This window comes from Epinephelus fuscoguttatus, linkage group LG4 (genome assembly GCF_011397635.1).
Source record: "Epinephelus fuscoguttatus linkage group LG4, E.fuscoguttatus.final_Chr_v1".
Taxonomy (NCBI): domain Eukaryota; kingdom Metazoa; phylum Chordata; class Actinopteri; order Perciformes; family Serranidae; genus Epinephelus; species Epinephelus fuscoguttatus.
The window spans coordinates 11220545-11483581 of NC_064755.1; the positions used below are offsets into that span (position 1 = coordinate 11220545).

The 263037-nt window shown below is 40.5% G+C and overlaps 5 protein-coding genes and 1 long non-coding RNA gene across 10 annotated transcripts; 2 read left to right on the forward strand and 4 right to left on the reverse strand.

Moving 5' to 3' along the window:
• Window positions 1-2980: 2980 nt before the first annotated feature.
• Window positions 2981-133433, reverse strand: kiaa1549la (KIAA1549-like a). 2 transcript variants are annotated; one of them, XM_049573634.1, is made up of 24 exons: window positions 132918-133433; window positions 86563-87255; window positions 81807-82628; window positions 80961-81076; window positions 75024-75246; window positions 70619-70752; window positions 69567-69735; window positions 59052-59111; window positions 57955-58115; window positions 55256-55427; window positions 51215-51375; window positions 48060-48095; window positions 40687-40880; window positions 31755-31900; window positions 22716-22840; window positions 21586-21806; window positions 19266-19398; window positions 15834-16075; window positions 15420-15585; window positions 13017-13114; window positions 9258-9403; window positions 9017-9171; window positions 8843-8915; window positions 2981-7367 (listed from the first exon to the last, which is right to left on the reverse strand). In XM_049573634.1, exons 1-23 carry the CDS (start codon window positions 133162-133164, stop codon window positions 8886-8888), a joined length of 4650 nt encoding a protein of 1549 aa, XP_049429591.1. In that variant the 5' UTR covers window positions 133165-133433; the 3' UTR covers window positions 2981-7367; window positions 8843-8885. The 2 variants fall into 2 exon arrangements, with proteins under 2 accessions (XP_049429591.1, XP_049429590.1); XM_049573633.1 differs by having other exon boundaries at window positions 15420-15588.
• Window positions 133434-142486: 9053 nt separating this feature from the next.
• On the reverse strand, window positions 142487-175078 carry LOC125887131 (homeodomain-interacting protein kinase 3-like). 3 transcript variants are annotated; one of them, XM_049573692.1, is made up of 18 exons: window positions 174705-175078; window positions 170393-171429; window positions 169909-170100; window positions 169600-169781; window positions 159481-159604; window positions 156603-156722; window positions 155946-156032; window positions 155448-155632; window positions 154307-154472; window positions 153815-153938; window positions 153526-153620; window positions 153208-153359; window positions 152734-152895; window positions 152286-152654; window positions 151910-152071; window positions 151524-151798; window positions 148939-149093; window positions 142487-147219 (listed from the first exon to the last, which is right to left on the reverse strand). In XM_049573692.1, exons 2-18 carry the CDS (start codon window positions 171425-171427, stop codon window positions 146656-146658), a joined length of 4149 nt encoding a protein of 1382 aa, XP_049429649.1. In that variant the 5' UTR covers window positions 171428-171429; window positions 174705-175078; the 3' UTR covers window positions 142487-146655. The 3 variants fall into 3 exon arrangements, with proteins under 3 accessions (XP_049429649.1, XP_049429650.1, XP_049429648.1); XM_049573693.1 differs by having other exon boundaries at window positions 152734-152877; window positions 153208-153362; XM_049573691.1 differs by having other exon boundaries at window positions 153208-153362.
• A 4687-nt stretch (window positions 175079-179765) lies between these two features.
• On the reverse strand, window positions 179766-189914 carry tcp11l1 (t-complex 11, testis-specific-like 1). The gene is made up of 9 exons (XM_049573797.1): window positions 189773-189914; window positions 186993-187125; window positions 186769-186889; window positions 186323-186543; window positions 185932-186068; window positions 182636-182814; window positions 182315-182496; window positions 181074-181246; window positions 179766-180942 (listed from the first exon to the last, which is right to left on the reverse strand). The coding sequence occupies exons 1-9, from the start codon at window positions 189912-189914 to the stop codon at window positions 180719-180721; spliced, it is 1512 nt and encodes a 503-aa protein (XP_049429754.1). The 3' UTR covers window positions 179766-180718.
• LOC125887173 (uncharacterized) lies at window positions 186412-195510 on the forward strand. The gene is made up of 6 exons (XR_007449127.1): window positions 186412-186547; window positions 189737-189920; window positions 190164-190259; window positions 193803-193846; window positions 195125-195195; window positions 195373-195510. It is a non-coding gene; the product is annotated as an uncharacterized LOC125887173 (long non-coding RNA).
• LOC125887171 (DEP domain-containing protein 7-like) lies at window positions 193201-210201 on the reverse strand. Of its 2 annotated transcripts, XM_049573795.1 has the most exons (13): window positions 203065-203251; window positions 202214-202325; window positions 201670-201849; window positions 201340-201481; window positions 201161-201256; window positions 199665-199849; window positions 197476-197677; window positions 197094-197239; window positions 195990-196151; window positions 195666-195808; window positions 195348-195473; window positions 193963-194038; window positions 193201-193540 (listed from the first exon to the last, which is right to left on the reverse strand). In XM_049573795.1, the coding sequence occupies exons 2-13, from the start codon at window positions 202278-202280 to the stop codon at window positions 193329-193331; spliced, it is 1737 nt and encodes a 578-aa protein (XP_049429752.1). In that variant the 5' UTR covers window positions 202281-202325; window positions 203065-203251; the 3' UTR covers window positions 193201-193328. The 2 variants fall into 2 exon arrangements, with proteins under 2 accessions (XP_049429752.1, XP_049429753.1); XM_049573796.1 differs by lacking the exons at window positions 202214-202325; window positions 203065-203251 and adding an exon at window positions 209965-210201.
• LOC125887170 (nucleoprotein TPR-like) lies at window positions 202525-230127 on the forward strand. The gene is made up of 22 exons (XM_049573794.1): window positions 202525-202565; window positions 202824-202935; window positions 205351-205440; window positions 205749-205889; window positions 210314-210385; window positions 210554-210625; window positions 210711-210746; window positions 210933-211007; window positions 213066-213104; window positions 214781-214916; window positions 218194-218273; window positions 218516-218638; window positions 218742-218801; window positions 219004-219108; window positions 221023-221133; window positions 221279-221419; window positions 223058-223277; window positions 223497-225046; window positions 226048-226135; window positions 226315-226454; window positions 227881-227966; window positions 229596-230127. The coding sequence occupies exons 3-22, from the start codon at window positions 205396-205398 to the stop codon at window positions 229771-229773; spliced, it is 3498 nt and encodes a 1165-aa protein (XP_049429751.1). The 5' UTR covers window positions 202525-202565; window positions 202824-202935; window positions 205351-205395; the 3' UTR covers window positions 229774-230127.
• Window positions 230128-263037: the final 32910 nt, after the last annotated feature.

Below are 263037 nucleotides of genomic sequence, written 5' to 3' on the forward strand. Positions count from 1 at the left end.
CCTGCAAAAGGTCTCTAGCTTTGTGAGATTCTTGTGCCGTCTTGCGTGCACTGCTCCTTTGAGGTCTATCCACAGATTTTTAATGATGTTTAGGTCGGGGGACTGTGAGGGCCATGGCAAAACCTTTATCTTATGTCTTTTGATGTAATCCATTGTTGATTACGAGGTATGTTTAGAATCATTGTCCAGTTGTAGACACCAGAGTCCTGCACGGGTCCAGTTTTTAAGATCCGCCCCGACCCGACCCGGCGACGTACAAACCCGCACCCGAACCACAAACCCGCGCATCAGGCCAATTAGTACCGCAACCAGGTCCGACCCGTTGAAACCAGACCCGCAGCCCGACCCGTAACCCAGATTTAAAGTAATCATTTTGGGTCATATTGGCTGAATATTGAACAGCATATCGCCACAGTTAAGGTGCCAGTGAGTAAACAGCGACCTGAATGAAGCAGCTCTCACAATAAAAACCTGACTTCAGCTCCATCATCAACCCTCTGTGTTCTTCTCCCATACGAGTGTAAAGGCACTCGTTTGTTACGTTTAATGCTTTTAAACTTTTAATCTATGTAAAGGAACTTTACATGTGTAATAATAGACTTACTTTCTGTCCAGAGTGATGTTCAGCAGTTACGAGCCATCACGTGTTTTTAGAATCCACCGAGGAGAGAAGTAATCCATCAGGGAAACACTTCAGAAACATTATAAAGTGATAGTTGTACGTTTTATCCACTTATTTCTCAAATACCTAAATAATTATTTACTGTTTTGGAAGCGGCGCTTGTTAGACGGTGGCAGCCATGTTGATTCTCTCGTCCAATCACAAATTGTGTTATTAGATGGTGAAACGCGTGTAAACAGCTGAACCAATGACCGTTGCGAAATAGCGGAGGTGATCCTCAGAGAGTAAATAATGACCAAGATAGTTATCTGTAGTTTACCGAACTAATGAGTGATGTGTTTATCTAAAACCCGCGATCCGACCTGCATGTTATTTTTTCCACCCAGATCTGAACCCGGGAAAAAATGCTTTTTTAAAAACCACGCGCAAATCAGCTGTTTTTGCGGGTACCCGACCCAGTGCAGGACTCTGGTAGACACCATCCTCTACCCTTGAAATGTTCCCCATATCACTGGCTGCACCACAAGCCCAAAGCATGATCACACCACCTTTGTGTTTAACACTTGGACAGGTGTTCTTTTTATTAAATTCTGCACCCTTTTTTCATTAAACATACCTTTGTTCACTGCGTCCAAAAAGTTCTATTTTAACTTCATCAGTCCACAGGACTTTTTTCCAAAAAGCAAGGCTTGTTTAGATGTTCCTTTGCAAAAGCCTGAGCCTGAATTTTGTGGTGAGGACACAGGAAAGCTTTTCTTCTGATGACTCTTCCATGAAAGTCATATTTGTACAGGTGTCACTGCACAGTAGAACAGTGCACCACCACTCCAGAGTCTGCTAAATTTTCCTGCAGGTCTTTTGCAGTCAAACAGGGGTTTTGATTTGCTTCTCTAGCAATGCTACAGGCAGCTCTCTTGGAAAGTTTTCTTGGTCTTCAAGACCTCAATTTGACCTCCACAGTTTCTGTTTACTGCCATTTCTTAATTACATTACTAACTGAGGAAGCAGCGACCTGAAAAGACTTTGCTATCTTCCTATAGTCTTCTCCTGCTTTGTGGGTATCAGTTATTTTGGTTTTCAGAGTGCTAGGCAGATGTTTAGAGGAGCCCATGGCTGCTGATTGTTGGGACAAAGTTTTAGAAGTCAGAATATTTTTAAAACTTTAATGTTTGCATCACCTGACCTTTCCTAACGATGACTGTGAACAAGCCATAGCTCTAACAAGCTAGTTAAGGTCTGAGACCCTGTAAAAGTTGTCTGAGAGCTCAAATGCTTTTGGGGTGCCCAAACTTTTGCATGGTGCTCCTTTCATTTTTTTTTTTAAAATTTAAATTTTACAAAATAATATCGTAATCTTGTTTAAAATGTTGTATGTTTCATCTTTAACTTCATGCCTTTTGGAGATCAGTTCATCTTCTACTTACTTAACTATTCACAGCGAACAAAACTGTGACTAGGGTTGCCCAAACTTTTGCATGCCACTGTACCTCACTTGGCCCTTTAAAGTGAAGCCAGTGATGGTAAAGGAGTGTCCTATTTACATAGATGATTGCTTTCGCTTGGACGGCTCTACAGGTGTTTCCAAGTAACCAATTTGCATATTGCTAAGACGTTATTTTAGTTTGAATGAACAAACATTTATCTGCTCATGAGTTATTCTCTTTATTAAATTCCAAAAATCTCTTAAGAAAAACCAAAGTCATTCTCAAAGGTTACATATCACCATTCCTCCAGGGCTACAATCTGAGGGCCCACAAAGCAGGGGTGGCCGTACTGTGATTCATGACCGTGTACGTTGTAATATACAAGAATGAGTCTCCACTGCGGCCACCTTTTCTTCCTGTTGACTAACAGTGTGCTCGTGTTTGAAGAGTCAAGGTCACTGACAGAAGGCTGTTAGAGCAGCTCAGCTTTCATCTCTGAGACAGAGATGATTCTCCAGTCATGTTTTATTCATTATGCAACTGCCTCACCTTAAAACAAAATGTATTTTCTTGCTTTTGCATGAGGCTGCCAGCACAAACAACACAAATATGAACAGACAAATACTTTTGATCACTTAAGTATAAAAAACTGCAGGAGTTGGAGAACGCTGACTGAAGCAGCGTGTCTGAAGGTGAAGCCTGTACTGTAAGTGTCTGCCTCCCTCTAGTGGTCATAAGACAGGGGTCTCTATACTATACTTCATACACAGTAGTCCCTCAGTGAACAATATTGACCTTATAGCACCAAGACAATATCTGTTGAAGCACAAATGTTTATTAAAAGGACAAAATGACACACAAACAGAAAAAAGCACAAGAGCCAAGAATTGTAATTTGTCTTTATTGTTTAAATTCACCAAAAAGTTTTCTGCATAACTACATCCAACAGCATTCATTGTTGTCGTCACTGTGACCTCGTCAACACCCCAGTGACAATAGTGTGACATCATCAGCGCCGTCATGATGTCACAGCATCATGACGTGGCTCAAACGGCAGAAAAAAACTACTGACAGTCAGCCCATCCCCGAGTCCGTCGTCAATAAAAGCATCTCGCCGCTACCCGTGTAAAGCACAAACATTGCACATCAACTTATAGCATAGCATCAAGTCTCCTTCTTTAAATTACTGCGTAAAAACCAAAAACCCACCCATCCCTCTCTTCAACATGGAGTCAAAAAAAAAAAGATAAACATGAGTGGAAATCTTTTCTTTTCAATCATACATGGCTTTTTACACTGAGTTTGATACTGTAGCTGCTGCAGATCTCCAGTGATGATGATGATGATGATGATGATGATGATGAAAACACCAATAGCACCGTGTGCACTCATAATGCTTCACTACTGTCATCTCATACCGTTGCTTTCTTTTCCCTAAATATCCACATCTAATATTTATCATGTGAAGGCCTGGATTTAGGAAGGGGGTTAACAATGTCTGAACTGGAAAAGACAACTTTTAATCCATGCTACTGCCTGGATACAGGCTTTGAATTCAATGTATGTAGCTAGATTCTATATGTTGATATTCTCTTTGGAATTTAAACTTGAAGTCATACATCTAGAGGCAGGGCTGTGGCCAGGATTGTAGAAATACTGAGGTGAAGAATACAAAGTCCCCAGTGTAACCCCACCCCCCCAAAGAAATTTCTGACCAGTAATCAAAGCAGTTTGAAAATTTTCTTTTTTCATAATTCCTATATCAATTTAGTTGTTTAAATAGATTTTCTGTAAACTTTATCTCCTTATGTAACTGTCTTAAAATGCTGTTTTAAAGTTGTTGTTTTTTTCACCTCAGCAGTCACTTTTAAGAATTTTTGAAAAATATCAAATTCACAGGTCATTAAAACCCTCCAGTTTAGCTACGGCCCTGTCGACGGATCCAAAAAGTGTATCACTATTCAGCTGCAAAAGGATATGCAACATTTTCTTGACTTTGATTATGCATTTACAATTTCAGGCTTGGTTGAAAGTAATTCCAAAATGATTTGTAGGTTTAAAGAATCTGAATAAATCATGCTAAATGACAGCATTTTTGCATTGATTCTGCTCTTTTCTGCCAAGGTTTGGCCTCTTTATAAAAGTGCGTTCATGTTTATGTTAAAGGGGTAGTTCAGATTTTTTGAAGTGGGCGTGTATGGGGTACTTATCAATGGTCAGTGTATTACATACAGTAGATGTCGGACGGCGTGCCCCCAGTTTGGAGAAGCAGGCAGGAATACTGACATGGAAGATAAGCAATGTACTGCTGTGGAGGGGGCAGCAACAACTCTTATTTTAGCCACCTAAATAATGGCCCATCTAAAAACATCGACATCAGTTTAAGTGTACGCTATATTGAGAGCATTTTCACTGCTTTACCCTGCTGTCAGCAATTTCCGATGTGAAAATGTAGCCGTACTGTCGCTCTCTTTTTAAAGCCCGACTCCATTGAGGAAAACAGTGATTTAACATCGCTGAACACAGGAGCTGCTGGTCTACTGCTGCTTTGATCAGTTAGTTTGTTTGTGTTATTGTGTGACTTTGGCATTTAAAGGGGTAAGTCTGGATTCACTAAAGTCACACAATAACACAAACGAAATAACTGATCGAAGCTACGGCAGACCAGCAGCTCTTGTGTTTACCAAACTAAAATGACTGTCTTTGTCAGTGGAATCTGGTGGATGTGATGAGACCACAGATGGGGAACTGAAGCTGTTAGGGGCTTCCGCATTTGGACAGGCTGTCTGACGCCAAGGTAAAGCGGTGAAAATATTCTCAATATAGGGTACACTTCAGCTGATACTGATTTTTCTGAAGTGGGACATTTTCTCAAGTGGCTAAAATACATTTCATTGCTTATCCCTATCCACAGTAGTGCATTATTTAGCTTCTGTGTCAGTATTCCTGCTGCTTCTCTAAACTGGCAGCGTGCTGACAGACATTTACTGTGTGTAATACACTGACTGTAGACACCATACAATGCCACCTAAGAAAAATCTAAACTATCCCTTTAATCTATAAGTACTAACCTATCTTTATAAATCTATCTATGCTGCCTCTCTATTACCTGCCTCATCATTGTCTAGCTAATAAACTCTCATTTGGTATCATTTGCCACTTTTAACATAACACTGTATATGTTAGCTGTTGTATGTCCACTTGGTGAAGTTAACATATGGCTATAATCTCCTTTAGTACCATCTAAATGATGAGGAGCCCTACATACAGTGTGCTTACAGAATTCCAGTTCTCCTCAGAAAAAATGAGGGTAAATATAATTTAGACTGTGACATTCTTTGTACTAAAAATTGCATTATTTCAACTATTATGGCTATATCTGCTTTGTTCAAACATAAATAATACTGTCAACGCAGGGTAAGATCTGCCTTTTTACTCTAAACGTTCTATCTGTCCCCTTAGTCATGTGTTATCTGTAATATTTTCTCTTTGTAATAGTATGAAACATGATGATCCAACTGATACTTAAATGTGTGTATCTTTCAGAAAGTCAAGGAGTTTCAAAAACAGTCCTCCGTTAACACTATGGAAATAAAAGGAAAATGGCATCAGAAAAATGTCAAGCGAAGTATCCCTCCCACATTACTTGCATAAATCTCTTCGTTAAATCATCTGCTATATACAGTAATACATATAATCGTTACATATATGGCTCACCTGAGCCCTCAAGTCTCTTGAACAGTACTACACCATAGTCCAATGTCCAGATATTCAACCCTCTTCATCAAGACCAAATGAACCAGAAGTCAAATTTCCGTATACAGTAGAATACAGTAGACACCTTTCAAGTAAAAGAACTGTTTTTCTAAGAATACTGGTGTGGTCACATATTTGGAACAGACCTGAGTCAAACCAGAGTTGAAATCAGCTCAAATTTAAGTCATCATAAAGAATATGTTTTTTTTATCTTCTGCCTTTAGTGAGGGGTCAAAGAAACCCTGCAGCGGCTGCAAAGCTACAAAACACAAATCTGCATGTGAGTGGGATTTCAATATGAGTAGTTGACTCAGGTCTGTCTAATGATTATCAGACGAAAACTTCATAATCAGATGGTCGACAGAACATAGTGACTAATTCCTGTTTTCATTGCTGAATCTGATGAAGGAAAAAAGTAAACGAAGTAAATTCTTTTTAAAAGTACAGAAATGCCATCATAACCACAGACAACTAAGCCGCCGATTTCTCTGTTTTGAAGAATGTAATTTTTTTTTGCATTGAAATAAGGTGAGTGAAAGAGAAACACTCACTACGTCTTTTTTGTACAGTAATCCATTGATAATAATCAATGCACAAAAGTAAAAGACAAAAGCACACAAATATCCAAAAACTGAAATTGAGACAGCTCAAGACGAGAGATTTTTTTTTTTCTCTTTTCCTTAGATTTTTTTTTCTCACTTAAGTTTAAAATACACATATTAACCAGCTGTAGAAGGTTTACATACAGTAGGAATTTGGATTCATCAAAAAAAGCACAGTTTTAAGTCAGTCCAGCTTTCCTGGCTTCATGGTGGAAATCAGAGACAAGTCCAGGATGGTCCAGTCCAGTCCAGTCCAGTCCAGTCCAGTCCAGTTCAGAGGAGGAGCAGACTACTGGCCATGGCTGAGGCACTACCGTACTGATAACGCAGCGCTGTGTGCCATCTTGTGCTGGGGCAGATGGCAGTTACTGTACGATGATTGCTGGGGCAGAGAACTAGTTGTCACACTGGACTGTACTCACCCTGTTCATCCACACTGCACATGTGTGTTGTATCGCAGGGAAGCACAGTGCAGCTTCACGCAGCTCAGCTCAGCTCAGTTCAGTTCAGCAGTGTGAGGGGCCTCTTGCTGTACAACGGTGGTCACCACAGAGGAGGCAGTCTACATAGAGATACTGACAAGGGGCCCAGAGGGGCCAGTAGGGGCCGGTGAGGCCAGGGGCTCAGGGAGCAGAAAGAATAGAGAAAGAGAGAGAGTTATGGCTGAACATTTGTGTTGGATTAGATTGAAGCAGAGCTTTGACCAGGTGAAGGGGCTTATGGGGCAGAGGAGTTGTGGAGGATGAAAACGCTTTGAGCTGCAGATGAAGCGGGCAGAGAGAGGACAGACGAAGGCCAGCCCAGTGGAGAGAGGGTGAGCTGGGGATAAGGAGGGGGCGGAGCGGGGGTCCACTGGTGATGAATAAATCAGACAGGAGGAAGGCCGGGCTGAAGTGAAGGAGGGGTGATAAAGCTCCAGAGTTTTCAGTGAGGGGGACGTCCTCTGCCCATCCAAAGAGACACCTGCAGAAAAACACATTGAGCACATATGACTGACCCGCCCTACCATTACAGATTTACTGTAGCACAATTTTCACTCCGCAGCAACTATTTGTGTGTCCTTTCCACAAATACTTAAAACAACAACAAACAAAATTGTCACAGGCTGATTTTAAGTAATATGTTAAAGGATTTACATGGTTCTGGATTATTAAAGGTGCCCTGTGGAGATTCCAAAAGGCATTACATGCAACTTTGAGACCTAACAAACATCCTGAGTGTGTTTCTTTCCTCATTAGTCATTTGCAGTGCAGATTGTTTTTTCTAATTATTACATGAAAGGTTACATCTCTGCTTGCTTGCTTACAGTCTTCGTCTCCCTGCCTGTGTTGGCGTACTGTCGTGTTTTTTTGGTGTGTTACCACCATCTGTAGATCAGTGCGTGTACGTCCTTGTGCGTGACCCACTCGTAAAAATGTTAATCCATACTGCTACCAGTGGTCAAAACTCATTTCAGTAATTACATGGATTTAGCTTTTAGCTTCTTGAAAAAACATTTACGTAAAGATGAAACAACATTTGGAGAGTATCTAGCTTCAGTACGGTGACGTATGTCCGAGTGAATGAGGGCAGGCAAGCAGGATATAACGCTGGGAGGAATTTAATTTGATCACTGAAGAGTGGGTATGTCATGATAGTAAGGCCATGAGCGTGTAACGCAAGTGTATCCAGGGGTAGGATAGTATGACAATGACAGAGAGACGAAGCCCATCATATGCTCCATATAGTTGCTGAAGCAGGCCACTGTGAAATGCTTTGCATATAATCTGAAGCTGTCACCAATACCTCCTTTCTCAAAGTGGATAAACTCTAGCCAGAGGGCCTGTAACCAAGGTACTTTAGGGAAACAGACAGCTTGACGTAGCATGCTGTTGCTACCTAGCCAGCTTAATGTTAGCTCTTTGTGGCTAAAAGTTGCAGAGTGATTGATGGATGGACGTCCTGATATAAGTGGTTGAAAACAGTTGGCACTAGCTAACATGAGCACACATCATGTTTTGTTTTGCAGAAAAAACTTGATTGGATTTTGATATAAAACATTATGTATTAGGTGCAAAATATGGACAGGGATGTGATCTTAAAGGGTTAACACTATCCTATCCTACTGTGACAGAGGACAGTTGGGTCAAATTTTATTTGCAAGTAATCATTTTAAGTTTCTATTTGTCACTTTCTGCATATGTAGAAGATTTCCCAGCCTGAATCCAAAATAATATTCAGGCTAATCATGTAACTTGCTTCAGTTATTGTTGCATTCTGATATACAGTAGGTCGATAAGTCTGGTATTTTTTTTATTAACATCTTTGAAATAATAATTAAATACTTGAATATCTGCAGATTTTCAACTTAAAGTACTCTGCTGTTTTGAAGTATAATGATATTTTCCTTCCACTCACGACACAAGCATCACAAGCAGCGCAGAGATGGTATGACCCACCGAGCTATCGGCTGTTTCCACTCAGTGTCACAGCCAGGCGACTTCAGCAGATGGTTTCAAGATGACGTGAGTTCTGCGGGGAGAAGAGAAGAACTGCTTCACACACTGGCACACAAAGTGTTTGCAGCTTGTCAAGTATTAAACTGCATTACACAGGAGCTGCGTGTGTCTCACCGGTGTGTCGTTCCACTGCCGCGGCAGGTCTTCTGGCTCGGGTGGGTAGGACATCCAGGACGGGCTACGGTACGAGGACGGCGGTGACATGACAAAGTAGTCTGAGTAACCTGGGCGGTTGGCAGATATCGCGTAGACTGCTGTTATTGGGTTTCCTGTGAGATGTGAAGATGAATTTAGCCAATGATTGAACTTCACTTAGCTACAGTCTGCACATCAGCACCTCACTGCTCTGTCATACCTGAGTAGGTGGTGATGGACTGGTCGACAGTGACAGCAGGGAAGGGGGTCCTGGACAGCGGCAGGTACGGGGCGCCGTTGTGCTGCTGAGCCTGCAGGTCTGAGGCCTCTGACACACGGGGCTTCAGACTAACATCAGGGGTGGAACTGTCAGCAGAGAGAAGAGACAGATGTTAACCTGATATTTAGTGCTCAAACAACTACTGAACAAGCTCCAAGAGATGAGGTCAGCTAGGATGTGGACAGTTACTAGGTCTAATAATGAGGACTAAATATGAGGAGGAACAAACAGGTGCAAATGTATTAAGACATGTAACAATTTGCATGTATAGGAGCTACAGTTTAGGTTTAGCACTGAAAACAGTGGAGGGTCAATGGAGCATGAAGCCCTGAAAGGTCACTGACAGCTGTGTTAGAGGCTCCTAGGCTCTGATTGGTTGTTTTCCTTGAGCTGCAGTAGATTCTAGCAAATGCCATTAGAGGCAATAGAAGGAGGAGGAGGGACATGACTTTTTTATAGACTGGCTATTTTATGTAATTCCTGGTAGATGTAGCGACAGTTTCAGCAAATATGACATGAAGTTATTCTCATACAAGTTATCAACAGTAGCTTTAAAGAGTAAGAAATAAAAGCAGATGAAATGTCAGCTAAAGTGTAAATGATGAAAGCAATTGATATTTCAATAAAACTTAAGGAGTCAGAGTGTGTAAGAAGTCAATAGCTGCAGTTTTGCCAAAAAGGTCAAAGGGTGCCGATGACCCTGGCCTGAGGCCCAAAGAGAGGTTAATGCAAAGGTCTATGCACCACTGGTGGTGCTGCAGGGGGTGTAAATGAGGGGCCCAGTTTGGAAAAGTTTGTCCCCCTGCCCATAATGCCTAAGGGTTGGTGTGACCACTACTATGACTGACTTAAGCTACAGACAGTTCATGCAGGAGGCAGGTTTACTCCTAATCAGAAAATTCTTCATTGTTGAATGCTGTCAGTTCCGTACAACTCTCACACACCTCAAGGGCCAGCCTCTCATAAGGTGCTGTGTAGCCTCTACTGGCGCTGTGTATGTAGCCACTAGCACTTGCGCACAGCTGATTGTCGTTCACTTTAGTTGCAAATGGGAAGCTTGAAATATTCTTCTCCTTATTCAGCCTTCCCCTCTAATACAGAAGCCCCTATTTGAAGGCACAATTGCAGCATACTATCTTGCCAGTAGTAAGATAGTATTTCAAGTATTTCCGTGTTAAATGTAGTATTTTGATCACATATATGTTATTTTACTTGAACTTTTATTGATTTTTTCAACAAACTGTTGAGAACTGATATACCAACAGAGCTACATATGCAGGGTGAGAAAAAAGGACAATGAAACTGCAAAAATTAAAATAAAGTAAAATGAAATAAAAATATAACTAAAATCCACTTGAGTATTGAATACAGGAAACATGAACCAATCATGTTGTTTCTGGAGTATGTCTCAAGAATCTAGGGAAGGTGAGTATTTTACAAACTGTGTCCAGTATGACCTTCTACAATTGTTGTTCCTCATTATTAACTTCAGAATGATTAGACGCAGCTTCCTCCATGATGGAGCCATAGTCCCCTTTTCAGCTGATGTGCGTCCATCCAGTTCATTGTTATCAGTCTCTTTGCTGTCATGCATCCAGTTGTTGATAACATACATGTTTAAATTAATCTGTTTTCTTTTTTAAAATATTTCGGAGGTTCTTCCATGTACAACTAGAGGGAGCTACGCACCACCAGTTAGACACGTACCATATTTATGAACCAGTGCTATAGACACACTATGTGTGAGCTAATTACATTCAATACAGTATGTTAACCAAGGTCTGTAACAGACGGCACTGCATTGCATACTCATGCCTATGAAGGAATATCAGTATTATATAACAGGTTTTTTCACAGGAAGAAAAAGAGACAAAAATGTGGATTTATTTTTTGTGATATGACTGTAAATAGTTTGTGTGAAATGTTTTATCTTTTTTTTTTTAAAGATATTTTTTGGGGGGCATTTTCAGCCTTTAATGGACAGGACAGACAAGTGTGAAGGGGGGAGAGAGAGAGGGCGTGACATGCAGCAAAGGGCCACAGGCTGGGGTCAAGCCCGGGCTGCTGCGGCAACAGCCTTGTACATGGGACGCCTGCTCTACCACTACGTCACGGACGCCCCATATCATTTTAAGGGTAAAAACAATATAATCAAGCGCTGCACTTGAGGCAAACATCTGGTCAAAGCAAAACTCACATATTGTCTTAATGAAAACATATATATTTTAATCTGCTGCCATGAAAAACACAACCAAAAAATAAAATTATTTAAGGATTTAGCAACATTGGTTTACATTCTACAACTAGTAGAAAAATCCCAGTAGGCATTTCATATGCTGATTCTAGTATATTTGCACTTGATATATTTATTCTTATTATTTTATTTTGCTTTTAGTCCGACAAAAGTAAATAAACGATCCAGTGTTTCCACACTAGGATTGTTTTCCTGATAATAAGAAGATGGCATTGCATTTCAAAAGTAAAAATTGCATAAAAAATAACTAATAATACATATTTTTTAGACTTTCTTTTTGTGTGTGGTTGAATTCTCAGGGCATTTTGGGCACTTCTGACCTCACCATGTGAAAAATCTTAGTGATGTCCACCTTTCAGAGCTGCTCTGCGTAGACCACACTTTTCCATTTTCAGCATAACAGGTTTTGTCATTATCCTTTTTTAACTCTTCTACACTGAAGCATCTTTTTCTGCATTGTAGAAATGCTAATGGCCGAACATGTTACACTACAGTAGAAGACTGGAGGACAGATGATGTCACTGCCACGGCTCAGGACCATAAAGTATTATGCACACAGACACCTCACAGTGCATACTAAAGAGGAATTAAAATGCTCCACTCGTCCTCCCTGAGGGTACAGGGGTACTGAAATATGACGAGCTGACTTATTAACTGCTAACACAATTCTGTTGCTGGTTTTAAAGCAAGAATAACGTTCACACACACATAAATCTGATTTAAAATTAAAGCAGCACTAATCAGAGGATTGTAAAACCAACAGAGCTGTCTCTGACATACAAAATACAAACATTCAAACTCCTGAATCACTTCTAAATGATGTCCTAAATATCTAAATGTTTGCATTTTCCTGCAGTGTGAGTTTGTTCCTGTCAGTCTGCAGCACATCGCAGCTGGAACATGTTTAATTATTTTCTTGGTTTGTCCACTAGATGGCAAACATGCCCCTCCATGCAATCCACACCAGCCCCAACAGTCAATCACTCTCTGCAGTGCTAAAGTGCCCAGCAACACGGTGCACACAGCAACAGCATTTAAATGAAGAAGCTGCTCAGTTCAAATGATGCAGACGAACATATGGGCCTGAGAGAGGGAAGAGAGAGGAGCAGATAGAGAGTGGATGTGGAGAGCAATCGGTTCAAATGATGATGAATAACATTCTGTAGCTTTTTTATTTTATTTTTTTATTTTTTTACCTCTGTATCTCCTGTACACTCGCTACCGATAAATTATATATTAATCTGATACAGTGATTAGCCCCAGTGCTGCGTTTTGATTGGCTGCCAGATCATTCAGGAATGCTTTCAAATGCCATATGTGAACATTTCCTGTGAATCTCAACAGCACAGTGGACGCTTCGCTTCCTGGTTGGACTTCTTTATATTTTTTAATTTATTTTCAAGTGTCTGTAGTTGTCTATATTTGTGTGAGTGTGTGTGAGGTACCGTCGTAATGAGGTCCCAGGTGGTGGTCCTGGTCTCGAGGGGATCAGTGGCGGGGGAGACCCAATGCCCATATCAGGAAGCTGGGTGAACCGGAAACCCTGCAGACGCCACAAATATAACTTAGACACATAGTGAACTAGCATCTGGACTCTACAGAGTGCAAAATAAAAAAAAAATAAAAAACAACAACAACAACAGTGGAAAGAACAACAAACAAATCTCGACAAACAAAGAGGCCTGGGAAAATCAGTGTCTGATCAGAGTGAAACAGAAGATAAATACAGATTCGAGCTGCATGAGGCTTGTTGTTATTTGTTGGTGGGTGTTCAGTCCTCAGTCTCTTTAATCTGTGTAAAGCTTCTCCCTTGCCGATCAGCTGTTGGCAATGTGCACACCGAGAGCACTTACGGCAGCTTTTCTGTCCAACCTCTCTGCACAAGTCTGTGTGCAAACATTTAAAAGGGTCTAATGAGTGCTTCAACAATTTAAGGATGTTAGTTAAATAAAATTTGTGCTGTGTTGTGTGGCCCTATCTACAGATGAAAATTCAACGTGTGCAAACATGTATAAAAGACCTGAATATGCATAACGTGAAATGTTTCACATTATAACGTGATAACTTTTGTTGTGATGTGAAACTGATGTTTAAATGAGGAAATCTGGCTACATGACTGTGCTTGGGTTGAGACATGGCAAGACTTTGCTGTTATTGAGTGCAGTGGATAATACTGTAATAGCATGCGCACTGTGGGCCTACACTAAGAAGGATTTTAACAATTCTTTGTCAAAATCAGCAGGGAGAGGCATGCAGAAACAGCTGTTCCTAAGCACCCCACCATGTCGATTGTGTGGCGAGAACTGTTCAGAAGTTCAGTTCTAAAGGCGCTCTCCAAGTTAAATGTTTTTCTGTAAGTGCTCTGATTAATAAACGTATCTCATCAGTAGTTAATTAGAGGAGGAGATGAGCAAATGCATCCAGAAATATCCACAATTTTCCTAAAATATCAGTAGTCTAACTGTGCTGTGTATTGACTAATTATTAAAGGTCATAGTGTGAAACATTTTATGTTTTAACAATAATCATGTTATGATGTGGAATTGTCATAACAAGACAAATACTATATTTGGTATAAAAAGAAACTGATACTGATCAGTTCTTTTTCCTCTGGTGTGGCAGCAACCTGGTTGCTATAGTTACTTTGCATACAATGATTTTACATGATTTTACAACCCTTGATATGCTCATAAAATATGAGAAACTGCAACAAACCAAGAAGTAAATCAGCCTCACATGACCCTACTGATTAAGTAATTAAAAATGTAACATTCTAACCTCATTAAGAGTATTTATTTATATTAGTTTTATTTTGATATCTCTATGCTTCTATTTTACAACTTATTTATCTAACACTGGATTAAATGCCTGTGTAATACAAAAGGTGTCAATTGGAGGTGAACACATAGAGAATCATTTTTCAACTCTGCAGTTCTCCTCAGATCTTTGCAGTGTTTTGGTGCCTTTTAGCTAATTGTTTTGTTATTTCAGCTACAAACTTTAATGTTTTGGTTTACTCGAACAGCTCTCAGCTCTTGTTTCCAGCAGCAGCAGGCAGCAGAGTTGGTGGAGACCAAAGCAGAGTTAAAAGGAGAGTGAATATTGGACTTACATTAATTGTTGGACACAAACATGGCTCCAAATGATTGCTTATGTTATTCTGTTTCAACAGGATTTGTTAGCAGGCACTTTGGTGACATTGACTAGATACAATCAACGATTTTTCAAAACAACTTTACAAGGTTATACATCTTTACAGCTTGATGGCTGCCCCAAAGTGCCCAAAAAAATCAGTTATTGCAGATTTAAGTACATTTCACAGCTAATATTTTATTTCATTATTTCATTTTATTTGTATTTTAGAATTTATTTTATTTCATTTTTAAGGCAAAAAGACAAAAATAACAAAAGTCAGTTTTCACTTCTGTTCGTGTCTGGTCTATCAGGTTTAATGCGTACTCGTCAAAGGTGTACATTGTGCCTCTTTTCTGCTTTTATCATATATTTATTACCCATTCTATAATGTTATATGTTGACATATCCTTGCCTATTCTCTCCATTGACATCTCACTGAATGTTTTTTATGCAACTACTTTCAACTAAAAATATTGTTAAAATGGTAAAAAAAAAAAAAAAAAAAAAAAAAAAAAGAAATAAGTCTACCGGCTATTGTTGGATATTTTGTGAGTACCAAATGAAATTCCATTCGCCTCTGTTGTACTGGGTTGGAGGCATTAATGTGAAAAACAGATATCTCAACACCTTGACTCATAAAACCTAAACTATCTGAGAAAATATGTTCTTTGTAATTTGGATGAATCCACCCTCCAACTTCATCTAGTGCTTACCGGTTTAGGCAGGCTGCACTGGTGCATGTCCTCGTAGCCTGCACTCCTCTGTCTGCCTCCACAGGGATGGTTCATGGTCCCTGGGGCGCTCGTCACCCCGTCATTGTAATGGCTGGTGTGGGACGGGTTGTAGGCCCTGTGGGCATGGTGGTGGTGATGGTGGTGGCTGCTGACGAGAGAGAGAGAGGAATGTTAACTAAAAAAGAAAAAGTTGAGTCAACAGAAACACACCTACTCACTTTAGTTTTCCTGTTTTTCTCTAGTGTGCTAGTGCAGACATGTTCAGAAAAGTCTACTTTATGAAAAAGCGCTCGGGGTGAGTCAGGGCACCTCTCTCTATTCATTCCTACACACGACTGTAAAACATGCAGATGTGCTAAAAAATAAATAATCTGTGAAAAAATATAAATTTACATGGTTGGCGGAGAAGGAGGGTCGTGGTCCGGAGGTGCCAGGCTGAAGGCGTTGCCTAGCAACATATGCATCTGCGTGCGGACCTCATCAATGGATGGCTGAGAGCTGAGTGTGGAGGAGTCGGAGCCACGGTGAGCTTTCACCCCCAAGCTGCCGTTCCCAGTGCCAGTAGATCCACCTCCGTAACCCAGAGAGCTCATCAGGCGGTCCACATTGGTCTCCTCAAACGGTTCCGGTTCGCCCTGCAGAGCACACACGCTTAGTCAGCAGGACAGAGGTGCATTCATCAAATTTTTAAATTAAGCGATGAGGACATGAACACTGAAATCACAGGTTTTCCAAACAAATCAATTTACCATCTCTGACCACCCACTGTATGAACTTCTGTTTGCTAAGAAAGAAATGCTCTGAGGAATATACCAAAGATTTTTGTAGTCTTTTCAGTTCAAGAAAAAGCTGAGAAGCATTTACAAAACTTCAAATAAGAAAGTTAGTTAGTATTAAAGGGACAGTTCAACCCAAAATCAAAAATCCATATTTTTCCTCTTAACTGGAGTGCTCTTTATCAATCTAGATTGTTTTGGTGTGAGTTGCTAAGTGCTGGAGATATCAGCTGTATCACAGCGTAGTGTAACGTTACAGCTCAGCTAAGGAAGACACCATTATTGTTCACATCTCACACTGTCATGAGCAGGAGCCTCTTGTCTGTGAGTAGATGTACTCTTCCTTCTGCATCTAGATTGACAGATAGCACTAGAAGTGGGAGGAAAAATATGGATTTGTTATTCTGTGGTGAACTGTCCCTTCAAGGGTGTTGAATCCCCTAGTCTCCGGGGTCTTTTTGATTTTAAGAGGTGTAAGAAAACTTTTGAAAAAATACAGTCGGCCTAAATCTCAGCATTCATTCATTTCTGTGAAGAAAACTAAATGAAATTATTTTAAAAGTTAAGATTGTTATGTAAGAAATAAACCACAGGATAAAGGCACAGTGAAGACTTGAATACAAGCTTTCACAGCGCCTTCACTCTTTACGGACTGTGAATCCTAAAAAGGAGTTATTAAAAATATCAGAAAAACTCATTTCTGATGCAATATTCACAGGAAGTAGTCCACTTTAAATTGATTCAAATCATTCTTTTTCACAAACTTCCTGCACTTATTGTGTTCACTATTTGGATGAATTTTACAGTTTATCAGTTGTTCTGTGCTGTTATTGTTATGCATTTAATATAATATAAAATATTCCTAAAATATGTCACTCAGGGGTCGTCACTTTACTCAATAATAGCAAAGAGGTCCCTCAAGGAAATGGGTTGGGAACCAGTGCTCTGATCCAGTTTTTTCTCTCTGATCATCAGGTGTAATCATCAGATCTATACGCTTAATGGAGCAGCTTCTCCTGCAGCAGGACGACATCACCACATCAGTTACAATCACATGTAATAAACATTCAGTTGCCAGTTCAGGTTTTGGCTCAACTGTGTATCATTTTGGTGGATGGAGTTTGTGGTGCTGTTGAACTGCACTGCGTTATACTGGCAGATGTTCCTGTTATGAAGCCTTGCTTCAGTGATATAAACGGGGAAACCAAAATAATACGAACATCTGTGAGTACAAGGCGATACAGTTCAGTAGCACCACAAACTACATCCTCCGAAATAACCATACAGTTGAATCAGCACCTCCTCCGCTCTCTGCCACACACCCCCTGGGGTTTAAGTACCAAAATCCCTGCTCTATAAGACACGTGTAAGATGTAACACACACACACACAAGTTGCAACCGTTTAGAAGTTTTATACAAAATCCCATAAATTAATTAAATGAATGGATTCACTATTTGCACCTGTCCCTACAATTATGAATCCCACTACATGCTGTGATTGCCTAGTATTCATTGTGTTGATGCGTCAATGTCAAACATGGTTAAGATTTGGGCAAAAAGGTCACGGTTAGGGCTAGTACTAGACAATCTTGGATATTCCATGAGATTAAAGTGGTGAGTTTTCAAATGAAGTGGCAGAAAGTCAGGTGACGTAGTATAAAGGGTGTCACAGTCCACGGAGGGAGTAGGATGTGGTGGATGAATGAGTGAGGAAGAGGACTTTTCACACAGGAGACTGGGGTTTGAGTCTTGTGTGGGTCTATGCTGGCCTTTTATTTTAAGAGTAAATTGAGTTATTATTTTCAATTTTAGGTTGTGTAAAGCTGCTGATCGTACACTGAGTGCATAAAGTTATTGCAGAGTAGCTGAAAAGACCCTTTTAGCGTTGTTATTATCACAGGATTGCACTGAAAATTGACCTATAATTATATTAAATCATTACACAGCTCGAACGCAATGCATAACCTCACATACCTGTGTACAATCCAAAACAGTACAAACAAGAGGCAGGGAACAGCTGTAGCTCCAAACCAGCATAAATACATTGTATACAGTTGTGTGCTGTTCATACTGTAGCAAAAATTCTAAAGCATGAAAGCAAACAGAGAGGTTATACACCGACTGTACCAATGCACACAATCATACATGCTCCTGCTCAAACACACTCTGTTCTCCTCGTGCCGTTTCAAACAGTTTGGTGCATCCAAGGCTATTAACAGCTATCGAGCCTCCCATCTGAATCCATGAATAGGCTATAATCATATTCAGAGTCATTGACATTCAGCTAGGTAGCACGGTCACTGCTGTTACTGTGGTGCAGCAGAGAAGCAGCATAAAGAGATTTCACTCACACTCTCTATCTGTCCCCATTTTATCTCCTCCTTTCTTCCTCTCTCTATTCTCTGCCGTCGCTAAAATGAAGGGATCACTTTTTCTCTAATCTTTTTGTCATTTCCTCCTCTTCTGTCTTACTCTCTCAATCTTCATCTTTGTGTTTGGCGCAGGTTTATAAAGTTCATCGAAAGGTGATTTGATAATCCTCTGGGTGTGAGCTCGCAGCGTCGGAGTCGGAGTAAAGGAGGGAGAGAAAGGATTAAAGTTATAAATGCTCTCAGGAGATTATTTCATTCGTTTGACAAAGTGGCAGAGCTTTACTTCGCCACAACCATCATGTGAGAGGGAACCGTCCACGGTTTCGTCATCGCTCTGTATGACTCACCTGGTCAGCAGTTGGACCTCAGCGGCTATTACAGTTTGTTACAGGATCCAACTTTCTTCAAAGCTTTGCGTGGTCTTGCCGCTGGGTACTTTTCTAAATATCTCCCACATTAAATCCCTCACATCCTCTATTCACTTGGTCCCGGTTAAAATTTTAGGTTACAGAGGTCTTTGCTTCAGATCACTAAAATGTTTTTATTCACTGTCTTTTCCTGCATCTGACATGTTCTTCTGTGAACTGCTGACTTAATTTCTGGCTTAGTGTTCTAAAGCACAAAAGAACATTGCAGGGCTTTCATAAGAAGGGCCATGACTTGTACAGTTACTCACATCGTAGCCGTTGTTTCGGATGCCTCTCCTGGATCTTTCTCTCAGCACCAGCAGGTCCATCTCTGTCTCTACCGGGCTCGGGCTGCTCAGAGACTGTCGGCTCCAATAGGTGGGCTCCCGCGGGTGGGAGAACCTGATGGAGAGGTGGAAGAAAAAACACTCTAAACACTGTAACTACAGCTCAGGGCAATACTGGAGCAAACTGTCCTCTAAACTTTAGGGAAGAATATGGGGTCCAGAAACATCAACATTTGAATTTTAGGTAACCTAGTTCCAAGTTCAATTTATTTTGGTCATTTTCCAACGTAGAAAACTCAACTACACTGGTAGATGGACAATGAATAAACATTAAGTTCATGCTTTTTTAGCAATAAAAAAGGATAAATAAATAAAAAAAAAAGATAGGCTGAAGCCTTAGCTTATTGCACCTACCCTTTTCGCATTATTTCTTTTTTTGTCAGCTCCCTTTCCCTCACTGAATATATATAAGATAGTATATATACATTATATAGGCCTATAGTCCACCCAAAAATCCCAAACAATCTGGTGCTCATACTTCAGTTTTACATTTGTGAATTATCTTGTGTTTAAATAATCTTTTAAACCTAATGTGTGTATTACACACTTTCATTTCCTTTCAAAACCATCCCGCAAATTTACTCCAAATACTAAAACACATCTTTGTTTTACACGTTCTGGTCTTTGTTTTTGTGAACATAAAATTCCCTCTCAGTTCATACTGACATTCTCTCATTTGGTAACATGTTATTGTATGCTTTGTACATCAGTGCTGTTTTAAATATCTACAAATTCTACAACTAAATTTGAGTGCCTGTGAAATTATGCATAATTTATTTATTGGATTTAGATTCTGATCGCTTTCTTTTGAAGCAAGAAAACTGTGATTGGTTTATATGTTTTCCTCAAACCTCCACACAGTAAGTAAAGTGTATGAGAGAAGATGGTGCCCATAAACAGAACAACTGTTGAGTAAACTGTTATAATTTATTGCAAATCATATTTACTCTCAATTCATTTTACTGTGGAAACAAGTTGTGTTTAGAATCACTTAATAAATTCAGAATTCTTACACTTAGTTTAACCTTATTGACCTTTTTTATTTTATTTTGAAATTATTTCAAACAAATTCCTTAATAAATGAAAATGTCTTGTCTGAAAATTTCTGTGTATGTCCTATTTTACCTTAAGATCATGCGGCGATTTCCGACAGGAAACTGAAACTGTTATATCACTACCTTGAAAGCCAGACTCTTAGTTTCTTCGTCTTCTTCTAGTTTCTTTGTTTGTTTGTGTTATTGTGTGACTTTGGCCTTTAAAAGGGTTCGTTCGGATTCAACAAGCTAACTGAATGAGACACCGGTGGTTTTGAGGAACTAAAGGCATTAACAGCTTTCCTGTCAGAAATCGCTGTCTGACGGCAAGGTAAAGCCATGAAAATATTCTACAGATAGCATACGCTTAAAATGTTACTGATTTTTTTTTTTTTTTTAGGTGGGACTTCTTTTAAGGTTACTAACATCCACTTTGTTGCTGCCCCCTGTCCAAAGCAGTACATTGCTTAGCTTCCATGTCAGTACTCTTGCCACTTCTCCAATCAGGGGGTGCGCAAACCACCACCTACTGTAGGCAGTACACTGATTATGGTTACGTACCTCATAAAACCCCACTTCAAAAGATCCAAATTATGCCTTTCAGTTCAAGTTTCAGAGGGAAAATAGGAGCTTTTCTTTGCCTGAACAGCAAATATAAAATGATTCATGAACTGTGTAAAGGTTGAATGTTGTTAAATCCGTTTGAGACAAAGAGAAACAAAACAGACACTTATCTGTATGAACTGTAAATATTAATGTGCTGACCAAAAATCACCCTACTCACTCGCTCCTTATGTGTTGCTTAGCAACTGTGCTCTACAGCTACACTTCTACAGTACAGAATCTAGAGTTCTTGATGAAAAAGTTGTAAAGCACTTTAAGCAGTTACACTGCTCAAATAATGATGAAATGAAATGGAACAAACCCAAAATATTTCATGCGCTTCAATAATAAAATAGGACTCTGCTTTGATACTGAAGTCTAATCCTTTAATTTTGGGACTGTCAAACATTTTTGGATAACTGTCATAACATTTGGTGAGCTTTTGGTTGATACGTTTGATTTGTTTAACTATCTGCAGTGCACTTAGGGCCTGTGAGTAGAGAAATATTGGTATGATTCCAATGATAATGTGCATCTAATTATACTTAGACTAAATAACTGCTCTTTTTTATGTCTCTGGAACCCCCACAAAGTTTACTCCATACCTCTTATGACATCCTGCGAAGGAGGCCCTCTTCTCCTCAGCGGTCATTGGCTCCTTGACCCCGTTATCGTGCCGACTGTGCCTGGTGTCACGGTGACTGTAACCATGGCTGCCACTCTCGGACAGAGAGAATTCTCCGTAGCCCTTCCTCCGGGCCTTCTGGCGCAGTTTGTTCCTATAGTGCTCGATGTCCGACTTCTGCTTCAGCCCACCATGGTTTGCCTACAATCAATTTATTCCAAGTATTACATTTAGGTAATCATATTTTCCTGGCTCCATGGCTATTTTTTATGATAACTTTTTATTGTATGATATTTGCCTAAGACAGATCAATGTGTTTTAGCAAACATTCCCCACAGCTTGATAATCGTAGAACATGTCATGCCCTAAACATGATCTTTTCTGCTAATGTACACCCAATCAATTGCAGATGAACTGGAACACCAGAAAACCCTGAGGTGATTTTCCCGTTTCATGTTAATAGTCTGAAGGATAAATTATTATCAGCCTGTGTATCACAGTGAAATAAGGAGGAAAACAGTGAGAGGTAACAGGCTGGGCAGCCAGGAAAGTGACAAGACAGAGAGATTAGAGGAGGAGAGAAAGCAAACTGTTTATAACAACGGCTAAATTCAGCATTAGTGCAATGTGTCCCAGAGGATATGTTATGATAATACTACAGTACAGTGAGGGCACCAAAACAGATGCCTGAAACTGAAGAATGTAACATAAAGCTGTTAGCAACCTTTTTTCGCCTGATGCACCCCGACGGCCCTGTCAGACGAACTGAGGTACCCCTTTACCCACATCACCCACCGTATTGCAAATGTGCTCAGCCATGCAACTGCAACTTTGCGCTGCATGTATTTAGGACACAAATACCTCTCTTGGGAATCACAGACATAAAGTAACAGTTTCAAACATAAACAATACGACTGAAGAAGACCTGCCTTATTAATGTACATGGCTACCAAATTAAGCTGTACTGTATGTATCTGTGTGACTCATCATGACGATGTTCTAGTTTTGCTCTGCTCTTCACTGTCAGCGCTGCAGATTCACCTCACAGCTGAGTGCGGTAAAGCCTTGAGGGTGTGTGTACATTATGTATACGTGTGTGTGCAGACTCACCTCCCCGTTGAGGACCACAGAGTCTTGGCTGTGGGATGAGGAGGAGGGGTAGGAGTAGGTTGGCTGAGCAGTCATGGGTTTAATGGTGATCAGACGCAGAGAGCCTGAATGGTCTTCGTACGGGTCTGGGAAGAAGAGGAGGACAAATTGGTTAACAAGAGTCAGACAGAGACAGTACCTGCAGGTGGCTGTGATGTCGCATAGACATTATCACAAATTTGGCAGATTACCACATTAGGGTCAGCACATGCTGTGTCTTCTACCACCAAGTTGAGCGCAGGGTGCTACTCTTGTGCTTACTCTGTGACAACTTTCAAAGGCAATTAAGCAGATTGCACCTGATGTTGCCAAGCGACCATAACCAGCACCATATCAAGGCCTACAGTACTTACCAGAAATCCAGAGCTCAAGGCTGATCTTCTTCTAGGCGTTGTTATTTAAGTGTGTAATTGGCTTTAAATGTCTGTGGGCCAGATGTAAAGCTCTGGGTAGCCCTGCACAAAAACGATCATCTTTCCCTCCATATTTGCCAAAGACTGATAATAATACAAGAAAGGTCACGTGACACTGTGTGCATTGCTGCACTCTAAAAGCTGAATTTTATTTATCTTGAGGCACAGCCATGACACCCTGAAAATTAGGCACTTGGGAATGCTTGCACGCCACCACAGCATCACTCTCGATTTTGAGCACGCCTTTTAGTTGTTTACATTGACAACAACGGATTTGATGGTGCAAAACACATGGCATGTGTACGGACCCTTATCGGTGCCTCAGCTGAAATAAAAAATGATCAGTGAGCGCCCCAGGGAGTAACATGTGGCCAATCAGCACCACCAAAAGGACTGATGTCATTGTCAGCTGTAGTCAAGTAATGAGGAGTAATAACAACATGGCTATCACTGTAGACAAGATAAATACTGCTATCCAGATTGCAAATACTATGTTTTAACTTCACACAGCTCCACTCTTTAAGTAAAACCCCAGCTAAACCAGTATGTTTGCATGGCTGAACCAGTGTGGACTGGCGGACTTCAGATTCTTGGATTCTTGTGCTTGGTTAGGGAAAATTTAATCCCCCCTTTCCTGACTGAAATCAGTTAAACTGGATGTCAGACTGAAGATGGAAACGGAGCGTAACAAGTAAACAATTCTGTCTGATATCAGGCAACAGATTATTAGCTTAGCATAGCAAAGACGATACATTATGAAAGTGGTATTGATCTCACATGTATTATTTCCCAAAATGTCAACTATCCCTTTAATGAGTCACGGTGAGGAGCAGTGTGTGAATGTTTGTACAAGAGCAGTTAAGTCCTACATTGTTAAAACATAGCATAAGTAACTGACATACAAATGATAATTTTGTGGGTGAAGTTTTCCTTTAAGGAAGGTACTGCATAAAGCATTGTAAGACAGATATTGCTTTGGGACTAGTAGCAAAAACTATGTAAGAACCAAAAATGTTTGCATGTTTTTTCAGCGCATGTGTGTGTGTGTGTGTGTGTGTAACAGAATAGTATCTGCACGAGCGTGTTAATGCAGAATTCTGAGAGTAGGCTTTTTGACTTTCTACTGCTTTTCAACAACTTTTGTTGTGTCCATGCTCACGCTGGCCTTGCTATGCACTCCAAAAATAATGACATTTGTCTAACTCTGTCTCTAATGTAAGATTTATTCATTGTCATGGCAACTCTCCAAATTATGTTATATATAGCAATATACTACTAACTCAGGGCTCAGGAATTAAAAAAAACAACAAAAAAACTGCAGTGTTATGTTGTTTGGCTCGGGGGAGAAAACATCAGCTGTATGGCGTGAGCTCTGCTTCTTCCAATATATGAGCCTCTATGTATTCCTGTGTGTATGTTATTGCAGGGAGCAGCAGATGGACAGTGTTGAGTTGTACTGGGTCCACTGTGACTCACTGCCTGACTGACATCATATGGCAGACTGCTTCGTTGTAGGGCTACAACAGTCTGCCATTAACTCAGCTCCAAACCCACACTGTCACCATTCATCCTGGCTGCAGCTCAGCCTGCTTTATTTGTTGCTGTTCCTGCACCGCCTATTACAGTGTGACAGCTAAGGTCAACACAGGTGGCGTCACGAGCAGCCTGTGAACCAGACTGGAAACTACGACAGTGCATGTAAATAACATGTACTCTGAACACTGGTGGCTGCCGTCAGACCATTTCTATTGTCACAACAGATGTAGAACACAGAGTACAATGTTGATTCCACTTTAACATTAAATCTAATTATGTAGCTTTATTTGTTCCTACAAAGTTTGTATTACTGGAATAAAATCACTTCATTTTGCAGCAACTGTTACAAAGGGCAATTTTTTGAGTGTTTTCTGTACACAAGGAGATAAACAATGTGACTCAGCTGACAGCTTGTTGACAAGTGCTTTGCTTTTTGACTGTTTATTGCTTTATGCCTGCAGTGATCTATTTATTGCTTACAAGTACAGAGATGAGGTTTTAGCCACACTAACAGCGTGGCTATAGAAATGGCAAAGTCCGTCTGTTTTTTCTGACAAAAAGGTGTTATGTAACTATGTGCTGGTCATGAACATACTTTGCATTTAAACCTTTCAGAGAGAGACCAGCGTCTTTAACATTTAGATTCACAAACACTGAGGATTGATCTGGGGATGAAGATCAATTTGAGGGTCAATCAAATCTATACTGCAGCCTTTGTTGCATGTTATCTCCCTTTTCTCTCACCTTTAGCATTAAATTCTACACCATCAGCTATTTAAGATGAATTGCCCTAAAAGTCATCTACTGCTTTAATGAAAAATAAATCCCATAACACATTTTGATTGCACTGTAACCCCCTGTTTACACTGAATCGACCTGTTTTCAGGCTTGTGTACTTCAGCTGAGTAATAGTGGCTAATCCATCCAGTGAAGAGACTCACATTACACTGCAGCAGTGATGTTCTTAGTAATTACGCCCTGACAGCAACAACATCCATACTGTTTTTATTTGCTGATGTACCTGCAGCATCTGTGACTGACTAATGAGATGCAACTGTTGAATGTTATCATCATCTGTCATTATCAATATGCAAACAACACTGATATGAATGATCTTATGATAGGGAAACGGGAAATAAAAGGTGTCTTCAATCAACTGAGCGTATACTATACTGGATTTTCCTTAAAAAACAAAGTAGGTACAAAAGTAATCCCTCTCAATCATCACTAATGACTCACTAGAAGTGTGTTGCGGTGTATTTATCTGCAGAGACCCTGCCCTCTGCCTGTATTTTCTTATTTTCTTCTTATTTTGCTGTGTTCAGGACCTTCCTGGGGACAGCTCAGGGGTGAGGTTGGGAATTTACAAAAAGGAAGTGATCAGGTGCCAGACTGTAAGCAGCACACATCTGAAAACACCTGGCAGACAAAGCTTGTTTCAAAATTAGAATAAATCTGGGGTTGGCTTTTTTCTTTGGCTGCCAATAGTTTGTTTTCTCCTAATTAATAACAGCCGTCTTTATCAGCAGCAAAGCGCTGTTGGTATAAAAAAATGCAACTGGAACATCATTATGTTGATGTGGTAGCACAGTGCAGGTACAGCTATGATTAAAGACATTCACAATGTATCAAATATGCTAGATGAAGCAGATAATATCCTTTACTGGCTCACCCACACTCACCCACACACACACTACACAGCTGATTTAATTTGAACCTATTCCTATACAGGTGTTAAATAACAGATGCTGGTGTAATTTAAAATCAGAATAAATACAATAGAATAATAATAATAATTGAATAATAAGAATAATAATTGTTGCCATTATGTTGTTTACATCATTTGTATTTTTTTTTTTTTTACTTTTTCTGAGACCTGGATAATTGAAAATTAATTTGTTGCATTTGTTATTTATTATTCTATTTAGTACAAGTAATTGACCTACAGCTAAGCCCCGCCCTCAAACGCGATGAGCCAATCACAGTGCATATAGCCATTCCGCTTGGACATTCTCTGCCTGGACGTTCATTGAAATGCATTACAGAAAGTCAGTTTCATTCAGTTTTATGAGCTTTTTCTGAGATTTGAAGTTTAAAAATGGTCAAACGGTGTGCATGGAGTACATGCAACTCCAACACAAGGTATCCTGAGAGGCTCGGCGACGGGGTATATTTTTTACCCTTTCCTAAACCACATCTCAACCGAGAAAAGTGTCTCCTTTGGATAAAGTTGTGTGGTAACGTTAGACCACAACATCAACTCAACGTGAATAAGATTAACAATGATGTCTACATCTGTTTTAAGGTAAGACAACATCGTGTTTGAGGCAACATATTGTCACTTTGCTGGAAAGAAATAGAAAGTTATCTTTAACATCTCTAGCTAACGTTAGCTAAAGTTAGCCTGACATTAGCTCCTAGCTGCGTTGTTCATCATGTCACCTTGTTTGCTGGGAGTTCATTAGCCTATTTTATAGCTGTTTTGTACTTTGGTGATCGTACATCATTGTTAGCTGTTGTCCAAAGGGCTCTAGTTAAGCTAACGTTAACTTCTGGAGCTTAGCTTCATTAACTTATCTGCAATCGCAGAGATAACAAAGGTTGGCAAACGTTATGCTGAATGATTCAGTGTAAATACTGTAGCACCAAACTAACGGAGAGACACTCTTGGTAAAGATGGTAAAAAGGCCGTTATCCTTTTCTCATATTCTGAGCCAAAAACCTTAACTTCAGTGGCACTTTAACTTGTTGTCTTTGATGGCGACGGCAACTGTGACCTGTAAATTTTGGCTTGTAATTTAAGCTTTTCATCGACCTTCTCAACAATAAAATGATGAATATATCCCTCCAATGCGTAGTTTAGGCCCTTTTGGTTACTTTTCAATGACATCTGATCTTTATGTCCCCAAAAATCATCAATTGCCTCCTGCGAAATGCCGTGTACTGTGACACCTGCCATAGCGCCGGTCAGTGAATGTTGATATTTTGTCCTCGTGAGTGGAGGGGGCGTGGCTTAGGTCAAATGTGTGTTGTGTGATTAAGAGTCACAACTCTGCTAAGTGAGCAGCAGGCACGGACAATTTAATGTTCCATTTTGACAACAGACCTCGATTGATGTCAGCGGTTAAACAGAAACCTCTGAAGACAACTCACTATTTGCAGCATGGAGCCATGTGAGGAATTTTGCCTTATTTGTCTGTATTTTACTCTGGTAAAATGTTATTCTATATGCTGTGCATGCTGCTGTTTATACTAAGCTAACATAGTCTCAGTATTTCCTTGTTTATACTGTGTGTTTAGTTTTCAGTGGATTTGGAGAGAAGCATTAAATAAACCAGTAGCAAAGCCACTTCTGTCTGCCTGTGCTTTGAGAGGAATTACAGTACAGCCGCCAAGTAAAAAAATTCCATCATGTAATTTCACATAAAACCACAACTTGTAATTAATATATTTCTGTTTGTGAACAGATTAAAAGAAAGAAGAAAAGAAACAAGATACAGTGTGCTACTTACCAAGCTTTAGAGGGTAGAAACCGGGATACATTCAGAATTGTCAAAAATGTTACAACCTTTCCAGGTCTCCCCTATGTTCCCCTGTGGAATAACTACACCAACCACATTTAGATTTACTTCACTTGACCTTTCTGCATTCTTTTACCCCTCTTGTCATTTCTGTTTTTGCCATATTTTTATCAGTACTGTAGTTTATTATCCTCCACATGGTTTTGAATCCTCTTTCTCTCTGGATTTATGCTTCTAGTTTACTGGATTTACACCTTTATTAATCTGTCATTTTCATGAACAGCGCTTCAGCTGGCTTTTCTTTCATCTCTCTATGTTTTTTTTTTTCTAAAAAACAGTTCTGTCCATCTCTGGTTTCTCTGTGAACAGTAGTGAGAAAATTAAACAATTATTCATCCCCTCTTCCTCTCCTCTGGGTATTCATTCATTTGCTTGCATAAACACTATAAATCACACAAATTACTGTGAACACTGGCTTGCTGATGCAAAAGAGATTGAAAATCACAGCGTCCTGGAATGTCACTGAACAGAAGCAACGTCGCAGCGTTATCAGCAATCGGAGCAATGTTTATGCAACCAACTGTGAGTTGGCAAAGCTGGAAAAAGATCTGCTTGCTAATCTGTTAAATAAATAATCTGGAAGATGCAGTATATTTACTGCCACTGATAACAGGTGCTGCAGATCAAAGCATATGTATCTTATTATACTGTATCTGAACGGGAATATTTACCCAAATATGAATAGTATTATATTCTGGACACTGGAGAGCAAGCTGTGTAGATGGATAACACTCCAAACAAATTTTGACCTATCAAACCTCTCTGACCTTTCAAGGACATAGCTTTACAGCTGTGCACTCTGCAAACACACAGAATTTCATATTAAGTCACAAGTCCAAAAATACCAGTTTGAATGATGTTATCTACCCATATGCAAAATGTGGAGTTTTTTCTAATGGTGCTGTCATAAAAAAAAATTAAAAAAAAAGGAACTTGAGGCTTTGCACTGAACATATAGAATATTAATCTGATACAGAGGTAGGAGATCCCTGGAAATATGGGCATTTAAGAAGCCTGCACAGTGCATTAATGTTGTGCTTTATTGTCTGAATGAAATGTTGCCTCTGACCATAAGCCAGGCAGCAATTATGTCACCACAGCAAGGTAATTAAGAAAGCAGTTTAGTAACATACAAATATAATTTCTAAGAGAGAGGTTTGGGTTGTACTCTGACCACACACAACCACACCCATCAGTGATGCTCAGTGAAGTCAGATATGTGACAGACTTCAATCTTTACACTAGTGAAATGCTGCTTTTTGGTCTCGTAAAATTTTTTTGTCGATGTTTTTCTGCAGGAGCCCCTGAAAATACTGAAAATATTCAGTGAATGGGCCTTCCTCAAATCTGCTTTACTCATATTAATGCATGCACACGCTGTTTCTCTCCTAGTTTAGTTCAGTACATTTTTAAGGTCATTTGCTGCCCATATTTTTATTTTTTTGTTTGTTTGTTTTCCATTATTGTGTACAAAAAAGTGACTCCTACCATTTTCCAGAGGGGGGGGTTTCATTATGTAACAGTTTACATTTTACAAAAGCAACAATGAATACAAAGTTTAATTGTCTTGTAAGTAATGATCATCATTTGGGTTCAAAATGAAATTTGGTTATGTTTGGATAAATATGATTATTGCCTTCATTGGCCCCCTCTAGCGGCTAGGCCCCAAAGAGCTTCTCCCACCTCATGGGCGGCCCTGCTTTTCTGTTAAATTTTGTTTTCCTCATAGCTAACAATTACAATATAATCAGCACTGAATGGTAACTACTTAAGGGAATAGTTGGGGGGACTGTGTCCAGGGTTCCCATCCAGACTCCTGTTTCAGGTTTTGGCAACAAATGCACTTTGGTTAATTTTAGGGAAAGATCACGGTTGGTGGTCACTACGAGTGGATAGTGCATTGCAAGATTGCCTAGTTTAGTGGAAAACGAAATACGTTGTCAGTGAACGCTGTCATTCTCTTACACTGCTCCTACATGGAACAATCTGCAAAAGACCTTAAACTTGGACACTGCCACCTTTATGACTGTTTAAATGCCTCATTTCTGATCTTGTCTTAATTGAGTGTAAATGCTTTTAACTATACATCTACACCTGAGCATGTTTATCAGCCTGTATTTCTACTTTTAGCGACCATTTAATGCTGTTGTTGTTTTGTATGATTTGATTTCTGTTTTAATTGATATGAATGATGGTTCTTTGTTTGCTTATTGGTTGTTTTTAATGTCTTTGTTCATGCGCGGCATCACTGAAAATGAGGGTCCCCTCAATTAATTTCCCAAGTCTTAATTTAAAGGTTTGAATTTTCCTCCTATGTTCAGTATCAACATTTTTGCAATTTTTAATTAGCAACATTTCCTTATTATGCAAAGTATCCTCATAGAATGGTTCTTATGATATCCTACAAATTAGCCCAACAAATGCTGCTCAGCATTATTTCCCTCAAAATGTATTTGCTGTTTCAAATTAGTTGTATACAAACATGATTTTGTGGAGACAGAGATGTGTAACCACACCCTATGGTGTGATTAAGTTATACTGTCAGTCATACCTGCTGGATTTTATTTGTGTTTAAGTGTGTACGTATGACTAGATGGAGATAATTGCTAATATACCTGCAACCTTAATTAAAAAAATGGTTGGAAATTAAAGCGCTAATTTGTTTTTAATAGCTACACAGTGTATCAATGTCTCTTCCCCCAGGATGATGATCCCTCCGAGTGTCACAGGTTTAACGCTGAGTCATTTTTCTAATGCACAAACCGCATGCTGTGGGTTGTATAGATTTAAATAACACCTAATCTGACAGTATGCTGTCACAACTCTCTGACAACTCTCCCACTTTCCTGTCCTTCCTCTGTGATTCTACTCTAAAGTAACTTGATGCAGTGCTTATGGCACCCACTCTGCCAACCACTGGCTTTTATCCCCAAAGAGCACTGAAGCAAGCCAAATGAAAACACTTAAATACTGAAATACAAACACCTTAGATGTCTCTTTTGATCCAGTTAAGAGCGATATCGACAGTTTGTGTGTGTGTGTGTCTGTGTGTTGAGTATCTGTGTCGTCACTGACACTTTCGTGATGAAGCAGCAGGCTGAGTCACTGTGTTCATTCTGTACTCTTGTGCACTTCATTAGCTCATATTAATTATCCTTTGGGTGAAGTATTACAGTATAAGAAGGTGTGAGAGTGTGTGTGTGTGTGTGTGTGTGTGTGTGTGTGGGGGGAGGGGCTGATCAACACTTGTTTATTACCAATGACAGACTTTGTGGTTGGTGCTAATATTAAGAACTGAATGAATATCTCTCTTTTTATCTCTCCATCAGTGTGTTTGTCTGTCCATCTCAGTATTTATTTGTCACCTTTCTCTCTTTCCTCCCTCACTCACTCCTTCTTTGTATTTCTTTCTCTCTCTTTAACCACCCCCCTTCTCCATATTTCCTCTCTGACCCCCTCTTCCTCCTCACCGTTGGTGCTCCTCTTGTGAAGCTCCTCCTTGCCATTCTTGGTGCTGCTGCCCGTCGCCGTCCTTCGGGCCGAGGAGCTCTTGCTGGTGTTCAGCTTCCCGGAGCCGTTACTTGACACTGAGCCGTCCTCCTCGCTTGGCAACCGCCTGTTGTATCCATGGCAACAGAGAAAGGCAAGGGAGGAAGGAGAGGGGAGGGCTTGTGAGTTTCAGCGTGTACACAAACAGTACATCATCATCTCACAGTTAATCCTGGCAACCCACTATCAACTTTAAATATAAGTTAAAAATAACATTGATGGAGCATTAAACCAGCTGAATAAATGAGATTCAAAATAAAATGATTTGCATCTTCAGTGTGACTGTATTGCCTGTGATCCTATTTTTGGTTTGGGATTCTTAGTTTGTCTTTGTGCTTACAATTTTTTCTTTACTTTTCACTGATTTCCTCAAGCAACAACTTCCAGGGCTGAAAAATGAAGCAAATATGGAAGTGACAAAAACTGCAGTTCTTTGAACGGCCATTTGAGACTGGCCCCGAGAGCAAGTCAGTTCCCACTGACCCCCACTCAACTGTTTACATTTTTATTAAAGCTTAAAGTTACACATAATTAAGGGTGAGCTGCTTTAAGTGACAGGATGTCTGTCAGCTTCTCAGTCAGATTCACTCCACAGTTCCAACCTTTTGCCCAAACATTGGTCACTTCTGGCGCCAAAAAGCAAGATGGCCATAGCCAAACTGCCCAACTCAAGGTTTCAAAAATGGCAGTCCACAAACCATAGGGTGACGTCATTCAGCTTAATTGCAGTAATTGGAGAAAAGTTCTAGGCCAGGAAAGTCAATGTGGTGTGGCTCACTGCTCTTTGACTAGTCCAACAAAGATCCATATCCTGCAAGTAACTCCAGGCAGTGACCACAGAACTCTGATGCTACCAATGCTATGAGCATTTGAGCAGTGGCACACCCTAAAATGAATTTCATCGTCAGTTGTCATTACTTATTTATAAAACCTTACTGCCAACAATGAATAACCTTTTAGCAAGCCAGTTAAGATGTCTACAGTACTTAAAGTTATTGACATTTATTGTAAATGGATATTGGCAAGCTTGTTAGCTCATAATCCACACCCTCGCCATCTTAATGCGCTATTGTGGCAATCACCAAAACACCAAATTAATGGAAAATCCATAGACTATAAAAATAATCTACATAGTTACCATGACATCACCCATAAAACATGCTGTATGAAAGCATAGAAAATGTAGGCACATACAGAAGAAATATAAAGAACAAGTACAGCAGAGACAATCCTGATTTTGTTGGGCAGGTTGCTCAACAGCCGAGAGCATTGATGGTCACATACACACAAGCAAAAACACACACTCATACACAATCCCTACACACACACTTGACTCAAGAAGAATCAATACGCTCATGCAGAAACATGGATGAAGACATATATACTTTGTTCTTGCCTCAGACACACCAGACCCGTAACCCATGTAAAGGACAAACACACACACATACACACACACACACACACACACACACACACACACAGTCCTTGAGGCATGTAAGCCGCAGCAGCTACACAACGTGACAGGCCTGTCTACAGGTGGTGTGAGATGCACAAATCAGCGAGACCGGACATTACAGAGCCACAGGCGAGGCTAACACCCTGTCTGTGTGAACACACACACACACACACGCAGCAGCCTGACTGGTCAATGGCTGGCCGAGTCACAGTAAAAGTCATGTGGTATTAAACAAAAAGCCAGAGGGATGGAGGGAGAAATACAGTGTATGTTCCATGTAAATCTGCGTGGGAAGGCCAGAGAGAGGAGCAACAGAATCAATAACCACACCGCTGGAAAGTAATGTTCATTCTATTTCTCTTTTTTTTTTTTTTTTGTGCCTCGCACACTGTAGCTCTCCGGAGGATGCAGTGAGCAGAATGAATGCTCCCATCCCTCTACTTCCCCACGTGGTTAGCATTCAGCCTGCACCTTTCTCTTACCTCAGACAAGTGAACAATCTGCAGCCAAAATAATTGCTGCTGTTCCTAACAGGGTTTCACTTGTTTTAGGTCGTCAACAAGCATCTTGAAGCAGAGAGTGCAGATCACATCGCTCCCATTGTGTCGAGACAATAGCACACTTGATTTGACAGTTATCTCACTGTTCTGGGAGAAACTTAACTTGTTTTAAGAAAATATAGCACTAAATTCATTTTTATTTTGGTCATCACAATATCTTTTTGGGGGTAACAGAGTCATGGACAATATGTTTTTGGAAACTACATATTATTAGTTAAATTGGATTATAAGGGATGTCAAATCTTGTACATCGGACTTATTTTACTATATTTGAGTTACCATGTGATGGTGTGGGAGACATATACTCACCAACATATTTAGTTAAATATTTTTTTATGCACATAAAGCAGAAATGTATCTCAGTATGTGAAGTCAAACCGTGAACCTCTTTGGCAAATAATTAAATATGTGTTCAAGTAGTGTCATTTATTTAAAGTGTGGAAAGCAATTCATTGGACGATGAACAACAGAGTAATACATATGTTTAGTGGAGTGCTATTGGCTGTGTTCATGCGTGTATTCATAGTTTGCAGCAAAACATTGCCTTTTTACAGAGGATATTTGTCATGTCATAGTATGAAAAGCACACGTGTAAATGATCAAATGATGGCTGAAGTCTATTTTGCTGCTTCACTTTCAGGGACCTGGTGTTCATGCTGAGTCATTTGAAGGCTGTCATGACTCATTGGGATGCTTGAATAGTGCGAAGCCATCATTAATGTTATGAGTAACACCTGTGCTTTTCCTACTATGACAGTTAAAATGTCTGCTGTGAAAATGGTCTGTTGGCAGAACATGTTTGTGTTTAGAATCAATGCCTCATTCACTTATTTACTACTCCCTATAATGATGTTCAATAGTTTACTGTATAGGGAGTGGTAAATTAGGGTTTCAGACACTTACTAGTCATCATCATTAAGCATCATCATGTAAATGCACAACAGTAATTTCTGCATCTGTAAAATGCTCTGCATTGCATTGTGGGATTGTGTGCAGAAAGCAGTGTAGATGCCATGAACACCCCTTTTTTTCATTCCCTTGAATTGTTGAGAGTACTATATAGTGGACATACTGTATTTACACTCTCAGAATTTGGATACTTAAATAAAACGGCATAAAGACTTAATGCAATGCAGAATATGATGGAGATGATTTCTGACAGCTATGGTCTTGCAATCTATCTATTTAGACAACTAGGCAGGGAGTATATGATGTTTTACACCTGAAAAAATGAAGACATTACATCAACCTCAACTGTACTTTGTGTCTAACGCAAATCTTTAAACGTTAGCATGATAACTAAGGCCATCCAAGTGTCTGAAATCTCATTTTACCACAGGCAGCAACCTTTAGGGCTTAAAAATAAAGCCAACACAAAGTGCAAAAAATTGAAATTCCTCTAATGGCCACTAGAGGCTGGCTTCAGAGTTGAGTCACTCCTCATAGACACCCATGTTAAAATGTCCAACTTTACAGCAGAAGTTAACATGTTTACAGCCTGGTGCAAAAACAGTTTTGGTCTCTTTTATATTTTTCACCTGTTTACATTTGTCTAAGGCTTAAAGTTACGCAAAATTAAGGGCGAAAAGCTTTAAGTGACAGAATGTCTGCGGATAGTGTCCTCAGCAGCCTCTCACCCAAATATAGTCACTTCTGGCTCCAAACAAACAAAAAAAAAAGTCGACAGCCAAAATGCTGAACTTTTAAACAGGAGTCCACAAACCAATGGGTGACATCATGGTAGCTACTTCCATTATCTTTACAGTCTGTGGTTTACCAGAGTATCCAATATAAATAGGGGGTAGTTAAAGAGTGAATGAGGGAGTAATTTCAGACACAGCCTTAGTTTTCTTTTCTTGTCCAACTCATCTATCTTGACTGTCATGAGCACTTTTCTTATCTAAATTTTTCCTTCTGATTTAGAGCACTGAGCCTGTTCAGCCTGTGCATGTGAAGAAAGAAAACACTTGAGACGTTTTGTCCTCTTTTCAGTTCCCACTATAAAGTCCAAGAATGATCCTTTGTTATTTTGGTGTGAAATTTCCCCTCTCATCAAATTGCACTCCATTCTGCAGTGGTTAGAGGATGAGACACTGCCTCATTTCCTCATTAGTGTACAGCAAGGTAGTAGAATAACCTATGATACCTTCTTTGAAAAAATGTCTCCCCATAAGATAGATGTGTGCATATATACAGGTTAGCAAAGCTGATTATCGCACTATGCAGACTCTTCCAGCATTTTACACTGTCATCATTGTTACACTGAATGGCTCACTCTGGCACGGCTATAGCCAGGGTTATAAATATACATGTGTTTATCATCCTCAAGAAGCAAAGCACAACTAATCCCACCTCTATTCATTTTTCGTTTAGCGGTGTATAAATATGAAGCACTGTCTTGTGTGCATCTTACTGAATTTGCATTTTGGTGAGAGGAGGCATGATGCATCTCATTTATGACTCCAAACTTCCCGAAGGAAAGATGTCACCATTGAACGTGGGTGGGCGCATGGGTGTATCTTCTAGTAAAAAAAACGTCTGGGAATGGAAGTTTAAAAAAAAAAAAAACAGTTTTCTATTTTACGCGTAGAACAGATTAAATAGGCAGATTAGAACTCATAATCCTTGTGAAGTCTATTGGGAATAAGATTGTTTTCCACATTTTGGTAAATACATTTAAAAGTGTGTGATTACAACAGACCAACAAATCATATTCGTCGCTCATGCATAAAAAAGGAGACAGAGAAAGAAGATTAGTGCAGAAAACATTGAATAGTAGAAAAAGACGGATAAAATATATGGGAAAGACTCAGCGCTAAATTAAATGCCACTCTGAGAAAAATTACATAAAATATGGAGATTAGCAGCAGTCAGATGCAACCTAAATTTTATAATATCCATCATCCAGATTTGTTATCTTGAAATACAATATCCAGTAAAGTATCCAGTAAACCTGTCCTTTCCACTTCAGCCTCTCAGTGCCTGTGAGGACATGTCTGTTTAGTTGAAAGTTCAGGTCATTATCTGATTGGCTTTTTTTTTTTTTTTTGTAAAATCAGAGGTTTCAAAACAACTCTAATAACTATAACTTAAATGTAAAATGAAGTTTCAAATCTTCTCTGTACTCTAGTTCTTACAGTAAAAGTAAAGTGCCAACACTAAAACCACATTTGCTTCTCAACCGACTCATTACTGTTTGGGTCAGAGGGACATCAGCCTTGTTTCATCTGAAGACAAATTATTCTCTTGTAGATAATTATCTGCACACTATCTAATGGATTTGTCAGTCTTTTTCCCCCCTGAGAGTCAGTCGAGGGTGCAGAATTTGGCAGCAAGAAACCATCTAATTCCACATCATCCACATATTTAAAAATGTGTGGGCGAGGAGGAGGGGGTCTGAGATCTAAGGTTCTCCTTGCCAACAACTGCTTCTTTGTAATTGTGAATATGACAAAACTTCAGACTTGAAAACTGCACAGATATTACTTTGATGCTGAGATGATTAATGTGGGATAAGATCTGAGGTTATGAGGAGCATCTTTTTAATATGATTTCTTAACCGATGTATGGATGTTTATGTTTAACGGATACCGTTGTAGAGAGTAGGGATGGGCATAAGTACTCAAGTACTCGACTTGGACATCATTCATTCAACATACAGAGTAATCAACCGACTCACATGAACTGTGGTAAACTTCCCTCCATTTTAGGAGATCTCCCTGCTCACGTGTCTTTGTACTTCCACATTTTGGTATGCCCACTACCGCGAACACAATGAGTTAAGAAGCAAATCAAGATATTTGAGAACAATTCAGATTTGGCCTCCTTGAGATCAGGAGATCAAGAAGCTGACAGTGCTATGCAAATATGATCCAGCACTTTTCACTGCACTGTTTGGCTATATAAGAATTTGTGAACAGAAAGTGGGCACCATAGTGTTTCCTGTATTTGTCCGGTGCAGCACAGTGGATTCTGGTAGTTGAACGTTTTCTAACTCTTGAGCAAAAGCGGATGCCACAGCCCCCTTTCCTCTACTTTCTTTGGTCCTAGAGCACCAATTTCAAAAGCATTTGCATCTCTCTACTGCATGGATGGCACAGTTTGATGAAAAGAACATCTTTCCAGCAGTGAAATGCTTCTTTAACTGCTATTTATGGATGTCTGCACAGATCAATATAGCAAACATCACAGATCTGCATAGGACGTTCAACGCTTTCAGTCAGGCATAATTCATTCTAACATTACAGGCCAAATGGCAACCAGGCATAAGAGGGATGTTTTGAAGGACTGTGGCAAAATTAATGAAATGAATGTGCAGTGCTAGCTATGCAGCATTAAATGTGTGTGTCACAGTCTACACAGTCCGTGCAGCACAGTGGGTCATACATAGCCCCAACCTGCATTTTCGCTTGGGTGTTCATTTCTGACCCTATTCTTACATTAAAATTTTTGCGAGTACTCTGTAATATTTTAAAGCGAGTACTCAAATATGGACATTACTTAAGATGCACATCCCTAGTAGAATGTTATATCTGCTGATTATGGTGTCTTTAATTTTTTACGACTCCAGGAAGAAGTGGAATGACACCTGTGACAAATTTTCTCAGCTGGGCAACAGAAGAAAAAAAGACAATCGCAGCAAATATTATGATGCTGTTTACATCTGTTCAGATATCTATATCTAAATAATGTTTTCATATTCAATTACATTTCTTAATTGTCTCGCTTTTAGCTATTGACCATTACAAATAGTCCATCCTCCTACCCCACTGAGACAGACTTTGACGTGTCTCTCCAAACATCTCACTAAAACTGATCATTCACTTTCTCTGAACAGTCATATTGGACATGATGTAGCAGCTTTTCCACAGCAGCTACAGTGGCTAAGGCTGTTTAAACGCATGCTAACAGTTGGTAGACAGCGCAATATTTATGATATATAATGGAAATGACACTGCAGTGGTCATTCTGTGTTCACATGAGATTACACAGCTAGCTCCATTGAGTCCAGCAGATCTATCATGAGGCTTGCGTCAATTAAACCGGTAGTTTGAATCAATGCCAGTGATAACCCTCTCACTCATAGCAAGTTCTTACAGACAAAACTTGTTGATCATTTCTGTCTCTTTCTAGCTTAAATCTCTGGTGTCAAATCTGCAGTAAAATCTGTTCCCCATGCTGATTGCATCCTGTTCATCAGTGAAGAACAGGCAGACACAGTTATTTACATATATAATCATAACCTGTTATATTTCACGGCCTCTTTCTGCTTGAAGGAAATCCTTCCAGCCCACCCGGAGATGTGTGTCAGACACGGCTCAAATAGGTGTTATGCTGTTAACAGCTCAAAATTACTGTTGCAATTATCTATTCATGCTGAATTGCTCTAAGAGACACCTTAACTTCTCCTTTGGTCTGTGTACCAGTCTCAGCACTGTTCAAATCAACAGCTCTTGAAACCTAGTCAGTTGTTCCGACAGGATTTGCATGTAAATACATGCTTTTTGTATTCTTACTGTTTCCAAACAGCTTCTTGTTAACACTGGACTTATCTTCAGATCAAGTCAATCTGTCAGAGGCTGCACTGCTTACTGTTGGCTTCTCTCTAGCTCAACACTGTGATGCACAAACAAACATTGATGTCTGGTCCTGCTGAAAAGCTCAGGGTTGTGTCGCCGGCTTGTTCACTGACTGGAACAGCTGTTCCAGAACTTTGTGGTTCCCCTTCACAAACCCTCCAGCTGGGAACAGTATGTCTGATCAGCTCATTATTTCAGCCCTCTACCTGCGCTGAATCACGGGCCAAATGGATGACTTCAATGAGCAGGCTTTGCCCAAACATCCACATTTAGAGTGCATAATATATCATGATGTCAGCAGTGTGATGGAACAGTTTAGGGCTGCCTTTGAATTTGCAAAATGGTGTTCTGTTTCAATACGAAATCATGGCAAACAATATTTGGATTTGAAATCTGACACCAATCACAATGTTTTTGGTTAGTATTACTTTAAAAAAGCTTTAACATTGTGTAAATTAATATATTCATATGAATAATGGTGACTATGTCTGACATGAAAGGTGTCAGTAGTGACAAACACACAGAATTACCACCGACTGTAGAGTTTCCCTCAGCTCTACGGAACGCTATCATATTTTATAGTGAATAGTTTTTGTTTTACTGCCACAATGGCAGTGTTTTGGTTCAGTTCAGCAGCAAGCAGCTAATCCCAATGAAAAAGCTCTGAAATCTACAGTAGTACACTACCTGCCAAGCTAAAAACAGAAACGTCTCACAGGTGGAGACCAAAACAGAGGTAAAAGGAGCATGAATACTGAATGTAACATTCAGCCAGAAACACAACTGACAAAACAAACAAATGCTTATTTAGACCCATGTGTACCAGATGTACCAGAAGAAAACACTTTGCCAACACTTTTATGGTTAATAACAGATGGTATAAAGTCTATGTCTAGTAATAACAACCTGTGTAGCCTAATATGTGTGATTAAAAGATTAATATTACTTTAAACTTGACTCTTTTAATGACAAAATTGTCCCCCCAAAATAAAGGGTTCGAATTCCAATGGCTTCCGCCTCTATTACCACAACTATAGCTACTACTGGTAGAACTAACGTTATGTTATGTCCACAACCGAATTAATTCAGGTCAAGGGTTTCTTAGAAAACTGATCTACAAATAATACCTAAAAAAACAAACATCATCATATCTGACATATCAGTTCAATTTGTGATCTACTGTACTACTATAAACTACTAAACTGATCCAAAACAAACAAATAATAGCGTATACAAGCAAAGCCAGTGACTGCCTTACCCTCCTTTGTGTATGTCAGCAGATGGAGGTCTCTTGCTGGCGGTCCCATCCTGATGGACCTTCTTATCCAATGACAGTGACAGCGGAGCATCTCGTACAGGCAGCCCCAGCACCAACGTCTCCTTGGTAACGGAGATGGCCTCATCACCTGTTCGACCCATGTGCTTCTTGGCATAGTCAAAGCCCTGGACAGGCTGGCAGGAAAAAGGAAAACACAAACAAGGAGTCAGAAAACCCTTGACTGAAGATCAAAGCTACTGCAGCTTCTAGATCAATCCAATCAGGAACTGAATTCTGGAGATAACAAACTAATAGGCTAAAAAGATGTTACAGCTTTTATCTATTTCAGAATAACTCAGAAATTGTATGTTTTTGTGTTAAGATCTTTTGTTCTTAGTTTGCCTGTCGGATTGATAAAAAGCAACTGCTTGCATTAAAACAACAATTTTTTGGGGACATACAGCACATGCAAAGACAGCAAAAGGCAACACAAGATACAGTTGAATTCCACAGCACAGTACAGTTTTGCATCTTTACGTCATAGCACAGGCTGGTAAGTGCTATACTGTAAATCAATGTAATTTATATGCCACAATAAAGAGCAATGAGTGATAAAGCAGCCACAAAATACATTCAGCACCATGATGTATGTTTCCAAAGAGCAAAGCAAAGTACAGTGAACTGTAGCTAATGTTGGTAAGAAAGTTTTAAAATGGTATGGAGCCGCAAGATAAATTCAACAATCAAAGCACACAATAGCGGACAGATGCACATAGTGTGAATGTTATTTCCCAAGATATTTTGAGAAAATGCTGAATAACAATTTTTCAACAAAAAATGTCAAAAAGCGGCGAAAATGTCAAAAACATTTTTTTTTTTTTAAAAACAGGAGGGTTGAGGATTTGGAGCCGTCTGTTATTGCTTTAACAAAACAGCGAATCGTTTGTAACCGACTTGAGCAGCTGACTTTGCTACAATCTGATTGGCTGCTGAGATAGGTGGTATACCTCACATTCTAAAACCAGCCACTGGCAATGTGACAAGCTGAATCAATGACCTTTCTGCTTTGTGAAAATACAGTTCAACATTCATGCTGCAGTTGTGCACAGGCTCCACCTCTTATCACCGCCTGGTCTTTGCAGATTCATCAGCCTTATCAGCCTCATCAGCCTCATCAGTCTCAGTAGAGTCATCATCCACTACCACCAAAAGTATCTGGACTCCATGAGGAGATTTATCTTGCTGCTGCTCAGGGCAGACACCTTGTAATTAAAAATCCCTGTAGAGTCTTTCAGTCAAATTTTAATATCACATATCATCTGTTAATCTGTACACCTGTAATCTGCAATAAACAATTATATTTACTACATTCACTTATTTCTAATGACTGAAATGCAGTTGTGGTTACAGCATGATGGAATGCCATCTTTAAACATACCTACATATATGTATTCAAGTGAACTGTTATGCATCTACCTGTGGATATACTAAAATATCAGCCAAAAACAAATCAAATACACTTTATATAATAGTAGAACACTGACAGTTCTTCCTGATGAATGATTTGACAATTTATTTTTACATTGATGTGTTTTTACTTTACTTTTTTTTTTTTTTTTATCACTGGCAGTAAGTGAGCACTGTGTTCAAAGAAAGCTGGGGTCACCATTTTTGGAGTCAGTATTTTTTTTCTATTTGATGAATTTTTGGTAAAAATGTATCACAGCCTAGTTGGGCTTATGAATATTAACCTGCTGTGTGGAGTTAGCTGGCTTCACACCACAGGTTTCCTGTTTCTCACAGATTTTGGCCGGACCGTAGAAAAGCGGGGAAGGCCTGTCCCCAAGAGAGTGAATATCTACAGGTTCGGGACTGTGTTCATTTGAATGGGTAAAAAAAAAAAAAAAAAAAAACACATTCCAAACCACCTTTTAGTACAGCAACAAAAAAGCAACAAATGGATTAAGTCTGTTGTGCCTCAGATCTGATCAGCAGCAGGTCCTTCAAAGTGTAGCATTTAGATTTTCAGCCCAGCTGAAGTGTTGGACAGCTGAACGGATGACAGAGTTGCTTACAGCTAACATGACATGGTCTCCTGAATATTAAAGAAAAACCTCCAGATAAGCGTTGCTTCCATTTCAGATAAAGGTAATTGGATGAACCTCCCTCCCGGAACCAGTTTTTATCAGTCAGTGAACACCACGGCTAACATAATGAAAAAGTCAGAAAAGAAATAAATAATAAAGCTTAACAGCACCTTTGAAGTCAGGGGTTTTGGCATAAAGAGACAAAGAGACAAAGGCAGCAGAAGATGCGTTTTGCTAAAGCCTCCCAGGCTTGGACACATTCTTTGTATTGCTAAATGCCTTTCAATTTACGGAATAGAGAACGAGGGGGGGAAAAGGAGAGAAAACCCTTTTTAGGTTACACAACAAAGCAGACGAAACCCTGATTTTTTTTGCCTCCCCTTTTCTATTTTGAGCGGCTCTAAAATGGGACGCCTAATGCATTTGATGATGCATGCTAAATTCTGAGTGCATGTGAGGTTAGGCAGCGTGGGCATCCGGCTGACGGCGTGGTTAATAATTCATCAGTTATACACACCGCTGTGCCATTAACTAGCTCCAGTGCACGTGGCTGCAGCTGTGGATGAGTTTCGGGAAATTGATACATATAGAACACACACGAGCATTAGAGAGAGAGAGAGAGAGAGTGGGGACTGGCCCTCTTACCGTGGCATGAATATATGGATTGAGCGTGAATGTGCATGCACCTTTTACCCGCTGAAGTGATGTATGTTGACAGTTGTGACTCTATCGTGTGAAAGATGTATGTAGAGTGCAAACACTCATTTGCCTATGGCCTCGTGCTGTTCCCAGGTTGAGGAGGAATTTAGCTGTGTGTGCGTGTGTGTGTGTGTGTGTGTGTGTGTGTGTGTGTGGGTGTGTGTGCGTGTGCGTGTGTGTGTGTGTGTATTTATGATGAGCAAACAAAGGGCAGCAGGCGAGGGAGGAGGGAGGAGGGAGGTGGTGAATAAAATGCTCCAAATATATCCCTCCACCAATATGCATTATGTGTATGGATTATTGAGGAGCAAACATCAGACATAGTGTCAGGGGTGTTGAACTGACAGTGATGACCTGACGGTTACTGCACATTGACTATAAAAGATGCGTCATTTAGTAGCTGGTGGGTAATGGCCGTCATGCATGGAGACAGTATGGATTCTCAGAAATGACAGGGCCCAGGGGTGTAACCTTGAAAAGTGTGCCTGACATTTCACGACTTGCATTTTACTGCGCTGGCTCAAGGTCTCTCTCTTTCTCTGTCTGTTCTGTTCACACTCACATATCCTTCCTTCCTATTTATCCCTGCCTCTTCTTCCTTTTCCCCATCTCCACCACCACCTCTCCCTCTCCTTCACTGTCTACTGACAGCATGTTGACTTAACAAATCGCCATCTTTCATCTTTTGTGAGCAGCTCAGTTTAATGAAGACTTTGGCTGCGGACACGGCTCGTGGAACGGCGTGAACCTCTGATCAGCCTGTCAGAGATGGATGGCGGTTTTCTCCACGTCCATTTAGAACAGTGACGGAGTAAAAGAGCAGGAGAGAAGAGAGAAAGATGGCAACACGAAGCCGAGCCATTTCTTTCACTGAAAGATGTCATGTGAAGTGACTGCGAGCACGACCCTGCTGCACCACCAAATTATCTGCACTTGTTTTCCTTGCCTGCACTATCACACAGAAGCTTCTCCTCTTGTCTAATTTTAACTCAGAGCAACAGCCAACAGCAGCTTGATGAGGTACAGCAGATGGACGAGATATGCTCTATTCCCCCTGTGGCCATATTGATTTAAATTCAGCTCTAGCAGGGCGAATAGTGGAAGCGTACCACAGAGCTGCATGCAAAAAAACGGCCTGAAGAGTGGGCACATTTTAGAAGTAAAATAAGACACACAGCAGGGTAGACTGGGGTGCACATCAGCATGACTCTGCAGCGGCTAGATAAACTCCTCCTGGGGCAGGTATGGGGCATGATGCAGCAAAATGCTAAATACCTCGAGTCCTTTAAATGGCAGCCACTGCATTGTACTTTCATTGAACACCTTACAAATGAAAAATGGATTGCCTTGACTTTTGCTGATTCCACCTCTATTGTACTCCACACAGAAGCCGGCTATCTGAGGCTTTCATGCCTATACAAGAAGGCACAGACGGAGGAAAAGCCATTTTGAAGAATGTTCCAGCTGCACAGCAGACTTGCAGAGTGATGAAGTCAGTCAGACTCTGCAGAATCTCTCTTTAATGCTTAAACACACATGCAGACCTAATATAAACCAGTTTATTGATCAGGTGCTTTATCTGCAAGGTGACTGATTGCCGAATGGGATGGGAGCAGTTCACACAAATGCACACAGTAGATCAACTTGATGCAGTCTATTATTTTGCTTAGGTCTGGTTAGTATTCACATGATGTGATGCGCTGTTTGTTCACAAGTCCGCCAGCCCCTAATTTCCATATTGAGATCAGTTTCCAGGGGTAAATGTTGGATTGGTATGTTTCTGCAAACCACAGATAAGTTACATTTGCATGTCTCATATGTTTCATATCAACATTTCTAAAGTGACCGAGTGTATGAGCTGACTTTGTCACCTGCAGGAGGAGATAGTGGATGGCGTGTCACCTGGGCGAGATGTCTGCCAAGCTGCAGACCACTGTTTGAGACTGGCAAACAATTGTCAATTATCAATGGTTGTCATTTAGCAAGTCATTGCTGTGTTTCCAGCAGCTTTATAGGCACCAAGCCTTAGTGTTTTTGATGACCTATCACTGTTTTTCCTGCCAAGATAGTGACACAAAATGCAGACACGCACCAAAGTGACTATTTTAAGACAAAACATGATCTGTGAAACATGCTTATTAATAATAAGAGGTGTAAATGCTTAGGCGTATTGAATGGATATCATTATCCAGATAACACACCCAGACACAGGTGACATGTTACCCGGTGCTGATGGGGCCATAGAGCTTAAAGGATAAGTTCACATTTTTTCAAATTTAATTTAAAGGATAATTCAACACCAGGCTCAAAAGCAATGTTTAACTGCACTCTTTCGTCAAATAGGGAAAGTCTATTTCATATATAGACTGTATAAAGTATAAAGATTTTGCAAAAAAGTGAAGCCAAAACATCTCAATCAGCCCCTGGTGGCGAGCTGCAGCATAGGTCCTAAACCCCGCTCCCTTCATGTTAGTGGATGGGACATGGACCAAACTAAAAAAAAAAATCCCAAAGATGGTCTCTGTCATTTTAGATAATTCTTCTCACGTTGATATATTTTTTTTAAGTTTGGATTTAACTGGTTATTCAATGCTGTAAATAGGGGGTGTGTTGTCATATCTGACAGCTGTGTGCACCAATCGGTGTGCTCACAATCAATGTCACTATTGGCGGCAACTAGACACTGCAGCTCCCCTTCCCAATCGCTACTGCGCAGAGTGTGGCTCCAAATGACAAAGGTGGCAGCTGCCATATCAGGATATTTTGGATTCATTTTTGTTCAGTGGGAGAAAGTGGAGACGTGTTGTCAATCCTTACATACAATCAATCAACTACATCAATGAGTGATGCTGGGTGTGGTCCAAAGGGTGCTTTTTTCTGCACCTGCAACCAAATTAATCATTTCCCAGGGATATGGGGTGTAAGAATTACGGTCGAAATCCACAGTGCTCATTATGTGCAAAAATGCATTCTGATACGGCCAAATCAAAATTAAAGTGCTAAAGCCAAAGGAAGCATCTTACAGCTTTACAGTCTTTACAGTTGCCTTGTTTTACTACGCCTCCCCTGCAGCTCAGCTCAACACTGATGAGCAACACAAAGAGAGGGAACTGTGTACTAAAAAGACAGAAACTTTGGAAAATGAAGAGGACAGTAGGACCAATTACAGCGACCACTAACTCTTTCCAGGCACGTGTAGGCACGTGAGACTTGTATTAAGATAGACTTGAAAGCATTTTAACCTTTGCTTTAATCAGCTAGAAGTACTTAACTCCAGTTTTCCACAATGCCACAAGCTCTTCCCTAACTTAATCCCAGTGTGAAATATTTATCTCATTTGCTCATGCCTGCCACTGTTTGGGATTGGAAGAGGGTAAACACCGCTGTGGATAAGAACAGTGATTGTAGCCTCACGGCACCACTTGTGAAATCACATATTTCGGGACTCTTTAATATTTGATGCGCTCTCTCATAAAACACTACATAAGTGATGTTAAATGTTTACAAATGATTGTAAAGCAAATAAAACCTTAGAGCTCGGAAACTTAATGTTAATATAATACCACAGTATGAGCCGATACAGTCGAGCAGGGACAACACAGACACATCATGTACATATACTGGGTGTTTACACCCTGCTGTGCTGTAACATTAGCTCCATTTTCTCCATTACAAAAATGTCCTGCCAATTCCTTCATCCTTTGCTCACCTCACTTTGCCTCTTGGGAGATGAGGATGGGAAAGGCTGGCCCAAAATAACCTGCAAATCAGCTGACATGCTCCACCACAGCAACAGTAACCACAGGGACGGCCTCTGCATGGTTCTTTGTAATTCAAAGCGTTTTAGCATTTTTTTTAATCTGTTGTCTGTGGCCAGTGCTCTGCTTTGGGTCTAGAGATGATAAAGTACATAATTCAGTGGAGAACCTCGGATGAAAAAAGAGATGGGTTGGGGGTCCGTGCAGGGCTCCTGCTGAGCCACTGTGGGATGAGAGTGGCTTCATCTGAGAGGATAAAACGACTGGCTTGAAAGGGAAAGGAACTGGCAGAGAGGCAGTCTCGGCTGATGACACAAGCTTGAGTCACTTTTTATGGATGCTACAAAATAAAAATAGATTGGTTTGGTTCGCAGGTTTTGAGCTTCCCTTCCACTATTCATGTTTATGAGCCCGCTAAAAATGGCTTCTCCCGGCCAGCAGAACTCAGCTCATTTGCTTGTTTTTACGAGCCAGCCTGTCCTTGTTAATTCAGCCGATCGACTCCAACCCAAACAATTTAAATCTTAAGGAATGTGCTTGTGATTTTTACACCCCTTTTATAGTTTTTTTTTTTTTTTTTTTACCTTTCCTCACTGCCCCCTCCTCTCTCCCTCTATTGATCTCCCGTAGCCAATGAGGATGGTGGAATAAGTCATGTCCACAGCACAGAAGCCACATGCACAGATTTACCCAGCAACAGCGACAGGCAGCACATACAAAGTTGCTCAACACAATCAGTCATTCAAAACCAGCAAACACTGCAGTAACTCATTCATTCATTACTGCATTAATCAGTCAGTAATCCACCCAACCAGAGTCTAGTGAATACCTGGTGGTGGTAACTGCCCTCCCTTCGATATGAGGTCTAAACAGGAAGAGAGTTAGAGGGACAAGGTCAGGGAGGGGCTGATAAAATAACAGAACAGAACAGAGGAGATTGCAAAATGATAGGATAGGATAGGATAGGATAGGATAGGATAGGATAGGATAGGATAGGATAGGATAGGATAGGATGCCTCCAATTTTCATAGTTTGCCCATCACTCTTCTCTGTGTTACTAACACCATACTCACCAAATTAATTGCTGGGTTCTGCATAGATTGTGAAATAGCTAAAACAACGTATGGCTGGGCAAGAAACACGAGCAGTCAGATAATTAGACAGGTAAACAAGACAAGGTAAATGTGATGTTTTCTTTCTTTTTTTATTATTATCAACAAATCCTATGAATAAACCAAAACTAACAAGTTAGTTTGTTTCTCCAAAATTTTTCAACCTCCTACATTGTTTTGCCAGTCAGGCCCAAACCACGGATTCTTACTGAAGACGTAAGAAGACGTAAGAAAAGAAAGTAAATTGTGCATTTGCTGGAGACTGTTTTCATCTGTGGATTAAAACACTTTTCTTTATACCCAAACTGTGGGTGTAACCCTGCCATTGGCTATCTATTTCAACCAGCATTCTCCACTCTCTCCACTATCTGCAAGCTACCATTTTGCAAGGATACCATCCCTGCATCCTGGGCTTAGAGCAGCCCAAGACAATTTAGATTGGTTTAGAAAATGCAAACAACCCAGAGCATTTTTTTTCCCCTAAAGACCAGACCTTTCTGTGGCGCTGACACAGCACTCCGGAGATAGGTCTGGCTACGTGAGATTAATAAACATTTGGTGCTCTAGTTGTAGTTATGGCAGCATGATGGTGTTTGTGGGGATTGCCTCAAAATAAACTAAACTAAGTAACTAAATGCACATGTTCATGGTACTGTAATAAGGGAACATATCACCCATTGCAATAGTGTGGCTCACTAATGTGTTTTCCCCTCAAATTATTCAATGTGTAAATCTGTTGGACAGCTAAAGACTCAGACCAGCTCTGTTAGAATGCGTGAATGTACAAAGAAAACAACCCTGTGAAGTTTATCCACTGATGCATTTTTTAATTAAAACTACATGAGGAACATTGTCAGGCTCACAGCCAGTGTGGTCTAGAGATAACGTCATAGCTTGCACAGTCAGTAGTGGTCAGCTGGCAGCAAACACACAAACAGATTAACCCTAACCCCCGCGGTCACATGACCATTGTCTTGCAGGTTATGGACGTTCATTGAGAGTCTCCCTACAGTTTACAGACCGACTTCCTAGTTCAACTTAACATATAATACTAGCTGTAATTGTGCCTACACAAAAGCCCCTTTTACACTGCCAGATTTTCGGTGAATGTTGGGCCATTTTGCAGGCAAGCTGCGAGCATTTAGACACACAGAGCCGGACTGGCGAGTTGATCCGAGGTGCCCAATTTTCCGCCTCGTGGGGTAGTCATATTGGCGAAACCTTTTTGGTTTAAAAAGATCTTCTCGGAAAGCTACGATTCCGCTGTTTCACGTGATATGCGTGGCTTCTCACTATGACACACGGTTGCGGAGAAAATCCATAGAGAAGAACAGGTTTGAATTTGGATGCACTATGTGTTGCTTGGGCCTGTAGGGTTAAGGTCTGGATTATGTTTAACAACCGGGTAATGATTCCTGGAAAGAGACATTGCTGTTGAGTTTTTCAAGTGTATTTTTTAGACTTTGAGCACCACAAGCTCAGTGCTGCCTAGTGTCATTATATTTGAGAAAGGGCAGACATCTCTACGGCTGATATTTCAAACACTCTGCAACTCACACCAAAACAATATAGACTGATAAATATATCACCCACGGTAAGAAGAAAAATATGTATATTTGATTTTGGGGTAAATTGTCCCTTTAACATATTCAAATTTGATCAAATTCAGTAAATCAGAAAGCTGGTGAGAACTCCCAGTTTACAGCTACACATACAACACCAGTTACTATGGCATTAACTCATCTTACTACTGCACTTTTGGTTTTCTTTCACAGAACAGCACTGCATTATGAGTATATATTGATTTCAGGCTAAATAGCTATAATTATTTGCTCCATCATGAGCTTCAGAAACATTGTGCAGATATTTGTAGAGAGAGTTCTTCTCTACTGCTCAGTCAAGGAGGGAATATTTCACTGATGGTCAAAGCTTTTAAGTTGTCTTTGATCTGGAGTGAGAAATATTCTGTGTTTTGGTTTATTCATAACATTAGGGAGATTCCTTTGCTGGGTATCAAAAGTCTGTGTGAACAGCTTGACCTGAATAAGACCTCAGCCAGAGTGAATGTGCAGCCAATGACAGGAATTCTCACTGGAGTGGAAGTCTAATCAGGGTATCAGATGTGAAACACACTTCAAGATTATGGAATTCTGAACAAAGCCGAGCCACATCAAGAGCCTCTTCAGAACAAATGAGGCTGGCCGGCTTATTGCTTGTTTACCACTTCACTGGCTGCAGTGACACAAGCAGCTGTTGTTCTGGCGTCGTACACTGCACCGTGTCCAGAAGAACAATCCAACCTGATCAAACCAGCTGGTGGCAATCTATTCCACACATGCTCACTGGAAATGATTGATTTTTATTTAACCTCAAATGAGTTGATGTTGAGCGGGCACTATTATTGTGAAAGGGCCAACATTACCCTAAGGTTCACTTCCAGTACACTGAGCCCTGCCCATTTCTTCTCGGCCGATTAGTCTTCAAAGCATGCATGATTAGCAATGACCATGGGCTATTGGGCAGCGGGGAAAGAAATGAGTGAGGCCCTCACAGATGGGATTACATTTTTCTGACCTGGAGACACAACTTAACACAATCAGTTTGCTGTGTGATGCGTCACTCATTTCAGGGTCAGGTTACGTAATCTTTGTTTCGCAGAATTGGCTTGTGGACACATTGAGGTGAAGCAGTGACGTTCGAACAATTTGGGGTGAGACTTTACTCCACAAGAGTGAGGCAACAGCTGATTATTTTGAATAGAAGAAGAAATAAAGAAGAACAGGAAGAACAAAGAGTAGAAAGTAAAAAAGAAGATGGAAAGGAACAGAAGGAGAAAGGGATAAAGTTGGACAATTTATTTTAACCGTCTTACCTTGGAGCGGGTTTTGAAGGTCCTGAAGGCGCCAGTTTTGAAGATGACCCTGTTCCTCTTACACAGAATGAAAGACACCATGCCAATCACCACCATCAACAGGAAGAGAGGCGTCAGAATGGCCATGATCCACAGGTTGCTCTGCGGCGTCTTTACCACAGCTGCAAACATACAAATATTATTCCTCAGTATCAGTAATTTAGACGTTAAATGACCTTCCAGTTGATTACAAACACACCACCACAGATCACGCTGTTCAGCAACTGTACACAGTTCAAAGAACAGTTCGACATTTGGATGAAACATGTTGATTCGCTTTCTTGCTGAGAGTTAGATGTGAAAACTGACACCACTCTCATGTTTGCACGCTGTGTATGGAGTTACAGTCAGCAGGTAATCTTAGCTTAGCCTTGGTTAGAAGAAAATTCAGCCCTCTTACACGTCCAAAGCTAAAACTAAAACACTTTGTATGTGTTTGTTTTAGCTGTACAAATGAGGGCGTGATTTCCTCTGGGGATGGCCGCTCTCACTTTTATAGTTTCAGTTAGATTTACAGTACTCATTTCTAAGCTGATTAAAATGTTACAACACTTTTCTGAGTCGCCTTTAATCTTTACTGTGGCCCACAGCAATAGCAATAAGCTTAAAGGAATGCTTCACCCCCTAATGATCATTTGTATATCAATTATTTATCCCGTGTTGAGTTGATTTTTTGGAGTTTGTTTTTGTTTATAGTTTTTTTTTGCATGCCTCTGGTGAACAAAGAATCCAAAAATGGAGAAAATTCTTGATGAAATAAAGTAAAAGGGGACGTTAAAACTATATTAAAACATCTATTTACAAACTTTCACTCATGCAGTATAATTCATGTCTAATTTATCCAGTCGTCTGCACAGTGCTTCCCAAACAGAAAGCCCTTTCCAACCAGTAACTGAATGGAACTCTGTTCTCTCTTCAAAGCCAGACTCCATTCACAAAAACAGTAATTTTACCTCACTGAATAAGTAAGGTTTGAATTATACTCCATGGATTGTGTGAGAGTTTGTAAACAGATGTTTTGATATAGTTTTGATGTTGTTCAACGTGGACCCCTGAGACTTCAATTCATCAAGAATCTGTCTCCATTTTTGGATTCTCCGTTCACCGTGGAGGCATGCATACAGTTTATTGGTTACTGACCCTCTGATAGGTGAAGTAAGACTGCAGAAACTATTCAGGGCTGAAAAAATACTGCAAACTCATTAGCACGTTTTTAGGGGGGTTTTGTAGGGGGAAAAAACATATTTAATCAATATGTTTTTAAATCAACATTCACCTATAAATATGTAAGAAATTAATCAAATATTAAATATCAGATATGGCAGTAAGAGACAGTGCTCTTTTTAGTGAAGATGCACATACGATATCAGTCTATCATGAGGCATGAGGTCTAAAGAAAATTTAAGAAAGGCAATTTACCAGCATTTACATTACTATTCATCATAAATGTGGAGCCTGATATGACATATCATATAATACAGTGTTATTTCTGTGATTGATATAAATATATAAAATGGTGGAAATAGCGTTCATCATCCACATACTTTTCTGTGTGCTGGAGGGGCAGACTTTGTTACCCTTGGACAGAGCCAGGCCAACTGCTTCCCACTGTTTCCTTATGCTAAGCTAGGCTAACCATCTTCTGGCTGTAGCCTCATATTTAGTGCACAGACATGAGAGTCGGTAATCTTCTGATCGAACTTTCAGCAAGGAAGCAAATAACCTTATTTCCCAAAATCTCATCTATTCAATTCAACTGTATAAACACTGCATACTGAAGACAGAAATGATATAAAAGACTTGAAATCTACATCTTGTTTATGCTTATAAGTTCAAAATAAAAAACTTATTTGAACCTAAAGTTTTCCACTTGAACATCTTCCATAAAAATCACCTCTTCAGGGCTCCTCTATTACAATGCAGAGTGCCAAAGGGATGTGCTCTCACTTGAAGGACTAATACAGTTTATTTCACTGGAGCCTCTTAAGGCAAACTAACTGAATTTTACAAGAACACTGTGTTCAGTTATCAGCCTGAGTGTTAGGAGGAGCTGTGAAGGCCGCTGACGGTTGTTGGTGTCGCTCCAGTTTGTTAATTATAGAATCTGGGGAAACGTGAGGGAGAAGAGGTAAGAGGGAACACTTTGTCCTCATCAGCATTCAGCAGCAACAATATAAACATCTAATACAATAATATACCCAACTGAAACCTTCTGAAACATCAGGTAAGTGTGGAAAAACAATCCTTAATTTTAAGTCTGTGGCTTTGAATTTGTATTGATATTCTGAAGCTTATTGGATGCATACTGCAGGGCATTATGGAAATGTATGGAAATCCTTAAAGCTACACAATGTCACGGTAAGCCAGGACTGTTGCACTTGATAAATCTAAAAGTGTAGTTAAAATAGGAATATTTTTTTCCTGCAGTGCAGTGTCTCTATAGTGATTGCTAAATGAGGAATGCACTCTTTGAGGTGGCTCTGCATTTATGATAAATATGTTTGTACACATATGTGCACAACCATTTGCATAATAGCTAAATGCAAAAAAAGGGGGGAAAAAATCTGTATTAATATGTGTGTAATTATGTAAAAGGCAAACAGAAAGAGTCCTATTTCATGCAAATTATTTCTATAGCTGGTGTAAATCACCATGGGAGAAGTGCAGAATGTATATTTTATTTTTCATTTTAATAAACTATGCATTGATTTAGAAACATTAGAATCATTAATATATATTTATTTTATTTTACAAAGAGATGTTTCTCAGCATCACGCATCTGTCGAAAAAATCTATTTAGCTAATGGTAATGTTCTCCCTTTTCTTAGATGTGATGTTATGTCACTGTAGGCCTCGGTTCCTAGTAAGCTAGAATAATATGATCGCATTACACGGCGGTGACACGTGATGTGTTAAATAACATGGTGACGGCCACCCATTGCGAGATGCTGTTGAAGCAATTTGTGTCCACCACAACAATGGATTCATATTGACATTATTGACAGCATTGTTTCCGTGGTGCCAGCATGTACTTTTAACACATCACCTGCCAGCAGCATATGTGTTTAGAGGTCTGGTCATTTCACATATTTCTGTGAGATCCGGTTGGACTAGAAGGAGCTGCATCACTTTGCCCTGATAATTTTGTTTATAACCACATTAACCCTTTGAAACCTGAGTAAATGATTTCTTTTAAAATCATGGGAAGAAGAAAATGAGCATGAACGAAGAAATGACTTAAAAAATTAGCAAAAAGAGAAAATTAAAAATAGAAAAAGATGTTTTTAAAAAAGAAAGAAAGTTAAAAACAAACAAACAAGAAAATAACCTGGAAAGTGTGCTTAAAAATTATAATAATTCTGTAACGTAATTTTAAGATGTAATAATAATAGTAAAGTTTTTTATAAATCATTTTCTAACTCTTTTATTATCATTATTGTTATTATTAGTATTGGGGGTTTTTTTTTCAATTTGTGGGACATTTCTTACTTTTTCCCATTTCTTTTCCCATGTTTTGAAAGAAAACGTGCCAATTTGCTCAGGGTTCAAAGGTTTAAATAGCAGCACAAGAAAAGTGATGTTGCTCTAGGTTTCAAAGGGTTAAAGTGTCTCTCATGGAATCTGACATCTGGGCAATAACACCCTTATTGTAAACAACAAATCCATGTTGAACTTGGCAGGAGGTGAGCTAGTTAGTGTCCCAAACTAACTGCCACAGTTGGATTGAGTCACATTGTGATGCATTCTAGCTCTCTTTGGTAAAAAGAAAAAAAAAAAAGTATTTTGGGCAAGATAAATTATAACGTTCTCATGACGAGTTCAAATATAATCTTGTAAATATAACCACAAAACCAACAACAAAAAACACACTGGATATTGGTATCGGCACATAATTTCACAGATGGTGCATCCCTTGTCTCTTGTGCCTGACTTCCTTGATCCTTTACACATATGATACATAATAATGTAACATAACTAAGTATAGTAAGATAACAAGCTTACGTTCAGCCTGTACTTGTACGAAGTATCCCAGTGTCAGAGCCATGGTCTGGGAGTCCAGACTGCTCAGGGTCTTGGCAGCATTGGATCCAGTGATGGGTGCTCCGTTCAACTGGGCGTAGTAGGTCATCTCTGCTGGGTTCTTGGGACCAGGCAGTCGACGCATGCTCACCATCTGGAAGAGGACAAATGCAAGTGTCCAATAACTCAATCTGATAAAAGCTCTTCTAGAAAAAAACAACTTTTTTCTATCACCACACACAAATACCACTATATATTCACTGTAGAGTAATTTGTTCAAAAGAATCATAGTTTATTTTTAAGATTGAGAATATCAGCACAACATAACATCTATAGCCAGACTGAATACACAATCCTTTATCTGTCCACACCAACAGATTAAAAATCCCTGCTACATCTACAGTGGCCCAATCAAAATTCCGAATCAGCTTGGCTGCTTTGATCATAACGAACCATTTGCTGCAAGATAACTGCACTTGGGGAAGACACTCGAGGATAACTGAGTCACTTGAAATCTCAATTTCCTTTCATCATACATCAAACACTTTTTTTTTTTAATTTGACGAACACATCACACAGTTTAATCAAGTCTGGTAATTTGATTTTGTCATAAAATGAAGGGATGTATGGTATTAAATGGCTGCATGATTTTTCCCCTCTCTGCAACCCGTCCCCCCGAACCCCCCCTCGCCGTAAGCCTGTTCCAGTCTCCTCCATTTCTGCAGCCATAAAGCTAGTCATCTGTGGCTTCCCATAAAACCTTGAGGTTGTATAAGGCGTGAAGCCCAGCAAAAGTCAATCGCTGTCTTAATTTGCACAATATGGAACACTGGGCATGGAGTTGACACATACAGAACATGACAGACACACAAACCTTTGACGTTTGTGCTTGTGAGAACCTGCAATTCAAGTACTTTCGATCCCAAATCTTTATTCCCCACTTCTAACTCAATCTGCTGCTAACATAGCCTAATTTTAAATGACCATACTCCCCTAGAACAGGACAAACAAATCAAATACAAATCAAATTTCTAATTATTATTAATGAATTTGCCTATTTATTTATTTATTATGTTTGAGGTTTGAGATTGTGTGGCAAAGTAGGGTTGGCTCTGAGAACCCTCTGACGTGACGAGACTCGGAGTGTGCTCCCACACAGCAACCTTTTTAACACAAGAAACTACTACAACCAGCTTATTGTAATAGCGATTGCTCTCTGAATATTTTCTCAATGGTCTGATTAATTGTTTGGTCTTTAAAATGTTGGAAAACAATGAAAAATATACATGGCAATTCTCTCGTTCAAGTCCAACATGATGCCATTAAATTGCTGGTTTTGTTCTACAACAATCCAAAACCCACAGATATTCAGTTTATTCTCACATATGACAAAGTAAAGTAGTAAATCCTTGAAATTAAGATGCTGGAATAAGTGCTTGTTTGGCAGTTTTGCTTGAAAAGTAATTGATTAAAAAAGGCATCAGTCAACTAATCACTTCAGCAATAATTCCCACAATCAATTTTACGGGTGTTTTTTCAATTTATGTTTCTGACAATCTAATTTATGAGCACTCGTCTGCAGGCAATGAAGCTTTACTCAACACACCAAGAAGGAGAGTTTACCCTAACCCTAACTGTCTTTGCTCACAAAATGGTGCTGTCCAGGGTGCTGAATGTGGAGCTGTCCTGGATGTTCACTAATGGCCCAGAGTTTGTTAGTTCAAGCTAATCATTAGCCTCACCTGATCCCAGAATTTGTCTTGGTGATGTGGTGCATAACAATACTGCAAATGTCAAGAGACAACATAAGATTTATATTTAAAAAAAAAAAAAAAAAAAAAATCCTCCATCCTTCCAGCATTAAGGTCCTTGTGATGGCACTGGGTGTGGGTCAGAATGCCCACCATTTTGTTCAAGACTAACAATCTTGATACATATGAGATGGATTGCCATACAATTCTATACACACATTTATGAGCTTATTTTAAGTCTCTACATATGGTGGCGCAAAATATGGTCATTCATGGTTCACTGAGGACAGATTTCTCTCCTGGCTTTTTACCTCGCACCATCATGAGGTCAGAAATTCATTCTGTCCTGAATGTGCTTATAACCAACTGTCTGCAAAGCTAATGACACTCCCATGAGTATCAGCTGTATTTTCATGCGTGTAAGCAAGCCAACACGCTAAACTAGGTTGATGCACATGGTAAACATTACACCTGCTACATCAGCATGTTAACATGTGAGCATGCTGACATGCTGGCATTAGCATTTAGCACAAATCCCTGCCGTGCATAGTGAATGTACAACCACACAGAGCTGCAAGCATGGCTGTAGACTCTGTTGCTTCTGCAAAGTCAACTTGTGGTTTGTTCTCTATGAAGCCCCAGAAAAATTTCACTAGATCCCATTCAGCTACATTGCACAAGATTAGTTTAACGGACACATGCAGGTGATAAATTGTTCACTTGATTGATAAATAGAAACCAGCGGCTTTCTGGATAGACAACATATGGTCAAATTAACCCAAACCTGAGTCCATATCATAAACTTACACCTTGCACAGGTGAAACTCTTGCATCATCTCGTGCAAACTGATTCTTTTATGAGCATAAACAATCCTGCCATCACCACTTGTTATACACTAAATGACACACAAACATCCTTTTCCCACCCACCTGCACGGTGTAGCTCCCCACAGTGGTGGCCCGCCGAGATCGCGCAATCCGAGAGCCCTGCCTGCCAGCCACCAGGAAGAGCTCAGCCAGCCGCTGCTCCATCAGGCTGGCAAAGCTCTGGTAGTTAGCCTCCAGGGAGGAGCTGTCCACATCCTGGATCACTGTGAGGACAGACAAGAGAGGACAGAGGAGGGATTAAGGGGGTATAGAGGTGTTAAGGCAGGCAAAAAGGGGCAAAAGAGGAGATGGGTGAAGGGATGGAGGATGGCAGGGGGAAGACAACGTGAGAAGGAGAGGAGACAAGGGAGGGAAGGAGAGATTGGGTGAGAGGAGGGGATATGTGAGAGGAAGAAGAGTAAGGAGATGGAAGAGGAGAGAAAATGTCAGAAGGGAATCATTTTAGGATAATGCGGAGAAGAAGGGAGGAGAGAGGGAAAGATAAACAAGAGACGGGAGATGAGTGGGACATAAGAGAGGGTGAGATGATCTCTTCCATTTAAAAGCTGTGCACCCAGACACTTCTATTACAGCTGCAGCGACACACTGTGTGTCTCCACCTCAAACACACACATATAAAAACACATATACACACAGGTGCTTGCATCAGTCTTGCTCCTGAGTGTGTCTCTTACTACAGGCTATGTGGACCGACTTCACACACACACACACACACACACACACACACACACACACACACACACACACACACTTCAGCACATTCACACACCGGCCATGATGTGATGTGAAGTGATCTCTCCCTCTGCCCCAGTCAGGAAGCTGTGAATTATACATCAATAGATTTTCCCAGGAACAGAGCAGCTAAAGACACTCTGAACACAGAGAGTGTAAGCGGGCTGGCCAGGGAGCAAGCAGGCGAGAGGAGGGGGTGTTAAGACGGGGAGGGAGGGAGGGAAAATGAGAGAGCCAATACTATTCTGCTGAATTGCACAACAACGAGCGCCAGGGCATTTAACTAACTGCTGTTTTGTCCAATCGATGCGGCTCTTGATTACCGCTGATCACCCAGTAGCACTTTACTTGTGTGTGTGTACGTGTGTGTATGCGTGTGTGTGTGGGTGAGTGCAAAAGCAATTTACCTGTTATCACCCAATAGTTCTTGGTTGCCATCGATGTGTTGAGATTATGGTATTCCAGGGCTGAAAAGAGAAAGCCAGAGAGAGAAAGTTTCAGGTATTTGCTCTTTTAAGAGAACTCAATTTAGGACTTTTGTAACACCTCCTGAATTTTGGGAACCAGACCAGTTTATAGCGCATTTCCTAAATTGCACACATACTGTAGGGAGAGTCACCACAACTGTAACATATTTCACTTTTCACTCTTATTCAGAGACTGTTTTACCTACATATGTAATAACTTCAGGCAAATGAATTTAACCCTTTTTGCCTTCAGGGCTGACTTAATTCTTGGTGGCAACAAGGTGCTGGAAACATTCCTCAGAGATTTTGGTCCATATTGACATGATAGCATCACGCAGTTGCTGCAGATTTGTCGGCTGCACATCCATGATGCAAATATCCACCACATCCCAAAGGTGCTCTATTGGATTGAGATCTGGTGACTGTGGAGGCCATTGGAGTTCAGTGAACTCATTGTCATGTTCAAGAAACCAGTTCGAGATGATTTGAGCTTTGTGACATTGTGTGTTATCCTGCTGGAAGTAGCCATCAGAAGATGGGTACACTGTGGTCATAAAGGGATGGACACGGTCAGCAACAATACTCAGGTAGGCTGTGGTGTTTAAACGATGCCCGGTTGGTACTAAGGGGCCCAAAGTGTGCTAAGAAAATATCCCCCACACCATTACACCACCACCACCAGCCTGAACCATTGATACAAAGCAGGATGGATCCATGCTTTCATGTTGTTTACGGCGAATTCTGACCCTACCATCTGAATGACAGAAATTAAGACTCATCACATCAGGCAACGTTTTTCCAGTTCCAGTTTTGGTGAGCCTGTGTGAACTGTAGCCTCAGTTTCCTGTTGTTAGCAGACAGGAGTGGCACCCGGTGTGATCTTCTGCTGCTGTAGCCCATCTGCTTCAAGGTTCGACGTGTTGTTCATTCAGAGACGGTCTTGTGCAGACCTTGGTTGTAACTCCTGGTTCTTTGAGTTACTGTTGCCTTTCTATCATCTTGAACCAGTCTGGCCATTCTGCTCTGACCTCTGGCATCAACAAGGCATTTTCACCCAGAGAACTGCTGCTCACTGGATATTTTCTCTTTTTCAGACTATCCTCTGTAAACCCTAGAGATGGATGTGTGTGAAAATCCCAGTAGATCTGCTAATTCAGGAAATACTCAGACCAGCCTGTCTGGCACCAACAACCATGCCATGCTCAAAGTCAATTAAATTACATTTCTTCCTCATTCTGATGCTCGGTTTGAACTTCAGCAGGTTGTCATGACCATGTCTACATGCCTAAATGCACTGAGTTGCTGCCACGTGATTGGCTGTTTAGCTATTTGCATTGACAAGCAGTTAAACAGGTGTACCTAATAAAGTGGTTGGTGAGTGTACATATGTAATGTGGCGGATCCATTTCCTTCTTTGCTCGCAAATACATTGATTACACCTACATAGTTAGCAAATTTGATTGATGGAAGTTGCAGAAATACTGTACAACTCTAACCTAAATCAGACAAGAATTGAATAACATCTGACTGACCACAGAGCACATGGTTTTTGGGGAGGCCTGTGTGTAACTGCACACTGACCCCTGGAGGGTCAACCAAGCAACACCCCAAATCTCTAAGCCTTACGGTCTATGCCACAGCCACATAGTCCATTTATATTTGCAAGTTTTATTGACAACCTGCCGGAATATATAGTTTTACATACATATTATTATAAATATACACGTTACGTAATTAAGATGTGTTCACAAATCTGGGCAAAATGTAACACCTGTTATGAATGAGCTGCTGGATGCAGAGTAGATGGATCCTGTTGATATTTCACAGGGATGTTTAGCGCTGGCCACATACTTACATGATGATCTCATGCTGACATAATGTAGCAAGAGAAAAACGTATGTGTTACAATTGTGCCACTACAGTTAAGGCAACTACCTCCTACTTCCTTTTCACCTTTTAAAACAATTTTCTAAAAAAAAAAAAAAATAGATGGATCATTTTATCTTGTTTTTAACAAGATGTGACAAACCAAAGAAACCAAGCGGCAACCTCCTGGGCTGGTATGTTAAGACAATGAGAAGCCAAAGTGCCACAAATTGCAGTTCCTCGAATGGTCACTTGAGGCTGGCTCCAAAACAGAGTCAATTCCCACAGACCCTCATGTTAAAATGTCCAACTTTACAGCAGAAGTTAACATGTTACCAGCCTGGTACAAAAAACTGTTTTGATCTTTATAGCTAATTTTATCATTCATGACAACTGTACGGGGTGAATTTTATATAACTCTTTACATTTTATTAAGGCTTAAAGTTATACATAATGAAGGACTGGCCCCTTTGTGACAGATGGGTTCTGCCTGTTGACAAGTTGCTACCACGGCGACAATGTTGAAGCCAAAGTTTAAGGCTTTAGCAGTCTGAATGAGACAAACAGAAATGTTTCTGTTTATTTATTTATTTATTTATTTATTTATTTATTTATTAGCATATTGGAAATTTCCATGGCGTAACCATGCCGCAATCCTAGGGCATGGCCATATCTGTTGCTGTTTCAGTGTGTTTGCTGTTCATGAAAGTTAACTGTAACATTTTGTTTGCCTAAAAAAGTTTGGTTGTACTAAAAGAGAACGTTCAGTTTTTTAAGCACTGTACGTTTAAATTTAATATTTTTAAGGCAGTTTTTGGCTCATGAAAATAAGCAATAGTATTAGTATTATCACAGTTAACCATGGCTATAAATGAATAGCTAAGTTAGCACTTAACACTCAGTGTTCTCCCTCTCTTGTCCAAATATAGTCACTTCTGGCTCCAAAAAACAAGATGGCGATGGTCAAAATGCCAAACTTAAGGCTTCATAATAGAGTCCACAAACCAATCAGTGACGTCAAAGTGGCTACATCTATTATTTTAAACAGTCTATGGTATAAACATGCCTTAAAATGTCGGACTGTTGGGTAATATCACCTAATACTCTCCTCAGGTATTCTCTGTTTTGTTGAGGCACATAATGTGACAGCTCCAAGTTAGACAAGAAATTCCCGATATGCTAAAAAAAAAAAAAAAAATAGGAACATTTCTGTTTGTCTCATTCAGACTGCTAAAGCCTCACATGGGCTTCAGCTGAACTTGGAGATGCCTATTTGCACAAAAAATAAGATTTTATTTGATAGCATCAACATGAAAATCAGAAAGTAAACCTAAATAATGTGTTAAATGTCTTTAATTGGGGTGTTAATACTCCTGAGTCAAGTTTAGGAAATCTTTTTTATTCATGTATTTATTTCATATATACTTATTATTTATTATGAGTTGTTTAAAAGTTTTTTAAGAGATCCATGGAAGCCATTTAAATATGACAGCAGGATTTTTGTGTGCCGTAGCAGCAGATCTGCAGAGGAGGAGATAAAATACGATTAAACACTTCTTGTCAGGTTTCATTATAACCTTTCTTACCACTCACTCTCTGCTTCCTCTCTCCATCTACACCAGCTATCACCCTGTCTTTCTGCCTGCGTGCTTTGTTCTCTACCTGTTTACCTGTCAGCCTATTCATTTCCTAAAACGCCTGTTCCTTTCCATCCAGCCGACTGTCTCCTTCCGTTTTTATCTACCCATCATCACCCCCTCAGTCCGTCAGCCTCTTTCTGTGTCCTACTCATCCTTCAACCTCTCCCTCCTTATTTCCCATCTGCCTGGTTCACCATCTGTCTCCACCTAACTCCTCCGAGCTGGCTGTCTGCCGAGAGTTGTGTTTAGCTCAAGTCAATGGCGCTGCAGCAGCGCTACTTGTTAATACCAGCGAGTGTTTCTGTTGAGCACGCTCACTGTCTGCCTGTCTGCTGCCACCTTCCTGATGCTTCTGTGAGCACATTTACATCCACTCTGAGCTCTTCCTCAACAACACGCTCACATAAACACTTAAGACAAACAGCACTGAAGTGTTACGGTTCAGACACATTCAGTGCTCTTTAGAGAATCAGCTCAGCGGGCCGACAAATCCAGCACATTCATGTCATTAACGCTGCAGTGTTAGGGGAAAAAACAGAAAAAGCTCCTGCTCCAATCTATTGATAAGCAAATGTAAAATAAGAGGTTTAAAGGAAGAGGCTGGAGTTACTCTATATTTGTCTTACTGTCAACAAATCCCTTGAGAAGACCAACAATTAATTGTGGCTCTCCAAATATGACTTCCAGTCTGTCTGTGACACTCAGCCCAAAGCTCAGTCATTCTTAGGGAAGATGTCATTCTTAAAAAATGTGTTACACAAAAACATACTCCAAAGCCTCAAAAACTGCTATGTTTTAGCAAATGTTCAAGGACTATTTCTGACTGCAAAGTAATACACAATTGGTGCTCTGGTGAGTATTTACAGTGCAAGACGGTGTATGTGGGGAAGTAAACTACAGTGTGTGGCTCACAATGTGGCTCATTGATGTGTTTTTGGCTGCGGCTGCTTTGGCACACAGGCAGTGACTGAATCAAATAAATGTTGTTTTAATCATTTTATTTTAATCATTTTGTCTCTTTCATTCATCAACGTGAGGAAAAATATAGAATATTGCCAGCTCTATTCTTCAAAGTAAAACAAACAGCAGTTTTATGAAAATACATGGTCTTTTATTCTCTCCATCACTGACTCAAGCTACTGTATATCCAACATGTAAGAACCACACATTTGCATTCCCTAACAACCAGCTGAGTAGTTCTGCCCATAAAAAATCCATGTTTTGATCATCTCAGCAGCAGCTTTTTGGAATTAACAGAAGACAAGCTGGGTCTTCAGTATGACCACAGCACAGACAGAGACTCAAATGACATCATATGCTTAATTTGTGACTCATACCATATTAATACAATAACAACTTAACATCAAAGAATCTTGCAAACTGCTGAGTATAATCAAACATCCGTCATATGTGCACTGCAAACAAATGACCAAAAAAAGAAAAATGTAATGTAATGTAATGTGTAGGAATTGGCAGCATGGTAGTGCAACAGTTAGCATTGTCGCCTCACAACAAGAGGGTTCCTGGTTCAAACCTAGGGTGGTCTCCTCGTGTCAGTGTGGGTTTTCTCAGGGTACTCCAGCTTCCTCCCACAGTCCAAAGTCATGCAGGTTAATTAGTGACTCCAAATTGGTGGTAGGTGCGAATGTGAGTGTTGTCTGTCTCTATATATCAGCCCTGCGATAGTTGGGTGACCTGTCCAGGATGTACCCCACCTCTCGCCCAGTGTCAGTTAGGAAATGCTCCAGCCCCCCTGCGACCCTCAACAGGCAATTAATCTTATCCAAGATAAAGGTTCTTCATAAGCAAAGCTCATGATGTAATGTTATGTTAAAGGTATACTATGCAGGATGGTCAGTTAGCCTTTGTTAACACACTCGCAGGCGAAAGTAAAAGCCAACCCCACTCTCATTCTAAAAAAAAGGACATCATGACTGTCTTTAATCTGCCTTCACTGCAGTGTATAAATTTGCTCTACTGTTGGAAGGGGAGCGCGAAAGAGGGCACATTTCTGATATTGACCAAAGAAGAAATTGTGAGTGAGTCTCCAGTTAAATTGTTACATGCTGTAGACACGGAGGCAGATGCCACATAGACTCCCTTACATGTAAGCAGATAGTGCAGGTCGATATCCAGGCGGCTTTGATCACATGAGAATTGATCATACATTGATGCTCTCAGTATAAACCACAGCCAGTGCGTCTGCACCAATACATGTCTAGACTATTCACTATTGTGACTCATGTATCTGTGAATATTTACAGCCATTTTTCAACCCACAATTAATCTAATCAATCTGTAAACATTCTGTAATAATTTGTCTGCTTCAGGATGAGTAAAAGATGCTTCTTATTTAAGGGAACAGACAGGGTTTTCGTGGTGATGCCAAGTGGGCTTGGATGTGCCCATGTGAAGTGTGATGTTTTAGCCCTTTGGGTGTTGAGAGTTTGCACAAATAGATACTAATCTAATCTCACCAGGCTAAAATTAGCTCATTCAGGGGACATGGACAACAGATTGCCGATGGCATGATTCAGATGATAGGAGCTGTACAGCTGTTTGCCCTTTTTAAAATCTCACAGATGGCATTAGAGGCTGGAGCGGAATACAAACTGAGCTCAAGAGGCTCATCTACGGGGTCCATGGCCGTTCATAATGTCTTTTAATAGTTGCAGTTAAATAAAACAAATGTCTGTGTGTACTGCTGCAGTGATTAACATTTACTGTAATTAATGTCTATTATCATGTGCCTTTTTAAGATGACTAATGTTTGAGAGACAAATTGAATGATTGCACATTGGAACAAAACACAAAATGACTCTTACTGGACCTGATCTGGCCTATGCCTGCAGTAGTTATACTCAACCAGCCAACATTTTGCCAATAAAAAGTATCCAGGAATACCTTGCTTCCTTCTAAAAACTGAATCATAAATATACACCTGAAGTGCATTACCAAATATTTTTGTCTAATGCTGCCCTCATTACAACATTTTTTATTATAATATATGGGAAATTGTTGTTAATGAATGTATATGCAAAGTAATTACTGTCAACCTTTTGTAGAAGTTTCTTGATCACCATAGCATAAAGTTTTATGGTTATAAGTCAACTCAAAGCACACGAGTTAGGTTAAAGAAAGATTGAAACCGTTATATTTCCCTGACCTTAAATCAGAACTTATCAGTTACTTTTGTAAACTTGGAGGCAGCAATTGACAACAAACTGCACATCAATTACATCAACATATTATCGCCTATTATGTGGATATGGTGACTCTCTTATGGTGACTCTCTTACTGCAAACATGTTTCATATGAGTTCATGACGATGCATGACCCTCACACATGATAGTCATTTGGGCCACTGTTGCAGCACTTCAGTAGCCTAAACCTACTACCGCTACAGTTGAAAACACTTTTTCATGAACTGGACAATTTTAAGATTTTGGGCTATTTTGCTTCCACAACATGTCTTCTTTCAAACCAGTGGAAGGTAAATGTCCAAAATACAGATTCAGTTGCTTATTTTAGTTCAGATTTCTGTTCTGGAAATGTTTGCAAAAAAGCGCATATTAAATTAGCAATACCTCATTTGCATATTTCAACATGAAATTTCAGAAAACTTCTGACACAAAAAATAATTAACTTACTGGAATCAAAGTTTGACGGTAATTCTTGTTAAATGTTTATCCTGTTCACCTGTCTGGTTCTGTCTTATTTTTTGTCTAGAAATGGATGGAAGTTTACAATGTACATCTTTAAAGGCGAAGGATATATGTCAAATAGTCCAGGCCACAACTATTTCTCATTCTTAATGTATGTGGAAAAACAAATTAGTAATCATTAATGACAGGGTTCAAATCTGAGGTCTCTTCTATGCCAGAGGCCATAATATCATCTGACATCCTACTTTACTTATACAATATAGAGTATTCCTGAATTCCCCTCAGGTCAAACATACGCTAAATCATGAATCATTCAATGCCCTGCAGTGGACTCTATGGTTCTCAGCAGTCTGTTTTGCTGAAAGCATCTTACATATGACTATGGTAGTCTGTCTCAGCCCAGCAGCACACTGCTACAGAGAGCAGGCAGGACAACAACTGTTAGGCAATGACTATAAAATTAGCATAAAGAAGCCTGACTCTTCCTAATGTAAGGCTCTGTGGTAAGAACACAAACAGCAGGAGTGGCCTTCTCATCACCGGGACAACTCCAGCTGAGACACACTAGGCCGGGTTAGGTCATTTTCTGTCCCCTCTTCAGCTCAAAATATCTTTGTTCCTTTGTGTCAACATTGTAATCCTTTACTGCTGACAGTCCTCCATCCTACCTCCAACCTCTGTCTGGTGAGCCTTTCAAGACCGAAATAAAGCTCTGTATGTAAAAAAAAAAAAAAACAATGTTTCTCGGGATTCAGGCTCAGCTCTGTACACTTGTTCCCTTGCTGCTGCTGAAAAGCTCATACAAAGGCACGCAGCAGGGATGTGGGCACAGTTTCTATCCTTGTTGTGTTTTCAAGTCAACCTTCACAGCCCGAGGGTAACGCCAAAGCTAGTTAGGAAAAAAATATGCCTCTAACACTTCCTTGCCACATTAGACTTTTTTTTTGCTGTTAAAAAAGACACAAATCAGCACGGCCAAGCCTGTTAGTGTGCTCTTTACTTTGGAGATTATAATGCAAAAGAGGAAGATTTTTTTGGTATAACAGTTAGAGAGATGATACAAATTCTAACAAAGATTTCCACGTCTAAAAGTCACCTTTAAAACTAGAAACAAACACTGGCTTTAATGGGGAGAGCATCATGCAGTGTGTCAGAGTGAGCTAAAATAACACCCATTAGGACAACATAATGTCAAGTCAGTAGAATGTCAACACCAATCCTGTTTTGTGATGTACCTCAGCGCTCTTTAATGTCACTTTGAATGAAACTCCTAAAATGGCAGACATAATGCTGTTTTCGATAGGGTCATGAAAATAAGCTCTAGCATGGTGCACTGACTCAAAAGGATGAGTTGATGTTACTGCAGCATTTAGCATAACATTACAAACTGGATATTTGTGTTTGCAACTGTCAGAGCCACGTGCCCCATCCACAGATAAATTACTCATTTTCATTTTCCACTAACAGCACTCTGTGAATAATTACAAATGCATCATAATTGCCCAGCAGTGCCTCTGAGAAGATGGCTTGGAGGTACATCAAGTGAATGAGTATCAAGCACTCTGACTGAACTTTAATTTGTTGGCCACGCACCATTAATTGTGGGTTAGACAATGCTAGCCATGTTTTAATGTGTCGCCATAGGAGTAAAACAACTCTGTGTTGATGTGATTGCTTAGAAATGAGCAATGAACGAGGGATGTTATGTTCACGAGCAGCGATGCCAACTTATGTAGCTGCTGGCTGCCCAAAGGATCCACACAAAGTGCCAGATGACCTCACTTGCAGATTTCCATAAATATATGTGAGCTTTAATTGTATAGAGAGCACTGTGATCATCAGAGCTGTTTGGATTAAACACAGAATTAAATACAACAAAAGTATGTTCACTGGCATGATTCATACTAATTTGCTATTGTATGAATTAGTACTTTCAAGGGTCAATTCAACAAAGTTTCAAAACAGAATTATTGCCTCATGTTTTTATGCCTCCACCAACCAGTCAAGTTACAGTTTACGTCAATGTCTGTCTAGACTCTTTAAATATTTGTAGTGAAGAGTTTGAAGGAACTTGATAAAAGGTATTAGGCATATTTTTTGGTGAAACATGGATGCTTCACCCACATCTTCAACCCAGCATCGAGGAGCTATAGTAATACTTGCAGTTATAGTTATAGTAAGATCTATATCACAGTTTCAAGATGGGCACTCGAGATTAGTGTCACCAATTCAGTATCTGACCAAATGTCTCCTTCTGTTCCTCAGTTATGATGTTGAATAATGGCCAGAAAAGTGTTTTTGCAAAACCTTTTGGATATAAAATGTCATCAGCTTTATCATTTTATCCTATTAGACATTTGTGTGAAATGTTCTCATAATTAGCGCACGACTTCTTTAGTTATGAGTTATGGCCAAAAACATGCTCTGTAAGGTCACAGTGATCTCTGACCACCAAAAGACTGTTAGTTATTAAGCGTAGAGATAAAAAATTAAAGGATTCATCGTATTTTAAAATAGGTGTCGGTTTGTGGATTCCCGTTTTGCAGTCTAAAGTTTGGCATTTTGGCTGTCAAGATCTTGGTATTGAATTAACCATTCTTGAACAAGAGGGTAGAGCTGTGGAGGAGTGAGGGGTGGATCTGACTCATTAGCCGTAGCATCGGCTTGCAGACAGCCTGTCAATCAAAGCAGCCACACCCTTACTTATGCGTAAGTTTAAGCCTTAATGAAATGTAAACGGGTGAGTTATATAAAAATTCAGCCCCGCTACAGTTGTCATGAACTGCAAAAATCAGGTTTGGAGATCATTGTGTCTCAACGGGACCGACCTGGTTAAATAAAGGCAATAAATAAAATAAATAAATAAAGGCAACAAACATTAAATGTCTTGTAAACACTGATGAATGCACAAGTCCAAAAGTTGAATATTTGTCTCGCTTTTGGAGCCAGCCTCAAGTGGCCATTCGAAGAACTGCAGTTTATGCACTTCCACTTTGGCTTCATTTTACATCCCTAGAGGTTGCCACTGCATCTCATGCATCTTGGTTAAAAAAACAGAATGTAAACATTTATTTTGTTTGTTTATAAGAAAATTTCACAGGCTACCTTTAATAAGAGTTCATCTGTAGACCAGCTAAAGAATGACTGCACAACAGTGATGAAGGCAGCAGATTAATCAGACAGTTGACATGACACTCAAATATACTGATTATTAGTTAGACCTAGTATGTGTCATCACCATGGCTGTCTCTGAGGACCTTCAGGCGTGCTGTGGTGTTACTTACGCTCAGCGATGACCATGGGTGGGTAGAACAGAAAGTATCCCACCAGCTCTGCGGTCAGCTGGTTGAGGAGGCCGCTGGAGATCGTCCCGTTAAGAATTGCATCCTGATTCTTCACCACATACACCAGAGAGACTGACGGAGAGCCTGGATCCTGGGACACGCTCTGGATCTGAGAAACACACCATTTTTGCAATATTGGAATAATTATGCAATTCTTTATTTATAGCTAACACATAAACCGGCAGCACATGTATAATTCAAACATCCATACAGAAATATTTAATGGTATCATACCAAATGTCTCAGATGCCCATAAAGAATGCATAACAGAGCTCCAGACACAGTATGACACTTTGAATGAACACTGTTTTTTGTCTTTCTATAATAAGACCTGTGTGGCGCTCTGAAAACAATGTGACTGAGTCACCATAGCAAAGCAGATGATGATACGAGATACGAGGAATTCCCATCACATTCCTCCATGAGTGTTAATATTTCAGAGGATGAATTATGAATGGACCCTATATCTGCCTCTGCTTGCTGAGACCCAGTTTATGATCATGATGGCGTGTGCTTGTATATCCTGCAGTCATGAGAGTACCTTAATAGTCACAGAGATGAGAAAGAGAGAAAGAAAGAGGAGAGAAGAAGAATAATTGAAAGGGTTTAATCATAAAGCAGCACTACAGAGGAATGATCTTTGATTTTGTTTGTGGAAATAAACCATTATATGCTGCTACAATCACTCCCTCCTTAAAATGTAAATTGCTCCCAAACCTTTTGACTATTGTGACCTTTTATTGAATAATTACAGAGCTATATTCTGTGTTTTGTGTGTTAATTTGCAGGAAAGCACACACACACACTGTGGAAGAGCAACAATGCAGTCACAATCTAGCGGGCATGTTGCAAGTTGCATTGTTGCAAATGTCCAGAATTTTACCTCCAGCTTCATTACTCACATTAGCCTGATTAGCATGCTGCATGCAAATATGACATATTTGGCTGTCTGCACTTTGTACTAAAAATAGCCCCATGAGCCAATGTGGTACCTCCACAGTGAGCCTGTTGTAGGTCTCCAGCACTTTGTCCTGAGCCTCGTCGAAGGCGTTTTCCAGCCTCTGCTCCAACATCTGGACAAAACTGCAGGAGTAGATGTTATCTGTAGGGCCGACGAACCTCAACACTGCAGGGGAAGATAGAAAATTATATTTAACTGATACTGAAATGGCAATTATTTCAATTTGTAAATAATTAACAGTAATATTAAATAAACAGTACAAAACAAAAAGGGGATAATTAAAACCAAACAAGCTGACAGAAACAAATGGCAACTACTCCCTACAAATCAGTACATGATTTATGCTGTTTTAAAGACTACCAAGTCTCAAAATATTAAGGTCCTTAATTTGATAAGATATAGTTTTGATGGTTCTTGATATGTCGGACAGCTTACAATTTTTAAATGTGTCTTTTTAAGAATATAAACTGTATTTGTTTAATACTTCCCATACTTCAAAAAAGTAAGTTATGTATGAAAGTACAAGTGAACAATGTAAAGTGTGTATAGAAACTTGATTTAAAGGGTGACTTTGGTATTTTTTAACATGGACCATATTTCCTACGTTTTGCATTAAGTAACTACTGGAGATGGGAATTTTTTGAAAATTAGGCCAGTACTGACAGAGGGCGCTGCTGCCAGAAGCGGTGGAACAGACCATAATGTGAATACATAGGGCATTTGGCACCGTCAGTTTACGTCAATTTACTCTGTTGGTATTTGGTAAGAGCCGGTTTGGTTATTAGCAAAAAATAGTTATTAATTGAAGTGTTATAAATTATCCATCAGTATTGCTAAAGTTAAACTCTGTTGTGCTTTAAAGAGCAGTTATCTATGATCATTTTGTATGTGTTGCTGGCTGTGAAGGTCAGTTTTTGGACCCAAGTCTTCAGTGTTCAACTTACTTATGTAAAATAGCTGTTAGATATTAACATTTTTAAATGAACACCCCTTTTTGACACTAGATGCACAGGTTGGTGATTGGCCTCTGATTCTGGGGTAGTGCCCTATCATTTTTATATTAATTAATAACTTAAATGATATAAATATTTTAATAACATAATGAATGTTGTTGATTTTTGCAAATAACCAAACCCTCTCCTACTAAATTCTAACATCGCGGCACAACACATTCTTCCAGGCATTCCTCTCTCCGACTCTCACTGATGTGTCCCTCGCTGTGTTCCTGCAACAAGCCACCTCTTGTGAGATTTCAGAGAGAGACTTCTCCTTGAGTGAGACTTGGTTACACACAATAACAAAGACTGGATCAAGTGAAAGGTACAACAAAACAAGCACTTTTAGGGGACGTAAACTGACGGTCCTTAATGCCCCGTGTGTTTATATTGCAGCCTGTTTCACCACAGCTGCAGCCCTCTCTGTCGGTAGTGGACCAGTTTAAAAAATTGTTGTCCCCATCAATCTCTCAAACACAACACACAGGAAAATAGGATACAGATTGAAAAATACTAAAGTTTTCCTTTAAGAAGGTATGGCTACAGACAATGACATTTTGCTTTGACAATTCATATGTGGTTTGAAGCCTGTGCTCACATAGTATATCACGATTAGTATTGTTTAAAGTTTAAACAGTTCATATAAATGCGTCTGTAAAACCAACAACGATCATCTGATATCAGAGCTACTATCTGAAGAACAAGAGAAATTATTTAGGAACGCTACAACAATCTATTTTATCAAGCTGTATCTGGAATCTGTATCTGGGTCTGTGTTTTAGGTATTAATGAAAGTATTGCTCTAGATAGATGCTTCCTGTGTGAGCGATAAACCTAGGCAGTGAGACAGAGAAAGAGGATTATCTCCACTATCTAAAATGAGAACAACTAAAAGTGTAGTTGTCTGTCAGTGTCACGCAGCTCCTCACCGGGGAGAACAGGGTAAACAATATTGAGTCCATCAGCAGATTACGGAGGATGTTATTAATGTTGTCTCAGTCCTTTTACTGCAGTCGCCCTCCATTCTCTCCCTGTACTCTGTCTTTCTCCGCTCTTTTTAAATAAACTCTAAATGGACTGGGAGAGGAGAGGTGGAACAATATTCTGACCTAAATTTATACGTCGTGGTGCTTACGAGCGCCGGCTACATCTCAAAGGCTCTACATCCTTCTCTGGTCTCTTAGTCTGCAACACATTGCAGGCACAAACAGTGTTGACCCAGTTGGTAATCTTATGCAAATTGTGCTGTGGATGGTGAATTGGCATTATACTGTGTATTTATGGTTTATGAGCTGAACAAGCCAAAAATGGATTTTTGTTCTTGCCTAAAGTGCCTATTTCATACACAGCTGCTTACTAATACAGGACAGTAATACACACTGCAAGCAATCAAATATGTAATTTGGCCATGTACCATAGTTCAGTTGGTATTACTGCAAATGTTGAGGACACAAGCACAGATATTTGTTGTTTCCCGTCAGTGATTAAAGCCACCAGGTTTAGGATATGAAAATGTCCTTGTTGGTTATTTCATAATATTAAATAATAATAATAATAATAATAATAATAAATAATATTATTACATAATATGATTTATATTATATTTTAGCGCCCACATGGATCTAAAATAATATATAATATAATGAAAAACTGCCTTATAGAAACTGAAATGGACTGTACCAATTGATCATCTTCTTCAATAAAAAAATTTTTGTTATGAGAATAATTCAAAGCAATATAGACCCTTATACAGTTAATGATAACGTAGGTGACGAAGGGTGCACATGCAATACGGCAACAGAAGTATGGCGGAGTGCAATAGCCTGTTAAGCTATGCAAGGGCATTAACCATTAATGACTGTCAATGATTCTTAAACAAATTGACTTTGACAGATAGTGACTGACTCCCAGAATTAATAGTAAATGTGTGGTCAAATCATAGACTGTAAAAATAATGGGTGTTGCCACTGTGACATCACCAATTGGGCTGTGGACACCCGTTTTGAAGGCTCCGGTTCGGCATTTCCCCCATCGCATTTTTATTTTTTTTCTTAAGCCAGAAGTGACCATATTTGAGATTTGACTGAGACCACAAGTCACACTGTCTGCAGACAATGGCCCACCCTTGATTATAATAAAATGTTAACAGGTGAGTTATATAAAAATCCCCCCTCCCCCGCACAGTTGTTATGAACAGAGAAATTAGTCATAGAAACCAAAAGCGTTTTTTGTACCATTTCTGCTGTAAAGTTGTGTATTTTAACATGGAGGTCTCTGGGGATTGACTGGCTTTTAGCAAGCCTCAAGTGGCCATTTAAGGAACTACAGTTTTTAGCACTTCCATGTTGGCTTTACTTTTTCAGCCTTGGAGGTTGCTGCTTGGGTCCAACATTCATTGGCCAGACATACAAACATGTTTGGTGGAGAAACAGAGTGTTTACACAAGTGTAAAATTATGAGCATACAAGTCAAAGATGCTTATAACAACATTATCTGTGGTCGCTGGCGTAGAAAATAAACACAGGTGTGTATGTACTTAAAATTCGTCAAAGTAAAATTAAAGGTTTTTTCAGGACATCCACATGTTCTGTTTATGTTTTCAACAGCTGCTATCTATACAAGCACAAAAGGGTGCTTTCCTAGGACATAGCTAGTCTCATGTCACAATATCAACATAATATCAATATATAACCCAGCCCGAGGAGTAATTATGTACAAGAAAAAAGAAATTTAAAAAAAAAAATAAAGATAGAAAGAAATCTGTAATCATTAACACTACCGCAATATCTCCAACATTCCATCTGCTGAGCTGAAGTGAACTCGAACACTGGACAAACATGAATTAAAAAAAAAACAAAAAAATATGATTCTCAGTTTAGAAAAGTAAAGGGTTTCCAATCTGCACATGTATCTTTTAAATAGCAATTTGTTAACTGCACTGATTTTCCTACCCTTGTTCCCACAAGACTCCATTTAGATGAGTGTGTGTGTGTGTGTGTGTGTGTGTGTGTGTGTGTGTGTGTGTGTGTGTGTGTGTGTGTGTGTGTGCCCGTGCTAAAATGTGTTTTTTTAAGAGGCTTAAGAGGCTGACTAAGTGAATGGACCAATTTGCCTTTGCTCTGCAATCATGGGAGTTTGTATGGGATTTAGGGTATCAGAGAAGAGTAAAGGAGAGCAGACATGTAATCAGAATTTTCTAATTTTGTCTCTGCTCTACTCTTCCCCTGTGTCTCCCTCCTGTACTCTCGTTGCATTCTCTATCGCTCTGCTCTCCTTCTGCTCTCATTCCCTCCCTCCTCCTCTCTGCATTTCTCTAACCTCTGTTATTCTTTATCCTTTTACTCCCCACCTCCAGAATTAACATCACCAGACCGTGTTTGTAAGATCTTTGTTATGTAAAGGTTGATCTATCATATCCTATCCTCCATCAGGTTTCATCACCTGTTTTCAGCTGCAGGTGAATGCTTGGAGCGGGCAGCCAGGTTGCCACGGGAACCAGGACTGCCTTAACCAGTGGAGTGTGCTGCCTGATGTCCGACAGCAGCTTGTCAAAACCGTAAACGTGCAGCGCCTCAACCACCAAGGAGGAAATGTAGACGGTTTTGCCGCTGGTCACGTAGTAACCCAGCGTCACGTTGTGGGGGCTGCAGTCATCATGTTCCACCTGTGAAAGAGAGGAAGAGGGACAAAAAAGAAAACTCAAGTTGTATGTGTTTTTTAAACTGCACTTACATCTGTTTATCAAGAGAGGCTGTGTACATGTATCTTAAAAACATGGTGATGCTAGTATGTCTAGAGGATTTTTGTTCTTACTTCAAAGCACCTTTACTGCAAAGAAGAACCAGACACTCGGTATCAGAGGAGAAATCAGTGCTACCAGGTGAAACAAGACTATACGGGAGACGAGGTGTAAAGCACCATTTTCTAATACATGTTGTACTAGCTACGGGTTTAGAATACAAATGCATCAGACTAGGGATATTTATAATCCCTGGGTATTTTTTTATATATATATATATATATATATATATATATATATATATATATTTTTTTTTTTTTTTTTTTTTTTTTTATTAAAAGCCAAATCTGCCTCGAGGGCATATTTTAGCCTGAGCCTTCAACAGTCATAAATCTGACTAACTGTGTCCTGGAAAAACACATACAGACAACAATTGGTGGTGAGTCAAGATTCGTATTTCTGGAACTATACACCGCCCACCTTCCTCTACCCTCCACCTTCATCCACACTGAGCAGCTGTGGCTGTTGTTACTATGGCTCTTTCCTTTTCCTTCATCCTTCTTTCCCTCTCCTCTCCTGTTCTCTATGAGCATTAGCACATCCCCCAGTATGTGAGCATAATATACTTATATCATTTTAAACACATGTATAAATCTACCTGGGAGGGATTTGTACATGTGTTTAATGTGTTAATATACGTATAATAAGCCTGTATATATGAATATTGTATAACTGGTTACTCATGAATCTATTAGAAAAATTACTTTACTTTAGGTTTTAAGTATTAACTGTACTAACTTGACAAACTGACTTGCATGAGGTAATGTTTTCATTATAATGCAGTAAGGTCTATAGAAGAAGCACATCCATCATTAGCACTGAAAAAAAATGTGCTGTAAAAGTAAAATATCCAGTCACACAATCCTGACAAGTTACCTATAGTTTACTTTTTATAAGCATGTATCAGTACTAAATAGCATAATTAGCGAGGGTGAAAATCAAAAGTTTCATCACAATACAATATCATATTGATTTGAGCTTAAGTTTGTCCCTTCAGAGACACTGTTATGCCCTCCAGTGCTGTGTGTGGGAACTAGTGTGCTGTCCTGGTCTGATGTTTAAACTGAATGCATGCCTGCCGGCAAGTTCTACCTGGTCTCCTGTGTCCTCATTAATAGTAGTAACCCTAAATAAGCTGTGTTTACAACAGATTTGACTCTATTCAGCCCTGAGGTCTTGGCTGCTTACCATTATCTGCCCAGCACTAGGCCGCTAGCAGTGTTTAGGAAGAAGGTTTGATTGGAATATAAACAGTGACACAAAGGCCACAGGAATTTCAAAATAAAGGCATATCTTACTACGTGATATGTATTGATGTTTTCACTTTGCACCGATGATGTTAACCAATAAAGCAATATTTCGATTCAGATCAATGTATCGTTACTTATCGACTTTGTTACTACTATACAACAGTACAAGTAGCTAGAGATCTGATTGGGCCTAAAAAATCTGGCCCAACCCTACATCAACCTGCACAGTTTCTGTCTGAGCCGACCTGAGCCCGACCCACAGCAGCAGTTTTGGGCCCAAGCCCAGTTAAAAACCCAAATTTCTACAGTACAAAAGGTATTTTATATAACATATCTTTTTAAATATTGACATGTTTCCACTTCTCTTTCTTCTCTTCCTTATTTCAACAGGCTGTCGTCTCATGCATGACAGGTTTGGCAGAGAGAGACATGTATAGCTGCATAGATGACATGCCCCTACATACCTTGCCCACCTCTAGGACAAAACAAACCCACCAACGCGACAATTTGATGAACTCTGCTGTAATGCGACTTGTAGTGACTAAATGAGTCCAAACACAGCAATAATCCAAGCACATTTACTTCACTCATTTTTGATGAAGATGTGATATACCTTTTAAGTTACAAGATGAAGGCCCCTACCCTAATCCTAGCCTTAACCACCTCTCTTTTAAATGAACAATTCACAGCTACCTTAAGGCTAACTTAGCTCAGCTTGAGTTTTCTTCAGGGTTTTCGCTTGCAGACCAAGGAGCAAAGAGGGCTGATCGTGGACTGAAAGTGGGCAAGTCATGTGGCTGGTGGGCGGTCACATAGCTGCTCCAGCCACAGAGTGAGCCACACCGCTTGGTGCATCCTGTGAGCAGAGGCAGTGCATGGCCATACATTGCAGGTGATGATCACCGCTCTTTGCAGCATGGTAAGCACGTCTCTCCCATGGCTGGGAAGGCAGAATCAAAAATTGCAACCAAGTTGCCTCGCAGCCCTTCTCTCTTTCTCTCGTTTTCCGTCCCTGACTGTCTCTCATCCTCGGTTCTAGTTCCCTCTCTCAGTCATAGTCCCCACGTCTCTATCTCTCTTTCCCTCTTAATTGAGTCCATTAAAATCCCTGACATTTGTGCATGAAAACTGCTGGTTTCATTAAAAAAAAACAACACAAATTGACAAGAACGTCACCAGATTCATGCCCAGGGGAATAATGACAAATTACATTCCAGCCCAGCACAAACCCGGCGGATCAGGTCAAGCCCAATCAGGCTCCTGCAGAAAATCAGAGCTCTACTCGTAGCGCATGAATCTGGTTTAGTGAGTTATCTGGATGACTGCTGAGTCATCCCAAGAACAGGCCTTTGTACATGATCCATGTTTGCAGAGGTTTTAGACTTCAATCTGCAAAGTTATTAGGATAAGGATATAATTTAGTAGTTCAAAACACTTTATTCGCCCACAGATAGTTTATAGAGTATCTGTAAAATTTCAACAGCTTATTAGTTGAGATTTAACAATTCAGCTGCTCGTATATGTGGTTTTATGTGACAATTAATAAACACATCTGTATTACACATTTGCCAAGTGACTGAACATGTGTACAAGTTCTATGTAGGTTTGGGTTTGGATTTAAAATAGTCTGTAATAAACTGATGTGGGTTTGATGAGTTCTTTTAAGTATAAATATGTCAATAAGAATTTTTAAGAGTGTTATGAACCATGTATTGTTTATATACCACTTATAATTGCTACACATGGGGTCAAAATGAAATGTGACCCATTCTGAATTCACCCTGCACTCTGAAGAAGCTACACGCTTTATATTTGACCTTGTTTGTTTTGCATACTTGAGCAGCAGTGTTGTATCTAATAAAGCTAACCAGACCTGCCCCTGCCCTCTGCTGTCACTTCTTTCTCCCCAGTAACAATTTAAAGCTGTAAAACCGGCCAATTTTGCAAGCAATTATGGTTGATCACATTGTTCAATGATGCAACACGTTAAATACTGCTGCATGCTAATTTCATGCTGTCTGACAGCCCCTGTCCCCGCTGAAGCCAATATTTGCTCATCAACAATGCCTCAAAACACTGCCTACATATGACGGCTTTGGCCAATTTTACACATGCTGCTGTCTCTCAATAGACTGATCCAGATTTCCAAATAATAGTCTGCGTTATCTGATGGAGAGGATGAGAGCTGAGGTTTGTGTGTGTGTGTGTGTGTGTGTGTGTGTGTGTGTGTGTGTGTGTGTGTGTTAGAGGGGTAGATGAAAGTGGACTGGAGCTTAGAGACACTGAGTCACTCCCAGTGCGGGCTGACAAACAACTGGATAAAAATAGAAAAAAGCAAGCAGATGAAGACAGACAGACAGACAGCGAGATGAAGAGAGGCAGGTGGACAGACAGTGAGGCAGGCAGGCGAGACAGGCAGACCAACAGACAGGCGAGACAGACATGTTGGCAGAAAATCAATCGACTTAAACCGAGGGAGCAATCAGATAGAGGAGATGGAGGAGGGGAGCAATACGAGAAAGGTAAATATTGAGAAATGCACAGGAAGAGGGCGAGAGAGTGATCGCTTGAGAAGAGATGGAAAAGATGAAGAAGAAATAGAAATAGACTGGGTTGAAATGGAGTGAAAGAGAGGTTGGACAAATCAAAAGAGAGACAAAAAACGATCCACTGATAGCAACAGAATAGACAGATCAGTTGACTGCACTGCTGTGATGCAGGAAAAAAGAAAAATAATCATTTGTTCTGGATTCATTTTCCATCACCATGTTTGTGTGAGAGAGAGGATGTGTGTGTGTGTGTGTGTGTGTGTGTGTGTGTGTCTAACCTCTCTGAGCGAACACTGCCTGACTATTCAACAGGTCTTTCTATTCAAACGCTGTCTGCATTAGTCACCTCTCTCTGTTCCTTTCTAGCACCATTCAGATGAGTCCTTGTGATGTGAATGAGCAGAAGGAGAAAATGATGAATACTGTAGAATATTATAAAGTGATGACTCACTCAAGAATAGGATATCTGCACACATCAAGAGCCAACAATGTGGCAAAAATTAAGATTTAAAGATTAGATTATTTCATTAGATAGAAAAGCACTTTTCCTCAGTATGATGAAGCAGACACTCTGTGGTCATCTAATTTACATCAAGAGCGTGCAGACCTGTTGGGAGCCGGTGAGTACATATTGACTGCAAAGGGAAAATTGGTATATTATAAGCAAAGAAAAGCTAAAGCTCTGAAAACCATTTAACCTCTGCAAATGTTCTGTACTGCGGCATTTTACTCTGAGATAACTTTACTCACTTACATACATTCGACATTATGCTTCCATGACAACGCCGTGGATACGTTATCAGCAGCACCCTCCATATGAGTGCAGCGCAGATTAGAGTCCTGCACTGCACAGGTGCCTGATCCTAAAAAAGATGATGATTCCTAGGTGGTATTTTGTCATTTTATTTCTGGGTTCTGATCTGGGTAAAACATGCGGGTGTTGGATAATGAAAATACTAAAACAAAATGATAATAATAATAATTTACGTTCATGTTATACCAATTTAATCTTCCGAATACTGACGGCTCTATCTGTGGCACTAACTGGAACATGAGAGTCACTTCAATCAGGTGTATTCCTCTCAGGCACTTTAACTGTGGAGATGTGCTGCTCAGTATTATGAGAATAAGCACAAAATATTCATTTAAATCCTATTTCCTGAATTATGTTCATTGTAAAATAGGACATCTTAGTTTCACATGAATGAAATGGCCCAAAATGATCACTTTAACTTTAACACTTCAACTGATTATTTGAAAGTATATGGTTATAATAGGATTTGCAGTTTGGGGTCGGGCTGCAGATTTTGTGTCGATGGGTCAGGTCGGTTGTGGAACTTATTGGTCATATGTGTAGGTGGTGGGGCAGGTGCACTATTGCACGTTGCGGTACCAGGACAGGTGGAGGATCCAGCCTATCCAGGACTCTGGCGCAAAGCAGTGGTGATTTGCTGGCCAGTAGGAAACACACGCAGGGACTCACATGTACCAATATACATGCCGGCTACCACAACAAAGAACAGAGAAGCTCGGATTACAACACACACACACACACCAAGGAAGGGTGACTTCATTTTCTACTAAGGACACCACTACTTTACTATATCTTTACACAGCAAAAGTGGTGTGCTGCTATGTTAATCTCTGAGCATCACATACAGCTCCGTAAACTCCAAACCTGTTCACTGTGGTTACTGGTTACTGACCTGTGGTTGCAAGGCGGTGAGTTACTACCCACTACCCTGTGGTTATTATAGCTGAAGTTTTAAGAGACACTGACCTGTGCGTTAGCTGTGGAGTCATTCAGGGCTCTCTGCAGGGCATGGCTCAGTCCTTTGGAGAGGTTCTGCTTCAGGATCAGGTCCAGGCGGTTCCTACGCAGCTCAATGGACAGAACTGTGAAGGAAACAAAAATCAGGACTCAGTGACTGTGCACAATGTGTTTTTATTTGGCTAGCTAATATTCTGTGACAAATCAGACTCTGGCCACACTTGTTTCCTCAAATAATAATATAATGCTAATACTATAATGCCCTCCCACCACCACCACTGAGACATTGGCCTCTAGTTAATTGTCTCCTTGGTCACTCTGCAAAGCTGCTGCCGAGCCTGCACACTGTAGCATCACACCATTACCAGTAAATGTAATCAAAGGCTACAGTCTCCAGTTTGTTATTAATGTAAGTGTTTATGCTTGAGGAAAATCTGCCCTTGCTTTTGTGCGAGTTTTAATTAATTTACGTGCATGTAATTACATCTTGGACACATAATGGGTGCTTTGTGCCTGAGCCCCTAAAAAGGCATTTCACCTGCATTCATCATTACTTTGCAATCATTTTTCCAGAAGAACAGCAAAAGCCTGCCTACATGATGTTGAGAACAGTGCATTGTAGGTAATTTGACAGGGGACATGCAGTGCCTGAAGTAACAGTAGATGGGTTTCTTTTTTTTTGGTTAATACCCAGATTTTTTTAGCCATTCATCCTTGCTCATCTTACTCTTTAATCTTTAAATCCCACACGTCTAAAATTATTCCAATCTGAATACTTTTTTTTAGAAATACAAACTTGTTTTAAATCATTTTTAACTCCAAGTAAGTCGCACTGATGGAGTTTTAGTCTCTTACCTGTTCTGACCCAGTACTTCTCAGTCACGTTGCATGGTAGAGAACTTTCCTCTGCACTGGTGCTGGACGGCGGTTCAGTGGTTGTGGTTGGAGGTGGCGTGGTTTGGATCGGGATGAAGACAATGGTGGCAGGTATCTTTGTTGATGTGGTAATAGTGGTAGTGGTGGTTGTGGCAGCAGTAGTAGTAGTAGTAGTAGTAGTAGTTGCAGGTGTAGTAGTTGTAGTAGTGGGTGGAGGAGTGGTGGTGGTGGTGGTTGGGGGTACTGTAGTAGTAGTGGTGGTAGTAGTGGCGGGTGTGGTTGTCGTGGTGGTTGTAGGCTGAGTTGCAGCTGCTGTGGTCAGTATGAGGCTCGTGGTTTGCTGCGTGGTTGAAGCAGCAGTGTTATTTGGTGATGCTGTTACAGCGCTCCCAGTGGTCATCGCCTGTGTCATCATCTCAGCGGCAGTCACAGTAAGATTGGTCGTTGAGGTCGTCGTCGTGGTTACCGTCGTCAGCTGAAGGCTGTCGTTGGTCACAGTGTCCTGGCTTGTGGTTTGAGAAACTGCAGTGGGTCCCGATGGTGCCTGTGCTCTTGCTGTGGTGGATGGCGGTAAAGTTGAAGTGGTGCTGGGTGACAGAGACGTGCTTATGGTGGTGGTTAATGTGGTCGTCTGCCGTGAGGTGTTTCTGGTGCGCACGGGCGTTGTGGTGTTCCACTGATGGGTGGAGAAAGGGCTGGTGATGTTGGCAGGAAGCGTGACATCGTGGTCGCCCACTGTGGACAGGAGAGACTCGGGGACAGTGGGGAGATCCCAGGCTGGCAGGCTGCTCACTGACTCGTCTGCAGAGAGGAAAACATTTGAAAATCAATTAAATGATGCCTGGTGGTATTCTAAGGTTTATTTATTTGTCAACTAAACCCTTTAAAAGACCAATACCATCAATGACTTAATCCTACTAGCGACTTTTTTGTTCCTGTGTCACAAAGCTGCACTGTTGTCCAGAATTATCAGAAACACACCAATGGGAAACATCATTACACTAGGTGACATGTTCCGTCATTGCTATGAATAGGAACGCACCAAGCGTCCGTACTGGTCGATACAACCTTGTTGACTGCCATCGGTCTTTCTGCAAACAAGATGACATTCACTGATGGCAGCAGCCGATGTTGTCCCATTGTGTTAAGGCTAAAAATTCTTCAGACTAACTGCTTCCTGTCATCCCTGGGGTAGTAGAAAACATGTTTAGAATGAACAGAGATCTTCCCCAGAATGCATTAAACGCACTATCAATGCAGCAGAGGACACACCCTATAGTTTCCCTGATAATGCTACATTGCGAATAACTAATCCATGTTAACATCTGCAGGAGAAGAACTGGTTATCGTCAGCTGTTAGCAGCTGGTGGCCAGAACTAACATGATGCGTTCAAGCTCCATTCAGTAAAAATCAACATTGGACGAAAGTAAATTGTAACGTCAACATGATATGTTCAAATGTTATCTTGTAAAATGTAGTTTTTGGTGAAAAACTTGATTAAATGCAGCTGTTTGAAGGAGAAATTCACTGATGTTTCCACAGCAGTGTAACACTAACACTATATTGTATATGATTAAAAAAGGCTTTTGAAACAGTGTTTTATTGTTGAAAGATCTGTTTTTCATGTGAAGAAAGGTTAAATCTAAGTTTTTTTCATAAATTCTTGTAGTTGAATTTGTGTTCATTCAAAGATAGTGTAGCACAGGGCTGCATGACTTTAAAACAGTTCAATTATTTTCTATGATGGGTGTATCATTCAATAAGCCAATCAGAGTGTCACCTCTCATTCCCTTTAAGAGAGGCGCGATTGGAGTGCATGGCAGAGAGCTAGTTAGATGGCGGACCTACCAACTGGAAAGAGTGAGTGTTTTACAGCTGAGGAGACGATAAATGTATCTCTATATCGACTGTCCCGTCACATCTGGTGACAGATCAAAGGGATTGTCACCTTTTGGCACGCATAATGGACACCCAACCTGATTTGATTAACACAGCTGCAATCTAATAAATTCACATCCCTCTCAGCCAACCACAAACAGCCACAGCATCAGATAGGGAGTATATATTCAGCATCTGTCATCTTAGAGAAGCCAAAAGAAAAGAAACAGAGTGAGACTGCGAGAGAGAAAGAGAGAGCGCGCGCGCACGGGAGAAACGCTGTCAACAAATTGTAAGTTATTCAATTTTATTTTAACCCGGGAGGTTAGGGAGCCCAGCTCCCTCTCCAGCATCCTGAAAGTTTATGAAACGTTTTCACATCTTTGATTTTGTGATTTACATGCCAAAATGATCACAATTCATTTGGGAAAGACAAGTTCATTTTACAGGCTATGCATCATCAGCCCGTGGAGGTCTGCTTGCAGTTCCGTATATTTGGACCATTTATACAGTCTATGATTCGGACACTGTGAACTTGGACCTCCCGGATTATCATGATCATTATTACTGCGATTAGATCATTCTGATTAATGACTGACCATTAAGACGTGTTTCTGATAAATATTTTAATCAATAATAACCTTTCACATTGTAATCATATTTTTATTTGTTATTTTTTGCATATGTGTGGCTGCTCTGTGTGTGTCTGAGCAGAGTGCACGCGCGTTGTGCACCTGCCTAGAGACGCATATTACTAACTTGTTTAACAACGAAATATTGCGCCGTTGACTTTAGACCAGGTTTTTGTTGGTCACTGGCGCATTTGCTTTTCCCGTCATCTAACTAGCAACGCGCCATGACTGCGCCTGACCACTCCTCATTTTTAGACGAACACGCCCAGAGAAGCGCAAGTTCATTTGCTAGTTAGACGACGAGGGCGCAGGGTGTGAAAATGACAACTGCGCCTGCATCTAAATAGCAATGACACTTGCGACATGGATTATGCGCCCTCCGCCGTCTGCTTTAGACCATCTAAATAGAGCCCTTTGTCTTTTTCTGGCACGAAAGAGGAAATAAATAACAAAACAAACAAAAACAAAACATCAACATCTGTATCGGCTGACATATTTTCACATCAGTGCATCCCTAACCATAAACACTTTGACATGGATCCTAAAAATATGTATTATTCACATAGTACATCTCCACCTTGAAGCAACGCATCTTAAATTCACTTGAAGCAACAAAGGGATCCAAACATAAAGAAAGCCATGCAAATCAAACAGCTGGCAGGTCAATAACAAACTTGTCAAAACTGAATTGGCTGTTTTCCCACGACTGAGGAACAAAGAAGATGAAGAGCTTATTGTCAATTTTAAATGCACAAGATAAAGTGCACATCAATTTAAATTTTGAATAGGAAATAGAAATCCAATTTTGATGTGTAAACCAGAGGAGCATTCTGATGTCAGGGTTCATGTAATCCATCTAAATCATCTCTTGTTTACACAGTGAAATCAGATGAATGTCGATGAGAGGTGTAAAGGAGGCAGGAGTGAACAAGAGGGAGGCAATCAATCTTTTCAGACTGAGAAGGATCCACATTCCCTCTTCTCCTCCCCTCACATAAACACATGAGGACTTGTTGTCCTGTTGTGATGGTGATATGAATTCATGAGAGAGAAAATGCTGGACAATGCAATATTGGATTTTCTTTATTCTTGTGTTAAAATGGTATGTGGAAGAATTACCTTGATGATGATTTAACAGGAAGAGGGGAGACATGGAGGTAGTGGAGTGGGACAGTACATGGAGGGTGAGGATAATGAAGAGGACAGAGATGATGATGATGATGATGATGATGATGATTGATGGAATGATGAAGATGATGGTTGTTTAGATGGCTATGATGATCAATGCTGAAAGGTGAAACGGTGGGTGACACTAACTTCCAGGATGGCCTACAAAAAAATATCATCTCAGAGTGAGGAAGAAACAAACATAGGACTTTCACCCAGGAGACTGCGGTTTGTGCACTGTGAAACCAAAAGTCAAGTTATTTTAACTTTGCCTACATATGTACATAATGTAACTACATAAAGTTTCATGATGTAGTTACCTCAAGTTTCAACGTGCTTACATTTCGTACATACTTATTTTAACCAAAACAACAATCTTTTCCTAAACCTCACCAAACTGTGACTATTTCACCACGTTTGAAACTGCATCCATTCATGATTGCCTTTCCACTGGTGTTATTTCTGTGGTTAATTTAAAACATTACGTGCTACCACCACCATGTGGTTTAAAGAAGTTGTGGTGATTTAATGTATTTCTGTGAGACCAGGTTGTAAAAGGGTCTTCAATATGCACTTGATGGCTACAATCATTATATGATGCTGAAAGACTGAGGCTTAAGCTACATGTCCCAGGTAAAAAGTTAATCCTCACCAATTGATGATTCATGTAGAGGACACGGAATTGACCAACTTTATTGTTCTTGTATTTTTCTTGGCTTTAGAAATAGCACTGGGTTACTACTAATAGCAAGCTAAGTAGCTGGGAATTCTAAGATGCTGTTTAATTCCTTCCTTACGCTTTTACACTTGTCGTTTTAAAGAAGGCTAAGGAAAAGACAGGACCCTCCAGACTCTTTAAATGCAGAGTCTAGCTCTAACTACAGCTCCATGCATATCGTTTCAGCATGTGGAGAAATTAGAGCTTGACAGACCTGCTGTGCATAGTTATGGTTCCTAAGCTATGATTGCTGTTCTTGGAGGGGGTTTAGTGAACAATTAATTAAAATAAAGCCAAAGTTAAATTATGTGTAAATGACAGCACAGCCATGCACCATACCCAAACTGGAGCTGCTATTGCTGTTGGAGGAGTTGCTGTTGACAACAACCAGTGAGACGTTGTCTGGTCTTGCTGTCTGACTGTCTCTTTTACTGGCTGGAGAGGAGGAGGAAGGCAAAGAGGACGCTTTTGTTGTAGATGAGGAGGAGGAAGAGGAGGAGGCCTTGGATGACGATGAAGAGGTGCTTTTGGTCCAAGCAGCTTTAGACAGCAGTCCTAAAGGTTTTCCCAGCACTGGTGCCTGCAGCTCGGCTGTCTCTGCCAGTATGGTGGGGTCTGAGGAGAAGGCTGCCTGCTCTCTTTGGCCCTGTCCACGAATCTGCAGCCTCTGCTGCCCCAGCCAGGCAGCCGGGTCCCTGGGCATGCTTGGCAGATCAACCCCGTCCGCATCTACCGGACTCCATTCAGCCCCAACTTCAGCCCAGGCGCCGGTTCCCGTCATTATCCCAGTCTCTGCAAAGACTTTGCCACCTGCACCAGCACGCACTCCTGCTTCTGTTTCAGTCCAAACCGCTGCTCTGGCCTCAGCAAACACTTTACCCTTGGGCCAAGCTCTGGGACCTGCGTCAGCCCCATCCATTGCATCTTTGTCTTTAGCCCCATCTCTGTCTCCAGTCCGGGGGATAGCTGAGGGCACTGCAGGGTCCAGAGGCAAAACAGCCAGCCTCATTGACTCATAGCGACCTCCTTCAGCTGTAGGAAAAATGATGGGATGGGGAGATGGAGGAAGGAGTGGATGAAGGAAAAGCAGAAATAGTGTTTAATTGAGAGGTCTGGGCAGCAGAAACATGGTAATCAGTCTTTGACTCATCTGTCCCACAGGCCAGACAATGACTTCAGTTTCAGGTCTTTAGTAGCTCATCTATCACATGCCCCTACATACACATAAACACACATACATGCACACACGCACACACACACAGCTGGAGTCCTCAAATCATTAGTCCTCGTAATGCCACCGCAATTGTCCAACTGCCAGGAGATTTAAAACTGCTCTGCTCTCACTCACACACACTTATCATGAGAGTATACACACTTCTCTGCTCTCTGGCATATGCACACATGCATTGCACACATGCATATTCTTCCTCCTTCTCACACACACTTATCCAAAGGGATTAAAAAAAAAAAAAAAACAACTCTAAAACTGCGATTGTGGAAAAATAGTAATAATGTTTAAAGTAGGTCACTTATGTTTTAGAGGATAAAGCATAGGGAATTAATTTAGATGTTCCAGAGTGCATAAATTAGGACACACACACACACACACACACACACACACACACACACACACCCTAATCAGCTGCGATTTCACAGATACTAATCTGATCTGTTAGGTTAGCCATGCTAGCCCATGGATTTATTATTCCTAGAACATACACAACCACTCAGACTCAGGCTGAGCTCATAGCTCAGACCAATACTGATGAGACTGAAATACATTTTATGATATGAAGTTTGGTGTGTGAGTTATGCAAGTAATGACAGTTTTATGGAGTCATTTTTCCATTTTTCAATTTGACATCAAATGAGTCAGATACATGGAAATGGAGCAGCAAAGATAGCATCCAGTCAAAGCATTTAGCTCCAGCCTTTATCTCCATTCTGTGAACCGTCTTCATCTCCTGTGTAGCCTCGACAAAGCCTGAAGGTTTGGCAGTCTGAGGCGATTATCCTGCCTAATACATTCAGTCTCAAAGGCACCTTGCCTTAGTGGAATTGAAAGATGAGAAAAAACAAGGCTGACCGTCTGACTGGCTGCCTCACCGGGTGACACGGTTTATTGCATCTGCCCATTTGTTCTGAAGTAGAAAGGTTTGGATTGGGCGTCACTCGAGGCTGATGTTGAGGGTTTTTTTAATCTGTTTTCAATATAAAATATCGTAGAGGTTTTTTTTTTTGTTGTTGTTTTGTTTCTTTAAGCGCACATTCATTTAATAAGTGTGTACCCCAATCGGTAGAATACATTTTGGCATTGTACGTTTCCGCACACTTAATAGATATGTTACATTTATATGTTTAATATGTAGCAAATATGTTGAAGCAGTGTGTTTCTTTATTTTTTCAATTTTATGTTGTGAAGACACTGTGGTCAAGGTGTGGTTAGGTTTAAGGATAAAAATCACTTGGTTATGGTATGGAAAAAAATCACGTTTTGGTTTTTAAATACCTTTCAGCACTTTTCGCCACTGGAAAAGTGCTGACATTGCCTTAAAAAATACCTGGTAGTTGTTGCCACAGACTCAGCTGGAAATGTCACAACCTGTCATTAAAAACCCAGCTGGTCTCAAACAGTAGTCTGCTGCTTGACAGCAGCCTCACTGAGGTGTCACACTATCCACCATCCCCTCCACCTTCTGGTGAGAAACTCAGCTCACATGCATGAAATCTTAACTATGTCACTGCTGTATCTATGGTTTGCAGAAACCTACAATGCCAACATTTTCTTCTGGTGATGGGACTGAAATGTGCATGTGTGTAGCACACTTCCCATGCTCCCTGTATCCCTGTGGAGGATTGGTTAATTAAAAGACAGTGATTCTGAGCTAGAGAGGCTTTACAGAACCAGCTCTGGGCTTAGCTGCTGTATATCCTCAGGGCACCTGCTATAAAGCGTTTCACCACCCCGCTATTAACTACCACCACTGAGCAATCTGTTCCTTGTCATAGGGTGTCTTATCATAAATACCATTAAAAGAGGAAATGAATCCATTGACAATTTATATTTCCACTTCTTCGGGGGCCTATGTTGTGTGTGAGTGCAGCCATCCAGAGCTCCATTAGTCAGTTTCAAAGAGGAGAAAACGACAAGGCTAGAAATGGCAGGGGCGATTATTCGGGCACCGCAGGGAGAACGCAGTAACATGCTTGTTAAACTTAACAGAAATGTCATATTTCTTTTTGCAGCAATTCATCTCATCCAGAACCACCACAGCTTTTCCTCATGTGGTGTTTCTTTGTTGGCCCTAAACCGACGATGATGTGAAAGGGAATAACTGCTGATAGCACTTCTGCTAACTCATTTTGAAAGAAACATAGCTTTTAAGAGAGACTCTTTGACATGCTTCAGCAGTCCTTCAGCAATGGACATCATGTGGACCTCCCTGCATTGGAATTACTGTACATAGCAATTATATGACAACACCAAGATGTTATTTAAATTAACAGAATACTACAGTCGAACTAATTAATATTTGTACATAAACAATGAATCAAAGGGGACGTTGGTGGCTTAGTGGTAGAGCAGGCACCCCATATACAAGGCTGTTGCTGCGGCGGCCCGGGTTCAACTCCAGCCTGTGGCCCTTTGCTGCATGTCACTCCCTCTCTCTCTCTCCCCCTTTCACGCTTAACTGTCCTATCGATTAAAGGCAAAATGCCCCCCCCCAAAAAAAACAATGAATCAAAGCATTATGTATAATGTGAAAGGAGTCACACGTAGTGACGAGCCTACAGAGGATTTTTTCACCCAATACTGCAGTTGGCCTCAGCTCTCCAGGGCATTATAGCATCTTTTAGCGCATTGTTTTTGTTTTTGGGCCCACAGATTTTTCTTCTTTTCAAGAAAGCTTTGATAAACAAATTGTTCACTACTATTTTCCTCAGGAGTTGGTGGAGACCAAAAGAGAGCTAAAAGGGGGTGAATATTAGACTAGCATTTGTCAGACAGACAGAAATGAGACCCCAAAGGAATGTTAATGATGTTCAGTACATGACAAATGTGTAAATAGTCAATTATTTGCTAATTCTCACCATAACAACTGAACGGTGACAGTATGCCAATAGTTAGGTTTCAATCCAAATGTAAGGCAAATTTCAACTAAATTTTCAGAAAAGCCCCTAAAAAAAGATTTTAGATCCGCTACTGTTATGTGAATATTGGGAGATGGTTCATTGAGATAAGCAGTGGGTTGCGTTAATTCTACAGTCAGGTGCCACTGCAGAACAGGGTGCAATGACATGACATAATCAAAAGAGCACCAGTCACAAAGCAAAACAATGGATGTATAATGACAGAAAGCACACCAGACAATGGAGTTAGAGTTTTGAGCAAATAATATTACAGCTATGCGCTGTTGGAAGAGTTCTGGTAACAGCCCTGTGTGCATATGAGAGGGTTAAAAGCCACCCAGCAACAACAAAGAGAGCTTGCAGTGGCCTGTGTAGTGAAGGTAGTGCCCCTTAGGTCATCATTTATTTCCAGTGCACTCAGTCGCATTTTCCTTTTATCAATACACAAACTTTTCCACCTTCCCCAAGCATAAATTACAATATATATTTTTTTTTTCGAACTTAAGTGAGAAGGTAATTCTTCTTTTCATTCAGAGTGTTGGTACCAAAGAGCCAAAGCTTATCTGATCTCTTTGCATTTTATTGATGGTCTTGTCTGCTCTGTTTTGACTTTTTTAATCCTTCTGTCTTTGATTTTTATATTAATGTCAATGTTTATGTTTCTTTTGGTATATTTTTTCTTTCTTAGGTTTTCTTTTTGCTACTTTTTATATGCACTTATATTTGTACTTACTTACAACGTACCAGTGTTTCTTAAATGTATATGTTTCTTCCTGGAGTTGTTTCATACCCTTGTTTAACCCATACCTTATTACTGAGGACCAATATATGCCATTAGTAACAATACGAGCGGGTTGATAATGGGGGTCCTTGATCAATAGTCAATAGTTCTCTAAAAGGCACATATGTATGTGGATAACTACTTGGAATCAATTTCTTTGAATGGATTAATGTAAAGATGAATGGATAAATGGAGGGATGAATGAATGAATGGGTCGATGGATGGTGGGATGGAAGGAAGGACTGTGCCATATACATGACTGTTAGCAGTGTTTTGAGTGTCTTCTCCTCCAGCAGCTAGCCACCTGCTCTGGCTGAGAGCAACATATGTGACTCTATCATCAGACCTCTGACAAAACGCTAGGATAGAAGAACCTCCACTGAGAACAAATATGGAGTGGATGGATGGATGGTTGGTAGAACAGAAAGCGTGGATTAAGGATGGATAAATGTGGATCAGAGCAGAACTGACCTGCTTTATCTATTGGGACAAAACACACAGGACATTTTTTTGCCTATTTCTGTGTGAGAACATTCAGCTTATAGTAGATTATGAGAATCAGCACATGGAAATGGTGCACAAAGAGCTACTGGGTATTTAGGAGGCTTTAGACTAGTGTCATGTTATGTATTGACCGTAGTGCTTTGCCAGCTGGCATTGTGCCCACTGATGCCCTGCTGAATCGCTGTAAATGCCAACAAAACCCTGTAAAGCCTTGCCAGGTCACTACAAGCTTTCTGGCCATTCAGATTAGCCATTCCCCGGTGCCTGTAATAATATAATGGTCAGTGTCTATGGTCTATGGCCGTGGCTTTGCCCTCCTCAGTCCTATGGAGCTGTGTGCCAAGCAGAGTTGATCCATGCTGACACCCCAACTGTGAGCAGGACAGGTGGTTAGGAAGTGTGAGAATGGTGCTGAGCCAACTGGTCCTCAGCTCCGTGAAACTCAGATGGAAAAATGAGGAGGGGGAGTGTGGTTAACTGAATCTGCCAACTAGCCAACTGGTGGCAAGTTTTCATCACAGTAATTATCAGACAGGCCAGATGAGAAATAATACACGTCTTAATCTCCATCTTAGAGCAGTACTGGGCAAGGCTTCTCTATGAAACTACACCAGACTTTCTAGTCTAATTTATAAGATGCAGTACAGAGTGTCACACGATCCATAATAATGAAGACACGGTAGTTTCACCTCATTAGTCCAAGCAAAATAGCAGCATTAGTTATGGTCACTGGCAGAAATTCTTCCAGCCTCAGAAAGTGATGAAACAAAAGAACTCAATGTGCCGAAAGCTGGGCGCACTAACAATGCCGAACCCTTCTGCGAAGATTTTCACACCATCTCCGCTCATACAGTTAATGAGTTAACGTAACTATAAAAACTAATGTAAAGATTGGTGCCATGGCAGCATATTATTTAGGAGTATTCAAAGTGTCATACCTTCAGCAAATCAGTTAACAGTTAGAGCCAACTAGCGCTTTGGGCTGCAAAAGTTGCTGAGCGCAGCTTCGTGTCTTATCTCAAAGCAACACAAGGCAGCTTTGTGAGCTGGCAGCCTCAGATGACAGCAAAGAGAAACTGATTGATTTGAAATTCCCATTTCAATATCAACGTATCATGTGAGTAATAAAAAATAACTGCACACAGCACATTCGGTGCTGCATACTGCTGTGAAGGATACTTTCAAGTCTCTCACAGTTTAATTTGCCACTTTCTCTAAGTATGCATGTCACCACACCTAACACCAGTAATTATGTTATTTGCCAGATGTTTAGCCACAGTAGCAGCACAGCTCTATGGATGTCGGTGTTTGTCACTTGGTCTAGACCAGGGATATGCAACCTGTGGCTTAAACAGTATTTTCTAATTTTCATTTTTCACTGTTGTAGGCCTAAAGTGAAAAAATATATTTACATTTTGTCAACGAAAACATGTACCATACCTCTATGGCACCTTTTCATCTAAATTTTGCTGAACCTTAACATCAGCAGCTAGTCTTGAATCTCACTAGCTAGGCTAGTTATAGATTCCGAAACCACAAAAGGAAAGGTCTCGGAGGAAAATAGAGAATTATATAGTGTGTGCACAGATTCATTTGCTTTCACCACCAACGCTGCAAAGTTACAGTACCAAATAATCAGCAGACGCTTATTTAGTTACCTTCACGACAAGGCTCAAATATATTTTTTGGCTCCAGGCAGATTTTTTTGTTTTTTTTTTCTTTGGCCAAAAACGGCTCTTTTGGTAGTAAAGGTCACTGACCCCTGGTCAAGACTGAACTATTTTTAAAAATATCTGACTGTGATTAATGACTAAATTACTGCAAAACCAATGATATTCCCATCAGCCTTTTTTTGGGAGCTGAACTCTAATGTCCATTTTTTCTTTAACTTTGACTTGGTAGGGACGTCACTCTCTCTGTCTCCCCATTTCACACTGTCCTGTACATTAAAGGCAAAAAAGAATCTTTAAAAAAAAACCTTTGACTTGGTAAACCAATTCCTTAGAAAAATATTTGCTTATTTTAGCCCACTAGCTCTACCTTCTTTACCTCCCACAGTACTTGCTGCACAGTTAGGGTACAGTTGTCTTAACATGTTTATGGGAGCAGCTCAGACTGAACCAGTAAATATGTAAAACCAAAACAATGAAGTAAAATAGGCTAAAGGGAACTTTGTAGAACTGCAGAGACTGATGTTATTCCTAAGTGAGCTATAGCTCCACAAATTTTCAGTTTGCAGTCATTTGTACAGATATCATGACAGGCAAGGTGATTTTTTTTTTTTTTTTTTTTTGCAGGCAATATTAGTCTAAACTTAATATCTCATAAAGCAGGAGTGCAGCTCCACCTGTAGTTATCACAGTTATGCTGACAATAACGTGGGCTATGTAATTCTATAATAAACTATCATTCTATTATTATTCTATTACTATTATTCTATATTCTATAAATAAACTATTGCTTGTTCAAGCAAATAGGCACACATGTTCCTTCATAAGATTCTTCCCTATGCAATCAAATTTAATTATTGGTGGTGAGCGTTGAGTTGAGGTCATTTCTTATAGGCTCTACAAATAAAGGTCATACTAAATGACATGTGTAACGTGTCTGAGGAGAAGAGCGAGTCACTGGATGAGGAATTAGGATTCTTTTTTTAGCGCAAATGTGTTTGTATGACGGACTGTTCCCTGAAAAATTGAAGCCTTTGCGGTTAGAGTGGGAGTGCTGGTAACAATTCAAAGCGCTGTTATACTCGACACGGTACGAGACTCAGTGGGAGTAAGGATGGTCCTAAGCCAGTAGGTTTTGTCCAACAGAGTGAGGCCGTCCAACAGGATGGACATGTAACCATTTCCTGGAACTATTCAGGGCATCCATCTGTCTGTGTGGAGGCAAGACCAGGAAACAATTTGGATGCATTGTCAGATGGATGGATGGTCAGGTAAACAGATCAATGGATGATAATGCAAGGAGAATCACTCATCAAAGTCATGTCTTTACTGAAAAAAGGCTTCGGTCAGGCTTTTGTGATTTTCCATATGTCAGCACATTAGTGTGACCTGGGCTGTTGCTTTGACAGCACTGAGGTGATCCACAGTGTCTGTTTGTGTGAGACAGAGCACAAAGTATCAGTCAGGATGGATGAAAGGTGCAATAATATAGTGCAAGGTGTGACCAAGTGTGACATCGTCCTATTAATAGGATAACTGGGTATCTTAAGTATTGTTTCTTTCATTGTATGTGGACAACACAAGCAGTGTAACAGCATGTTACTCTCTGAAGGGACGATAGTGTGTGGAGTTAAGGGAAAGTGTGCCATCTTTTTTCAGCAATACTGCCAAAGTGTGAGGAAAACTGCCTAACAACAGCGTCTACCCAATGTGTGAACTGACTGCAAAATACCAACTCAACAGTGCATATAAAAGGAAAGTAGGCTACATTGCTTGAGGTTTTACAGTTATGTTAAATTGGATACAAAGGTACAGACACACACCACCAAGCCCAGGTGTGGTAACTACCTTGTTCCAGCCAATTTATGCAATTTACACACAGAGTGTATGGATGGATGGAATCACTAATGGCCAGTGGTGAAGCACCTCAGTTTCTGTAACTTGCATCACCAGCTCATTTAATAGGAACACACTCACCAACACACACACTGTACACTGTCATCCAACATGTTAAGGCAGAAACAACAAACACTGTCATTCAGCAGGTACTGTATATACAAACAACATGTCAAGTTTGATTAGTTCAATCTACACGGCAGATTCTGGAGACCTCAACTTAGTATTCAGTAGAGTTGCAACAGTACGAGATTTTCACAGTTCGATAACCATCTCAGAAATGATCACACTATCACAGTATACAGTATTATATAATTATCATTATTGTTATCAGTGTTTTTATTGCTGTTGAACAAACGCTCCTCCTTCTGTTTTTTCAAAACCACAGATAAGCAAAAGTACACAGTATAACTGTCACTACAACTCTACTATTCAGGCATTTGGTGGATCTAAAATAATGGAGGCACTACTTTGAAGGCTTTTATAATTTCAGCCACACTAATGTTTTTATATTCCATTAGAAAAAGAAGTCACATCAACAATAAAGCCTCAAACTTAAACATTCCTACATTAAGTTCTTATGTGAAGTCAAAGCACTGCAGATGCTGACACAGTACTTTACTTCATTAGGATTCTTCCTCTTTACCTTAATTGGCTTCAAACAAAACCAAGTAAAAGTCATCCACCCTTCACTCATCATCCTCTAATTGACTTGATGTGATTTCTCTTGGGACGTTGCATGGAAGCTGCTTTGAACTTGACATGGCAGTCGGCCTGATGTTGCCTGACTTGGTATCAGAACACCTGATGTAAGACTACGGCATCAAACTGAGCTCAGTGGAATGTAAATGTAAATTAAATACTCTGTATGTCATTAAAATGATAACAATGTATGTGCGCTAACCTCTCTGTGAAGAACTGTCACAATATTCAGCTAATGAGAATTAACTCAGCTGGATGCTTGTCTGTCTAAAGAAATATATTGACGATAACATACAGGAGATGAGGACCATATACACGGTATGATGTTCGGAAGAAACTGAATAATAAATAAATATACTTTTACTTATCATTGGCGTTGTTTAAGGAGAAACACTATGGCAGTGCTGCATGTTCATTTATGGAATTATTGTTCCTACATACAGTTTTAGGTTTACATGCATGGGTTCTATGTTAAAGGGGAGCTACGCCCTTTTTTCAAAATTCATATATGTTGTTCTTTTGGTCTACAACAGTCCAAAAATATTTATAAAAACTCCAAATCTGAAACCTGGAGTGCTAAAATTCAAATGTGTGATGTCTTAGGGTATAAAGTCTGGAGCTGCTCCATAGACAATGAATTGGAAAAGATGTTATAGATGACACTAAAAGCTGAGTGCATTTTCTGTTTCAGAAATGACAACACTACAATAGAATAAAACTAATTTCGGTATAAAAAGAAAACAAATATTGTGTGGGTCCACAAAATCAGGCTCCCATTAATTGTCTATGGAGCAGCTGCAGACGATATACCCTCTGACATCACAAATTTGAGACTTCTTTTTCTGGCTTCTGGCTTTGAGAGAGAGTAGCTCACGCGCCCAAATATTGATTTAACTGTCCAAGGTCATGGAAATAATATAGCGGAATTCCTAATTTAGGTGGTGTTCCTCTTTAAAAATTACAGAACTTTTTTTTTTTATCATTATTATTATTATTATTTTTAATTAACATTCAATTCTGTGGAACTTGATGCACTAAAATGTTGAAATATCCTAGTCCAGAATATATTTATTTGCATAAATATTACTGACATGAAAGAAATGTTTCTAATTAAATCTACCTAATACTGAGAAAGTAACAACCTGTATTTTAAAAGCGCATTCACTTTAAATCATTTAATCCTGCAGCTCCACAGCCTTACTGAATATCTGACTTTCATTCAACAAATAGGTCATAAAGATACTGTATGTGAGACTGAGTAGGTATTTGCTTTGTGTGTGTGTGTGTGTGTGTGTGTGTGTGTGTGTGTGTGTGTGTGTGTGTGTGTGGTCTTTGGACTGGTATTGGGTGAACACAAAAAGTCACAAAATGTCAAGTTGAAATGCCATTTTTCACAGCTGTTTGAGTCGAACATTCTGGATGTTTGTTCCAATTCAGTCACAAACGTGGACAAAAAAAACTGCTGTGTCAAGCTCTGTGTCAGGCAGTTTGTGCTGATACCTCACTGGAGTTCATGAAAAGAACAGAAAAAGTAAGGAATATTTGCTTCTTTGTGCCTCTTTGGCTTCAGACATGTTTTATAGTTAACAAAATAAGAATCTGAGAGCTTTTTGAACCACCGTGTTCAGTTTCTACCTCCAGACACTTCTGTGTAACAAGGCTTTGATAGCTTAACGTTCTCCAAATCAAAGAGGAAGAGAAAAGAAAAGAGAGAAAGAAGTGGCAAAATTCCCATCTTATACCTACATGCATTTAGAAATATTAGGAAAGATGCCTTCAATATAAGATGTCAACCTTATAAATCAAAATAATGAACTAATATCGCCTAAATGCCAGGCCGATCATTATATGAAAAGAAACAATGTGGAGACTGAACCTATTTGAGGTAACAGTAAATCAGCCGCCCATTCAGCCTGACAGCAGGGCTGCTTTTGCTGCTAGGTCTCCACAGCAACCACAGGGATGCTGTCACCAGGGCAACCATTACCACAGATAAAGAAGGAAACAGAGTGTTCTGTGCTTATGTGACGTCTGTCCTGTGTGTCGTGCATCGCCCCCGAAATACAGCTGTAAAGGCGAGGAGCAGTAATAAGGTGCTGCGCTGTTATCAAAACAAACACAAGATCAATTTCACGCAACAACTTTCCACTTTGCAGGGAGCAGAGCACAAAATTAATTCATGTCTTTTGATAAATACGGAGAAAGATTACAATGACGAGGGTTTTTTGGATCAAAAATATCTTCTGATAAAATGACAGGAACAGTACACAAAGATTTTTTTATCTCAGTCACCCGGAAATCAGATAAAACCAACCTATAGTCACATCAGTGCCCTGCATTTACACAGCTTATCATAAGAGGCAGCATTAGACACTCTTTTTAATGGCAGGATGAAAACGCACATGAGGGCTTAACGCACTGTGGCAAAGGCTCAAAGATAAATGATAAATGGACTCATAAATTGTTTATTAATCTGTCATAATAAAATTATGATCACTGGGGAATTATGAGGATTAGTTGGCTAAGGGACACAACAGAAACAAAAGAGACAAATAACAAAATCTCTGCTTTCATTTGCATTTAATTGTATTAAAATGTCATATTATAGAGGTCATATGTTATTAGGAGGGGTCATGATGAAAACAAAACTGATAAGTGCTGGTGTTAGCTGTAGATTATATTTAGACCTCAGGCTGTATGGCCTTCTGTTTGATGTGAGAGGCCAGTGGGCTCAGTAGGTTCACCCCCGACTGAGCGACCTACATCAAAATACCAACCCCTCCATGTGCTATATAGCAAGCCATCATCACACACTTGATACCATATGAAATTACACTTTTCCACACTTTTCGCCGCCCCTGAGATTCAGCCATGTCAGTGTGAAAAATGTATTAACAGTTACAGTAAGATTTCAATATTTTTCTGCCCTGAGATACAGACTTTCAGATTCTTGCCTGGACTAAATGCTGTGCTGTTGGTGAAGAGGATCAGCAATATAACAAAACACAACAGATGGACTGAATAACCACATCAACTCATGGCAAATTGGATTAAAGTACTGTAGAGATACAGTTCAAATGTAATACAAATGTAACTGTACTGAAAACACACCAAACTGTGGTATGTATTGACTGACTGACCCTGGAAAATCCATTTGACCCTGTGCGAGCAGTGACAAACCTAAAACGCCATACAGGACCTAACATTAAAAAAGAATTTAACAAATGCAAGTGAATGTTTTTGTGTGGGTAAATGATACAAAATACACTCTACACAAACATCTGACCTGTGAACTTCTATGGTCACTGTCATCATCTACACCACAGGGTAGAATTACTCAGGTAAGTTTGATTTGCCTGGACTGAATCTAAACTAATGCCGTAAACTAGTTACACATAAAAACCTCTGAGTTGTTTCAAGTGCATCCTACCGGCTCTGTGTATTGTGGGACATGAATAAGCTCAGCTCACTTTGAATGTCTTCTCTCATACTGCACGGCATATTGTTACACCAAAGACATCAAGGAACTAGCTTGGGAACCAGACAAATCTGCAAGCTCATGTTTTATTTGTTCTGGCAGATGTGCCTCCTGTTCAGGCAGATTTACAGCCGACCTCAGACGGGTTCAGCCAATCACAACTATTAATCTAATACGGGGCACGTTGAAGACGATTTTACTCTTACTTGCTAAACACCAATTCAAGTGCTTTAAACCATCCTTTCCTGTATTCAAGAACTCTAAAGCTGTGAGGACTGTGCTAGATGCAACCTTTGACCTCACAGGATTGATGTAGGAGCATCTTTGACTGAAGTTCGTGAAATGATTTGGTCTTTTGAACCTTGGTTACTTTCCTCCTTCTTTGCCTGTACCCTGGACCTTGTTGCCATTGATGTATTTTGTGTGTCTTTTTTGTGCTCTTTGTGTATGGTATATGGCATTGTCTTTAATAAAGTTTATTCTTTTAAAAAAGTCACAATGTCAAGCATTAACCTACCTAAGTAAAGAGGAGTGCTACTGAGGTACCTTCAAAATGACCACGGCTGCAGCTGATTGCTATTTTCAAATTCTGATGGCCAAAATGGCAAAACTTGTTCACAGACAAGTAGATGCTGCACCACCATATCTCATCTCTGCACACTTAGTCTGTTTACATTTGCTGTCACTAAACGCTACGGTGATCAGATGTCCAAAATGAACTTATTTGATGATTTAGTCAGTGTCCATGATTCCAGATATCAATCTCTCCTCCTATATTACAAGAAGTCATAAAGATTAGGAGAGCAGAAACAGAGGGAAAGTTGACATGCTATTAACACAGAAATGTATCTCAAGAGGAGCTCCACAAAATACAACCTGCAGTTCAAGTGATTTCAGTCTATTTAAATGTCTAGTGTGTGGGATTTAGTGGCATCTAGTGGTGAGGTTCAAGACTGCAACTAACTGAAACTTCTCTCACGTGCCAAGCGTGGGGGAAAACTACGGTGGCCAACGCTAAAACCCAAAAACGCAAATGGCCCTATCAAGAGCCAGCATTTGGTTTGTTCTTTCTCAGCTACTGTAGATGGTGGACTCCATGGAAGAGGACCTGCTTTGTATGTAGATATAAACCACTCATTCTAAGATAACAAAAACACAATTAATTTTTTCAGGTGATTATAAACTAAAGAAAACATAGTTATGGATATCATATTCCATTTCTGCCAATATATCCCCCTAAATCCTGCACACGGGATCTTTAAGGTGCAGCAGCACTGTTGGCGGTCAAAACGAATATAGCTGTCAAACAGCTAGCAGCAGATTATCATTACATTCCAGATATGTCTGGAAGTTGGCAGAAAAGTATAACATCATCTTGTAGGCTGCCTGAGTAGGCCGCCAGGTGCCTAACAGGAAACAGCCTAACAGAGGGCAGTCTGTTGGGATATCTATTATTGCCTGTTATGTAGCTGCCTGGCAGACAACCCCTGTGCTGCTTCACTTCTTATGAGGCATTTGGCATTGTCTGGCATAATTTAAGCTGCCTGGCTGCTACCTACTCCTGCCTGGCTCCCAGGGAGGCTTCAACATGTCATTCTGCTGCATATTCAACTGATTATATTGTTCAGCATCCTGTGGTTACTGCGTTAGTTAGTTGCCTAGCTGAAGGGACCAACCGTCATGGTGCAGCGTGTTCAGGAGCACCGGTTGGCTCACTGTAGGGAGGGATATGCCAATGATCAGCGACTGTGTAGGAGGCTGCTGTCTGACAGGCAACACACAGGGAACAACAACCTATTAGGTTACACTTGTTGCTGTTCCTGTTTCTACTGAAAGCTGATAGAGGTCATAAAGTAATAATAGTATTCAGAGGGCTGATGTCACATTTAATTTCTTGTTCAACAAGCATATACACAATGACAACCATAAATTGCAGTCATTTTGTCCTACCATCTTTTTTCCAAGATACTTGCATCCGAAAATTATTCAAGTTGCGTTTCATGACAATGTATATCAATGATGAAGTTAATTAAAGGAAGTCTAGCTGCAGCCGCCACTTTGGCTGCAAGTGGCAATTACAGGATAATTGCACCTTGAATCTTTCTCCATTCAAGATAACTGTCTTGAGTCAGTAGCTTTAAAAACATTATTATTTGGTGCACTGACTGAGGGCCAGTGGAAGTGTATCCCAAGCAGGAAACAACAAATACAGGGATGTGCCATGGAGGTGGGGGTACAGTGTGTTTACTGCTTGTTCTACTTTAGAGTTAAAACCATGGAAGTGTCTAGTGTGACATGCTTAAAGGGCCAGTCCATCCCAAAATCAAAAAAACACATATTTTCCCTCCTACCCACTGCTATTTGTCAATTTGTGTAGATTGTTTTAGTGGGAGTTGCCAGGTGTTAGAAAAAACAGTCACATAGATGACTGCCTCCTCTCCAGTATAATGGAACTAAATGGCACTCAGCTTGTGGTGCTCAAAGTGGCAAAAAATACATTTGAAAAACTCAACACCTGTAACCCACTTATTCAAGATGATCCACAGACCTTATTGTGAGTAGTTTCATGTCAGAACTATTTTCTTTCTACAAAACTGCACCTGCCAACCATATCACTACAGCGAGCGCCTGTTGCCTTAGTTTTTGCGTTGTGTCTCACACCGTTAGCACGGCTTTTCAACTGCCAACAAGGTGTCAGTAAAGAAATCACTCTGATTGGTTGTTCAGCTCAGAGCACAAGAACAAAAATGTGAGTGAGAAAAGTGAACAACTGAAGTCAAGAAGGCATGAGATCAAAGCAAGCTTCTTATTTTAGGTACGGTTATTTTTTTGCCATTGAGCTTTTAGCAAAAATGGTTCGTAATTGTTTGTGCTATTGTTCATTAGCGCACGGTAAATATCCTTTGTTCTTTCAACATCGGGTTGCATTGTTAATGTGCTAACTGGCTAACTAACATCTTGAATCTACTCTGTCCATCCCCCGGCTTCCCTTTTTGACGGACGAATACAGACTACTGCCACTTGCTGGTACGGAAAGTTATTTCATCCAAGGAAGGCACACGAGGTACATGCTAGCTGGCTGTTGGCTAAAGTCTTTGCAGTGTGCTTATTCGCAACTTCTGGGCTGAGACACAGGCAACTTAAGGTGACCAATAGTTGGCCTTCGTCGCCACTAGTTCTTTGATGTCGGTTTGATGTGTCTAGGCCTTAAAGTCAGTGAAGTCAGTCAGCAATGTCAGTTGTAGAGCAATATTTATGTAAAGTCATGCCAGACCAAGAAAACGTATCAGCACACACACTGCAATTTTATACTCTGCAAAATTTACCAGCAGCCTCCCATTCATTTAATATTATTTGTGGCTAATTGAGTGTTTTAAGGTAGTATACAAAGTAAGAGAAAATTATTATCTAATCATCAGAGAAACAATTCTTCGCAGACTGAGTGTCGCGATATTAGATTGGTCTTAATACTGCTACAACCCTCCAAACAACAGAATATGTCATCTTCTGGCCAGTAAAATCAAATTATATGTACCCTTCAATTGTTGTTTTAGACTTTGTATTAAAATGCTTACAACCCAGTGGATGATGAGAAACGTTGCGCATCAGCACACAGTAATGTAACCAGTGTAGCTGTGAGCAACTTGAATGTCCAGGAGGAGTTAAGCCCACCTTTAGGATTCAGTTTGATGATTGCATAAGCACACACACTCGACACGTACTTTTACCTACAAAGCCTGACCTGAGCTGCTGTAAGTGGAGCACCACACAGACACACACTAGTAGGTAGTAGTAGTAAGGCAATAAGTACGCAGTCATGCAATAATTAAGACAAACACACACATGCAGGCAGAAGGCAGCATGGCGCCTCATCTGTGCTGCTCTGTCGCAGGGTCCCGTGTGACTGGCTGACACAGTCATGTGACAGCTCTGGGGCACTCGGTAGGTCAGGCAGTCTAGCATAAACAGAAGCGGGGAGACATCCTGGGCAGCAGCGATGTGCATGTACACAGACCTTAATTGACACGTGCACTCCCAACACACACACACACACACACACACACACACGAGCCAGCAGACATTTATTGTGAGTCGGGTACTCACAAACACTCAGACAGACAGGCAAAAATAGACTTATACTGCTACACACACTCTATCTCCACTTTGTCCCCTCAGATATAAACAGACACATACACAAAACACCACTCTTTCTCCACTTACTCCTCTGTCTTTCCATCTGTCACACACACACACACACACACACACACAATCTACGTACAACACAGTAGTCTGCAATGGTTGTATTAAGAGTCACAAATAAGAGCTGCCCTCAAAGTGTGGCTTAAAGTATGTTTCAAACTGTGTAATAACTCTAAAATACTTCTCAAAAAATTGTTTGGATTATGTTAAAACCTTTCAGAAGACTACAGAGATGAAATCCAGAGAGGGTAGGGCATGTGGAAAAGATCACCAGGCAAATAGGTAGATCAAAAAGCCCATTGATGGAGAGGCAGCAGCAACAACAACTCTTGGAAGCTACAACAAAACAGACATGAAAGTCGGGAGTTGAATACATTTGATAGCAACATCTCCAGTAGGGTTGGAGATTAGTTGTAGCTGTGTACAGACGAGCTCAGACTAAGCTGAGGCTGTGAAGCAGAGAGGCGACAGATTCCGCATCCATTCCTAAAAAGTTTTCGACACCCTCCCAGCTGGCTCAAACTAATGCTATAGCTGTGTTCAGCATTGTCCCATCTGGCCAGTGTTGTACTGTGCCACTGTGGGAGGGAGGTTCTGTCTGATGACCGCCTGAAACACTGTTCAGTGTTCAAGCGACAGCGTCTCACAGACAGTCAGGAGGATAATTCACCATCATAGCTCATTATTTGCATTAAAAGCACCATGACTGGATCAATAGGCCAAAGACACAACACAGTAAGCTGTATTACAGTAGGTATATCCAAATATGTGATCATGAAGACGATAAAAGTGACCTTTTCTGTTACATATAAAATGAAGATTTTCTTGAGCAAAAACAGTATGCAATAACCCACTTTTCTTCCTACAACCACAAAGTTAAATGAATAAGCAATTAAAACATCTTTGCCTAATTCAGCACACTCAGTGGTTTTGCTGCTACAACTTTACTTGGTCTAGTATGACCAGTAGTTTATTGTGGCTAATTAGTTGTTAGCTAATGTTAGCCATTTTTACATAGATATTGCAGTTTTTGATTAGTCATAATTGGAACGCCAACACATTCTAATTAAGTCATCAAATGCAGACACTTGGTCAGTCACCCTAAACATCAAAATATGACTCCCTAGACATCCCCTCCAGTGTCAGTTTTGGAGGCTCAGGGATGGGGTGTCAAGTCATGCTCATTACATGCATATTTATTTTTCTGAATAGACTTCCCTTTTACAGTTTCTGCGTGTTATTGAATACCATATCTTTTCAAAAAAAATTCAAACTGGTAAAAGAAAAAGAAAAAGAAAAGAAAAAACGGAAAAATGGTTTCCTTAGCGTAGTATGCTACACAAACTAGCACACTATGTTGTTATTAAAATAACTCGATTGGCTTTTGGTTTCACATGGGAAACAAACCACGGTCTCCTGGGTGAGAGTCCAGAGTTTGTTTGGCCCCACCACCTCCACTCTTGCCTGCCCTAGGTAGACTTTCTTGCTCGCTCTTTTTACTAGGGTAGTTGCCCCCGTCTGGTGCGTCTCATACCACAACTAAAAAGTGCCTGGTGGTTTTTATAAAACTCACCCATTTACATTTCATTAAGGCACAAAGTTACACATAGTCAAGGGCAGGCCACTTTTAGTGATAAGCAGTCTGCACAGTCTATGACTCAGATCCACAACTCACTCCTCCACAGCTACAGCCTCTCACCCAAATATGGTCACTTCTAGCTCCAAATATCCAAGATGGCAGCAGCCAAAATGTCAAACTTGAGACTTCAAAACAGGATGATGTCACTGGTGGCCATGACCCTTATTTTTGTACAGTCAAACTCGTAAGATTAGCATCAAGGCAAGTTTCACTACAGGATGTATTTCTATAACTTTAACCTTAGTAAGTTCAAATCAATATGTGAACACAGGCATGGAGCATGAAGCTGCCTACATTCTGAGGGGAGATCGAGATAAAAAGGTTGCAGGAATTCTGGATTAATGTTTTGTACACTCTGAGACTGAGCGGTCTCTGGTATTTCTGTAGAATTTTTAATTTAATATTTTATGATATGGTTGTACTTTTTTCCATCCTCATATCTTTAAAGGCTCCAAAAAATCTGCAAACCCAAAATATCAAACAACATAGAGAAGCAGCTGTAATTCAGGCGTCCTTGCTTGTTGCTATTCATTGCTTTTTGGAGACTTGCAGAATGTTCCTGAGGTTGTCACTACCATTTCTCAAACACACACACGTACACACAGAGCTGTGGAGGCTCACAAACTGCCTGCCAGTGTGATCGTCTATAACAGTGGACACCTTGGGGGCCTTCACACCCCCTGCCTTGAGCTTATTCCCCCAGCGGGAGAGGCTGGATGGTGTTCAAAGCATTTGAAGGAAGAAAATACAACGTGACAAACTTATTATATTACAAAATTATATATTTATTAAAATGGTGGTGTGGCCCATTGAACAGGCAGATTATGGCACTGTCATCCTGGACTCAAGCAAGCAGTCACATTGCAGGAGGTCAAAGGAGACATTTAAAAGAGATATAAGTTCATCCACAACAGGTTCTTCAAGTGTCATTATGGTGTGTGATCAGCTATAACAATTGCTCGCAACCCCTATGAAAAATTTTCTTAGAACACCGCTGTGTGTGATGTTAGCACTACTGATCCAGGATCATGGGAGACTACGTCATCCGTTCTCCACCACTGGGACTATACCCGATGTTTTCCGTATCTTTCAGAGTTTGGGTCTTGTGCAAAAACACTTCATATATGTTTTTATCCTAAACCTCATTCCCTAAACGTCTTTCCATGAGACTTGCTAATCCAAGTGTTCCAAGTTGGTTTCACCAAATTCTTTTAACTGCATGAACTTGTTATATATCTCTTGTTTGGATTTGATGAATGCCACCTGTTTATGAGTAGGTGTGTGTTTGTGAGAAATCTGCTCTGCTCTATTTGTAGGTCATTTTAAAATCACAAATTCTGGCCAAAAATGTAAAAAATTTTGGATATCAGTCGGTGGTAGTATTAGAGGACCAAGACAACTGCAGGATATCAATACAGCTGGCAAAGACGTCATCAGAGCAGTGGTGACCGCGTAAACTTGCAAACTGCGACGAGGGTGTTACAATATTCTTTTCAAATAGAGTTTATTTTTATTTGAGTTGATTTTAGCATATATAAACTCAAACTTAATTCAGATTAAAGCATCATTATTCTTAAATCAAACAAGTGTTTTGTCTGATGTAGAGAGGGGGACCATCTGTTCATGACCACTTGTGAGTTATCTGTCTACATAAGAGAAAATTGGTCAATGCCACAAGTTCTCTGAAATCACACACTCATACGTAAAAACAAATCTGTTTGAGTAGATTTCGCAAGAAGCCCATTGTATTCACTGCAGGATTTTGATATTTCAGATATAACCAAAAGATCAAAAACAGGGTCTGTCAATGAAGACAAATAATTCTTCTTGTTTTCCACACAGATTGACTCATGCTTGTGTCATCCCACAGAGACACAAAGAGCAGGAGGTTGGCTCCGCTCCGTCACTGCTTTCACTTTTATCATTCCATTATTATTCTACTATGTGACATGCATCCATTTTAAATTTCATTCTCTCAAACCACTGCTAAAAAGCCCTCGTCATTCCCAATACCGCACAGTGGCATCATCCGTTCTTCGTCATGGAAATGTTAGTCACATCGCTGTAGAAAATGGGAGCAGCAAAGGTCAATTGATTCTCTCTGTTATCTAATGAGTTTACAGAGCGGATTAGAACACGACATGTGGGACGCTGCTCTGGGGGTCATATGCATCAGAGTTTGGTACGGAAAACAGAAAGCCTAATGAACTGGAAAGAAATTTAAGAATGTATTTTGCTGCATTTTCATAAACAGATCGACCCAACATATTTTTTGTCCTCTCCGCTCACGTTGTGGACGATGACCAAGCACTATAGCTCCGTGACTGCAGAGCAGCAGGCCAGTAAAATACTGAGAAGCTGATGTTTTTAGGATGAAGGATTTCAGCTATTTGCTCCAAAGCAAAAAGTGATCAGTCTCAATAGTGTTAATTTATTTATCATTTATTGGCTTTAATGTGAATTAAAACACACACCACTTGGCCCCAGAAACAGTGTTAAACACAATCAGATACATCGTTAATGTTGGCCACAGCTTTCCCTTTGAGATTACACACACACACACACACACACACACTTTCTAAGAATAAACCAAAAAAAACCCTCAGCTACATCATTTTACATTTTAAATCTGCACTTTAAACAATTGGGGATTATGGTTTTGCTAAGCAGAGTAACTTCCTGTCTTTTTTTAACAAGATCCATCTAGTGAAATTGTCCGCCACACACACACACACACACACACACACACACATACACACACACACACACACATATGCACGCACACACACACACACAGTACATCAGTGAACTCCGAAGCCTTTAGCTCATGTGGAGTAACACACAAGGGGACAAAAACTATTACATCATCTGCCTAAATCCATTTACTCTGGCACACACACACAGAGCTTCACATACAGTGACAGGGACAATAACACATCCAGGCACACACACACACACAGACAAAGATGAAACACAGACAAACACGCACACAAACAAATAAACCCAGACGTCCAAGCGTGCAAACAAACAAACATATCTGAGACAGAGTGACACACACAGACACACAGACACAGAAAATCGAGGACCACTCACACAGCAGCAAAGTCAGACGTACAGGAGAAATGTCACAGAATAGGAAACGCATCCAAATCTTAGAGACACACACACACACACACACACACACACACACACACACACACACAAACACACACACACACACAGATCATCTCTCGCTTCATTTCCCACAGCCAACCTGCTGCTGCTGAGGCCTCGCTTGCGTGACAGCAACTCTATGATGACAGATGATGACGGATCGCTGTGGAAGTGTTTGTAGGAGTTTGTGTGTACAGATGTGTGCGTACTATAAGGTGAATGGATGGATGTCGCAGAGACCTTGTTTGTTTCTCTAATGGTTTCAAAGAGTTTGTCCTTTTCAGCCTTGCAGCATTACAACTGAAACGCTAAAATGTTCTCGGAGACTCCAAACAGATCATGGCTCTGTCTGTCAGCTATAAATAACTCAACTCAAACCTCTGTTTGCTCCATGATAGCTACATCATGATACGTGTCCACATGGGGCAGGTCGGACCTGTGACCATCGCTGACTATACTGCTATTATAACCTGATCATAAAGTAGCTAGCACACTACTGGTAACTTACCAGTCACTTAAGTGATAAAGATCCAGATTTGGAGAGCGATTAGTGCCACCTCCTGACAACGATAATAAACATTATCAAAAGAGGTGGCTAATGTTGTCACAGTTCTGCATTACTGGTCACCTGCTCAATTCTGCCTGCCCAGTCACCCAGCTCCCATTCAGTAATTTTCCATTCACCCTGGTTTTCCTGTGGCACACAATCAGTCCGGCCCAGCTCATCAAGGCAACTCAATTCACCTCTTCCTGATTATTCATGACTAGTGTATATACGCCAGCCTCACAGACATTCATTGGCAGATTGTTCTTTCTTTCAGATTGCGCTTTCTTCTTTCGTCTAATTCCCAGTAAACGCTCCAGCCTTCTGTCCCCGACCTTGAGATCTGCTTCTGCATCCTTGGTTCCAGTTTGCCTGTGGCTGTGTGCCGTTACCATCCAACAACAACTCTACAGTGTGACTGCTCCTGTCTGTGGGTTCCTGCGATCCCGAGACTTTCACCGTGCCACCACATTTGCCATGTGTGCATCCTGTGAGTACTCACCTGCTGGCTTTTCAATCTTCTGCCTGGCCTAAACCTACCATCTGCCCATCCACTACTGGTTCATCTACTTTGACCTGATCTTTGGCCTCCAAAACTACGTCTCCTGCCTGCTCTTACACGGTACTGTTGCTTGTTATTGAACCGAACAATGTTTGTTACCTGATTTGCCCTGTACTTGCTGAGCTGTGACATTAAACGTCATTACCAACTGTTCCTGTGTGCTGTGATTGGGTCCTAATACAACACGTTACAGTTACAGCTACAGCCTTTGAGTGTTTTTTAATATCATATAAGCATCAACACAAATCAACAGTTTTACTATTGGTTAGTTATTTATAATCAAATACATGTAACATTTCAAGGAGAGAAAAAGAAAAAGCAACGCCACTGCAGCCAACTCACCGGTTGCTTTTCATTTATCCTTTCAGGTAGGTAAATACTCCCATAAGCATTCTTACATGTTATCAGTGGTGTAGTTGGTCTATCTATATATTTTTGTGTTTAGATGCTGCTTCGTAAGATTACTGGAGTAAATGACAGCGCTACTGCAAAGTTAGACCGTCATTTATGCTAATGTAGCTCCCCAGAGATTTAAGTTTTTATTTTTCTAACTGTGACAATATAACTTGGAACAGCACAATGGCTAAAGTCCTAAGACTGCAGGTAGTTATAAGTAGTTTTCTTCAAAACTGCAGAATTGTAATTTTATGGCTTATCATTATCAGAAAATTTAATTTAAAATGCACAAGCTATCTGAGGCAATATACATCAACAGATATATCAAATGTTAGCTAGTTTGCAGTTTATCAAATGACTCTGCCTGTTAAATTTACACGTCAGCAACAAGGAAAGGGTGATCCCATTCATCTGTTTGAAGACCAATAACAAGGAAAACAAATGCTCACATTTAGAAAAAAAAAATGAAAAAAAAAATCAGTCAACATCATGTAATGTGTGTTTTTCAATTTTGTGGGTGGATTTTTTCAGTCAAAGGTGAAACAACAGAGATATGATGGGTTGTAGTGTGATTTGCTGTGCCCACTCCATTGACTCCAATAGAAAGGACACGAAAGGACAAGAAGTTTGGCTCTAATACAAAATTCGAATGCTGTCACTGATGTCATGACCTTTCCTTCTTTTATAGTTTCCTTAACCGAACCACCAGTCAACATGAGAGAGCACAGAACAGAGTAGGACAGAGAGGAGAAAAGCATACTTGAGTGTCGATGAATGTAGGACCTTTACAGAAATCTATTTTCAAACAAACAGGAAGCTCATATAAAAATACCTGGAGAAATAGGAGACACACATTTGGATCTCGCCAACTCTCTCACAGCAGAACTGTGGACCATGTGAAGCCAATTTACTGCTGTGTACCAATAAATCTGTCAGGCAGCCTGGCATTGCAGACAAAATTCATCACAACCCCAGCAGGCTAGGATTTGAAAAAAAAAAAAAAGGAAATGTAACTTAACAACCAAAGTGTAAACAGGGTATAATTAAAGCAGAAAGCAGGAGCCGTGTGAGAAAGGCAGAGCGATGTAAGTCGCTGTAGAGCAGAGGGGAGAGCTTTAATGAACAGGCTGTGAGGAGAGCAAAGCAGTTTTGACATAAAAGAGAAGAGTATGGAGAAAATGGAGCAGTTTTTGAAGCGGAACGGAGAACTCTGTACTGCTAACTAAGGAGGTAAAAGGAGCCCAGTGCATGATGGGTCAGGGCGGCTCACTCCTGTGCATCGTCTGAAACTGTATTTTCCAGCACCAGAAAGAGTCCCTGAGGCTCAACAAAGCAACTGTACAACTGTCAAGCTGAACAAGCATGTGGTTAAAAAGAGAAGCAGAGGAGTAGAATAAAAACTGAAATCTATCTCAAAGTTTCAGCAAACCCTCGGGGGATTTATAACTTGTGTGTCGACAGTGTAAACATGCACAAAATATCCAAAAAAGTTTAATTTAAACAATAAGCAAGAGTGTTTACAAAGTTTCACCAGTGACCTTAGACCTTTCTGCTGCTCTAGTAACTGGAATGTCTCCAACGAATGTGAAGCCATGAATATATCCAGGCTGCATTATTGATTGTCAGAGGATTGTTTGCTGCTGCATGCTTGCATTATATATGTAGTGATGTCCTGGGGAAGAGGAGTTTGTAGATATACCGTACTGTTTTTTAGTTCACAAAGGAAAAGAGGGCAAGTTTTGAGGGATGTGGTTAAAAGTTTTCCTTTTTGTACATCTTTTGTTTCAAGATGTTGTAACATGTTGCAGGAGGTTTGAAGCCATTAAAAGGGCTTGGTATTTTTCAACCTGGCAAACAAGCACAGTGCAGCAGGCAGCAAGAAACAAGTTGTAATGTAACCTCTCGTAGCATTTTGCATCATCAATTTACATCCAGAAATTTCTCTGAGGGGTAGCCAATGGGGCCACTGAAAATCTTGGGACTGGCACACCAGCACAAGTGACGGTTGTGACGGAAGTTGTGACTTTCTGTCAGAACGTCATGAGGTGTCCCAGATGTGGCGTCAGTTGTCATTAACTATGACACACTACAGGAGACGAAACGATGGACTATCGCGTACGACACTCATTGTCTTTCACGATCCGAGCCGACACCATACAACGTTGTGTCGGGCTATAATTAACAACACACAAAAAGGGAGCGTGACTTCATTCTCTGCTCAGGACGCATTACTCCACTATGGGTGATACGGTGGTTAGCATTGTTGCGTCACACCAAGAGGGTTCCTGGTTCAAACCCCAGGGTGGGGGTGCCATTCTGTGTGGAGTTTGCGTGTTCTCCCAGTGTCAGTGTGGGTTTTCTCTGGGTTCTTTGGCTTCCTTCCAAAGACATGCAGGTTAGGTTAATTGGTGACTCTCAATTGGTGTGAATGTGAGCGTGAATGGCTGTCTGTCTCTATGTGTTGACCCTAGAATAGTCTGGTGATCTGTCCGGGTTGCACCCTGCTTCTCACCCAACCCTCTCACCGCCTCTTTCAGCTGGGATAGGCTCCAGCCCGGCCCCCAAAAGGATAAGTGTTTTTTTGCGTCTATATTAATGTTCGGACTGTCAAAATCACGAACCTATAAAAATTCCGTAACTTTTTATTCACACAGTGCCTTTGCAAAAGCTTCACGTAAAATCCAATTCATTTTCAATGAGTTTTAGAATTCAGTGTATGTCTGAAATAACCCCCGAGTCAAGCAATAGTCATTTTTACAGGCAAAACTTTTTTTATGCAAGCTTGAGTCTCTGTTTGTTTTTATGAGCCAGGATTAAAGAACCTTCCACTGGTGAGGTGAAGCCGGGGCTCTCAAACTATTTTATTACTGTGTGTCTCTGATATTGCTGTCCGGATTCAATAAAGCTAGATTGAATTTCCCCCCAGTGACAGATCCCTGCTCCGAAAGCAGACACTACTTAATCTAACAGACTCCGGCTCTCCATTTTACCTTTACCAGAGTTGAAAATTGAAATCTAAAAATAAAACAAACTGCACTGTGTGATGTTGTGAGGACACAGAGAACCACTAAAAGCCACTAAGAGGTATTTAGGCGTGTCCATTGACCCGTGCTAGGTATTCTGAATCATCGTCTGCTGTTTTTCAGAGCTGAATAAGACAGAACTGCCAGTCCCAGCTTGGAGATGTGCACTTTGTAAATCCTGACTTACACTTTTCAAGAATTTGACTTGAAAGCCTCTTAAACAAGCAAAAACAATCTCTGCTTCAAGTGCAGTAACTTTTGGGCAAGTGTAAACTCCAATACCCAGATATCCTGTTAGGTGATGTCAGTCAGTTGTTGCATCCAGAATGTTCATGTTCTGCAACATAGCTGGTCTATGATGCTACATTGATATCATAAGGACATTACTTTATTTATCATTTTCTGATTCATAAAACTGTATCTGTGCTGCCGTAAAGCTAAAACAATGTATATCAAAGGGGACCATACAGGTTTATCTGGATTAGTTCTCCCTGCTGTTCAGTGGACAGATTGGACTTGTCACTTTGTGTGGGTGGAGAAGATTTCCCACCAGTGACCATACCCAGCACACAGAGCAACACTGTGGGCTGTCAGAGAGGCAGGGTTGGTTCCCAACTTGGAAAATTTTCCTGATAATGGCTTGTTAAACCTCTTCTTTTTGTTTTTTCTCTCACTCAGGGGCAGCGAAAACATATTTCAACCAAGTTAAACTTGTCATGTGTCTGTCAACCTGGTGAATGGAATTCTTGTATTCACTCTTATTTTAGTAGCTTTGTGTTGGTGTCTGGCAAATTCTGAGGGAACTATCTGAGTTCTTAGCCACTAAATGCTCTACATTTTCATCAGCTAGGCGCTAACTGTGTGTCTGCTGTTTGGTGCAGAGCAGGCAGTGTAGCTGGTAAGAATGAATAAAAACATAAAGTTGAAGGTCGTAAAACCAAAACAATGAGCTGAAAGACGCCTAAATGGGCTGTAGATTTGAGAGGAGCTGCAGAGTCTTGATAATAATCAATGAATTCGTCATTACAAGTGAACCAATTGACATATACAGACATTTTCACTTCAGTCATTCTTGATATAGAAATAAGGTTATAGCAGCTTTAAAGGGTAACAACTATTCCAGTATTAAGCAAGACTGCTGCAGCTGTCAGCAGTAGGCTGCAATGTAACATTAATAGGCAATTGTGCAGCGTCAATTTAAGTCCACTTAAAGTGGTGTTTCTGCCACTGACAGGCTCAGATGATTATTCAAAGTGTCTGACAACATTATGGAAGGAACCCTGCTGTAGCTACTGTGATGTCACCCCTTGGTTTGTGGACTCCCATTTTGAAGGTTTGAGTTTAGCATTTTGGCCGTCGCCTTTTTTGTTTTTAGCCAAAAGTGAACATATTTGGGTGAGAGGCTGGTGCTGTGAAGGAGCAAGGAGTGGATCTGAGTGAGAAACCAAGGACACTATCTGCCAACAGCCTGTCACTCAAAGCAGCTTACCCTTAATTAGCGTAAATTTAGGCTTTAATAAAATGTAAACTGGTGAGCTGGATAAAAACACACCCCTGTACAGTTGTCGCTAAGATGTAAATTAGCTTTAAAAACCAAAACCATTTTTGTATCAGGCTGTAAACATTAACTTTAGCTTTAAAGTTGGGCATTTTAACATGGGGGTCTAAAGGGACTGACTGGCTTCTGGAGCCAGCCTCAAGTGAAAGAGCTGCAGTCTTTGGCTCGTCCATGTTGGCTTCATTCTTCAGCTCAGGAGGTTGCGACTAGGTACAAATGATATTTTAGTATCAGCATTGCTATGTTTTTTGGCCACTTAGGGACAGCACAACAGGCTGTAAACCCAGGTTTGCCAACTCTGGGTACCTAGCTAGAGTGAGATTTCAACTGCATCCGTTCAATCACATGCATGCACACTGCATCACATGCATATATTTGAAATCAATTCAACATCAGGGTCTAAAACAGCAGCCCTTTAGCTTAAACAAGGCAGGAGCAGGGGATTTTTCTTAATAAACAAGCTATTTTTTGTGCTTTTTTTATGCATTCTGGCATTTTATGTACATTCAAAGTGAAAGTCTTAGTAATTGAAAACTTGAAATGTATACCTCAAAAATTGTTGTTAGTTTCCAGATTAATTGTGAATGGTGATGTTAGAAAAAAGGCCTAGAGTAGCTGTTTTATTGTAGTTAGTACTTCAACTCCTCTACATTTCAGAGGTAAATATTGTACTTTTTACTTCACTAGTCTACATTTATTTGACAACTTTAGTTACTTGTTTCTGTGAAGATTCAGATTACCAAACTACACCAACAGCCAACTGACTTGCTGCGCAGGAGGAAGCATACATCTACTCATGGACGAGAGGCTCCTGACAGCGCAAGATGTAAACATTAATGACGTCTTCCTTAGCTGAACGGTAACATTTGCTCGCTCAGTGGTGCTAGGTGAGCTAGCAATAGATGCACATGTCCGTCTTCACAATGATACAGTTAGCAGGTGTAGTTTGGTAGAAAGAAAATAGTTCCTACATGAAACTGCTCAGAAACAAGGTCTGTGGATCATCTTGAGTAACTTAGTCATGATCTCTGGAAAGAGACATTGCTGTTGAGTTCAATGTATTTTTATGAGCTTTGAGCACCACAAGCCGAGTGCCATCTAGTTCCATTATATTGGAGAGAAGACAGACATCTCTACGGTCGATATCTCCAACACTCAACAACTCACATCAAAACAATCAAGAGAAGAAAGAGAAAAAAAACATGTATTTTTTATTTTGGGGTGTACTGTCCCTTTAACTCAAGTACACCCTCAAAACAGAACACATCACACACTTGTGTCGTCACTGAAGTGAACCCTCAGACACTCACTCACTCACTCACTCACTCAGACACACACACGCTTATGCAAAAGCCTCATCATAGTGGATTGTTCTGGCACTTTGACTGATGACTGTTTGAACATTGCGTGTGCCTCTGTGTGTGTGTGCGTGTGTGTGTGTGTGTGTGAGTCTGTATACAGAATTTGTGGTTGTGTGTGAAGCAGTATTGATTTTCCAGTAAAAGCACATGCCAAAACTGCTGCAGGATGCACCACGTGACTGTGCACAAACCAATACGTGAGCCGAGTGAATGTGATTGGCCCTGAGCTTCGGATGTGTGTTTGCCCTTACTTTGTCCCCTGTAGTGGCACACTTCTGTGTGTGTGTGTATGTGTATTAGTGTGTGTGTTTTATTAAGACACATATGGTGTGAGTACAGAGTGCCATTTCATTACTGACCGTAGAGATCACAGAAATTAATCTGATTAAGCGTAGTCATCATTATCCTCAACCTGACTCATACCGAATCAGTCACTGCCTTCACCCAGTGCTGATGATGATGAGAATGGCGATGTTGATGAAAATGAAGCCTCTGCGGCATTTTAAACAACAGTAAAGAGAATAAAGTCTACACTAATTAGTCTCTGCGCGTTATGTAACCGTCTGAAGCACCAAATCACGCACACACAGAGAGGAGTACATCTTCACTGACAGTTTGTGCCAGATAAGACAGCATCACAGACTTATAAAGTCTCTTTAAAAAAAGCGATTCTACTGCAAAACTTAGCAACAGCACTTCAATCCTAAAGTATAAAAAACACAAACCACAGATACTGTTCTCCACTGTTCTCACCTTTCATCTTAAGGCTCTCAGTGCTTAAACTCGGGCTGTGGTTTCATAATGCCTCTGCAGTTTCCAAGTGAATTTTACACAGTCCTCTGAAGATACAGATACACTGGGTTTTTCAACATTCTCAACAACCCAGAATCTAATCTGGGTTGTTGAGTGCAGGGGTAGTTTACAGCCTCCTAACACCTAAACTGGGTCTTGAACAGCATGTCTGATTATTCACAGTTATGAATATTTTATGTAGATTTTTTCTTTCTTGGGGCTTGTAAATAGACAGTGAGTGTGTGGTGAGGTCAGAACCGTGCCGGCTGACTTTGATTTACCCAGGGGGAATAATTACCTTCCTCATGGAATGCAATTGTTCAGTTTACACAGCAATGAAACTTCGGTCCACCAGACAGACGTAATGAGGAAAACAAGCTGCCATTTGGAAATGGATTCACTTAATTGCAGCTGATTGTCGTGACTTTGAGTTTAACCACAAATGAAATGGCTTGAAATGTATTATGCTTTTTTAAATAATTCAACTGTCATTTAAAATATAATTTATGAATATTACTGTTTATCTGCCGTCCAAATATTCTCTATTTGTAAAGCAGTTGGATTTAGCTGCTATTTACATGCACAGAGTGTGCAGGATAATAGCCAAAATCCTGGCCGAGGTCAAATACAGGATTAGCTGTTTATATGCATCTTCATGTTCCCATTACAGAGGGGCAAAGAGAATATTTCAAACATCACCATGGAAACAGAAGAGACATATTACATTAAACATGAGTTTATCTAGTGAAAAAAAAGTCATTTTAGTCTTGTATCACCGTACTGCAGCTGTTATATCATCATACTCGGATGGGTCTCCTGAGCTTCTGTTTCATATTTGGTGGTAAATTCTGGCGTTGTCATTTAGCAAGTTGAAACAGTGAAGCACCACTGCAGAGAGGAGTGTGCCCTTTATGTAGTGAAGCAGAAACTGAGGGTGTGGAGGTCAGGGTGTGTGGGCGAGTAGCACATTCAACTTTCATGCAGACCACAGTTCACAACCCATCCAAATCCAACTTACTTTTTAAAACCATAATTGCCACAAATCTCTCCCAAAGACCCACCATATCTTTGAGTTGGCTGTAACCTTTAAAGGGATAATGCACCCAAAAATGAAAATTCAGCCATTATCTACTTACCCATATGCCGAGGGAGGCTTAGGTGAAGTTTTAGAGTCCTCACATCCCTTGCAGAGATCCAAGGGGAGAGGGGGTAGCAACACAACTCCACCTAATGGAGGCTTAAGGCGCCCCAGATTCAAACGTCCAAAAACACATAATTGAAACCACAAAATATCTCCATACTGCTTGTCTGTAGTGATCCAAGTGTCTTGAAGCCCCGACATAAAAAGTTGTTCGGAAAAATGTCATTTGAACTCTGTTTTAAGCCTCATTGTAGAATGTAGCTCTAACGCGGTGCCCATGCGCAGTGTTTTTGGACGTTTGAATCTGGGGCGCCTTAAGCCTCCATTAGGTGGAGTTGTGTTGCTACCCCCTCTCCCCTTGGATCTCCGCAAGTGTTGTGAGGAAAACTTCACCTGGGCCTCCCTCGGCATATGGGTGAGTAGATAATGGTTGAATTTTCATTTTTGGGTGCACTATCCCTTTAAAGGGATAGTTCAGATCTTTTGAAGTGGGGTTGAATAGGTACTTTTCCATTGTAGATATTAGTTGGCACTCCCCCAGTTTGGAGAAGCAGTCAGGGGTACTGCAGCGGAGGCTAAGCAGGAAGGTATTTTGGCCACCTAAAAAGGCCAATGTAAAAAAAAACAATATTATTTTAGGTGTACGCATATTTAGAAAATTTTTACTGCTTTACTGCTGCCATGAGACAGCCCATTCTGATGGGGAAGCAATTAACAACTTCTGTTCCCCACCTATGTTCTTTAAAGCCACCAGACTCCATTGAGAAAAGAGTGGTTTTAGCTTGCTGAATACAGGGGCTACTGATCTACTGCTGCCTCAATCAGTTAGCTTGTTTGTGGTAATGTGACTTTTATTAACACTTTTCAATACAAAAGTCACGTAATAACACAAACTAACTAACTGATTGAGGCAGCAATAGACCAGCAGCTCCTGTGTTCAGCAATGTTAGCCATGGACAGGTACCCCATACAACCCCACATCAAAAGATCCAAACTATGCCTTTAACTGCACCAAGGTTCAGCATTAATGTTTTTTTCACTTGCCCAGTTAGGCGAGGTGGTCAGAAATCTACTTGCCCAAAGTCAATTTTTATTGGCCTCTGTGCAGATTGTTTCATCTATTAATGGTTATCAAATAACAACTTTGAAAAGCTGCCCGGTTTTAGCCAGCTTGCTCTCAAACTGCACAATAGTTGCAGTTTCACCCACAACCTCTAACGCCACCCATATAAACTCCTGTTCCCAGGGTAATTGAAATGCTGGCCGACACTTTGTCTTTACCTGCTGCTATTTTCTCACACATGCCCAAACAGACCTGCGACTCCCAACAGAGATAAGAGGAAAGCAAGATGGCTCACTCCTTAGCTACTTCCATCATCAGCTCTTTAAAAAAATTACGTGTTTAATTCTTTTTTACCACTTGCCAGATTGGGTAAGTGAGTTGCTGGATTTACTAGTCCTGTGTGGCATTTTACTAGTCCTGGGATAATCAGGCAGCTAGCACCTCATTCCTAGCACAAAGGAGCTCTTAAGCAAGACCCTTAACTCACAAGACCCAAGTCATGTTTCTGTAAAGCCACGTTTCCTCTGTTTCTGAGGCAACTGACTAGATTGCTTAGAAAAAAAAGAGAAAATGCAGCTGTTATACACACAACTGTGACTTCAAGGACACATGACACATCTGACACACGAAGGGAAAGATACTTGGACTGACGGGTGCACACACACACGCACAGAGCAGTAAGTGAGTGATGGAGTGAAGGAGGGAGGTGAGCAGCTGCAGTGATACATGGTGAGTCGGAGGAGAGGAGGCCAAGCAGCTATAAATCCTTCTCTCTCCCAGTCAACCCTTAAGAAGCAAAGGCTGATTAAATTTTCATTCTGTCTCTCGCTTTCTTTCTCTCTCCCCCTTCTTCCTTTTTCTGACGCTACAGACGAAATAAATCCCTGCCGCCTGCCTGTTGGCCTGTTTGGAGGCTGAAACGACCTGCTGTGGATGCAAGGGACTCTTTAACATTTAGCGAAAAAAAAAGCCTCCATCCTACAAGTTTCATCTGAACAAATTGATTTCTCTCTCAGTCATCACAAGCTGGATTGCATTTTCTGTGTGCTGGATTTTCTAAAGCAGCTGATTTTGAATTGAATAGCAGAACAACTTGAGAGTAGGCCCGGGTGAATGATGCAAACACACCTTAGAAAGGACGGCGGAGTGAATCCTGATGCAAAAACACGGAGGCTTTTTGAAGGCGCGTGCCACAGTCTGTCTGATTGTTTTAAAAGCCTGACAGGAACAGCAGGGCGTTCAGACAAAGGCAATGCACCCTGTTTTAATTTCATTGTATTTTAGTGACAGAAGAGACAAAATGAGAGGAAAAATCTTCTCTTTTGAGGCAGGAGTACTGAAAAATCAGTCAAGGAGCCTTTTACAGAAAATCAGATTTTTTTTTTAGGCGATATGGCCTAAAAATAATATCGCAATATTTTTAGGCTGTATCGCGATACACGATACACATATCAGTATTTTAAAATCTCCTCTAATACTAAAATACAAAACTATTAATAAACTACGGTTACAATAAAGTTAAAGTAATTACTGTTATATGTCAAGTTAAATAAAGTACTGTTATAATAAGGTAAAATAAAGTACAGTTATTATCATCTCCTCTTGCGCCATGAAGACTTGCAGTTTTTGCTGTGAACCTGACACTTCCGGTCAACAGTCAGCTGTTTGTGGAACATTAAACAGTTACAGCAGCCCTGTTAAACATGAGGATTTACACAGTGTGAGCAGTAAATGAACAAACAGCTCTCCAGCTCATATATAAATAGTATTTGTTAGTCACACAGGTGGTCCCTGGTTGCAAAATTCAACTAAACAGTTGAAATCAAGAGCCCTGCAGATACCAAAACACACGCCTCGCCTGCTCACACTGTCGTTAAACTTGTTAAAAGTACTGTTACCACAACGCCATTACACATGAGGATTTATTCACTGTGAGCTGTAAAGTAACAGCTGTCCAGGTCATATATTAATAATATTTGCAAGACGCCCAAGACTAAATGGATGCAGTATGTGTAACGTATCATGTTTGTGAGAGGGAGAGAGCCATAGGAGAGAGCAATAGCACCAAATGCCAAAGCAAGTTCAATGCCGGTGACTCAAAAACTATAATTTGACAATTTATACTCGATGTTCGATGTTTAGTCATTTCATACACCCTACGTGGAACAAGCTATGGTACATTCAATTTAATCGATATAACTTGGGCCACACTGTATGAAAAACAAAACCCAGACACTTTCCTCACTTTCCCTCTGTTGTATATGACTATACCTTTGTTGTTACAGAGCTGATAATGAAGATAAGGGTACTGATGGCAACAATGACGGCACTATCATCAAGTGAGTGCGCTGCCTTTTGTTAAATTCTCTTCACAAGCCCAATTGAGTCAGGATGTCAGCTTCTTTCACTCCCTTGTTCTGTTTTTTTTTTTTTTCTCACGCTGTCAGTCTGTTCCACATGTGACATTTCCTGTCTCGTCACTTCATATTTAGCCGATCAGGAAATGAAACTTGTTCGTGCTTGTCTGACTCCTGCTGTCTCTCAGCACCGTCATTCCAGCTCCGCGCGTCAACCTCGACTCCTCCAGAGGGAAATTTCCAATTCCAGGGTTGACACTTCATCACCAGGGAGAGTGTGTACCCTCCATCAGGGGGGAGCTCTATCATTTGTTGTCTGCACAGGGGGCCTCACCACCTCCTTGTGAAAATCATTTCATGATGGGGTCAGGCCAAAACCTTTTTTTGTCAATTCAATCACGTAACTAGACAGAACTCCTAAAAGCACAAACGTCCATTGGCTCCGAACGATTCCCTTAACGTGCTGTTATGAAATTGATTTTCTGACCTTGAAGAGTTACCAATAGTGTCCAATTTCCATCAGTTCCATTTCAGCTAGACATAACTGACATTTCCCATTTGGATCATCAGCTAAATTTACTCAATTCTTCCTTCTGTCCATCAAGTTTGTACATGTTTTCAAGGTGCTGCTGACAGACTGGATCAAACAAACAAGGTTGAGAAAGTAAAAGCGTGAAGAAATAAGACATAAAAGTTTGTGACTGCACACTCAGCCCATCAAAGTGTATTTTAACAGATCTTTTATTAACTGGTTGTCGCAGCTGGTAAAAATAAAAGATACAAATATATGGTTCTTTAAAAGCAACATAGCTGCAATATTGGTGATTTTTAACAGAATCAAATTGTTGTTTCTTTTCTTAGACCATAAAAAACCTATTACATCATTTCAAAAGATGTACTGTCTTAAAGGCTTGATTTATTATTTACACCTGTGCAATCTGTGGCATGAAAAAACGTCTTCATTGACAAAGGCCTACGAGAATGATAAATGAGCATTTTATTCCACCCAAGAAACAAAGAAGAAGAATGACAGAGATGTCAGCCTGTACACACTTCAGAGTTCTATAACAGTGCGCTTTATTTACTCTGCACCACCTTATTTGAGCCTTATTTAAGAGTGAAATTTACACGCTATGGAAAATTCCTACGACGGAATGAAGCACATACACTATGTTCTGCTAACAAACCTACAAAGCCACACAGTGCGTTTTATAGATGCAAAAATTGGGACACTACATCTGTTAGTGATGACACAAAAGACAGTGATCTGAATTTACTGCTCACTGTGGCATTATTATTATTATTATCTCTGTGAACCTTCTCTTTAGCACATGAGCTACCTAAAAGGATTGGGTATGTCAAAGCTCTGCAAATTAACCCTTGACTACCAGAGCTACTAGATAAGTAAGTGAGGAATTATATTTCTCGTGTGTAATTGGGGTGAATCGACCCGTTGAGGAATATCTATTTTCTTCTTTTCCCTTATTACACGCAATGCAGAGGCTCACTGGTCATCACACAGAGTGATTAAAATGCAGCACCTTTCTTGCATTACACACCATCTGGAGGGAGGCATGAAGCATGCACACACAGATGTCACCAGTTTACTACAGGAAGCTAATACCTGCACACTTCATGTACTGCATGTACAGCTCCATGCTGTGAATTTCCTATGGATACATTACAACGTATGCACTTTACAAACCGCATTGCATTACACTACACAGACTCCATATTGTGTGCTGTGTGCACACATGAATGAGTTCTGAATATGAGAAGTGTTCTCACGTAAAAACACTTTTGTACATCAAAGTGCTTCTCACATGAGACAGTCGGGAAAAATTTAACCTTTCTAAAACACACCGGCGAGGAAACATGCAACCTCTCACAGCCCCCACAGATTAGAAAAATACAAAGCGTGGCTAATTGGGATTATAAAAATCAATTTATCCAAGAGAGCTTCTGCCTACCCATATGATTTGTAAAAGGGCCCTGCCATGCATAATGTATTTAATGTACAAGCTGGGGAAATTTACAATCTGCATATGAAACCACTCTCCCCCTCCCTGACTTCGAGTCTCTCTCGATATTCCTCACTCAAATGTACACACACACACACACACACTCATACATACTCCAGAAATAGATTGTTAACTCCAGAGTGCAGCAGAAAGGAGCTGCTTGCGTTTCATGCCATTATGTGTGTGATAGACGGTAAAAGACTGAGGTGCATAACAGCTCAGATAATGTCAGAGATGTTTAGCCCGGTTAGCTCTGTCGCGGTCGCAGGAGTAACGTGAGCCAGAGCAGTAACTGAAACCAAGTCAATCATATCACTGGAGTTCATTTTCCTTGTACAATAAAGCTGCTTCTCTGTGTTTCTGCCTGGCAACAGTGAAAGGAATGACAGCACTGCCAGTGGAGACGTTCAACTTGAAAGCAGGCACCATTGCACAGTCTACCTGCAGCGAACAAGAGTCTCTGAGGTGCAGATGCGTCATAAACAGCAAATATTGCAAAGAGGATGGACAACACTGAGAGGAAATGGAGTCATTTGGCAAAAATGATGAGCATGTTAGTATGAAACGTCTCCTTCTTGCAGCACATCACGCAATCATTAACGGGGAATATTCAATTAGGTTTCAACTGCCTTCCAATGTCACAATATTCTCATGGTCGTGGTGTAAATCTGTGTAGTAGCCAAACTTCCATCCAGTTTTTGTTTTTTTCCCTTGTCAGTGTGAAAAGCTCCGGCGGTGCATAATCAGAGAGGCACAAAGAAGTACAGAGCAGAGCGCAGGCGAGCAGAGCGATGCAAAACGAGCCACTGCTGCTTTAATGCCGAGAACATGTGCGGGGATGATGCAGCGCTCACCCCCCATCCTGCCTCTGGGACCACATGCAGGATCTTTGGCCTTGGATCAATTCCTGCCTCTTAGATGTACTGCTACACCTCTGATCATCTGAGCTCTTCAGATAAAGGAAAAATATGGGGCAGTACGGTGACGCAAAGAAAGACAGCTGAGGTCTGAGCATGAGCAGCTGGCATAAATTAAAGCTGCAACATGAAACTTTTATCCTTGAGGCAGCAACAGTATTGATGGTGCTGTTCTCCTCCCTCTCTAGTCAGGTTTCTGCTCCAACTCCTGTCACTCATCTTGATGAAATGTCTGCCAACATCCAGCGTGAAGCTGAAGCAACCACCAACTGTGAAGCCTCCGTGGGTGCTGCAGCCAAGAAAAGTCAAACCCATGCCAATATGGAAATTTACATTAGGTGATAATGGAATGACTTATAATGCATACTATACCAGCCCTAGGAAATAAATCAACTGTAAGGTGTCTATTATCCCTGGTTCAGACTGCAAATTAGTTTGGTCTGTTTCAATGGTCACTGTGTCAGATTAGACGATTATAGAGTCAAAAATTCTTGCCATGACTCGGCCAACAGACATGACACACTACACGGTGGCCCCCGAACAATCATGGCTTGCTGTGTTTCATATGATGTCATCGGGAAGGAGGGACTAGGGACTGACTTCTGGCAAACAAACAATGGCAGTATATGATACTGGCTGTCTGGTCTTTGCTATAGCCTAAAAAATGGAATAATGACTCTTGACCCATTCTTGGGTCGGACGAAGAGGACAATAAGGGCTGTCAATACCTCAAAGAGGTTTTTTTTAACCAGTACAAAAACCTAAATGTAGCTAGCTAGCCACATTCATAAAGCAGACTGTGAAAGCCAGTATGCTAACGTTAGCTATATCATTCTGTGCTCCTGTTGGTCAACATCATGGATGTTATGAAATACACTGTAGAAGGCAGAAAAAAATTGGACATGCTTTTGTTTTTGTCCGGATGCAGTTTGGCATCCACTATGACACACTATACAGGGTAAAATGATCAACTGTTGCGCCCGAAGTCCACAGGGCCTTTTACACTGTCCATCTCGACAACACAAATGGTCAAAGGCAGTGGAGCCTTACTTACAGTTCTCTCTCTCTCTACCACTGAGCAAAACAAACACAGCTACCACTCCTACAGAGGAATTGAGCTAAATCATGTTGCAATCAAGTTGCTGTAGTGTCCCGTATTGTTCGAAACAACGAATTAATGCATCCTTCCACAACTTTCCATCAGTTGAGAGATTGCGAGCTCGCTGGGTTACAATCCAATCGAGGGGGCCATGTTTAAAATTCTTCCTGGGAGCACCTGTTTGCAGTCTTTATTTAAAAAAGCAGTATATCCATTCAACCCTGAAAGGCTTAAAGCATCTTAAAAGAGGCTGTCTGGAAGGACTGTGGAAGAGTGACTTGCTAACTTGGTGTTAGTGTCGGGGCTGGGTGTCAGGAGGATGTTACCTTGGCAGGTGCAGCTACCACCCCTTGACCAGACCTTGACTATTCTTTACCACCTCCATCCTGTAAGTTTATGTGTCTTCCAGTGAGACACTTTGAACCTACTGTGGTCAGTAATTTAATCACTATTCTAAATCACTGTTCATGGTAGCCTAGGTAGTTAGAGTGGAGTGTAAGTATGAGGATGCTTTACACTAAGTGGTCAGACTACCTAAACTGTTACACTGAGGTTCAACCAGTCACTTTGCCAGCCTAGCTTAAAAGGGTAAGGCTTGCAATAGTCTACAATTTAACACTGTCCACAATTTTTATAGAGCATTTTGGGGGACAATTCTACACAACAGAGTAATACACTTTTGGTGTTCTTGTGAGTATTTGTGGCAGCAGGCCAGTGTATGTTGGATTGACTCTAGATAAACTACAATGTGTGTGTTGCTAATGAAGGATCATGTCATCCAGTGCAACAGTGTGGCTCACTGAAGAGATTTTAATAGTTTTTTGGACAACAATGGAGCTGTATGGCACAGAAGAAGAAGATCTATGAGACTTTGATATTCACACAGTACTACAGTTGGGAGTAAGATCAGTCCACTGTTGGTTTTGGTCTTTTCATGGAATCTGTTAATAGTAATAAAAATACAGACTATGACCAGCCTTATTCTTAACATCAGAATGCCCTGAATTTAATAAAAGATGATGACCTTTAGAGTTTTTTTTGTTGTTTGTTGTCTTTAGTAGTTATGTGACTATCTTGTTGCACATTATTGCATACATTATTGATGATGAATGTTACCTGTATCAGGAACTGAAAAACACCACCTGGCTTTTACCAAACTTGGCGCAGCACTGCACTCTATTTTCCAATGTTTGGTGACATAACCTTCTTAATACGTCTAAAGAGAGGCGCTTTGACACAAAATAAATTCAGCAGAAGTGAACCGTGGCTTCAGGAACCTTTTGGATTGAATATGGGAAATGTTATTTACTGCAGCGCTGAAGAGGACACAGCAGGGCGTGCTGCCATTCATTCAATTTGTCAGGCTTTCTAAACCGATGAACAGAGCGATCGTGTGTGAGTGAGAATCCTTATGAAGCCAAGTATCTGACATCAAATAAAGCAGGTTGTAGCACAGCAAACATTCTCATCTGTCAACCATCATCAAAGTTTCCATCACGTCTGACAGCCTCCATGCATTAAACACGAGCTCGACGCTTAAGTGCACCATGAACCTCCTGGAATTCACCACAATTATGAGTCAAATACTAAAAATTGACATATGCAGGAGAATACACGGTAAAGGCATTCTCCTTTCACATTCAATAAAGCTCTGCAGAGAGATAAATATTTATAGATTTTATCCTTTCCATAATCCAATGCAACCCCCAGATTTGGTATGAGTCATTGTGACACAATTTTGTGTCCAAATCAGCTTTAACAGCGTAAAAGCTCTGCATATCCGGGTCTCATCAAGTGCACTGTGTGTGACTGTATGGATATGGAGCGCAGCATGCATAAAACACCATCTCAATGCCAGTCTTTACTTTGAGCTGAAATTGTATCGACCCAGCAATCACGTTAAATTCAACCTCAGTAAGCATCTGAAACTGACTGATTTTTCGCTAACTCATGCTTTCTTTCTTTCTGGTGTGGGCAGGTAACACAACAGTTGTAACACTGCTTTTCTTCTGAGTAGATGCAAGAAACTTTTCCTGGGTAGACTCTAAACTTTTAATCAGATTGTGAGAGCCCAGAACTGTGATCCTTAGCCACCTCCTCCACTCTCACAAACCACAGGAGACAGAGAGGAGCCAGGCCATACTGCACCTAATCAGCACAGCAATCGCTTTAACTGATGGCAGCAGATAAATGATAATCAGCAAAGGATTTATCGGTGACTCTTAGGAAATGCAAACTCCAAGTTCAGTATTTTCAAGTATTTTATACCTTTGGTTTACTCGTTTATGTAGTCTTTGATCAGATAATTCCTGACTTAAATCAGAATTAAGCAAATTTTAGACTGATTTTGTGGACCTAGATTTTCTTGCACATCACATCAATCATTTGAGAACATTTGCTTTTTGCTAAATGAAAAGGGGTTAGACGGAAAACATGTTGATATTCCTCAAAACTAGGTATTAGAGAAATCAATCCAATCACTAGAAAAACTTATAGTATTGTACGTTTCTGCAAAACACAGATTTGTTATATTTGCATGCTATGCTTTAGAAACATTGAAACTTTATATTTACTCATTGCTATGGTTTACGTGGGGTTAGATTTAGGCACAAAAACCACTTGGTTAGGATAGGATCATGTTTTGGCTCAAAATACCCGGTTTTGGGGGCGCAGTCCCAGCAGGAAACACAGCAATGTTTCTGTGGAAAGACAAGCGCTTTTCATGGCACTATCCCTGCTCATAGGTCACTAAAAACACCCACATTTGGAGCCTGAAAAGACGCTGGAAAAACACTGACAGGCCACTACAAAATACCAGCATTTGGAGCCTAAAAAAAGATGGTAAAACAAAGACAGGTCACTACAAAACACCATTTGGAGCCTAAAAAGCTGATGGAAAGACGCAGACAGGTAGCTACAAAACATCCATATTTGGAGCCTAAAACCACAGAAAAAACACCACTAGGTCACTACAAAACAATCATATTTGGTGCCTAAAAAGCCACTAGAAACACACTGATGGGTTGCTACAAAACACCTAAGTTTGGAGCCTAAAAACCCACCAGAAACACACTGAGAGGTTGCTACAAAACACCCACGTTTGGAGCCTAAGATGCCATTAGAAACACATTGACGGGTCACTACAAACACCCACGTTTGGAGTCTAAAATGCCACTAGAAATACACTGATGGTTTGCTACAAAACACCCATGTTTGGAGCCTGGAAATAAAGATATGAAAGGAAAAGACAAGCTACCATCTTGCCATTCACTCTTGTTAATTTTGAACAAATTTGTTACTGGCTGCAGCCCAATCTTTTAATCTTCCTGCATTCCCCAGAGCCCACTGGACGCCTCTGGTACATCTAAATTACAGCGAGAAATGCTGTCATGCTGCCAGTTTAACTTGAACTGTTTGTAAAAGATGTCAAGTATGGAAAGAGGTTAAAAAAGGGTCAAATACACACATGATGTTTAGTTCTAAGAAAACAACAGCAGTGTGGTGAGTGACTCAGAGATGACCAGAAAGTCTGATGTTTAGCAGTTGGCAGGGTTTGAGTCCCCCAGAAATCTAGCAGTGCTTCAGAGAGTGTTTTATCTCCACTGGTGTGTCATCTGACGCTGATCATTAGGCAACAGACTCTAACCCGAGACTTAGATGTTATTTCAGTCCCTGACTGACAAACAGACACACAGTGAGAAAAATGCTAGCTGCATATCTGTTCCCATGGTAACATGGAACATTAGATCTCAGCACTGTTTCCCAGTGTGAACATTGTTCAGCTCGCCTAAAGCTGTGGTTGGTAACTTTTATAAAAAAGAAGTTTTTGTCATATTTGATCAAACTGTCATTATATCCTGACAGTAGTACATGAGACAGATAGTCTGTGAAAAAAAATATGTTCCTCTGCCTCCTCATAGTGATCCTAATAGCATGTGCAAGAATCCACCACGCCTGAAGGAAAACAACCAATCAGAGCTGACGAGTCTGTAACGCAGCTGTCAATCACGTCAATCACAGCTCGTAAACTGCAGGCAACTCCGGAGAGATACTTTAGTGTACTGTTTAGCTGTAAAATGAGAGCGTTTGCCACTGGGTGGTTCTTGGTTTAGACTCAACTGTTTTCAACATGGCAGCCAGGTTACAACTTTCTCATTTCATCCTCAGCATAAATGCTCAATAAGGCCTAGACGTCACCATCAGCCCATCTGCTTTATGCTTTCTTGTGTAACTCCATATTGATGTTTCGAAGTACAACAAACAAACAAAAAAGGTTGATGGCATAATGTGAGTCTTTGCTGCGAATGATCGAATAATCAGAAATGTTCAGCACGCCAACCCCCATCCACAAAGTTCCTGTACTTTCGGAATGTGAGTACTACTCTCCGATCATCTCGTACCTAAACGTTCCTGTGGTCAAAAAGGGCCTATTGACTGAGGATGAAGATCTCTGTAGATCTAGTAAACACCTCCACACACATACTGTATGTGCTGGCAGACAGTAATGCTTACACACACGTACATAACTCACACACACCGGCTCTGCATCAGCCTCCAAAACATCCTTTTTTGTTATAAATGGAGATGGGGAATACAAAAATACAGTAGAAATGTTTTCTCTCTAAAAGACCTGAAACAGCTGAATGCTTGAGTAACCAGGTAAGAGAGAGAAAGTCAAATCTCCCCGAGCCATGCCATGGAAAAGCTCGCTGTTAAGTGGCACAGCAGCATGATATAAAAGAGGATATGTTGTGTGTGAGTGGGCGATATGCTCAGATTTAACTGGAGAGGCTGGGAAGAAAAACTGTCTTTTTCCAAATACTTTGGCAATCTCCTCCATATTCTGTGTCTCTGCTTTCATTCTCAAATCTGGGCCTAACAAAGAGGTATGCATTTAATGTATTATTGCTTATCATAGGGGCGCAGTCTTTCTTTATCACCTTCAAATTAAACCCTGAGTAGTGGTGGCATAAGAGGAGCCGGTATTTCATTATTTTCCAATTTGAGAGTTAATAGGAAAGGTTGGTGAGGTGGTATACTGAGGGAGTCTTCTTCTGATGTTCTGACTCTCGGTGTACAAGTTAGCTAGTCAACCACTTAAATAATTATCCACATATAAAGTAGCAGCAAGCCAACAGAGCAGCCGGTGATACCTAACTTGCTTTGCCCAGGGACCACTTTTGCAAAATGACAGGAGGTGTACGCAGGGGCGTTTCTAGGATTTGTGGACATTTGGGGCTAAACCTGGATCTCTGCTGAGGGGTCCATGGGATCCTCATCTCGCACCGTTGTTCTTAATTGGTTTGTTAATGCACTCTGGCAACTTATTTACATTCTAAGTAATATCAATTTATCAATTTATTTTCTTTGTGAATTACAAAATGGTTGATGGGCCACCCGACACCCTAAACTACAGCCTGTGGAACAGATTACCTTAGATTAGGTAAACCGAGAATCACTGCAGTGTTGATTCAACAATTTAATCTGACCTGTGATATTAATGTAAAACAGAAAAGGACCATTTGTTCTGCCTTTGTCTCTCAATTATGAATTAGTTATTAAATATCAGGGAAATGAGAGGAATGATTTTGAAGGCTTGTTATTTTATAAAGTACTGAGTATTCTGTGTGTTTGCACATGGTGTGTTTAGGCAGGATATATTGTTTGTGGCATCAAGTTATTTTTGTTTTAGAAGGTATTTTTTGTCCGTTATAAAAGGCATATTATTTCAGTGGATGGAAGAGTAATCTTCATCAGTTCTTTGATGCTTCTATGAGATCTCAAATATCTCCCAATGTACAGATTTGAAGCTACATTTAATAGTAAAGACACAGATCTTAGAACAACTTATCACTTTCTTGCTGCCATATTAAAAACACCCAAGGTCAGATAAAACAGAATCACTGACATGACATGAGGCATATTTACACTGTATTACAATGTGATGTTGACCTAATGTATGTTAGGGTACTTAATAAGAAAAAAGAAAGCTTTTTTAGATATTTTTGGGGGCTTTATTGTCTTTATTTGATGGGATAGCCGTGGTGTGGGGTGGAGTGATGTGTTTATTGTGGTTTTTGGTTCACAGCCAAGGTAAATACAGAGTTTTTAAAGCCTGTTTTGTGTTGTTTTGGTTTTACTGGATCACCATAATTTAGAAAAGCTAAAAGATATTTTATAAAAACGCAGCACTTTGTCTCATACTAAAAACCTCCCACAGTTGCCTGTAAAATATCCTGAGTAAAACTAAGCCATTATTCCTGGAAAGAGACAAGACATTTGACATTTAAGTTTTTCAAATGTCATCTTCAGTTCTGCCAGCACAAACACTGAAATTCCACTCACTGCCAGTGTGAGTTGGCATCGCAAGTCTGTGTGGCCAATATCTCCAAAAAAAATGCGAATAAAACTCTAAAATCTACACTTTGAACCACATGGCTAGTTAGTAATAGTGTTAAGTGAAAATGCAGTGTTGGGGAATTGACCTTTTAACAGCCGGTGCCATCTCTGAGCAGCACCTCTGGCCCTGACTGAGCAAGTGGAGTTCAAATAAGTCTCAGGTGCATTTACATCTCAATTTTGTAGACATCTGCTTTATGGAGAGAAAGTTTTTTTCATTTATATGTATGTTAGCTGTATGTATATAAAAGTAAATATGTTTTTAAAAACTTGGCAAAAATATAATCCCATGCAAACTTGACTTTCATGGCCTCCTCCAAAGTTTAAATCAAAATGAAATGCAAATGACAAACAGTGACGCCTCCAGGTTGGCAGTGGTTGAGGTTTATGCAGCAAGAAAGCTCGGTAAAGCACCTTAAAAAAGCATTAATGAAATGCATTCCTTTAATAAAACCTCTCAGTGAATTAATACTTTAAATCCTACAAAATAAAGCTAAAATAATGTCAAAAGGGGAATCAGAAAGATACACAGCTTTCTGTTGTCAATATTATGTTAAAATGATTAAAAACCTGTCTCTTTGCTGATTTACAAGAATGTCTTGTCCTCCGTCAGAGCTGTCGTCAAAGAAATATGACTGAAATATGTAAAAGTCTTTGCTCCTATTTTTGTTTCCCTCGGATGGCTGTGAAGACACGGAGATCATGCATTATTTATTTGTACCGACTATGAAACGTCCCCTATGGATCATGTTCGAGGTTGAAGACCTCGGGGCTCAACGCTCCATGAATGAATAAAAAGTTTCCTCCTTGACGCAAGGAAACAGCCGCGGTGAGCGCGCTGTGGCGGCGCGGCGCAGCGCTGCGGTCCACCGTGCGCTCCGGCTGCGTGTTTTGGGGACGTGACAATGGTTATAGGGCCTGAATGCCATTACATCGATTATTCAAAAACAGCACAGTGACATATAGAAAGTGCCGCCAGAACAACAAACCCCCCAGAGGTAACCAAAATAACGCCAGACGCATTAACATGACGGCCATGTCTTACGCAACACAGCTGCTGTTTTTAGTGATGATCGCTTACAAACAGTCTGATGAAATCTTCCACACACTGATGTTCTCCTAAACTGGCTCACACAATACTGCGTTATTAATGTGATGAATAAAGCCAAATGGAGACTGGACTGTGAGTCAGAGCACCCAGAGACACTAAGTCTGCCTCAGTTGTGGTGTGTATGGTTTATTTGATTATAAGGAATAAAAAAAAACACTCTTACAGGTTGGGTAATAACACAGCATCAGTGTCTTACCGTCAGCGGCCAAGGAGCTCTGCAGCATCAGCATCAGCACCGCGCCGATGGTCACAAACCACCGGGCCAGCATCCCATCCAGCGCTCGCGTCCTCTTCCCGTTCCTCGGCGAACAGACGGCCACCATCCCCGCATCCAGGATCCATGCCGTCGGAGAAGAAGAGCCAGGGTCTCCTTTACTCTTCACCCCTCTAACCCCGGGGCCACTGCTGCCGCTGCTGGAGAGGAGCGCATGTTTTGGAGCCATTGGTCAACCAATTAATCCTGAATGGAAAACATCTAACGGCGCTGCTGTGGTGAAAGGCATCCGATCAACCTGCCCCCGGTGCGGACAAGCAGGGCTCCGCTCTCCATGAGCCTGCTGGAGGCTGTGGGGATCGATACGAAAACAAAGAGGTTTTTATTTTACCTTTTGCGCGTCTCACTGTCTCTGTTTCTGTTTGTAGCCTACGCGCGCTGTGTGTGGAGTCTGATGTCCCTACTGCGACCGCAAAGCGCTCTCCATCTCTGCTGGCAGCTGCATCAATACACAGATACAGAACCGGAAAACTGCTAATGCGGCCTTCAAAATAAAAGCGTTCAATCAGTCTGGAAGTAGCCTACATTTGGCATGGTGTGATTAAAGGTGCACTGCACTGATTTTGCAGTTACCTCTAGCTGACATAGGTAGCCTAAACTCAGCCTATGAAACCGTTGCATAGTCCTCTGTGGCTCTGGGCAGCTTTAAATCTGAGGAGACTGTGATAATGTCAATGGGATTATGTAGGTATTGAGACTAGACATTTGGGGCATGAAGTTTGAAAGACAGAAGTTTTTCCATGACCCAACGCTGGGATTTGAAGCCAATTTAACATAGCAAAACCATGGAATTACACAGAATTCCAGGTCCGTCACGTGATGCCACTGGGCCCCAAAAGCCTTTTCCCATAGACTATATAGAGACATCAAACCCCGGCAAGAGTGGAAAGCTCTATAGGCACAACGATGTGGAAGATCCAGGTAATTTTATACCCAAGAAGCCAAACTTCTTTGGCTTCATGCATGGATGTATAAAGAGAATTGGATGTAGTGTTGGATGTGGGGCCCTGTTTCGTCTTATGAAAGTTGCTCAGTGGCGCATGAAGCCAAAAATGTTCCACTGCTGCATATAAAATTACCCGTATGATTAACACTGCTGCCACATGATTGGGCCCATGGAGCAAGCGCACTAGAGACTTCTGCCGGCCGATCCACCTACTTCCAGTTTAGCACTCCACTTAGGCTACATGAATAGGGATAAATGATTCAACTGTGCAGCTCCTCCAGGTTTTCAAAATGTTATCAGACTAAATGGATCAAATCCCGAAAGTGAAACGAGTCATTTCATGCTGGTTCTGTCACTCAGAAAAATGTATCCACTGATTTAAAGACGTCTCTTTCCCAATAAAAGTCCATTGGAAAGAGTCTTTTTGGGCCCCAAGGCATCATCATGGCATCAAAGCCTGGGTATAGCTGCGGCTTGAGCAGCTACATGACCTGCCCATCATATCTACATGTCTTCACCAATCAGCCCCCTTTGCCCCTTGACCCGGAAGCACTAGTCCCAACGAAAATGCTAAGCAATTAGCTAGTTATGAAGTATTAGGTTAAACAAGAGGTGGTTGAGGTTTGAGTAAGGGTAATGGTTTGGGTTATATCTCGTTATTTATAAAATGAATCACGTCTTCATGAATAATGAATTATAAAGCAGATCATTGCTGTTTGGCCTCATGTTTATTCATTACAGTGTCGTGCTGTTGCACAGTTTAGATAACTATTGCAATGGTGGATTGGTTTTGTATTAGTGGTGGCGGGCAAGGTTTGTAGGGGTGTGTTGTGTACAAGTTAAATGTGTCTGCAGCTATACATGTCTCTCAAAGCCTGGCGCATTTTCTGCGTTTTCCCAAGCCCCCAGGAACAGTGCCAGGCTTTAGAGACAATTTGATATAGTGGCTAAAGTGTGGAATTACGACTTCCGAGTCTGTCACGTGATGCCATTGGACCCAAATAGGCTCTTCCTTCAGACTTACTTCATGAAAGAGACATTTGTAAATCAGAGGATACTTTTTTTGTGTGTGTCATAACCCCTGCAAATGACTTAACTCACCATCGGGATTTGATTCATTCAGTTTAATTACACTGGGAAAATCAGAAGAGACGCACATTTAAATCATTTTATCCCCGTTCAGGTTAGTGGAGGGCTGAACTGAAAGTGAGCTACTCAGTCGGGGGAGTCTCTAATGCGCTTGCTCCATGGGTCCAACGTTGTGAAAGACCCCAGTAATTTTATACCTGGGATGTCAAATTTTTTTTGGCTTTGTGTGCTACTGAGTACCTTTCATAGAAAATTAACCAGGCCCCACCTCCAACACTGTATCCAGGTCTCTACATCCATGACTTTTTCAGGCAGGGAGGCTGCATTATGGGATATGTAGGGTCCGGGGACTAAAAGTCAGAATATCTCCTTTAGTTTCATTCTGTCTTGATGCTCATGAAGTTAAAAGTAGGGTAAACTTAATGAGCTCAGCCGACTGACAGGCCCATGGATCCTACTTAGATGTTTTATAGGCCTGCAGGCCCCAGTAGTAAAGATGATCATGTCTGTGTTTCTGTGTGGAATATTAATGATGTCATTACCTGATCCTGCCAATGCCAACTGGAGTGTTAATCCCAACTATGGGGCTAAAATCAGGATTAGTTTATAAAATATTGTTTGATCTGGGTATTTAGTGGGAAGCTTTATCCTGAGGTAAAATAAGGTAAATATGTCAGAGCACTAGCATTTTGCACTGAATAAATGTTTGTAAACTGACTAACTAAACCCTCTTAACATAAATTCAGTGGCACCTTTTTTCTGGCTGACCAAGGTTAGCTCACAGGAGCTCACAGCCTTTGAGGACAGCTACATTCAAGTTGTCTTTAGCATCCATTTTACAGCTAGAGAATCAATTTTACATGTTTTTACTCTGTGTTTATACATTTGTCTGTTCTGTTAATCACATTAATTAGCCTACCTTATGATAAATTCATACACTTTGGTTGTTTATGGGTGAACTGCCTCACTTCCGGTGTTGTTTTGGCTAACCGTGTTTAGCTTGACGCAGTTCAGCAGGTAGAAACCAACAGCCTGCGTGTTTGGTGTAATTATGGTGAAAACGATAGAAACAGCCCGGTCATAACGGCCCGACTAATTAGCTCCCACACCTCTATAAACGGACACGAGAGATGAGACTCGTGTCTTTTTCTGTCCTCTGTAACGGAGCGTACATGGAGCCCTCCGCACCTCACATCACGGCAGGCAGTGACGCCAGCGCTGCTCTGCTGTGAGATGTGCTGTGGCAGATCTGAGTTCAGCAGGAGGCAAGCGGCCCCTGGTGGGAGCTGAGGGCACAGTCATCCTGCCAGTACACACTCACAAAAGTAGGCAGCCACACCGGGGAAATACACTCATCATTAGACCTGTTCCCATTGAGTCCAATTTACTGTAAAAGAAATAATGGTGAAATCATTATTTTGCCACTGAAACACTCCCTGTGGCCATAAATGTGTAAACACTGTGTTACGTCATCGAAATGCATTAGCCTAAACCTGCACAGAGGGAGGCTTATGAGAAGTTATTTGAATTTCAAATTAGGGAACTAACTTTTGCGGACACCAAATGCTATGGAAGAACATTAGGGTCAGGCATAAGGGGAAAATGAAATGTCAAGAATAAAGTCATCTCCTCAGTTCCATCAAATTGTGTCTTTTGATACAACAAATTCGCTCAATATTTCATTTCAATATTTCAGCGTCAGACACCAGTGCAAAAGGTATCTTTCGTGACAGTATGATACACCACAGAGCAGTGTGTTTTGATGCTGGATGGTGCTATGGTAAAACAATATTGGGTGCTGAAAAGTCTCTATAGGGCAGGCAGGAAGGGAAATAGATGGGTCCAACAAACACAGGACTTTCGCACAGGAGCCCGGTTTTCGCTTGCCGTGTGAATGTTGAGCCAGACCATGATACTTTTTTCTAAATCTATCCACACGCTTTTGTTGCACAAGGAAATGAACGTAAATATGAAGTGTTTTACCAAAGTTTATTTAGACTGTAGGCTACATGTCCTGTGAAAACAAAGGTGTATTTGAAGAGACACAATGCATATAACAAGACCAATGGAATACTGGAATGTCAACAACAGCAGCAGGAGGAAACCTACAGTAGCATGTCATATTTAGAAGTGAAAGTCCACTGAATAAACTGTGATGTTCAATGAGTTGGGATGAGAACATGTTGGTCCATTACCTATTTCAGTCTGCATGAATGCAGCCACATCTTCTAAGCTTGTGGTACCTCCTTTTGAACAGATGCAGTTTTCAGCATAATTTCTTCAAAGTCCAGATATTTATTACCACACTGTGTTTATGCTCTAAAGAAGAATGTCCTTGTTACCAAAACTGATTCTGAAGTACAATTTCATCAGTTCATCTACACAAGGTATTTTGTAGAGGTAGCCACATGTGCTAATGCCAGACTCATTCTCAAAAGTTTGACTTTAATCTTGAAATGTCAAGTCTATTCTTGACTTTATGACTTTACCCTCAAAATGCAAAAGAAAAATCTTCCTCCCCTCAGTACTGGGTATAGTTCTAATACTCTTCCATACTTCACTGTAAGGTTGGATCGTCCTCATCTCACCACAGGCTTTATTTTACAGTGCACTAATAAGATATGATAAGCTACATCAAATTAGACAAAGAATGTATTTAGTTATGTACAATACTTATCTATATTTATGAGATTTATATTTGGGTGTAAAGCCTGCTTGTTCTTACCCACCCAGAACTATTAATAGGTGTGTAAGGCCCAAAGGGGCTGAGTTGTCTCATCTCTCATGTCCGTTTTTAGAGGTGGGGAAGCTAATTAGTGAGGCTGTTATGACCAGACGTAGATGCTAGAAAGAACCATAGGCTGTAAATATAATGGACATAGCTACCATGACGACGCCCATTGATTTTCTGACTCCTGTTTTGAAGCCGCGAGATCGTCATTTCAGCTGTCACCATCTTGGTTTTTTGGAACCAGCAGTGACCATATTTGGGCAAGAGGCTGGAGCTGTAGAGGAGTGATGGTGGATCTAACTAAGAAGCCAAGAATAGCAGCTCCCACTTTAATTATGGGTAACTTTACACCTTAATAAAATGTAAACAGGTGAGTTATAAAAAGATTCACCTGTCATGAAGGGGGAATCGTTTTTTGTACCAGGCTGTGAACATGTTTATTTCTGCTGTAAAGTTGGGCATTTAAACATGGGGGTCTTTGGGGATCAACTGGTTTCTAGAGCCAGCCTCAAGTGGCCATTCAAAGAACTGCAGTTTTTGGCACTTTGGCGTTGGCTTTATTTTTCAGTTCAGAGGTTTCTTTTTGAAAAGTACCCACCGAACTATGAGAGTGTATCACACAGTGCTGTTCTTGGCTGGTACATGTCAGGTCACAACGTATCCTCATACAAAGGTTTGTATGATATCCTACAAATTAGCACCCCACGAATAACATTATGTAATATGTCATGTAATTATCATAAAGTTACTATGGTTAGGTTTAGGAAAAGAAACATAGTGAGGACATATCTTAAAATGACTCAGTGGTCACTCAAAGTTCACACAGTTCTGAACACTGCTGTCCTGGGGAAATCCCCAAGGGAATGTTTTGTGTTTTACGACCCATCCACCACCACAACCTACCTCCTAACTGGGCCGCTCGGGACCGTCTCATTCTTTACTACCATCGGTGCAATGGTCACATGACCGCAGCCTTCCAAAACACTTGGGTTATGCACAAATTACTGTCTCATCATTAGTTGGGATATGTACGAATCTTGGTCCAATACTTTTTGTAGAAAGACATATGAAGAGAACCGCCTGTATGTCAGTGAGTCAATGTCTGAGGGTGTTAGGATCAGAGCAAAGAGGTCATGGTTAGGGTTAGTAATCGCCAGCTGCAGCATAGTAGGAGTAGTAGGACTGGCTGTTTGGTGGCTACATTAGCATTATTTCCAGAGAACAGGCAGGGGTATGTTTGTGCATGACACAGACAGATGTCAGTTTACTACTACAATTACCTTAGCATGAGTCTTATATTACACTCGGAGATTAACAGATATTTTGCTACTACTGAGTCATAGATCACTGTAAAATATTTGCTCATTGACAGGCAAAAGAACAACGAGGTGGCAGCTCAGCATCCGTGCTGTGAAACACCAGCCTCAAGCAAACTGCAGTACACAAGCAGTCAATCAATTGAATACCATCTTGAGATGGGATCACTCCAGCTGTGGCAGAGTGAACTGCAGCTTAGAACAAACTCACAGGTGTAAAGCTGGGGGGTCAGTGGTCTCTTTCCTTCTTCCTACCCTCCTACTTCCTGCCCCCTTGCTCTAGTGATGAGCAGTGATTCTTTAGCATCAGCTCCTTCAAGTTGATACATTTAAATGTTTCGAACCTCTCAGGTTTTATACACTCTGTTATAGTACATGCATGTTCATCAGCTAGTGCTGGCCGCCCCTCAGAATCTCTCCAGTCATCATGTATGCATTTATATTAATAAAGATAGAATATTCATTTTATTCACTGATTCAGCGTCCCACTTGTAGGTCATCGTGGTGACAAAAATCTGTCCACAAACAGACAGACATATAAACACCTAGTAAATTTTGTGTGGTGGTTCTCACTACAATAGGTGTCACCCATATCATATTTTGGTAACACACACAGACTCACAAGATGAAAACAATACCAGTCTTTGTGACACTGTCATTGCTGGTAATAAATGCATTTGTCAAATACCACGTGTGTTTATTTGACTCATTGTTCTAATATATTCAAATCTGCATTTCAGTTAGCTATTTTTGTCTAGTATTACCATTTACTATTAACTAGAGATAGTAGCCTAACCTGTCGTTACACCAATACAGCTTTAATATCTGTTTTGGGTTAGATATGTCACGCTTTTCCTTGCAAATTCATGACTTGACGACTTTGATCTCTGACATCCTGAGTATTTGACTTTATAACCTCAGAAAATATTCAAGTTGTTTGTTCGAAGATTGCTCCTCTGCCCTGGCTCCTTTTTTTTAATGTACAATCGCCCTAATACGCCGTCATAAAAATGTAGACATGTTTAATTTGAAAAAGAAATCTAATCTTCTGAGCCTGTTACCAGATGATTTATGCCCAGTCATTAGTAGCTAAAACTATCTGAACAACAGGACCTGTGAACCTCTCAGAGAGAAGCAGGCTAGACGTTCTCCACTGAGAGTGAATCACGATTTTATGATATTCAGAACAACAGCCTATAAAACAAATTGCTTGTTTTATAGTTTTTCCCAGTAGTTCTGATGGGCAGGCAGCGTCCAAGAGAGACTGACAGTCTGGTGTTGACTCGATGCAGGGAAAAGCAAACAAAACACAGCGTCACTTGTATGAGGAGCTTATTGTTCACCAGGAAAGACTACAGGCCTAAACCTACAGAGACATAAAGCAAATGTCTTAACCCACTGGAGTGTGTTGGCTGATGTTACATTATGCAGATTGAGCTTTTTCACCACACACATTTTACTTATCATGGCAGAAAACAACAGGTGTAGCCCACCTAAATACATTAATGATGGTCCCATTTCAGCAATTAACTATAGCCTATCACTAACTTTCATCTGTGTCTGACAAGTCAAAATGTCTGTGATGAAAAATGTCTATATCCCCCCTAATCATGTGCCCATTCTTTGTTGCTCGTCTATTTCAAATGAAAAGGTTTATATCCACATCTCATCTTAACTCAGACACACATTTGTCCTCCCACTGTCCACCTGCTATGTACTCCTAAATCAAGGTAAGATTTGACGTCTGCTTAATGCCCATCTTACATTGGTCACAATTCTTTAAAAATTCATATATAATCTCATGAAACACTAACTCTCTGAAGTCCTCATGATGTGTGGGCTACAGTAGGCTCCACAAAGGACTCACTCTCCACTTCACCCAAATCACATAGATCACACAATCAGTTTTCCCTTTCAACATTTAGAGTTGAGCAACTTCAGTGGCCAGAGGAAGAATACCAGCCACAAAGAGCATTGCTCTTGACTGTCTGACTGATGGTCAGTTCTACCATCTTCAAGGAGAATATTGACTGTGAGTAAAAATATGGATTAAATATTTATTGATTTTACCTGAAAACAAAGCTGTCAGTGCCTTTTCCTGCCCCGAGTATTCTTCTTGTCTGCAGGTCTTCTTCTCAGGCAGCATAAAGACCCAATAACCTTTATCATTAAGGCAGGGCAGCCTGTGTGAAGTCTGAGCAGCAAAACCCATTCATTGTGCTCATCATGCACAGCAGAGGTTGGACCAAGTCATTGCTTTGCATGTCACAAATCTCAAGTCTTTGCACACAAGTCCCAAATCAAGACTGACTGTTCTCAAGTCAAGTCCCAAGTCCTAAAACTTTGACTTTAAGCTAAGATGAAGCTCTTATGTTAATATCATCCTCGACTTAGTGTTCTTTGTGCATCTTCATCTCTCGTCTGTAGTTTTTGACTTGCACGTCTTGCATACTGCAATTTGATTTTTTGTTGGCCACTGTATAGTTTTTGTACACAAACAAAATAATCTTAAGTACATATTTTTTCCCAACCGGCGCTCAGTAACGTAACATTAGTTCCTCATGGTTGTCTCCTGCAAGCTGAGCAGATGCAGTTGGACTGGTTCAAACAAAGAGGATCATCTGGGGAATTCATTGTCGAGCTGCTGGGAATGAATAGCATTGATGTTAGTTGATTAAGGAAATAAAGGGAAATGAACGGATTCACAGCACACTTTTTAAATAACATACATTTTTACCTTTGGGTCTAGGGATAGGAATCAAGTATTTGTCCAAGAGAAATCACAAATCACTGGTGTTGAGGCCAAATCCAGTTGAGTCTTTTTTTTGATTTTGTCAAGTTGAGTCTAAAGTCATCAACTTTGTGACTCAAGTCCGACTCTATTCATGTCATGTTACTGAAGTCTTTGAGATCTCCTCTCATCTGGACCTTGGCAGCTGGACAGTGAGAGGATGATGCTCAAATAACTTCAAAGAAACCAACCTGAAACATTAAAAGAGGGAATAAAAATAACATTTGGAAAAGAGAGGGGGACATGTACTCCATCTTCCCCAATGAAAATGAGGCCCTTGTTTGGTAAGGCTAAAAAGGGTTTTCATCTTTGCCGGGTTCATATATATTACAGTATTTTACACAATCATCACTTCATAGTTCAGGTCTTTGAGTACACTTAAATATGAGTCCGGAAAGGTCACTTTAGTGCAGCCACACAGTGAACAAATGAATGTGGACACATTCAGACAAATAGCTACTTGGAGAGAAACCTCATGGATAAATGTTTTAATATTACCAACATACTTTATGTTTGAGGCCTTGACCACTGCTGCTGTGTGACAGTGAATGCTTGATGGTTCACAGTCAAACACTAACACCTGTACATGACACGTATATCAATAAAGACAACATCAACTGAAGCAAAAGATCTTTTTTAATTCAAAGTGAATCTTAACATAGTACACCACCAATTCATAATTTGACACTCACCAAGAAGAGTCACCAAGAAGGAACCCGCTTTTTGTGACAAAGTACATAAGGCTTGGTCACATTGAAACTCACTGAGAACTAGAGGGGGGAAAAGAAAACGACCGCAAACTGGTAAGACACACATTATTACATCCAAACGATAATCATTTTCCCAGTCCTCATATTGTTGTATATTGCACAGTGCAGTTGCTACATGTCAAACTAGTGTAGCATTTAAGGAAAAAAAACATAAAATCAAAAAATAAAATCATAAAGCCACACAGATCTACACATAACATAACAGTAACAGTTTCAATTTAGCAATCACATCTACATATTGGTGTCTAAATACAAGTACTTTAAACCCAATGATTAGATAGCTGTGGTACAAAATCTACCGAAAACGTGTTTTAGGAGTCAGATTTTGCGCAATTGGTTTCTCAGCCCAGTACCCAAATGAGATGTTCAGACCCATGTTTGTCATGTGAAGGCCCAATAAAAGCAGGCCTTAATTTCTGAAATCAGACTACAACCAAAACTCTAAAGTATTAATGAACACAGACTGGTCCTAATCGTTGCATATTGCCACATTTAAAAAAAAAAAAAAAAAAGATCCCTGTTTTAGACGTATTAAACAGTCCCAAGACCTGCTTTGTTACTTAAGGCTGCTGGGCTACGTGTGCTTGTTGAGCTTTAGATTCGGGACTGTGTGACCTTCTGGTGACTTTGATGATGCAGCCGTCGAGGCTGCATGGTGGCCAGATTATCTATCCTAACCAATCAACCCAAAGTGGTGGCGGATTACGGCGTGGGACATCGCTGAGGTGGGACATGACTTCATCTCATCACAGGTGCTGAGCTGACAGAAAGAATAGAGCCATATGGGAATCAATGAGAGGCTGCACACCACAGGGTTACGAAACGAAATCCGTAAAGCAAAGTACAGATTACTGTGCCATGACACATGCCTATCAATTATGACTTCTAGGCTGTACTGTGAGCTGACCAGTGCATCCTCTCGCTTGTCTTAAGTAGCAGATTAGACAAGTACACAAAATACACCCATTACTTTAAGCAACATAGCAAAACCATTGTCATACATTAAGTAGAGTAGCACCATGACAAAAAAAAAATATTTGCTGTTTCTTATCGTGACAAGAAGCTTCTCATTTTAATGATCTTTTTTAATGTTATGTTTCACTATGACTCAATACCAACTTTTTCAGTTTATCCCCCCCAAAATTTCTTGTTAGATCATAAAATCTTATCTTGTATAACCCAAAATTTCATTAAACAAACATATATTGATCCAAATGTTGTTATAGCATCTTGTAAATATAAAATCTTGTTATAACAAGAAACTGACAAGAAAGACAAAATGTTTTTTTGTGATGGTGGCAGAAATATGCTGCCGTACATGAGGATGGGACGACTTTGGAGCTACAATTTGAGTACGATTGATGGATAAAGCATTTTTGAAAGGACCCCTTGACTCAAACACATGATGATATCTACCTATGGTAATAGCTGCATATAAGAACTATCAACATCCCAATCACAAGATGAGAGAAAACGCTGTATAGCCATCAGAAATGCAACAACAACTCATTTGCAAACCAAAAAACAGATGTCTCGAGTTCCACAAATACATTCACGGTGCGGGAATAAAGCTTTGCATTTGTGTATATTCAGGCCCTATGTTTTTTTCTGAGTACTGCACGGTGTTCTTTGTGAGCGCGATAACACACACTTCCCTGACTTGTACTTTCTTAGGATTCTGTAAAAAAGAGATTGTTTCCAGACCTCGTCTCAGTCTAACAAACAAACAACTTTGGGGTTTCGTGATGTGAAAATAGGAGCTGATCCCCTCGGAAAGGAACTAGTCTACAAATTTCCGACCGCTTTAATATCAATGCAAGACGTCATCTGTCAGCCACTTGTTTGAAGAAAGGCACTAGTTGTACAGTACGAAGAGTTGCAAATACAGTCCGATAACGGAAACAAAAGCCATGTCGTCAGAAAGAAAACGAGAGAAACGATAATACGTCAACGACACACCGGTTACAGAATCCAACAGCGAACCCAGCCTACGTTTGAAAATACTGATGCTAAATGCACACGCACAAAAACACCCACACACCCACACACACGCGCACGCACGCACACACCATAAAGCAACAGAATAAAAAAAAAAAAGAAAACTGATAACTTCCATTACAGCAGTTTACAATCACTTCAAAACAACAAAGCTAATATACAGAGGCACTAGCATATAGGAATAGCATTCAATATACTATATAAAATAAACCCCACTTCTATTGTATCTAGTCATCAAACTACAATACAAAAGAGAGAATGCAGGCTAGAATGAGATTATTCCTCTAAATTCACAGCTACGAAGTGGCAGATAATCAGTACATAGCAGCTTATTATCTATACATTCCAAATGCAATTTGCCAAACATAGCTCAGAAAAATAAAACCTCAACCTCATTTTTAAAATAGAGATCTCACAATATATTCCAATGCTGATAACTGCAACAGTATGCTGGAGGTGAAAAGGAGAAATAGTATCGACCATGCTTCAGAAATGATTAACGAACAGTCTTTGGTGCTGATTGGAGTAAAATACCAGCTGATATGACGACAGGTAAAGACGCAGCTCTACTACACACTGGAAATCAAAAAAACACACACACACACACACACACACACACACACACACACACACACACACACACACACACACACACAAAAAAAATCAAGGCTATGCATCCACCCTGAAGGAATGTATCAAAACTGACAACAGGCTTCAATACATGGACAAAAAAAAAAGGTTTGTTTCACACAAATATCTGAAACAATTACCGAAACACCTCTAACAATCAATAGCCCAGCAATGATACTGTAAGTTGATAGGTTATTTCAAACACTGAGAAGCATTTAAAAGTAAAAACATAAAAGTCTATGCCACTCCCAAAAACTAAAACATTAAATGCATTAATGCACGTCTAGCCTAAATGCAAAATAATAAAAACACAGCAACCCAGAGGCTATCTAGATTGTATTGCAGTTACAGTAAACAGTGACAATACTGTTATGAATTAAGTACTATAGTGAATAGAAATCGATTATCAAAATATCAAATCACTCTTTATGTACATAAAAAGCTCATTCAGTCAAAGCCCTAAATGTGCAGCCTCTAGCTAAAGTAAATCCATACTCTGAGTTAGAAAGCAAACTGAAGTCCAACATTTGCCAATATTACAACATAACCACAAGCATTACTTATCCAACACGCCCATCATGTTCAGAGTCTGAAGGTTAAGTGCTGCAAGCCCATTTTAATTTACAATCTATAAGCTCCTGAAGTAACGTCATAGACTCTGGTTTTAAGGCACTAGGCGATGGCAGCAGTAACGTCTGCCTCACAGACAGGAGCGTTCAATCCTGGTTAATACAGACTGGGATGGCTTAACAAACAGATCTGACCGGCTAGCACATGCTACAAGGCAACAAAGATAAAGGGTAAGGTGGGGCTGAGCACCCTGACAGCAACAACAACAACAACAAATGATTTCCAGCCGCAAATTAGATCGTATTCTCTGAACACTAGTCAAACAACAAATGACAGGAGGTAATGTGCAAAGGACACATTCTTAATTAAAATTTCCTTATCATTATAATTTGTGAATTCATTCACTCTCGTGACGCTCTCTTATAAAGCTTTGTGGTTTAAATCGATCATTGTTTCCTCTGTTGGCTGACATGATTTTGCAGGAAGTCTTTCAGAGCTGAAGCTGCCCTGACAATCAAACACGATCACTAACTTTTGACGTGAACCTCCAGATTGCAGAGACTGTAAATTTGTCCTCGAAACACCACATAAAACGTCATCTTCAGCATCGGTACTTTTGTTTGCCTTTCTCAGTCCCCGATGAAACATAATGTTATCAGTCCTCCTCTTGTTAACCATATCTTCTTCGTCCTCATCTTCGTTATCACAAGTGTCCGTTTTGTGCTCTGCTGCTTGCTCTACCTGACCAGGTTGCAGCCCCAGTCCATGTCCCGTTGCCCTTCCTCACCAGAAGGTAGTGCTGCGGCCCCGTCCTGCTCCTCAGATATAAGAGAACTGGGGGTGGTGGCTGAGCTTGGTGGGGCTCAGAGGGAAGCCTGTGAAGGCGGCCGGGGAGGCCATGTAAGGGTGAGGAGGGGGGAAGGGAGGTTTGAACTGGTGGGGGTGGTGGGCGTAACCGGGCTGGTGATGCGGGTGGATGGTCGGGGAGGGGAGGAGCCTGTGCGGGTGGGCAGCTGGGTGTCCAGGGTGGTGGGGGTGGGTGCTGATACCCAGGGTCACCTGGTGAACTATAGCGCCTCCTTGCGGGTGGGAGAGACCGTAACTGTGCTGGAGGAGAGGTGGTGGGGGAGGGCGAGAGGGCAGGATGGGGTGGGGGTGGTGACCGGCGGGGAGGGGGGCGTTGGGAGGGTAGGACAGAAGGGTGTGTGTGGGCAGGCCTTGGGTATGTGTGTGTGGGCCGGCTGAAGTGTGTGTGGGGCTGCTGTGTGGCAGGTGTGTGAAGGTGTGTGTGTGGACAGTAGGGGGGATGTAGGCGTGTGGTCGCATTGGCCCATAGTTGCCGTTCCACTCTTTGTTGCTGTGGTTTGAACCGTACGGCTGCACCTGAGGAAGAAATTAGAAAAGCTCAATCACAGGGTGAGATTTAGAGTCACCCTAATGTAACCTGTTCAAACACCCAGGTACTACACAGGCTCTTCAAAGAATAGGTTGACATTTTGGGAAATGCTAATTTGCTTTATGGCGAGTCAGATGAGAAGATTTAACACCACTCTTTTGTCTATTCATTTAGTATGAAGCTGGAGCCAGTAGCTTAGCACAAAGACAGGGAAAGGGAACTAAGTGGTGGACTATGTCTCGGCTGTCAAACAAGATATTTGTTTCAGCTTATACAAGTAAGCTTTAGGGGTGCACGTAAGTGGATTTCATAACCTGTGGACAGAGCGGTTTCCTCGCTTCCACTAAAACCCCTCTTCCACCAAAATTAGAATGTGTGCGCAGGTATTTAAACACTGGAAACCCCCTTAAAAATAGGCAACAGACTCCTTTTCTATTGCCAGTAAACTAGAGCCATGTAAACAGCTCTCCGGCAGACAAGCATGCCTTTCCTTTTTTAAAATGAAATACTGTTGTGTCCCGTTTGACATCATGGACAGACCGGAAAACAGGCTAGTACACAGTAGAAAGCTGTATGGAGGCCAGTTAAATGTGACGGTGGCTACTACCTACTTTTTATATATCTCTTTCAAACTCTGTGCCAACTAATTTGGAGTCGGACGTTAGTTTCGTGTCACTGGTAAAGGGGCTATTATTAGCATGTTCACCCGAGTGTTGTATTTCCATCACTGCCTATCGGCGCGGGAGCCAATAAACCCCTGTGACTACTGCAGTCATTTGACCTGGTGTGAATGTCGACTGTAACCTTATTAGAAAGGGGCTTAAGATAACCAAGTACTGACTCTAGCCTGACATTTAATAGGGTGGTATCAATCTTCTCATCTAATGCCATGTTCATACTGGATGCGGACATGACCTGTCACACAGGTAGGTGCCTGGCCATTCACACCAGAAGCACATTTCTTCGTAACGGTCAGCAAGCAGTTCTGCTCCTCTGCTCTTTCAAAACGACACGTAGAGCTCTGTCTCTGTCGGCCTCTGTGTGTGTGTGTGTGTGTGTGTGTGTGTGTGTGTGTGTGTCTGCTCATTTCTTCCACTCTCTGTTTAGACACTACTGACAAATATTTGAGATGAGAGTCATATTTGATCATTTATCAGACCCAATAAAATATCATATATATCTTTTATATTGTTCATATTTGATTGTAAGTATGTCTTCCTGCCGGATTTACTTGCGACTTGCAGAAAACAATAAACCAGACACCAAAACTGTCAGCCTAATTAGTCAACACAGGCTTCATAAGGAAGGGGCAGTGCTCTGTGGAAAATCGGCGTGCTGCTGCTTCTGGTGTGAACCAAACTTAAATCTCTGCAGGAAAGCAAATCAGCAAGTATCCCAAAATGTTGAACTATTCCTTTACAGTCCCTGCCTGGTGAAAAAAAGGATTTAAGTTTTAATTTCAGCAGAAATGACAAACCACACAAGTCAAACCACATGACTCAGGACATTTTAATCAAGCCCTTGATGACAGCAAAACAGAATGCCAGTTATTGTAACAGATCAGCTAAAAAAATACACAAATGTGCTGCTGCTCTGACAGAAATGTCCTGGAGCTCTGCTGCTATTAATATTCACCAATAGATTTAGAAGCCTTCCACTCCTGCATAATCCCCCATATATTATAAAAGTAAAAAAACTGAACTGACCTGTCCAAAGCCCAGAGGGTGCTGCTGCTGCTGCCCTGTCACTTTTTGCTGCCGGGACAGGAGGGGGGCGGATGGGAGAAGGGGGATGGAGGAAGGAGTGCTCTGTTGTCCTGCGAGACTGCAGCGCCCTTTGGACCGGGACCAGGACTCTGAGACTAGAACAGAGAGAAGACAGAAGTGAGTCAGGCAAGGACATACACATGTACTGCAAAAACAGATGGCAGGTTTAGTCCACACGGCCTGCAATACCAAAGACTTCAAACAACAAACAAGCATGCATACCAAAGAGAAAATAGATTCAGATGCATCTGTTCAACAAAAGTGTTCTTTCATGACATACAGTCCCAGTTCAAACTTAAGTCTGAGTTTATGGGAAAATGCTTGTCACCAAAAAGGCTGCGACAGTTGAGCACCACCTCTGACTACTGAAATAATCCTCCTGAGGAAGGTTGGATGGGGTTGGGCAAAGGATAATTGGCATATGACAATGTACACAGTGGAAACATCGCAGTGATTCTGTTGGCTGGCGTAGGTCAGTAGAAAGAAAATAGTTCCTATATGAAACTGCTCACAACAAGGTCTGTCAATTATCTTGAGTAACTGGCTCATGATTTCTGGAGAGAGACATTTCTATTAAGTTTTTCAAAAATAATTTTTTGTGCTTTGAGCACCACAGGCTGAGTGCCATCTAGTTCCATTATACTGGAGAGCAGGCAGACATCTCTATGGTCACCAACAATCAACAACTCAAGCCAAAAACAACCTAGACTGATAAATGGCACTACAGGTGATAGGAAAAATATGTATCAACCCCAAAATTCCTGTTCAGAGCAACCTTGGGAACTCAATTAACAATACCTAAACTTCACTGATGGTCATTAAAAGAAAGTCTTGCTTAGAGATTAATCAATATTTTAACGTTACAGGGGTAATTTCAGAGTTTATATAAGAATGTGGTTACATTAGGAGTTAAGCATTACAGGCTAATGCAACAAAGATAAAACTCAACAAATGGTGGTAGACATGTTCAGGTATTGGGGTGTTTTATCCATTCTAACAACCTGCTCTAGATCAACAACATGCTGGCCTAACAGAAGTACAACTCAGTACTGCAGAAGCATGCCACTCCTTCAGCATTACAGTCAGTGTGAAAGTAGTTTTATATTATAGCAGCACAGTGACCGTACTGAGCAAAAAAATGACCTGCTTCAGATAAAATGTCTGAGTTAGTGGTGTAAAGGAATGACAATTTAGCATTTTACGGCCACAGTGTGACTGTAATTTCTGCGGCTATCAAAGAATCATCCAACGTGTCTCACTTTTTAACAGTTGCAAATCTTTCCATTAAACACAGCATCATAAAACTAGGCAATGAAATCCATAAAGTTGGGGAAAGAGAAAGAAACAGACTGTTGGCACTCAGACAAGGAACTGGACTCTGATCTGTATCAGTTTTAAATTTACTCCACCATTTTAAAAATTAACATCTGGGGAGAGTGAAAATGTGAAACTGATACTAGATCAGTGCCTCAGGGCAACATTTGCTGCATAGCAAGAACCAGCAGAGAAGACATAGGCTCTGACTCAACACCAAATTAATGCATCCACCTTTCCCTCCACTCTATGGATCCAACAGACTCATGTTCGGAAAATATGTTTGCTGTACATTGCCTGAAGTGAACCCTGCTTTATTCTACTCTATCAAACTTCTGGCTCACTGATGCAGGCCTAACTTGGTGCTGTCGAGTAAAGAGGAAGTTGTTTTAGATACTCGAGCTGCAGTTCAGATATTCTTTGAGGGTTGGTGAGAGTTATTTGAAGGATTAAAAGGAAAGAAACTTAAATGGTTTCTCTCAACGATAAAAATCCACCATCAGCCAAAATGACTGCTCAGATGAGGAGAGTTACTATCATTTAACTCTTCCTACACAGCGTCAAAATGATCAAACTTGCTTTGCTTTGGGATATCTGGTTCACTGAAGCTTACACAAGATGTTGACCAATTTCAAATGGTGTACACATGCACATGTAAAAGAAACTGTTAACAACCCTATCTGACTGTGCATGTATAACAGACCTGCTTATGTCCAAATATTTTTTATCTTTACCCCTCAGAAACTTTCCGTAAAGAAATCTTCTACTGATGGAGGGAAAGCCATAAAAAAGACTCTCTAGCAATGTTAGCACTGTCTGCTATGGATGCATCTTTAAGGTATTGGTACAACAAGGCCAGTTCTCTGGTGGTGTCTCTTGATCACCTGTTAAAGCCTCTATGACCCACTAGGGGGCGATAAGCCCCCACTGCTTCCATATGACCTGCAAAGCAGAAACCGCCAAAGCACAGGTGATAGACCACAGGACAGGTGGTAGAATGAGGACACATTTATGGCAGAACATTTTTCTGGGTGTTAGTGACAAACAGCATTTTTATTACAGAATTAAATTCTCGTAAGCTTGTATATAAAAAAACAAAACAAATAACAATAGACACACTTCTTTTCTTTCACCTATGAAGTCAAACAATACATAAACATACAACCAGAAATATTTCTTTCCTGTTGGAGAAGGTCAACATTTCTACTGACCTGTTCTCTGACCGCGCTCCTCTGTCCCTTGACTGTTGTTGTTCTGGACTCTCATTGGTGGAACCACCATGGTCCTGATGCCACGGGGGCTCCTGCCCTGCACTGCAGGGGAAGGCAGTGGTGCTACCATGGCAGCCAAAGGTGGGCGGTTGTTGTGGTTACTGTTGTCGAGGTAACGGTAGGGACTGTTGCTGCGCGGGGAGGTTGATGTGTCGGACGTGGGGGAGCCTTCCACTGTGTCACAGCCACTCTCGTGGCCATCGTCCTCAGACATGCTGAATTCAGAGGAGACACAACGTTAAGATGGCTGCCACTCACAAGTGTATTTCTCTTTGTAGAACATTTACCAGTTATTTGGACATAAAGTCACTTCCACAAATAACTACCTGTTGGGCCTCTTGCATGGTGAGACAGAGGGGCTGGACTGAAGAGAGTTGGAGGCAAAAGAACTGGTGCTGAGGCTGCTGTCAGGGCTGCTGAGGGAACACACTCTCTCCATAGACACACTGGTGTTTCTGCATGCCTCACACACACACTCCTCTTTACACCTATGAAGATAAAAATTAAGGTTAGCATTTCTGAGGCTCATGATAGTAAAATTGTCATGAATCACTCAAGTTTTAGATTTATAATCTGTATTCCAGACTTTTTCAGAAACCAGACACATCCTGTTACAGAGGCTCATTCGGCTTCTGAAAACTAATAGGTTGTCTGAGTTTTTACTACCACCATCCTATTTCCATTGTTCATGATATTACTCACTCGCTCAGACGGCACCTCTGAGAGTCTTCATCCTCTTCGTCATCCCCATCAGTAAGTTCACTGCGAATGCTGATCACACTGGCAGCAGGGCTCGGCGTGTCACCCATAAGAACCGCCACCTCTCGCTGTTGTTGACTGGACAGGTCCAGCTGGCTGTTACCATTTGGCACCACCTCTTTAAAGCAGCTCACTTCCTCCTCCACATCATTTTCCTCTTCATTTGTGTTACGAACTGCCGGTTGTCTGGTTTCCACCAGAGGCTGCTCCCTCTGAGGCTGCTCTCTTCGTGCCACTGCCTGTCCAACAACATTGGCCATCTTGGGGGTCCGACATGCTGACACATGGATGTTGTTGGGGTGGGACAGATTCCTTTTAACACAAAAGTTGATATATTACAAACCAATAAAATGGCAGAGCAGTTTAACTTTACTAAGGAGCAGAATCTCACCTGTTGTGACTGTGTCTGTTCCTCTTATTGGCTGGCTGGGGCCACACTACATGAGCTATGCCAATGTTGATTGGCTGATGGGCAGAGAGGGCTGGCATCTGATTAGTCAGGAGAGGCTGTTGCATCACTGAAGTGTAGTGGCTGCTGTGGGGACGCAATTTCCTGTTAAGTTATCAAAAGATTTTTAGATTACATGCTGCACTCTGATGAAAACAAACAAAACTGCAACAATTCATAACAATGTTCTAAATTAATATTAAAGCTACAATTGTATTTTATTTTGAATAATGGTTAAGTGTATAGCTACACAAAAATTCAGTGTCTTTACCAAGTGTTCAGCTGTGTAAACCATTTGTTGGTTTACACTACATTTAAGAAGTCAGGTTGCAACACAAGCATCTTTGCCTAGTGGAGGTCTTAAAAAGGGAATTTCCCAAACTTTAAGTTTTGGTGACTCAGAGTAAGGTGACTCACCCCCAGTCGCTGATTCTCTGTGGGCCAGCTGTGGTGTCGTTGGTAAGGGAGGAGGGGGGTGGTGGAGGAGGGTGAGAGGGAGGAGGACCCACTGGAGTCATTTGCTGCCACGCTGCTGGGACGAGGAGCTGCTGCCCTCGGTTGGACCAGGCCTGCTACAGGGACAAAACAGGAGAATCAGGGCTATTTTCCAAATCATCTGTTGATCCTCATATCAGATCTGTATTAACTCCACCACACTTAGTGCCCTATGTTGCATTAAGGTTGACTAAGATGCATAAGCAACACACCTATTTAGAATCCATGTTTGGGTCTTACCTGAGCAATCACACCAGGTCTCACTGGTAAGGGCTGTATAGGAGGGGCCTGAGTTACCATGGGAACAGAAAACCCTGCTGGTTGGTTAAGGTTACCTAAAAAAAAAAAAAAAAAAGCATAAAACAAACCATCTGTCACACATGCAGAACAACTAGGCTGTTGAAAAATATAACAGCATATTGTTGCTGTGGCAGCACTTATTTGCATTTCACTTTATACTGTAAAAGATTGAGAAATGTATTTGAAAATGTATTATGTAATAATTGTGAGCAGCATGCAGTCTACTTACCTTGCATGGTGGGAGGGCAAAGAAGAAGGGCAGGTGGGAATGAGTCAGTGCACCCAAACTGACCATTTCCTGTTGTCAGAGCTATCCCAGGATGCAACACCGAAGGAGCTGACTGGTTCATAGCCTGCATTAGAAGAGAGTAGAATGAAAGAGACACAGAGTGGCAGGTAGAGAGGAGAATATAGCAAAGAAAGAGAAAATGTGAAAAGAATAGTCATGAGACGGATAGACAGAGGAGAGATAAAATCAAAGAATATACATGGAAAAAAGATTAGCAATCAACAGTGTCACATGTAACAGAAACACAAAGAATAATATTCTGAGATGATAAGAAACAGTGTGAAACAATGTGTCATAGCATAATTCTAAATGACAAAGATGAGAGACAGCATTGATGGTAGTTTAAAAAGAACTCAGTGTGAGGTTTGTAACTCAAGATCTTTGTCACACTGATACAAATGATTACTGGTGCAATGAAAAATAGTATCTCACTTGAGTGTGGACCGGTATGTTGCTGTAGCCCAGAGGGAGGCCAGAAGAGGCAGTGGGGGCTACAGGTGGTCTTGAGAAATGAATGGTGTTCTGATTCAGAGCGTCAAACACTGCATTGGTGGGCCGACTGTGGCACATGTCCATGATGCGGAAAGATGACTGCACACTGGAGAGAATAACAGAAGTGGTGGTGAGGTAAGGAGGGAAGTTTTAGGGCTGGAGTTCAACAATTAGGCTATGATACACGAGAGGGTGTGTTTTACTGCCATTATTGGCATGACAGTAACGAGGCAGGGCCGTGTCGCGTGAATCACTCATGTGTAATGTTGTGATCATACAAGTGTTATCAACAAGTTAAAAGATATAATCAAGATGTATTCATATTGTGGGACACTTCACTTTCAAAATAAAACACTTTTTGCTCATGTTATCTTAATTTCCATGGAAATGGTTGGGAGTGACTAGTAGTTGAAAAGAAAAGAAAAGAAAAAAAAACATGTCACATCAGTAGACTCCTTTGTAATGACACCTGGTTTACTTCTATACCACGTAGGCCTACACTTAGTAACAACCTAGCGACAGAGATGATATCTAGTCCCTGTTGAGTCAGCCAGTGAACTCGATGAGCTAATGTTACTGCTTTGTAGAAACTGCAGAATTTCCCAAACTGTATAAACATCACATACATAAGCACAAAACTGCCATGCTTACTCAATCTTGCTGTGACTAAGATTTCTGCTGAAGAATTATTTTTCCTTGGTCTGATTTCACATTGAACAGTTAACTGCAGGGCATCGTAAAGTCCAAAAGTCAAGATTTATTGAAAAATAAATAAATAAATAAATAAATAGATGAAATCATGTCATTTATGATTCAGCTCTGGAAGTGACAATGTTGTCATGGTAATGGCAGAGTAGTATTTTTAGTGATGAGCACGGTGTGCTGTCATGCTGATTCATCATGTTCTAAATGTCTAATTGACCAACCAGATTGCCTAGCTGGATCTACTTGTTGTCTAAAAATGCATTTACACCATGTCTTTGTACACTGCTAGTTACTACAGGAAAGAAAAACAACAGAACACAAACAAGAGCGTGCAAGCAAACACATTTCGTGTTAGTGTCAGTTGTAGCAGCCTTACTGGTTGCTGTGTGGGTAGTCTAGCAGATGAGTCATAGTGAGGAAGGGGTGATTGAGGACGCTAGCTGGAACGGTCCTGTCCTCGGCATCGATCAGCAGCATGCTCTTCAGCAGAGACACAAACTCCCTCCTGTCTGCCTTCTCTGCCTGCATGTCGCTGTTATCAGGACTCAGCACCAAGTTCACCTGACAGATGGAAGCAGTGAGACAGACAGAGAGAAAACAATGCATATGAGAGCCACACAGAGCAACAGCTCATGTCACAATTAATTAAAAAAACAGGAAGTGCTTGAACTGATCCACTGATATGGTTGTTCTACAGCTGCAAAACAAGGTTCAGGGTGTTCTGAGATGTGATCATGAAGTTGAGCACATTTACAAGGATACATTGTTGTATATTCGAGCGTGAACCTAAAATTATCTGTTATCTCTTGTCGGTCTTTTGTTTCATTTGCATGGTTTGAATTTGATTAAAGTCATTTGATCTGGTTGAACTCACGTGTGCTATGTCATCCAGACAGCTGAAGATGTACTTTCTGGCCTCTTTGGATTTAAGTCCTGTCTCCTTCTCATGCTCTTCTGTTGTCTGGAGGAGAAATATCAACAGTAAGATTAGAAAAAAAATGTTTTTGCATCTCTGTGTGCTGAAAGCTACCACCAGATTTGTAATGTTTAAATAATAAGGAATGAAAGTATTACATAAGGTCTACACAGGCAATGGGAGTAAACTACGTGTTTCCATGTCAATCTGTGTGGTCAGAGTGTTAGGCAGCTGAGTTTTTGCTGGGAAGTACTGGAACAGATAAACATTAGGCCCACATTCATTTAAAATTTATTTAGAGTCAGCCAGCAGGTAGTCTAAACACAGTTTCACATTTCCTAAAGCTTTCCTCAGGGCGTGCTGGCTTTGTCTTGTTTTGAAAAGCTTATGCATCTGTTTCCTATCGGTAATGTTCTGCCACTTCTTACTTTCTTTCCTTGCTGCAAGAACTTTCACTTCAATTTTCACCAAATATCTGCTACTTCTTTCATTTCTTATCTCATCTACCCCTTATCATATGCGGTTGACAGGAGGTTGTGTGCTCTGTGTTTGCAAGTCTTTTACATGTTTACACAAACCCTTCATGTATATGTTTGTACATTTGTGTGCAGGTACCTTTAGTCTCCAGGTGGCGTATGGAGAGTCGGACTCTTTGGAGAAGAAACGAGAAGTCTTGGTCCCCTTGTTGAGCAGCTGCTCGGTGGGCAGGCCCTGAGTCTGAGAGATGTACCGGATCTGAAGCAAAAGAAAAATATAAGTACAGTGAAATGATGAAGGTGAGAAATTAAAAAGGACATGGAAAAATGTGGAAAGAGAGAAATGCAAGACACGCAATACTTTTTACTGTCGATCAACTCATACCACGAAGGGGATAAAGCAAATCAATGTGTTTATGGTTAAGAGGAAGACAAACCATCAAGGCCAGAAGTGACTAACATAAACTGGCTGATAAAAAAATCCAATGGTGTACTGTTATTCAAGCTTGCATAAGGCTATCAACACAAGGCAAACACAACATCTCCATCATGTATATTTATGTTCTACTCTGAAACTTGGAGTTTGTCCAACAGCTGGTCTATAAGTTGCTTGTTATCTAATACAGCACTTTAACATCCCTGCACTTCAACCTTTAGTGCCCTGCCAAACGGACATAGATGGAGCACTTCACAGGCCCAAGGCTGATGACGCACACAAGCCACACACACACATAGGGGGGAGTCAAAGGTTACTGATAGTTGTCTGCAACATTCAGCACAACTTAATAACAATAATAACAATTTCACGCACTGAAAATTTTGAGCTTTTAAACCCATTATTTCTTAGAAAAAAGTGTCCAAGTAGTATAGTCCAAGTCTAATCTTCAATTTTTTATTTGAATTTTAAGTGACAGATTGAAATGCAGGGCTCTGTGTACATGCACTGGTGCATGTAACTTAAAATTACACGCACCAATTTTTTCTTTCTCTCTTCTTTTTTGGCAATTGCACCACAGCCTGATGGCCAACTTAGTCTGCAACCTATTAAGGGATTTGTTTTTTACTGACAGTTCAAATAAGAGGTATTTAGACAATGTTATCATGTAAACTGAGCTGACTTTCCCTTAAATTTTATCAAAAAGTGTACCATAAAATAACTTTAAGTTTTACATGATCATAGTCAGGGTCATCCTTAGTTAAAATGTAAAGTTAAAGAAAGTTAAAATTAAAAAAAAAAAAAAAAAAGAGGACATTTTCAATGTGTTACATTATTTGAGCCGACCTTCCTGTACAGTAATGTGCTGTGAAACTACTTATACAGTCATAGAAACATTTAGAGCATAAGTTCATTGGGTTTCTCAGCAAACCTAAAATGAGAATGGTTTATCACAATACCTCTTTTTTTAATGACGTCACATATTCAACAAGACTAATTTAATATATGATGTGTGAGAAGGAAGAAAGATTTCTAATCAATGACAGGTGTGATTTCCAGCACCATTTGATTTGCGAGTTCTAAAATGCACTGTGGGAAATTGACATATGGTTCATTTCACTGGAGTTTACCAGATATGTGCTGACTTTTCCAAAGGATTCATTCAGCTTTCTGGCCTGCCCTGTCTTGATCACCCCTCTTAAAATTCCATGATACTCCAGAAATTCCATGACCAATGGAAATCCTACAGTGATAGGTTATACTGTGTGTGTGTGTGTGTGTGTGTGTGTGTGTGTGCGTGTGAGCATGAGTGCACGTGCATCGGTCTACGGCCCAGAACAAACACACTGACTGGCCAGAGGGCACTGGTCTGAGAACCTGCTGATGGTGCACTGAACACTCACCACAGTGTGCGTGTGTGTATCTGTGTGTGTGTGTGTGTGTGTGTGTGTGTGTGTGTGTGTGTGCACATGTCTACCATCAGGCTTATGTTTATAAATACATTTTGCTGTGTAGAGTGGAACTGCAGTGAGCCTTGGCATAGCACAGCATACTTTTGGGGGCTCAATGTGCACGCGTGAGTGTGTGTCCTGGCATGGCCCGGTGGTACAACAGCGCTGTCAGTGCTCAGCGGAGCTCTATCCGCCACTATCTCTGACTGATGATTGTTCAAACTGCTAGCTGCTGCTGGAGGCACCAGTGACCCCTCGTTAAAAACAGATACACACATTTGCATTAAACGGGGTCTACCCAAACAAGACATCAATTCTTGAAAAAAATGCTAATGATCAAGAATGTGTGGCACTGGCATGCACTATGAAAGCACAGCCAATTTCAAACATTTGGTTTGGCAAAGACGCCTGAAGAGAAGATGTCCATAGAAGGTCAAATATCATTTTCTCTCAACCTAATAAATGCCAGGACAAGACAGTACTAGGGTGTCCAAGAGTCTTTTTTCCAAATTTCTAAACTCACAGTAAACATGATGGACTTAATTCTGGCCTACTCAGAGTTGCCTATAGTCAAACACAGGGTAATCCTGTACTGCTCTGTGAATGTGATGTGAGCCTTTTCCCATGCTCCCTCTCCCTCGCTGGGGGACTCCATTTAAAGTCCCAGTTGTGTAGTTCAGACCGCACAACCCTGTGGGAAGATCATCACACATTGCCAAGAACAATTTCCTGATACACTCAGCTCAGATTAGTATTTGGTGGATTTCATGCTGGATTTGCTGGACTTCAGTCATACAGTGAAAGAGAGATCAGGGAGCAACAACAAATACAGGTTGAACTATATAATGAACATACTGTTGAGTTTTTGCCTCTGGGAAATCTGCATTATACACACGAAATATGTATTATGTAATCTCTGAAAAATGTTATTACTTTCTGTTTATTTTGTCCTCTTAACTCTCTCTTCCTCAATAGGAGAGAGGGATATATCTTTATCTCCCCTTTACCTCTCCCCTGGAGTGTGTGTGTGTGTGTGTGTGTGTGTGTGTGTGTGTGTGTGTGTGTGTGTGTGTGTGTGTGTGTGTGTGCGAAGTAGCTAGCAGTTCTTGCGTGCGTGTGAAGAATGTTACCTGGTCGTACTCCAGTGCTCCGGGGTAGAGGGGCCAGCCCAAAAAGAGCTCAGCTATCACACAGCCCAGTGACCACATGTCTATGGCCTCGCAAAATGGCAGGCCCAAAATAATCTCTGGAGCCCTACAGAGAGAAAAGAGAGGCAGAATAGGTTACTTTTGGGAGTTGGTCACCATGTAAAGTTAAAAACTAGTCATTCTGTCACAGCCTTGGGGGGCAACATGTCTACGGATTCACAAGATTAGCAGGGCTCGGGCCTCTGTAGCTCTTGTTGGATCAGCAGAGAAGAAAATGTTTCTAGTGAACAAAAAGGTAGGGTAACTAAGTGGATAGTGCGAAACCTGTCAACCATATAAAATCACTGTTATGAGTATCTCTGGATTTAAAATAGCTACTGTGACTCCACATGGTGTTTACTGCGTAGAGAGCTTAGGCAGCTAGAAGACACGTTGCTTTACCTCTCTGTGACCGTAACCAAAACCCAAACATCTCAGCAATGACAATTCTATTTCAAAAGCACTACATCAAATTCCTCACCAGGAAGTATAAATTCAACAGTAGAAGTATTTCAGGGTGGCACCAAAAACTGAACACGGTAAGAATTTATTGCAGGGCTGTTGAAGGGCATCAAATTGGTGTTCCTATTCTTCTAGTATTTCAGTGTACATTTTCATATGATAAAGTCAGCCCTCAAGCACAGCACTACCTCGTTCTCATAGGTTTTACATTTTATAAAACAATAATATAAAGAGATACGCACTAACGTAAGAATACTACAAAGCATGACACATAACTGTCTCTATGCACAAAATTACAGCCTCCTTATTCAGGGATCAAAGTGAAAATTACACCCAAATGACGTGCACGCTGTGTTACTGCAACAAAGAACTAAATCTCTTCCAAGGAACGGACTTTGCCACTTACGCAATTCAAATGAGACTAATAATCTTGCAGCAGTAGTGCAAGGCAGTGTATGAAAACAATGGGCTATTAGGCCTGGACACAGCAGCTGAGCAACAGCGCTGCAAATAGTAACCACTGCTGTGACGACCACGGGGGAAATGACTGTTGCCAAGCAACAACCGGACGCAAGACCATAATGTAACAGTATTACAGGGTGATAAATGGGGCCACTCAATCATTCAAGGTTCTGTGTGTGTATGATTGTGAACATGTGTGTGTTTTTGTGTGTGCATGTATGTTTGTGTGTAAACAAACAATTGCAGATGTCAAGTCCGTCACATTAAAAGCACAGCACCATGCGTTTTGCCCTCCTTGGCCCGGAGGAGGAAATTACACTTCGCTATTTCCTATTACTCCTTCAAGAGGAAGAAGTCCTGTTATGCAATACCAAAACAAGCCCTGGAGGAGACTCCCTCAAACATTTACAGAACAATCCTACAAAATGAGGACTGAGAATTTGATTGCGGTGTTTCTAGCTTTAAGTGCTACGATAAACAGAGCTGGAATTGCATGGAGACAGAGACGCCACACCGCAAAAACCAATTTGAAAATAAAAAAGAGCCTTAAGCAAGGACAAAGAAAATAACATAAAAAACAAAACAAAAATAATGTGAATTTACACAGATTTTAAGAGCAGAGAAAGATAAATATAATAATCATCAATCAAAAACAATCATAACAAAATTGGGACAAACTACACAAAGCTTATGAGTTAGCTCTGCTTCACACATGCAGCACAAACTTAAGTTTAACAGAGGCCAAGTTAGTCAGTTGCTCCAGATTACAAAACATTTTATTATGTTAACGTAAGAAGAGGAAACAGAGATGGGAGGATCTGGTTTTAACTACACTTTGGTCTAACATCCATTGCCTCTGGTGTTGCTTAATGTTTAAGGTACAGGAGACAGAAAAAAAAGAGGGGTGTTTTTTTTTTTTTTTTATAAGATTTGAACATCTTTCTAGCGCTTTTACAGCTCATCATCCCATAACAAACACAACACACCCCGCATGCACACACCCACAGGTGTTTGGCAGCCAGACCAGGTTCCAGAACTAACTGTTCACACTAGAGAGCTGCAGTTACAACAAGAACAAACACTGCAGACTGTACGGCAATACACCTCTGCTGCGTACAAAGAACTGTGATACTGAACTGAGAGACATACACACTTCAGGTACGCATGTATCTGAGTGTGTTCAACATGATGAGAAGGGGCTTGCTACAGGACATGTGAGCCCAGTGCTTCAACACGTGTGGACAAAGCTGGTCCTTGATGATCACATATGAAACACATCCCACTAAGGCGTGGGACATGTGTGGGACAGCGGATCGAGTTACCACATATGAGCACCAAGACTGAAAGCAAAGATTGCCTGAAAGACACCACTAGAATATCAAACACAAGTGTCATGTGGTTACTTTCTGTTACATTTTCAAAATGCTCACACAAAGCCCTATCTTGTTAAAGGACTGCAACACAAATTAACAGTCTCTATTAACACACATGCTTTTAAATTAATTGACTAATCTTGCTTTTATGTTGGGATTTCAATGCATGCTCACATAAAGCAAGAAAGGCAGCAGTATTTTAGAAAAAGACAAAAACTAACCAAGGACAAAACCATAATTATTTAGGCTGATAAGTGAAAAAAGAGCCTGCAGGTAAGGAACAGGGAACTTAGCATCATGTTTACACACATGCACCACTAACTGAGTGATCATGTATTATTCATAAAGCACTATGTTTGAGTCCAGCAGGTATGGGGTCCAACATCGTATGTAGCTTCCCTAATGACCATCACAACAAATGAGGACAGACAACAGTAATCCACAGACACTGCTACATGTCTTTTTTTTATTTTATTTTTTTTAACTGTTTTACTTCCCCACACGTCCCTGTTGTGTTAAAACCACTCTTCTTCTAGCCTTGTATTTTGAAACTGTGGAGTGAAACTGACAGTGTGAGCCAGTCAGCAAAACTCATCTTAACACATGAATGCTTTTTAGAGAGAAGGCCGAGGGCTACATGTCACTGCCTACTCAGGATTTGACCTTCCTGTTCTTTCCAAAGAGGACTTAGCAAGAAGATGCATCTGAGCATTTACATCAATTAGTTGAATAAATGTGCAAAACATGAACTATTGCAGTGCGACAGTGCTAGTGTAAGACAACACCTCCGTGACAAAGAAATCACACCCAGGTGAAGGAAGCCTACCACAACCTGCCTAAATCTGTAAGCATGCTAAGATGATAGCCATTCTTCCTTCCACCTGATCTGCTCAACTGAATTATTCACATAGCCCAGTGCTCCATTTTCATTGTGGGAGGTGGTTTTACGTCACCGGCCCCCGCAGGACTGAACCGTCACCTCACCAGGCCCTGCTGTGTCATGCTACCATGGCAACAACACATTGGAGCATGACAAGCATTGAAAAGCTTCAGCCAGAGAATTCTATCTACAGAGTTCTGTATATAAAACAAACAAAGTCCAAGTTCGTATCCATTTAAGTACAAAACATTATCATGATGACTAAGCAAGATCTCTGCGACAAGGTTGCACCTCTTTGCTACAGGTGAATAGATTCACCTGTAGCAAGTCTAGATTCTGCCTGCACAGATTAACCACTTCCTAGATGAACAAACCATATGTCGTTTCATCATAAATTACGTAAAATGCATCTTTATGCAAATCTATCCACCATTTTCCTGGCTCCCATGATACCTTGCGTGAACTACTGGGCATGAAATACAGGCACGACTTCCGGCGCTGAACCAGACATGGCGTTTTCCAATAGTAACAGTACGCTAATCCTTTCTCCTGGAGCGGGAAATAAAACATGAGAACACACCACCTGTAACACCTCAGACTAATTAATGTGATCAAACCTCTGCCATCTCTGACAGCCATCTCAAAGCATCGGTTGTTTTGCTTTTTTACCAGGCACGTTAGCATTTAGCTTGCCTTGCTACAGTAACATAATGCACATTTTGTGGACATGTAACATAATTCTGAATTAATTTTAGTGCCATGTGAGTGCATAAACATGACGTTTCCTACCTAATACTGTTGCTGATTTATTAGAGTGAAGACACAATGCTGAATTTGGAAGCAGACCTTGGTAGTTAAGTAGTAGTAGTGAAATAAATAACTCTAGGCATTCATTTTATATGATATGAAAGAAGTATTGTAAATTAGTAACACATTTTCAGTCTAGATGCCTTGAGGCTGCTGAGTTTATTTTATAACGGGCAATTTTTTAATGCAGGTTAAGAATGCAGTCAAACGGGGAAAGACAGAGTTATCACGTGCTGACATAGGGTGACCAAAGACCTGTTATTGTCTTCCGCAAATTCTGATTTAATACTTCTCTGCTCTCAAAACTCTTTTGGTGTTGTTATTTCTGTTGTCATTCCAAGCATGTGAAAACACAGTGTTTAGATGACAGTAAGATGTGCATGAAAATACAGGACAAATCACATCCCGTAATGATTCAGTAAGAGATTGGCATTTTAATTCTCAATACGGGATGATCTGGTATCATAGCTGAGGGTTGAAAACCTATTCCTCTCCTTATGCTGGCGACGGAAACGTCAGTGCTGGTTACAGAAACAATCTCCTTTTGTTCTGGCTGCACGTTCAACACTGTTGTTGGAGCCACAAACTTACCACAGTCTGGTTGCTAGTAGGGTCAGAAACACAGAAAGGACATCAGGTGCCAGAAGTCCGCAAAGAGTTTTAGAAAATGCTAATTTGACAACTGTTTAACATCTGTTAAAAAAACAAGGCTGTATTTTCTAAATTGAAGGCAAATTACTTTTGAAGAGATCCATCGTTTAGCAGTTAGCCACCAAGATTGCTGCCTCCGCTATCTCACCTTAAGTTGCACCGAGAATCATTTCTACAGTAACGCCCTGAGGAATAAGGTAGATAGAAGAACACAATTTATGACAGTACAAATGCCAATAAACTGAAATAAGCTTTCACTTGAGGACACTTCAAAATGCAAGCAATGCAACTACTGCACATGCTACGACCTCAGTCACAGACACCCCAGTGAGTCAGAGATATGGCTAAATTCATACACAACCACGGTCCAAATCAAATTCTGTTTGAACTTGCTTAAAAACTAATACTGCTGCCAGCAACGCATCTTTTCAGTAAACAACAGCCTAACATATTGAAAGAAAAAGTGTAGTGTATTAATCAAGCATTGCTACTATAAAAAATATTACAGCAACTGCCTCCCAGGTTACTCATTCAATGTGGCGGTATGCTACAGAATAATGATGGATGGAAATGTACTGACAGGAGGAGTCAAATTGAGGCAAGCCCCACTAGCAGTGCTGCACTGTGGCCTTTAACTTCACTTTGTCAAAGCTAATAACTGAATCATAAGCTGTTTAATTCATAAGTATGCTAGTCCATTGATTATTTTTAAAATCCCCAAGTTCAGATAGACAACACAGACAAAAAAACTACTGAAGCACCTGAGTTATACTTATGCAAACCCTTTTTTAGTATTCATGGCCATGACGATGTGACATATGTCCCATCAATGTAGCGGTTAAAAGGCCCAATCTGCTCATTTTTTGAGCTTCAGGCAATGAGCATTTTGAGCCTCTCATGTGTTCTTTTACTCCAAAAAGGGGACCATGTTGGTAAACAAACCTTTAACAGCACCAGAAAATATTAACCACTTGGATTCTGACGTTGTCTAGCATTGGTCTGTGCATTCAAACTAGTTCAGTTACAGTTTGTGTGGGAGTGATGAATACAACCCTGCATTTATAACTGCGATCTCAGATTGTCTTTAATGAGAATGTGAGGGCAATGTCAATTTTACTGCCCCTTGGGGTTTTCTTTGTGTCTCTAAAAACTGACTTTGGCATCAAAGCCACACTGCTGGCAATGCTACTACATATGGTTGTGGAAAATCCAGGGAAAATCCCAGAGCTGTTAAAAAAAAAAAAAAACACCTCCTCCTACCACTGTGGTGAGGCCAGCATTTCTTTACAGCTTCACCGTGGTAACAATACAGTGCAGCCATTATGCAATATGAGCACTGGAGCTGAGGAGACACTGTGTCCTACAAACCACTCTCCTGATAACCTGATGTACAAACAAAAAATGACACACACACACACACACACACACACACACACACACACTGCGCAGGGGCTCAAATTGCGTAATCATATAGATAGGAAAAACAGCACTGTGCAATAGTGTAGTGACATCTCCCGATGAATACATACATTTACCTAACCAGGCTTTTCAATGCATGATGCACAAAGTAAGCTCCAAATGCATATATACTACTAGCTGCTGTTATGGATAAACCGACTACCAAACACATTCAAACAAACACACGGCGGAAGGGAGGTAAGATGGGAAGCAAATAAAGACAAAAAGCAGAGGAATGGAAGTGCTGATGTACCACTAAAGGCTAATAAGTTATTGTCTGCACTCTTACATAATCTTGTAAAACCAGTGGCCCTATACTATTTGACAAAAGGCACAAAACAGATGTTTTGCACAGCAAAAGTAATCAAAGAATAGAACTCTTGCACACTGCTGGTGGCCAAAGGAAAGTACACCGGGAAGTTACACTACGCAAGATTTCAGGTCAATTGAGCTTTGTGGCCCTTGCTGGTACAGTTAATAATCTTGACACTCCGTGTTTCCATCCTCAGAGAATCTTTTTAAATCACATCTGAGTTTAGTTATTGTGTAGCATGTTAGGGTACATTGTGTAAACTACATGAAGCACCCTGCCTTGGCAGCTGTTGCACAGACACAAGCACACATACAAGCACACCCAGGCACACACAGGAATGTCTGATGTTTTTTCCTGGATCTAAATGTGGGTTTTCACATACCACATTCTTCCCTGGCCCTCTGTGTCCTGAGTGACCTCCCTAAGATTCAGTGCCAGTCCATTTCAACTGCACTATGATCTCAGCGTTGCCGATGCTACTCAAAGACAAAACACACACAAGCACACATGAACGCACACTCATACACACTTAACCAGGTCAACTGCAGAGCAAAGCCTTTATGTTATGTAACAGCTATAGCTCCACTCTCCTCGGCTCTGAGAGGGGGGCCTCGACAGTGGCATGGTTCGTAAAAAAAATGGAGAAGTTGCACCCAGGGTTAACACGGACATTTTGGTGCTCTGAGACTCTTCGTTTTTACATTTGGTCTCAAGGAGTTTGCTTCAGGACAGGAGGCCCGTGATTCATACACCACAAGCAGAAATTACACTTAAAATAACTAAGAAAATGTGCTCCTTATAGGACAGAGTGTAAGGATGGATGTGTACTGTCTATAGCTGCAGATATACCCAGTATCTCAACAGCATTTGTCACAACGTTTTAAGAGTTAGCAACAGTTTATCTGACTCAATCAGCCGACTTGCTGAAACTTGCTTTTTAGAGCATAGGTGAATGAAATTGCCAGCTAGTTGTTCAGAGGTTTATGAAAAGGAAGTACTTTCCTTTGAGACAAGCATGAACGTCATTAAACATGTCATCTGCCAGTAACTTCCACTTGCCAACAAGTCCACAATGACTCATCCACAGTTTTCAGCACATTTCAAATGAGAGAACAAGTGATTTTGTTAAATGCATTGTGTGGCATAATGTGAGCTTACGGTTTAGTAACGTAAGTTCTTTTGCACAACGATGCGTCTTGAAGTTCACAATCCTGTTTGCGTTTCGTAAGCACATTCTCCCTCTCACCCCAGCATTCGAGACATGCCAAATATTTCATGACGCCGTTCCTCGTATAAACATCTCAGTTCCTCTACAAGTTATGCAATAGCAGCAGAGTTTAGGGCGTGACACGCTGAACACAGATCAGACATACATGTATGCAGGCATGGATCCAAAAACGACAGAAAGAGAGAAAGACGTGGGGGGACTATGCACTTTGTGGAGCTCCCTGTGAGAGTGTGCAGGTTAATAAAGAGCACTTCACATTACATAAGAAGAGCAAAGGCCTAAACACATAAAGCTGGAGAAAGACTTTACTAAACCCTGTGGGAAACATAGAGACACACACTCATAAACAACTATTACCCATGGGACTAAGTCAGCTAAGTGTGTTGGCATATCACAATGACATGACATTTCACTGCATGACATATCTGATCTTCCTAAAAAGTACTCTGTCCTGTCAATCTAATTGCTGAACATTTTGTACAATTTGAAACCTGCCAAGTTTCCTCTGAGGTGTGCAGCTTTTTCTTTCTAGTGGTTGTTTTTCGTTTCTCTAGAAACAAACCTGGCTACAAGTAAAAATAAAATACATTTCACTTTCACCTGTGGGCTGTTTCTTCTAGGTCAATAGTGTAATGTGATCTATGTCTTATCTTAAATTGCTAAAAAACCTAATCAACTATAAACTGCCAATCTGTAATCTGGCCTCCACGCCTGAGCGAAAAACAACAACAACTGCCCATGTTTTTACAGCACAAAATAGCCATTCTTACACAGTAACACCAAATATACTAGATCCTCAAAGCAAAGTTTCAGAACAAAATTAAACATGGTAAATGGACTGCATTTATGTAGCGCATTTCTAGTAGGGATGCACCGAAATGAAAATGTGTGGCCGAAGCCGAATAATATTAAACACTTGGCCGAATACCGAGTTCTGAATACCGAATATTGTTGTTTAGTTTTTCATTAGTTTTTGCAGATGAACCCCCTCCAGATTAGTGTTGTCACGGTACCAAAATTGGATCCCACTGTACGCTACCAATGAAAATATCATGGTTCTGAGTAGTATCACGATACCACAGCAAAAATGAGGCAGATGTGCCTTTTGTCATTTATAAAAAGATCACTTTTCTATAATACATCAATGATATTTCAGTGGAATAAATTACTTACTGACTTATTCATACTTCAAAAAAAGCATCAATGAGTGATGAACATAGGAGGGGATCAAAATAAAATAAATAAATAAAATAAGAATCAACCAGCCAGCCTCCTCCCGACAGTCCCTTCATAAGTAAAGAACAGTCCCTAAAGTGCGGTGAGGTTTGTGGGCCGTGAAGGGCTCGTTTCTCCTCTGACACGTCACATACCTGTGTTCGGCTGGCTCGGCTGTTCAGGTACTTCTGGACAGTCATGACGCCAAGAAGAGGATATTATTGGAGCCGACTTCTCCGCGCCGGTAAGCCGATGGCCGCCGTATTTGACAGGAATACATTACTGTCTGTGTCTGTGACCTCCGTCCAACCCACAATCGGTGGGATTCGCCTTTCGTTTCTGCTGCTGGTTGACATCTGTAGGCTGCTCACACAGCGTGTTGAATGATTTACGCCTATTTTGCTTGCTCAAAACTATTTTTAGTCGCAAATACGAGTGTGGTGACAGACGGATCGCCACACTGCCGACATTTTACTCGGCCCGTCACAGCACGCTGTTTGATTGCGTTATCAAAACACACCGCTATTATTCAGCCTTGCTTTTAACTTATTCCACCGAATACCGAATGTGTGTTTTTTTTTGCAATATTAGGCCGAATATATTCGGTTACCGAATACTCAGTACATCCCTAATTTCTCGTTTTAGCAACCACTCAAAGTGCTTTACAACACAGACACCATTCACCCACTCACACACAAATTCATACAAAGGTGACCAACACTAAGCAACAAGGTGCCACCTACTCATCAGATAACATTCTCACGCACACACACAGCAATTTGGGGTTCAGTATCTTGCCCAAAGACAATCTGACCTTCCGATTGGTAGATGACCCCTCTACTTTCTGAACCACAGCTGCCCTGACACTGTGCTTATCCCTGGATATGGGATACATAACTTAACTATGCACTTCCTCATTGTAAATATGGCATTTGGGTTGTAAAAATGTCACTCTGAATCTGTAGTCATTTCTGAACTGGCAAAAGCCAGTCAAATGAATCTACCCAATCACAGCAAATTATTTTTGTGGGTTTTAAAAACAGCTTTGATAAGTAACAGAGAACAAACGTAACATAACAAGTGTTACAAAGTATGAACAAGTATGTCAGTCAACTCAAGCATCACCCACTGCAGGGTGGACTCGGCTCCACTAGTTTTGAATTTAGTGAATGATGGATTATACAGAGATCTGACTGAAGGTGGAATTACTCACCTGTAGTATCTGGACTGCAGATAAGTGGAGCAGACAGCCTTGGAGACATGGCTGGCTGAGCCAAAGTCAATGACCTTGACTCTGTAGGGCTGCCTGGAGGGGTCCACCAACATGATGTTCTCTGGCTTCAGGTCAGCATGGATCAAACCCAGACACTTCAACTTCTTTAAGGCCGTTGCCACCTGCAAAGTTTTACATATATAAAAGCAGACATGTCAAGCCTCAACAAAACACTGTCTTCTATGAGCGTGGGTACTATATCTGCATGTATGGGTTATATCTGCACGTCTGCAACATATGTCGCTTTACCTGCTGCAGAATGGGCCTGATGATTTTGAGTGGCAGTGGACTAAACTTATTCTGTTTGAGGAAGTCATAAAGATTTTGCTCCAGCATCTCAAACACCAAGCAGGTGTGGCTGCGGTGCTGAAAGCACTCCAGAGCACGCACCACATTGTGCTCATCTGCATTTTCGCTGCTCAACCGGGCCAGGATCTCCACCTGGAGGTTCAGGAACAAGAGAGAAAATAACACAGGTTCAGTTCAGACCAACAGAGCATAAAGCAAACACTTCTTTGGCATCTAGAAAGATTAATCAGTCTCTGTCGAAATCAAAAATAGCAAAAGGAGCAGTGTTTCCGTTGTCATGTGCTGATGTGACACTCCAACAAAATAGCAGTCACAAACAACTAGGCCACCATACAAGCATTTTTTTTAGTTAATCCACAATTTCAACTACAACACTGAAGATACATTTTCTCTATTAACAAAACAAAATGACATAAATACTCACCTCTATCTGTCCCTGGCGTGCATAGGATGGATGGTTCTTCAGTATTTTAACAGCCACCACTTCATTCGTTCCCCTCTTCCAGCACTTAACCACCTGACCAAAGGTGCCACGACCCAGAAACTCCAAGACCTCATAGCTGTTCTTCAAGGAGCACAGAACCTCGTGCTGAACTAACTGATAGTCACCATCTCCTGATCCAGTTCTCGTCACTGTAGCTCCTGCCACTGTCTCAGTGCTGCCATTAGGCCTGATTTCGGTCCCATCCACCCTGATTCCCATGCCGGTCACGGCCTCAACCCTGCTGTGTTGAGAGGGCAGTGCCCCTCCACCCCCTACTCTGACAGTGTCTGCATTGTTCCCGGTGCTGGTTTGCAACATGGCCACAGGGGGAGGAAGTGAAGGTAGAGCAGATACCTCCTCCACTATCTGCATGGTTCTGACGCAGTTGTTCGCCCGCAGATGTTCTCCACCTTCACCTTCCTTCTGTTCACATCTCTGTGTGGCACCTGTGTCTACAAGGCTGACGTATCCTCCTACCGCTTGAACTATCCTGTTTATGCCCTCTTCCTCCTCTGCTCTGATACAGGCCCTCCTTAGTAGCCCGCAGTCCAAGCCTCCTCCTGATGGAGTTCCACCACTGTCTCTACGAAGCCTCACTTCCTGTGGGCCTCTGCTCTGGCAAAGAGACTCCTGGATCCCAGCTGGACCTTCTCCTTGCCTCTCCCAGCTCTCTTGTCTCTGTAATCCTACAGTCTGCAATCCCCACTCCTCCCTCTCTCCAAGCTGTAGTCCCCTGTGAAGTCTTGCTGAATCAGCACCGGTTGAGGATGGGATAACGTTGTTGGGATAGGCAATACCGTAGTTGACTCCGATCACATAGGTCTTGGACGTGGGTCGGTGCTGAAAGGCTCTGCTGGTGTTATTACTGCGGTGAGCTTCGTCTTTGTGTCTGCTCGTACCACTGCTGCTGGTTCCTAAGGCACTTGTCTGAGCTGAGTGCAGGTGTGATGGGTAGACCAAGACTTGTGAGGCCATACCTAAAGGAAAAAGATAAATAAAACACAGCCCACATGTATCAGTTTAGTCCAGCAAAGTTGACAAAATTAAGTTTCTAGGCTTAGGATTTATCTACAAGTTTACTTGACATGCTGAAATAGCTTACACGACTTGTAAATATTAAAATGAAACATTGCTTAAAATCATGGTACAAACACTCGACTAACCACAATATTGCGTCCAGAGAGGCAAAGTGGTTAAGAGCAAAGCAGCACCTTCCCTATCACCAAACTCCTGAGGTCTAAACTGTGGTCTAAGTAAAGCAATCATAAAAGCTGCCAAAGCCAATACACATCTAAGCCATCATGTCATCCTTACTGGAAAGGAGAACTGGCTCACTGTAATCGGAGATGGGGGAAGCCCATTGCATCTCTGGCCTGTCCCTGCAAGCTACACTGAAGGGTCAGTTTCACACCAAGTAGAACCGCAAAGCAAGCAGTACACCAGGGGGAAATGAAACATCATGCTCTGTAACTCAGTGACATGTTGCACATACACCTATGCACCTATGCACTGAAACAACTGTCAGATGATAGCATTGATTAATAAACCTTTCTGTCTGACTCTACTGAAATACTGTGTAATGAGCTATGCATATTACTATTGTCATTGTTGACAAATAAGATGACAACCAAGCAACATCCTCAGCTTTGATCCATTTCAAAATAGAAGTGTAACAATACATCAATCTGGATCAATATGTTGATTCCATGATCAGCTATGCAACATTATTGATGCAACGTGAAAATATCCCATACAGATCATCATCTTTAAGATATATGCCTTTATTTTGAAATTCATTTGGCACGTCTGTGTCACCATTTGCATCCCAGAACACCTTGTTCCTCAACATTCAAACAAGGCTAGTGGCGTAGCGCCAGACATATAATGGTAGGCAGCAAGGAAAAAGACAATGAGGATATTTACTGATATCATCTCATATTGATTACAGGCCACTGAATTAAACTGAATTGCAACCATATCATGGCAGACTTTGTGATATCAGCAAATATTGTATCACTGTCCAAAGAATCTTTATGACATTGTATCGTGATGCAACTTGTATTTTACATCCTTACTTCAAAACCCAAACCTGAGTTAATCAAACGCTGAAGTACATTCAACCAAGGGAGCCCACTATGACCTGTTCTGGCTGCTGTTTTAGTTTATGGCATGTGCACTATACAGCTGATTTAAATGATATAGTCATTTTCAAATGAGTCTACAGAATGAAAGTACTTGTTTATGTATTCAAATCAGATTTTTAAACAATATTCAAACATTTAACCACAACTTTACATCTTCTTTTTAAAGTGACCCAAGTCTGACATCTGAAGTGTACACTCCAAACAACCCGCATGAATACACGAATATGGTTCAGATGTCTTATAAACACAGTCAAATCATTATCTGCAATGGACAAATGAAAGAGAATGGTCCTGTCTTTAGCCCCTGGTAAGACACTAGTATAGTTACTAACTCTATCTGATAGTAGAAGACACAAAAAGAGGAAAAAAGCACAGGCAATTCAACCGAATAAAAGTGACCAGGAAACTCAGATCTGTGAATTTAAATACAAGTTTCTTTTGCGATACCAAATTCATGGTGTGTTTAATGATACCATATGTGATACCAAACCTGAGGAAAACAATAAAAACATCAAATCCATGTGTTTTTTCAACAGCTAACAGTCAATATTATCTGATCATTGCCACACATGCCAGTCATGTAGGTCTGTGGCTATAGAGACAACTTGCTTTCATTTGGCTGATAATATGAAATGGAGAATGTCATAGTTAGGGTGTCACACATGACAAAGTATATCAAACTTTCAACAATAAACAATTCTTTTTAAATTTTATTCATTACTTTCAAGTTTCTCTCCAAGTTTTTTAAGGAACATTCCTCTCCTTGCAGCAAGTCATGGCACTGTGAGAAAAGGCAGAGGCCAAGCCTGTCAGGCACACTTCCTGAATATTTCCAAACAGAGACATAGACTGTGTCTGACTGGGCCAACAACACTCAGGTCAGGTGATTCCAGTTTTAACGCTACTTCACACATGTTACAAAAACACACTTGTGAAGCTGGTTGTCTAAGGCACACGTTTTGTTCTACAAGAAAGGCCTGCTAAGAGCCAGTAGCCTTCCTAACTTCTGACGCCTTCACACACAGGCTCAGACAGGCCAAGGGGTGTGCCTCAACGTCAACATGGCAATACAACACACTTCATTTCTCATGACTTGTAGGGCTGTTGAGTTTTATCTGATATGTTGCCGACAGACAATAACAAACTCTGTTATGAGCCAACTTTTCTTTAAACCATTAACTCCCTGATGCAACTGACAAAAGTCACTTGCAATAAGCAAGAGAAGCACCAATATGACTTGTGTGGTCACGGTGGAAATGATTCACCCTCTGTATGCCTGGCAAGGTGTCATACCCATCAGTCAATAAGGGATACTGGCATAGGCACAGCTGTGATACCTCCTGCCCTATCCTCTCACTGCCAAACTAGGAAGCCTGATACCCCACAGGGCTACAAGATCCAAGCCTGAAATGGAGAGCCATGACACAGACGTGTGTGTGTGTGCATGTGTGTGTGGTGTGTTTCAGTGTTGTAAAGAGTGCCAGCTGTATACGCAGTTTGTTACTGATCAATCTAGGAGACAGTTAACATATGGGAGGGGTGGTGTGTGTGTGTGTGTGTGTGTGTGTGTGTGTGTGTGTGTCTGGGGGAAGGGCAACACCAGCCTAGACACCTGTTGAAACTTATGTTGCAAGTGACAGGCAGCATAACAATGGGTGTGTTATACTTTGTGGAATAGGTCAGAAGTGACTTAAATGTAGCTTAAACAACCAAACTGGCCAAGTTACACTTAACGTTACTGTAAGGCAATTGTTTTTGTCTTTTTATGGTTGCCCAATCGTAACATTTTGGCTATTTCCATATATTTTCATGGTAACAACGTCTCACAAAATACTTAGTTTAAGTTACTCGAAATCAAAATACAAACAAGTGCACGCTCTCAATAGACCCCTGAATAACAGCAGTTCGCTGTTAGCTCAAACTAATTAGCTTTCGCTGCTAACATTTGTCTGCAAAGGGGAACAAACTGAAGTTGGCTAGCTTACCAGTTAGCAAACACGCTAGCTACGAGCGAAGTCATTTCAACGTTCAAATGATATAACAGACTAACATAACCGTGATACTGACAACGTGTTTGACAACCAGTTGAGTTAGATATAATGACATACCTTCAGTAAGACCTATAAATTGTATCACCCAGAGCGTCAAGGAACAGGCTAGCAACGAGGACCCGCACCACAGTCAAATCCTGCAACGATGCTGCTGCTGCTGCTGTTGCTGCTGCTGCTGCCATCTTGTTCAACGACGAGGAGAGACCGAGCGACTTTTCACACATTTGAAGCTTCAAATTAACGCAAATAACTCGCTATTCCGAAAGCCAGCCACGAGCCATGGTTTCCACGGCCGTCCCAGGTCTCGTCGAGCGTCGCTCCTGTCTCTATTCAGGACGAGGAATCGCTGTTTCTAAACTTTTGCATGTTAATACGCCGCGTCCCCGACAAAGATAGCTGCTGGCTGCTAGCTGTTGCTGCTGCTGGTTCGGTAGCTTGTTGCTTCTCCGCATGTGTGGAATGTTGGGGAGGGAGGAGGGACAGACAGAGAGTCTATAAATGTCACACTGTCACAACTGAGTAAAAACATTTGACTTCCATTATGTTTGAACGTTACTCCATTAGATAGGCCTACAATTAGATTTAACACAGTAAAAGTTTTTTGTGATGTGTTTATTTAATCATCTTCTGAACTGAATTTAATAATTCATATGAATTTACTGAGCTCCTTCAAAATCTGCCTACATTTGTCCAATTATTGAACTACAGCTCATATTTTCATGCACATGGCTGGATTTGGACAGCTGTCCTGTGTCTACATTTTCACTGCATATCAGCTTACTTTTGGTAATTTGATTATTACAATATCATAAGGGAATTTTTGCATGAAATTTGATATGAACCGAAGATGGTTCTACATTAATGCTGTGACTGTGTCTTTTAGACGGGAAAGTACTAGTCATTTTTTGTTTTTCTTGTGCTGGCATTGTGCATAATTCCAAATAAAACTTCATTTATTCAAATTGCTGCAAACAAACTGGTGCAAAGAAAGCCAGGTAGTGTTACACAAGGAAACTGGTTGTTTTGGGGTTTCTGGTGCACTGGTGCTGCCATAGCACCCCAACACACCAGGAAGTAATTGAATGCAGACAACATTGTCTTTAAGAGGCTGTGGTGCACTTCTTCTTCCTAAGCTACCCTGGAGGTAGTGGTGGAATCTCTCGACACTAGACAACCAGCCCTAAGGCATACATCAGTACCAACCATACCAGTATAGCTTGTCAGAACGGTGGCTAAATAACAGTCCAAATTTTGGCGAGGGAGCAACAGGCATAGCCATTTTCTAAAAGGTCCCTCAAACTCTGACCTCAAGATGTCTGAATGATAATGGGTTCTATGGTTACTCACAGGTCTGAACCTAAATTCAAGAAGGCTTGTTCCAGGAAATGTTTTGTTCCCACAGTTGCATGCTTTCAACACAAACCTGACACACAGTATTAAAGCATGACAAAAGCTTATTCAGAGCTAACGTGAGTAGACAGTATAACAGCAAATACATATTATATTTTCACATCATCTTTTAGTAATGTGGACACCAAACACAATCAGGTAGTGACACTAGCCTTTGTGAGATACCAGAGACTTCCCTTGCTCTTGAGCAGTGGTGCCCCCAAAAGAGGGGCCACAATTGCTCAAGCTATTTGGATGAACATGGGTTCCATGGGTACCCACGAGTCTCCCCTAAACTTGAGAGGGCTTGTTCCCAGTAAATGTTCTGGTCTTTTTCAGGAAAAGGACAACCAGTGTATCTAAAGAACCATGAACCACCAAAAACATATAGATACACAACACATTAAAACCAGATTGTTGTGTGACTCAAAATGTTAACTGTCTGTGCACATCAGATAATTAGTAATTTTAAGTGTAAAATAGGAAACCAAAGTATATCTGTCTGTGATTCCTTAACACTCCATGTTTACATAGTTTTTTAACCAGCCTAACATTCAGTTATTGCTTTTGGTTTTGGTGTGCCACCCCAAAATTTTCAGTGGCACTGCTCTGTTGATGTGGTAAACATGACATATGCAGCCTGTTGTGTTGACTGTCATGGGAAGGCAACAGGGTACAAACTGTACAATGGCAAAAGTCATACCAATACAGCAAATTTGAGTTTGAGAGAAACAACGATAATTCGTATACACTTAGTTTAAGTGTTATTTACTGAGGGTATAGGATCGGTAATGTCAAACCATTCAGTGAAATGTGTCGAGAATGTAAGGGAAGGGTCTTGCAGGACTTTTTCACAACAGACATTTTGACTGTGTCACTATTACTAATATCATTTTCTGTACTTTTACTGTGACGTGTCAAAATGTCACCTGTGAAAAAGCACTACTAAATTATGAAGTCTACAAAACTAAAAAGGCGGGCATGTTAGGTAGAGATAGTCCTGTCATTGCCCTTACATCAGGCACTGGCCTAACCGCAGTTGGTATTTGGGTCTTGCCACGTAACTGCCCACTGACTGGGTCAAATGCAGAGAGGGCCTTTCACCACTGCTCAGTAAAGTAGAACTTCATACTCTCATGTGGCTTACAACACTGCCACCCATAATTAAATCATATTATGCCGTCAAATACTCATAAAGCACAGGGCCCCACTGCTAAACAGAATTTAACAAGTGTGGACAAACGTCTCATTGAATCAGAAAAACGTGCAAGAGCATTGTTTGTTGGAGTAAGACACACACGCACCATCCAGGAATGCAAAGCTGAACTGGGCCAGCTTTGCATTTTAATTGAGTTGCACAAAAGATCATTAAAATTTCATGACACACACACACACACACCTCCTAAACTTGCACCTTCGAGGAGAGAGTTGCCACAGTCAGCTGGGCACAAAGCTCAAAGACATCCTGCCCCAGCACACACACAAACACAGATAAAAACTGAATGAATGTTTTTCTTTTTTGACATCACAGACTCAAGCAAATTCATTGTTATTCAGGACTGTACATGTGAGCAATACAACAGACCATAATCAAATGTAATACTTTACCTCTTTCAAAATAAATTACCTAGCTCCCAGGGGACAGCAAACTCTTAGGCTGTTTGATTCACCCTGTCTCATCATCACGTTGCATTTATCAATCATTTAATTGTCACATGGAAACTATACATAGTACAACTCCAGTGAAATGGGAAGTTGACCTTTTACAGTCAATGGGCCATCATCAAGTGAGTAATTTGGAAATATGCCCTTGTGGAGTGAAAGTAACAATTCACTTGTTGCTCATTAGCGCCTGCTATGCAATTATTCTGCTTCTAGTTACTAGGAAAGATACTAGAATATACTAGAATCTAGTGTATTCATGATAAACTGTTCATAAGGTTAATTGGAGTTCTGGCTCCACCTAGTGCCATATATGTAAACTACATGCAAGCAGTATGGTGAAGATACTGATGGATCCTCTGTTGTTTTCACACAATATTCGTATAGTTGTCGAGAAGAAGCCCACTGAAAGAAGTGAATGTCACCTTATAAACCTATAGAAGGTCATTAATGTAAAATGATCTAGTTGTTTATTTCAAAAAAGTGAGTTTAATGTAGAACTGCATTACCCAGTTTCACCTGGCTCTCTGAAGTCACTCAGGCCAAAGAACCATTAGATCCCTCTAATCAAAGCTAAAACTCAGCCGTGTGGGACAAACAATGCTTTATTGGCATGTTGAATGAACATTCAAAGACAAATATCAGTGTAATTGATGGGACCAGTCAATGAACATGTGTCAGTCATTTGGGGAATAGGCAATGTCATTCTGCTTGGAGGAGAGAAGAAACATTACAACTACTGTAAGTATTCTGTGGTAACCACCTCAAGTGTGTAAAACATTAAACAAAGCAAAGTGTTTGTCAAAACTAAATATTCTTATCATCTTATAAACCGTCAGAAATGTTATAAATAAGCGAACATATATCAAAAACCAAGTAACAATTAAAGACAGCAACAGTTCATGTTGGTCCATAACACCAGTCTGGCTTTCCTTGAGTACACATCGATTTATCCTGGTCTTTTCCCTTGTATCTAATATATTGTCAAATATCTTGGAAGAACTGTCTCTGTGCACATATAGTGGATACAAAAACCAGGGGCTCTGTAGTATGGTCTAGCCCACTGCTTCTTTTCAGATCTTTTAATTCCTTATGAGCCAGTACAGAGGTTCAGAAGCGATGCATTTCGATAAACAAGCTGTGTTCAAAACATTCTCTTCCAGTTTTAATTTAGGCTGGTAGAGACTCCAAACAGACTTGGTGAAGATGCTTCCTCTGAGTATCTACTGGTCCATGTGCACAATTACAAATCTAACATATGATTTCATGTTTAATACACTGGAAGAAATGCATACCCAAAGAATTGTACTCATCCAAGTAAATCTGATAAACCAAACAAGAATGATTTGATTTCAAGTAAAGATGTAAAGGTGTAGCAAGTCTTTGTATCCACTGTATATCTTACAGTTGTGGTGTCAAAGACAGCATGCAGTCAGCTGTTGTCTAGTTCATTCTCTTTTACTTGGGTGAGCTGGATGTGTCACTAGCAGAGTTTGAAAACTGTCATGACCCTAAAGCTGTTACTGAATATGGAGAAACGCTCCGCCAAAAATTCTATGACCGATGCATATTTTGCGCTACTGTCTTCGGAGTAATTTGTCCCAATTTATCAATGTCTTAAATTAGGAATAACTCCCAGCTCTGCCAGTATTTACTGTAGGAGAGCCCAAAAGGGGTTTTACCTGGTAAGAGTTGTCAGCAGATACTAGTGAGGCACATTCTGCTCAAGGAGAGTTGTTCAGGGAAAACCTGATAATCTAGGTTATATGCTATTCCACTTCAACTACATCCTTTGTAAACTTGTGCGCCCTTAGGTAAGAGGGAACATTTTTCACAAATACCATGGCCCTGCCAAATCTAAATGAATGCATGAATGAAAAAAAAACAGTTATTTGCATTAATGCGGCTTGTTTTTCCATTACTTCAGTTTAAGTGGATTACTGTAAAATCTAATTATTTATTAATGTCAAAGTGGTTGGTTGTAATTTCGTGACCTGCGTGTGTTCCACTTTGCATCCTGTAAAAGTTAAGTAATACAAATGTTTCAGTTTCTGTCAAAATGGTATCTTTTAAAAGAATAGTTGCACATTTTTTGGGATATAGGATTATTCCCTTCTTGCAGGGTTAGATAAAAAGATCAGGTACAGTTCCTGCAGTCTTGTTGATTCAGTGAGTTTTCTAGGCCAGTGGCTTCCAACCTTTTGCCTTTAAGGACTCCTTTTCTATCATTGAGTAAACGAATAAGCGTATTAATGTGCAACTTTCTCTTAATAATCTTATTGTCATCAAGTGTTCCTCAGGCGTCTCTCCTTGCATGGAATGTGCCCGCATGTCTCTGCCTGAACGCTATCTCCCTGCAACTCCTGACAGGTTGACACACCTCTTGCGCTCCCTTAAAGACACAACCGCCATGGGTCCAGGTTAAGAACATTAATAAAGGACTGAAGACGAATCACACTGAGAACTGTTGGCCAATGACGACTAATATCCTGATAAAGGCTTTGATCCTTTGTCTTGCTGACTTAAACATTAATTCGATTTTTTAGAATTCAAAGAAAGTCATATTTTGTTACTTTTAAACTGTACATGACCGTTTTTTTGTTTGTTTTTTGCAGAAAGAAATGTGTTTCTACTCTGCACAGTATAGTTACCTGAACACTAAGTATAGTTTAGTACTGGTTCTAAAACACGGGTATTGTATTGACTTGGATATCATGCTATTTTAATGATACCCAGCCCTGCTAGTAATACTGAAAACAACTTAATTCAAGATGGCTGGATGGTTATGAGGCCTGAGATTTTATCAAAGAAGCAACACTGTGAGTTAATGAAACTGAGATGGCAGCCAGCATTTTTAGATTATGGTGGTTTGTGGTGCACACTCTAGGGGGCTGGCTTTACCTGCTGAATACAGATCAGCTTCCTCAACTCGTTTCTCTAAATCTTAACCGTTACTAGTGAGGGGAAATTGCAAAACTACAGACCACTCTCCACGTCACTCTTACTTGCCATGTCAGTGTTTACGTGTCTGTGCCGGGACTCTCCCCTGCTGACACTATTTTATGAAGAATCTTCTGGTAGAACGGGGAGAAGACCAGCTTGTTGAAGTTGACGAGCCGACTGAAGCGAACAGCGAGCTCCTTCAGCTCCCTGCTGACCGGAGCCAGGCCTCCTGGGAGAGGAGGAGGGGTCTTATGTTGACTGGACTCCAGGGAAGCCAGGAGGTAGTTCTGGACCCGAGACTCTGGAGGGAAGGGAAAAGAGAGGAGATCTCAGTCAATGCCAAATAAATGTTCACATAAATCACACAGTCAACCACGAATTATTGGCTGTGCACAGACCCCTGAGAGTCATCATACATGCCACCCTTCTTACCCATCAGCTTGCGGACTGTGTTGTCTGGCTGGATGGTTGCTGATATTTGTCCCTTCAGAGTGCTCTTTCGGTCAGCTGAGAATGGAGAGTAGCCGTGTTGGCTTAGACACTGACTCAGCTCAACACACAGTTTCTCCCCAAGGGTCGCTAAGGCCTCCTGTGCACTAAAAGACCTTCGGACAGGCAATGAGGAAGAATTTAAGCATAGCAACACAACTTGTAAAACTGGCACAAACTAAAGGCTGCATTCACTTATTTTTCTCTTTTTTTGGTCACTTAATGGAGTAGAACAGGCTGCAAACACAACAGTAGCCCCTTTTACACTGCCTGTTCAAGACAGGAATTTGGGCCAGTATTCAACTTTGCCGTTCTTTCTAAAAGGTACGATTGAGGAATGGGAGACAGAGTTGTCTCAACTTTAAGGCAACAGCTGAGGTAGCGACTGTGCTGAATTGACATCTGTGTAAACCATGGACGGGACAGGATGGGTTTGGATTGGTGTGACGTTTTGATAATGTGATATGTGCGACTCATACCCGGAAGATCTAAAAAGCAGCTGATACCAGTTAGCATCTAACTCAAAGAAGAAGAACAGCTGCCAAAAATATCTTCAAATTGGGAAAACAAGGAGTTCTAGGAGCTCCTTACCCTCCAAGCAGAGGAGATCAACCCCCATATAACAGGGACAGCAACTGATTGTTACTGCCATGTTATATGATTGTTAGTTGTTATTGTTATTAAGCACTGCTGACATGTATGTTGTATGTCACACAAGAGGCCGCTGCTGTTGATAAGGCCATTCGCATTTTCACGTCGGCCACCGTAGTTCTCAAACACGCTTGGCACACAGGGAAAGTTTTCGTTCTAACCCCACTGCTTGATGCCACTAAATCCTACACACTAAACCTTTAAAACAACAACGCCTGGAAGAACATCAGCTCTGAACTCAGGATTTCTGGTGAGTAGGCTTTGATATGGTGCTGGTTTTGGTTACTTAGTAACTTTAAATGCTACCCAGCGTAAGTGCCTTTGAACTTTGGCACAGAGAAGGTACAAGAGTAGCACGCAGCACCCAACCTCATGTGGTATCTTAGTTGAAGAAAGCCCTTTGTTTTACCAAAATAAATTCAGCAATGTCTGAAACATAAAGATAAATCTAGTCCTCACCAACAAGCAATGTACAATCAAAACAATGTAGCTTTACTAAACATAGGTATGACAATCAAAGCACTGGTACTCACGGTATGTGCATGTCTGCAAGCATTACGTTGACAGTGTTTTTCAGAGTCTCCATCAGCCCTGGCAGGCCTGAGATAGCCTCTCCAGTGGTAGTGTAGATGATGAGGAGCACAGAGGAGAGAAGAACTAATTGCTCGGCCTCCTGTTGCATCTCCTGGAACCGAACCTGATCCATCAACACTGTCTGTAGAGACGAGAAGAAGAGGAATACAGTTTAAACACAAAAGATGAAATATTAAAAAACATCACAAGGGGCAGAATGCATTAAAAAAGATAATTAACAGGACGACACAATGACAGGCTTCTGGATTCATTGTGTTTACCTCTGGGAAGGGATCTGAGGCATGGTCCCACCTCAGCAGGCGTAGATAGGCATGATTATGGACATTAACGGGGAGGAGTGAGGGAGGGTCAGAGGAGGCAGCACTGGAACCATCCCCTCCGGCCTCTCTCAGGCATCTAACTGTGTCCTCAAGCCACTTCTCAGTGTAGTCTAAGGCATCTAAAGAACAGATCATGTGGGGCAAATTAATAGCAACTTCTTCAAGTAGGACGCTCCATCATTTCTGCACAAAAGTCAACTGCAGATACTTCTGTTTCTGCTTGTTTTATATATATAAATGAGATTGTACTGTACTTAATTTCATGTAGTATGTCAGGCATGTCAGCAGAGATGCTGTATGATGCTTAAGCAGAGGAGAGAGACGCAAAAGTAGCTAGAGCAAGTCATAGTTATTATTATGAATGTCCTTACTTTGCTTTACCCATTGTGCAAACTCTGTGGCAAATCAAAGAATTTCATAAACAACACCCCATTCTGTTTCAGGGTGGGCCATAATTGGCTAGCTGCTGCATCCCTGCAATGCTACAAAGAAATTGCATCTTTATTGTAAAGCACTGTAGGGTGATCAAGCCTGTTTATTCTGGATTCACACCAATGGACTTTCACTCAGCTTCCTGACATCAAAGACGAATCGGTGACCAACCACTGGGTCACTTCAGAGACAGACTCAGCCACATGGTCTAAAAGGTGTTTCAAACATAACTTTATTATTTAACACATTGGTGTCATGCAGGGAGAAGAGGAAGACTCGGCAGCAGGTCCCCTATGGTGCAGACGACTGTGTGTACTGTATGTTAATATGATAACACTTTTCCCTGCAGTTGTCTTTTAAGAGGAAAGACAGAAATGTGGATTCCAGGAACCAACACGTTTCGATTGTAATTTTATGTTTCACCTTTCTTTCTATTTCAGTGCATATATATACACACATGTACATATATATATATGATGTTATAACAGGATCACCATGTATAACATTTAAATCTGAATTAGTAGTGTCTGTTGACCACTTATTTATAAGTTGGTAATATCCTGTTGCAGACAATGTGTGTTTGGCACCATTCAATAGCAGACAGCGCCTCGTTGGTAAATATGGAAACATTAGAAATGTTCATTAAGCTTCATTAACCATCTAGGAAGCAATTAAAGTAAATTAAACTTTAAACTAAGCAAACGTACAGGAGGGGAGGAGTGAAATGTCCCGCCAGTGACAGTGAACTGCTCCTACTGGACATCAGCCTGAGAAGACAGCTGGCAAGGCCAATCACAGCACAGAGGCCGGAGCCTGCCTGCCAGTCTCAACCCCTTGGAACAACTATAAGAGAGTGAGGTTAGAGAGAGAGAAAGGAACAAAGAACTTGAAGAAGAACTTTTGAGAAGCTGGCGGGCCATGCTGGGCTCCAACCAGCGTGACCCGCTGGGCAATTCCATGACATCCTGGGCAGAACTGAACATGCTGAAACCCAACAGAAAGAACTTTATGCCACACAGTCTGTCTAACTCCTGCATCCTGGACCAACAAGGTCAGGACTGAAGAAAGGCAGACTCCTGCATGCCCACACTGGGTGTGTGAAGATGACCGACATGGAGGGCCAAGATCATCTGAGCCAAAGTTGCCATGTGGGCTCAGGAACGCCCAAAAGCGCCCAAAGGCTCCAGGAGTTCGACTGAGGAGAAGAGAGGGACCAGCTGAGCGGGCTGCCCCATGGGACAGCACCAAGAGCGGTTCACACCAAGGAGCAACGCTGCCTTTAACTCTTCCCCCTCCAGAGCATCTTCTTTCTGGTCTGCTACAACTCAGGTGAAACAACATCATTTTCCTTTGCTGGGGTTTGACGCGTAGTTTAAGTATGGTAGGGAGCATTAGATAAAACTAGGATCTCCCCTAAGTTTTCAGATGTTTCCCTTTTTGCTTCCCATGCCTCTCAGCTGTTGAATGGTGCTTTTCACAGGTCCATGCCAAAGTTTCCTCTGCTAATTATCTTACCATTGCTCACTGCTTCATCTGGTTCACTCTGGTCATTCGTTCATTCATTCATTATGCATCGCTGTATTCACTTCATTCCACTCATAGTTGCATTTACTCATTGTCTTGTTTGTTGTTAGTTGTATTGCATCTTGGTCTTCTGTGTCAGTAGTTAGAATAAATGTTTGTCTCTTAAGTCATCGTCTTGGTTTTTTGCAGGATTACATTCAGTCACTTTACGGGTGCAAAGATTCTGGCTACTTGAGCTCTATTTGAATTGACAATTAATAATTAATAATTTCCCCAAAGCGCGTTAAACATTTTTGTCTGAGCAACAAGAGGTGTGGTTTTATTAGTCTGACCACGAAATTATATCGCTGAATGAATAATTAAAGTGGTTATGTTTAATAATTCTTATTATTACACGGCTCTATTAAATGCTGTATTCTGATTGGTCAGTCACGGCATTCAGCGGTCTGATATTACTGTGTAATGACCGTTGCTAGTAGCAACGGTCATTACAAGAATAAGAATACGGACTTTCTCTGCCAAAAACAAAAGAACACGGATTTGAATACACACTCGGCAGTCATGCTTAATGACATTTTACACGAGTTTTATGCCTCGGTTCAGTCCACTAAGCCTGGGTGAGTACAAAACTTTCACCAAAAGTTGTCGAATCCGGTCGGTCTTAATGCACTTCGCGGAGGCAGACACCATTATTTATTTAACTGATAATTAGCCATGTAATAAGCGGGATAATGTATAATGAGCCGGTGAATACTGGGAAAATAACTCCCTCCAGGGGAGCATTCCCCTGTCAGGAGTTATTTTCCCAGTATTCACCGGCTCATTATACATTATCCCTTACTTAACGTCACTTTTTGCTAATATTGAGCTAATCAAACCCTACAGTATTCATGGTGAAAAACGTAGGCACCTAAATAAACTGTTTATAATCAAATCAAAATTTACATATATGTAATGATGGAGAATTTCGGCAAGCCTTTATTTAATATATGCTGCCACAAAATAAATTATAAATTACGTAATATCAATATTTCCTACAGCACTTTGAGCTGCACCCCTTGTATAAAAAGTGCTCTATAAATAATGTTTATTATTACTATATGTTTTGCTGCTACCCCTATGTCCACACTACATTGCCTAGCTTTTCTGTTGGTATTGCTGCTGCTTTTCCAAACTGGGGGCGTGCAAACCGCATCTACTGTATGTAATACACTGACTATGAATACAGTCCCACTTCAAAAAAGCCGTACTATCCCTTTAATGGAAGAGCAATTCCTTACTGGGTTGTTTCTCCAGAAACTCCTGGAACTTGCTCCTCTCATACTCAACCGATTGTTGCATCAGATGAGGCCTGATGCTGGTCAAGGCAAAGTTCGCCATGTCCACCTTCATTAGGTCCAGCACAGAAAATATTGCCCTAGGAGGAAGGACAAGAGAGGAAGACAGTGACAGAAACAGAGAATTAAATGTCATGAAATTCTATCCTCTCACAATGTCCTGTGGAGGTTTGACATTCCAGGTCCAACTACATTTGGGGACCTGCTATGATAACGTCACTCCAGAACAAGCTGACTTCTGCTCTGTAATGGACTGGAATTAAATTACACAATCTAAAAATAAACTAAGGCTTGGAGCACGCAGAACTATTAATGGTCTTGTCTCTTGGCTTACTTGAGCAGAGGCACAATATCGGTGATCTCCTTTAGCTTATTGATATCCTCATCTCTGCAGGGGGCGCACAGCGAGCCCATCATCCCTACGATGAACTGGGACAGCTGATTGATGTCGAGTGCGCCGTTCTCCGCCTGCTGCTGGATTAGAGGCAGATCCAGAACTTCCTCAATACGGGAGCGCAGACGGCCGTGGCCCGGCAGCAAGAAAGACAGCAGTGTCTGGGTGAGCAAGGAAATGGGGGACGATTGAAGGAAGGCAAGATGGAAAGACGTATGTGAAGGATTAAAGGATGAAGGGATAGATATAGTTGTTTGGTGGGGAAGGTGTGAAGCCATGACCTTCTCAAAATACAAACAACTGTGGGATCATATCTGTAGAGAAAAGGTGGCAGCTAAAATAAGACCTCACATATGCAGTGTTTTCCTGAATAACTTCTGCCTCACCTCTTTAATCTCAGCCAGCAGTTTGATGGAATGACCATAAGTTGGCGGATCCTCCTTCAACTGAGCTTCCAAACAATCCCAGAATGCTTTGTGCACAATCTCCTTAACTCTGCGCTCCAAACTGTACACGGGCACAGGAGGGACAGTTACTTTTACAGCAGGAAAGAGCTCAGGCAAAGACAAAGAATCAAAAGGACAGTCACTGTATAGGATTAAACACTCACCTCCCTTCAGGAAGCTCCGCAGGTTTGACTTGAAAAGCATGGTTGACCATGATTTCATGAGCCAGAGCCATGTTGGTGACTCCTTTGGCTGTCTCCATCAGCTCCTCCACAGAGACAAACCTGGGGGGGCTGGCTGTGAGGGAAATCCATCTTTAAATGATTTGTTCCAACAGATTTACACATCAGACAGTACTTTCCTCCGAAAGCTAGAAACCTGAACTTTCATATTGTTGCAATGAGGAAAAAAAGATAGATTTTTCACTGCCAACAAAGTGCATTTGGACTCATTTGTAAACACAGTGCGTTATCTCTTACTTCCAAGTGGATTTAGTGTGACTGTCATGAAAGCAGGCACGCACCAACTACAAGATGTGTTAATCCCTTCAAGTGATTGTGCTGTCAGTGTATCCACAAAGCACTCTGCTCAGCATACCTGCCTTGAAGCAAAGTTTCTATTTCTTGTGCCTCAAGGATAATCCAATTTAAAACAAGCATGAACACAAGTCACAAATTCCCACTCACAGTGTCATGTCTTTATCTGCTAAGTGTAATGCTATGCAAATGCAAAATCTGCAAAAACATCACAGCAGGAACTATCAGATCATGTAACACTGATAAGCTGTGCTCCAGGAGTAAGTGACCTATGGCAGATGTGCAACCATGGCCACAACCAGTCCCTCCAGGTTTTCGTTGCGGTCTTAAATGCCTGATTTTATGGCAGCGTTTCTAAACTAATTATCGCCTTGTGGTTATATGCCACTGCCAACCAGTCAAGCTGCAGTTTACATTCATGTGTGTCCAAACCCATATAATATATGCAGTGAAGACTTTGAAGGACTAGGTGAAATTTCCCATGAAATGGGGATGCCTCTCACACGTTTCAACCCGGCAGCAGAGACAATCAGTACAATCACTCAAGTTTCAGGATGAACACCCGAGATTACTATCACCAATTTAGTATCTAACAAAATGTCTCCCCTTCTGTTCCTGAGTTATAACACTGAATAATGGCCAGAAAAGCGCAGAACACCTTGGCCTTTTGAGATATAAAATGTCATCATGTTGTCCTATTAAACATTTGTGTGAAATTTTTGTCATAATTAGCATATGAATTCTTAAGTTATGGCCAAAACCTTTGACTATGGCTGCACAGTTAATCAAAATATGATCAAAACTGCAATATCCAAATCGAAGGAGCTGCAATTTTTTGATAAACGTAAAATGTGTCACAACATACCATTATAAATAAAGTACTGTGGTGCTACAAAGATGCGCTTGCCTTAAAATCGTATTCTAGATGTGAGGGAACATGCTTGTTTGGTACAGATCCCAGCTAACTCATTTTTATTTCTTTGTGACAATGAAATGCAAAAGTGACCATTCCTACTAAAACCGCAACTCATATCGTCATTGCAATATCTGTTCATCTGTTTGGTTTTTTTGCATATCCTGCAGCCTTAGCTTTGACCAACAAAATCTAATCAGCTCATTCTTACTCTTGGACTCTTCAGTCCAAGTGGATGTTTGTGCCAAATTTGAAGAAATTCCCTCCTGGAATTCATGAGAAATTGTGTTTATGAGAATCGGATGGATGGATGGACAACTAGAAAACGTAATACCTCTGGTCTTGGCCGTCATTGGCAATGAGGCACTTAAATTATAATGCAGCTTACAATGTTTTTTGCAATTAAATTGTGGGGCAAGTGAAAAATGCAATTATTGTAAGTTTTTGTATAATTTGTTAAAACTGCTCATACATCAACTTAGCCAAGGAGAGCCAAAGCTGATACCAGACATTGTGGACAAGGATTCTCTTTTCAGAGGGTGTGCTGTGTACTGTATGTGGTTTGTCTGTCCAACATACTACAGTACATGCCACACATCCTGTCTTAAGTCCATTAACTGTGATGTGTCTAGGTATAACAATCAAGCAACCACTCTCAAAACCATGGCAACTGCTAGAAATTATGCTATTGAGCCACATAATTACTTTACTGTGACAAGAAGCCATTTAGTGACAGTGAATAGCTACACACTACAGATGTGTGAGATCACAAAATCTGCATTTTTACACGTGTAGTGAAATGTAGCAGCATCACAGACACTGCAAACTGCTTTGCTGATAGCATTATGGTAGTTGTACATTTTGCCATACCACACCTATCCTTAACAGCTTTCAGGTTAGAGTTGAACATGCCGAGGTGATGACGAGACAGAAATCAAGATAAAGCCATTTTGTTCCAGAGTACAGACAGGGTTATTTTCCAGCCCCTGAAGCACTGTGCTTATGAGGCTGGTATTTTCCCTCACAAGATCATGAATGTTTGCTCCCCTCCATACAAAAGAAGGCTTGTTTGTGATCCCATCTAAGCCTACATGTTTCTACTGATAAAGATCTGACAAAACTGAGGAACTGAGCTGGGAAGTCACAGTATGTGATAGGGAGCAGATGGATCCAAACTGGAGCCAAGAACTGGAAAGCTTTGCACCGCACGTCCAGGTCTAAGTACACTGAGGCCACTTGCAACAGCAGGTTGGACGTCCTGGACCACAGCTGTCCTACATAAATTCTAGTGTTTATCCAGGATGCTTGGCACCTTGACAATATCTTTACGAGCAAATATTTAATTTCTTAATCTGATATGACTTTCTGTTAGAGTGTTTTTCATCTATTCGTTGAAACTTGTGTAGCATTAGACACACATTATCCCTGTCTGTATTTGGGTTTGTTGCTCTGTGTGTAGCTGGATGTTCCCCTCTGAAATCTACCTGCTGCTCACCTTGAGGAGTGTTCCCCCTGTGTGGGCTCGGAGTATTCGCCCGGACCCTCTTCCTTACCGCCTCCTCAGGAGCATCCTGCGTCCTCTCCTCCTTTGACTCCTTTTCTCCTTCACCCTCATGGTGGTCTGCCTCCTTTGGCATGCTAAGGTCTGCAAGATAACAGATAGTTTAAAGTTGCACTCTGTAAAATGCTGAATGTGAGTGAAATGATCACAGTATATGTGTGTGACATTTGTGTCATATGTACTGTAAAAGTTAGTGATTACTCTAGCAAGACATGCAGCATTGTTAAATCAATAAAGGGCATCTGTAATGTGATGGGGTTTCATGTACAGTCCAAACTGAGGGAGCTGAAGAGGAGACATGCAGGTTTGTTGTTGTGATCTACAGATGATGACATCACCTAGACTAGGAGAGGAGGGGAGGGGAGGAGGAGTCAGTGTGCCAGTGCGATGCTAAGCTGACTGAGGAGGTGAAGAGACAGAGGTAAACACAACAAAGCCTCATGCTACTGTGGCTGTCATCACTGTCCTGTCTGCGGTAACGTTACTAACCTTGTAGCCGGCAGCTCCGAGGAAAGACACGGGTTAGCTGTGAAGCTCAACTTATGTGCCGTTAGCTTTGGTCTCTCTGTCAACAACAACAACAACAACAAAGCCTTAACACACAGCTACGCCTTCATAACCTGGCCATAGCGGAATTATCACTATCACAGGTTTATTCACAACTTCACCACAGCCAGACACCGTCTTCAACACGAGGAAGGCTTTGTTTCATCCTGGGAAGCTCGAGCTTATTAACGTCGCAGCCTTCCTCTGACGGGGCGCCGCTAACCGAGCGACTCTTCCGGTATTGGGTGGGGCCAACATGACGTGGAAGCCGAGCCCACTCCCGCACACACAGACACACACACACACACACACACACACACACAATGAATGAGCTCTGATTTAGGATTCAAAAGACACCTAATTTGGCAAGAATGTCTAGACCGAGCTGATAAAAACTACTTAAACCAGAGGTAGGACCAAGTTATTTGTTGAAAGACACAAGTCTTAAGGTTATGCACTTACGTCCCACATCAAAACTGACAAGTCCCAAGTCCTAAACTCTGAGTTTCACGTCCTAAACAAGTCATTATGCACTCTGCACTAGATGTAATGTCATTTTAACATCAGAGTAATACATTTACAACCACCATGAATGCTTTTCAAAGTTTGTAATTGCTCATTTTTGTATTTAGTTGTTGCGTCTCGAATCCTTGACCTGCACATTTTGAATTCTGCAATTCTGGCTTTGCTGGCCATCAAGTAGTTTTTGTTCTCTAACAAAATATTTTTGGTATCATTTTTTTCCCAAATTGCACTCAGTAATTCAACATAAATTCTTCATGTTTCTCTCCTGCAACTTGGCTGGATGCTGTTAAATTGGTTCGCACAAAGTGGATCTGTGGAGGACTCAGTGGCATAAGGCCATTATGACCATGGGTGCAGATCCCGGGGGAGATGGGGGGGGACATGCCCCCCCCCCCAAATTCTGAAAAATACAAATTGTGCCCCCCAGTTCTAAATAGCTTAAATGATTGAGATTGAACAAATGTATACAGTAGTCCTATATACTGGGAGAAAGGGAAGATGATGAGGAGAAATGGGAATCCGTGAGAGGCGAGAGATGAGAACGTGAGTGGACATAACATTCCTGAGACCCTGAAACTAGAAGTAGCATTAACTAACAGCGAAGCAGTGAAAAGGAGAGTGATGGCTGGTTCCATGTACTACTGGCTGTTTAAGAGAAATAAACAGTAAAGGTAAGCATATGATTCTCTTTGTAGTGCTTTTTGAATGACTTGGTGATGGTGATGAGCCTCTATGAAATCGTGAAATATGCTGGCAATCTCAAGCGCTCTGTGGGCATGATTTGCAGGCGTGCAATTAAAAAAAATCACAACTGATTGTGCCCCCCCCCAAACTTGTCATCAGATCTGCACCCATGGTTATGACAGGGCCCCAGTGCACACTATTATGCATGTATTGTCTTGACAAAAACAAAAACAAAACAAAATCAGAGACATCAACATACACATTACCCAGCAATTATCATTGCATATCTGACAAAAATATCAAAGAAAGTAAGAAAGGAATCATTTAGTTGAATAGATGTCATAGTATATTTATAGATTCTACAGCTTATTTAGAAAAAGCATATAATTTTATTTTAGATAGCTACTGACTATTAAAAAAAGTTGGTACAGATGGGTTTGCCTTTTTGAGGATATATATAGCAAATGGCACTTTTTTTTTAAATTAATGATAATGTGTTTTCAGTTATTTATCTTTGAACACAAGGATATTTCCAAGGTGGCAATTTGAATCACTTGCAAGGGCCTGCTCTCTCTACGGCCCCTCCACCTCAGGGGCCCCAGTGCAATTGCACTGCCTGCACTGTCTACATTTACACCCCTTGGAGGACTTGCTGGGAATGAATAGCGTTAATGTTAGTTGCTTCAAGAAATGAAGGGAAATGAATTAATTCATGGCACACTTTAAATAATTCTCCTTCATCTTTGGGCGTGGGGGAAATGATCAAGTATTTGCAAAAGGCTCAAGTCCAAGTGAAGTCATGAATCATTGGTGTTGAATTCCAAGTTGAGTTGCAAACCTTTTTTGATTTTGTGATGACAACTCTAAAGTCATAAAATTTGTGACTCGAGTCTGAGTCATGTGACTGGAGTCCACACCTCTGGAAATTTGTTTCACGAGTCACTTTCAAATTTAGGTGTGTTTTTAAAGTGGTGCATGTCTACATCTCTGCCGTAGGAGCCCAAAAAGTTCCAAAGGATCATATCTAAAAGAATCTTTATGAAATTGTGTTGAGGAGATCTAAAGGCAATGTCCAATTCAAATTAAATGTGGTTGTAACTAAAGTTTGCATATTTAATCAAATAACCCAACTTTTAGCAATATTGCACTTAAAATTTCATGAATTCATCAAAAATCTGCAGGAAGTCCAAGAGAATTTGATGGAAACAACACTTCTGCAAGAAGACACTTTATTTGCTTCACTGTAACCTACAGTCAGTGAAGTCCATCAATCCATTGTAATTTATAGTTTTTTTGCTATAAAATTAATTAATATACACAAATACGGTGTTTGGGCACATCAGGATAGACAATACACATCATGTCTACAGACTGAGAACATATGAATACTCAAGAAGATGCCTTTTTGTTGTAGCACATAATGGACTTACTTGGACAGTCTACCATTTTCACAGATGAGCTCTCCTCACTTCTTTTCCATTTATTTTGCATTAATCCTCTCACCCACAAAAAACATACATGTTCAAGCTTAATCAGAGGATTGTCCTATTTCAGTTCTAAATTTATATTCAAGAAAAAAACATGGTCAAGAATATGTTAAGTTTATTTATTTTGCACAATATAAAAGCAAATACACACATACAAATGCAATCACATGCTGGTGGAATCTTTACAACCTCCGCTAAGATTTAATGTTCATCACAAATATGTATTTTAAGTGAGTTAGCTCACACACCTACAGCACATTAACAGCAGATTCACCAAAGTACTGGTTGAATATCTCTGGATGGGCTTGATAAAACTGCCTGAGGAGGCGTTTTCTCTCCTTAGCAGAGACCTTGGTGTCCAGGTGGATGCTCCTTAGCAGAGCCCACAGTTCCTGGTTGGTGGTCTTCTTTGTAGAGTCGGCAAAAGTCCTGCTGGGGACCTGCTGACAGAACGTAGAGCCTGAAGGAAAGAACAGAAAAACAGTGTTAACAGTAATCAACATGTATTATGTTATTAGTTTTAGTTAGTTTCTAATGTGATGAGGACACACAAGGCCACAACGATCTGTTTAATACCTGATGGTTGAGTGGAGCCAAAACCTCACAGATGTGAACTGTTAGTTTGTCTCTGAGCTGCTTCAGGTTATAAAGCTGTCATGTTGATTTGAATGAGAGCTTATGGTGCAAAGTATTTTTTAATGGATGCCATGTCTGACTTGCAGTGAAATTTGCAGCTGTACAGCAACAGATCCAACCCAGTGAGACGGTAAGATGTTTACCCATCTATTCTGACTTTTAAAGCAGAGTGATGATCTTTGTATTATCAAAGTGTGTTTGCGTTGGACACTGCTGTTAGATTAATACTCATGAACAGTCATTTACCAGTCACATCAGGCTGCTTCTCGTGTGCAAGGCTGGCCAGCTTGTCGCTCACTCCTTTGTGCAGAGCCCCTGGTATCTGGAGCAAAGAGAATAAAGGCTTGGTGGCAAATAATTTAATGGCAGAAAATGGTTTGTTGCTGGAATAACACCAAACTGGCAGTCATTTCTGCTCAAGTTCCCACTTATTCCTTTCACTGAATGACACAAATGTCTGTGACAGCATTTTCGAAACGGTGTTTTGCAACTTGATTTGAGCAATTTGTTTACGCAACAGTGAGTTACAGCATCGATAAATGTCAGAGCTCAAACAAACAAAGTAAATCCTGGGTTGACATTTTGAAAACAAATTGTCAGGGTCAGACTCTTGTTTGCTGTTTGAGAAGGAGTTCGTCAGATTTTTTACTAGCCTAGGTTTCATAAGAGGTAACACCTGAGGTTTGGTCTTTATTTTATCTGAAAGGCATGGGCATTACTGTTGTACAATGTGGTGCTACAAATTTGTGACAGGGATCTTTTTTTGCACATTGTGGGTGTGAACAAAAGATAGACCATGATAAAAAATTGCACTCATTATGGGACATTTAGGATCCAGTCAGTATGTTCACATGACATTAGAGAAAATAGATTTATTGTGTTAGTCCGACTAAAACCAGACTTTTAAAATACATGAATGGGAGGAAAACATGGAATGGGGACCTGTTCAAAAAAGTGGTGGAACAGCTGGACGACACTCATTTGTTTGGTCTGTGATGTAATAGGTCAACCAGAAAAAGGTCCAATACTAACAACCTGAAAGGGGTGATATCACCACCTATAGCGGAGTTGGTCACACCTCAGTGAATAAATCGATTACCTTCCTGTGCTTCTATACTAAGACAAGGACAGTAGACAAATTAAATGACCTAGTGAGTGTTTTTAGAGTTTGACCCATACACGGCATACAAGGACCTTTGCTGCTTAAATTTGGACTGTTCTTTGGTTAGGTATGCTAGCACTGGGGCTTTAGGAATGGCAATAATGGGCTGTCGCTTGGTCTAACTCTTTGGTCCAGACGCAGATCTCAAAACTTCAGGATGAACTGCTATGAAACACTGTATAGACAATTGTGGTCCCCAGAGGAAGAATCATTATGACTTTGGGTATTATTTTTCTTCTTCTTTAGTGTCACCATGAAAATTACTTGTGGCTTTGAGTAAAATGTCTCGAACTTTTGGATGAATACCACTTTGGAATGTGAGTATCACCACCCTGATGAAGACAAGGTGACATATGGCCATGAGGTATTACCATGCATTTTAAGTTTGAAGACTCTTAGGTGAACAAAATCACTTCTTCACACACTACTCAAGGAAAGTAGTATAATGTATTCTCTGACATTCCCTTACCTTAAACATTTCCTTTATGTTGCAGAGCATGAAGACCACCATCAGGTCCTCTTTCTCCTTTGAAAGAGCCCTGCTGTGGAGAATCGCCCTGGAGAAAGACTTCTTCACCGCCTGTCTGTTCTCCATCTACACATTCAACAGCACACCATTAATGTTAAATTACAGAAAAAAAACTTGGCACATACAAGCCCTCTTTTTTTTACCTGTCTGACAGGTGGAGAAGCAGTGCCTGCTGATGACTTTCAGTGTTCCAACAATATTTTCTTTAACATTTTAAAAATGCTTTATCCAGCATAGGATTAAGTGCCCATCTCTCACCTCCTTGTCCAGTTTTATCCCCTGCGGGTCAGCTGCCAGAGCCATAAATGTAAGCAGCTTGCGCAGCTCATCTCTGCAGCCAGGAGGCAGCAGCTTCAGACACAACTGCAGAGCCTCAAGAGCCGTGCCCAATTTAGCATTCACTGGGAAGGCAAGAGACACACAAAGTACGTGATACTGGGATTACTGACATTTGAGTGGAGTTGGGCAACTTGGGTAGAGATACAGGCTAGCACCCCTGGGCAGTGTGAATCTGAATAAGATAATATAATCAGCTTTTCTTGTGAGAAACCACAGTTTGAGAGTCATACTCCTAGTTCTTACCCAGGAGGTCGATGATGGCTGTGTAGATGTCAGTCATGTGGTGGGGCAGCAGCGGAGGTCTGTCTGTGTGGCTGTAGTGTTTAACCAGGGTCCTGTACAGCAGTAGCTTACACTGGGCCAAACCACTGTTGGAGAGACCAGGCTGCTCATCACTGTTGTTGTCTGGGGTAGACACAGACAGCCAGAAATACAGAAACGGACAATTATATTGTTATATTGATAACAATGGCAGTTGCATGCTTTTAACACAAACCTGACACAATATCTAACCGTAAGTAAAGCTTCTTTATAGCTGGCATGAGTAGACAGTGTAAAGGCATATACATGTTGTATTTTAAAAGTGAGGAACACCGAACATAATTGGGTAGTGGCACTAGCCTTTGCCAAATACCAGATACTGCCTTGTTCTTGAGCAGTGGTGTTCCCAAGAGGTGGCCAGGGGGGGCATGGCCACCCTGGTAAAATTGCTGTGCCCCCCATGGCGGAAAATAAATGGAGGCTGACATTTCTGTCTTTAAGAGGCTGTGACATGCTTGATTTTTGAGGGAGCTAGACAACCTAAGGCATCTGTTGGTACCAACCATGTCAGCATAGCTTGTTAGGGGGCTAAGTGATGCTCCAAATTAGGCTAAATTTTGGCGATTGAACAACTGGCATGGCCATTTTCAAAGGGGTCCCTTGAACTCTCGCAATGAAAATGGGTTGTATGGGTACCAACGAGTCTCCCCTAAACTTGAGCAGGCTTGTTCCCACTAAATAAAGCTGTATATTTGTCTTTCTAAGAGAAAGGACAACCATCTGAAGAGCAATGAATCGCCTAACATGTATAGATAACACATTAAAACAGGGTTATCGTGGTACTCAAAATGTGAACTGTACTGGTATTCCTCTATGCACATCATATAATTCATAACATTAACTGTAAAACAAGAAGCCAAAGTACAGCAATATGAGATTCCTTAACTCTCCAAATAGTTTTCAACTAGCCTACGTCATAATTAAATTACAGAAATACAGTTATGGATTTAGGTTTTGGTGTGCCACCCCAAGATTTCAGTGGCCGCATCTGGCCACCTCTGTGAACATTTTCATCCAAGCACTTGCCTCCATCTTGTGACCTGCCACCAGCTGGCACTTGCTGACAGCTGTCCTGATCTTGTGGGAAAGGCAGCTCCCTGCTCAGTGCCACCACTGGCTGATCAGGGAGGAAGTCCAGACAGTCCAGAGCCGCACAGAGCCATGCATCCTCCCTGAGGTATAAGGAGAAATACAAGACAATTTTCAGTCCATTAAAGTAAAGACACTATATGGTAATATACACTGTATATTTGGGAAATTTAGATTTGAGAAGATTGATACCACTCTCATGTCTATAGAAATGAAGTTATTATAGGCTGCCAGTTAGTTTTGCTTAGCAAAAAGACTGGAATGTCTGGTTCTTCGCTAGTAGAGATTGAGTAAGAAACAAATTATTTTTAAAACATACTGAGAGTCCCTGAAGGCCTTGAGGATCTTCCTGTCCAGGTGGTTGCTGCTGTATATCAGGTCTGGGTTACTGTGAGCCAGTGGGTTTAATGGAAGAGGAGAGGATGGGGTCTGACTGCACTGAAGGACCCCTTCCAGCAGGGGGAGCTCCACCAGGTTTAACAGCCTGAGCAGAGTCTGCTCCTGCCATACTTCCTCTACCACTGTGGAGGGGAGAAAGACAAAGCAAAAAAAATACACTAAACTGTTGTATCATTTTCTATTTCAGGGGAAACAAAGGCTTTTTTTAAAGATAAAACTAGACTGACCACCCTACAGTTGTATGCTTCTGTGTACCAATCAAGTTTCTCAGTTTATATCCATGTCTGTGGATACTTCACCCCCCCCCCACCCCCCACCCCCTCCCGCCCCCCACAGCACAGAAGATCTACACATCAGCATAGTTTCAATGTGGACATCCATGATAAGTGTCACCAAGTCAGTATCTGACCAAATGTCTCCCCTTCTGTTCCTAAGTTATGACATTGAGTAATGGCCAGAAAAGTGTTTTATGCATTTATGCATACATTATAATGTCACAGTGAAGCTGACGTGTAGGATATAAAATATCATCATTTCATTATTTCATCCTATTAGACATTTGTGTGAAGTTTTGTCATAATAAGTGTATAAATTCTTGAGATATGGACAAAAATGTGCTTTGTGAGGTCACATTGACCTTGACCTTTGACCTTCAACCACCAAATTCTGATCAGATTATTCTTCAGTCTAAGTGGACATTTGGGGCAAATTTGAAAAAATTCCCTTACGGTGTTCTTGAGGATACTTTGTTCACAAGAATGAGACAGATGCAAGGTCACAGTTAACTTGTCCTTTGACCACCAACATATAATCATTTCATTGTTAAGTCAAGTGAACATTTGTGCCAAATTGAAGAAATTCCCCAAAGAGGTTCTTGTGAAACCACGTTCATGAGAATGAGATGAATGCAAGGTCATGGTGATCTTGATCTCTGACCCTTGACCACCAAATTCTGATCAGTTCATCCTTGAGTCCAAGTGACATTTGTGCCAAATCTGAAGAAGAAATCCATCAAGGCGTTCTCTTTCTTGCATTCATGAGAATGAGACACAAGAGGTCACAGTGACCTTGACCTTTGACCACAAAAAACAAATCATAGTTCAGTCCAAGTGGACATTTGTGCCAGACTTTACGAATTCCCTCTAGGCATTCTTGAGATACCTCATTCACAAGAATGGGACAGATGGACAACCCCAAAACATCATGACTCCAACCATGGATATCGCCGGCTCGTTTGTTACTTGCTCACGCCCCCATTGCCCTGAAAAAGACACATTCTGTATAAACAAAAGTAGGCAGGCGGCATTTTGCGGCACTCCCCAATTTTGTTTTTATACTGCCAATGCTGCAAGAAGACTGATTGGGCTTTCCTGCAAATTTGCACAATTCCTGTTTAAAAACGGCTAATGAGGAAAAGAGTAATGTCTGGGAAATGATGAGAATAACTAGTAAGGTCATGTGTGAAGCGCTTTCCCAGAGTAAAATGATGCAAAGGAAAAATAAAATATTAAATGTCATTTGCTGTCAAAAACTTTTTGTATTAAGATGACTGTCAATCAATAAGGCTCCATTTTTAAAGTGACTGGCACTCATCACCAAAACTAAATAATGACGTGTATTTTGGTCAAACTCAGATCTGCCACTTAAAATTCAATGACAATCGAAATACAATCCCAATGGTAACCTAACAGACCTTTTCAACAGCAGGTACTTTTAACTTGTCACTGTAAAAAAAACACAGATGAAATTGCGAATATAAAAAATGGCACAGTTCAATTAAGAGTCCTAGTAAGCTGTTCCAGTTAGCCAGCAAGCACAATAGCAGGGCCTCCATCACTAATGTTATTAAATATATCTGGGTCTCTGTCAAAGTGTCTGCCATTAAAATTTTCTGTTTAAAGGAGTTTAGTCATTTCTTTCTTTTTTTCTCTGTGGCGCACTGACCTACTCGGTGTTTTCTCACCTCTCACCCAGTGCATGCTGGGAGAGGCTACAATCCCTGTGACCACAAGTAAATGTGTAACATAGAGAGAAAATTAAATTATGCTTTAACAGTGTTAAAGTGGCACAACAGGATAAAATACACAAATGCTGACATTAGTGTCTTACGTGATTGCGGTAAAACAGTGTGAGTCTGCATTCTGCTGGGACTCACACTGCTCACCAGAGGCTCCAGTGACAGACTGGCAGTGGCAGGAGTGTCCAGTTGGTTGGATTCTATGCTTGTCTGAGTACATCTGACAGGGCTGGACGTCTGAACATGTGAGCCAGTGGGACACGTCTGCTCCTCCTGTCTGGAATGTAAAACAGAGACAGCTGAGAGCTCACACTGGTGACGTGTCAAAAGCCTTTTGTGGATTCTAGTGCGGGTTAGGTGATATGATGACACCTGCTGGGAGATGATTTGAAGACTACTTGAAGAGATTGTGTTACATCATTTATACAGTGACAGCTCTCCCTTTAATATCCGTGCTTGTATTAAACCATTGTGTTAATAAATAGGACTGGAGCACAGGGTTTGTGCATCAGTGTGATGAAGTACTTTGACTTGTCAGGTATTCCATTCACTTGAAAACGGAAACATTCCTATCTTGAAATTTTATTTTTAAAGGGGAACTCCACTGATTTTACACATCAAAGTGTGTTTACAGGTCTCAGAGGCAGAGCAGGGTAGGCACGTCAGTCCTGTAACTAAAAGAAAAAAGTTAGATGAGTGCATAAAAAGCAATAATAAATAAAGAATTTGTGAATTCAGGATGATATTTATTTGTGTGTGCAAATTTTAATTATCAGAAGTTTACTGTGTATATAACGTACTTGGTACATCAGTCTATATTTGATATCCCATCTGTTTTCTAATGTTAAATAATGTTAAAAGGTGGTTTAACTCCCTCTTGTGGTCATTGTCCTGAAGCTCAGGGGGGAGAAAAAATAAATAAACTGTGTACCGTGGGAACAGTTTTGCAAAACTGCGCACAGTTTACTTATCTGTCCACATGGATGTAAATTGACAATCTGTACCCACAGTTTAAAATCCGTCCCCACGGATCGTAAAACCGTGCACACAGTTTAATTTTCTCTCACCGGAACCTAGGGGGGCTTGGTAGAAAAAAAGTCGCTTGTTTTGGGCTTGTTTTCACAGGCCTGGTTGCTTATTTGTCTCATGAGATCTGGCAACACTGGCTGCTGGCTCTGCTGGCTACATTAGTCATACGATCAGGCTGAGTTGCATTGTTGGTAATGTGGATGCCAGGTTTGACAAGGAGGAAGGTGCAATGCTAAACTTAAATGTTTTATCAATAGACTCTCCAGAAAATGTACTATATCATGGCATGCCACTATATACAGCATTTTATGATATAAAATGCTGTGTACCATGATAGAATTTACTCATATTTCCCAAAGTTCCAGCTAAGGTGGGTGATGCATAATACTATTAACATTAAATGTCAAACCTAACCAGTCATCTGCTTCCAGCTGAGCTCATAATTGTCAGTATATATGAAAGAGATTCTTAGAAGTCATTTTAAATGGGGCCCCAGACTATATGTTTAACAACATAACACAAAACATATAGTATTTACATACTGACTGAGACTTAGTACCTGTCTGAAGGAGCACTGCAGAACAGTGTTTGGATCCCTTTCACGAGCACACCTCTTTCTAACTCATCAACTGAGGGAAAACTCTCACCCACAAACCTGTGTGTAAAAAAGGCACCATGTTGGACATTTTGATCATCAAAAAAAAAAAAACTTTATGTGTATGTGTGGTTGAGTAAAACCTGTAGAGAGCACTCTTGCTGTCTTGAAACAGATCCTGCTTTTTGTCTTTGCCAAACACTTTGGTGCCCACTGCCTCAAACACATTACAGTCCAACAGAGCCTGGCACACACACACCACTTTGTCTCGTGACACATCGGCACCTTAAATTTCAACCAAGCAGAGAGAGGAAAGTGGCAGTTCATTTACATTCTTTTGGTTCATAAATATAATGAAAAACAGCTTGGGCCAAATGGAGCCCTCAACTGGAAAATCCACCAAATTATTGATTTAAAATTTGAGAGAATAGAATGCTACCATGTGTACAATCCAATGCCCCACACATACACACCTTCAAAAACACAGCTAATGTGTTCTGCCACCACATCAACAGCCTCTGAGCCGAGGAAACAGTCGCCATGAGACTTGAGGTGGACTCGTCGACGCTTCACTGTCACAGAGGACCTGAGGTGGGAGATGAGGCCACTCCACATGGAGGAAGACTGGACTGGTTTACTGGTCACTCCATGAGCTAAGACAGGGCACAGAGAAAATCAAAGGGAATCAAACTGACCTGTGCAGGGTTAGAGCACAGATAAATGGATAGGAAGGTGGATAAGACAATCTAAGAGATGACAAAGCATGGAAAAGAGGAAAGGCTAGTGGAGGAATATGAAGGACCTGACTGAGGAAATCTGTCAAACTAACTGAAGTCAGCAGCAGTAAATTGGGGGTCGATTGTTTGTCAATAAGGATTTAACACATCGACTTTTTTCTTACGTTTAGATCATCATAGTTGGCCAGCCTGAGAAAAACCCAGACACATGGTCAGGCTTCGCCTCCATGAGCTGCAGAAGCTGATACACCTCGTTGAAGTGCTTGCTTGATTAACTCACCTTGAGGGCGCACACACAATTTTTCTGCAAGGTGTAACGCCGCAGCTCTTTCTTTAATCGACGCCATGTCTACCAAAGCAGCTGAGGAAGCACTTCTTCAGATGATAACACGCTAGGCGTTTGGACAAGCAGGAGAAAGCAACCGGTGACACAAAGCAGGCCCAAGCTTCTTCACTATATGTGCAGTTTAATATTCAACCGCTAGATGGCAGCAGAGTATAAGTCACCTCTGACACAGCAGTCAAACTGCTGCTTGATCTTTATATAGGCTTACTATTGTGTGTACAAAACGCTAAAGCAGATACTTAGAATACAGAATATACACGAATGGGAGATGGACGGAGACAGGGATGTGAGCACAAATGAAGTCTAATTATATCGTGTAAATGACCCACAGAGATGATTGAAAATGGTGGCAAAGCTCTCTGCTGGGGCTGCACAGTGCGAGAAAAAGGACACAACTATAAAAATGTGAAAAGCACTGCTGTCATGAAAGCTGCCCCTTTTTTTGCCTGATAATTTGATTTATTTATATCTTCATTGGGCGCTGATTATTTCAATCTCTTATTTTGTATTTTTGAACAATGTTCAGTGTCCTGTCTGCCAACAGCACCCTCACAGGTCCACTCAGCGGCAGCCATCATTTCGTTAGCCCGGAGGCAGAGGGCGCTGTTGGAAACCACTGCGGCTAGCTTTCCAGCTTGTTGGGCTAACTGTCAAAGGTAATGTAGCACTATCAACAAACAACAATTTTACCTGACTAATTCACTTATAACAACTAACATTTTAATTCCTAGAAACACAAACATATTTTTAAACAATATACCTTTCAAGAATAACAGACAAATTACCTCAGTTTTTGCTTTTTTCTAAGCAAAGTATAGGCTCATGCTAGCTAACATTTTGTTGAGGTTAGCTAATGTTAGCATTCTGTTAGCTTTTGGTTGAGGCTTAAGTTTTGGCTTTAAGTCTGTTGCAATAGGAAATGTATTCTAATTAAAGTGTTGTTGATTTCAGTTATAGTTTATTAAATTAAACATTAAGTCAAAGTGAAAAGTCTAACACTATATCAAATGTATTTGTAATAAAATTAGCTAAATCTGCTAATTGGCACTATGAAACAACATTTTTCAGGGACCCCTAACTAACGTTACATATATATTGGATAAACTGAGCTGCACTTGAGATAACTCTCTTAGGTTTCAATATTTTTAAGTTTGGGCTTGCTTGTGGCTGGTAATTCAGCAGCATCTGAAGCACGGCTACATGCTGTTAGCTTCACCCTCTGCACTGTCACAAGTACTTGGAATAACAATATAGCCAACTGGCCGATGTGATTCAGTAGTACATAACTGTTCACTAGTTGACCTAGTCATCATGGATAGGTGATATCAAGCTCACATGATTGCACGAGCATTTATGAGTAACAGTTAGGCTATCATCAGTGTTGTGTACTGTCATTTTTTTAAAAGTTAAAAAAAAAAAAAAATAGACAACATCCACTGCAGTAAATCTGAGGTCTCTAGGGGTCACAGACCCCCTGTTGAAGACCCAGGATCTAAAGAGTAACCTCAGACAGCTTCACTGTCTCACTGATAAAGGAGTCAAAGATGCAGCATGATGAAGTTCAATGAACAATGGATTTCTCAAACACTGATAAAATAATATGACAGCTTCCGATTACATTTCCAAATATTTGCCTCAAATTTCAAAAGCCATACTTCCTTTAAAAGAAAAAGTTAGCGTTTAAAAATAGCTTTCTGATTTGCTTTTAGTTGCAATATGGTCAGGGAATGGAGCAGTAATAGTGTAGTCTTTATTGATAAATTGTCAAAAGCCTATTTTTATTAAGACTCAATTGTGCTGCATGATAGGCCCTTTTCACAGTAGACATTTTACTTGTCTTTAATGGAAAAAGTGAAGGTGTTGCTAATAACATTAAGGTACAAGTGTACCAGCAAGCCATGACAGTGTGACAGGGAGACAGCATGCACAATACCGGGACACTGAAATTAAAGCAGCTATGAAATTCAGCCATCTTTCATTTTATTTTTTCACACCAGTGCTTTCTGTACTGTGACATGATAAAATGTCTTACGTATTGTAAGACCCTTTACACTAGTATTGCAGTAGTTCAGTTACTGTATTGCTTTTAGCTGCGATGTAAATACTTATATTGCCGACACAGGACTGTGGTTCAACTTTCTTTTCCTTAGTGTATTACAGAACAGTAACTAACATAACTCACCCAAAGATAATACAGACATCATGTTGCTTGATAGAAATGTTCCCATTTAATGGATGGCAGTTCTTTTAATTTGTCTTTTTCATGGCTTAGAGATGGTGGTTAATACCTGCTCAACTGAATCACAGGAGAAGCAAATAAAGGCATTGTGGTCGACTCCCTCACTCCCAGTCACATACACATTCACAGTGTGCACACACGCTATCACTTTGACACACTAACACACGTTTGCACATCCCCTCCCTCCTCAGCCTGGGGTCACACTGTCATTTTACGATAGTAGCCAATTCTAGCAGGGATCATTTAATTCTCCAACGTGATTGATACCAGCACAGGTTAAATGGGAGAAAAAAGGTCTGTTCTATTAAGGGATCAGTGGCTAGTGGAGACCTCCCACTTAAATAGTCATATTTTCCCATAAGTGTGTTTGCGTGTATGCAGTGTGTGTCACTCAGTTTCTTGGTTATGTTGAGGGGACAGAGACAGTTGCAGAGGACCATCCGTGGGTCAAATTAAATAACCTAGATAATTTAAAAAGCATTGACAGCACAATTTGTCCATTCAGTGTTATTGCTCTGACCCCTATTAGTGTCAATGGGCTGGTTCATTTGAACCTAGATGGCTTATCAAGGTGTTATCCTCTCACTGCAATGGGAGTGGTGTAAAACAAAGAAAGAAAAAACCCTAATGGTCATTTCAAAGCCATTAGGTTAGATTGTAGTGATTGAGAAACATTATGAGGCTTTAATGTGCTAGCCTATTACTTCTAATAAAATCATTTAGCAGTAAAAATTGCAGATGAGGAAGTAATTATGAGCATATGAGTGGAAAAGCAGAGTGTGACTGCTTATTAAACAGCCAATTCTATTAACCTTTTTTTTGTGATTAACAGGCAGCAGAGGCCCAGTGGGCTCTTGGCCTGCCCTGAAACAACTCGATGGATCTCAGCACTGACTGCGGGACACTTCCCACCCACACCACTGTAAGTTAATACTCCTGACAGTAGAGGACAAAGCAAAGAATATTCATCAGCTTTTTGAATTGGTCTCTGTTTTGTTCTCAGAAACAAAACATGGAATAATTTTTGTATGTTTCCTGACATTGTTTTATTAAAGCTGTAAGATACCTGTAGTAACAATACTGCCAAACTCATTTAAGATGTTAAACTCTTTGCTTACTACCAATAAAAAAGGCCTCATCATACAGCCTGAGTTTGTAACTAAAAATTGCCAAACTAGGTGTTAAGTGTTTGAATAGCTTGATCAGAAACATTCATTTTTTTGTTTATAGGTAGGAGGATCTGTGTTGGAGCAGGAGCTGTCTCTGTCCGGCGCTCTCTGTCAAACAGAAAGTGGAGGCACCATCTTACTACAGTTGTTGGAATTTAAAACCCATCTGCTCGAGGCTGTAGAGGAGCTGCATATTCGGAGGGTAAAGTAGCAATTGTAACATTTGCTGTCATTGTGTTGCTTATTATATCAATGCAGTACTGGGAAAAAAACAGTGGTCAATGTTTCTGATGTGTGTGCATAATGTCAGAGCCAGCAGGTGTCTGGTTTCCGGATTCCCAACCCTTGTAGCTTGTAATCCCTTGAAACAATGCAGTGTGAATGCGTGTCCCATCATCACTTTTTGCGTGTTTCCACTGGTTGTGACGGGTTCACCAAAAACAGATTTCCCCTTCTTTTATTGTAATATTAGAATCTGATTTAACTAATGTTTTTTTTTTTTAGAAACATAAGGTGGTAAAATGTACTGGTAATTCACAAGAGAAAAGCTACATTTAGAGTAATCTATGAATAAATACAATTATTTTTTGTAGCAGGAATATGTTTTATAATGTTTTCTTTGCGTTCTGATCCTGTTAATAATCTTGCAGCTGCTAAAATTTATCTTGCTACCCCTTGTCAAAGTTCTGACCTCAGGTTGGAATCCACTGATATAAAGAATTAAATGTACTGTATATTTGCTTGTATTGTTCATGCAGTCACTGAAACTGAGCTATACAGAAGGTCCACTTCAGGGCGCTGAGTAGCTCACCTGGTAGAGTGGGCACCCCATGTATAATGGCCCCTTGCTGCATATCATCCTATCTGTCTCGCCCCCTTCACACTAACACTGTCCTATCAAATAAAGACTAAAGAGCTCCTAAAACAATCTTGAAAAAGAAAAATAGAAGGTCCACTGTAACATCATATAGGATTTAAGTGGAATCCAGTTATCTTTTCTTATTTCTTATTTTTTTTGCTTATAAATATGTTTTTTTAATTTCAAGTTAATCCAACTATTCTAATCTCAACTTGTAAATTATTTCTTGACAATGGAAAAGCTGAATTTTCACACTGAAAGGATGTAAATAGAAACCAAATCATACTGTAACGTTTTAGGTTTGTTGAACTACTTTTCTCAAGTTTTGTTAACTCAGTTTTAAATTTCCCAAACTCATAAGATGTCTTTGAACTAATTATTCACACATTCACATTTGAAGGCAGCAGGGGAGCTTACGTTTAGAAGTGTAACCACCTTAAAATGATTTACAGAATCGCTCTACAAGAAATGTCAAAATGTGTGTTTTATTTCCAGCATTGCTTACTTCCTGTGTGTTTCTGCGTCATATCACTATTACTGAGTAGAACTTCGACACTAATGGCTCTCTGTTTGGCTAAAGAGCAGTGTCATTTCATAGAAGTAGTCAGGGAGTTGATATTATAAGTGTGCTGGAGGAAGCCAGCTGCCCCTTTTGGCCATCTGGATAAGAGCCAGCTCAGTTTGATGCACATTGCACCGCAATGGGGGTCACATAAGCCATTTGACCCCTGACCAATAAGTAGAAAGTAAATTTGTTTGTAAAAGTAACAAAATTAGATAATAATGCTGTGTACCCTCCAGCAAGTACTTCCAATCTGACAACACATTTTGAGTGTGCTTAAAGGTTAGAGGAGCAAAAATGGGATGTTGCTTATTTGTTGCCGTTTAGTTTTTATTGTTATAGTCATGTTAACTGGGACATGAGCATTAGATCAGTCTGATCCTCCTCAGGCACTGCTGTTATCAAAGTAGCACTTTGTAGTTGTGGCGTTCATGGGGTGGAGAGGTTAAGGAGCCAGAGGATGTCATGATGGTGCCGGACATTCCTGAGCAGGTCAAATTCCAGTGGGTTTGTTTTCTTTCTTTCTTTCTTTCTTTCTTTATATCTTTTTAATACAGTACAACCCACTAATTTAGTTGGTGAGAATGTGGTTAACTAGTAGACTTAAACCTAAATGAGGAAGCACTACATGTAGGAAAAGATGTTGTTAAAGGTGAGTGTATGTGACATTTGGTGCGAGCTGAACAGTGTTTACAATATTCAGTAAATAGTTAATAAAAAGTGAGATGCAAATAAGGACACCAGGGCCTCATGCAAGAAACAATATACAAATGACATCTGTCTTATTTTTGTTTGTATCCATGATTTGTTTTTTTTTTGCTAGTACCCATTGTGGGATTCACCAATGTTTTATTTTTGCACTTTGGTAAGAGGAAATTTTCTGAGTTCAGGGTGCTTTTTTGACGGCACTCTTCTCAAGATAGGAGGAAAATTATTTAATTTTAATTTTGTCTTACGCAATGTAACACAATTTCTAAATTTGAGGTGCATAAAAAAAACATGAATAACATATTATCAAATTTAGATTATTATATATTTAAGAGTAATGATAATGATTGTGTTATTAAATTTTATGGGCTAAAGAAATTAAACTATAAAAACCCTAGGATGATATGTCATGTGTTCAGCATCTCAATATCAGACATAGATGCTTTGGGCATCCAGGTCTTAGACAGAGGATGCTTTTAAAGATTGCACCAATTTATTTTATGAGGCGGATGAATGGCTGCTGAGCCATTTCAAATTGCTAAGAGCACTGCTTTTAAAGCCATTTTCTTTTAATTCAAGTTAATGTGTGTTTCTCTCCTGACTAGTGGTGGAGTGTAACCAAGTACATTTACTAAAGTACCATACAAATTTGAGGTACTTTTACTAAAGTATTTTACTCTCATGGCACTTTCTACTTCTACTGCACTGCACTTCAGAGGGAAGTATTGTACTTTTACCTCACTACAATTATTTGATAAATTACTAGTAACTTTACAAATGAAGATTTTTGCACTCAAGCCATATAAAAATATACAAGTGCAGCTAAATCCATTAGTCTATTGATTAGAAAATTAACTGGTAACGTTTTCAATAATTGTTTGTCATTTTTCATGCAAAACATTTATGGTTCCAGCATCACAAATATGAGGACTTGCTGCTTTTCCTTTGTATTATTTTTCAGTTTTTTTAAGTTTTCTGCACTCATAAATTTTTAGTTTTAACACTTAAATACATTTTCCTGATTTTACTAACATACTGTTGCTAAAGTAACAGTAAGTTCGTATCATTTTCAATGCACAACTTTTACCTTGGCATTTTTACAGTATGGTATTAGTACTTTTACTTACATAAAGGATCTAAAAACTTCCTCCAGCACTGCTGTGGACACGACATTTGCAGCAAATGTTCAGCCATTGTTGGATTTTTGATTTTTCTGCAGTGCCAGTCCTGACACTCTGGAAAATCATTTACTTTGTTTCAGTATATTTTATAGTAAGTTGATTTCATTACTGCAGAACTTCTTCTTCTTACAGACCTTTTTTTTGGTGGCATCTCTCTAAATGTTGTGGATATGCCAGAGTATTTGCACATGGCAAAACACCTGCTCTGGTATCATGTTTAGAGGGCACTGAATCATCATTCAGCACATCTGGAGTTGACTTCACTTATTTTTTTCTCGTAACAGAAAATTAAGAGCAAATATAAGAAAAATGTAGGAGAATGTTGGTACATGAGGCCCAATGTTATTTATCACAATAACATATAATGGAAAACTTAGGATAGGCTAAGTCTAACTTCTTCCAATTAATAAACCATCACTTTTTCATCCCCAGATACTTTTTTTCCTTACCTCACATCCAGTAAAAAGCATCCATTCAGAACAGTAATAAAACAGTAAAGCGATTAAAAGCCATGGCAAATATATAATGTTTACAGTCATGAATTTTCTCATAATGAGTAAAATCATATATTATGAGGTTTTGTTTCACGAAATATAAATTAAAAGGTTTTTATAGCCCTCAGCTCTGTAAGTTGATCTGCAGTTGCCTGTTTTGATTTACATGGAATACTGGGCTTAATAAAGCTTTCTAGTGTCTTTTCAAACACATGTTCATTCACACACACACACACACACACACACACACGCACACACACACACACACACAATAATGATTCCTCAGTGGAAAAATAACAGCTTTATCTTCTGTGCACTCCTTTTTTCTTCTTCTTCTTTTTTTTTTTTTTAAAGTGCAGAGCCACGCTGGTAGCATAGTTTAATTGGAACTTATAAAATAAACTCAGTGAGTTAACCAGCTCCCACATGCACATAAAAAAGTCCCATGGATATAGAGAGCAATTGACTTTTACCTGCCTTCTGCCAGGGAAGAGGGAGGATAGGGATGGCTTTCCACAAATATCACCTCCCCTCTAATGTTCCTCTTTCTCTGTGTGCTTCTACAAAAGATACGCTGGAATGAACCGGGGGAACTTACTGCAGTTTGCAGTTCTGGCTCAACTCCAGAGAGTTATCTGCCCACAAAATGGAAGAGATAACAGATCTTGTACAAAGATCACATTGTACCTGCCATCGCCACATCTAAATTTACGGTGCTGTTATTTAATTTAGCAGGTGTCTCCAGGTTGTCTGTGTGTCTGATGGTGAATTACTCCTCACTCAGTATCTTAGCTGTGTGTATGACGCCTTTCTGTGGTTCAGGATGCAGAGACACGCTTTGAGGATCAGATCGGTAAACTGGTGTTGGAGAAACAGGAGCTGGAGTGGGAGAAGGTATGGCTGGGCCTAGCTGGCTTTACATTTACATCTGTAATATCTTTATTTAGGTGCTTAGATAGGTGGACATTTACAAGATCTTAGGTACTCGTATTCTTGATTGATGTTTTGTACCTTGTTGATCATCAATGGTTTTGATTGATTTTATCCTTTCCTGTTTGACAGGAATCCCTCCAACAACAGATTGAAACATTGGGAAACCAGCACACAGAGTCACTTGTCAACATTAAGAAGCAGGTATGTTTTTACTGTTTGGTGACAGTTTTTATATGTCAACATGGACTTTTAACAACTAACTCAAACCTTCTTTTTTTCCCTCAAGCTTCAGGCCAAAATAAGAAACACTGAGGAGGAGAAGGTATGAATGGCTTATTCCCAAAAAACGTCAGCGAGATACAGCATTTTATTCAATTAATGTTTTTAGTGGAGTAGTAAATTCACTCATCTCAGTTGCACAATCTTGGCCCTTGGAGTGGATTCTTTGGTGATGTGCTTCGATATTTATTGCTTTTTTGACACTCACAATAATACTATAACATTTCAGGGGAAATACCAGGTCAGCGCTGAGTTAAAAGACAAGGAGATTAACAACTTGAAAGAAGAGCTTAAGTCACTACAGGTACTGAGATGTGAAACACGCACAGCCTCTTCTCTATCTCACTCACACACACCAGCACTCCCACTCATCCCATCACCTTTCTTTCTTCATTCGTATCTTTCTTCCTCTCTGTGTCTCAGTCTTTCTTCAAATAAAGACAAAAATTACCATTAAACTGTTAAAAGAGATGGGTAAAGAAAAAAACTGCTAATCCCCAACCAGAGTCAAGGGCGTAGGGTGTTAGAGCCTTGGCCTGACTCAGTCTGGCTCCCAGAGTGTTTGTCTTCAGGCTTGACACCCCGGAGGTGATATACAGCCTTCCCCATGGTCCGCTGCACTTTAACAACCCAGCCGTGTTACAGAGACAATAGAGACTGTTTTTGATATTCTATCTGGGAGACACTGACTGCAGTGTTTGGCTGAAGTGAGCCCCAGTTGTGTTCATTCTTGTGACACGGTCTGGTGGACTCTTTTAATTTAACACATTTTCACATCAGTGGCAGTTGGGATTGAAGTGATTTAATGACAGTGTGCTAAATTGCAAATTTGGGCTCCATTGGAACAGTATGGTTTAATTAATCCTTCATTAAGTGTGAATAATTCGTCATAGCGGTTATTTTCAATACAATCTCAATAAATAACCTGGCTGATGAATACAATTCACTATTCATAAGTTTAAAGAAATGATAGAGGTAAACTGCCCCTGACTACACTGATAAAAAAAGACAAATGTAATCTCTAAATGTAAGAAATGAACCTTTCATTTTCCATACTTCAGCATTATTGAAAAATTAGGACATTATTTTTGGAAGGTGTTTGGACCTTGTAGACATGGAGTGTGTTTTGAAACAGTCATATTACTCTCTAAAATTAACATTAATTTCTGCTTCATTGTCTTTTGGTCTCAAGTAACTGGTTGTCTTTGTTAGCAGACTGGCAGTTGTTGACAGTGCCTCTTAATCTGACCCCTTTAACACATTATACAAAACTTCTAATACAAAAATTAGAAAAAGGCTAAATTATCCCCCCCCCAAAGTCATAAATCAAGATGCAATCCTTTAAAAGTTATCTAGTGACTCCCTTTGGAGGTCTGGATCCCCAGAATAAGAACCCCACTGATACTGGTTAATGAAGTGCTGCTTGTTTGACAAATGATCCCCAAAATCTGATAACATCCAGGGCGGCCTATCATGTAAGAGAGTCAGTGCTTGACAGATGGCAAAAAGGTATAATCATATATATAATGTATAAATGAATATAGATTATTATCATCATCTTAATCAATTCTTACAGAGGGTTAAACTTTGAAATAGTCCTGAACAGTCCTGTCTGGCTCCAGCTTCTCCTCTGTGAAGACATTTGTGTCCTTTCCACCTTTTTATTTTTTTAATATATTTTTTTGGCAGTGGAATGAAGCAACTTGAATATTTTACCAGCATTTCGATGGTGGCTGGTGCTAATTTCCAACACTGCTCCTGGGGTGCTTGGGGACTGTGGATATTTCTTTTTAACTGTGTAATATACTAATAATTTTTTGATTAATTAAAAAAAAAAGATGACCAGATTAATCAATAATCAATATTGAAGCCCTACATCAATACAGGGGGAGCCCATTTTATTAAACGCATAAAATGTTTGTAAATAAATAATAAATATTCCGTATATCTTTAAACAAAATGTTCAATCTCACCTTAAGCTAACTGTTTTGGAGCAAGATATCATAGATGTTTAGTTTTTTTCACCCCCTGGAAACTTTAAAGATCACTCATCTAAGTTTGTTTAAAAGATTCAGAGTTCATTCTTGACCTTGGAGCAGCTGACAAATTAATCTTACCTCAAGGTCCATTCACTACCACTGTGTGTGTGTGTGTTTGTGTGTGTTGTATAAATTTGTGGCATGTTGAGTTGATGTGCAGACATGTGGTATTTTGTAACTGATGCCATTATTGGATTTTTTTGGGGCTCCTGAGAAGAAGGTTGGAAAACCTCAAACCCACTCACAGCAAAGCGTAACACTTGGCTCATCATCAGAGTGGAAACCCTTGATCTTGTTGATGTTCTTTTATGGCTGTTTTGCAGTTGCTGAAGTACAACTTGGAGAAGAAATCAAGTGAGCTGGTAAGAGAGGATTTTCCACTTATACAAATTGTTGACAGAGGATGGGTGGGAGTGAGAAAAATTAAAAGAGGAGGATGAGGGAATGGTGCTAAGGAGGGATGGGTTTGGAGGGAAGAGCTCATCAGGAGTAACGGATAGGGAGTGTGTGACACTTTGAACTGCCAGCACAGCAGAGAAAATATCTCTATTAAAATATTTTATAACTGGGCCTCGCTCGGTTTAACCTTCTTCACATAACAGTGGCTCAGCGGAGTGAGAGGGAGTCGAGGCGAGCTGGTGTATTGGGGAGAGGGATAGAAGGGAGTGAGAATGAGAGTGAAGGGAGTGTGTGGGGAAACGAAAGTGAAGAAAAGAATCTGCTCAGCTTGATACAGACAATCAAACTATAATGGCAGTTTGAAGAGCAATAAAGTGCTGTGAGGCATGCGCAGAGTTAATTCCTCCATCCCACAGAAACAGACAGGCACTAGCTGTGTTAAACCACGAGCATTTCAATCACTTGACAGCTGTTTCCCCTGTAATATACCACGTCTGACAAAATGTGCCACTGCCTTTTGCCTTCTCTTGTTTTGTGCCTGCTTTCAAACTGAGCAACCTGCATGGAGCATACTCAGTACTCCTCTGATGTCTTATGTGCTATGAGTACAGAGCCAGCAGCCAGTTAGCTTAGCTTTACAGAAAGACTAACGGCAGGGGGGAAATGGCTGGCCTGACTGTCCAAACTTGAACCTCTTAAGTTCACTAATTTCATGTTATATGTCTTTTGTTTAATCTATATAAAAAATCAAAGTATGAAAACAAGTTTGGGCTTTACAGGGGTTTGCAAGACTATTTCTCAGCTGGGATAAATGACTTCCTGGACCCTGTGACATCACCTAAGTGGGTGGGTTTTGTTACCTTTGGACAGCAGCCAAGTCGCCAGTAGAAAATGTTTGCATTTTACATTTCTGCAAACCCTGGATATGTCACATTTGTACATTTACATGTACATGAGCTGACTTCATCAATGTGAGGTGGGATGGTGGATGGCGAGACACCTAAGCGAGACAGCTGCCATGCTGCAGACCATTGTAAAAGACAAGCCGGTTGTTTTTTAGCAACCCGTCACTGTGTTTCCACTGGGGATAGTGTTACAAACAGCCAAAATACGATCTAAAACATAAACCAAACTGAAGGTGCAACATATCTGCTACATAAAAGTATACAAATGAAATGTAACCATGGGTTGCTGAAATGTAGAATATCAATATTTATTCTGGCACTTGGGTTGTGGACAGAGCCAGGCTAGCTGTTTTGCCGTCACCTAGTGTATATACTAGGCCAGGTTAACTAACTGCTGGTTGAAGCTTCAAATTGAACAGACAGGCATGGGAGTGGTGTTGATCTTGTGATCAAACTCTCAGCAAGAAAGTGTATACTTACCATAATTGAACTTTTGCTTTAACAAAAGAAGCATTCTAAAGTCGAAACATATCTTACATTTCATGTTGCTTTATCCTCTCTGTATTCACTGATCAATATTGTCTTGCAACATTTCTGTGCTAAGAACTGATTGCTGTAGTGTTCAGATATGTGGGGCAAACAATGTCCAGTACTATGGCAACTTTTTTCTTTATTTTTTGTCTCTGGAGATAGCATTTATTTCTCTGTCTGTTCTGACTATACTCCTTCCACAGGAACAGAAATTAGCCTTGCAGTGCCGGTCAAAGGACAATCACTTGAACCAGTTGGGGGAGGTTGAGAAACGTTTCAGTGCTCTATCCAGACAGTGTGCCATGGTCAAGCAGGCCCACGAGCAACTAGAGCAAAATGGTAATTTATGGGTTTATGAATGGACACAAACACAGAAAGGCAGCTATGTAGATGTTCTTCCTGCGGCGATGGCTGTACAGTAGGTTGACAAATTACACTATTATACTACAAAGTTTGACAGGACACATACTGTACTGTACATCAGTGCATGCTATTAAATGTTACTGAGGTAGCATGCCTTAAAAAGGTACAAAGAGTGTGTTCACTTCATTAGATGGTACCAGAATAGGCCCTATTTTTCTCCTAGAGCAGCTTGAATTCTTTAGAGTATAAATGTAACAAGGTGCTGGAAACAATTTGCAGAGATCTTGGTCCATGCTGATTTGATACAATAGTATGACTCAGCTTCTGCAGAATTTTCAGAGGCACATTAGCTCCTGCAATTATCCAGTGTCACTTCATCCCAAAGGTGTTATTAATGGGTTGAAATCTGGGTAATGAGCAGAGGTCACTGTCATGTTTCTTTAAATGCCCCTCTTGAATATTTTGGTGAAGATTGAGCTGTAGCTATGAAGAGAGATGTCAGATCATCCACAAGGTTTAATGTTAGACAGTGCCCAGTTGTTTCCACAAGGCTTTATGTGAGTTAACCCTATGGGCCCGAACGACGCATAGTGCGTCCAAATTCACACCTGTTCTTCTCTGTGGAATTTCTCTGCGACCGTGCGTCATAGCGAGAAGCATATTACGTGAAACAGTGGAATCATAGCTTTCCGACAAGACGAAGCACTTGTCGGTAGTCCAAAGTTTTCACAGCAAAAAAAGGATAAAGTTACATTAAAATTATGTATAACAGAGCTTTCATACAGCTTTGCACACACATTACTCTTGGATGGATTACTCACGAATGCAGGCTCGCACAGAAATGCCACCCATATCACATGAAAGTGCAGGACTAGAGCTTTCCACTGATACTACACACATCATTGTGCTGTCATTCCATCACGCTATAAATCCAGATTAATTGTCTACAAAATAAAAACCTGCCGAATTTCTTTACAATCACTTATACAGAGCTTGTTATCAGTCACTTCATATAGTGAGGAATATTGTATCTTACCATGTCTTAGGCTTGCGTGTGTTTCTCCCTGTCTATCCACATTTGTAGTCCGGCTTTAAAGATGCAAATATCTTCATATTGTCCAGTTGACACTCCATCAAACTTTGTATGACAAGACCAGCCACTTCACCTTTGCGCACCCAGACAACTGTAGCCTAATGCATGCTGACAGGGCCGTAGTCACCATATACATTGAGGGGGACATGTGCCCCCCCAATGCCCAAAATGCCTCCCCAATATATAACTGAAACTGAAAAACAACAACAAACTTTGTTTACTGCAAACAAAGTGGCAAATATCTTGGAGGACATCATTGCACTGGGTAGGCTATTTTTCTATTATGTTAGATGTAAATATTGCATGTTTCTTTCAGATAAAACACATTTTTGACTTGTGAACGAGTCAGTGGAATTTCTTGCAATAATGAAAAAATACTGGCAATCATGTCCGCCTGGCACAAACCACATGTTTTGGACAACTGTGAAGTGACAGAATGTCCCACCATCATGGTTCTTATATTGCCAGATTCCAGAGAGTCTCCCCTCTTCATATATGGCAGAATATGTCATTTTCCAACTTGCTATGGTGAGATACATGTAAAAATGTAAGAATTTAGTCACAGGGATTTGGTTTTTTTTTCATTGATATAAAAATTAATATAAAATACAGGCACATAGTAGGACATGAAATGAATAAATCTGGTTAGCCCAGATTGTCCTGAAAAAAACACGACATAGCATGTGTATGTAGCCTTTATAATGACTGTGATATGAGCTTAAAAGTAAAGGCAGTAAAAATACCCCAAAAATGCCTAGGGCCCATAGGGTTAATAAAACATTCTTACAAGATTGATACCAGCAGCCTGTTCTGTTGACATGGCTCTGTTGATCAATGCTGTTGACAACAAATACGTATCTTGCCGTCAAATTAGACATTTTGCTGCTCTTAAGCCATCCACTTCTATTGACCACACGTCTAATGTAGCTTACTCTACATGCTGTCAGCTGACAGTAGAGTAACAAGGCATAATTTTCAGCTGCTGTAGCCAAGGTTTCGATGAGCTGTGTGTTCTGAGATGACCTTTAGTCCAGCATCATTTGGTTTTGCTCCCTTGACATCCACTTTGTGGTTGATTTTAGTGTTAATGGTAAGCTCTAGACAGTGGAGTGCCAAATCCCAACTTTAATGTTCAGCGCTGTTTGAATGATGTGTCTTACCTATTTTAAAATTCATTTTATATGTCTGCCTGTGGACAGGTATTGTCACCACTGAAGCGTCACAACTGTGCAAGATGCAGTCACGAAACTTTACAGATATATATTTGAGATAAAAATGAAGGCTGTGTTTGAAGTTGGATGTGGTTGGAGCAAGGGGGCCGGAAGTAGATGGTAGAAAGTAGTGAGGGGGCCAACTGCTATTATATCACAGCGGGAGTGATCCCATTGAAAGATGGTCTCTAAATGCTTGCAAAGTTTGCAGGCAGATGGTACCTTTTAAGTAATAGTGCTACCTTGTTTACTCGCAGTTGGAGGTGCATACTTAACTTACCAGTAAGCTTAGGCTGGCTCTAACATCTCTGTCATGAAAAAAGAGGTCTGGTGTGCCTACACCAGCAGACTGCATGGGAGAGATCAGAGAGACATCAGATATAGCCTGGAGATGAAATAAGAGAAGAGAGAAAATAAAACACAACAACGGGAGCTGGGATTTTGTTGTTATGATTATGTGCAAAACTCAGGTTGAGGTATGAAAAAGTGAGGATTATGGGAAACTGAGTCCATGTGATGTTTTTGTCTCACAGTCAAAATTGAGTTTAAGTCACAGGAATGGACAAATTCATCAATGGAGTTACAGTGCTCCCTGTGTTGCCTATTTTCAAACACATTTATCTCGAAGTCTATTTCTATTTCAAAATCACTATCTGTTTATGTGAGAGGATGATACAGTTATACAGTCGGCTCAGTCTGTCATGGCTGTTGTTGATTTAAAAAAAAGACTGACATCAGTGGAAAGTGTTACACTCATCATTTACAGCACAACCAGAGTGATAATTAAGTTAGGTAGTAAGTTATTGTTGCATATTTTGACTTTGTGAGTTGTATAGGATCCATTCCTGTCTCCCTACATGTGTGTCATTAATTTACAGTAATGTAAGACCATTGTAGTTACGTCATAGCATTATATATGATGTTGTCTTACCATGTGTGATTCTTACAGTTGATGAGGCCATGAAAATGAATAAGAAAGTGACAACTGCAAATGTAAAACAAGAAGCAACCATTGTGTCACTAAAGAAGGTATGTGTAACATTAACATTTTGTATTACTTGGGGCAAAATGTCATCACATTTGGTCATACAAAATGTGGCTGCTCCTGAAGTTTGCACCTATTGTGAATTTGTTGTATTGTATCTGCCAATAAACATCCATCGTTGGCTGACAAATAATACTAAATAGATAATATTTGAAGTATGTAACCAAGGTAATGAACTTGGATAATTCTGTACTTTTGACATGTTTGATGCATGGTGCTTTCTCAGGAGTTGGAGGAGGTCAATAACAAGCTGATCAAGGCCAAGATGTCATCAGTTAGACATGACAAGACCCACAGTCCTGCAGGCAGAGAGCAGCATATACAGCAGCTGCACCAGAAGCTAAACATGGTAAAAGACAATCAGTAAATAGGATAATGAAAGAAACATAATGACCCCAAAACTAGTTAACACTGATCACATGTTGTTTTCTGTATGTATTTTGCATGTTTAGGAGACTGAAATGAATGAGAAACTCAGGGAAGAAAATGTAGCTGTAAGAGCAGAAAAGCAGGTAAGAAACTAGAAAATGGAAAATAAACCATATGTGACCAGTAATTTAAATCTAATGCTCTTTCTCCACTGACATTTTGTGTGTGTGATCGTATTGGTGGGTGTGTTGCTGATGAAAATAATACTGAAAGGTGTCTTTTCTTCCACTGGAAGATAGGGTTAATGTTGTTTGACTTTAATGTGGTTGTCTTATGTTTGTGTAGGAAGTGATGAAGTCTCTGCAGCATAGCCAGCAGCTGTTGTTGAGTCAGACACAGACAGTAAGCAGGGTAGAGCTGGAGCTACAGACACACAAAGAGCAGTACCAGGTCAGAGACTTTCATTTTGTGCTGGCTTATGGACAATTGTTGATATTCTATGCGTATACATCAGCACACATTTACTCTCACACTACTACAAACTAAATTGCACAGTTTGGGATACTTTTGTGTTGCTGTTTGAGCCGAGAATTATACCATGTTGTCCTGTCCCACACCATATAATTTGTGGATGTTTTAGTTTAGATATAATTTAAATTAAAATGATGATTAATTTTTCAGATGAAAAGGAGCTCAAAAGCAGATAATATACAAGAAAAAGAACAGAAACGTAGCTTGCAGTGGAACTTTTACTAAAAATAACAACAAATAACTCATACATCTTCATCTTATTTACTGTCATGTTATTTTATTAAACCATATGTAGCAAAATGTTAATGTATATTCTGCAGTTTTCTATGCACAAGTTGCCAAAATTGGCTGCTTTTTTGGTAAGCTAATGAAAATAATAGAGAGGTGAAGTCCCTCCCCTTCCGGTGTCACCCATGCATCCTGTTTTGATTGAGCCACAAATTACATGTAAGATGTTGGTCAATTTAAAAGACACTTTTGCAAGTCAAGAAAGTCACATTTTGTTGTAGGTTCGTCATAGTGCCATTTAGTTTAGTGTGAAATCACTCAGTGAACTGCATCTTTCGTTGTCACCAGCACCAGCTAGCTATCTTGGTAACTTTGCTATGTTCCACGTACAAATGTCCATTATCTTACCTGATTTGTTTTATCCAGCGACCCCTGGTCTTTTTATCAGCTGAGAAGCAAAAGAACAAGCAAGACCTGTTGCCCATGTGATTAAATCCTGGTACACAACACACAAGCATCATAGTTACGACAAAAGAGAAAGCTATGTCACAGTGATGTGTAGTTGTTCTACTTACTTATTTTCACAGTCTCATACTTCAACAGTTTTACAATAAACTACAACTTTCTTGACTTGCAAAAACATCTTTCCTTAACTACTGCACATATTTTTTTCGGAAACAAGGTCCCGTGATGGTCCGCCAGAAGGGGAAAGACTTCGCTTCTCTTGGGGATGAGTTATTCTCAAAGATGCATACAGTGCTCTAAAATAATACTGCCATGTTTACAGAAGAAAATAGATTGAAGGTCCTCCTTCTACGTCTTCTGTTGACACATACTTGTGTTTTTTAGGACAGATAAAAACATCACATTGTGTCAGCATCCTGATTGAAACTGGAAGTGGTATGATTTCAGTCTTAGGAGGTTTTATATCAAAGGCACATAAGTATTTATAAGTAAACTGGGAATAAAACAGGAGAATTGTCAACTCACTCCTTGCTGTCACTTTTGTTTTTCTTCTTGACTTCCCCCTTTTTTTTACTTTCTTCAGTGCACATATCCATCAATGTGACAGCTTTAACGGATGTAAGGTATCGTGTAATGTGTGTCAAAAAAGATGTGAATGATATAGAATGCGGTGTATTTCTCCAGATAATACCCTGCACCTCGTACTGGCCCCACACAAATAAGGAATTTTTCAGGGTCTATTTAAATGATTATGGAGTGAATTTACACGGGGACAGAAATAAATAACGGCCATCGTTTCTTCTCATAAATGTGATGAATGTGTTGTTGTACATCACAACATATACATTAGTGAATACGGGCCCCTCCGCAACTGAATGATAGTTAGTGTGTTTATTTCCATTTATGGCTTCACAGTTTATTATTCTCTTTTCTTCTCTCTGTACCCCCTTCTCATTTTTAATTCACCTATTCATTAATGTATTAAAATCATTATTAAAATGACACAAGCCAACTGATTTGTATTAGCAAGAAGTCCTCTGTCTCTCTCTGCCCTGTTTAAGACCTTCTGTTCACGTTAAATAAACACATAAAAATTTAGTATTGCATTAAAAATCCTATGGGTGATTAATTTTACTGCAGGCCCTTAAGCAGGAACACAGGGTGATGCGAGAGAAGAGCAAGGCAATGGAAGACAGGGTGGCCCAACTGATGGAGAGCTTCGCTGCTTCCAAGAACAGCTGGGACAAAGAGGTAGAAGAGAAGGCACTATGATGGTGATATTATTATTTAGCTAACAAAAGCATTTGCCAGCTTGGATTGTAATTACAAGAAAAAGGAAAAATGTTTGTGATTCATTGTTTGTCATCCTAAAACAGTTTGCTTTTGTTGTAAACAGAAGGTGATGTTTCTGGATTGCATCAAGAGTGAGCAGCAGGAACTTCAAGCGCTGAAAGAAGCTTGCGACAAGCTTCATCAGGAACATGCTAAACTGTCATCACAGGCCAAAGTGCAGTCTCAGCATATATATGAATTGGAGGTACAAACACAAACACATGCATAGTGGCCTGTGTGTAACCAAGACACACTGAAGTTAATATCACAGTAGGGCACATTAATTAAATATATATGTTGGCTTAAATATATATGTTGACTTTCCACAATTAAATTAACTTGACTGACGTTTAAAATGCTCCACTCATAGAAAACTCTGCTGCATATCAAATCAAGCATTTCCTAAACTAAAAAACATGACAGTTGTACTGTTAGGTGCACACTGCAGTGGCAGCATGCAAAAAACTTTCCTGAGTGCAGTTCAGAGTTAAGTAGAAGTGTAATATACAACAGAGGGCAGACGGGCAAATCGAAAAATCAAATGTCTGGAGCAGAAGGCTAGTCCCCTCTATAGAGATCATTATATATTGTTTGGAAGTATTTCAGATTTAGAGTGCGTGAGACTTGTGTCTGTGCCACAAAACAAAACAACACAACAAAACACCACAATTGCCAGTACGACGATGGCATGAAGGCTAAGAAGAATTTCACTGCAAACATTACCTTACTAAATCCCTGTCCTTGTCCATTGTCAACTTAGACATGCATCAGTGCTGTACAGGGAGTCACGGTATCCACCCAACTCTGAAAGATGGACTGAAATAACCAATGCAGTTGCATTCCATTTGGCCAAAGATCTGTGTCCAAAATTTTGCTCCAAGGAGAAGCACTGGTTTCAAGCGGAGAAGTACCTTATTTTGGGTGTTACTTTGATGCAAAGATTTGTTAATTAGCAGGAATGTAGTACAACATGAAAGTGAAAGCAGTGGTCTGTTGATTTAATTTTGGGTGAAAAGTTTTGGTACAATCTTTCTTTATATTTGTATTTTATACTTGTAAACTTGTGTTGACTGGGTCTTAAGCCCAGTCCCTTTTTACTAGCCCGGTGTAGCTACACATTTTGCCAAATAAATGCCTGTCTTAATGAGACGCATGGTCTGGTTGCCAGAGAGTTGAATTTTTTTTTATAGAAGTTCTTTGGATGCATAAAATTGGGTTGTGGGCTACCTCAAATTATGTATCCATTCCTCAAATACCCTGTAAGTTATTCATATTCCTTTAGTCCATAAGGGTCTACAGATGAAAAGAATCAAAGTTATTTTTTATAAAGATTAATCCAAGTTGTGAGTATTGTTTTAACAGGATAAAGTGGTGTTGTAACTTGTAACTAAATTCTAAACAAGTAATATTCATACTGGTTTAAATAAACAATTTGATTGTATTTCGCAATCTTTGGCGAGCAACAATTTTATGTGAAAGGAAATAAAGACCTGTCCCATATCGATGCCTGTCCCAAATATAGGACAATAATTTTAGTGATTTAAGCATAATGGCATAGGCTATTAATTGAAGTTTTACGGTATGTGTAGTTAATAACAGGAACACTTAAACAATACAACAACTTTGGTAAGAGAGTAAAAAGTTGCAGTGGCAGAGAAAGCACCCCTACTTTCTACAACCAGCTGAGACCAGTGCTACTCACCAGCCATGTACTGTAGTGTGAGTGAGTGAGTGAGTGAGTGAGTGAGTGAGTTTAGGCCCAGCTGGTGGGGCTGTGGTGAAAAGGTGAAATAAAAGCATTGTTGCATCCTAACAATGTGACTTTCTATTTTTCTGTACACAGAGGAGAGACAGCAGTCAGGGCATCAGTGTTTCTACCCAGGTCTTTCCCACCTTACTGGAGGAAATCAGAGCAGAGGAAACTCATAATGAACCCATCTCCATCTCTAAGCTGCCTGGCTTTGACAGTCTGCAGCACTTGGCCTCAACTCAGACCAAAAGCCCAGACTGTCTGGAGGACACAGGAGCTGTGACTAAGCTAGTTGACACTGGAGCAACTGGAGGTCAGCCAGCTTGATATAAACACACAGTAGATAAACCTATTATTACTTGTTCCATACTGAGAATTAAACACAGCCTTTTATTCTTAAACACACAAGCATTTATTGACAGACTATAAGACAGGCTGTTTTGCATTATATTACATGTATTATTAATGAAGCTATGGCATATTTATGACCAGTACAATTTGACCAGCTGTTGAAAAACATTTTTTCCAACAGTATCAACTGTATCGAGCCCTGCCAACAAGTCTATCGATGGATCTGTACACTTACTGAGCAAAGACAAGAGTAATGAAGGAATGAGTGAGAAAGAACAGGGATGGAAAGCTCATGTGAAACAAGTCGAAAACAACAGTGAAGATGGAGGTGAAAGAAATGAGAAGCAGCAATGGAATAGAGAAGAAGTCCGAGGAGAAGATGTGGAGGAAGGAGGAAGTGCTGGAGAAAATAGACAAATGCTCATGGCCCAAACAACAGATAGAGCAGACGGACGAGAGGATAGCCAGGGGTCAACAGAGGATGCAGCAGACTCCAAACAGCCTGAAACAGAAACAAAAGATAGAGCAGAGGGAGAGGGGACACATGAAGTGAAGGAGAGAGCAAAGACAGAAACCCAGATATCGGCCCAGACCACATATCAGTGTATGCCTCCAGAGAAGAGCGACACACAGCAGGTCATTGACTTCATGGACACTGAGTCGCCACTGGCTGCCTGTGCGCCCTCAGACTGCTCACAAAGTCTCTCTCAGAAAGGCAGTGAGGAAGATGCTGACTCCAGCCATGTGAGCAAAGAATATGAGATTGGTAGAGAAGTACAAACCTTCTGCTCTGATACAAGTGTCCATTACGGGCCAAACGCTGTCATTCAAGAGGTGCAACAACTCAGTCATGATGAGGTCCAAACCACTGCTGAGTCACATACTCAGCTGCCAAGTCCAATTCAAGTTTTTGAGAAAACCATGGAAGAGCAACCATTCAGCAAATCAGCAGCCAGTATACCCACTGAACTTCCCGAACCTCTGAATCAATCAAGTACTTATAGCTCACAGGCCAATACTGCACCATTAGCTGCTCAGCTGGATGGCACTGTCAACATCCAAGAGTTAGAGACAACTACAAAACAGACACAGCCTTGTAGTCCTTCTGACATTACCACCAAAATGAAACAAACAGATGAAGTGTGTGATACACACGTTAATGACGAGTGCATGTCAGTGAGATCGATGGTTGAACCACCAGCAGTACCTCAGAGCCAGGAAATCTTCAAACAGAGGGGACAGCTGAAGTCTCTGGTAGCTGATGATGGCGATGGTGTTTCTGGTGCATATGAGAAGAGCAAAGATCAGTCATATGTAGAAACACGTGAAATCGAAGCCTGTGAGACTGCGCAGGAACCTTTGGAAACATCTAATTTGAGGGATGCCTGTGCTGATACCCAGATAAATACCGTGGACCTTGAATCTCAGGTTGAGACTGGCAGCTGTCAGGAGCCCATGAAAAATGACAAAACAGAAGATGCCTCAGAAGCTAGAATGACTGATTTGAGGCTGGCTGTCCTTCCAAGACATGAGAGTGATGCTTTGCCAGAGACCGGCAGCACAAAATGCTCTGAACAGTCTCCAGGAAAAGAAATACCACTTGATGTTACTACTGAGTCATCTCTGCCCAGCACCAAGACTTACAGGTCATCATTTGACTTTGGCAGTGCTCAGAGAACTGTGAGCTCCAGAACTAATCCAGACGTCTCCACCCTACAACAGTTTGTGCAGGTATTACAATTAAAAAATGCTAGTGTTCTTCATAATAGCCTTAAGGGTAAATTTAATTTGGTTTTGGTAAGATTGTACTCATCAAGTTCTTTGTAGACTTATGGTAATGCAGCTTTGTACAGCTTTATTATAAAGTATAAAGACAACCCATTCTCACTCCTAGGTCGTCAAATACCGATGTTTTGTTGTGCCCCTCTGCATCTAATAGCAACGCACAGGGCACTGTTTAGTGTATCTGTGCGACACAGCACTGAAAAACATTGTAAGGCAACAAAACCATGTGCTTAGGTTAAGGGAAAAAAAGAAGAAGAAGTTAAAATGAGTCAAAATGAGTTGAAATAAGTAGCTTTGTTCAGAACATTATGTGAGATAAATACCTTACTTGGATGACTTAAGGGCGCAATGGTTGTACATAAGTTACATAACATTACATTTAAACATGTGCGACTTTTGGTGTCACACGGGATGTTGGTACATAAGTTACGCAACATTAAAACAACATTGACCTTTGGTGTCACACAGGACACAAACTGTGGTCCCTTGAGTGAAAGTTCACACATCCATCTCCCCACCTTCCCACACTATGCAGATTTCCTGGCTCTTTATACTACGTCAATTGCTCTCAGCATCAAGTATTGCTGTAGATGGGTTTACACTAGAGTTAGTTTAAAGCTTGGTGCGTCTCATAAAGATGCTAAAGGGTGCCTTTGACATCAGTATGATGCACAGAGGGGCGTGATAAAGCGTTGGTATTTGGAGATAAGAACAGGCTGATACAGAGGAAATTACAAGTATTTTTTAATTCAGAAATAAAGTTCACCCAAATTGACCCAAATTGGTGCAGTTCTAATCAACATTTTTAATTGATGTTTGCACTTTCACATAGTCATCATATGCTACAGGACTAGATTCTAAACCTGTGTCTACAGGCATCATGGTAAACGTGTCAGTATTTTTACAACGGTAGTATTGGTCTCTATAAAACATGGGTGTTTTTTCAGCGATCTGCGCCTGAGCAAAACACAAGTGGACCCCTCAGATGTTACCTCAGCACAGTACCCAAGTTCCTGAAAAGCAAGCACAACAAAGGTAATGGTTGTATCTTTATGAACCATTTCATTTACAAAAGGTATTATACCATAGTGGAACACAGTAGTGCTCCACTCTTCCATAGTGAACTCAGTGTACATCTGTATTTCATACCATTACTAACAATCATTCATTCTTACCCTCTTGCTGTTCCTGCCATCTCACCTCATTCTTCCTAGTCCCCTTGGTGATTACCAGGGCCTCGGATCTGTTGAATGCCTCCAGTGTCTCTGGGACTGCAGCTTCCTTAAGGACACACCAGCAGGGAGAGCGGAAGGCTCTGGGAGAGACCTGCAGAGAGACGGCAACAGCAGACACGGTCAGTTACAGAGCCTGTTATGAAGTCAGAAGCCGCTGTTTTTTTACATGCTGTTGTGATATACCCACAAAATGATACTCAGAAAGATCCACACACTATAAACTACCAGCCTACATAGAACGGACTTTAGCTTGAAACTGATCCCAATGTAACAGGTAACAGGGGTAAAACAGCACTCGTGTTGTACATGCCCCTATATTTCATGTGCTGTATTAATGAATCCTCACTGTGTGATCTCAACTTACAGCTATGTTGAAAATTTAATTTCAACAGTTGAAGCTCACGTCCAAGTATGTTTCATCACACTAAAGCCACAACATTGTTCTGCATTAAGACTTGATGCTGAACAGCAGGAAATGGCCAGAGTGTGATGTTCACATAGAAACATATGAGCCGCCTCAGAGGAAGTTACAATGACCCTTATAAAATATTTTCTCTATCAAATGAATCAGTTTGAGGTCATTTCTGCTCCACAGATACTAAGCTTTATCATTTTATAAAATGTGTCTGAGTGGACCGCAGGGGAAATTTGTGCTAGAGCCTAATGAATATGTCTGTTACATGAACCTGACGTCCTCATAAGAACGAGACATTAAAATGCTTTTTCAACATTCTTGTGGGCCAAAAAGCTCAGAGTGTGAGAGCAAGCAAATATTAGCTGAGGCCAACATATTTAAGAGAATGTGCAGAATATCTGAGAGCGATTTTAGAGGAATAAAGGTTTGACAAATGTTAAGTCAGGTGTTGAGTGAAAGGACGTAGCTGATGTATGCTGAACTCATAGATGTCCTGCAGACAGCCAGACAGACAGAGAATGAATGACCTGTGGAAGAAAATCTACCTAATGATGCTTGGGTACCTCTCCTCTCTCACTTACTCAGTCTTTATCCATCTCCTCACTCTCTCTCTTCCTCTCTCACTTCATCATCCGTCTCTCACTCACTCACTCTCTCCATCCTCTCGCTTGCTGTTACACTTTTTTTACTCTCACACACTCTCGCTCTCTCTTTTGTCACCATCACCGCAAACTGTCACTCTGTGTTTTATAGGATCCAGGTGCTGGCAATTGAGGGAGATAGAGTGCAACATGCCGAGAGTATGAGAAAAAAACTTGTCTGATAGTTTAACAAATTGTAGTGCGGGCCAAAGCCTTTATTTTCTGCAGACTCTGAACACTGGGAACGTCACACAGAGTTCAGTCTGAGTCTGGCTACTTTCTCCAGCCTGGATACTGTTACATATCAATTGCCACTGGTTATTGTCTGCCCCGCATTTGTTTATCGGTTAATGTTCCTTTTACTCAAAAAATTTTTTTTTGCCTCCTCAGGAGGCACTGAGGTCTGAGAAAGAATGAAAAGAAAAGAGAGAGAAAAGAGTAGATGTTTGAGTTCTACTATCTGTACTTTTTGGTGTCATTTTTACATAGGAGAGCCGAGCTTCTCTATCCGTCACTTCTTTTCCAGTCTCCACATCCATCACAGCCAGCAAGCTGTCACGGCAAACCACCCCAGGGTAAGTCCTTTACTCTTCATAAAGAGGACCCCCAACCTCTGCACCAAAATAGATGTTCTACCTTGGAGTTGTATTTTGAACTTTTGAAACTTCTTATAATGTTGAGAAGAGGTTACTTGAAATGATGTTCCAAGAACAACAGAGATTGTACATCATCCAGTATCACCCTTGTGATGTAGTTTCATTTTCATGCTGTAGATATACATCTAGCTAGCTGAATGAAAATGTCTTTGACCAGCTAGGTAGCACCCTTGATAATTCATTATTCCCTGAAGTGATGAAATTTAACACTAAATTAACATGGGATGATATAGAATTTGCACCACTGTATAGGTTGTATAGGCATGCAAACTTGTCACTGTTTGGTGAAATTCAGGATTTTGAATCTGATCCAATCAGTCACCAATCAGTCACATGCCTTCTCAGTTGTCCAAAAACAAACAAACAAAAAGGCTTCTGTGTTTGGCACATGCAAAGCACCTCAAACGTCATGCCTTATGGTAAGAATGTCTTACATTAGCATTATGATAAATTTAATTGGCCTAATATTTTAAGCCTGGGACAGTAAATCAACCTGATATGGTTAAATTGTTTAGATTTAGTGTGTGTCACCCACCACAATTTTGTTAGGTGTTAACATTATTACCATGGAGTCCAGTGTTAGCTAGTGTGCTTATTTTTCCAAATTCCATGTGTATAACATTACTGATGTTAGTGCTCTGGGACTACTCTTTTAATGTCACTAACATTGCCATTTTGCCAATGATTACAACATAAGTGCATCTGCTCAGCCAGGTGCCTACTAACTTAACATTATCCTCAGTCCCTGATGGTATCATATTTATGCTAAGATACTGTTAGCGACGCTAATGCTGCCATGACCACACATGATCAAACAGATTTACTTTTGGATTTGTTTTGGAACATTAGACTAAGTAATAAGAGAACTGTGTGGACATTTTGTGATTGTGAATTAATTCAAATTTAACTTTGAACAAGAGAATTAGGGCAGAGCAAGGGGCTGCTTTTAAAGCAGATTGAAGCAGGTGTGAGATTTTTTTCAAGTGCCCTGAGCTGATATCCCCCATACATTACTGTTGTCACAGTAAAAGCACTTTAGTTCTACCGTGAATTTTTCCCTACATCCTTAGGCTAAAATAGAGAATCTGTAAATCTAACATTTTAATTTTGATATTTAAAAAAACATATCCCCTTCAGACCCTCCCTGGGGGTTTGCATCATTGTCACCTTCTTAACCACTGATGAGTTTGCATGCCTGACTGTTCTAGTTGACAGACAGTTACATTCATGCAAAGCAGAGTTCGTTGGAGTTGTCAATAAGGTAGCCAGGTGCTACTGCCCCCTACTCAGAGCAGTGAGAGTGAAAGGCAGAATATAGACAGCGAGGACAAACACAGTGTCTTAATGCCTAACACCACTGCACCATGCTGGTTGCAAATATATATTTTTATAAAAGATGTTCCAGATCTCATTTTTAATTCATTACTTTTAACATAGAGGTGATTTCATAATACTTCATGTCAAGTGTGCATCTCCAAGAATTCTGTCTTTTGGAGTCCTGGTATAATTGCTGAAAAGCCAGCTAATGTTAGTTTCTCCTCACACCAGGTGTACCAGAGCTCCTACCTCAGCTGCAGGTCCAAGTTCAGAGGCAGACTTGGAATTTTTTTGCTCCCAGGAGAGGGAAGACCAGCAGTCATCATTCAGAGCCCAGATCTCCAAAATCGAACAGTTCCTTAACACAGAGAGGCTCCGTCTGCCCAAAAGACGAAAAACTGACAACTAAACCACTGAAACTTACTCTCTGTTTAGGGATGCCACTGTGTCTAGTTGATGACAAACTGCTCCTTCTGTTGGTAAAGTGATTAGAGCCTTAGCTGGGAAAATTGTGCAAAGTGTTAAGCTTAAACATTGGCTGTTCACATTACTGTTATAAAAACATTTCTACATTTAATTTTAATGGAAAATTGCTTTGTTCATTTGTTGTTTGTTTGTTCTATTGCATACTTGTAGGTAAGCAGGACAGGAGGGTATTATTAATTCCACTGGATGATATATTTATGTTGCTATAAATATTTTATTTTAACATACAGTTGTATGTGTATAAAGCAGTGTTGGAATATATATAAACAAGAATAAAACCTTTGGCTTACATTTGGATTTACTTGTCATTTAATAGCTTGTTGTCAGTTGTATCATTTGTTTATCAGATATTCTACATAAAAGATGTTATCCCGTAAATGTCCCTCATATCACAAGTACATTTTGATCAACAAGGACAGTACAGCCAGCCTTTCTACTTCCTCACTGACCACTGACTTGGCACAGCAAACCCTACAAACAGCTGTCTGTCCTTTTATGGACATATTTATTGACACAACATAACAGCAAGTGTTGCATTTGGTTTATTGGAATAATTGTCCACCGTATGTCATGCATTTCACAGCATACAGCCAGATATTTAAACAGTGAAGGCCAAGCACTGTCGTCAGTTAAAAAGGCCTGTAACTGTTAACATGCTAATTAACACTAATTAACTTCATGGCCAATCAGGGTTGCATGTCTCAGAGGAGCTCTAATTGTGGAGGCACCTTTGGTTGACACCATGTTGTGTCTGCTGCTGCTGCTGCTTCTGCTGCTGCTGTTGTTCGGGGAATTACAACTTAGGACACAACTGGTCAGAATCTGTTAACACCTATTAACATAAATTAAGAGATAACAATTGCCCACTCCCCCACCCTAATTAACAAAAATCAATTAGCAAACATACAGTCTAATTAACGCACTCTAACAAGGCTGTCGTTAACTTTATGTTCCCTGTGAGAGTGATGGAGGAACGAACATATGGTCCGACAGTATGTGGGCATGAAACAGTTGACCACAGATACTTGTCTGATGTACTTTAATAAGTGACGAAGCTTTTGGAAGAATGCTGGAAGAACAACATAAAGTAAACATAATCAGTAGAGGCAGAAATGATCTTGGTTCTTGGATCAGTTTACAGGATGGTGTTGCAGGTTGAATGAAAGTAGAGTGACAGTAAATTTAAGATGTCTCCAGTCAGATTCCTTGTAACTGATCTACTTAGATATGGACACAACCAACAGCAGACAAAAGTCACAGCTCTGCAGCCATCGAAAAACAAGAACATTAGGCTAAACTCTGGCTAAAAGAAAAACGTATGTTTACTGAAATCTTCTGTCATTTATTTCTTCATCTATTCTATCAAAATGTATGTTTCTTCATCTTTTTTTCAGATTTTATTTTTCCTTTTTGGGGAAATTAAAACTTTGTTTTCAACACAGTCGCCAGAATAAATGTTGGCATTGTACATTTCTGCAAACCACAGATACCTTTGTACATTATTATGTAGTGGATATGTACAAAACTCTGGTTATCGTGGTGAGGTGTAGGCACAGAAAACACTTGATTATGATCAGGAGAGGATTATGTTTTGCCTAAAAATACCCAAATCTGGAAACACAGTGATGTCTTGGTAAAAAGACAACTGCTCTTCAGGGAAGTCAATTGAGATAATTAGCATATTTTTCTAATGCAGAATCAGTAGATTTTCTTTGTACATTTTCAAAATCCTACTGAAGGCCAGGTACATGGAAAGTCAAGCTTCTATCACTGGTTGCAGAGTGTAAGGATCCAAAGCTGTTCCTGTTGACTTGCTAAAGAAAAGAGACCTCCTCTCCACTGAGCCCTCACAAACATTCTGCTCACGTACTAAAATTAACCGTGCACACATTGATGGTGGCACAAGGTCTCCGCTTGGTCCATCTTACTACACTTACTGATAATGAATACGCCTGAATGTTAATGCGCTCATAAAGAAATCTGGAGCGTTTGAGTGGCTCTGCCCACCGCTGCTGACCCTTATCCTTATTGGGAGGAAAGGAGGGGAGGGGAGGAGAGGTGGGGGGAGGAGGTGTGGAATATAAAGGAGTTAATTTTAATACACTCGTGCACACAAACACATGGGTGTTTGGTTTCTCTCTCACATACAGTTTCTGTCTCTTCCTCATACACGCGCGCGCACACACACACACACACACACAAACACACATACACAGCCTGGATTATGAAGTGTTGGCGCTTTGAAACAGTCAATTACCCTCTGGCTGGGGAGGATACCTGCTGTTAATTACTGCTCAGTGTTTTATATGGAGAGTAAATAAAGAGACCGCTGACATTCACATTCCATCAATGTGTCCCCCAGCACACGCAGCATTGTGTGTGTGTGTGTTATTTGATGTTAAAACTAAAACCCTCGGCACCATGGGGAAAAAAACTTAAGACAGGACTTGTATCAGAAGCATGAAGAGTCTGTACATTTTTATCACCTGCTGTATCACTTGCTATATTTTTTAACAGTAGAATACGTATCTTTTACTTGCACCTAATGAAATATGTACAGTCTCTGTCCTACCTTATTTCATGTTAGTTTCAGCAGAGATTTTACCCTTGCATCGGTGAAATGCATGTGACAACACAGTACAATGCGGTAATAAGCGGTACATGCACTTACACACACTCACACAAGCACAACACTCCCCCCAGCTCAAATACAGAGGCCTATACAGTAAAAGAGCAGTCACAAGTTTGAATTCAAGCCTGATTTACTGCCCCATTTTATTGAAATTCTGTACATGAGCAGGGAGGAAAGCAATATATTTGCCAATCCTCCAGCTAAATGGGTCTCACCACTAAACATTGTTGAATATCCCGGGGTTATGGGGCCATGTTTTGTCATATTATACCTCTTTGCCTCAAAAGCCATCACAGTAAATCTGGCCGGGAAGTCGTATTAAACAGCGCAGTAGATGTCTTCTGAGACGGAGGCTGAGTGCAATCCTGGCACTCTGAGTGTACTCTGCAGTCTTAAAGTGAAGAAGTGCAGCTGCTCCTTTGGCCCTGTAAAAATACTTAAATGAACAGATTATTATGGAGAGAGCGGATTCCGCTCCTCTTACCTTACACTGTAGAATAGAGCTTCCTTTTTTTGGATATTTCTCGATGTGGCAGCTCTTCGAGCATGTATCAATTTAACAGTTACAATGCATTTAAATTTAAGAGCAATTTCCTGTTTTGATAAAGACAGTTAACATGGATATTGGATAGATGCCATTCTAGCTGTGAAAACACATCTTCTCCTTTTCATTTTCATTTATTGGTTACTACTCTAAATATACTGATTCTTAAAGGACCATACCACTGTGTTTACACATTTCTAACTCTCAACTACAAATTATGTACGTGTATGTATATCATATTTTCACTACTGTTCCAGGCAACCATAGGTTTCCATTTATTTCTGTCTGACATGCAAATCTTGCTTAAATTGTTTAACACATCAAGACTGCATTAGTTTTGGTCAATGTTATATTATCATTGATAATGGAGTTTAAGTTCAGTGTCTTTCATACTGTAAGGAAATGAATGGAAACCAATGGTTACCTGGAATAGTAAAAAAAGGACATTTACATTGCATGGTTTGCAGTATTGGGGAGTAGTGAAGTATGTGTAATTAAACTGTTTAACATTTGCAGTAGCTTGCTGATAGTTCAACTACATTCATATTTGCATAGTGATTCAAATAGTTAAATTACTTTTTGCCATTTTTTGTTCAGTTAACAACCAAAACTACAAATAACTTTGGGACATAAAAGGAAAGAAATTCTTATATTTATTTTACCATTGCTTCTCTACAGCAATCAAACCCCCTTTGTCTACAATTATCAAGTCTTCTTTGTTGTAATTTATTAAGAAATGCTCAGAGAAGTGATTGCATGCTATTTTAGAAATGACCTGGTTTACTAAATAATCCTGCTTGGTGCAGTACCCCCACCTGGCCTCTAGTTTCTGGAAGGCAGGTGTCAGACTGGTGGCTATTATTTACAAAACCAAAGCTTACGTTCCTGCACTTTCCCATTAATAATGGGGTATTTTATATTTTTGGTTTATGTGTGACTTGTGAACAAGTGGGTACTTCTTGCAATAAACTCAACTGAGTGACGTTGTATTGACGTTGTGTTAAAGTTGTGTCAGTGTTTACAAAGTAGTTTTAACTACTTTTTTCTGTAGTTAACCAAACTAGATTTCTCCCTCATGTAGCATTGCTGTAGCAACTTCTTCCAATGTGTAGTAATTGGTAGCTTGCAAAGCAAAGCTTTCAAAGTAGCTTCCCCAACACTGATGATTTGTAGTGGACTAAAACCACTGAAAATAATGGACATACCTACCGGGATGTCATCACTTGGTTTGTGGACTCCTAGTTCAGCATTTTGGCTGCCACCATCTTGGTATTTTGTAGCCAGAAGTGACCATATTTGGACGAGAGGGTGCAGCTGTTGAGGAGTGAGGGATGGATCTGAGTCATATACCGTGGTGACACCTCACAGACAGCCTGTAACTCAAAGCAGCCCTGTCTTTAATTAACTTTAAGCCTTAATGAAATGTAAATGAGTGAGTTATATAAAAATTAAATCCCCGTACAGTTATCATGAATGTTGAAATTAGCTTTAGAGACCAAATAATTTTTTGTACCAGGCTGTAAAACACATTTATTTCTGCTGTAATGTTGGGCATTTTAACATTAAGGTTCATGGGGACTGACTCACTTTTGGAGCCAACCTCAAGTGGCCATTCAAGGAACTGCAGTTTTGGCCATGGGTTGGCCATGGGTATGGTCCCTGCCTTGCTGAGTTTTGTTGCAAATTAAACAAAAAACAATTCATCAAAGTTCACAAAATCAAAGTATCTAATGTTCAAAATTGTAGAAAAATAAAAAATTAAAGACTTTCAGGATAACCACCTGCTGGAGCTCACATCTTTTCATTTACCACTCCATTGTTCTGTGGCCACATTCATAGCGCAGATACTAAATAGACAATTCGATACGTATCTAGATACACGGGTTACGATACGATTCAAAGACGATATATTTTTAATACAGAACGATTCGATACAGTGTAGGAACGATACGATTCGATACGATTCTATGGTTAACATTTGTTGATGTAGACATTAATCATACATTATAAAAATAAAGAAGCCAATTCTATAAAAGTGACATTCTTACAGTATTTTCAAATTTGTAAAAGACCACATCCCCAAGCATTGTTGCTGTATGGCACTGGCAAAAATAAAATAAAAAGTCAAACAACAACAAAATCACATTTCAAATGTATTTATTTTTAGACATGGACCAAAAAAAGACTTGCTGAATGAACATCATTTTGTTGGATGGGATCAATATACAAATGAGAAGAAGTTTTAAACTTTAAGTGAAGTGAATTTTAAGTAAAATTTAAGTGTTTTAAACCGACTTGTTGTGTTGTTTTTATGGTATTGTCTGTGTTTTTGTATGTATCTTATATGGACTTGAGTCTGGAATAAAGTTTATTGTAACGCTGTACAATATAAGCATAAAGCAGAATAAAATAATAACATGCAATGTAGGGGCAGAATCTGACATCTCCTGTTATTAGTTGATATCATGGACTGTGATGACTAGCAGCTTATCACTGACAGCATGTCAGACTATTTCTCTGTGTTTGCTACACTCTGTTTGTCATTTATAAAAAGATAAATCACTTTTCTATAATACATCAATGATATTTCAATGGAATAAATTACTTATTGACTTATTCATACTTCAAAAACAGCATGAATACGTGATTAACATAAGGGGGGATTAAAATAAATAAATAAAATAAAAATCAACCAGCCACCCTCCTCCCCTGACAAGTAAAGAACAGTCCCTAAAGTGCACTAAGGTTTGTGGAAATGTGAACTGCTCGTTTCTCCTCTGACACGTCACATACCTGAGTGCTGCCAGGGCTCGCCTGGTATTTCTGAGCAGTCATGACACCAACGAAGACTTCTTGGACCTGGGGCCGGGCTTGTCGGTCGCCGGTAAGCCGTTATCATGCGCCGCCGTATTTGACAGGAATACATATTTCTGTCTGTGTCTGTGACCCCGCGTTCAACCCACAACCGGCAGGATTCGCCTTTAGTTTCTGCTGCGGCTTGGCTGCTCCCTGGTTTATCCAACCAGCATTAGCTTCTGTTCCTCATCTCCACTGGTCAAGCTGGCGCTGATGTTTACATCCATTATCGTTGTCAGTAATGCCTGCTATGGAGCATGCCGCCAGCTCTCGCGTCGTTTTCGAGATGCAAACTGTTTAAGTCAGTCAACCTATTGCTAGTCTCGCGATACCCGAATCCATGACTCTACATCTAAGGATTCATCTAAGGATTCATGGCTGATTCGTATCGATTGAGGAGGCTGCTACCGACGTAGCCGTATCTCTCGCTTGTCAAACCGGATATCCGGTCGTATCAGTTAATCGTTCCCAACCCTACTAAATAGTTTCCGACATGTAAAACAACAAACTAATGCAACTAAACTGTACAATAACAATGGTGTCATTCTTTGTAACCATCCTTGTTTTATTCATTTCATTCAGTGACATGGAGTACCTGTCTAAATCCATTCCTCCCAAACCAAATCTGTGAAAATCTCCCATCAGCTTTGAGTGAGCTTATATACACAGTAAATTAGCTAACAACCCCTTTAACAGTTGAACACATCCGTAGAATTAAAAGAAAAGAAAACAACGGACATTTAAACCAAAACCTCTCAGTGTTTTACTGTTTTCTTCACATAGCATTTCTTACCCTCAGATTTGAAATATAGTTGTGCTGTTTGTCTTCTGCGCTCTCTATCTCTGCACATTTTTACTGCGGTGAAACCTCACGACGCTGATAAATAACAGGCTTCACCTTTTCTTAGCGGGGCTCAGCATGACTGACTGCACTCCTAGTCTCTCTGAGAGTGTGTCCTCAGCTGTGAATCACTTGTGTTCAACACACAGCTACGCTCGCAAACACACACACACAGTCTGCTCGTCTTTCACCCGCAAGAAGAGAGCACAGCAGAGAAGATAATCTCTGAAACGTCGCCCTGCTGTCAAAGGTCGGCAGAGTTGAAAGGTTGCCCTCCACATCATTTATAGGCTCTTAAATAAGCCCAGGCCTCACTCTGCAGCCAACTCTCCCTTTTCACGCAGTTATCAGATTCTGCAAGTTATGAATTATCTTCATGTCTGCGCATTGAGAGATCAGAGAAACAGTGAAAGAAAAAGAGAGCATTGTGGTAAGAAGAGGAGATACAGGAGAGAGACTGAAAGAAAACAAATACAGCAAAAGACATGAGCAAAGGGTCTGTTCACGCCTGGTATTAACACGCTGCATGGGTGATCCGATCACAAGTGGACAGCTGTAAGTATCTGTTCACATCTGGCATTAAAATGCATCTCAAGTGACCACTTGTGATCAGACCTCAGTTTCCCGCTCTATATTCAAATAAACAATAAACACATACTGTACATTATTTCCGTTTGCTAAGACCAAATGTGTTGTTGTTTTTAACTGAAGGGAGGTTTGTCATGCTATAAACACGCTTACAGCCCTTAAAGGGTTTAGCTCTGCTAACCCATTTAGCTCTGCTTTCCAAAGCGCGACCGAACTATCACGAGAACAAGCAAGGTGGGGCTAAATGGTGAACAAACATGGCACCACACTGGTAAGGTAAGACAACACATTTACATGTCGTTTTTTATATGTTCTCTGACATTTATCCTAACAATATGAGGCAGTCTTTGTGGAAAAAAAGCTTGTTTAGTGGACTAACTTTGCACTTGAAGTATGCCCGTTCACTTACGTTTTAACAGGTCTGACGCTACTATGCGCCCCGGCTGTATCTAGGCTAACAGCTAACATGCTAACTATTATTTTTATGTCACTAGTCATTTGAAACAAATTTAGGACGATAGGAGACAGGTTGAAATAAACCGAAATTTCCCTTTAATATGTAAAATGGGGAAAATCTTATTTCAATGTAGAGCTACGAACAGCGCGTTGAATCGTAGCCCTACCCCGCTGTCTCTCTCTTGCTCTCGGTTTATCATGAGACAAACGCAACACATGGTCCCTCCGCCTCCCTGCCATCAGGAGATTACTGCCAGTGACAGTTGGATGCTCTTCCACACAGTGGAAGAGCGTCACAAGGCTAACGTCACTGTTCAGTGTTAATGGTTATTAATGGGGTTAACGACAGAGTGGAGCCATTTCGATGTCAGTGTGAGTTTGTAGGGACCGTTAAACAGCTGCTGGTCTGTTAGCTTGTGCTTACCGGGCAGACGTTGAACAGGCCGTTCGCCTGGAGGAGAGCAACTCCAGAGACAGTCCTACAGCACATGTCTATCTAACCTGAGTAACAGCAGCAACAGAAAGTTTGCTTTTCTGGCAGGTAGTTGTATAAACAAGGACGTCAACTAAGTAGGTCGTCCTTCAATTCAATTTTAAGTACAGTAAACTTCTGGCACTTTTATTTTGATGTGCCATTTCCTGCTGTAGATTGAGCAACTAATAGATAGCTACTTTACAGAGACAGTAAACTAGCTTGACAATGTGGCCAAATGCAAGTATGACGCTTAGTATATTATTCTGTGTGGACCTTGAACCAATGACTAAGGAGAAATCTGGACCCCATGGCTGGACCAGTTGCGAACCACTGCACTAAACTACCTTGTATAAACAGGGCCAAGCACACAAACCAGTGGTTCTAAAGGTGTAGCCTGGAGACTGCTAAGACTTGTTGAGTGGGCTGTTGTCTTTCCTCTACACTATAGTATATCATGGCATAAATACTTTACCACTTTAGCACACCATTTTCACTTGATTTTTAATATATTTGTGTGAATGTCAAAAAACAAAGCAATTCATTTGTTGACTAAAAATAAAAGGCAGTAGATGAACAATGTACGAGTATGGGTGTTCCCACACTCATTTACATGCTACCTGATCATTTTTACTAAGGCTACCTCTGCTGCTGCACTGTGTTGCCCACTAGCTGTTGTAACCATGACAACAACAAAGAGGAACACATTGATGAAGCTGAGTAACAAGAACATTTATTACAACCCTCCGTTTTGTACTTAGCACTCATCTTACAACCTTTTAAGTATTGTTTAACCCCACCTGTCAACATCTGTATGACAGACTGTTGGACATTGCTGGCTGGACAGACTTGTTTTCACAACATAAGATATACAATAGCAATGATGGGAGGTTTAAACTATAGTTCATGCTGTAATGTGATGCCATGAGGAAATCAATGACATAATGGGAATTGTGGACTTTTAAAGACATTTCCTGATTAACTATCAATTATCTCACCATGATCAACTTGGGTTCCAACAAAATGAATCTTTCTTCAACAATTGCAATACTTGCTGGGCTGTAATTGGTCTGTGCCTCTGATGCTTACACTGACTAAAAACTGAGTTAAAAATGTAATCTGGATCTCCAAGGCTAAACGTAGAGGGAAAATGCTACCTAAAAGGGCTCTGTGACCCAGTGTGTGCACAGTAGGGGTCTGCACCATAATAAAACTTTGTGAAGCTTTAAAAATGTGTCAGAGACACAGGCAAAGAAAGGATAAGCCAAAGAGAGGTAAAGATAGGATGAAATGAGAGATAGAGGAGCCGCTCAGCTCTGTGATACTCTGTGGACCGTGGCTGTGACTGAATTATCCTCCACGGAGGACCACCGTGGCGGCAGACATACGTTTCTGATTTCCTGGGAAGGCTTTAACTTCTTATGGGTACATGGTCCTCCCACGGACCAGCACTGTCACTGATGCCTATATATCTACAGGAATGTGTGTGTGTGTGTGTGTGTGTGTGTGTGTGTGTGTGTGTGTGTGTGTTAGAGTATGTGTGTAGTTGTCTCTGCACATGCACTCCGCTCCACAAGATGAAGCCATTTTGTTATTGATGGAGCTGGGGCCTAAAGCTTGGGTCACACAGACACAGACACAGACACAGACATAGAAATGCGCACACACAGACTGCAGGAGGTGTTGGTGTGTGAGCCCTTCCTTCAGCGGGTTACTCGTGGCCAGTATGATGGAGAACTCTTTTTCACTCCAGGGGATCCTATAAACCTGTCACGACCATCATCTCCATCTCTTTCTCTTTTTTTTTGTCTCTCTCTGCTTTTCTTTGTCTTTTCTCAAGATGCTAGTTTTGCATCTGTGTGTAAATGTTTCTTTTCAAGTCTGTTAACAGTAAGAGGCTTCACATGAAATCAGAAGTCCGTCTCACTCTCTCAGTCTCACACACATGCACATGTACACTCTAAATCACAGGCCCAGAATGACCTGCCAAGCTCCATTATGCTACAAATGTATTTAGTTACTGGCTTTGAAATGTCAGAGATTTGAAGCCTTTCGGTTCGTAACAACACTATTGTGTTCTTCTTGTTTTCAAGTTGAACCAAAGCTTGAACTCGTAGATAACAGCTGCTATATTTGACCTTGTTTTCTCAGATTTTGTTTCAAATAGATGGGACCTGTGAGGCTGAAACAATAAACAGAGGGTGTCACATAGCGTGTGATTTGTGTATACTCCTGACTTTGAAAAATGTTTATGAATTTTAACAGTGCACATTGAGCATAGCAGTAATAACCATTAATACCTCTGAAACATTGAGAGGAGAATGTGGAGGCAAAAGGTAAACCCATTCAAACCTGAGGTCCTCAGCAAGAGAGAGCATCTGATTTTTCTCTCATGGTGGCTGATTTTCTCATGGGTGAGTTAAGAACCTGGTCTCACTCCCAACTTATCAGATATCAACGCTTGGTCAGCAGCCCATGGCATCAGATACTGACAGACTGGGGCGCCCTCTTGCAGCAGCAGCAATTTTTGATGCTTCATGCAACTGTCATAGTATAAAGAGTAAGAAAAAGTCTGCATACAACGGGAGGGAATGTGGATGGGTCAAACAAGCTCTGAACTTTAACGCGGGAGGCCACTGTTCGTTTTAAATGTAAATCTGAGAGTCATTGGAGTTATTTAATAATAACATAGTGTGCTAGTTGTACAGCATACAATGCTAGGGACATATGGCACATGATGTTACATTACGTTAGTAACAAACAAACTTATTTTGAGCCATGTTTTTTTCTAAACCTAACCACATGCTATTGTTGCCTGAACCTAACGAAGTAAACCCAAAAAGGGTTTTACCTGTGTTCTAAGTTTATTTTTGAAAAATGAGCAAATACATTTACGTTTCCTGTAATAACAAAAGTTTACTTTGAAAAGAAAAAAAATCATCTAACAAACATAAATTGACATGCCGTCCATGAGTGTCCAAAACTGGTGGTGGAGGCATACCAGAGTAACATAGATCGACGTGTTGGGCCACTGACCAAGCTTTGGTATTTGATGGGTTTGGGGTAAGAATATGTTGTAGTTAGGTCTTCTTGGTCTTCTGAAATATGTTCTGGTGAATGCATTTTATTTTTTAAAGTATCCTGCATTTGATTTGTTGCCTGCTAAATAGACCTAAAAATAGACCCCAGACTGTCTTCACACAGATTTTATGGTGGTGACGACAGATCCTTGATACTAGGCCATCATTGCTAGCATACTGATGATCTTGATAATTAAAGATTAGTATATTATTGTCACTGGGAAAGGGGTCGTGGAATGATGAGGAAAAATGAAGCACAGACAGACTTTGCAATGTTCAATGTAATCACAGCAAAAAAATACTTTTTTGTTATAGAACTTACAGTACTATTCGGTTGCAGTAAACCCATCACATAGATAACTGCTATATCCAACTTTATTAGATATTCAGAACTACTAGTTAGTCAGCTTTAGTAACAGCACTGCAAACAGCTAGACTACGACTATGTATTGGCACTCCTCTGCCACACACATAGTGGGAGAGCCTCTTGTAGTTTAGCTGCTAGCTCAGCTACAGCACAGGTTCCCACACAGAGACTCTCTCAAAGGTGCATTACAAGTGTCTGCTGGACTCCCTGTCTCTGTGCTCATGGCTTGTCAGATTTCTACTAGCAACATAGCCACACACATCACTATCCATGCTAAGTAGCCACAAGACCACACATCACACATATGTTAGCTCCCTACTCCTCTGTTGTATTTTTAAAATTTACTGGAAGGAAGAGTCCAAGCAGAATTTGGGGGTGGACTTACTCTTCAATGGTTTGGGCCATTGGCCATGGAATCAGTTGTCCCAGACAAGGAATGACTACCTAAAGCAGGATTTATACTTTGTATCGAATCAGTACTGTACCTACGGCATAGGCTTTGTGTTGACGCAGAACCTACACCATAACCTGACATGCACCTCCCCAGAAATGAAGCTTTTACTGACTTTTATTTCACAGATAAGAAACAATAAATTGTGAAGACAATAAAGCCTCCTCAAAATAGCATTTTAAGTCTTATGTGTTATTTGTGCTAGCTTCATATGAATAGAGGAAATCTCTAATGGTCGCTAGGCTAACTTGCACAATGTAAAATGCCAAAGGTTTGTGCTATAATAATAATGTTAGCATGTTATAATTGCTCGGAAAACATGTTTAGTATAAGACAGTTGTTTTGTCAGTGAACCTTGTGAGTTGTAAAGGAGCTGAACTTTGTAACCTTACCTTTGTTGAATGTTTTTGGTGTCCCTTTCTTCATATGAGTAGAGGAAAGCCGTTAGCCGCTAGGCTAATTTATACAATGTAAAATGCCGTAGGCTTATGCTAAAACATTAGCATGTTGTATTTGTGGGGAAAATGTGTCCAGCAAAAGACAAGTGTTCTTCTGTAAATACTGTTATAGTTATAGTGAAGCTGATTTGTGAACTTGTGTTTGAAATTGTCTCTAATAAGCTATTTTGAAAGCGTGTGTGTTTGGGTGTGTTTTGAATCAACTTAATGGAAACCCCATCGCCGATTAGTGTTTTAGAGGTGTAACTGCAGAGTGACACAGACACATTACCGCACAAGTATAAATGCTCACAGTGGCGTAGCGTAGGACACGTGCGTAGGCTACGGCGTAGGCTCTGCATCGGGCTGACACACAGGTATAAATCCCGGTTAACTTTTACAGTCACCCTTTAACCTGGTGAGCTGGCTTTAGCAACTTTTCCACCCCGATTTGGACTTATAGCCGAAATGTGTTATGTCATTAAGTGAGAAAATCCAAACACTGCTTAGTTTCTCACCACCTGGACATCTGGCTAATTGCTGCATAAAGTTAGTATGCTTGCCGCCCCGTCCTATTGGATCTATGAAGTTTAAGTTCATGTCTGTTTGGAAACACTTGGATGTATATTTGATGTTGCACCTCTTTGTTCTTGATATAGTTGGTGTGTGTCTGACTATGTCTAGAGCTAAATTTGGTGCAGTGTTTTTACTCTGATTACTATCTGACCACTTATGTGGTGCTAATGCCAAGTAGACATAGGGTCACTGATGCAGCACATTCACAGAGAAAAAAGAGAGCAGAAAGTGACGGCAATCATGATTAAAAATGGACAAGTAATCCCACTGACTGGCCCATTAACCGCTCTGATACATCTCAGGTCTGTTTGTTTTGATAGTAAAGCAGAGTGGACACAGATGAATGTCTTTCTCTGTTATGATTCCATTAGGAGAGCCAGTGTCATTTTCCCACTCTCTTCAGCTCATGGTCTCTGTGGTTTTTCATGGACTGGTCTGCCCAGAGACCCACTGCCCTCTACCCAGTAAGGGCTTTTCCAACTGGGGGACACGTCTGGATGACCCCCTGGTATGCTCAAGGGGCAAGACCCAGGAGATAAACAGCAAATAAAAGGGCAAAACAAGTACAACCAAAATGGAAATTTTACGATCTCACTAGAGGGTCATATTTTTTGGCCTCAGTTGACACAATTTCAGTTTGAACAAGGTCAAAGATATAAATAAAGAAATGATGGAGAAGTTGGCCCTATGAGACACTGCTTTAATTCCCTCTGTGTACGTGACAGTCTAATGCTGACCAAGTGCTGATCTGGTGATTACAATCTTGTGCTCTGAGGAGACTCCAAGAATGGCAAAATCAGTGAGGACACTGTTAAATAGTATTTAGCAACTGATAGTAAATACATCCTAAATGATAATTTGAAAAGTACGTAAACATTGCAGTAAAGAAGTATGTGACTTGTTTATGTATTTCTGGTTGAAACAAGATGTTGAGGTGGGCCAAAATACAGAGAGGGGCTGTTAAATAGTTGGCAGGCCAGACCTCATGTGTAGACAGTGACTGATTACATGTTATTGAGCTTTGCCAACACCTTATTCTTAAAGGTGATCATTATCCAGTCAGCAGCATGAGGTTACACGTTTTTTGTAAATCCAAGAGATGGGGCAAAGTTATTGTTTTGTTATTAACAAGTAATTCTCAGATTTCATCGATTATGTACAAGGTCAACACCAACAAGTCCTAAGCCATGACTTTCAACTCCCAGGTCCAGAGCAACAAGTTCAAAGTCAAGCCTCAAGTCAAGATCAACAAGTTTTGTGTCAAGTTCCAATTAAAGATCAACGAGTCACATGTAAAGGCCCCAGGTCTTATCTGTTGTCAATACCAAGAAGTTCAAAGACAAGGTCTAACTGAAGACCAGTAAGTCCCAAGTCAACCCCCAAGTCAAGATGAACAAGCCAAATCTCTTGTCAATACCATGAAGTCCAAAGACAAGTCCCAAGTCAAATGAGCCCCAAATCCAGCCCTTAGCTGGAACCAACAAGTTTTCCAAGTTACTTCCCAAGACCAAGAAGTACAGAGTCAGGGGTCTAGTCAAGGCCAACAAGTCTTAGTCAAATCAGTCACTGATACCGAGGAGTCCAAAGACCAGGCTTTAGACAGGATCAGCAAGTTCCAAGTCAAGCCCCAAGTTAAAACCAACAAATCCCAAACCAAGTCTCTACTTAAGCCCAACAAGTCCAAATTCAAGCTCCTTGGCAAGACCAACATGTCCCAAGTCATATCTCCCAGTCCGACACTTTTTGGTTTAAGTCCAAATTAAGTCACTATGCATCCTTTAATAAATGTAATGCTATTTTGATTTAACAGGAATCATCAAGGGTTTTTTAAAGTTCAAATAAACTTGGTAACATATAAAAGAACAATAATCATTGGTGTACTGCTGTTATTCCGCTGATGCAATTGCAACCATTTGTTTTCAATATTATTTTTATTAACAGATTTGTGGTAACAAAAAGGAAAACAATCATATCTCCAACCCCACTCTCAATCTCCCCTCCCCCCTCACAAAAAAAAAACAAAAAACACGGTGACCAATACACACACACACACACACACATAAATACACACACACGTACAATTGCAACCATTTGTAACTTCTGAGTCAAAAGTTTTGCATATTGCTGCCAGTAACAGACAGTCTTCATCTGTCTGTTGGTATGACATCTAAAATACACCAGCATGACACATTACCTTCACTTGGAAAAACCTAAGAGTATATGTTTAAAAACTGCATTTGATACAGTAAGGAAATAGGATTAAAACATTTTCCATGTTGTTAAAAATTACAACGTGGATGTTTATTGAAGGTGCAAAAGTCATTTTTCATTTTATTGTTGCCTGTAGATAGTCTGACCTCAGACGCATAGTGTGGGTTGTTATGGTTGCATATTACCCACCACAACACTGCATGTTTAGCAAAGGGGTGTCAGACAGTAGTTGAACTAAATAATACTCACTCTCACCAACATTAACAGACTATGTTTATAATAATATGTAAATGGAATCTGCAGCATTGTGGGGCTAACACTACGTAAGTTGTTTGGATCTCAGTTCTCTACAGATTGTGTTTTAGTGTTTAAAACCAAAGCTAAATTTTCTATTTTGAGGCTTGACATTCTCATTCTGTTGACCAGTAATTTTTAGAAACGGCTCCAATGGCTGATTTACTGATACACAGAGGTCAGCACTTTGATTTACTCACTTCCTGTAATGCCTGTCTGTTATTTGTGTTCATGTTTTTCCCTCTCTTAATGGTTTTTCATTACTGGTGAGCATTTTCCATTGTAGATAACTCATTTTCCTCTTTTAGCTGATTGATAACTATTCATTTATGTAACTTGAGCTCTTTTTAAAATAACTTTAGAATTATGTGCAGACTAAGATTCTGTAAAACGAACGTTTCAGATGGGTAGATAAAGGTCCCAAGGTTGATTACTGTCGTAACTGCAGGTCCATTTTTTTCTGAGAATGCTCTTTTGATACCTAATTGATAAAATGATGGATAAACTGTTTTTGCTTTCAAATAAGTATTTGGAGGGAGGCAATAATGGAAGTTGATGGTAATCTGTTAGTTGTTGATGGATGGCGTTCGGTCCAGTACTTAATGACCTGTCAGATGGAGGGAAAAATGAGGTCAGAGGTCATCGGATTCAGATCAGCAGAGCTCCTGCCCGCTGCCACTGTGGTCATCTCTCTGTGTGTGTCTCTGATAAAGATGAACAGTGTTTGTTTTTTTGTGAGGTTCTTCATGTCGGAAGTGAAGTCGGGCCGTCCTGCCAAGAGCAACATGTGGAACTAGAAATAGAAGGTTGAGATTTGCAAGGGAGTCCTGATGGAAAGAAAACAGAAGATAGAGATGTTGAAAAAACGTAGAAAAAGTAGAACAAGCTCCTACTGGGCTGCATAGTCTCTTGTTATTTTTTCTGAGCTCAATTAAAGTCTGTCGGGAACTTTTCTGCAATGAATCTGCTGAGCTCACTGAGCGTTCCAAATGTTTTCAAGTTAAAGAAAAAAAAAAGTAATTTCCCATCATCAAAGCTTTATCACAGCATGAGACACAAGTGACTATAGTACCAAACCGCAATGTTAAAATAATCTATTATTACACTTGATGACTGAGCCCTTACCCCACCATCATCATTCCCTGTCAGCCCATTTGTTATTAAAGTGCTGGAATGTGTCTGGTACTTCATCATGGCGGGCAGTGCTGAGCGGTCACTCTGCAGCAGGAGGCCGCATGACTAAACTATGTCCTTACCCCCCCTTAACACACACATGTTAGAACAAAAATACAGGTACGCACATGAGTCCATCCAGGGACCACAGGACGCATTAAATATATTGAGTCCACACACATGCTGTATGGGAAAGCAACACACACACACACACACACACACACACATCCACAGAGCAGCATCGCAGAGCAGCAGCAAAGCTAAAAGATGATCTGAGTGCAGGGAGGTGTTTGTCTGACAGGGCACCATGGGTGTCAAATCCAGTTCATTCCACTTCATTTTCACACAGATCTACCTATAATGACATGCTACATAAGCAGCATTGCAGTAAATGTAGTGCCAGTCTCGTTTACTTTTATTTTATTCTTGCTGCTCAGCTGATGATCTTGCACCGTCTTTAAGTGAACTATTAAAGATCATAAAGAAACAAGACTAAGGGCTCTTTTTTGTGTTGATGCTGCATGTGGTGACACCAGTCCAGTGGTGCACTGCAATCTTGGTGCCAAGAATGAGTGCATTCAGCATGGTCCATCATCCACCTGGTCAACAACTCAGCACACTTGTGGTTCATTATATTTTGGTCACTTTATTTGGTGAAGTCATCATATATATACTGATGACCTTTCCTTTACTGTAGTGACGTTCTTTACAGCCATCCGAAGGCAGGAGGCAATTGTTCCACCTGTAGGGGTTTCCACTGGCACTTTTGGCCACATGTAGTCAGACCATGTTGTATTGATTTGCATTTCCATTGCCATTTTTAATGCCGAGTCATGTCCGAGATGGTCTGTGTCAAGAGTCCTGCCAAGGTGCTCTTGACCGCCTCCCAGCAGGTTGTGGTGATTTTGGATGGGCTGACAGGCCAAGCCAGCTGTATATGAAAAAGGGCCGCTGCATTCTCTAACTGAAGTGATGTTGCTCACTGTTAAGTCGCAATAGTTCATCCAGCATCAGGACTGTTAAACACAGAAATGTTCATGCTTATGGGCATCTACTGCAACGTAAATCAATGAGAGTGTTGGTGACAGACACACTGAAAGTAGTTCACACAGTCCTATAAAAAAAATCATGCATCAATTAAAACTTCTTTACACACTAATAACTCTGTGAGGACTGTTGAGTCCATAGCGACAGCAACAAGGCTCATGGGTATTTGTTTTGGGTGCTATGGCAAAATGGAAAGCCAAACATTTGAAAGAGAAATTTTGGAATTGGAATTTCCACCACAAGAAGACCAGGACTGGATTTCACATTTTCTATTTTGCCTTAAAAACATGTCATTTAAATGTATTGGTGAGTCCTGGACATATTCTGGAGTAAGCAATGGCTTAACCTAAAGATTTGACTGAACTGGCTGTAAATAGATATCTACCCGAATAAAGATGATTAAAGCAGTATCTGAACACTAACTGAAACTACACCGGACAATAATACGTTAGAGGCTTAAACATGGCAGTTGTTTAAATTAACCAGAATAATGAAACAGCATAAATTTTGTTAAGAAAAAGTAGGGAGCAAAGGAATAGACTAGGTTTTATTGGTTTACGAGATTAAACCTTTCTTGTAGAGAAGCCCCTCTTTTATGTGAGGACAAGCCAAGAATGTTGATTTTTTTTTCTCCTTTTTGTGAAACACTTTCAATTGACCAGCCGGTGAACCCAACAGACGCACATACGCAGTCCTTCCTGTCTGATATCTGTTTCAGTGTTCTTCTCAGTTTTCTTGCCAGCAGGGTCATCTGCGCCGCTCTGACTCCCTGTTAGCTACTTTATTGTGCCGGTTGGCTGACTGACTGTGGCTTATTATGAGCAGGTGACAAGGACAAGATGAAGATGGAGGGCAATGTTAGATCACTCAAGCCTGAGAGTCAAGTAGTTAGTCTGCTATGGAAGGGTGGGAGGAAGTAGACTTTTTTTTTGCTTTTTACATGTACGATAAGTACCTTCATTATTTTTACATTCATTTATACTGCATTATGTGTTTATATTTCTATTATGTTCACAGGAGATATACATTGTTTTGAACATTTATAGTTTATAGTCATATATGCTGTTTATCCTAATATTGTAGCTGATTATTGTAGCTCAAGATCTGAGATGATAAACTACTTTGCTCTGGTACCACGTCAGCATCCAGCCTGTTCATGCTGCCAACTCATCAAATACCGCTGCTTTGTCTCTGGACCTTGGCGTCAGACTCTGACAAACAGAGGCACCGGGTGGCAGCTGTTTGTAAAGCAACAACTGTAGTATAAAGAGTGAGAAAGTATGCGAAAGTACCACGCATGGTAACTTCGGCTCTAAAAATCCAAGTTGGCGATGGCCAGAGTGCCAAATTCGAGGATTCAAAATGGGAGTCCAGAAACCAATAGGTGATGTCACGATGGCTGCATCCCGTATTAGAGTCTGTGGCAGGAACCAGTGAGGATTAATAACAACAATGGCAAGCTCTATGGACAGCTCTGCTTTCAGTTGTTCTAAATCGACACTTCTTCTTAATATCGCCTGAAATCGTAGTTTGTTTAACTTTACACCACTCTGCTCTTAAAACTCAAACCAGAATGTTGGCATGGCTACATATCAGTGTGGACTTTGCAGTGATGTTAGATTGAGGTAGACATGTGATGTGATACCACTAGATGGCGCAAAAAAGCATCCACAAATGAGGACACCAGGTCTAATTTAAGTAGAAAAAAGTTTAAGGTCAAGTAAATCCAAAATGTGATGTCCTTATATGAGGACACAGGGTCTCAGGAGGACATGGCAGCTTCTGCAGTCTGAAGTACAACATCAAAACAGCCTCAGTAGGACTTTTCATCACCACCCAGCCATCAGATCTTGCTGTAGCCTTGACTGGGTTATTTTTACTGTTCACACTTTGTTGCATTTCACTGCTGTCTAACTTCTTTTATCTTTACTATTTCTGATCATCTGTGTCTGACAACTTGCCATGACTTAGAGCTGGTTGGATTGGATTTCTTTATTTCTTTATTTATTTCTTTTTTCATGCGGTTTAGGGCATAGACATAGGTTATCAATGCCTGTTGTATGACCTGGAGAGACTTGGGAAAGGTCAAGTGTTGGCTGAAGGGCGATCTCACTCTGTTTATTCCTCCTATTTATAACCTTTGTTTTACCAGTAGACTATCCTTATCAGACAAGAGACAATTCTGGTTTTGTGTGTTTATATGAAGTATTTTTTCCATCCCAAATCCTGCACTCCCTTTGAACATGACCTTTTCAAATACCAAACAGCAGCAACATGTTTCCCCTCACTTTAGGATTGGAATGAACGTGCAAAAATGAACAAAACCTGATGCATATGAGTATAAGGTCTCCACGGACTACATTCTTGTTTGAATCAATTGATGGTATGATGATGACCAACACAGGGCTGTAGTTAACAAAACATTTTACAAGAGACTGATGCATCACCAGTTCTTTTCAGGCTGTTTCAGCATCAGACAATTCAAGTGTCTGGTGAGTTAAATCATCTCAAGTGGGTCAAATGTTTGAATCTATTTTCAGATGTATATTAACTCGTCTGCAGTTTCAGATTGTCTCGGTGGATTTGGCTGGATATTAAGGAGAGAGCTGTGATTTGTTGCTCCTGTATTCAACTCTGAAAATATATATATATATACATACTGATTTAGAAGTTCTTCCTTCAGCTGTCTGCTCAGAGGCAGAGATAGTATCTTTGAAGAATTGTCCACAACAGCCAGAGCATAATTTACTTCACACAGCCTGCTAAAGCTGATAGCAAGCCAACATCTGTGTGTGTTTGACTGTCTCTGTATATTTCTCTCTCTCCCTCTGTCCTCTTTTTCACATCTGCCTTGACAAACACATCTGTAAAGCCTGCTCATTTGTACTTGGAAATCAACACTTCCACAAGGACACAGGAAATTTCTCTCATGTACATTAATACTGAGTTATTGTTGTCTTTTGTGGGAGGATACATTTGCTAAGATCATTTTCACAAGAATATGAGATATCTGAGACCTGTTGGAAAGAAAGACGTCAAAGCATAATTTATAGATGACAGATAACACATCCAAGAAATTATGTTGTGATCATTAGGGATAGTTCAAAATTTTTGGAATATGCTTATTTGCTTTTTTGACCAAAAGTGAGATGAGAAGGCTATTTTTGTGCGCTTTGAAGCCTAAATAATCAATGTTTTTATCAGGGTTGCCATTATGACAATAACACAGCGCTAATGTGTGTGAAATAATTTTGATTGCAACCAATGACAGCAGTCGACCCCTAAGCCCTGCCCCTTTATGAAGGTTCATCAAGCTGTGAGAGCCAGCATGGAGACTGCACTGTAACTAACTGCACTCCCTTAAGAAATATTAGCAATTTTTTTGAAAAAATGAAAAAGCGATTTCAGAGAGAAGTGGACAGGAGGCTCTACAATATCTGTTTAAAGGATATATCCAGGATGTCTAACCAACTCAGCAGCAAACATGGGTTAAAAAGATTCAAATAGTTAGAAGTTTAACCACTGCATTTCTAGCGATCGAGACAAGAGACAATGAATTTAAAGGGAAACGTTGCTGATATTCAACCAGCTCTGCATCATCACAATGTGTGTAAATGAACGGTGTTTGGCTTCCCCTCAGTGCCGTCAGCTGCTGGACCTCCACTATCAGACCACTGCCGGGCGGACAGGTGGAGATCTCCGGGGGAAGCCTGACAACATTCACTTGCACACACTGTAATGACACACAGCTGGTTGAATATTTGCGACATTTCCCTGCTTCCTTTCATTGGTTCCTGTAGAGCAGGGTTGGGCTTTATTCAGTGTATTAATCATTAAAAAGCTAGTAGCATGTGTAAACATTCAGTAGTATCAGTAACTAACTAGCAATCAAGGTAACCCTGCACTTTTCAGGGTTTGATTTTGGTTTTGGAATTGGGAGTAAAGTATATCTCCTTCCAACCTCTCCAGGTAACGAGTATCATTAACACATTGCTGGCCAGTGCTATGCTATGATTGGCCAGTCTGCATTGGAAGGGCGGGACTTAGTATAGGATCAGTTTTTGAAGGCAGTTTTTGAATTGCCTTAAAGAGCCACTGCCTTATTAAATGAAGCCCAGAGGGCAGAAGTAGCAGAGGAGTTGGGAAAGTGGACGGAGGCACTTACAGGAGACTGCTGGACTTCACTCAGAGGCTACCTTCGGGGGACAGCAGATTATTTTGACCAGCACTGGGAACTGTGGTTGCTTGATCAAAATGTTGACTGTGCCACAAGGGGAACGAACACTCTAGATGGCTGCTATATGCCATTCAAAAACAGCTAAAGACCGTCATTTGGGAAGATTTAGACTGAGTCTTTAGATAAAAAGCTTATTAGCTTATTAGCTTTAGTCACATGTTAGTCATTTTTATCCTTCATAGTTTTTAGTTTAGTTTTAGTTGAAAAGAAGTCTTAAGATTTTAGTCAACTTTTAGACATTTTTTTTGCTCAAATTGTTTTTTCCCTTTACACTAATCCACATTTTTCACTGTAATTTTCCGTAACACTATTAGCACAGGGTTAGAGCTTAGATCGGGCCCAAAAAATCCAGCCCAACCCCACCCGAGCCCGCGCATGTTCTGTCCGAGCCCGCCCCTTTAACTGTAATTATGAGCCCGAGCACCTCCGGTTTAACCCGACTTTTTTTTAAGGATATGAACGTGGACATTGAAGGCTGATTCTTGTCTTTCTTTCCATGGCAAGCGTCAAGGTCCCCGTCTTTTTGCTGTCATATACCAGCATCGCGCTGCACTTGGCGCACCCGACAAAAATGACACACGCGTTGTCATCGTTGATCACTCACATGTACGTGGCAATTTCACATATAGAAACCCTGCTTTAACAGAACCTTCTGGGGAGTCATAAACACATGCACTGCAGCCTACACATTCAGTTTTAAGTCTGGAAACATGAACGATTATTAAGCAGCAGCCTACAATGTTTTTTATTTATATATTTGAGTTTGTGCAGTTGTGTCTGTTGTAGCTAATTAGAGGTTGTCTAAATAGCCTACTAGTTTGCATTATTAAGTGAGACTGCAGCTGGTGGTACCACTCTCTCAACCTCTTTATCTCTTGGACGTTGTCCCATCTCCATTGACTAAGGCTAAGTCCTAAGTGCTCCCTTTTGTAAAATATTAGTATGGTGGCTGGTGTTTACTCAAACATCTTCAGAGAGACAGAGTCCAGTGGATTCCAGTTCACCACCTGTGTTTGCAGGGAGCGTCTCTATCCTTTGCGGGCTGTGAATTTGAGACCAACATTGACCAAAGAAAACATTATTCAGAGGTTGAAGGTCATAACAGCTGCTCTTAGTTCACTCCCAGCCATTAATTATCAGTGTCAGTGAGAAGTAATGTCTGAGAGCTTAAGAGGTCAATATCAACTTTGGGTTCTGACTCAATATGTTTCAGAAAGTTGCTTTCTCTTCTTCGTTTTTTACGTTAAATTCCAGTTTTCTGTCTGTCCCTTGAAATGGCCATGATGCATCTGTTGTCAACCTGTATCTGTGTGTGAGCAGTCCATGACCTCTGCTCATCCTCACTCTCTGTGCCTCTTATCTATGACTCATCAAACCGAGGGAGTGCTTCAACGGAAATGCGCCCTTTGAGCCAACTTTAATATGCAAAATGTCCAACCGTCGCCAGAAGTTGTTGCTGATTCAGTTTTGTAATACCGGTAGCTCATCTTTCTTCATAATCCTGCCTCCCTCTTGACACCCTGTTTTTGGACCGTTTCTAAAATTTTCCTTCGTTTTCTCTGAGAATAAAAACATAAAACAACATGAGCATTTTCTCATCTGTTGGTGTTGTAATCCGCAGTATTCTTCTGTTGCAATATCTTCATGATATCCAAATGCTCATTTTGTAATGGTACGATAGGGGTTTGTGGTAGTGACTTTGGGTGTGTCTTTGAGAGAAGTGCATTCATCTCAAGGTCTGCTGTGTGGTAATGGCTAAGACCAACAGCAAAGCATGACGAAAGGAGGATCTTGAGGAAGCCAAAAAGCAAAGCATTAAACCAAGAGGAACTTCTATCCATTCCTCATACTACCCCTTTGTGTCTCTCTAAGTCATTTTTTTAATTCAATATGTTTACCAGCATACTTGTTAAAATACAGCACTTACTTTAAGGAAGTTTGGTCTAAATATAATATAGAAATAGTAATCTCTGTTGGAATATTGTTAGCCAGCTGTATCTAGAATAATAGCTCATCCTTCCTCCTTCATATCAGTAAATAGCTCAGACGGGAGGATCCAGGATGGACACACACACACACACACACACACACACACACACACAGTTCTTGTTTTTAAGTAGAGTAGGGAGGAACCATCAGGGCCCCTCTGATCTAGATGCAACCTGCTGAAACAAAAGAGGGCTTCACACATAAAGATATTGTATTCAGTAGCCCAAAACACACAGAAGGGCACACACACACATAAAGGGTACATGCTTGCACACAAAAACCCAAGCTTATACCAATGCATCAAAATTGGTCGATCACCATTTAATGCATGTTTTAGTGTTTAGGGTTCAGTGGACTTTAAGTGTTGACAATATGAAAAAATGTACATAAAACACTTCCAGTATGCCGCGTAATTTCAATGGAAAGACTAGAACTATATAATGCAGGCTATTTCCAGAAATTCATTAAAAGACATACAGTGTTTCAAAGCTGCACTGAAACATGTTTTTGCATGAACAGTGTTTGTGAAACTTGTATGACAGAGGGATTTTAAAGCATCTTATATTTAAGAAATATTTGTTTCTGTCTGTAGACTAAAGTGAGAGAGAGAAACGAAAAAGACAGACAAGAAGAGTCCTTAATTTAAAGACGCTCCGCCCCAACATGAGTCCGCTGCGTATGGAAAAACAAAATATTTCCCGGGTCACTGGGATCTCTGTGTTTCTACAGAAAGCACTGGGGCTAAGGTAGTGGAGTTTTCATTTGAAGATAATTTGTTGTTCATTCAGCAGGAATGTGTTCCATTGGCCGTGGGGGCCATCAATCTTTAAACCAGATTGGTCGACTGGTCAGATGCCTTAGTGCTCCTCTGGGACAGAATGCAGCCATGTTAATACGAAGAGTGGAAAGGTTTTGTGATTGTCTTTCTTTATGTATGTATCTGTGTTTATGGGTTCCTGAGGAAGAAACAAGAAAAGATAGAAAAAAGAAGAGGGGAAGGGGAGCGGCAGACTGACTTCTACATGTCCCTGTGGCTGTCCGTCTTGGCGCTGCTGGCTTATTTCTCAGCCTGAGTCCTATCAGAGATCACAAGGCTTATCATGATGGATCACTATACATTTATCAGCAAAACACAGGACAGAAGACACAAACACGTCTTTGTGTTCAACAGTCGTCCCCACTGAAGCTGAGAGGAGATTGTGATTGTGAGAGATTGTGATTGTGATTGTGAGAGAAGATTGTGAAGATGTTATTTGCAACACCAAATGTACCAGGTGTGCTTTAAACTGGACTGACCAGCCTTTGTCCTTGGATTGTAAAGGATACACAAAATACATACAGTGGCATCTTCAGTTTTGGATTTGGTTGATCACTCATTTTTTCAACAAGTTACTGAATAATTCTCATCATATCCAGGCTGACAGTTAATGGTAATATTAAACGTGGCTTCATTCCCAGGGCATAAGGAAGCAAGTTACACCTGTGGTTTGTGCCTGCCATGAAAGAAGAAAGAAAGTAAGACCTGTGGCAAACAAAAGTTTTGGATAGATGACTTACTTGCTGTATTTTGCAAGATAATCTTCAAAAATGAGTGCCTCTTTTACCATTTTTGAAGCATAAATGCAATAGCCAGAAGTAAAAACTTCAGGGCTGTAAAGCCAACGAATGGCGTGATGACACTCTGTTGTCTCATTTAGCCACTTGTTAGCAACTGCCTTTTTTAAAGACACATAAAAGCTTCATTTTTCACAAATGAGGTGTTTACTGGCATATGTCATCGAACAAAACAGGAAAATGTCCTTATTTCAGACATCTAACCAAAAACCCCTTGAAAAAATCCCCACTGATTTCGAGACGAGGGAACCGGAAAAATAAATTGCTCTTAAAGACTAAACTGCTAGCTAAGAAGTTATGTTTTTCTAATCCGATACTCTCATTGTGAGAACATGGCTGCTGAAACAAACAGTGAACAAATATCTATTTTTAAAAGACTAGATGCTTTTGAAAACAGTTTAACAGTGTTGGTAATGTTTTTGAACTTATGACAGAGCCAGGCTAGCAGTTACCCCTTGTTTGCAGCCTTTGTGCTAAGCTAGGGTAATCATTGCCAGACTCCAACTCCATACTTAAGCAGCATTATTTAATCTTTATTTTTTTGGCCATTTGGGGGCAGCAACATCATAGACTGTATAAATAGTGGACGTAGCTACCATGACATCACCTGTTGGTTTGTGCACCGTCATTTTAAAGCATTGAGTTCAACATTTCGGCAGATGTTATCTTGGTGGGTTTTTTTGGAGCCAGAAGTAAGTATTTGGATGATAGGTTGGCGCTGTGAGGAGCCAAGGGTGAATATGACTGAGAACCAGATGACGCTATTGGCAGACAGCCCATCACACAAGCGGCCCCTGCCCTTAAATATATGTAACATTGAGCCTTAATAAAATGCAGGTGAGTTATTAAAAAAATCATACAATTGTCATGAAGGGGGGAATTAGCTAGAGACCAAAACAGGTTTTTTTTGTACCAAGCTGTAAACATGTTTATTTCTGCTGTAACGTTGGGCATTTCAATATGCGGGGGATTGACTCTGTTTTGGAACCAGCCTCAAGTGGCCATTCAATGAACTGCAATTTTTTTGGCAGTTTGGCTTCAGTTTTCAGCCTTGGAGGTCTTCGCTTGAGCAGAACAAGCAGCAAACACAAACTGACATTTTATCACGTAGAGGGAATCTCTTGCGCTTCAGCTCTTCCGCAATTGGAGGTCGGTGCTTCTCAGAGCAGGACACTATAGATCAAAATAACCCCATGGAGGAATCCACAATAAAAGCACTGGAGCACTCAGATCATTTGTGATGAATTTATTAATGACTAACGTTTGGACGCCAACTGCATCTTCATCAGAGTCAGAGTCAGAGTTGTTTTTTTGTTTTTTTTGACTCTGATGAAGACGCAGTTGGCGTCGAAACATTAGTCATTAATAAATTCATCACAAATGATCTGAGTGCTCCAGTGCTTTTCTTGTGGATTCCTCCATGGGGTTATTTTGACATTTTATCACCTTATAGTTGTTGTAGCAAACTTGTTAGCAAAGGGTTGCTTACTTACACACTCAGCATTTAGCCTTTTAGCTCTGTTTTTGTCTCCACCTACAGCTGTGATGTGCCGATAATTCTTGTATATTGTGAGTGATAGTCAGCTGACAAACATAAAGAAGGACAAGCTTTGTTATTCAGACTGAAGGAATTTTATCAATTTACTCATGCTAGTCAGCACAAAAGCTAAGTCCCAGAACTGCATTTACCCATTACATGTGCACATTATACATCTATTTGTATATTTTGTAGAGTAAATTGTGCAGAGAGAATAGTGTGTCAGTCATACAGGCTCACACTTCATTAAAACAACATTCATTTTATTCCCTACATGTCAGCCACTGTCTGGCTCTGAAGGAAACAACATAAGTCATATACGCAAGTAAAACAGCAAGCAGGCTCTGTGTGTGAGTGTGAGTGTGTATTTTATGCATATGTGCACACATACTCTTATTTCCAGGACCCTTGTTGATGGCTGAACAAAGTAGTCTGACACACTGATTCTTCTCCTCATGACAAGCACTTTTAACACCGCGCTCCTCCTGCCTCCCTCATCCTCTCCTCCTTACCCCCGCTCTCTCTCTGTTCCTTGCGGAGTTGAAGAGTTGAATCATGGGTCAGCAGTTCTTTGCGCAGAGAGAGACAGACTAGATTTCCAGATGGTGAAGTCACCATCTATCTCTGCTAGATACACCCAAACTCACTTGCAGCATGCGTGCGCGCACACACACACACACACACACACACACACACACACAGAGTAACGTTTACATAGAGTAAATGCCTGTAATTGCACAAACAAGAAACAACACACTGCTGCCATCTAACTGTACCTGAGCTGCTTCCTCTGACGTACGGAGCCAGTGTATAAAACAAATTGAGACATGTCAGTGCTGTAATTGGTTCCAGGGGAAGAGCATGATGGGAAGAAAAGTGCTGAGTGGACACTTCCGTTAAAAGGGGGAAAACCCACTTTAACTGTGATACTTTAAAGCAGTCTGTGTATGTGTGTGTGTTTGTGTATACCAGTGGCAGTTTGCCAGCGTCTTTGGCCTGCTGAACATCCATTTGTCTTGAATAGGAAGCACACAGGCGCAGGAAAATACAAATGTGTCCCGAAATCAAGACATCATGTTCAAGACGGAGGACTCGTTTTAGAGAGTTTCAGTTAATAATGCAGAGGACTAAATGTTTGACAATGACACATCTGTCCCAGTGGCTTTGTAGTTTGTGCCTCCGTCTCAGTCCATTTCTTTTTCAGTGTGTTTGTTTTCCAAATGTGATAGAAATCATTTTGAGTTCTGCAGATGGTTGTTTAAAACAACTTCCCTGCAAAGTGAATGTTACTGAGAATGGTGTCTGGTACTATCTGTGCTGGACTGTAGCCGTGTTTGTTGGTTGCCATGGCCACAAGACAGCTGGCAGAACCAGGAGCATCATTCAGAGAGAGATAAGCTTAAATAGGCCTACAGTTTCCGATCAGAAGCAGTGGCAGTGCTCAAGGACAACACACACGCACGCACAAAGTATGTATGAGAGGAAGATACTGAAACAGGAACTGAGAGAAGGCAAAGGTCAGAAAACACACAAAACAATAATGCGGTTCTTTTCAGTTTGGCTACAAACTTTCCCAGTCCATACAGACTAAAGCAACAACATTCTCCGTTCTCATCAGACAAAGCACTTCTTAAACCTAAGGGTTAGCCAGCTGTTTATTAATGGGTTTGGACAGTGCTAGCTTGTTGACAAGCTAATGCTACCCTGTGAAACAGATTTAGGGGCATTTCGATCCATCTGTTTTAGTGTGCATTTTAATTTGCGCGTGAATAAACCTGAGTGGAGACGGCAAGAAATTCAAATCACATGTTTTAGGAGGAGGTGGAAAAGTATGTGTATTGATAAAATGTAAATGCAACTAAGTGCAATCGAAAACAGACTGAACAAAAAATACTAACATATTATCATGACTCACTGTCACTGCATACTGCAACCTCTCTGCGTCTTCTCCGAATGGCTTTTAACAGCCTGTTACTGGAACTTTTCTAAGAGAACAGAATTGTAATATTAGTTATTAAAAACTCTCTGTTTCCATTGTCCAGTGTGCTCTGTGTTATCATTCATCCATTATTTTCCTTCATTTCAGGTCTGACTGGTGCTTTTTTGATATTGTCACCTGCAGTTGTACCTGACTGGAAAATAGATGCCACCTACTGAACCAACTCCCAGTATTTGCCTAACAATTGTGAATGGAAAAGCACATAAATTCGCATTTCCCTCTGCTGATTTTCTGAAAATTGAGTTAAAATTTGCATGACATTTAACCCATTTCCAGCCCAGTATACAAAGTAAGAATATTAAAAGTTGGACGATTTCTCAGTGCATCACTTATGTCCACTATCAGCTTTCAGTGGCAGTGCAGGGAGATGTGAGCCCTGTATCTACTGATGACACAGAACGTATGGGTGTGGAGGTCAAAGTTCACGTTCCATCATAGTCCATCAGTTCATTATTTTCACTGTAACCATGATTATTCCCTAACCTTGACCAGGCCATGGTTGACATGAGTAGATAATGTTGAAACAAGTTATCTCTGTAAATGTTTGCGGTCAATGTCCTTTCTAGCATGAAAAGTCAAAAAAATTGGTCTCATATGCATTAAATTTGCAGTTCATCTATTGGCCACTAGGTGATGATGTCAGCAAAACTCAGTCAAATTTTAACTGAATGTCCAGAAGTTTGGCACAAAATGCAAATTAAAGCATGTTTCCATCCACAATATAAATATTAGGAGGTGGATGCATCGAGATAAACAATTGATGTAGTCCGTCAAAGTCTGGTCTCACTCCAGAGTCCTCCGGCATTTGGATAGTGACTTGTGGCGTCAGGAACCAGTAGAAAAAGGCATCCTTTAACGTTGGCATGATACGCGGCCTGTTGCCTTTACAGTTTAATGGCACCCTGCAGCGTTAGGGGGAAACGTGGCGGGACAAGGACGAATGTTAATGCAGCAAAAGTCTGAGTGGAGCAGACAGGAGGGGTGGTGGATGGATCCAACAAACACAGGCTTTAACCTGAGAGAGCATGTTCGCGTCCCGTAAGATTCTAAAGCCAAACCCTGTTCCATGTGTGTTTGTTGTTGAAGGAAAAAAAAACGTCAATTTGCAGTGTTGTACCAACGTAGTGCATTTATTTTGAAAGAGACTGTATGTAAACGTTAAATTTCCTGTGAAAACGGAAGTGTATTTTGAAAGAAGACAATGCATGTAATAGGCAGAACTTGACACGGTGTCCCAGAACATCAGCAAATAAATTGAAATGATAAATATGGTGCTATGTCTTCAGTCGGGTGACAGTAAACCTTAACAGAGGAAAAAAGACAGTGACATGATGTAATTAAAGTAGCACTAGTCAAACCTCAAACGGATAAGAATAATGGGGAAAACATGATGTAAATATGACAATTATGTTTGTTTCATGTATTAATTAAAGGTGGGTTACAGTCTCCTCATCACTTGTTTTTGACTGCTCCCATTTTTTCCCAGTGGACCTGGAGGTTTGGTGGACGTTACATTCACATGCTTCATCATGATTTATTTACTAAGTCTGTTTCAATGTGTTAGTTGCATGTTGTTTTTAGCACTGCAATAACACTTCCACCTTGGCTAAACATAAAAGCTTTTTAGCAATATTTCAACTTTTAGGTGCAAATTCAAAATGTGCCTAAAATGGCTGGATGTAAATGCACTTTAGACTGTACTGAAGTCTCTCTTTGCACCAGTTTAAAAGTTAGTACATTTTACCACAAGTGTCTTGGGCCTCAAAACTAATTTCACTTCTGATGTTTGTCTTGTTTATTTAAAAAATGGTTGTTTAATGAGGAGATTAAAAAACTCAAAGTAAAGTATGCTTGTGGATGTGATGGCCTTGATTGACAGATATCTCAGCTTATCACAGACAGCCGTGGCGGCTGCCAGTTGCTCCAGCTCAGCTCCACTCAGCCAACTCCTCCATTGCCCCCATTTGGATATTTTGACTGGAACTAAAAATGTCCCTGGACGTTAGAAATATTACCTCACTGTTTGTCTATCTGAGGAGCTGACTCTTCTCATGTTAACTACAGACTGCTGTGTCACAGTAACCTTCATTTAGAAACAAATGGCCTGTCAATATTATACAAAACATTTCAAAATGTACACACAGCACAGCAGTCCATCAGACAGGCTGGGTCTTGTTTGTCTGGACATTATTTATCTGGGACATTACATGTTAATTTATATCAACGTGGTGTGAATGAAACAGGCTAAGCCAAAGAGCTCATTGTCATCTGACGTCTCTGAGCAGACTGATGTTGAAGCATCATTCATAACTCTTGTTTAATGAAGAATGTGGTGAGTCATTTAACCTGTGTGATGTGGAAAAACATCTGGTGGCATTCACAGCTTGAGACAGCCAATGATATTTTACTAAACTAAATTTAAAATTGATTTTTAGTTACTTTCAGACAGAAGAAAAAGCTCACACAGACATTCTGAATTTTGTTCATATGAAGAGAAATCCATTTGGACAGTGTCGGAAGTGTTGCAGTGTGAAGATGCTTCATCATGGTTGTCCTCCTCTCTCATATTCTCCTCCTCTGTGTCTTTAGGCCATCTTAAGTTATGTCTGCAGGGTCGTGAACAAGGTCTCCAGCTTGTTTCTTGTGGGTCAGCCCTCACTGTAACATGATGGAGGTGGTACTGCAAGAAATGCTGAAGGAGGACAGCAGGAGTGCCTCAGACAAAACAAAGAAGAGTTAAAGAGTTGCTCTCTTTCATGACTGAAAGTGACAGGTTAAATCAGTTTAAGAAACAAAATTATATTATTATATATGTATTTAGTAATTAAATAATGATCAGTCATTCTTATTATTTATAGAATTACCAAATTAGTTTGTCAGGCACATCATTTGATCATTAGTGGTGCAAGTTACTTATTTTAATTATAGATCTATTTATTTTTAAAACAAAACAAAACAAAAAATTTTCATTTTTGGTATCAGTGGCTGTTATTTTTAAGGTGAACTGGAGGTTAAATTTTTGCATTTAATTCAGCGCTTCAACACTGGTGGTAAAATATGATATTTGCATTAAATGAGCCGTTATCCTCCTTTCAACCAGGCAGCCGCTCCGAGCAACACACACACACAAAGAGAGAGAGAGAGAGAGAGAGAAAACAGACTTTTCAACGGGATTTTTTGGACATTTATCATCGTAAGTAATAATGAATAATGACTAGAGAGCGCACGGAATTAAAGGGAAAATTGGTTTGGAGCTGTAATAGCCTAATAATAATAATGATAATAATAATTATAATAATAGATAATTTCGTTTATAATAATTTATAGTGTTAATATATATAAATAAATGTGCTGTCAATAAAAAGAATAGGCTATATATTTATTTATTTAATTAACAAACAATGCCGCTTCACCGCTTCCTTTAAAATATGCCCGAGGTTTTTACAGGCCCTAATAAATCACTTTTTGTGAACGAATAATGCTCACTGGTATTTTTTAAAGGCAAATCACCAATACCAAATTTTAATCAGAAAAAATAAAAATGTAAATAAATGAATAAAAAAAGGAAGGAAAAATTAAGCGCAGGCCTCAAAGCCTAAATCCGCAAGATTTATCGTCACGCGGGCCGCTCACCTGCGACCGACAATTAATCTGACAATATTTTGAATCTGAGACCGTTAACCTACCTTTTTTTCTAACCATCAAATAATACAGTTAAAATAAAATAACAATTAAACAGTCAAATGCGGCGGACAAGTTTGAGCCTGAGCACACTGCAGTTATTTT

Coding starts and splice junctions, on each gene's coding strand:
- kiaa1549la (XM_049573633.1), bottom strand. CDS start 133,164: ATGGCTCCAAAACATGCGCTCCTCTCCAGCAGCGGCAGCAGTGGCCCC. Junction 59,112..69,566: donor ACCCATGGTCATCGCTGAGC/GTAAGTAACACC, acceptor TTCTCTTTTCAG/CCCTGGAATACCATAATCTC. Junction 48,096..51,214: donor CCTTCAAAACCCGCTCCAAG/GTAAGACGGTTA, acceptor CTTCCTGTTTAG/ACCTCATATCGAAGGGAGGG.
- LOC125887131 (XM_049573691.1), bottom strand. CDS start 171,427: ATGGCCTCACAAGTCTTGGTCTACCCATCACACCTGCACTCAGCTCAG. Junction 156,723..159,480: donor GAGCACTGGAGTACGACCAG/GTAACATTCTTC, acceptor CTTTTGCTTCAG/ATCCGGTACATCTCTCAGAC. Junction 152,896..153,207: donor CAGAGAATCAGCGACTGGGG/GTGAGTCACCTT, acceptor ATAACTTAACAG/GAAATTGCGTCCCCACAGCA.
- tcp11l1 (XM_049573797.1), bottom strand. CDS start 189,914: ATGCCAAAGGAGGCAGACCACCATGAGGGTGAAGGAGAAAAGGAGTCA. Junction 187,126..189,772: donor CAGGGGGAACACTCCTCAAG/GTGAGCAGCAGG, acceptor TTTCCCTCACAG/CCAGCCCCCCCAGGTTTGTC. Junction 180,943..181,073: donor CACAGTCCGCAAGCTGATGG/GTAAGAAGGGTG, acceptor CCTTCCCTCCAG/AGTCTCGGGTCCAGAACTAC.
- LOC125887171 (XM_049573795.1), bottom strand. CDS start 202,280: ATGGCGTCGATTAAAGAAAGAGCTGCGGCGTTACACCTTGCAGAAAAA. Junction 201,482..201,669: donor CATTAGCTGTGTTTTTGAAG/GTGTGTATGTGT, acceptor TTGAAATTTAAG/GTGCCGATGTGTCACGAGAC. Junction 196,152..197,093: donor TGGCAGGTCACAAGATGGAG/GCAAGTGCTTGG, acceptor TGTCTACCCCAG/ACAACAACAGTGATGAGCAG.
- LOC125887170 (XM_049573794.1), top strand. CDS start 205,396: ATGGATCTCAGCACTGACTGCGGGACACTTCCCACCCACACCACT. Junction 210,626..210,710: donor TTGTCAACATTAAGAAGCAG/GTATGTTTTTAC, acceptor TTTTCCCTCAAG/CTTCAGGCCAAAATAAGAAA. Junction 227,967..229,595: donor TCACGGCAAACCACCCCAGG/GTAAGTCCTTTA, acceptor TCCTCACACCAG/GTGTACCAGAGCTCCTACCT.